Here is a 288,358-nt window from a genome sequence, read left to right on the forward strand (position 1 = left end):
TGCAGCTGTATCAAAAGGCGGTACAACTGAGTGATAAAGAAAATTGGGTTTGAATCCTGTTCCTACCACTTACCAGCTATGTGAGCCTGGACAAATGACTTACTCCCTCTGTGCTTTGGTTTGTTAAATGAGGATACTGATTGGATCTATCTCAATTGATTTATTTGGCCCTCAGAAAGCATGCCACAACTAGGAAGCATTACTTTTTTAAAAGCTACTTTCTCTCCCCTTCCTCCTTTTCTTGCTCTCTTCATCCCACAAATATCTATGAAGTACCTGCACGGAACCAGGTAGCTACTGAGGGAGACACTAGAAATATGAGACCTAGAATTTAAGTCAGGCTTTCAGCTACATGCTATGCTACTAGAAAAAAAAAAAGCCACAGACATCAAGGATCTCATGAGCAGGCAATGTACTGTCACCCACATGTCCGTGTTTTATTTTTCCCAGTGGAAGTAATCATGTATTCATTCAACAAATGTTTATCGAGCACATACTCTGTTCAGTGTGTAGTGCTAAGTGCTGAGGAGATAAAAAATAAAGGCGAATCGGGTATAAATTTCACCCCAAATAACTAAAACCTCATTCAGAAAACAAGAAATATAATTAATAAATGATGAAAGGCAGAGAATATGTGCCATAAGGCAGGGATAAAATTATTTTAGAGCTCATTCATATACTTAGTACAACAATCATTCAACATTTATTGGACACAAAGCAGTTTATATGATACAATTTTTTTTATATATAATCCTTACCCAAGGATATTTTCCTGCTGATTTTTAGAAAGAATGGAAGGGAGGGGGAGAGTCACAGAGAGAGAACCATCTATGTAAGAGAGAGACCCATCCAATGGTTGCCTCCCACACAAGCCCAGACCAGGGCCAAGGATCAAGCCTGCAACTGAGATACATGACTTTGACTGGAATTGAACCCGGGACCAGTCCACGGGCTAATGCTCAATCCACTGAGCCAAATTGGCTAGGGCTACAATTTCATTTTTAAAATTTTATATGAGCAAACATGATTATCTAGAAAGAGAAACTGGGTGAGTGGGATAAGGTGTATTTTTCTTTTCTTTGTAATGGCATTATAATAACATATTTTAATAACTAAAATTTTTACTGAAAAAATTTATCAAGTGTCTTTCTACTTTTTGCTAGGAACCTCAAAGGGTCCTTGTTCAGGTAGAAGAGTTTAGTGAAAAAAAAGAATAGCGCAGTAAGGAGACTTTGCTTGACCTCAAACAATTCACGTAACTTTTTAATAACTTCAGTATATTATCTATGAAGTGGGGAAAGTAATAACAGCATTGCTTTGATCACAATGATGCTAAAAAGATACAGTGAAAAAGAGTTCTATAAATTCTACTGAAAGTAGGAGGCTAAGTAAACCAAAGCTATTGATTGGATAATGCTGAAAAATAATAGAGACTTTTATTACCGGAAAAACAGAGATAATGACTCTATATAAACACATATTCCATGCTAGCACCTAGTAATGAGCACTGCTCAGAGTAAGGCCCTTGGCTTCTTATTTCTGGATCTTCTCAGTACCTGGAATCATGATTTGCATATGATCAAGACTCATTAATATCGTGGATAGAGTGGCTCTTAGAAGTTAAAGTAATTTCAGAAGCTTTGGCAAACAAATTTTTATTTTTTAATTTTTTTTTAATATATATAGTTAAACATATTTTTATTGATTTCAGAGAGGAAGGGAGAGGGAGAAAGAGTTAGAAATATCAATGATGAGAGAGAATCATTGAGCGGCTGCCTCCTGCACGCCCCCTACTGGGGATCAAGCCCGCAATCTGAGCATGTTCCCTTGACCTGAATCAAACCAGGGACACTTGGGTCAGCAGGCCAATGCTCTGTCCACTGAGCCAAACCAGCTAGTGCCAAATATATTTTTAAATTTCTATTACATCAAAGTAAATTTCAATCTTATTTCAGTTTGAAATAACTTAGTTACCAATTATTCACTCCATTCTCATATCTGAGTATTTATTGGACTTCACATTGCTCTCTACATGTTTCCTCCCAGCTATAGAACACAATACAAAGTATGTACTTCTGAGTAGTCACAATTTTAAATGCAAAATTGATGGCCTGGAAACTAACCTTGATTTAACTCTGATTCTCTTTCCCACCTATGCTGCAGTTTTTAAGTAGCCTGGTGCATGGCGCATAGTTAAAAATGCCATACCTATTTATTGAACTGACTTGAATTCAGATTCTTAGGGCAAGAACTTGAAGTTAGATTTTCAGTGACTATGTTTTGTGGTTCAGGTAATACACATTAACATCCCTATTTCTCTCTCTAACAAATGAGGCTAGTAATGCAAACCATCGATTTAATTTGAAAAGATGTTATGAGGATTCCATTTCAACTGCTGTTAAACACTTTGGTATTTTTAGACGGTGGAAGATGTAAGAGTACAAAGTGTCATAACCACTGATTAAAACTTTGCCTTGGGGTTTACCTATCAATCAGCTTTTGAGAAGAATAAAGAAATATGTGCACAGTCTCAACTTTCTAATCCTCGTTTACATAGAAACCTAGAATATTTTTCTGTAGATATGTTGCTTCTTTTACGTTGAAGTCAGGAGCCTAGACGAGGAAAGGAAGGAATGAGCCTCCCAGAGGAACAATCTATAGAAATAAGCATTTGTACTTATAAAATACAGGCATAATGTAAATATTGTTTGTATTTCTTTAAGGAGCTTGAAATGCTTTGTTTCTTGTGCTAAATGTCATTGCTGACCCTTGTGGTACTTCAAAAGGAAAGTAAAAAGAAGAGCAGCACGTTAGAATTTTACAGACTTTTAATAAAACAAAGCATTTAACGAAAGCAGAGGATGCTGATTTCTTTAATATTTTGCTTAGAAAATCCAAACTATCTTGAAGTGATCCCTGTAAGTGGTTATGAGGTACTAATGGGGAACTGGGTAAAGAGCTGGGACAACTAGGCCTGGCAGTGTGAACTTATGTTTCTACTCACAGGGCCAGTTTGGGGCTCTAAAGGGAAGGAGGAACTTGTTTCTTCTTATCTTATTAATATTCAACTCGCAGTACAAATTCCACTTAGAATCTTTCCAAGACCCTAAATATGCACCGAGAGAGAGAGTAATAAGGAGCTCTACGGTGAATTTCTTATACAAATAATAGAAGGGAATCATTTTCATATGGAGAGCGTATGTATGTCAAGGAAACAATATGTAAAGGCAACTGAATATATATCAGTCACAGCAAGTACGTCTAGAGGTGAGGATTTTCAGAATCAGAAGCCAGTACAACCTCCCTGGGCCTGTTATATCTTCCATTAAAGTTGAGGACATAGCAGGAGCACTTAAAGACTTGGAAACTATATGATTCAAGGAAAGCCTTTGATCACGCCCTTTGCCACCCACCCCTCACCCCTGTGCTCACCTTTTCCATCTCATTAATAGAAGCGTCTATTTCACCAGCTTCAGTGATCTCTGAAGAATTGCCCATGTTCTTTACTAGCTTCATTGAAAAACACCATACACATGGAAAGTGTTATATATTATATTGCAAGATTTATTTGACATAGTTGTATTCTTTTATAAGTTTTTCCTTATAAAAAAGTAGAGAAGATGGTCCAAAGTATATAATTGTATGACAGCTTCTAAAGGAAAGAGGGCTATGGAAAATAAGAGGAAAAGCCATCTTGAAAACCCAGCATTCTTCTGTTTTATCTAGTGATCCCCATTTAATTAAAATGTTGTGGATATAGAATGGGATGATACAAACTTAAAACACATAAAAATGCTATAAATTCTTAATTATCAATGGTAGTTAAGAATTGACACGTTGTTTTAGTTGTAGATGTTCTTATTCAATCAGGGTTATCATACATTTTACCTGTCATTGCCAATTTTCATCATAAATAAAAATAAACAACTTTGAAACCTTAATAGAAATAACTTAATCTTTGAAAATTAAATAATGCCCTAGCCATTTTGGCTCAGTAGATAGAGCTTAGACCTGAGGGCTCAATTCCAGTCAAGGGCATGTGCTGGGTTTGCAGGCTCAATCCCCAGTAGGGGGCGTGGAGGAAACAGCTGACCAATGATTCTCTCTCATTGATGTTTCTATCTCTCTCTCTCCCTCTCTTTCCTCTCCAAAATCAATAAAAGTATATTTTTTAAAAATTTTTAAAAAATTTAGTAAGCACTTTGAGATCTTCACTTCCTCAGTGTCCTTATGATAAATAATAGTCATCATTGTCTTAATTCACAGGTTGAAAAGATAACAAATAAATAGGTGAAATCTTAATTACTACTGACCTAATAACATGCCCTGGACAATTTTTTTTTTCGGGGGGTGAGGGGTTCATTTTAAAATTCTTAATATTATCTCGTGCTTTTTCTCATTTGTCTTTAGTAAAAGAGGATTTCAAAGAATAATGACAAAATTATATTGGTGGCTTGGGGTATTGGGATCCTGCTTTTAGTTCCAGATTCTGAAGGAGTGACAAGCTCACAGGGAATGGGGATTCTAGGCCTGTGTCTGTTAGTAACTTGCCATAAACCTTGAGCAATTCCCTTAAACTCCCTGAATGTCAGATGCCTCACTGATTTAAAAAAAAAGGAAGATCACAAAAGTGACCTCCTTACAAATTTCACATCCCATAATTTTATGGTAGTTAGGGTGTAGAAGGACACTCATGAAAATTTTTTAAAATGGAATTTAGTGGAAAGGTGGATCAATTAAGGTCAGGAGCCTAGATTCTAGTTATCGAAGCCACTAACTAGCTGAGTGACTGAGCCAAATTAAAGCCTGTCTGAAGCAGAAGGGAGTATAAAAAAAATTAAGGCTTTAAAAGCTGAATGATTCATGCAAGTTACTTATTAACCTTTCGGTATCTCAAGTTTCTCATTTGAAATATGAAAGTGCTTGACTAAATCATCTCTGGAATCTTCTGCCTCTAAATTGCAATGTTATTGCATCAATGTTACAAAAACATTTGGCCATTTCTATTTTCTAGATCTGCTTTATCATTCTGATGGTTAACTCACCAGTTTCTACAGTAATCATTGTAAACATTGATTGATTAGATAACTTATGATCAATTCACCACTCCTCCAAATAATTAATATGGTCCAGGTGTTCATTGCCAGGATACCCAGATCTTGTTGATGAGTTGTGTCATTCATTTATTTTCATTGAGTTTCATTCAATAAATATTCATTGAACTTCTCTGCCTTTTTAAATGATGACTAAATGTTTTCACTAAAATATATTCCACTTTAAAAAACAAAAACACTAACCTTCTCTGTGCTTCTTTAACTATAAAACTGCGGCCACGGATACTTACCTCCATTATACAAGTAGAAGGGCTTTGATGACTCATGACATTTGTAAGGTGCATCGAGGCCCTTGATGGAAGGCACTCCATCTGTTGTAGAGTGTAATTAACATTATGAGTTTACCAGAAGAAACATAAGAGTCATTGTTAAAGAGCATCATGGCGACTGTCTCGTCTTTTAGTCATAAGACACCTCTGATGTGGAAGAAGGTAATAATTTATAATAGCGATTAAAAGTAACTTGGACATGAAAAGAGTTCGTTGTTTTTAAATTCAACACAGTCTTTTTATTAATTAGAGGAGCAGCCATGGCAATGTAGTCAACATGTTTTATTTTTGAACTAATAATGAAAACAATTAAGCATCATGCTCTAGAGAACATGCTGGATTCTACAAATGCTAAAGAAAGTAATGTGATACTCACATGAACTGGGCAAGCTGTTCTTTAGGGAGTTCAGTGGCTGCAGATCTGGAAAATTCCTGTTCCTTTGGTCAAGAATGGAGAGATGCCACCTCCATGCCCTTTTATATGTGCTTTAATTCCTTAACACGCTGAAACAATGTCGGGAGAGAGTATCCATCCCAAGGCTCTAATCTTGATTGCTTGGCAATTCCGCGTGAAGGGTTTCCTTAATCCCAGCACCCCCTCTGCAAGGCAGGGGAAGCTCTGGGCAAGTCTTGAGATCCAGAGAAGGACTTTTAAGTAGTTCTTTCTGATAGGTCAAGCCAAACAACATCGTGTACATATAGGTATTTGATAGAGATTCCTGATAGTATTGACAATGATGCTAACGATGGTGTTACTGATGGGGGTATGTGATTATTTTGACCACTTGGGATGAGAGGTAATTGTACTCACAAATGAACCACAGTTGACACTTTAGTGCCCTTCACCTTCAGTAAAAGAGCGAGGGAAAGGAGGAAGAAATTTTCTATTCTTATTCCAGACATGTCCTTTGGGAGGGATGGTGGGGCGGGGGGGAATGGAATCCAACATTAGATCCAGAAATAGAGGATAAGAATAAATTTATAAGCTTTCTGAAAAATTTATTAAATTTGTATTCATCAATATATTGTTCAAAAGCAGAGCTTGAAGTAATAAGATTAAAAATAATAATAGAATGAGAATAAAATATTATACATGTCCCTTTGGTTTCATCATGTTTCTGGCATTATTCTATGTTGCTATTAGAAGAATATGATTCTACTTTTTATAAAATGAAATCATTGAGGGGTTTGGGGAGGGAGGAGGGCTCAATAGGTAAAGCACAGGAGATTTTTAAAGTAGTGAGATTATTCTGTATGTTACTGTAATGATGAATACATGGCATCATGCATTTGTCAAAACCCATAGAACTGGATGATGCAAAAAGTGAAACCTAATGTAAACTGTAGACTTTAATTAATAATGATATATCCATATCCATTCACTAATTTTGTAAAAATGTACCTAAATAATGCAAGATGTTAATAATAGGGGAAATGTAAAGGTGGAGGAGAGCGAAGATAATGGAAACTCTGAACTTTCTGCTCAATTTTTCTAGAAACCTAAACTGCTTTTAAAAGTAAAGTCTGTTTAAATTTTAAAAATAAATAAATCATTGTCCATTCTAAAAAGAGAGAGAGATTACACATTATATACACATTAAATTTATTCAAAAGGAGGCCAAGGAAGGTATAACTGCTCCTTTAACCTGTATGTGACCTATTCAAAAGAAGCAATATTAACATGGAGTTCTTATTTTATTCTGAACCAGAAAATAAATTGAAACACCAGGTTTTAAAGTGAGGATCAGTGATAATCACCATTAAATCTATATTTCTATTCTTCAACCCAGTACCAAAACTCAATATTTTACATCCAATTTCTATATTTTTGACTAATATAGATATCAAGTAAACAGGGGAGTAGTAGCTAGATCTCATAGATGACTTAATTTTATATGCTGGGTTTTTTTGTACTTCCTATTCTGGAAATCTCATGACCCAAGATTTAAATGTCATGGGAAAGTAAATGTGAACATATTGTTCTTTAAAGCAAGTCATCTGGAATCAAATGGTATAGTAATAATATTTCATATTTATGCAAGGTCTTTATTTCCTGAGTCATCTCACAAGTGAGTAGTTCAATTAAGTCATAAAAGACAATGCTAGTTATAAGGAACTATTGTGTTAAGACTTTAAGGATTACCAGGGCCAAAAGTTACAAACTCCATAATGACTAAATCTGTATTTAAAGAGACACTCTCAAGGCCCTCCTTTAGAATTCATTGTCTTTTAAGGTTGTGTGGTGAAATTGCAGCAATCATCTGAAGTGTTCTGATGTGGCCAACCCAGGAAAGATAAGAAATTGGTTAAATTTGACTTTGGAATACCTCCAGGGATAACTAAGTTTCTTTATTCTCAGAAACAGGTCCTTGTACCCCCACAACCCAGGTATTATTCCTTCCTGCCCTTAAAACATTTGCTGCTCCTGCCCCACCTCAAATTTGAAAGACAAGGCCCCACTATGGTGACCTATATGGGCCTACCCTCCTTTGCAGTGTTCCTGCTGCTGCAACAATACCATCCAGTGACTCACTCATTCTTCATTCACTTTTTTTTTCCTTATAATCATTCACTTATCTAATCATTTAACAAGTACGTGTTTGGTGCCTACTCTTTATTAGACACCAGGCTAGGGCTCCATGATAATGCATACAATAAGAGAGATGTGCTCCTTGTACTGCAGTTTATCTAGGAAGGTTAACATTAAACTCATATCACTCAAATGAGTATTTAATCCAATCATTAATAAGTGATACGAAGGAAAATGCAGAGTTCTGAGAACAGGTAAAATAGAAGAACCTATCCTAAAGATGTCTGAGAAGAGTTGGCCCAGAGAAATTTAAGGATGGCATGTTTTTTGCTATCATCAATATGCTGAAACCTGCCTGTAGAACAAAGCTCCCCATTCCTTTAAAAACTCAATTAGCTAGTCTGATTCAATATAGTATTGTTCATAGTATTGATACATTGTGGGAAAAGCTGGAGTTACCTTCAGAAGAATCTCTTCTATGAGTGGCCCCATATGTTCATGTCAAAGGAGATATCAAGCCCCTCTGGTGCTCTAGTCAGTATTTCTAAATGGGAGAATGTGAGGTCAATTATGATAGGATAGCCCATGGATGAGCTAATTTGGAAAGAGTGGTTCATGCTGCCTCCTTTACCTTTACCTGCAGTTAGACCCAACAGTGAGCCTCAGCAAGATTTCGCTGAGACAAAGATGGCGTTTTCCAGGTCTCATAACTGGTCCATACCAGAAGAAAGTCCCTGAGAAAAATCAAAGTGATCCATCTCAATGGAGGCGACCATTTAGGTCACCTTTTGTAGGTCTTCATGGAAAACCCTCACTGTTATCTCTTGACCTTGGGATACCTAATGAGATAGTCTTTATTGGAGCCATAAAAGCCCAGAGGGATCCAGCATGATATTGATCAGCCAGCAAGCAGGACCCATCTGGACACAACTGTGAGGTAATTTAACTCCAATGTCACTATGTATTCTGTCTCTCCATTCTGAATATCCCATATCACAGGCAGCTGCCCACTTGGTGCTACCAGTTTGACACTAAAAATTCTACACTGTTATGTCCTAATAGTTAAAACAATATCCATATCTCCTTGTTAAAATAGATCTATCCTCTGCGCCATTCTTTTAAAACCCTACTATCTCTAAAGAACAATTACATGTCACATCAGTAGAAGTCAGCCAATGTAAATATATTGAATGATTGTATTAATTGTGTCCCAATACCCTTATATAAAATGCCCTCCCTTTTTTTTCTACTTTAACTTTTTGAGGTCTCATTTTTCTGTGATCAAAATGACGGAGTTGAACTAGATGACCTTTGAGTTCCTTTTCAGCTCTTATAATCTACTCATATAAAATGAGTTTATAAAGATTCAATCAAACATTATTATTCTCACAGATATGTTTCTCCTTCCAGGAATTACAATACTCATAGGCCTACAACTCTTCCCAACTCTATGTTGGTCAGCAAGGTATTTCATGATCTGCCTTTCTCCCCCTCCCCACCCCAACTCGCCCCCATCCCCTTCACTAGCACCTTCTCTCAACACTAGAACTCTTCACTTCTTCTCTAAGTTCCTCAAATGCCTCTTGTTTTCCTAGGCTTCGAAGGTATGCATATTCTGTCACTTCTGCCTGAAAGAAGGTTTTGACATACCTTGTTGCCATACTTTTTCTTTACCTAGAAAATATTTAAAGCATGCACAAATAATACATACACTAATTACTCACAACTCAGAATTAGCACATTAGTTTTGCTATACTTTCCACCAATCTCTTTTTTTAAAAAAAAAAATAAGTGTTGTAGACCTAGTTGAACAGCCTACCTTTATCCAGCTTTTTTTTCCTAGAAGAAAACAGTATTCTGTGTTGTTTTTTGTTTTTTTACCTTATATGTATGTATTTATAAATATTATGTGGAATTGTTTTGTGCACTGTTAATCTTAATTATATGGAATATTCTGTGTATTGATTTATTTGCTTTTTTGGTTTAGCTTATTTTCTGACATCTATGTTAATAACTTATAGAGACAGTGCATTCACTTAAGCTTTTATTCACATTATGTGAATATAGCCTAATTTAATGATTCATTCAGTTACTGAGTGTACATTTAGGTTATTGCCAATTTTGTGTCTTTACAAATAGCACCACAAGAACAAGTTGCTTAAATATTTCTTTGGTCATGCATGAGAGAGTTTCTCTCAAGGGTATATGCTTAAGCACAGAATTACTGGGTCGCAGATTATATGTCTCTTCAAATTTACTGGATATTTAAAAGTCATATAAATGACTAGGAGTTAGTATGCAGAACATATAAGGATTCCTAAAAATGTGAGAGAGAAAAAAAATGATCCAATAAAATAAATGAACAAAGGATATAAATAGACAGCTGAGTAAAAAGAAATTCCAGTTGGCCAATAAATATTAGAAATATGTTCAACTTACTAGTAGTCAGGGAAATGCACTTTGAAACAAACCAGCAAACTCGAAAAGTTGGCTACTGTATTTTACATTTCAGAGTGGCAAAAATTGTAAAGCCTGAGGAAAAAAAAAGGATGCTGGAGCAAGCATTCTAGGAGTCATGGTTCAGGATGAAAATGAAGTGGCATACCCTTCCTGGGGTTTTGTCATTTCATCTGTAGAATGAGGATGATCTCTAAGAATCCTGAAAGCTCTACTTTTCTTTAACCTCCTCTCTCTGTTCAATGAAATATGATTCTACCAGCACTGGATTCAGGTATGAATGTCATGATGTGCAGGAGTGTAGAAGGGCAATAGGAGGCACTATAACTCAGAGTTGAAACTTTGGAGAAGGATTCCTAAACAAAGCTGCATCTAAAGGAGACTTGAAGGTTGAGTGACATCAACTGCATATCAAGAGGAGCAAAAATATAACCAAGCAAAACGCAACAAACAGCCTTAGGGAAGAATGAGAAGTAAAACAGACTACCTAAAGCAGTGGTTCTCAACCTTCCTAAAGCCGCGACCCTTGAATACAGTTCCTCATGTTGTGGTGACCCCCAACCATAAAATTATTTTCGTTGCTACTTAATTTTGCTAATGTTATGAATCGTAATGTAAACATCCGATATGCAGGATGTATTTCCATTGTTACAAATTGAACATAATTAAGGCATAGTGACTAATCACAAAAACAATATGTAATTATATATGTGTTTTCCAATGGTCTTAGGCAACCCCTGTGAAAGGATCGTTCGATCCCCAAAGGGTCGCGACCCACAGGTTGAGAACCACTGTATTAGAATTTTAATTGCCTACTATATAGTGAGGTTTCTCAAATCTAAATCTAGAGGCAACACCACTCTTTAGGGTTTCAGAGTCACATATCCAACTAATTTGCTAGCCAGCTGCTCTTGGTTGTCCTCAAGAATAGATACTTCCAACGCAACCTGCCCCAAACTATCATCAGTTACACCCCCTTTCTGCCCTGTGGTCTGTGACCTGCATCTTCAGTGAACAGCATCACCTTTGCCACATTTGTTCAAGCCATAAACCTAGGAGCCCTTCTGATTTCTTCCCTTCTCTTATTGACTACATCTCATCAAACAAGTCCTATTGGTTCTACCTCTCCCAAATCCCATACAGTGGTTCTCAACCTGTGGGTCGCGACCCCTTTGGGGGTCAAACGACCCTTTCACAGGGATCGCCTAAGACCATAGGAAAACACATATTTTCGATGGTCTTAGGAACCGAGACACTGCTCCTCTATCCGTCTGCAGGCGGGTCCGCCCACATGCAGATATGCCCATATACGAGTACCTGGCGTATTAAAGGTTCACGGCATTAGGAAGGTTGAGAACCACTGTACTAATAGATAATGTTATCTAGCTAGGATACCTAGAATGAGAAGAAAGACTGGATGAGACCAAGAACAAGTTATCAGGGAGGTAGGAGAATATAGTTTTACAACACACACAAATATATACGCACACACACGAGAGAGTAACCACAGTGTCAACGGCTGCTGAGATCCACAAGAATTTTCTTTCTCTAAATATAGTTATTTATTCTTCTTAAAGTTTGGACTTAGCAGCAATATCTTTTCAGGGAAGTTCCATGATGGTTTACGGACTTACCCTCTCCCAGAGTTGGCTTTCAAAGATCAATTCATGGCTACAATGGAACATGGGGGTGACCTGTGGAAAATTTGTCTTATGATTTCTACAGTTCCCCCAGGAGTGTATGCCCTGGTAGAAAGTGTCATTTATGGCTTCACCATACTTGTCACTCACACCTACATGGTACCCATGGAGACAACCTTCAATCGACTTGCCCTGCAATGCTGAACAAGAGTTAACAGAACTGCCAAAAAATGCTATAGAGAAAAGTAAGGAAAGTGTCCTGTTAACATCAATGGAAACTCCTGAGACACAGACTGTGAGGGCACGTTTAAAAAATTAGCCAGAATAATAGGGATATCTCTCCTATTTTAAAAGAAAAAAAAAAAAAAGTCAACTGAGAATGACCCTGGGACCTAGTTCAGGGTATTTCAAGAGCTATTGCCTCGAACAGTGCACTTTCCCCTAGGACTGTGCTAGCATTGCTAGCTCTGAAGTCCTCCAAACAAAAGCAGGGCCCTGCCTGGCCGGTGTGGCTCGGTGGTTGAGCATCAACCTATGAACCAAGAGATCATGGTTCAATTTCTGGTCAGGGCACATGCCAGGGTTGCAGGCCTGATCCCCTGTGTGGGGTGTGCAGGAGGCAGCCGATCAATGATTCTCTCTCATCACTGATGTTTCTATCTCTCTCTCCCTCTTCCTTTCTCTCTGAAATCAATAAAAATATATTCAAAAGCGGGGGCCTGAAATTGTTCTCTGCTGCTGTAACCTTGGCCAAACCGCCATGTGTCTCAAATACAAACCATCTATACTCTCTTGTCTAGTCGGCTGCTCACAAGCCAACCATACATGTCACTGTTCAAATAGAGACCCTGACACATCGCTGCTTCAATTACTTAAGAACAAAACAAGAAAACCTCTGACTTTTGTTTGTTGCCACCCTACTACAAATGACATGGATTATAAGGAGGACATGTATAGCCTCTTCAAATAGTTCTGCCTTAGTGAACTCAGTAGGATGGCGGCATCCACAAAACAGAAATAGATGACGTGGTGATGAACATGAGCTCCTGGGGAACAAGAAGTGGAGACCCCGATCTCCTGTAAACATTTCCAAAGCAATAAAAGAGAGTGGGTAGGGGGAGGAGATATACAATGACAATGTATGTCAAAATATTGTCATTCGAAGTGTATGTTTTAAAAAGTTAAGAGGAAGAAAAGGGCAGGTACTGTATCTAGAAATTTTTAGCCATGTTTTCAAATCACTCATGGGATTGAGGTGCTGAAAGGCCTTTAGGCCGGGGATTTATGCATAATCGGATCATTCAAAAACATATAAATGGCTGCCAGAGCAAAGTACAATGTTCACTTTTGAAATCACAAAAAAAGCTTTGTTTTAAGTAGGCTGAATTGACTAAAGTTTAGTTTCAGTGAAGCATGTTTTTGCTTTGGGTGTCATTATTTAGTTTGGCATCCTTGCCAAGGAAACCTTTTTCTTACTTCGACTGTTGTTTTTCTTCTGCTGCTACAACTGTGAAAGTGGAGGCAAGATTCTGATGCTTCGTATTTAAATGAGAACTGGTTCCCTGTGTACCTTTGATTCTGGTGAAGGGAGTGGGGGAGCATGGGGTCTTGATGGCTTGCCAGGACTTGTAAAGCTGATAGATGTGTACCTTGTCTCTTGAATAATCTGGAAAATCAAGTTTAGCCGGTTTGATCAAAGTGTTTGCAAGTCAGTTGAGAACACTTGCATGCAATAACTATAGATACTATATACATCAACCAGCCAAAGGCCAAAAAGTTAATAGCTTTGCCAGAGATAAAGGATTATGTATGTTATGCTTGTGAATACCAAAGGAAGGAATTCCCCATTTTAATATTGATGGCCACGGTTTGTACTGGTTAGCCATTCAGACAAACAAAATACTCTAAATCATAAGGACTTAAGGCATGACAAAAAACTTTTAGAATCCTGCTGCTATCTGCCCATTTAAATCTAGTGTGGAGTGAGGGAATAAACTATACTCTTCCTACTGACAGTTCATCAGGAGAGTAGAGAGTAGTTCAATATAGGAGTTGAAGGCTCCTATTTTTGGAATCCTTTTTCACTCAAAGCTTCTAGCTACAACACCTGCAGAGACAAGACAACTGTGATTGAGATTGATGTAGAAAGGGCCTGGCACACATTCTTTTTCGGACATCCTCCTTTTGGGCAAGTTGGTCATGTGGGAAAAACTTGTTTTCTCTGCCAAGAAATGATTCTCTGGATCAGAAAACGACATATCATGACGTGAGAAAGCAGAAAAACTAAAACCAAAACAGATTTGTCAGATCATCTGCATCTGGTCTTTCCCATGAATTAACAATCTGACTGGGTCTCATAGATTTATTTCAACTCCCTTGCTTTTATTTTGATTTCACACGCTTAAAAGATAGACCTCTCTTGGCAAAATTATGGACAACTAATTGACCATACTTGTAGGCAGTATTTCCTATTTTTTAAGATCATATTAAATAATCCCCTAAAAAGTGAGCTCCTAGTATGAGCAAAGAATAACTGTGGGTACCTGTAAGGGACAGTCACTTTGACTGGTTATGATTTCTGAATATAGACACTGCTTTAGTCATTACTGAGAAGCCCCATGAAACAACTGTTGGGGAAAACTTTAAACACACACACACTTGGCACACTGACCTGGCATTAAACTAAATTACAGGTACGGTGGTGACATATGTAAATGAATCTGCCGGTACAAGTTACCGAATGTTATGTGCCATGCACAATAATAGGCGATGCATTATTCAAGTTTTGTACTAATTAAAGAACTACTTTGTTGCTAAGAATCAGTGTATTAAAAACATACGTTCTTATTAACTGCGTTCCCAAGAGTTAGAAAGATGAGAGGTGGATCTCAGGTTTCAGGGACCTATTATTAGGTTCTCAAAGTATTTTCTTAATCGCATGCATTTTTTAAAGAGAAAACTCTGAGTCCACATCACATAAACAAGGTCTGATTGTGGGGTTTTAAGTGGCTATCTTGGGGTTTTCTTCTTTCCGTGTTGTTTTTTCTTCTCACTCCACCAAATTTCACTTCTTGGAATCAGGACCTGAACCAAAATTAAACATCACAAAGACATTTGCTCTGTAAAACAGGACTTTTATTGACTGAAAAGCATTTTTACCAGTGTAATCTGCAGTTTTGTAGGTCCTTGTGGAAAATCCCTTCTGATTGAGGGGCACTTAAAGACTTAAATAAGCACATTGCCCATGAAGCTTTCAAAAGTTGAAGAAAAGGGGACAGAGGTGGCAAAACTGGTACGTCTGACATCTCCCCACCCCACCCCGCCAGTCTGTAGTCACCAACAGAACAAAAAGACTGCTTTTATGGATCACCCTGCAACGTGACCCCATCCTGTCGCCTGGCCCGGAGATCTTAGGGCCTGTTCTGGGCCCAGCAGTGAAACACTGACAGGTCAGAACAGCTGAACCAGCTCTGCTCTGAGGACCCCTCCCCAGACTCTCTCTCCACCATGTTTCCTCCTAGTCTCTCCATCTTCTCAGTCCTCCCCAGCTTTCAACCTCTCCCTCAATTCTTCTCTTTCCCACATTTTTTATATCTCAAGACTCATTTATTTGAATAACTTCTTCATCAGAGGTTCCACAGGAGCCCACTGTTCCACAGGGCCTTTTCCTTTCTCTCAACCTGAATGGCTGAAGCTCAAAAGCCCCCTCGTCCATGTCCCTGACGCACATTATCCCCTTAATGCAGACCTCTGGACCTTCCCTTTCTCTTGGTTTCTGGCTTACGCATGCGAGTGATTTGTCTAAATGAGAGTGCACTCTACTTTACCCTTTCTCATTTGTACCTCGGTAGACTTTCTTGAGTGAGTGAGAATGAGGTGAAATTACAATTAATTCACCAGAAATTATAGAGTCCCATGATAGCATAGACCATATGAATATTCTTAACCATGAGTACACACACAGTGGAAAAATTTTGAGAGCCATTGGTGAGGCATGTTATGCTGGCCTAGTTTTACTAAATCCTCTCTATATTTTACATTCTGTGCTCTCACATAGGCAGTTTTCCTAGTCTTCTGTTTTAAGGCTCTTCTTGGTTCCTCTGAAGCTGCATATGGCCTTCAGTCAAATGACCTCTAATTTCCTTCTTGCTAAAACAAAAGAAAACCAAACACACCAACCAGTCAACCCCATCACTCTCTTTGCAATTAATCCATTTCTTCTCTTGCTCACCCCAATTTATTCTCTTCCTTTGAACCCCTCCAATCTTCATCCTGTCCTATCATTCTTTTAAAACTACCTAGAGATCTCCAACAGTCTCGAACCTGCAACCCTTCAGTTCACAGGCTGACACTCTAACCACTGTGAGCACAGCAGTAGGGCCAACAGTCTCAAACCAAATTCTCCATTTCCCTCTGCCTTTTTCTGCTCTCTTCATCATCATCCCGAGAGATTAGCGAGTTCCATAAATATGGATTGGCACTGTTTAGCAGTAGAAGCTACTTTGGACATTGTTGCCTGCTCTCTGCCTACTTTTATTTCCCTGGCATCAACTCATGCTCAGTTTTTCCCCCTAGAGCACCTTCTGCCTCTATGCTCATCCATTGCAGTGGGTGGATATCCAGTCCACAGGCCGTATAAGTCCTGTGAAATCATTTGGTCTGGCTCTGCCAAGGCATTAGGGGTGAGTTAATTAAATGTTTGACCAAATATAGCAGGCTAATTTTTACGTTGATAATTTTGTGTTTTCTTTGTTTTTTAATATGATTATTTTTTATTGTTTTCAGAGAGAAGAAGGGAGAGGGAGAAAGAGATAGAAATATCAATGATGAAAATCATTGACTGGCTGCCTCCTGTACTCCCCCTAGTAGGGATCAAGCCCATAACCCAGGCATGTGTCCTGACCCAGAATCGAACCATGGCCTCCTGGTTCATGTGTTGACGCTCAACCATTGGGCGATACCAGCCAGGCAAGTTGATAATTTTGTAAATAATGTTATAAATATCCAAATGGCCCTTGGCAGAAAAAATGTTTCCCACCCCTGGTTCCTCCCTGAGTGCTCCTCCTCACTCTGTTACTGATTCTATTCCCACTTTCCTGGACTTTGTCAAGAGTTGTTCATTCCCAGGTCACTTTTCTTTTTTTCACTCTCTTTTCTTCACTTGCAGGATCTGCTTCATGTATCCCCCTACCCCAAAACTTTTTCCTCTCTACTCTTAGGTAGAATCCAACGTGGAAAAAAACATGCTAACTCCAGACTTATCAACAACAAGAACAACAAATGATAAAACAAGACAACTTTTTTTCCTTCAGAAAAGTCCTTTCTGAACAGCTTCCTCAATATAGTTGGCAACAAAATTATTCTGCTTATTTTTTCTTTAAATTGTAACTTTAAGTAAGTTGTGAGGCAAAACAATTTTTCCTGTAGCCTCACCAACTATGTCCTCCAGAGCATCATTTTACAGATCTGTTCTTCTCCTGAGCTTACTGATTTGGCAATGGTTGGAGGACCAACGACTGCTTTCAACACACACTTGGGTTTATTCTTGTAACAGTATTTATTCAGTCATGAGTTAATGTACATTCCAAAGCTAGTTGTTGATTTTTCACATAAACAGCATCCTCCTGCTAATAATTATAACCTACAACTCCCCAAGTAGTATAAGCTCCAATTAGGGTATTTGATTACCTTATTAAAATAATGACACCTAGAATTTTTTAGAAAAGATTCTTTTTAATTTTATATTAATAATACTTTCTATGATCAGGTTTTAAATTCCCCCAGCAAACACCTTGAGCCTACACCAAACAACATGCTTTATTTTTTGTCAGACTTACTAGTATCTAGATAGTAAAACTTAAGTCCACAGCTAGCACTTAATTTTTTAAAAATGAATATCTTAAAGACTTCTGGAACTCAACATGTACTAAACTTATTTTTTCCTAAACTTTATCTAATTCTATAACCATTTCTATGAAAATTCCCCCCAAATCTTGACCCTCAACCTTATGTTCTTCCTGAGCCACAGATGGAAATGCCAGCTGCCTGCTGTCCATCTTCACCTAAAACTACACTTATCAACAATGGATCCAAAATGATGTTCTTTTCCCAATTAGCTGCCCATAAGAACTGAATCCTATGAGAACTCCAAGCATAGTTTGAGCAAATGCTATGGAGGCTCCAAGGATGGAGGCACATATGCCATCTGAGATGGTGAAGGAAGACTTCACCTGGAGGTGTTTATTGAAAGATGAACAGAAATTCTCCAGGAGATCATTTCAGGCATCAAAAAAGAATATGATCAAGGTAGAATCACAAGGCCCACACAGCCCCAGGCTCACTTCTATTCCCACTGTTAATACTCTAATTCTGGTCTCCATCGAAGCTTCTCTAGCCTTTCTACTGATGTTCTCAGCTCCAATATCTTTTATCTCCAACCCGCCCCCAAGAAGGCTCATCTTCAACCTTCTCTACCAAGGCTATGTGTTACAGACAAACTTAAATACTCTCCAACATATTGCCTCTCTACTTGGAAAGCTCTTTATTCCCTTTGCCTACCAAAGTTCTACTCACCATTCACCTCTTTTAAAGCCTTCCTGAATCCTCCAGATAAAATTAATGATACTTTCTTTTACACTATCATATCATATAGCACTTGTCATAGCCATACCTGTAATAGACTTACTTGTCCATCTTCCCCATCAGATTATAAACTCTTTCAGAACAGAGATTATACCATCTTACTTATCTGTGCCGCTCTGCTATTGCCTAACACAGTGCTTTGTGGCAGGTTCTTCATTATTACCTATTGAATTGAATTGAATTGAATTGAATAAATGGTTACTGAATGAAAAAAAGTACACATAATTTTATCTACATAATTATAGCTAAGCTGATACAGGTGGGTACTATGCAATTCTTTTGCTCTCCAAGTCTCAACTTGCTGTTGAATCTTTTTGTAGATTTCCTGGCATATTATTTTTTCTATTACTAGGATTTTGTGGTGTAAAAATCTGATCTAACAATTTGACTTACTGTAAAAGTAGTTCCTTATTTTTGTAATCTGTGCACAGTAAAGATTGTAGTTGTACATTAGTCTTCCATTTTAACAAGCAAAGCAATTTCAGTTTTAGGTTAGGTTTTTCCTTTCCCCCCTTGATGTCAGGCCTTTAAACTCAAAAGGAGCAATTTTATTCCTACACTAGAGGCCCGGTGCATGAAATTCGTGTGGGGGGTGTGGGGAGATCCCCTCAGCCCAGCCTGCACCCTCTCCACTCCAGGATCCCTCAAGGGATGTCCGACTGCCAGTTTAGGACCGATCCTGGGAATCTGGCCTAAACCAGCAGTCAGACATCCCGTTCACAATATGGAACTGCTGGCTCCTAACTGCTTACCTGCCTGCCTGCCTGCCTGATTGACCCTAACTTCTCCCCCCCCCCACCAGCCTGGTCTCCCCCAGCTGCCCCACCCTGCCGGCCTGGTCACTCCTTACTGCTCCCCCGCCAGCCTGGTCAACCCCAACTGCCCCCTTCTGCCATCCTGGTCACCCCTAACTGCCCCTCCCCTTGCCAGCCTGGTTGCCCCACGCAGCCTGCTGTTCGGTTGTCCGTCTGTTTGTTTCAGTCGTGAAGGCCCCTTGCTTTTTATATATTAGGATAAGGTGATAAAAATTACTCTACAGATGAATCTTGTGCTGCACTTATTTTATGTCCCACACTAAAATATATTTTCAATAATCTCTGCTTGTAAAGTGAATGATCTTGGACAGATGACTATATCTTACACTAAGTCTTCAACAGCTTAAAACACTTCTTCAATGAATAGAGAGAGCCAAAATAAAAATGTTTAGATGTGGCTATAGCCAATTGGAAATAAATAAAATATTGGGGAAGTTTGATTTACTGGGCCAATTTTCAGGGTAGAGATTGTGGCAACCTGAACTTCTCAGCTCTTCCAATTATGGAACATCTTAATGGGATGGGGCCACTTAAGCCAATAGAAAATTTTCAGTCTCTGACTCTCTGACTTTAGCCTTACAGGTAAATCCTATGATATCCCTGAGATACATACATCACAATTTTACTTAAATCAGCCCTATGACTACATGAAGACCTGAAGTTGACATTTATCTTCATGCTTTATTTTATAGTAAATGTGGTTTTTTTGTATTTTAAAATAAATCATATACAACTTCAAACAAAAATGTAAAAAAAATAATAAGCAAGTCTTCCTTAACTATATATTGATTGAAAATGGTCTTTAATTTGGAAATTCTTTCTCTGTTTCAAAGATTTAAGAGAGTCCTTTTGCTCATTGAATTGTCAAGAAGCAATGATCAAAATTCCTAGCAAATTTAACCTTAAAATTTAATAGGTTCAAGTGAAGAGTTATGCTATAGGCTTTTAAAATATCATTTATATGCTTCGATCACAAATCTTACTGATTTTTAAAAAAATGTATTTTATTGATTTTTTACAGAGAGGAAGGGAGAGAGATAGAGAGTTAGAAACATCGATGAGAGAGAAACATCGATCAGCTGCCCCCTGCACATCTCCTACTGGGGATGTGCCTGCAACCCAGGTACATGCCCTTGATTGGAATCTAACCTGGGACCTTTCAGTCCACAGGCCGACGCTCTATCCAATGAGCCAAACTGGTTCGGCCTTACTGATTTTAATAAAATATATAGGTCACTAATAACCCAACCCTATTTATCTGACATAATTCTCAACCCATTCTGCTTAAAATATAGAATTGTTTCATTTACAAATAAAAGTAAATTTGCCATTAAATACAAGTCTCTTCAATTGTAGGTAGAATGCAAGTTTCTGGTTTCTTAAACGATGTATTAAATTTGAAAAGCTTATTTTTTTGGTAAAAGTAAACATTACCAGTGTCTTATAGAGCACTAGAGGCCTGGTGCACAAATTCGTGCACTATTGGGGTCCAGCCGGCCCACCCCAATGGGGGCCTTTGGGGGCAGGCCAGCTGGAGCGAGGGTCCATGGGCAAGGCTGGCCAGGGCAAGGGGCTGCAGGCATTCCAGTCGTTCCACTGTTCAGTTGATTTGCATATTACCCTTTTATTATATAAGATTGCTTCTAAAGCACACAACTTCAGACCTACTTTTACCAGAAATTCTGAAATCATGTCCACTGTGATTGCTTCATTGGCCCTTGTTTAGAATACATAGGGGAGAAATTTTATAGTGCCAAATGAAAACAACTTTTGACCTTTGAAAGGCACTGTTTTATTTATATAAGTATATTCCATGTTTCATGTACAATACAATTAATTGAAAGTATAAAACAAGGCCCTTGCCTCAAAAAAGTCATTATAATCACATAAAATGAAGGGCAACAGACAACAATAACTATTAGAGTTCAGGATGAAGATGAATGGAGAAGTTGAAAGCAGAAAGATCATTTGACCTTTGTGGATGTAAAAGAGGCATGAAAAAGAAATATATAGCTAATCCTGATGTGCTTAAGAATCAAAGAAAGGAAAAATAGAACAGCAGTAGAGAGTTTCTATTGAGGACCAATATAATAGGGGCAGATTTGAGTGTGGGGAGTAAGGGGTGAGAACAGCAGACTGCAGAGTGGTGGGGGGAAACCACTGACTTTGCAAGTGGTACAAATGGAATGGAGTCCATACTCTGCACTTCCACTGAGCTCAGTGCCTTGGTCTGTGCTGAGACCTCCATCAAAGGATTTGAACTCTGTGAGCATCCATTTACCAGATTCAGCACTTACAAACCATAAAGCCCTTTAAAAATGCAAGAAAACTAAATCATTATCAATATTATTAATGAACATATTAAAACATTCTCCTGCTTAAAATCCTCCAGGGACTTGTCTTTGCATTTAGAATAATATCTAAATGTATCATGTTCAACAAACAATGACAAGATCTGGGACCTGCCCACTCTTCAGCATCAGTTATTTCTGTTGCTTACTTTCCTTCAGCCATATTAGTCTCTTTCCCTACACCCCAACTGTGCCAAGCTCAACTAGGTCAACTTCACTTTCTATTTACTCTGCTTCTCTCTCTCTCTCTCTCTCATCTATCTTTCTCTCTCTCTTGGTCTTCTCAGCCCACCCCTACACTAATTCAAAAATCTTCAGATCTCAACTCTAACATCTCAGCAAGGCCTTCTTTAACTGCTTTATCTAAACTAAGATTCCCAAGGCTTCTCTGGATCTGCATCCTAATTGGTTTCTTCACAGCACTTACTGCAATCTGAAATTACTTTCTTAGTTTCTTGGTTGCCGATTGGCTTCTGCATCTATGTTTTGAACTCTACTGCATCATTCTCATCCCCACTGAGTAACAAAACAAGAACTCCATTACTCATATCTCTCTTCAATTGTTTTACTGCAAAACTCATTGAAGGGGAGCAAGGAACCAAGATGGCGGCATAGGTAAAGGCCTGTACTTGCTGCATCCCACAACCACATCAAAATTACAACTAAAATACAGAACAACTATCATCCAGAACCACGGGAAAGCTGGCTGAGTGGAAGTACTACAACTAGAACGGTAAAGAAGAAAGTGCATTGAGACTGGCAGGAGGTGCAGAGGTGAGGAATGGGCTGGGCTGGCACCTGGGAATGCCGCTTTTTTAATTGGGAGGGAGAGCGCCTCTTTGGAGGCTGCCTGGAGGAGCATGGAGTCCCAGACCCACACCAGACCCCCTGCCCAGAGTTCCAGAGCTGGGGAAAGAAGTCCCTATGGGCTGTAAGAACTACAGACTGTAAGAAACAGTGAGGATTGGGGCTGTGACACAGGCTGCTAGAGACCCAGCTGCTTCTATGAATTTACAAGCTCCCGCTGGCTCTGAGCTGCAGTTCCAGGCGAGGCTCTGGGGAACTCAGACATATATGGGGAGAAACTGGACTGTCTGGCATCTGGGCAGGAACATGGGGGCAGCTCTTTTCCAGATGGAGGTGCTCGTAGCAGTCATTGTTCCCATGCTGGGACCTCCCTGATGCAGGGCTGACTGGCAGACATTTCTGTTCGCTCCACCCTGGAGATTCCCTGAGACTCCACCTCAACCAATTTACAACCCCACCCAAGCCCATGTGCAGCAGCTTTTGCATATGAATGGACTGTCCTTTCTCAGCCTAAAACCTGTCAAATAAGCTGCAGCTGGGTCAAGGAGCCCTAAAGCTATCAATAAAAGGCCCAAGGCCAGTATCAGCACCAGCCTGCCTTGCTTCACAGCTGGGCCTCATCTGGATAGATACAAAGAGGAGGAATCTACAGATCTCTCTGTAGCTTCTGCTGGGTGGCCCCAGGCAGTGGCTGACTTTGCACCTCCTTGGAGATCCAAGAGCCAGTGTACCCAGTGGTCAGTGTGAGACCATACTAGATTACTACTCTTCACATCCATATGTGACACACTCAAGGGGCAGATTCAGTGAGTACCAAAGCCCCACTGAAGTAAGTCCTATCCCAAAAGGGTGTCTCCTGCACAGCAGCTCTCCCACTGTAGTCACAGCAGGTCCCCACAGCCAATTGGCCTGGAGGTCAATTCCTCCCAGTGATACCAACAGCAATCAAGGCTTAACTACAACAAGACTGTGCACACAGCCCACAGAGGGGTGCACCAAGAGTGTCCACCTTGGGTGATTGGGGAGGCTGAGCCACTGGGCCATATAGGACACCTACTACACAAGACCACTCTACCAACTCAAGGAGACTTAGCAGCTACCCAATACATAGAAACAAACACAGGGAAGCAGCCAAAATGTGGAGACAAAGAAACATGTCACAAATGAAAGAAAGCAAACTACTAGATATAGAGTTCAAAACCATAGTTATAAGGTCACTCAAGAATCTTCTAGCCCTAACCAGTTTTGCTCAGGGGATAGAGCGTTGGCCTGCGGACTGAGGGGTCCCAGGTTCGATTCCGGTCAAGGGAATGTACCCTGGTTGTGGGCACATTCCCAGTGGGGGGTGTGCAGGAGGCAGCTGGTCGATGTTTCTCTCTCATCGATGTTTCTAACTCTCTATCCCTCTCCTTTCCTCCCTGTAAAAAATCAATAAAATATATTTTAAAAAAAAAGAAAGAATCTTCTAGAAACCTTTGAGGAACTTAGTGATACCTTCAAGGATCTTAGTGAGAATGTCAAAAAAAAAAAAAAATGGAAAAGGACCAGTCAGAAATTAAGCATACACTGACTGAAATAAATAATAATATACAGAGATTCAATGGTAGACTAGAGGATCCCAAGAGTCAAGTCAATGATTTGAAATATGAGGAAGCAAATAGCACCCAACCAGCCCTGACCAGTTTGGCTCAGTGGATAGAGCATCGGCCTGCGGACTGAAGGGTCCCAGGTTTGATTCCAGTCAAGGGCATGTACCTGGGTTGCAGGCACATCCCCAGTAGGGGATGTGCAGGAGACAGCTGATCGATGTTTCTCTCTCATCGGTGTTTCTAAACTCTCTATCCCTCTCCCTTTCTCTCTGTAAAAAATCAATAAAATATATTTGAAAAAAAAAAAAAACACCCAGCCAGAAGAGCAAAAAGAAAAAGTAATCCAAAAATATGAAGATAGTGTAAGGAGCCTCTGGGACAGCTTCAAGCGTACCAAGATCCGTATTATGGGGGTGCTAGAGGAAGAGAAAGAGTAAGATATTGAAAACCTATTTGAAGAAATAATGACAGAAAACTTCCCCTAACTGGTGAAAGAAATAGACTTACAAGTCCAGGAAGTGCAGAGAGCCCCAAACAAGAGGAATCCAAAGAGGACCACACCAAGACACATCATCATTAAAATGCCAAGAGCAAAAGACAAAGAGAGAATCTTAAAAGCAGCAAGAGAAAAACATTTATCTACAAGGGAGTGCCCATACAACTGTCAGCTGATTTCTCAACAGAAACTATGCAGGCCAGAAGGGAGTGGAAAGAAATATTCAAAGTGATGAATAGCAAGAACCTACAACCAAGACTACTCTACCCAGCAAAGCTATCATTTAGAATTGAAGGTCAGATAAAGAGCTTCCCAGACAAGAAAAGCTAAAGGAGTTCATCACCACCAAACCAGTATTATATGAAATGCTGAAGGGTATCCTTTAAGAAGAGGAAGAAGAAGAAAAAGGTCAAGATAAAAAATTATGAACAACAAAGTGACAAAAATACATATCTATCAACAAGTGAATCTAAAAATCAAATGAATAAAAAAATCTGATGAGCAGAATAAACTGGTGAATGGAATAGAATCAGGAGCATGGAAATGAAACAGACTGATGATTTTCAGAGGGAAAGGGGTATGGGGGGTGCAGGAAGAGATTAGACAAAGATCTTATATGCATGTATGTAATACCTATGGACACAGAAAGTAGGGTGGCAAGGGCCTAGGGTAGGATGGGAACTGGGTGGTGGGGAGCTATGGGGAGGAAAAGAGGGACATCTGTAATCATCTCAACAATAAAGATTAAAAAATAACTCATTGAATATTCTTTCCTTGGCCTCTGAGACTCCATTTTCTCTTAATTCTCCTACAACCGCACAGGCTTCTCTCAGTCCCCTCATCATTTTTTAGGCCAAGAGGTCAGGCTCAAGCTTTGCACCTCTCCTCTATCTACTCTCTCTCCCTAGGTCACCATATTCAGTCCTATGGATTTTATATTATCTATGTGCTTTGGTGCTAGTCATCAGGCCCCTCCCCATAGGAAGTATTTATTTTCTAAAGGACCCTGTCACTCAGAACATAGTTATTTCCGTACCTATTTGGCAAAATCACTTGATTACTTAAGCAGTCATCATGTGGTGCCGTACTCCTATAGAAACGTAGCTTTTGAAAAGCATAATAAAGACTTTAGTGAGCACGTAGACTCTCTGTTATTTTACATTAAAAAACAAAAACAAAAACTTAAGATACAGAGATGTCAAATGACTTGTCCTAAGCAACACAGTCACACAGCTAAGACAAGAATCCAAGGTTTATGGCTCTTTTTAAAAAACAACAACAACAACAACAAAAAAACATGTGTTTTTCTTGATTTCAGGGAGGAAGAGGGGAGAGAGAGAGAGAGAGAGAGAGAGAGAGAGAGAGAGAGAGAGAGAGAGAGAAACATCAATGATGAGAGAGAATCATTGATCAGCTGCCTCCTGTATACCCCACAATGGGCATCGAGCCCGCAACCTGAGCATGTGCCCTGATCAGAAATCTAACAGTGACCTTCTGGTTCAGATCAATGCTCAACTACTGAGCCATGCAGGCTGGGCAGTTTCTGACTCTTTAGATTCCTCAAGCAATGTTCTTTCTGATATCTGGTAGTGTCTGAATTCTTGCATGAAAATATGTGCTTAAACATCAAATATTACAGGACTTCTAAATTAGCAGTGACCTTAATCATCATCATATCAATTCTATCCCTTTGTCAATGGGGAAACTGTTGTGAAGGCCCCACTGCTGTGTAAGGCAGAGGAAACGCATCCTACTGCCAGTTACGGATTTGGACCTTCAAGCACAAAGACTGATTAGATGACCGGTTTCTTGAAATGTAGTCCATGCTCTTAAACCACTATTGATCTAAATTCTGCCTTCCCTTTTATTTTTCTTTCTTCATTTATCCCAGGGTACTTCTCTCTTCTCATTCATTATTACTAAGGGTTATGTCACCTGCTATGCTTTTGAAGCCTCGCCATTCTGAAATGTCACATGTAATAGTATTTATTTTGGCTTGAGAGCCAATTTCCCTTCACAATGGCCTGTCCTACTCTGTAACATTTTGTTCAGTTGGTTGGGTTGTCAACGTAGCATGTTTGATGATAAAATGCTGATATATTGCTTCTTTATATGTTGTCATGTCATTTTCTAATTGGGTGGCTTGAAAAGAACAATTTATTATTCGCTGGATCACTTCCACTGCCTTTTTCAATGTATTTTCTGGACAATCCTACTGGTTGTTGACTGATGTCAAAACACTCTACACTGTTATATCCTACTGTGTTTGTTGCTTTTTAATTTTTCATAGTTCCACTTGATCAGCAAATGCCAATTTTCCTCCCTTCATAGTTCATCACCAAAAGCAATCTCGTTCCCTAGTACCACTTTACCTTGAATTTGCCATTACTTGCATTAATTTATTTAAAAATTCTATGATAAGGCACCAATGTCTTTATGAATTATAATAGGTTATTATAATTCTTTAGTTGACCATGCCATGGCTCACCCCAAAATATTGGACATGGCATTTGTTGTTCTTTTACTATTCTTTCAGTTATTGTTGTTATTATTATCTTAACTTTTTATTGTTGACACTATTGCAGATGTCCCCATTCCCCATTTTTCCCCCCACCCCCAGTTTCCCTCTACCATCTGGTCAGCACTACACTGTTGTCTGTGTCTATGGCCTATGGGTATGTGTTCTTTGGCTAATTCCTTCACCTTCCTCCATCCAGTTCTGCCACTTCTCCTTCCCCTCTGACAGCTGTCAGCCTGTTCCATGTATCCATGCCTCTGTTCTTTTACTATTATAAAGATAGCCCAAACACCATGATTCTTTTCTAGAAGAATTTCCCTCCTTTTTCTTTTATTGGCTCCTGTTTTCTCAGTTCCCAATTTGGAGACAATTTTAAATTTCATTTTCAAATTTAATTTCTCCAAGATCAGTGCAAGTCCCAGTTCAAAATACCTGTTTTTATATCAATTGTATTTTCCTTCCTTCTTATCTAGTAGGTAAGTTCCTTACCTTCTTTCCATTCTATCAAATTCCTGTCTAAGAAATTACTTCTTTGTTAATCCCTGCCTCTCCAGCGCACTTAGGTTTCCCTATTGAATTGTTCTGTCTCTTCTGCCTTCCAAAGAGCATCTTAAAAACCCATCTGCCTTCCTGTTGCTTTTAATCCATTTCTTTTGATTGTCAAACTTCCCACCTGCTGCCTTCTTCCCCTCCTGCTGCCATCTCTTCTCAGCCTGGTCTCTCTTCAACCCACTGTGTTTCTGAAATAACCTATTCAAAGGTTAAGAATGCCCTCCTTCCCAGTTAGTCCAGGGGCCTTGGCATATTCCTTAGATGCCGTGTAGTCTGTCTACACATCAGATTCTGTACTTGCCACCAGAAGTTCCTTTCTCTGCATTTTGTTACATCCCCTTGGCTTCTCCTTCTACCCTGCCAGTCCTTTACTTGCCTTCTTCCCAAGCTCCTCTATCCATTTTCACTCCTCAAAGTATGAGGTTCTCCCAGGTGTAGCGTCTGCTCTTTGAGCCTCTCTAACTGCACCTGAGCAATTTCATTTTGCAGCCTACCTGCAAAATAGCATATCCAACACTAACCCCACTCTACCCTCTGAAAACTGGCTACCCCTCTGCACTTCTCTGTTAATACATCACCACTTCCTAAGTCAAAGGATCTCAAAATTTCAGAATTACCTGTAGATCTCCTCTCACCTTTACCCCCTTACCATTATTCAATTAGTCATAAAGTCCTATTTTTCTTCTACACAAAATCTCTTAAATCTAACTTCCTATTGTTGTTGTTGTTGTTCTTATTCCCATTATCACCATTATAATTTGGACATTTAAGTGCTTGTGCTAGATTTAATGCAATAGCTTCCTGAACACTGTCCTTGCCCATAACTCCATCCCCCTCCCTAGTCTACCTTTTACATTATTATCCTACCATGTTTTCTTATGGAAGTTTTTTTATTATGTCACTATCCACATCAAATACCACCTCTGGTTACCTATGGACACATATATTTCACTTTCCTTAGTTTGCCATTTACTAAACAGCACTTTACTAAGCACTTCGTTTATGCATTATGTCTGTTAATACACACACACACACACACACACACACACACACACACACACACATACACACCTCTAGGAAATAATTGTTATTAGCTACATTTTATATATGAAGAATCTGAGGATTAGAAAGATGCTTTCTTGCTCAAAGAAAATTAATAAGTAGGTAACTATTTTAGGATGCAAACCCAAGGCTCAAAAGTGCCTCTGAATACTTAGGACATATTGTATTTATCCTTAGACACCAACCTACTTTTCAGACTGCAATTTTCCATTTTTCCCTTTCTTCCAAAGCATAACTCATATGTCCTTATCTTTGCATTCTCTCCTTCTTCCTCTCCATTTATACAAATTCTACTGGGTGCCCTAGCCAGTGTGGCTCAGTTGGTTGGGTGTTGTCCTGTGCACCAAAAGGTTGCCAGTTCAATTCCCAGTTAGGGCACATGCCCCAGTTGCAGGCTCGATCCCCGGTGGGGAGAGTGCAGGAGGCAGTAGATCAATGTTCCTTCTCACATTGATGTTTCTCTCTCTCTCTCTCTCTCTCTCTCTCTCTCTCTCTCTCCCTCCCACTCTTTCTAAAAATCAATAAAAATATATTATTTAAAAATTCTACTGGGCCTTAGCTGGTTTTGCTCAGTGGATAGAGCATTGGCCTGTGGCCTGGAGGGTCCTGGATTCTATTCTGTCAAGGGCACATGCCTAGGTTCGATCCCTAGTGGAGGCAGGAGGCAGCCAATCAATGATTCTCTCTCATCGTTAATGTTTCTATCTCTCTCTCTCTCCCTTCCTCTATGAAATCAATAAAAATATATTTTTTAAAAATTCTACTGGGAGCCACTTGAGCCCAAATACTAGTAAATTTCTTTTTCCCTTGGACATTTACTGCCACCATCATTCATTTGGTTCCCAACCATATGGTGCTTGTTAGTGTGTCTTGTATATTGTCTTTATTGATATTCCACCCTAGTTAATCAAATACTGTATATTGGCTCATCAACTACATTGTAAGTAAAGGAGCTTGTCTTCTGTTTTTTGAACTCATCTCTCAATTTCTCACTCTAACTCAATAATTTTCTCTCAGCACATGATTATTGCATGGGTGAAGATATGATTTTGTCTAATGTATACTTTATGTATAGCAATGTATTTTTCCCCTTAAAATTTTATGGTTACTTTTGTGATTTATCCACAGGCATTTATGCATCTCAATAGGCATTTGTGGTAAATAATTTAGCTTTCGATGATGTTTGCATTTCTTTATTTTTTTCTAGCTTTATTGCAGTATAAATAAAAATTGTATATATGTAAGATGTACAATGTGATGTTTTGATATATGAATAATTATGAAATGATTACCACTATCAAGCTAATTACTATATTCATCACCTGACATAATTACATTCATATATGTTTGGTAAGAACACTTAGTATAAACTCTCTTGGAAATTTTCAAGTATATACTACAGTATTATTGACTATATCCACCATGCTGTACAGCAGATCCCCAGAACTTAGTCATTGCACATAATTGAATCTTTGTACTCTTTGACCAGCGACATCTCCCCATTAACTCCAGCAATGTATGTTCTTCATAGATGATTGACTCCTGCATTTGTGATCTAGTGATTCAAGAGGGTGTAAATTAGGAACTGTAAATACTTCATAAAGAGAATACAAAGTGGAAAATATCCAAATAATTTGTAATTTCACACCAAGCATAACAGATGTTTTAATATCCTATAAATTTTATAATTTTAAAAAGTACAACTAATACTGTATCTTTCCATTTAAATCTTCTCCTTATTTCCTAAAGTGAAAGTAACCAATGAGATGAACTCTATTACAAGCATTAGAAACTTACTGGGGCTAAAAGAAATCACGTAGACATATAGAGAATCAAACAGAAGTAAAATAAATATACAATATTTTATCTTGCAATTTGCCTTTCATTGGTCTCAATGACATTTGGTATTTTCATGGGAGAATATCCTAAAAAGCAATTCTGAGTGATGGTAAAGCAACATTTTGAAGGTTCCTGGAAAAGCACTCTATCCAGGGCCTACAGATTCTCCACAACCAAATTGAACACTCCTGATAAATCTACCTAAAAATGTTTTTTCACCCTAGCTGGTTTCGCTTAGTGGATAAAGCGTTGACCTGCAGACTGAAGGGTCCCGGGCTCCATTCCAGTCAAGGGCACGTGCCTGGGTTGTGGGCTCTATCCCCAGTGTGGGGCGTGCAGGAGGCAGCTGATCAATGATTTTCTTACATCATTGATGTTTCTATCTCTCATTCCCACTCTCTTTCTCTCTGAAATCAATAAAAATATATTTCTATTTTTTAAGTTTTTTTTCTTTCCAACTTTATTACAAGTATAATTGACAAATACAATTGCCTTTATTTAAGGTGTACATGATGATTGTATACATATACACTGTGAAATTATTACTACTATCAAGTTAACTAACACTTCTATCACCTCACATAGTTACATCCTTGTGTATGGTGAGAATGCTAAATATTTACTTTCACAGTGAATTTCAAATATACAGTATTATTAATTATAGTTACCAGGCTCTAGATTATAACCTCAGAACCTATTCATCTTATAACTGAAAAATTGTGCTGTTTACCAACATCTCCCCATTTTCCACCCCTCAGCCATTGGCATCCACCATTCTACTCTCTGATTCTATGACTTTGACTTTTTTTTTATTCCATATATAATTGTACTGCTCAGTATTTGTCTTTTTCTCACTGGCTTATTTCATTTAGCATAATGCCCTCCAGATTCATCCATGATGTCATGGATTTCTAAATAGCAGGTTTTACTTCTTTTTCTAATAATTAAAAAAAATATTCCATTGAATACCATCTATTTTTTTATTCATTCATCCACTAATGGACACTTAAGCTGTTTCCATGTCTTCACTCTTGTGAAAACTGCTGTAATGAACATGAGGGTGAAAATATCTCTTAGAGACACTTATTTCCTTTGGATATCTACCCAGAAGTGGATTATTAGATCACTAGAGGCCCGGTGCACAAAAATTTGTGCACTCGGGGGGGGGGGTCTCTCAGCCAGGCCTGTGCCCTCTCGCAGTCTGGGACCCCTCGGGAGATAACAACCTGCTGGCTTAGGCCCACTCCTGGGTGGCAGAGGGCAGGCCCAATCCCTACGTGCAGCCCCTGGTCGGGCTCAGAGCAGGGCTGACTGGGGAGTTGGGGAGCCACCCCCTGTCATTCACAGAGCAGGGCGGATCAGGAGGTTGTGATGCCACCCCTAGTCACGCTCAGGGTAGGGCCGATTGGGGGGTTGGGGCACCACCCCCCTGTCACACTCAAGGCAGGGTCGATAGGGAGGTTGCGGCGCCACCCCCATCATGTACAGAGCAGGGCCGATCAGGGGGTTGGGGCGCTGCCCCCTATCACGCACAGAGCAGGGCCCATCAGGGGGTTAGGGAGCTCCCCCCTGTCACGCACAGAGCAGGGCCCATCAGGGGGTTGGGGACCTCCCCCCTGTCATGCACAGAGCAGGGCGGATTAGGGGGTTGGGGCACCGCCACTGTCACACTCAGGGCAGGGCCGATGGGGGGGGGGGTGGGGGCGCTACACCCTGTCACACACAAAGCCGCTGGGTGATCGGGGGTTGGGGAGCTCCCCCCTGTCACACACAGAGCAGGGCCCATCAGGGGGTTGGGGCACCGCACCCTGTCACACACAGAGCCGCAGGGCAATCAAGGGGTTGGGGAACTCCCCCCTGTCACGAACAGAGCAGGGCGGATAGGGAGGTCGTGGCCCTGACCCCTGTCACACACAGAGCCACAGGGTGATCAGGGGGTTTGGGCGCTGCCCCCTGTCACCCTGATCCCGGTGCCAGGAGGCATATTACCCTTTTACTATATAGGATAGAAGCCTGGTGCACGGGTGGGAGCCGGCTGGTTTGCCCTGAAGGGTGTCCTGGATCAGGGTGGGGGTCCCGCTTGGGTGCCTGGCCAGCCTGGGTGAGGGGATGATGGCTGTTTGCATCTGGTCACACCCCCTTTAGGGTGGGGGTCCCCACTGGGGTGCCTGGCCAGCCTGGGTGAGGGGCTGAGGGCCATTTTCAGGCTGGCGGGTGACTGAAGCTCCCAACCTGTCCTTTTTTCCTTTTTTTTTATTCTGGGCCAGCTTTAGCTCTGAGGCTCCAGCTATGAGACCTGCACTGCTGAAAGCAGGTTTCTGGCCTTTGTTTACCTTCTGTATTTGAAACAATGTTGCGATCCTGCTGGCTGAAGCCCGGGGTTTTTTTTAGTTTCTATATTTGTTTCAATGTTGCTTAGAGTGCAGCTGAGAGGCCGGCAAGGCAGGCGGGGAAGCTTGGCTTCCTCCATCACTGAAGCAAGCAAGCCTCCCTGTTCACATCAGCTGCCTGGCTGCCGGCCGCCATCTTGGCTGGCAGTTAATTTGCATATCGCCCTGATTAGCCAATGGGAAGGGTAGCGGTCGTATGCTAATTACCATGTTTCTCTTTTATTAGATAGGATATGTAGTTCTATTTTCATTTTTTTGAGGAGTCTCTATATTGTTTTCCATAGTAGCTGCATCAGTTTACATTCCCACCAATACTGCACTAGACTTCACTTATCTCTGGTCTTTTTTATTATAGCCATTCTAACAGGTGTGAGTCCCTATCTCATTGTAGCTTTGATTTGTGTTTACCTGATGGTTATTGCTGTTGAGAACCTTTTCACGTCCCTGTTGGCTATTTTGTAAGTTTTCTTTGGGAAAGTGTCTATTCAGTTCTTCTGCCCATTTTTAAATCAGATTATTTAGTTTGTTGCTATGAGTTCCTTATATATTTTGGATATTAACCCCTTATCGGATATATGGTTTGCAAATACTTTCTCCCATCCCCTACATTCTGTGTTCATTCTATTGACTGTTTCTTTTATACAGAAGCCTTTTATTTTGATGTAGTCCCACTTGTTTATTTTTGCTTTTGTTGCCTTTGCTTTTGGTGTCAAATATCTGTGTTCTTTGGTAGCTCAGTGAGCTTCCTTTAAAGGATTATTTTAAATTCATTGTCTTTCAGTTATTTGCCTCCACCTCTTTAAAGTCAGTTACTGAAAACTTTTTGTGTTCCTTTGGTGATGTCTTGTTTCCTTGATTAGTGTGTGTGTGTGTGTGTGTGTGTGTGTGTAGCCCTGCAATAATATCTGCACATATTTTGGAGCAGTTGCCTCTTCTTGAGGTTATGGATTGGTTTTGGTGAGTAAACACTTCACCCGGAAGTGGGTGCGAGGATGCTGGCTGGCCTTCAGCAGCCATAACTTTGGTGCCTGAGACATGGGCAAATGCAGGGCAGCCATGGAGTCAGGGTCTAGAGAGCTTGCAGGTAAAGAGCAGTCACAGAGCTGGATCTGAAATAGGGGTGCACGTGGAGCAGGTGTGGCTCTGGGGTCTAGCATGTGCACCGTGTTTTGAGGGCCAGCCCTGGTCCAAGAACGGCAAAACAGCCTTAGGGAGGCTACACAGCAGCGTTTTCTCTCCAGGGGATCCGCAACTGCAGTGGTTGTTGGTGACTTCAGTGGAAAAGCTTCCAGTGTCCTTTGAGGAGCAGGTCACTGAGGTTTGTGCCAATGAACACCATTACGTTCTCCTCTGTGAAAGCTGTGAGGAGTGTAGCTGCAAGGACTGGGGAGGTCCTCAGTGGCAAAGGTTGCCAGGTCCTCTACAGAGCAGACTACTGGGGCCAGGATGGCATCTGCTATGTGGCTGATACTAATTGCACAACCCTCATCTTTGTTCCCAGCCATCTCCAGACATTTCAGCTAAGCTGATCTCCCAGTGATCCTTTTTGTTATTCCCCATTTCTTGCCCCACCGTGCTGCTATAGGTTCTTAGTTGGACTCTTAAGCCCCCCAGAACTATTTTGGTTTTTGGGTAGGTACTTAATTGTTATTGTTTGTTATGGGGAAAGAAAGGCTGATATCTCCTACTCTGTCATATTGCTGACACCAACTCTAAACTTCTTTGGTATTTTTTTTTTTTCAACACAGTCTAATCTATTGACTGGTTAAGAAATTGTCTAGCCAAAAAAAAGTGAATTAATCACATCTTCCAATTGCCGTTGTTTCATTATCACTGTTTCTTCATTCATTTTTTCAGCCAAACCTGTCCCAAGCTCTGCCCCACTACCATGACCTGGTTTCAAGACTTCCTCTTTCTTCACTTGGATTTCTCCACAACTCTCCACCTGGTGGTCTCTGCCTGCCTCCAGTCTTCCCCTTTCAAATCAAGCCTCCACAGAGCCCCAAGAGAGACCTGTCTAAAATATATGACTGAATATCCCACTTTATGGCTCCCATGCCTCCCATGGCTTTCCTTCTCCTCATGAAGTTTTCTTAGAAGAAAGTTTAAGCCCTTGAGGCTGGCACACAAAGCATTTTGCCATCTGACTCTTGCTTTCCTGTCCAGCCTCGTTTCTTCATCTTCCGCCTCATATTTAGGCTTTTATATTTAGGAGAGTTATCGGGTCTTTTGATGCCATTGCCCTTTATAATGTCATGATTGGAATCAACATGCAATATTATATGCAAACTCAGTCAAACGTTAGAGTGCATAAAAGTTTTCATATATAGGTGAGCGAACTTCCAATACGTGGTGCTGCTTGCTAAAGCTGCAGTTATCGGAGTCTGATGTTTCCCATGAACCTCACTCCTGTCTATAAATCTTTTCCATAAAAAGGAAAGGCGCCTGGCTCTCAGCAAAGAGGTTAGCGTGAAATCAACAAGCTCGTTAGGGATTTGCCCATCTCTCCAGAACAGAGAACAAATTCCTACTGTTTGTCAGGTTTCTGTGAATTTGTAAAAACAAGTTTCCCAGACATTAATGTACAAAACTCAGAGGTAGTAGTAGAAAAAAAACCCGAGTACAAAAAGGCATTCAATTCTCTTGGAAACACTGTGCTTATTAAAGGCATAAACACTAGGTACAGAGAGTTCAGTAATCTTTTTCCTAAGGGCAATAATAGTTTTTACATTACAAAATCAAATGGCTGTTCTTTATTTGAGGGCTGGAAAGAAAGTGCCAGTTTGGAGAGGAAACAAAGTGTAACCAAGTCAAACACTTGCATCTGAATGGAGGGTCAGTCCTTTTCCTTCTCAGTAGCCTTCATCCAAGTGTGCTTACAACATAACCAGCTTTTACTGTTCCTTCTCCCAGTCATATATCTTTACCATTGATTGAGATCCTGGCGTCATTATAGAAACCCATCAGCTCACTTAATCTTTGATTACTTTGGCTATTCCTGCGTGTCCTAAAGGGGAATCCAGGACTCTGCGCACAACTTAGGACCATGGTGAGCCTTTCCCACAGAGCCATCACCCTCCTATGTTCTCAAGACAATTGCAATATGACTAAGCAATAAAGTTAGACCTGACAATTACTTCCTCTGGAAAGAAAAGGGAAGGGAAGTAAAGAGACCAGGTTTTGAGTTACTTTATATCAGTGATCTCCCATAGAAATAATACTCAAAAGTAGTTATTTTTGAACACAGTGGATTACTGCCACCATATTGCAGCTCAGCACACCAAGCCCAGAGTGAAGTGTGTTGCCTAAGCCCTTGTAGTTAGTAAGTGGCCAAACCAGGCTATAAACTCATATTTAAAAGACATGTTCTTTCCCTTCCATGCCAACTGCTTCCCAGAAAAGGAGCATAGACCTATTGTGATGCAGTTAATTTCTAGCAAACCAGAAGTCTAAATATGGAAACTGACTCTCAGCAACTCCTGTGGCCTCTTCACATCTTGAATAGTGAGGTGAATCACGCAGAGAGTAGGTGCCACATCTCAAGGTTTCCATTTTTGTTCTGTAGAGAGCATTATTGCAATGATACTGGCCTTCTAAATTCTAGGTTTGGGCTTTTTAAAACTCAGCAAATATCACTAGGACAAGTGGAGGCAGTGACAGGAAGATATTAAGATATAGAAAAGAGATTACCTTAAAAGTAAAACCACCCCTGCTTTGCCATTGCACAATATCTTTAACCTCAAATGAAATCCTCCCTTTCAGCATTGCATTGTGATGAACGGTGAAATACAAAGGAATTACCCTGTATTATCTTTACTGTTGTTACAAGTTTGGACTGTAGTCCATAGTAGCATCTTTCGTGAACTCAGCAACTACTGGTAAATTCAAAAGCCAATCTTTTATGGCATCTAAAGTCAATATATCATTGGTCTTATGTTGTGGCTTAGCTATCTCTCCCAAAATGGCTCTGTCCAATTTTTTTTTTTTTTTACTAAAAGTGTCCATCATGTATGCCATACCATGCGAAGAAATATCAAAGACACATACACTGGGCTATTTCTCTCAAACCAACCACTTCTTACATCTCTACTACTCTCACCATAATATAAACAAACATCATCTCCCACCTACAACATGGCAACAGCCTTCTGACTGGTCTCTGAATCTTTTTAAAATGGAAGTCAAACAATAGCATGCTCCTTCTTTAAATCTTTCAATGAAGGCCCATTGTGATTACAACAAAAATCAAGGGTTTACCCTGCCCTACAAAAACTGCTTGAGGTGACCCCTGAGTTGCTCCACCCACACTAGAACTTTATCCTACATGTTCCCTTTGCCTGGAGTGCTCTCACCCCAAGTCTTCACATGTCTGGGTTTCTCCTCCTTCACTCAGGTTCACCTAAAAGGTTATCGTCTCAGAGAGAACCTTCCTGAAGATTCCATTATAAATAAAAATTAACTTTCTACAGTATTTTCCTTTTTAAATATTACTTTAAGCATTTATTACTATATGAAATAACTTTAAAATTATTTAGTATGTATTTCTATTACTGGAATGTCAATCCCTTGAGAATAACAAATTGTTTATTTACCTCTGATCCCAGGACCTAGGTAGAATCTGGTTCGCCAGGGTGCTCAAGAAATTTACATATTTTAAATATACAATTTAAAGATATATTTTTTATATTCAGAGTCATGTAGCCATCACCATAATTAATATTAGAACATTTTCAACACCCCAAAAAGAAATTTACATACTCATTTACAGTCACTCTCCATTCTTCCTCCATCCCCAACCATAAACTTTAAAAACAAAAACAATGGTATGTAAAACTATGAAAATCAATGTGGGAGAAAAAGATAGAAACTAAAGGAAGAAACAACTGTCAGGAAGGGGTAGGAAAACACAAGCAAAGCCATATATATGTGTGAAGATAATGAACGGTTCATTCCCAATCATTATTTTAGCAAGCATCCTAGTGATACTAGCACCAATGTGGGCTCACTTCCCTAATTAATAGTCCTATTCTTGTAAGGAGGGGGAACACAGAGATAGTAGTTAAAGAATTAAATATGATGACCGATTTAAACACAACTTGTCAGAATATAATAGAAATGAAGCTGGATTACCATACTGTTGACCACAACTCTGTTGATTAAAGCCACAGAATATTTCATAACTTAAGAAGTTGCTGAGACTAGAAAAATGTACAAGTTGAAAGGTTTTTTTCTATAGCTCAAAAGGAAACCCCATTCCTTATTTCCTGGGATGTTAAAGTGAATTATACAACATTTTTCATTATATTAGCAGGACTATATACAATTCAAACATCTGAGAAGCCTTCTTATTTTTACCCCATTTTCTCCCACATCTGATTCAATAATTTAAGAAAGGTCATTCTGGGACAAAGGGTCACAGAATATTGTTCTGGCATCTTGACCTTCTACTCTCACATGTTTAGGAAACACATTGAAATTAATGTTAGCCCTCCCAAGTTGAAAGTTATGACTCAAATTTCACCAGCTGCAATCAAACTCTTCATCTAAACTTTTGCACCTTTCAAGACCACAGGAGTCTAACTCTTTGGAGATAAGACAAAATAAAACACCCAAAAACAAAACTTCCATAAGTCAGACTTTTTCAAGTTTTGACATCATTGCCACTGGTTCAAAAGGAAGTGAAGTTTATGAGTAGCTGAAAAAATCTACACAATGCATGTAGAAATGCCTGTAAGATACCAATTGTTAAGGAGAACTCCCTTAAAGACTGTGTTGCTAAGTGGTTGATAAATAAAAACAAACAAGGTTAACTGAAGAGAACCCGAGTCTGAACATGACTTCTTGGACAGGGAAATCCATAAAATGCCGGTTCGTGAGGTAAGAAGAATGAGATTAAACATTCGAAGTGTACTTGCTTTTTTTTTTTAAGAAGTAATTACACAAAGACAGGTGCAGTGAGAAGTCACTGGTGTAGAAAATGGGATTCGAGGCAGATGAGAGGAAGTTTGTTTTAAAGGTGGGGATAAAAGGATTGAGTCAGTGACACAGTCCTCCATGTATTTGTTCCTCCGCAGTTTGCTCTGTGGAATGGCCTCAGGGCCTTGGTACACAAACCAGCTCTTTGTAGAAAAAATGTACTTTGGAGATCGTATCAGATTTTTCTCAGCTTCCTACCAGGTGCCAAGACAACAGCTCTGTGAACAAACAACAGGTTGCTTGGGTAACTCCATGCAAATAGGAAGATTCATACCGGTATGCAATGATGCAGCTTTAAACAGCTCCCCATTGGCTGCAGGGAGAAACCAATTCCCAAGGCAGTCTGGTATTCAAGACCTTCCCCAATCATACCCAAGGTAACTTCTATAGCTCCCTGGTGCAGACTAATTGCTCCATCTGTCCTAACTAGTGGGTTCACTATCACCTCCCCCAGTCTCAAGACACATGCTGCACTTGCCCATCCGGAATGCCTGCCTCTAACCTCTCCACCTTTCCAAATCTAATCTATCCTTTAAAAATTTCTCAAGTCCGACCTCCTTCATGAAAATTTCTAGCTCACTACAACCTAAAGGAATCTAATCTCTAGTGGATATTGTCTGTGGTCTGAGAGATATAGCATACCTGTACAGTTAGTGTTATTATGTGTCTTATCTGTCCAACCTAACTATAAACTCCCTAAAGACAGGAACTATGAATCATTCATTCATGCTTTTATACCTTCACATAGAGAGGGCCCAACACATAGTCAATGTTCAATAAATATTTGTTGAGAGTTTTATGTAGAATGAAAGAGACAGATAGTACTATAACAAATGCATCACAGTGGCTGAAGCAGCCTCAGTTACAGCAGGAGGCTGTCCTTCACACAGACATTCAGTGAGCCAGGCTGATGCAGCTCTGCTCTCTTCAGTAAATGGCTCCCAGGGCTAGTTTAATGGTGTCCACCCCAGCCAGTAGGAAGAGAGGGAAAAGTGGAGATCCAGTGCCAGAGATGTTCCCTCAGGATATGAGTGAGAAGTTGCACACATGCATTTTGAGCACATTTCTTTGCCTAAAACCTACCTGCAGAGGAAGCTGCAACCTGCAGTCCTGAGCTAGGCATCCCCATTCCAGAGGCAACTCTGTTATCAGGAAAGGAAGAGAGGAGAGGTTTCCGTGGGCCAGTAGTATCCTAGATACAGGCAGTCTGGGCACCTTTCCCATAAGCACCGCTAGTGAACATTTTTATCTAATGACAAAGAGTGTCCTCTATGCTGAAATCAGGCTTTCTATGAAATGTCAACCTCTCGCAATCCAAGGATGACTCTCAGCTCTCCCTGCCCAGATCTTGCCAAGGGTGGCCAGGAACCACATGTAGGAATGATACACCAAGCAGAAGGAGCGCTCCCTCTCTCCACCTTCTAAGTAGAGGAGGAAACATTTGTCCCCTAACCTCTCCATTGTGAGCCCAAGTGAAAATGACTCCTGCCCCCCAGCTCAGATCCCATCGGCTATCTCATCAAGGGTCTGAGACAACTGAGGACTCCCCTTGCTGCTGCCTGTCAAAGAGACGGAAAAGTCTTCGGCCTTTCACTTTACTTTTGTGTCCCCAAAGCCACGCTTGCCTACTAAGCTTGGTAATCAATGTGCCCAGGCCAGCGGCTCCTGCTCACTTACAGGTATTTTAGAGGCTATCCCTGTAAATATATAAATGCATAATTTAATTCAATTTGAGAGCATTGATTGATCACACATAATAAGCAAAGCACTATGTAGATACCGAGATTTTCAAAAGCCACAATTCCTGCCCTGAAGTTGTTTAGCATCCCCTAAAGGAGATAGATATGAGCAAATAACTCTATTACAAAACTCAATTGGCCAACTCTAACCAGAGATGCAAACAAATGCTGTGAGACTGTGGCCAAAAGAGTAATCAATTCTAACTAGCTGGCTAGGGAAGATGCCAAAACATGTTTAGATAAAAAGGCTTCCTCGGGCAGGTGGTACTTGAACAGGGCCTCCAGGGATGAGTAGAATTTTAACAAGTGACAGAGAAAGAAAGTGACATTCCAGGTGGAGGATGGGCAGGGCTGGGATGAAGGGTGCAGAGGAGATCTGGGTGTGAAGTAGGTATGGCAGGAATGGCTCTGAGGGCATGCAAACCTGGCCCGTCAGGACTAGCAATGTCCAGGTATTGTGGAGGAGTGCAGCAACTTGGTCTATTCCAGGTAGAAGGAAGACAGTTCTGCTGATGGTGGGTGGAATGGTGAGATAGAGAGGCAGGGAGAGCAGTCAACACTCATACTAACTAACATTTACTTGGCATGCTCCTGTTTGAAAGGAAAGTCTTATCATGACTTCCATATTACAGATGGGTAATGACAGAAGTCACACACTAAGTGCAAAGGCAGGATTTGACCCCAGATATGTTCTAACTGCAGAGCCTGAGTGCTCTGCCAGGGTAACTACTGCACTATAATCCTGTGGGCATGGTGGTGGTCCAGCCCTGAGACGGGGTGGGGGTGGGGAGCCTGCATGAGGGCGAGCGTTGTGGAGGGAGAGCACTGAATGGAGTTGCCATTGAGGGATCAAAAGAAACTCAGGACTGTGACGTGAAGGAACGTGAGACCGGAAGTGGGGGAAGGATAATAAACTCTGCTTAGACCTATGGAGTCCCGAGTGGCTCGAAAAGAAAGCTATAGGGACCACTAAGGAGCCCTGAGAGAGCTGGGAGCCTGGGATGAAGAGAAAACAGACACACAGTGGCAAGTCTTGGCATTCAGACTTGTTGACACTGTGCACAAGAAAATCAACAAACAAAGCAAGAAAGCAAGCAGCTGCTTGGGGAGTTCTGATCGACTGATTTGGAAGGAAAATTCAACTTGATGGACTGGGCTGTGTTATACTGATAACAGTAAGTTCTTTTGGCCAAACCGAACTTGGTTCAATTTTAAAGGTCTGCTATGTAATATCGCTTTGCATACCAAAATATCCGTATATCTTGGGAAAGTATAAAAATGATGTTTTTCCTTTCAAACAGTGGAATGTAAAATACCCACCAAATCCTCCTGCACGGCGCCTGGGTAAATGTATTCCTTGTTATTTCGTTTAAGCTGCTAAATATCTATTAGAGTAAAATTATGGGCTCTTTGCATGTGGAGTTTCCACTTGCAGCTTCCTGAGTAGCGAAGCAATGAATGTGATTCGGAGTCCTCGGTTCTGTAAGGCATATCTGCTTCAGGATGCTGATTGCCAAGCAAGTGGCCAGCGGTCCTTAGGGAAACTGCTTCCTCTTTGTACTCAACCAGGGAGACTCATAGAACCACAAAGGTAGCTCAGATCTTAGATCGACATGATGACACACCAAAGCCGTTCCCTGTTAGGCTTTCTTTGGAAAACCTGAAAACACCGGCAATTCGAACTATCCAAGCATATCACTCCGTGACCTTCACTCTGACCCAGAGACTGCTCTCTACAGAAGTGATCCACCCACTTCACAAAGTCAGGGTGACTCCTTTCTCTGTAGGCTCTTTCCACTCGCCTCCAGTGTGTATTTCAAGTTTTTCAGGTGAGCCACCTGTGGCCTTTGCTAAGCAATGAATGGAAGTGGAGGCTGGGGGCATAAGTCACATGCTTTAGAAAATAGGAAAACAACCATTCCCTTTATTCAGCTGCACTAACTTTCTCACCACGCACAATGAACAAATACAAGACGTTAAGATCAGCAGCTTTAGCAAAGCACAGAGCTGTCAGGTTATGGGGGAGGATATTTGCTAAAGCAGAACACATACCCTTTTCGTATAAAAACTAGAATATGAATTAAGCTATCACTCAAAAAGAGCTGAATGCATCTGAAACCAAAGTACACTGTCAGCCACCTCCACTTGCTCCGGGCGCTGATGCCTCGATTAGCTATGCAAGAAGCTACCTGCTATTTTAGAATTATATGAAGTCACCTCAGGGTATCTACAAGCTTCTCACGCACAAGATACTAACTTTTTTTCTCCTCCTTCTTGGCTTAGAGCACAGTTGTTGCTGCATCCAGGTAAGTACTATATCATGGCTTGTTATTGCAGAAGCTGTCATTAAGGAAGCTTGCCTTCTCACAGAAGAATCAGTCTGCAAACAATAATGGTTTGTTGCTAAACCCCCCTCAGACTAAAAGACATCTAGCATTTCTTTTTTTTTTTTTTTTCAGGTAGTAAGTATTCCCCTAAAAGATTAGGGAACGCAAAGCTTAATTTCTAAAGAGGACTTTTTTTTTTTTTAGTAATAGAGAGCATTCTGCCACCTCATTTCTTTTCTCTTTTTTCTTTTCTTTTCTCTTTTCCTCTTCTTCTTCTTCTTCTTCTTCTTCTTCTTCTTCTTCTTCTTCTTCTTCTTCTTCTCCTTAGTCTCCTTCTTTTTCTTCTTCTTTTAAATAAATTATCTTCTCTCCTGAAATAATAACTAAATTTTAGGACCAAAAGAATAGCTCACATGATAGGTATCTAACCGACGAAGCTGCCAGTGTACATAGTATTACAAGCACCGTGCAGTGTAACATGTTCCTACCTGAGGTACATAGATCCTGTTTTGATACTGGAGTACTTAGAAAACATTTTTAGATGAAAATGTGATCATGAAAGTGAGAGACTGACAGCTCAATCTTCAAAAGCCAAGGTTAATAAGGGCCTTTGTATACTTTCCCAAATAAATACATTAACACAGTTAACCTTTGACCTGCAATGCCCTTAATCTTTCAGCCCCAAGCTTCTCCTGGGAAGGGCGTAGCGATTCTGCCAAAGGAGCTGTGCCACAGAGAGTGCTGAGCACTCACTATAGTTTAGACCGAAACCACCTTAATCACTCACCTCTCATCTTGCCAGATTTTCAGAGTGTAACTATTCAAACTGTTCTTATATTTCTCAGGCTTAATCTTCCCCACATAAAGAAGGGCAGCACTACTTTTCTGCTGTTGCCGCTCACTTAGCTCAGAGGCATTTCCCAGCTCTAACGCCTGGTACCACCATAAAAAGATAGAGAGTCCTGCTCTGCCTCTGCGTGCCCACCTGCTCTAAACTCAGACTGTGATCCTTGCAACTGGCCTCTGTGCTTGCTCCCCACTGGTGTTAGCAGGTACGGCCTATAAGTCTAATCTTCCCTGAGGCCTTAATAAAATTTCTTTTACCGCACATGCAATCATTAAGCATGCATTTTATATTTCCAGGTGCAAAAATTTGTCATGCAAATCTCTTTGACCTGAAGTAACCGAATGCATCTTAGAAACATGAGTCTCCTGCTTACTCACGGTAAGTCCATCAACCTCATCTGATTCTCCCCCACTCCAAATTGACGTGGCTTAATTAGACATATCTGAAACCAAGGCTAACTTCTCCAGGCCTATTATGGAAGCACCATGTCTATGCAATAGGATTAGCTTTTGTCTTTGTGGTTTATACAAGTGTAAAGAAGATGACTAAAATCCACACCTGGGACATGAAGACTCTATGGTTACTTAATGATTCTGACCTAGATGGTTCTGATCACATCTGCTGTAAAAAAAAAAAAATAAGGATATGAAGTAGTTATCGCTATATTTACTTCACAACTAAGCCAAATGCTAAAGCACAGCTCTGCTATCAACACTTCCAGCTGGCTAGTGAAAGTTTGAAGGATGGAGAGGAGAAACTGGAGACTCTCCCACCGTGAAGTTGTTGCTCTAGGCATGGCCAATGGACCAGCATAGGACAGGAAGTTGAGTGTCCCAGAAAGATTACACAGTTACAACCCTTGACCTTCTATTCCCAGCCAGACAGTAATTAGTTCTCCACAGCATTCAGGAAAATGTGAGGGCACTTTTCCATTGCTAGTGCTAAGGCAAAGAAGCCATCAGTGGAAGGTTCATAAGTACTTCCTCTATTAATATTATCTCAATTCCAGGGAACAATAGGTGAATGTGTTTGAAAGGCCCCCCTTGTCCCTGGAATCAGAGAGAACACTTTGTCATTGGCTAATTGCTTATTTATTCATTCAACAAATATTTACTCACAGTATACTAAGTCCTTGGGTGCATGCATCGTTACACTGGAAACACACCATAGCAGGAAACCCTAGTTAAATAAATGCTAGTTTCCTTCTTTCTTCTTTCTGGGTAAATATATTCTCATTGAAAACAATGAACTGACAAGCAGTCCTTTCAAGACTGCCTTTAACTAAATTTAAGCTATAAAATATGAAGGTTATGGGGAGCTCCAAAGTGCTGATTCCTTTTTCAAATTACCTCATTTCTAAGTGGATACTGATAAACAGAATTAAGGTAGGACAGCCTTCCATATGTGAGAAGTAAAGCTCATTGTACTACCTGAAGTTTCCTTACACATAATTTCTTAACACATAATATCATTACATTTAAAAACAAACTATAACAAGTGTTTTTCTGTTTGGTCTTTCGAGCTAATCTGGCACATATAAATTGCTTCCCCCTCCCCAAACCCCGTCATAATGTAAAGAGTGACATAGATTTGATCAGCAGTATTCTATTACAAAATCAACAGGTAATAATTACCTAGGTGACTCATGATGAAGTGTTCTTAGCCTATCTAAAAAGGAAGAAAAGTTCATTATAGTTCAGGTGTACAAAGCACAAATCTAAGAGCCAAGATTTCAAAAATTGCCCAATTTCATGGAGTATACGTTCCCTTAAAAACTGATTCTCACCAAGACTTTTATTTGCACAACTTAAATTAGTCATGTGAAGGGGAGCAGATTAGTTACAGAACAGGAATCATGCCATTCTCTTCTGTTTACTACAGCCAACAGGGGTTGAGTTACAAGAGTTTATTATTTCTGAAGATGTACTTTAGAAACAGGACCATAAACAAAAACATAAACACAAATGTGAAATTCTCAGAGTGAACACAGCCTAAGAACAAGGACCCTCAGAAGGATCTCTGAGGAGTAAGCCTTATGTCAGTCTTCATGAGGTCTCCTCTCTCCCCACAGCAGCCTCTAACATACGATGTCACTTCCCTCGCTCAAACCAAGTGATCTAAAAGCCGATAGGCGAATAAAGGGTCATTAGGTAAAAACATGCTAGAAGGAGTCCTTTCTGAAGTGGATCGAGTATCTTTAATCCTGTATTCTGGCCTCCAGATGATTTATGGCTCTTCTTTTCTTTTCTCTCTTTCCTTGTAAGGCTTGCCAAAGTAGACTTTAACTCTGCCTTGAAGCGTGCAAACACAGAGTTCCATCTTCCTTGATGAGTCAGATTCTTGCCAAGTGAAAGCTTTAATGACAAAATTACGCTCCGAAGGAAGGACAAGGTGATCATCTAAAAGACTGAGGGGGAAAAAACACACAAAACAACACTGAGTGTTCTTTGACTGTTGCAGTTTAGAAAATTAAGAGTTAGGCCAGGATCTTTCCTCTACACCACATTACTGTCCCCCATCTTGCCCCAACTCTGGCTCAGCTATAACAGAAAAATTGCATATATTTTAAGACTGATTTGATTCATTTGGGGTAGGGCATTAGAAACCCTGCCTCATCATCCTTTGGTTCTGCTTTACTTTAAATGACAAGGAACTCTCTGTCTGCATTCTCTAATCTTCCCCCTCCCTCAATCATAAAAGGGTTATCCTTATGTCAAATTGTGGAGTGGCCAAATGCGTCTCCAGCACCCAGTCACATTCATTTGTGAGTTCTTCTCCATCCCTCCCTCCCCTAGCTTTGCAGAGTCGCTCAGGCACCCTCCAGTTCAGCTATGGATATAATAAACAAGTGTGTTCTAAACTGCAAGAGACCTTCCTTGTCCCATTCCTCTCATGCCTTCATTTACAAGAGGAAACTTCCAAATTCCTCTCCCTACCCCAGGTATTTACCCTGCAAAGCTACAGATTAAGCAGTTTACTGGACATTTCCATAGGCATATTCAACAATAGCTTTCCTTATAAACTTACCCTGTGTAATGGCTAGTGGATCAGTCTACCTTCCCACTACCCACATCAACAGCCAGAGAGTTGCACTACACCCTATTTTTTCCTTCACCACAACAGTAGTTTTCAATTTCTATCCTACCTTTACTTCAATTTCATCATCAAATGTTCATGGAGTGCCTATTGTGTGCCAGGAATTTTTCTTGGCTCTTGGGATTTATCAGTAAGCAAAATGGGGAAAATTTCTGTCTTCCTGGAGTTTATTTACATTTGAGTTTTTGGAGACCAGACTGTTAATAATAATGGTGATGATAATGATGACGATGACGATAAATAAATAAAAAACAACAGTATCTTGGCAGATGAGAAGTACAATGGAAAGAAAATTAAGTAGAATAGAGCTAATAGGATTGGGAATGCAAGTACGTACGGATGAACAGTGGGCAGTGGGGGGTGAAATTTTTAAGGAAGAGAGCAAGTAAGGCTTCTCGAGACATGACATTCAAGTATGAAGGCATCAGCCATAATGTTAGAGGGACGAGCCAGTGCACAGGTTCTATAATAGGAATATTTCTACTATGTTCAGGGGAGAGCAAGGAGGCCAGTGTGGCTATAGCCAGTGAAAGAGTGGAGAGGGGTGCCAGAGGACATCAGAGGAGAACCTGGCCAGATGGTAGGAGGTCTTCTTGCACCAATGTAAGAACTGTGGCCTTTACCTAAGTCTAATGGGGAAGATTTATAGGGTTTTATTTTTTACTTATAAAAGAATCACCCTGGCTACTGCATTGAAAACTGACTTTGGTAGAGCAAGAATAGAAGCAAAGACAAATTAGGAAGTTCTTACAATAATTTAAGTGATGGATAATATCCTAAATTAAAGTGGTTTCAATAAAGGTTATAAGAAGTGACCAAATTCTACATAAATTTGAAAGGGGGGGGCAACAATTTTTCTTTTCCTTTTTTGTCTTATTTTCCTTTTGCAATAATTTTAGACTTACAGAAACATTACAAAAAATATATAGCTTTCATATAACCTGCACCCAGTTTCCCCAAATTTTAACAAATTATATGAACTGTTGTGTAATGTTTAAACCCAAGAAATTAACAATGATACAATGCCATTAACTAAATTACCAATTTTATTAGACTTTCTCCATCTCCCCCTCCCCCCCACCCCCGAATGTTTATTTTTTTGTTCCAGGATTCCAATTGCATTTAGTTGTTTCTCCTTAGTTTCCAGGAACTGTGACACACAGTTCCTTTGTATTTCTGTTTCATGACAATGGCACTTTTGATGAGTAATGATTTTGTAGAATATCCCAAAATTTAAATCTGATATTTTCTTGTGATTTGGATTGCATTTTGTCAAGAACACCACAAAAATTATACGTGTTGGTCTCCATACATCATATCAGAATATATATGATACCAATAAGTCTTATTATCTGGTGGTGTTAAGCTCCAATGAGATTTCTAGACAGACTGAAATGTGGTGAATACGAGAATGAGAGATTTTTGTTCTAAACTACTGTAAGGATGGAGTTATCAACAGGAGATGAAGCAGGTTTAGGGGAAGATGAGCGCTCAGCTTTGAACATGTTAAATTTGACGAACCTATGATATATCCAAGGGGAGGTTTCACATAGGCAATTGGATATATAAGTTTAGCATTTGAGAAAGAGGTTAGGCTAGAGCAGTGATGGCGAACCTATGACACACATGTCAGAGGTGACACAAGAACTCATTTTTTTGGTTGATTTTTCTTTGTTAAATGGCATTTAAATATATAAAATAATAAAAGGCTAATATGCAAATTGACTGAACAGCAGAATGGCCGGTTGCTATGATGCGCACTGGCCACCAGGGGGCAGACGCTCAATGCAGGAGCTGCCCCCTGGTGGTCAGTGCACTTCCATATGGGGAGTGCCACTCAGCCAGAAGCTGGCTCATGGCTGGCCAGAGCAGAGATGGTGGCAGGAATCTCTCCCACCTCCGTGGCAACACTAAGAATGTCCAACTAATGGTTTAGACCTGATCCCTTGGGGGCCTAAGCCTTTAGTTGGACATCCCCCAAAGGCTCCCTGGCTGCCAGAAGGATGTTTGACTGCAAGCTTAGGCCTGATCCCCCAGGGAGTGGGCCTAAGTCGACAGGTGGACATCCCCCATGGGGTCCTGGACTGTGAATGGGCGCAGGCCAGGCTGAGGGACCCACCCGCCCCCCCCAGGTGCACAAATTTTTGTGCACCGGGCCTCTAGTAAAAAATATGTCTTTGTTTTACTATGGTTGCAAATATCAAAAAATGTTTGTATGTGACATGGCACCAGAGCTATGTTAGGGTTTTTCAAAATGCTGACACGCCGACCTCAAAAGGTTCGCCATCACTGGGCTAGAGAAATAAATTTAGAAATTGCCAGCCTATGGATGGTTTTCATAGCTGTAAAATTAAATTAGTTCGCCGAGGGAGAAAATAAAATAGAAAAGTGAAAAATAAGGACAGAGCCCGGGGACATTCCAACATTAGGAAGTTGGTGAGAAAAGGAGAAACTTACAAAAAATATTAAGAAATAGCACCAAGTAAAATACCAGGAAGCCTTCTGGATTCATTTTTTATCCTTCCCTCTCCATTTTTACTCTCTTGGCCTTAATTTAGGCCAGGTCTACCACTTTGGGATTCAGTTTTCATATGAAAAATAAGGTTTAAAATAGCTTTTAATTTATGTTTTATATGAGAATTAGGTGAGACAATACCTGCAAATTAATTTACACAGTTTCTCAGACATGGAAAATGCTAGCAATTATGGGCATTATTACTTTTCTCTGTCTCATTCAGCAGACTATGAACATCTTAATAACTGAGATGGTTTTGTTTGATCTTATTCTACTACATAGTACAGCATTAGCACATTAAGATCCATAAATGATTCTTGAATAAATAGAGAAAAGAAGAAGAAAATTTCCAGGGCACTGCTTAACTGAAAAGAGCAAATTCTTATGAAATTCCAAACACAATGACACTTAGGATAAAAGTAGATTTTGCCAGAGGGCTCTCCCTAATGCCTTTGAAAGCATCCTGCCTGGGTGACCAACTTGGTGTTGATATTTACACTTTGTATCTTGAGTGGAGAAGAGCTGTAACAGGCTCAGGCTGACCCTTGTCTGGAACTTCCCCTCGCTGCATTTATCTTCTCAGGGTTCATGGGCCAAATTAATCTCTCCCAGTGACAACTCTCTCAAGAGTGGCACTTAACGCCCACTCAGTTTGGCTCAGTGATTAAGCGCCAGCCTATGAACCAGGAGGTTACCAGCTCAATTCCCTGTCAGGGCACGAGCCCTGGTTGTGGGCTGGATCCCCAGTAGAGGGCATGCAGAAAGCAGCTAATTGATATGTTTCTCTCCTCATAGATGTTTTTATCTCTCTATCCCTCTCTCTTCCCCTCTTTCTAAAATCAATAAAAACATATTTTTAAAAAAAGAGTGGCACGATTTACCTTGGACAAGTTAGTTAATCCTTTTTTACCTCAGTGGTTATATTTGTAAAAATAAAGATGCTGCCTCTTTTATTAGAATGCAGTTACTGAACAAGACTATCACTTAAGACCCTTTCTTAATAGATGAAAAAGTGATGAGAACTATAACTCAGTATTATATTATTGTTCTATATTTGATGGTTAAATGGGCAGGCAGAGGGAGTGCATTGCATACTGAAAATTCCATATATGAGGTACCATCCAGTGTTATAGTATTAAATCTCATTGTAATTTTGTGGAGTGAGTATTCATATTAACAAAAACTTAATTGATAGAACAGATAGGGACTCAAGTTCTTCTGATCCAAATGAGTGTAGTTTTCCCACTGCACCATACTGAATAAATAAGGTGAAGAATCTACCATGAGTAGAAGAGAGGAAAGTGCTCAGGTGAACTTTGGGTGGAAAAAAACCATGAGGCTCCATGCATTTGCCATCTGGAGGGAATCTCAGTAGCTTGTTCTACTACTATATTGTTTTAAGTTTCCATTTTGGCACTCTAATTTAAAGGAAAACTTCAACTGGATCATTAAAACCAAGCATTTATGCAATATATACCTACAATTTTTTCCCTAAGGTTGATGTTAAAAATTTGCTTGTTTTCAATCTTTTCTCCTTTATCAACATTGCACTTTTAACTCCTTTGTGTGAGGGGATAAAAAGAAAGTCAGACAAAATCATTGACACCAATGTTCAGAGTTTCCTATATAGGAAGCAGTAGAATTAGAACCCAACTGGTAAGAACCATTCTTAGTGATTAGTTTGTTTTTGACATTTACAGAGAAAAGACCTTGCTATAAAACAAGTATATATCAGAGATTAGCCTCTACATCAAAAAGGCACTTTCTAGAGTCAATCCCACTCTCTATGCATTCAGAGTTCAATTAGCTATATCTTCTATGCCTACACGTACTTGGCGGCACAATGAGAATTCTTATCTTTAAACATGACCTGGGGGCACTGCAAGATAATCATTAAATGTATTCACTAAACTGTACTTACTAGGGCAGAAAATTGGAATAGCATACTTCAGAAAGATTATTTTAAACAAAGGTTGAAATTTAAAAATGGTTTCCTAGTTAATCCTCAGTTAATTAAAAAAAATTTTACTCTATCACACCATTGCAGCTTGTGGTAGAAGATAACATAAAATGAAAAACATTTGTCTCCATATGATTCGTTTTAGCAAACATTCATTCAGTGCCAGGTATTTTGTTGGTTTCCAGCAGTATATGAAAATAAGTATGAAAAAGCCTTTCCATTTAGAACAGGGTTAGCAATCTAAAGCCCACAGACCAAGCCTGTGTTTGTATGGTCCACTAGCTAAGAATAGTTCTTACCCTTTTTTTTAAGAGTTGGGGGGGAAATCAAAAGAAAAATATTTTGTGACATGAAACTTATATGAAATTCAAATTTATGTCCATAAATAAAGTTTTATAGGAACATAGCCACATGCATGCCTTTGCATTTTATCTATGGAAGCTTTCACACTAAGATAGCTAAGTTGAGTAGTTCACATAGAGACCATTTGGCCTGCAAATCTGTCTACAGGAAAAGTTTGCCAACTCCTGCTTGAAAAACTCAGTCTCTAGTGGGGCAGAGGTACACATCGGCACTTAGTTTTCGTTAGTGCTATGATAGAAGTATAATAACAGAGGAAAAGTTATTCCTTTTAGCTGTAGAAGTCTGAATTTCATGAGTCTATTTAATGAGAATGGAGGCAATGAAGGTGATTCTAAGTAAGTACATGGAGAAAGAAAGCATAACATAGCAACAGAAAATAACAAACTCCTATTATGTCTGGAAGAAGTTCTGTAAGGAGTACAGAAGGAAGTGGGAGATGAGCCTAAGAAAGTGCATGAAATCAGATTAGGATTCCTGATCCATTCAAAGATTAGGTGTCATCTGCAGAAGGTCATCAAAGATTTTACAGCAGAAGTACTTGATCAGATCTGAGTTTTAGACAGATAAGTCTAGTAGAAGGGTGGGGACCGAAGTAGAAAGAAGGAGAGAATAAAGGCAGAGAAACTAGACAAGGGGTATTGCAACAGCCCAGGTTAGAGATGATAATCTGATTTAAGATAATCTGTCACAGGAGGGTGGAGTGGAGTGAGTCCAGAAGGACAAAAGTATTTCAGACCAACTGAATTGGTGGAGTACTGGTTTTTTAAAAAATAGAGAAAAGGGTCAAGGTGACTTGATACTTGACTGAATTTCTGAACTAAGAACAAATATTATCCAAATATGAGTGCTTTGTCTCTTTCATTGCTCTACTCCAGGATGTAAAACAATGACTGACTCTTTGTATACAGTATTTGCTGAATGAATAAATCAATGAATGTCACAAAGTAAGATAGGAAACCAAGAAGAAAAGTAGCTTTGATATAAATGATTGGAGCTTTCCCATATCTCCTTCAAGTAAGAATAAGATAACAAGCTCTGTTGTGGATAAATCAGTCTTGAGGTGCCTGAGGACATCTGGGTAGAGTGGTCAGTAAGGCATTTTGGAATATAGGCTCAATGCTTAGCTGAGTGACCCTGATGACCTTGAAGGTCAGGATCTTAGAGGCACTTGATGAATCCATGGAGTAGATAAGAGTACTGTTCCGGTTAACTTGATTTTTTATTTATTTATTTTTAATTGTTTATTTTTAATTTTTATTGATTTCAGAGAGGAAGGGAGAGGGAGGCAGAGATAGAAACATCAATGATGAAAGAGAATCATTGATTTGCTGCCTCCTACATGCCCCCTACTGGGGATCGAACCTGCAACCCAGGCATGTGCCCTTCACCAGAATCGAACCCACAACCCTTTAGTCCATAGGCTGACCCTCTATCCACTGAGCAAACCAGCTAAGGCAGTTAGCTAACTTGATTTTAAAAAACCATACCTGGATACTTTTTCTCTTGTTAAACTATAAAATAACCCTGTTTAATTGAATAGGCACTGCATATCTTCACAGCCTGGGTTCATTTTACCATAGAAAAATTTAACAACCACCCTGCTGCTACAACATTTTCAAAGCCATAAATAAATTAGATAAGAAGGAAAGAAATAAGGATATTAATTATATTCTAAAACATCTTGAAAAGATTTTATGTCTTCCCCACTATAATACTACAATAAAGCAAAAGTGTAGTTATCTTAGTATTCAAAAATAACACCAATGTCAAATTTTAAACTAAATTAAGAAAATAAAGCGAATACAGGGCATGACAACTAGATTTGTTTAAATATTATGTTAAGCATTCAGCAAACAGAAACAAACAAAAATACTTAATCACATTGAAACTCTCTGTACAAAGACTTGTTACATTCTACTGTTACTGGAAAGTGAAGCAGAACTCCACTAGCCCAGGGCCAAGTTGGTTGGGTGTGGGTCATCAGTAAGATGAAACCACAAGGTAAAAAGGACATATAAGATTTGTTTTCTTCTCTCACTGTATGACAATTGGAGTGTTTGAGAAACACAGAATTATGAAAATTAAAACATATTTTGATACTGTTGGACTTCCTAGTTTTTAATCCAATAGTGTATCTTGTACATTTTCAAGATAATGGTACTATTTGATGCATTTTCTAAACTTACTTGACCACAAAATAATTTTATTCAAAGTATCTAATAGAACTAGTTCCACCATAGAACCCACTTTAGGAAACAATATACTAATATCTCCAAGAGTTACACATCTCCTTGTAGACAATTTCACCTACTGCCATCTTTTAATAACCACTTATTTGCTAATGATAAAGAACTCTATGTCTCTAGTCAAGTTCTTTTTCTCTTGAACTCCAGTCATGTTTCTTGTGGACATCACCATTTGAATGTCCTGCAAGCACAGAAAAAAATCTATATGTCGAAAACTGAAATCAGCATTTTCATCTATGCTTCTCCCCACCACACAAATACATCCACATATAGCATTCTCCTGAGTACTCACAATCTCAGGAAATAATACTCTTGTATGGCTAGTTGCTTAAAGGAGAAAGCTGGAAGAAATTTTTGAGTTCTTTTTCTTCCTCACCACTGATACCCTTTCACAAAAGCTGGGTGTGATGATCTATGCAATATCTCTTCATTCAAGTTCCTTCTCACAAGCCCTACCATCCTGACTCACATAATGGCCTCTATCATGTTTCTAGTCCTGCTGCCTTCCAGTTCACTCTTCATGACATAGAGGTTACACAGATTTATTCACGTATCAAAACTTATGGCTCTGAAACACTCAAGATGTGTGCATTTAAATATATTTTTATTTTTTTCAGAGAGGACGGGAGAGGGAGAGAAAGATAGAAACATCAATGAGGAGAATCATTGATCAGCTGTGTCCTGCATGCCTCCTACTGTGAATCAAGCCCGAATCCTGGGCATGTGCTCTGACCGGGAATTGAACCACAACTTCTTGGTTTATAGTTCGATGCATGACCACTGAGCTACACGAGCCAGGCTGAGATTCTGCATTTAATGTTGCAGCTTGGGGAGTTAGGAAGGATTCTAACAGTTTGGTTGGTTGGCTGAAACATAGACAAAAAGGTAGCCCACAGTGAATAAATTAGAAATGCCAAATTTGCTTTGATTTAATGTAGAGGAAGGGACTCAAAGACTTGGGGAGATTGGAATATTGGAGTGGATTTGTCATATAAGATCTACTCTCATAAACTGAAAGGGTCTAGAAGATATATCTTTTAACCCCAACTGTGAGAAATAAATTTGTGTGGTGAACCCTGGAATCCTTGAAGAACTCTGCAATCACCCCTCTCTAGGCCAGAAACTGAAATTTCTGCAGTCACTGAATTGGAAAGCCTACATGCAACAGGAATAATTGAATCCCAGGGTGGCAGAGGCCAAGTGGCAGCATCCACCTGCCGGAGGGAAGGTGGGCCTGGCTACCATAATGGACAGCAGAGTTGAAGTAACTACCAAAGAAGTCTGACTAGTGAATATCTATGGCATTGGCTACTTCATCATGGTCTTCCTAGAAGTGAAATAGCTAGAAAGCCTACTAAATTCTTACTTGCTCAGTATAAGCAGAAAAGTTCCAGGTCAGATGAACAAAAGTTTAATCTGAATCATAAAAACAGAGAGCTATGCCTCTCAGTCAATTTCCACATTTGAACCAGTTTACAGGACCCCTGAGGAAGGAACCTGATAAACCGCCAAAATTTTATGCTGCTAATTTTTCTTCCAGTCTTCCCCAAGGGACCTACAGGGTAACTGTGCCTTTCAGGAACCACTGGACACTGGCTCTGAACCAATACAAATTCCAAAAGATCTAAAACATCATTGTGGCCCATCATCACAGAAGGGGCTTATAGAGGTCAGAAAATCAATGAAGTTTTAGCACAGACCCATCACAATGAGCCCAGTGGGTCTCTGAATCCATCCTGCAGTTATTTCCCCAGTTCCAGAATACAGAATTGGAATAGGTATACTTAGCAGCTGGCAGAATCCCCACATTGGTTCCCGAACGTGTGAAGTGAAGGCCATTATGATGGAAAAGACCAAGTAGAAGCCACTAGAACTGCCTTTATCTAGGAAAATAGTGAATCAAAAACCATACCTCATTCCTGGAGAGATCATGGAGATCAGTGCCACCATCAAGGACTTGAACAATCCAGGGGTGGTGATATCCACCCCATTCCCACTCACCTCACCTACTTAGCCTTATGCACAAGACAGAAGAGTCTGGCTAGTGGAAACAGCCACCATTCTCAACCCCATACTGCTCCATGCACTGTCACCTAGAATCCTTTTAGCTGGCTTTTTCCCCAGCCCCCCAGCCCCAATAATTCCCTGACCAGTACTCAGTAGCACACCAATGGGAGATCCTTTGCAGGTCTCTGGAACTCTCCCACTGTGAAGTTCCTTCCTCTCTGATGACTCTTCTATGCTGAGAACTCTAGCCACCTTGGCATCCCTGGCTCTTAGCCATGTATTCCAACTTGGGTTCCCCCTCCTTATTCAGCAGCCAGCAAACGCTCTCCAAGCAATGAAGTGGGACAATCAGAGGGCTCATCTGTATCTCAGGAATCACTGAGACCAATTGTTGACCACTGTTCAGTGTCTTGAAAATTGTTTCTTACATGTTTTCCATCTTTTAGTTGTGTCATGCAAGAGAGTAAATCTGTTCCAGTCTAGATGGTATTCCAGCTATACTGAAGGCAGAAGTTCCTATTATATGAATTCGAATAAACTGTTAATAGGAACACAGAGAAGGGAAAGACTTGCAACATGGGAAATTTTGTAATAGTTGGTAAAGAAGTAAAATTGAGTTATTTATAGATTAGTAGGATTTTCCAAGGTATAGATGGTGGAACCCTGGAAACATGTGGTTGATTCTGGAAAAGTTAAATTGCTCAAGGCAGCTGAGTGGAGGTGTGAATTAGAGTGGTAGATGATTACTCTGAAAAAGACTGAGTCTAAAACATAAAATTTTTATTTTGAAATAAGACATTTGGAGTTTTAACATATATTGATAAATAAGATAATGCTGTATTTAAGTAATTAGCCTGATGACTGGCACCTAGTAAATGCTAAATAAATGACAGCTATTCCATGTCTTAAAATCATTGACAACAAATATTTTATTACTAGAGGCCCGGTGCACAAAAATTTGTGCACTCGGCGGGGAGGGGTGTCCCTCAGCCCAGCCTGTGCCCTCTCGCAGTCTGGGACCCCTCGGGAGATAACGACCTGCTGGCTTAGGCCTGCTCCCGGGTGGCAGAGGGCAGGCCCAATCCCTAGGTGCAGCCCCTGGTCGGGCTCAGAGCAGGGCTGATTGGGGAGTTGGGGCACGGCCCCCTGTCATACACAGAGCAAGGAGATTGGGAGGTTGTGATGCCACCCTCAGTCACGATCAGGGTAGGGCCGATTGGGGGGTTAGGGCACCATCCCCTGTCACACTCAAGGCAGGGTCGATGGGGAGGTTGCAGCGCCACCCTCGGTCACGCACAGAGCAGGGCCCATCAGGGGGTTGGGGCGCCGCCACTCTCACACTCAGGGCAGGGCCAATGGGGAGGTCATGGCTCTACCCCGTCACACACAGAGCAGGGCCCATGGGGGGGGGAGGTTGGGGAGCTCCCCCCTATCAGGCACAGAGCAGGGCTGCTCAGGGGGTTTGGGTGCTGCCCCCTGTCACGCTGATCCTGGTGCCAGGAGGCCTCGCAGCTCCGCTGATCCCGGTGCTGGGAGGCATATTACCCTTTTACTATATAGGGTAGAGGCCTGGTGCATGGGTGGGGGCTGGCTGGTTTGCCCTGAAGGGTGTCCTGGATCAGGGTGGGGGTCCCCACTGGGGTGCCTGGCCAGTCTGGGTGAGGGGCTGAGGGCTGTTTTCAGGCTGGGGGTGACTGAAGCTCCCAACTGCTCCTTTTTTTCTTTTTTTTTTTTTTTTATTCTGGGCCAGCTTTAGCTTTGAGGCTTGGCTCCAGCTCTTAGGCCTCAGCCTGAAAGTAGGTTTCTGGCCTTTGCTTACAATGTTGCGAATCTGCTGGCTGAAGTCCGGCGGTATTTGTTACAGAGTTTCTTAAACTGCCCGCTCAGAGGCCTGCAGCGGCAGGCGGGGAACGTTGGTTTCCTCCGTCACTGAGGCAACCAAGCCTCATGTTAGTTTCAAGCTGCCTGGCTGCCGGCCGCCATCTTGGCTGACAGTTAATTTGCATATCTCACTGATTAGCCAATGAAAAGGGTAGCGGTCTTACGCCAATTACCATGTTTCTCTTTTATTAGTGTAGATTTTAATGCTATTCCATTTTTAGTAACCAAACTTTAAATTTCATGAGACTAGGACTGTGCTTTCCTTGTTGGACAATGTATATTCAGCACATAGTGAGGTTCTAGCACATTTGCCTTCAATTGGGCATTCAGTAATAATATTGAATACAAGAATAAGCAACAATAAATCAACAAATATTTTGTTTTTCAGACATTATGAAGAAAATGCTTAAGTAGATTCAGTGTCTTGGAGAATAAAGAAAGACAGCTATATATAATGGAATATAATGTGGGTAAGGCACTATTTAAAGAGATAGTAGTGGAATTGTTTTCAGAATTGATAAAAGGAACAAACTCTCAACCTCAGGTAAAAGTCAGAAAGGGTAACTGCGGATCATTATTGTATAGGAGTTAAACATCCCTTTGGATAAATGGGTATGTAGTTCCTTATAGGATGTTAGTCTCTCAGATCTCTTCTCCCTTTACTATTATTCTCCAAGAGGCTCTGGGCTTGGGGGAGAGGGTAGTATAGCTCACACTACCTTGTAGTGGTGAGGGGGAGAATTCCTCCCTGTCTAGGTGACTTCATCCTGCCCCCACTTTTTGTATTGTTAATACCATTATAGATGTCCCCCATTTTTCCCCACTTTGTCTACCTCCACTCAGCCCCCAGCCCCCCTCTACCCCTAGACTTCATCACCCTGTTGTCTGTGTCCATGAGATATGCATATATGTTCTTTGGCTATTTTCTTCACCTTCTTTTATCCAGTTTCCACCATGCTCTGACATGTGCCAGTCTGTTCCATGTATTCATGCTTCTGGTGCTATTTTGTTCATCAGTTTATTTTGTTCATTAGATTATACATATTAGTGAGATTATATGGTATTTGTCTTTCTCTGACTGGCTTATTTTGTTTAGCATAATAATCTCCAGGTCCATCTATGCTGTCACAAAAGGTAAAAGTTCCTTCTTTTTTACTGCTGCATAGTATTCCATGGTATAAATGTACCACAGCTCTTTTATCCACTCATCTACTGATGGGCACTTGGGCCCACCAGATCTTTAATTTTTTTAATATGTTTTTATTAATTTTCAAAGAAGAGGAAGGGAGAGAGAAATAAAAACATCAATGATGAGAGCGAATCATTGATTGGCTGCTTCTTGCATGCACCCCACTACCCCCAACAGGGATGGACCCTGTAACCCGAGCCTGTGACCAGGAATCGAACCAGTTCATGGGCAGACACTCAACCACCCAGCCACACCAACCAGGCCAGTCTCCAGATCTTGGTTATTGTAAATAATGCTGCTATGAACATAGGGGTCCATATACTCTTTCTGATTGGTGTTTTGGGATTCTTAGGATATATTCCCAGAAGTGAGATTGCTGGGTCAAAAGGCAGTTCCATTTTTTATTTTTTCAGGAGACTCCACACTGCTATCCACAGTGGCTGCACCAGTCTGCATTCCCACCAGCAGTGCACAAGGATTCCCTTTTCTCCACATCCTCGCCAGCACTTGTCGTTTGTTGATTTGTTGATGATAGCCATTCTGACTGGTGTGAGGTGGTACCTCATTGCAGTGTTAATTTGTATCTCTCTGATGATTAGTGACATCACTTTCACCACGAAGCAGTGGTGACTGAGCAACAGTCATGGAGTGCTCTGGCGAAGAGACGTCACTACTCCCACAGGTTACCTATGCCCTACTAGGAACCTCATCTAGAGGACAGTTGTCTGTTGTCACAGAGAATATCCATATATGACAGAGAAGCAAAGAGGGGGAGCACATACATCAGATCAGAAGAATTTGGGTTAGTGGGGGTGGGTCAGAAAAACTTAGCTATCGACTCCCAATCCTGACTCTACAAATATTTTCTACTAACACCCTTTCTTCTACCCAGTCTTGGAGGAATCACTCCCCAATCCCAGACATTCCCCAAATATTGCCTTTTGCGTATCATTACAGTCTGGAAAATACTACAAGGGCTAAATTAAGAAGTTTCTCACTCCCATAAATACTTTTACCACACACCAGGCTCTGTGTTAACTGAAAGTATGACAAAATACTAGTAAGGACTTATTTGATGTACATATGCAATACCCAGAGAAATTGATACTTAAATTTTAATTATTGGATAAAGCAAAAAAATCTTACAATTTAAAGTTGTATTTCTTACAGATTTCTTGCTAAGGCGGGGAAAATAGTATTTCAGAAATTTCAAAACTATTATGAGTCATAAACAGATTAAAAGTTCTCTAATATAAAACAACCTTGGCCCAACTACTCTGTTAACATATGGCCATCCACTTAAGAATTTCATCAAATTTCAAGTCCTAGCTTTGATATCTTCTTGCAGGTAAGTGAAACAAAAATTTATTTCGTTCCAACTTTTGGGGCTTTTAAAGAAGTGCTTCATTGCAATTAAGATTAACAAGATTAAAGGCCATAAACATTTTAACTAAAAACTCCATTTTCTCAAAATATACAGTACAATGAAAACAATATCATTGTAGTTAGGTCCCAGACATTTTTCTTTTTAACATAATTTCCTAAAACCTAGGTGTAATGAGAAAGAAATCATTAATAGGTTTAGTTGCTTTGGACATTGTACCAAAACCTGTTTTCTCTTCCCCATTAGCAGTTTCACGGGAAGGAAGGCAGAGTGGCAATTCCTCCTGCATTGATCTAATTTCATACCTTCTCCTGGGTGAGAATGGATGGCATTCTTTGCATTACATTTGTATGTAATAATAAAAGCTGTTGCCAATTATTTTTATGATCTTCCATATCTGTTTTGTATTTTAAGCAGAACGTGAAGATTTGATTCACCTGAAAAAAATCAAGCTTGTGTGTCTTTGATTCTCCCTAGAATTTTAATATTTCAAAAGCTTACTGCTATTTCTGTTTCCCAGAAAGTGTTCTGACATTGTACATAATTTGTGCTTAATACCAAAACAAAGATCACATTGTCATAAACTATATAAATTAATTTCAGGGGACTCAGGGTTGTATAAATTTGACTACAAGGATAGGTTCAAAACATGTACTTCTCAGAAAATTCTTCCAACAATAATCCTTACCATTATATTCAGAAACAAAAGATGCAAATTAGGAGATTGCATTACTTAAAATAAATGGGTACAGAAATATATAGGTCTATTTTAATTATAATTTATAGAAAATGTTTTATTAGAAACTTAAATATACACCACTAGGCTGATATTATTATAAAACAAACAAACAAAAATCATAAAATACTAAGTGTTGGCAAGCATGTGGAGAAATTGGCATCCTTGTTTATTGTAGGGAATATACAATGGTGCAAATGAAGCTATAGAAAACAGTTTGGTGGTTCCTCAAAAAATTAAAGGTAGAATTATTATATGATCTAGCAATTCCACTTCTGGGTATATACCTAAAAGAATTGAAAGTTAATGAACAACATAAACTGATGAACAAAAATAGATCCAGAGACATAGAAGCATTGAGCAGACTGTCAAACCTCAGAGGGAAAGCAAGGGAGGATGGGGGAGGGGGGGAGATAAGAGATCAAGCAAAGGACTTATATGCATGCATATAAGCATAACCAATGGACACAGACAGTAGGGGGATGAGGGCATGTGCTGGGGGTGGGAGTGGCTGGGGAGAGGTCAATGGGAGGAAAAGGAGACATATGTAATCCTTTCAACAATAAAGAATTAAAAAAAAATTAAAGTAGGAACTTAAGCAGATACTTGTACACCAATGTTGATAATACTATTTTTACTATGGCCAAAAGGTGAACACAAACCAAATGTCCATCAGTAGATGAATGAACAAACAAAACATGGTACCTGCATACAATAAAATACTATTCAGCCTAAAAAGTAATGGAATTCTGATACATACTACAACATGGCTGAATCTTGAAAATACTATGCTAAGTGAAACAAGCTAGACACAAAGGGACAAATGTTGTATGATTGAATTTATATGATGTACCTAAAATACTAGTCACATTCATAGAGAGAGAAATAGAATAGAGGTTACCAGATGTGGGAATGAGGAGTTATTGTTTAATGGGTACAGAGTTTCTGTTCTAGATAATGAAAAAGTTCTAAAACTGGATAGTGTTGAAGGTTACAAAACATTGTGAATGCACTTAAAGCCACTGAATTGCATACTTTAAAATGGTGAAAATGGTAAATTTTATTTTATGTATGTTTTGCCACAATAAAAAAATTAAATGGCCTTTAAAAATGTAAAGAAATGCAATTCAGTTTACTCAAAATTAAGCAAAATGCCACCTACATAGCCAATGTTTTCTGCTGTTGCACGGAGAAAGGACATGAGAAGGAAGCTGGAGTCCACCAATGCTAGAGATAGGCTAGCCTAATGCCACAGACTCTGTAAGGCCAAAACATCCCCTAAGAAGATCAGCCAACTCTATAGCAATGCCACATAGAAAATAAATTTTTGATTAATTAACACATTGTTGGCGGGTAGTTTTTATCGCGCGCTAACAGGTGGCGCGGGCCATTTTTGCTAATTTTTTGCGCAAATGGCAACATTCAGTAACATTACGATAACTTTAGTTTTACATATTTTTTTCAATGAAACTTTTTGTGATTTACTATAAAATGTATACTGAATTATTTTTCTTAGAATTGCACTGAATGTGTGGCGAGGCAGAGTGTGAAGGGATGACTCTATGCAGTTGAATAGATTACCGTTATACCTGGAAGTACATACATAATTCACCATTGTATGTGTTAGAGACCCAAATTTTGTCCTTTGGAATTCGTATATCTGCATGTTAGCATCCCTTTAGAGCAATAAAAAAGTATAAAAATAAACGTATTTATACGTTACCCGAATTCTACTGCTAGTCTATAAAAAACGTATTAATACGTGTCCCGCGCTCTACTACCAGTCAACGTAAAACATATAAATACATTTCCCGCATACAATGTGTTAAGTATTTTACTTTCCAGGCAATTCTTGTGTTGTCTTGAATATACAGCCTAAGAATTAAGAAGGTTTACACATGATTTCTCTTTATTATTTTCCCTCACAATGATTCAGTTAGGGAACACTGTAATTCATTTCTTAAACTACTTTATTTTTATTACTAGAGGCCCGATGCACAAAATTCATGCATGGGGGTGGGGGGGCCTCAGCCCAGCCTGCACGCTCTCCAAACTGGGACCCGCAGCAGGGATTGGGCCTAAACTGGCAGTCAGACATCCTTCTCACAATCCAGGACCGCAGGCTCCTAACTGCTTGCCTGCCTGATTGCCCCTAACCGCTTCTGCCTGCCAGCCTGATTGCCCCCTAACCACTCCCCTGCTGGCCTGATTGACGCCTAAGTGCTCCCCTGATGGCCCGATTGCCTCCAATGCCCTCCCTTGCCGTCCTGATAGCCCCCAACTGCCCTCCCCTGCTGCGACCTGCCTCCTCCACCGGGACCCACTTCCTCCATGTGAGGTGGCGGAGACGCCGGGACCAGCCTCCTTCATGCTGTGCAGAGCTGTGGGACCCCAGGCCTCACCACGCGGAGTTGCCAATGGTCCCCACCTCCGCTGTGCGCATGACCATCTTGTGGTGGCCGTCTTGTGATGGCATCACGCGAGGGCATGGCACAAGGGCGTGACACCACCTAGGCTTTTATTATATAGGATATAAATGTACAAATACAGACACCTAAATTGGTAAACAAATACATGTTGCAGAAAATTATAATATCATAGAACCATACTTTCTATCTATGTAACCTTGTAAAAAATCTTATCCCCAGAGCCGTGGTTTCCTAATCTGTAAAATGGGAATAAATATAGGCTGACACTACAGAATTGGCCAAAGAATGAAATGAGATCATGTGGGAGCACCACCACTGGCACATTCTGAGGATCCAAATATTGTTTTATTATGTAAGTGAATATAAATGAAGCAACCTGGAGAATAAAAGGAGAGGAGGAATGTTAGAACTTTCTTTAAGCACCAGATTCATGCAAGTCGTCAACACATGATTTCATCTGATCTGTGGAAGCTTTTATGCAAAATGGGTGTGGAGATTTACAAGATTGGGCCTGAAATGAACTGATGCACTCAGACATACTATATGTTGTACTAATTCTAAAATAATCAAAGCAAAAATAAACAAAATGACACCCGTAAAATACACAGACAAGATGCTACAGGAGAAACCACATATAATTGGATAATAACCACCACAACTGTGAGAACAAGCAGTTGTGAATCACAAAACATTTGTTTGCTATGGTTTCTTTTTTTCTTTTTCTTTTTTTCTCCCCTTTCATGGGGAAAAAAAAAAAAAGTTTGTTTTTCTTCAAAATAAAAACACTGGTTTGTGGGTTTGAATTGATTTTTTTTCACTCTTTGTGTAAAAAGGTCAGAGTAACTACCAGCACAAGTATGAAAGGGTAATAGTTTCCGGCTCTGGAAATTTTATTGTTGAACAGAAGAAGAAAAGAGACCACCTTGTATCACTGAAGACAAAGTAAAGAAAACATTACATGTTTTCAACCTGCATGTCATAAGGAATTTTGATCACTTTGGCGTTAGTGTTAGAGAAAATGTTGTGTTAATATTTGTTCTCCTGATAGTTTAAGTTATTTCTTATCCCCAAATAAAAAAGGAACATATCTCCCTTGACAAGATGTTTTAATACAAAAAATGGTAAACATTCTATGGGATTGTTTTACAGTAACTTGACTAAACTCTGATGGTTCTCTAATTTAAACTAAATGGAAATGAAGGTTGCGTAATGGTAATGACAACAAGGGCAGTGCCAAAGAAACAATATTTTGCTCGGATCCATGGCAATGTCATAGTCGTCACACGTATGAAACAAAGCGCTCCAGAACATTAGGTCATATTTACCTCATCAGGTAAAAGTCAGAAAGGATAACTGCAGATCATTATTGTACAGGAGTTAATAAACTTATTTTTAACTCACTTCTCACTCTTCTAAATAATTAATTTAGTCCTGACCACTAACTTCTATTTTCTCAATAATCTCTGTGGGGTTTTATTTGAAGTAATAGATCATGTCAGTTCATTCGGAAGGGATGAAAGAGCTTTTTCTGCGTAAATGTCATCCACCTCAGATTAGACTCTATGAAAGATATAAATATGTCTTGCCTGATTTCTACAAGATTTTTTCACAAACCTAATTCATTCATATCTGTTCAAGGTAAATATTAAAAGATAATATCTACTTAGATCAGAAAGTACACATGCTACCAGGTTCAAGAATATTACTTAGAGGGCTAAAATTGTAATTTTGTTCACCTATCTAGAAATAAATACACAGATTTTTAACTTTAGATGTCAGTTTTTAAGAGAATATTCCTTAAAGAAAGTTAGTTTCTCTTTTAAGTTATTCTTTTGTTTATAAAAAGATGGAAGAAGTATATATAAATATATATATGGTTTTGTCATTAAATGGATGAAGAAATGAAAAGAAAAATACTTGTATAATTATATTATTAAAGCAATACTTAAGAGAAATAGAATCAACTAAGTAAAGAGTTTAGAAAGGAAAGCAAGTTCACATTCTCAGAGAATGATGCTCTGATTGGGATATTTGCTATAATATTTTCTCATTCATTGAATTTCTTAATGGATATGGTTCTACACACTGGCACCAAGCTATAAAAGATGAGAAACTCAGAAGTATTATCTGTGATATTTATACAATTGCTATTTTTTTCTATTATAAAAAATCAAAATTATTCCATTTATTTGGACTTGAAGTGACAGTAGCACTTAATAAATAATGAGGAAAGGGGTGATTTAACAAGTACCATGTTTTTAAATATATTTTTAGTCAAGAGGTGGAGATCAATAGTAACTTGCCTCTTAAAAACTGAAAAAGAGGAATATAACTGATATAACAGCAGAAAACATATAAAAGAAGGGATTGAGCCTGCAACCTAAGCATGTGCCTTGACTGGGAATTGAACCCTGACCTCCTGGTTCATAGGTCAATGCTCAACCACTGAACCATGCCGGCTGGGCAAGACAGCACTTCTTTAAAAGAAAGCATGCTGTAGTGGAAAGCATCTAATAGAAGAGTTCCTTAAGTCATGGAGGCCACCAATGGTGGTCTTTTAGGTATGGACTCCTCTCCCCTCTAGCCAAGATGGGACCTATCTAGTTAGAATACTGGTTTTCAACCAGGACATTTGGGAATATCTGGAGACCTTTTTGAGGTTACCATTTGTGGGGGAGAGTTCTCCTGGCACCCAGTGGGTGGAGGACAGGAATGCTGCTAAACATCCTACAATGCACAAGACACCATACCCCCCACCCCCGCAAACACACGCGCACACACACACACACACACACACACACACACACACGAGTATCCAATAGCACTAAGGTTGAGAAGTTTTTAATTAGAATGGTATAGGATAGGAGTAGTCTATTCTGCTCCTGTAGCTCAAGCTCAGCTGTAGGCCATAATGGATAGCACAGCTCTGCACCAAAAATATTTATTTGCAAACCAAGAGGCAGGATCCATTTGGCACTCCTGCCTTAGTTTGCTAACTTCTGATATAGGTCTTTTCTCCTTTAAAGATTCCTCTATTTTTTTTTATTTATTTTTTTTAATTGGAAAGAATTCTAATTATCATGATGACTCTGATAGTAGGAGTCTAACTTTCAATATGAGACAAAATTTCTACATTCTAGCAGGAAGATTTTATTTGTGAATGGTAGTCACAAATATTTTGAAATTTACTCTCTATTTTGAAAGGGAATAATTTTACCATTAAAATTTTATAAAACAATTTAAAGATTAGACAACTTGTGCCCTGGCCAGTTTTCTCAGTGGTTAGAGCATTGACCTGCAGACTGAAGGGTTCCGGGTTCGATCCCCAGCCCCAGTCAGGACTTGTGCAAGAGGCAACCAATCAATGTGTCTCTCTCACATAGATCTCTCTCTCTCTCTCTCTCTCTCTCTCTCTCTCTCTCTCTCTTTCTCCTCTCCCCTCCCCTCCCTTTCTTCCTCACTGCCACTTTGTCTGAAAATCAATGGGAAAAAAAATATCCTCGGGTAAGGATTAAAAACAAACAAAATAAAAAACACAGACTAGACAACTTAGTGCCCCCACCCACCAAAAAAAAGAGGCAGATGAACAAACAAGAGTAGATACACACTCTAGTTCTCTAAACCAGAGATTCTTATTTTATAGGTCATGGTACCATAGAGGGTACACAAAGAGATTCAGAGGGTTATAAACTTGCTGAAATTGTATGTAAAATACTCAGGGCATGTGGTATATATGTGCATTCTCATCCCAGGCCTCCTGAAAATTTCAGTCATTGCTAAACCACGCAAGGTAATTAATTCACAGAGTATGGTTTCAAGAAGGGACTACTTCTCAGAGGCAGCCAACATAATAAAAAGCACTGCACAATAGCAGGCCCGGTTCTGTGTCTCTACAGACCGAACTGGTTGTTGCAGATTACCACATAGTTTCTGATCAACTATCAACTACATGAAACTTGGCCTCCAATTTGTGTTGTACTCAATCTGGTCAGATGGCAAAGGCACATTTCAGAATCTAACATCCTAGTACTTATTCTTTTTTACTGCCTTGTTCCAAAAAAGAAGGCTTTCAAAGTGCATAGAGTGACATAATGTAAATTTTTTAAAGATGAGAAAGATAGAAGTGAAGAGAAATCATGCAGGGCCAGCAATAGGAAGATTTCTACTACAAGCTCCTTCATATATTGTAACAGACATGTCATTTGATTTCTTGGTGCTTCTATTTCCTAATCTTTAGAACTGAAATAGGTTGGTTCCTACAGGACATTTTCCTTATACTCAGGATTTACCAGCAGTAATCAGTCAACAAACATTTACTAAATCTCCATTGTGAATATAGCATTTTATTCGGTGGTACGGTGAGTCAGAAGAGTTTCGCCTACTGAATCATTAACCCCACTTCCTGTATTAAGTGTGATCTTTTGGGAGGTTCTTCTGTCATCTGGCCCTACAGTAATCAGCTTATGAAATCAGATTTAAATTATCCTGTAACTAAAGAAAGTTCAGATGAGGCTCCTTAGGATAAGAAAGCAAAAAATGAGGGAAAGAGAGATTAATGGGAGAAATAGCAGATACTTGGACAAGAAAAAACAATGATTTGCAAACACTGTTTCTTTTAGAGATTACAAAACATTTGATTTGGAAAATAATAAAGTAATAGATCTAAAATGGGAATGAAATTCTGCAAAGCTTCAACACAAGTTATTGGAATCATCAACGTAGGGAAAATAAACAACAACTTTTTCCTTGGAGAAAGAGTGGGCTATCAGGCAGGATGGAAGAATGAAGATGTTTCTCCTTTAAGACTTAAACTGCAAAATAAAACATTAGTGATCATGCTAAAACACATTCATCCAATATTGTATAGTTTTTATTAAGGTGCTCTATTGAGTTTAAAGCTTCAATTTGTTTGGTTGTGAAGTCCTTCCATCCACACCATACGAAGTCAGAATCTGAACATTCTGCTTTTCTCCTTTTTGCTTTTGTTGCTTATGGTTAAACTGCTGAATCATTGTGATGCTCATGGAGAATATAGGTGCCCTTTAAATTGTGGAACATAACTGCATCTTAGTGCTGTACAACAGGAAGGTAGGACCGCTCCAAGCAATGAGCATTTAGTCTCTATTTTTTGCTTGTTACCATGCAGTCCCAAACAAAAATCGATGATGAAAGAATTAAGTTAATATATCTCTTGCGATATCATTAGTCACTTCCTAGGTTCTGGAGCTCCCTAAAGCAAAGAGAGAATAAATTTAAAAATATAACATTGCTAGTCAGTTTTATAGATCTCAAGTTTGTACAGGCACCTAAATCAGAATCCATTCAAAGTAAGAAGCAGATGTTTGAATTATTCCAACAAAGTAAAATCATCTTCTCTCTCCCATGCTACAAATCCACAGCCTTTTCATAAATATGAAAGCTGTTAAAAGGATTGGGATTCATCATTTAGGTGATTTATATTCCCTTTGCGTTTTTCCGCACCAAACTGGTGGGACCTGAGGACATCATGTTATTTCCATAACTATGACAACGTGGCAAGCAGTCCCACTGTGTACTAACCCAGAAGTAGACAGAAACCAACAACACCCCTGCGTTGTTTAAATCATGAGAAATTTTCCTTTCAGCATTTTATTCTAAGTCATCCTTCCAACCAAAATTAAGAACATGGAAGAGAAAGAAGAAAAAAAAGTAATGTGAAAGAATTCATGGAGGCCACAGAAGAGGCCCTCATCTGAGATTATTTTTCAACTGACCTTTTATAAATTTTATTATTATTACTTTTGTAGTTTCAGTTTCATACTCTGTCTCCTTCCAAAATGTAGCTTACAGACTTTTACACAGTCTAGGGCCAATAAGGAAATGATTATAAGATTAGACTGAGTCTGGCTGAATGATATCAAATGAATAAAGGTGATGCGATTGCTAAAGAGTTGTTTCCCAATGCTGCTTACAGCTTACATGTTTACCTATTTTGTATACACCCTGCTTTGAGAGATCAGAGAAAACAGAGCTTGGGTTTGTTATTTTCACATGGACCAAAATTCCCAGTACACTTTGTATACAGTGTAATAATTAATAATGATAACTGGGGCTTTTCTACCAAGCAGTCTGCAGATACTAGTATATGTCACAGCAGCAGCACATTAGTGAGGCACTCTTATTTTGAGTTTACTTTCATATTTAAGTAAATTATGAATACTTCTTATACTGAATCACTGTTAAAAAATCTCCAACTTCAAAAAACAATAACAGAAACCATCTTAAGTTTTTTCTAATAAAATGTTAGAATGATGTCTCACTTAAATCTCAAAGGTGAATTAATATATAGTAGTGCAGAAATTAAAATTTAACAAGGATACTTTGGAAACTAACTTGCATAATTATCTTAGGATATTACCAAAACAATGTCAATAAATTTGAGCACTAGAACAGATTTTCTGCTATTTGATAAATAATTGTTTTAGTAAAACTGCTAAAAGTATGAGGGGGAAAATCACATTATCTATAACACCAGGAAAAGAATATGACTCTGGAAATACTTCATAGAAATACAAGGAAAGTGCAAAGTGTCAATGTACTTATCAGCTGGAATAACTTCATAGATAAACACTATCTCTCCCACTAACTGTATGCATCATGACAGTTGGAATTATCTTTTTAATTTTTTGTAACCCTAATGACAGCTCAATATAAGACACAGATGAGTTCTTCAGAAGTTACTTAAAGAATACAGTAATAAATGAATGATGATTTGGGGATCAACTAAAATAATATTCTTTGTTTATGAAAATGCTTCAGTAGTAATAGAATATATACTTTGATGTTCTCTTTCAACCTCAGGTATAATAACTAATTTAGTCAGTTCCAGCTATACTCATTTATCAAGGCTGTACTTGTCAAATTGACCAGATAGGACTGGATGCAATTTGTGGTCAAAGCTAACTAAACCAGTATTCTACAAAATTTGTCTCCCCTAGAGATTTGGGGTTGGCTTTGTTAGGTCAGGTCTAAAATTGGTGTTACTCTAGGTGCTGTCTTTTCTGGGTTTCCGGGCTAGTGTTATGATCTCTCCTCTCTGGCAAGGCTGGAACTCCAGTATTTTTCTGTACACCCTTCTCTCAGCATGCTTAACTCTAGTCCATTCTTTATATATATATATATATATATATATATATATATATATATACACTAGAGGCCTGTTGCACAAAAAGATTCATGCAATAGGCCTTCCCTTCCCCTGGCTGCTGGCACCGGTTTTCCTCCGGCACCCGGGACCCAGGCCTTCGTTCTGGCCGGAACTGCCTTCAGTCTTTGCTGCTCTTGCCGGAGCCACCTTCAAGCCTTCGCTGCTCCAGCTGGAGCCGCCTTCAGTCTTCGCTCCGCCGCTTTGCACCTATGTATGCAAATTAATCGCCATCTTTGTTGGCGGTTAATTTGCATATCTTGCTGATTAGCCAATGGGAGAGGTAGCGGAAGTATGGTCAATTACCATGTTTGTCTATTATTAGATAGGAAATTAATTAGAATAAATATTTTAATATCGCTATTCTTCCTTTCTCTATAATAGAAGTGTCAGAGATGAAAGAAAATTAGTAAAATGTATATAAAAATAATATATAAATTGATTAATAAACAATAATAACATAACAACAAAGACATGATATAAAAACAAAAACATGATACAAAAGCAACAAAGGCATGATATAAAAACAACAGTGATGCAAACAATGACTGATAAAGTGATTAAACTTATTCTAATATCTCACTGTATACCACATTAAGAGTAAAAGCACTTTCAGAATACTTGACTAACTTCCCTTATGATGAAGTATTTACACCTTTAACTTTAGCATCACACACTCTTCTATGCTTTCTTTCAGCTTCAGAATGTTAACAAAAACAACCAAATTCACCATCGACCATGACAGATCGAAACACACGTGTGCGATTGGCACCAGTGAGAGCTTTATATGTATCGGGCATGCTCAAGTCAATGTTTATTTTTAAATTGCCAGTGCGCGTCATATGTACCAGCCGGCCAGTTGGTTGGTTGATTGGTCGGACAGATGTACGGTCAGTCACTTAGCCTTCTATATATATAGATAATTGATTTTTAGAGAGAGAGGAAAAGGAAGGGAGAGAGCGAAAGATCAATGTGAGAGAAAGGCATCTATCAGTTGCCTCCTGCACACACTCCACAGGGGATTGAACCCGAAATCCAGGGATGTGTCCTGACCAGGAAATCCAACTGGCAAACTTTCAGTCCATGGAATGATGCCCAAACAACTGAACCACACCAGCCAGGGATCTAATCTCTTTTGCTCTCAATCCTGTAGCCGCTGCTCTCTAGTAAGTTTTAGGTGGTCTCACCCTGTCTATGATGAATAGCCTAACCCTCAACCATAGATTCATGGGTGAATCCAGCATAAACTCCTGGGTCCCCTCATTTTCTCATTTCTGTTGTCCTGACTCATAGATTCTAGCCATTTCAGTTATTCCAGGTTCTGATCTCTGTGTCCTCAGATCAATGGAATCACCATGCTCAGCTCAGACTCCAACTCTCTGAATCCCAGTAAGAAAATTATGCCCAAATAGAATTGGTGATTATGAGGTACATCTCAAACGTTTTCTTCCCTAAGAATTGACTGCCAAAAAACAGTAGTCTTATACATTTCACCAAATTGTATAGTTGTTTATAGTGGGAAGGCTAGTTCAGTACCAGGTAATCCATCAAAGCTAGAAACAGCATACAATAGGAAGGGAAGGGGAGGGGAGGAGAGAGGAGGGGAGGAGAGGGGAGGGGAGGGATATTATAAAATAGAATGGATTAAAATGAATGGAATAGAATATAAAATAGATAGCATATCTCTAGCAAAGATAAATACTGTTTTGTGAAGTTTTGATTTCAGTTAAATATTCATATGTGTACGCAATATCAAAGTAAAATGTATTTCTTAATGGGGTTAGGTCAATTGAATTCATCTCAGACACAGTGTCAATTCAGAAATAGTTTTACAAAATTAATATTTTAAAAATAAAATATTTATTTATCCTCTCAACAAAAATATTACAAAGTACTTAGATAATTCATCTAAATGTAAAAGAAAGGATTTTATGTAGAGCAATAAACCCATCACTCTCCTCCTTTAATATCTTTCAATGATTCCCTATCATCTACCCTTAGGCCTCTTACATTTTAACATGCATATGAATCACCTGGGAATCTTGTTGAAATGCAAATCCTGTAAGAGTAAATCTAAGGTAGAGCTTGAGGTTCTGCATTTCTAACAAGCTCCTGGGTGATGCCAATGCTCCTGTTCCATGGACAGAGGCCAGCAACTTTTTTTGGAATGAGCCATGTGTAAATATATGAGGCCTTTGAGCTACCTGCAGTTTTTGTCTCTCCTCCTCCTCCTTACCACCTCCACCACTTTCTTCTTCTAAAAAAATTTTTGAAAATGTAAAAATCTTTCTTAACGCATTGACCTTACAAAATAATGCACTGGCCTACAGGCTGTATTTTACTGATGCCAATCTAGAGCAGTCCTGGCCAATAGAAACACAATGCAAGTCACAAATATAACTTTAAATTGCCATGTAACCATGCTTTAAAAAAAAAAAAGAGCCCTGGCTGGTGTGGCTCAGTTGGTTGAATGCAATCCTGTGCACCAAAAGGTTGCTGGTTCATTTCCAGATCAGGGCACATACGCAGGATTTGGGTTCAGTTCCTGGTTGATTAGAAACAACCAATAGATATTTCTCTCTCTCCTCCCTTTCTCTCTCTCTAAAGTAAATTTAAAAAAAAAAAAAAAACATTTAAAAAAGGAAATAGGAAAAAATAAAATAGGAGAAACCAAGATGGCGGCATAGGTAAACACCTGAAATTGCTGCCAAACACAACCACTTCAAAACTACAACTAAAAGACAAAACGGACATCATCCAGAACCACAGGAAGGCTGGCTGAGTGGAAATTCTACAACTAGAAGGAAAGAGAAAAGCACACTGAGACTCAGAGGACCTGCAGAAGTAAAGTGCAGAGGTACAGAGGCGCACGCGGAAAGAGCTGGCAACTGAGGACACGGTTGTCTTTTTCAATCAGGAGGGAGACATAAGCTCCCGACTACTCTAAACTCCAGTTCCGGGCGAGTCTCTGGGGACCCAGACTCATACGGGGAGAAACTGGACTGTCTGGCACCGGGCAGAACTCCAGGGCGGCTTTCTCTAAGAGGTGCTTGCAACGATTACCACTGGACATTGAGACTCAGGGCATCTTAGGGCAAGACTGAGGATCAGCCATAGCTGTTTGCTCCGCCCTGTTGATTCCCTGAGACCCCACCCCACCCAAGCTGTGTGTAGAGGCTTTTGCGTATGAATGACCTGGTCCTTTGCAATTTAAAATTACCTAACAAACTGCAGCTGGGTCAGAGAGACCCAGAACATCCAAAAGAAGGCCCAAGGCCCCACAGCAGCTTGCATTGCTTCACAGCTGGGCCTCATTCTGGGCACCTCCAAACCCCAAACAAAGAAGAGGAATCTGCAAATCTCTCCATAGTTCCTACTGGGTAGCCTCAGGCAGAGGCTAAATTAGCACCTCCTTAGAGATCCAAGTGCCAGTGTACCCAGTGGTCAGAGTGGGACCATCCAGATTACAACTCCTGAGATCCATAAGGGACACACTCAGGGGGCAAACTCAGTGAGCACCAAAGCCCCACTGAAGCAAGTCTTGACCCATAAGGGTGTCTCCAGCACAGAAGTTCTCCCACTTCTGATTCTCACAGCCAATTGGCCTGAAGTCAATTCCTCCCAGTGATACCTACAACAATCAAGGCTTAACTACAACAAGACTGTGCACCCAGCCCACAAAGAAGTGCACCAAGAGTGTCCACCTCTGGTAATTGGGGAGGCTGAGCCACTGGACCCTATAGGACACCTAGCACACAAAGCCACTCTATTAACACAGGGAAGCAGCCAAAATGCAGAGACAAAAAAAACAGGACACAAATGACAGAAATGGAGGAAAGCAAACTACTGGATATAGAATTCAAAACCACGGTTATAAGGTTTTTCAAGAATTTTCCAGAAACTGCCAATAAATTTACTGAGACCCTTGATAAATCTAGTGAGACCCTCAAGGATATGGAAAAGAACCAACTAGAAATTAAGCATACACTGACTGAATAAAGAATATTATACAGAGTTCCAACAGCAGACTATAGGATCACAAGAATCAAGTCAAAGATTTGAAGTACAAAGAAGTAAAAAACATCCAACCTGAAAAGCAAAAAGAAAAAAGAATCCAAAAATATGAAGATAGTGTAAGGAGCCTCTGGGACAACTTCAAGCGTACCAACATCTGAATTATAGGGGTACAAGAAGAAGAGAGAGGGCAAGATATTGAAAACCTATTTGAAGAAATAATGACAGAAAACTTCCCCTACCTGGTCAAAAAATAGACTTTCAAGTCCAGGAAGCACAGAGAAATCCAAACAAAAAGAATGCAAAGAGGACCACACCAAGACACATCGTAATTAAAATGCCAAGAGCAAAAGACAAAGAGAGAATCTTAAAAGTAGCAAGAGAAAGACAGTCAGTTACCTACAAGGGAGTACCCATATGACTGTTAGCTGATTTCTCAACAGAAACTATGCAGGACAGAAGGGAGTGGCAAGAAATATTCAAAGTGATGAATACCAAGAACCTACAACCAAGATTACTTTACCCAGCAAAGCTATCATTCAGAATTGAAGGTCAGATAAAGAGCTTCACAGAAAAAGCTAAAGGAGTTTATCACCACCAAACCAGTATTATATGAAATGCTGAAAGGTATTCTTTAAGAAGAGGAAGAAGAAGAAAAAGGTAAAGATAAAAATTATGAACAACAAATACATATCTATCAACAAGTGAATCTAAAAATCAAGTGAATAAAAAATCTGATGAACAGAATAAACTGGTGAATATAATAGAATCACTGGCATGAAAAGGGAGTGGACTGACAATTCTTGCGGGGAAAGCGGTGTGGGGGTGCAGGAAGAGACTGGACAAAAATTGTACACCTTTGGATGAGGACATTAGGTGGGGTAAGGGCAGAGGTGGTTTGGGAATCAGGTGGAGGGGAGCTTTGGGGGAAAAAAGAGGAACAACTGTAATAATGTGAACAATAAAGATTTAATAAATAAATAAATAAACAAACAAACAAACAAATAAATAAATAAATAAAATAAAAGCCGGTACATTTACTAGGCCAAAAAAAGTGTTAAATGAAAAAAAGAAAAGAAAAGTAATATTAGATTGAAGGGTATTTGCATGTTTAAAAAGAAAGTAAAAAGAAACAGGTGAAATTAATTCTAATGACATGTTATATTTGATCCAAAATATTATTTTTCAACATATAATCAATATAAAATTTATTAATTAGATATTTGGCACTTTTTCAGACAAAAATCTTTAAAAAACAGTATGTATTTTACTTACGGCTTATTTTCATTTGGACTAACCGCATTCCAGTGCTCAATGACCGCATGTGGCTACTGTACTGAAAGTGCAGATCTAGAAGAAAAAGTTTAAAATTATTTCTTTGGCAATTCTTTATGATCTTACCCTGCTTACCTTCTAGCTTCATGTCACACCTCTCAACCATATGTACTTGTCATTCTAGTCATGCTGTAGTAGTTTTATTATTTCTTTAATATATTGTTTCCTCTTTTTGGAACACCCTCATCTCATTGTCCCCTACCTGAAAACTTCACTCATCCTTTTTGATGCAATTATAGTAGAGTTAAATGCATTAAGTGGACACTAGAAACTTATGGAAAAAATGTATAATGCTACATAAATAAATGCTGATATTACGGCATAGTCTTAATTTTAAAATAAAGTACAAAAAAATTGGTAACTTAATTATTTCTTATTTTAATAATATTAAGGTATTAATATAACATTGATATTACAAGGGAAAGACTTGTTTTTCTTCCTATTGTAAAACAAAATCTTTTTCAAAAAGCATTTAACGTGTATTTACACCCGGCCGGCATGGTTCTGTAGTTGAGTGTCAACTTATGAACCAGGAAGTCATAGTTTGATTTCCCATAAGGGCACATGCCCAGGTTGCGGCTTCAATCCTCAGTGTGGGGTGTGCAGGAGGCAGCCAATTGATGATTCTTTCCCATCATTGATGTTTGTATCTCTCTTTCCCTCTCCTTTTCTCTCTTTTTTTATTTTATTTTATTATTTTTATTTTCTTTTTAAAAAAATTTTGTTTTATTGCTTAAAGTATTACAAAGAGTATTACATATGTCTCCTTTTTCTCCCACCCTTGACAATCCCCTGGCCTCCCCTACCCCCCAGTGTCTTATGTCCATTGGTTATGCTTATATGCATGCATACAAGTCCTTTGGTTGATCTCTTACCCTCCCCTCCTGCCCCCCAACCCTCCCCGGCCTTCCAACTGTAGTTTGACAGTCTGTTCGAGGCTGCTCTGCCTCTGTATCTATTTTTGTTCATAAGTTTATAATGGTCTTTATTATCCATAAATAAGCGAGATCATGTGGTATTTTTCCTTCATTGACTAGAGGAAAAACATATTTAAAAATCATTTTTAAATATAATTTAATCTGATTTGATTTTTTAATTTAATAGAGTTAAATATAATTTAATTTTCCATCAATAAAAAATATATTTAAAAATTATTTTTTATGTATTTACTCATTACCATGGCATTTTTGAGTATGGTGGATATCACTGCTTCTGTTTAATAATCATGACTTTCAGGAGATTAAATGGTCTTGCAATGAGCTTGATAAATATAGTGAAAAAAAAAGTCTTTAAAAATCCACAATTCTAAACCACCTGGAATAGTAAAACTGTAGTTATTCAGAAGGTGAAAATCATTCAGGAAAACTTCTGAGGTAAGAGTGGTGTACTCCAGAATTTGGCATACTCGTGTCAACAAAGGTTTGCTGCTACCAATACAATGCCAACAGGAGACCCCAATCTGGAGTGCAGTAAAAGTAGAGACTTCATTCAGGTGAACAGTTTGCAAACTTGGGAAACAGCCTCTGGTGTAAACCAAAAGTGTGCTCCCCCAAAACAAAGGGGAGACCTGCTTATATAGAGAAAGTGCATGCCCTAGTCCCTGTTTGGTTCATTTTTATGCCACTGAGGAATCCAAATCTGCACAGTTTGATTGGTCCATATAACACTGTTCTGATTGGTAAGAATCAAGTGTCCTGATTGATCATTACCAAGATGCTTTGGTAGATAAATATGCAAATGAGAATATAGCTATATATCTCCTATTGGATGAACAGGTTTCAGCTCATTGGTCAAAATATGATTTCAGGAACTCCTTTATATGAGATGGATCAGATGGCAGGAACACAGTGCAGAAGGCTGGCAGCCCAGTCTGTTACTTTTCTCTGAAATGCAGCATGTGTGAGAGACGCTCCCTCTAAACAATAAATGCTAGACTCTGATTATAAATTTGGGCTCAGTTAACCACAGTTAACTAGGTTCTTTTTGACAGGTATATTCCTTCTTAGGGGTCAATACTTCAAAGACTCTAATATAAATTCCAATTTTTGTCCCTAAGAAAGTTATGAATAACCCAGACCCCAGTTTCTTCAACTATAAGGAAGACCATAACAATATTACTGACCTCTCAGGATCATAGTAATAATGAAATAACCTAAGTTTTATTATGCAAAATTCCCCTCTAAGATTTTGTTTCTATGGCCTGAGCACATTTTTAACAAAGTCAGATCTTCATGCAACCAACTTATTGTGGAGGTTCGGGCTAAAACAAAGAATTGTTCCCAAAACAGGGCTAAGGAGATGCATTGTGAGTGGTCATTTGGGAATCACTTTAATCCCATGAGCTTTGGTTAATAACAGTGATGCTGATCACTGGTTGTACGCTAGCATTTTCAGGGCATTTACAAAGATATCAAGACCTGACCAATGGTTTCGGAATCTCTGGGGGTATGGGCTCAGCATAAACAAGTTTCCTTGGCATAAACAATTTTTCAGTGTCCCTCTCCTCCTCTTACCCCAGGTGAGACTAATGTGCAGTCAGGTTGAGAATTACTGGATCTGTCAGCCTCGGGTTCTTTATTTACAAAATACTGTTGATCCTTGAACAAGATGGATTTCAACTGCATGAATACACTTATATCTGGACTTTTAAAAATTAATACTAAATTTATTTCCTCTTCCTTATAACTTTCTATTTTTAATTTATTTATTTAGTCACTAAAGTTTTACATATGTCTCCTTTTTCCCCGCTTGACCCCCACCCCCAAGCCATTCCCACCCCGGGCAAGCCCCCACCACCCCAGTGTCTGTGTCCATTGATTATGCTAATATGCATGCATACAAGTCCTTTGGTTGCTCTCTAACAGCTGCCCTCCCTCCCCTCCCCCCCGCCATTTGTCTCTGGATCTATTCTTGTTCATCATATATAATTGTTTAAATAATATTTTTCTAGTTTACTGTATTATAAGAATACAGTATATATAATACATTGAACATGTGAAATAGGTATTAATTGACTATTGATGGTATGAGTAAGGCTTCCAGTCAGCAATAAGCTATTAGTAATTTTCTGGGGAGTTAAAAGTTATATGTGGATTTTCAACTGTGTGTGGGTTTGTTCATACCCCTACCCCATGCATTGTTCAAGGGTCAACTGTAGAACTAATTCCTTGCTCATAAATTGTTGTAAGGATTAAAGTAGACAATGTATATAAAGCACCTGGCACATTTTAGAAATTTGATAAGAATTCTTTCCTTGCCTCATGTTCCCTCAGTTAATTCCCTTACTCTCCACTAACTGCTGGGATACTTAGAACTGTTTTCTTCTCAAGTAATGCTTTTTCAATAGGTTTGTTTATTTGTTGCTTTTAGATGAAACAGACCAGTAGTTTCTGGCAGTGATTCAACATCAACCCATATGAGTAGTACTGTGCATTCCCCTACCTGCAACCAAGCTTCCCTAGGCAGAAATAGGCTTTACCCCTACCCTTACCACTAGCTGGGTAACCCCGCATAGCTGCCAGAAAGATGTCCCTTCTCCCTTGAGAGCACAGTGACTTTTAGTGATTCCTGCATCAGAATCTCCTGCAACGTCTTCCAATGCAGGTTCCTGAGCCCTAGCCTCCCATACTGAACAGTCTCTGGAGTTGTGTGTGACCCTTGCAACTGCCTTTTTGACAGCTTCTCTGGTGATTCTTATGCATGGGAACATCTGAGAAATGTTGGCACAGAGGGCAGCAACAGCTATAGACACAGCCATCAGATAACGCAGGATAACCTCCTACCTACTGCAATTTACTCAGAGACCAGGAAGGGAAATAAGACTGCTGAAACTTTTGTTTTTAACATCTAAATAGCTCCCTGATTTCTAAAAGATTTTCTTGACCTTGAAAAAAAAATTTTTTTTTTTTTTTTTGCTTCCACATGTCTTGGGACAGAAAGAACTCTTAAGTATCATCTAATTCAATCTCTTGTTTTATAAGAAAGGCTGCAACTTTTTCAAAGTTACCAGTCTGAGGCACCATAAACCCTCAGGCAAGTGACTGCCAGCTTTTCTTTGAAAAGACAAAAATGTTCACGTTGGTGACCCCATGAGTTCTATACTGGCCAGAATCTGTGCAGAATCAGCTTTGCTTCCTCTCTCTCTCACCCACCCTTTTATAAAGGCAATGTCTTCTCTCCCCTAAAGTTTGGAAATACATCCCACTTTACAAATTAAGGGACTGGTCAGTAATCAAGGACAGTTTCACATAGCAGATTTTAAATATATAACTGAGGGGAAAAAATATATTTCTACACAGGCTGTAACAGATTTGGAAATGATTTACTTTGAAAGGCCTGAGACTGTTAGGGCAAAAGTTCCTTGCATACAGGTAAATGATTGTCAGAGCCAGGGGACTGCTAAATCACAGTCCCACACGAGTGACACATCCTCCCAGCTCACTGACTCCCGGATGGGTGAGGAAAGTCAGTACGGAGCATTATCTGTTCACAATTCAAAAGAACAAATCCAACAAGCAATGAAAACTGAGCACTGGTATCATTAGAATAATCCCCTCTGCAGTCATAGCTTTGGAATTTGCAAATGTACATCTACAGATACAAGGAGCATTATACTTGTTTACTTAACTTGGCTTCCTACTATTATTGCGTTCATTTTTATTATGAAGTGTTTTTACATTTCTAAAGCTTGATTCATTAAGTAATTGCCATCCTTCTATTTGGGTCATTGGTCATATTTATTGCAAAAGAAAAATACAAATCATTATTCAAGAGCAAATTCCACATATTTTCCACATTCTAAACTTTTCAACCTCTCTTATTTTGTGTAGGGCTAATTCATTCCAAGGAACAGCACATTCCCCAGAGGTAATCAGACTGAAGCAGGAGAGGAAGAGAGTTGGTCTTCAACAGAGAGGTCCACAGAGTTTTTGTGACTTGCTATTCATAGTTTTAGGCTTTTTTTCTGAACATTATTAAGAAGTTTTTAAAAGAAACTTGAGCCGAAACCGGTTTGGCTCAGTGGATGGAGCGTCGGCCTGCGGACTGAAGGGTCCCGGGTTCGATTCCGGTCAAGGGCATGTACCTGGGTTGCGGGCATATCCCCAGTGGGGGATGTGCAGGAGGCAGCTGATCGATGTTTCTCTCTCATCGATGTTTCTGACTCTCTGTCTCTCTCCCTTCCTCTCTGTAAAAAGTCAATGGAATATATTTAAAAAAAAAAAAAAAAGAAAGAAAGAAAGAAACTTGAATTCGGATTAATTAAAATCACCCTGACTCCCAAATTATGGGAGACCCCAACACATGTGTGTGTGCACACGCGCACACACACACACACTCCCCTTTCCTCTTCTTGTTCACAGAGTAAGCAGGGCATTGTTTTTGACTATTCATGTCATTGTTGAAGAAAACATAAATAAAACATGGCAGGTTAAATGGATCACATCATTAACTTTTAAGTCCCGGACTTGAGAAGACTATACAGTTTACAAAGCAATGAGGTGCCTAGAGCTTGTGCGTGGGAAATGTTCCTGTTGGTAAATAATGTACACATCATTCTCCTTGTCTTTCTCTTCTGCTTTTTCATTACCTTCTTTTTTTTCAATACAGTTTTGGAGAGTCTAGATTATCCTTTTGTAGTTGTGTTTCCTAAATTGTTAACAAAGCTATTTTTTAAAACCTATGCAAAATAAACAGTTCAAGATTCTTAAAAGCCAAGTACCTTTGACCTTGAAAAACAACCTTTCCCTAGGAAAAACTCATGAGGGAGGGAGAGAAGAAGCCAGCATTTCCCAAGGATTTACCGCCACACCCTTGTGTTAGGTACTTTCTGTACAGATCTCATTTTTCTTCAACAACAACCTTATAAGGTCAAAATTATTGTCCCCACATAACAGATAAAGAACAAAGTTTCAAAGAGGTTAAATGACTTCCCCAAGATTATAAAACAATAAATGGAAAGGACAAACTCAAATGTAGGTTGACCTAACCGACTCAAAAGGTTGTGTGTTCTTTCCATATTGTTCAAAGATAAATACCTTGTTCTTCGCAGATATCATGGATTTTCCATGGCCTATGGGGGTTTTGGTAGTTTGTTGATTGTTTTGAGTTTTTGTGTTTAAAACCTGCATTGTCTGATTTCCCATCCAGAGAGAGTGAGTTAGAACCTTGGAACTGTGGTTCCTTCAAGCCCAGTACCATCTCCAACTGAAAGTGCAGTTATGGTGATTGGTTACCTATTAAGCTCAATTGTTCCCTTTTGTGGGGCAGAAAACAAGGCAATGCCAACTAAGACACATGCAGGGCCAATGAGGCATTTGAACATATGTTGACAAAGAGGGCATGGGTTGAGCCCCTGAGAGAAGGTGTAGAATAGTGTTGCCTGGAATCCTCTCTGAATGTAAGATGTTCCCGTTGTACTCTTCAGAAACCCACTCACATGCAGACATTTCATTGTACGCTGGGTATTTCCTCACCCTCATTGCTTCTCAGAGAGCCAGTGACACTAGAAACTAGAATGTCACAGTTCTAACGTATTGGATACTCGCCAAATCACAGGCCATAAGAGAGCACATGTGAGCAGCCCCTGGATAAGAAGAGAGAAAGTCCTGAGACACAGGCCGTCCTTGCTTTTTGCTTTAACCATGTGATAAACCATGTCATAAAAGAGAATAACAAAATCATAGAACGCCGTGTCCTTCCACACCATTGTGGTGTCCCAGAATCCTTCCAGGGCCCAGTGCAAGTGCAATGAACAGAGTGTAAACTCTGGAATCAGACTGACCTACTTTTGCATTTCAGATAAACAATTCACTAGTTAAATGCCCCTCTCTGAATCTCGGTAATATCACTTGTAGAATAGGAATATTAATACCAACCTTACCACAATGTTTTGAGGATATGAGATAATAGAAGTAAAATGCCTGCAAGATAGTCAGGAAAGAGCCCTGCCATTGTTGCTTAGTTGTTTTAGCCCTAAAGAGGACCCATGCCTAAAATTACTTAGAGTTTGAAGGAGACATGGAGGTTTATTTCAACAGCCTTCCCATTGTAGAAATATTTTCTCTAACACCTTTGATAGATACAGTTTGAATATTTTCTGCTTTGATAGACAATATGAGTCCACTATTGGATCTGTAAAGCAAAAATGATTAATTAATATTCATCTATTTGAATAATTTGAAAATTATAAAGTGACATTATTTAAATTGATTCATAAGGCAAGAAGTATAGATGACTTTTGAGCAAATGAGAATAAATGAGTTAAAGAGGGGTGACCACCTGGATCATGAAGTGCATTAAATTCCTTGGAAGAAAATGCTTTTACATTCACAAAATAGTACATTAGTGCCACAATTAAATCTGTATGTGTTTAACTGTCCAGCACTTTTTTTGTTCACAGTTTGAGGTAATAAATTTGTAGATTTTTCTTTTTACACTTACAAAGTTCTAAATATGGATAGATTTGATTATTCAAAAATTGTCTTTGTTATTTAATTTTTAAGAAATTATTTTGTATCATTCCTGTCCTCCTGCTCTACCCAACATACCCATTAAAAAGTTTGAAAATTGACATTTTAGCAGGATGGGGTCCATAGTTAAAAAAAAAACAGCCTCGATAGACATTCTGTGCTGTTACAACTGTGTTCAAATAAAAACACCGTACCAATGGGCTGAGTCAAGGGGAGACAGTTACACACTTCCTGTGGCAAAAAAACACTTGTCCATTTCCAAGACCTGATAAATGTGAGCTTTGAAATTCTCTTGACCATGGGAAAAATGCTTCTGAGATGATTCTAATGCCACCAAATGATAACTGATCTCACATGCTAGAAATCAGTGAAAAACCCAGGCCATCTGTAAATAACCTGTAGATCTGTTACATCCTCATTACATCCTGTTAATGAGAAAATGGACTAGAGTTTAGATGCACCCACACTTGAGAAAGAGACTAAAGTATCCACCTCTGGAGAATAGAAATATTGCCTTGTTCAAATCACTTGAGCAGCCTTAATTTGAGATCTTTCTATGACTCAGAACTATGACTTAAGAAGATAGCTGGTATTAAGGGAATTATAGAAGTACTAGAGGCCCTGTGCATGAAATTCATGCATGGGAGGGGGGTGTCCCTCAGCCTGGCCTGCACCCTCTCCAATCTAGTACCACTTGGGATCGGGCCTAAACTGGCAGTCAGACATCCCCCTCACAATCTGGGACTGCTGGCTCCTAACCGCTCACCTGCCTGCCTACCTGATTGCCCCTAACTTCTTGTGCCTGCCAGCCTGTTCACTCCCTAACTGCTCCCCTGCCAGCCCGATCACCCCCAACTGCCCTCCCCTGCTGGCCTGTTTGCCCCCAACTGCCCTCCCCTGCCAACCATCTTGTGGCGGCCATCTTGTGATGATGATTCATGAGAGCATTTATGCCACCTAGGCTTTTATTATATAGGATAACTGAAACAAGGATCTACAAAATTTATTAGATGAATTTTCTATTTTCAACACATAGATTGATTGTTTCTGTGCAGGAAATAATTTATAAAGTTGAAAAAGAGAGCATGACTTTGTAGATTTACCCTTCTCTTATCATCAAAACCACCAATGGTAACAATTATGTACTATTTAGAGATAGAAAACCATACTAACAAATTTCACAGTAGTTACTGCATCTATCCCACATCAAAATTAATCAAATTTAAGTCACTTTGCTTAATAGGAGAAAAGAAACAAGAAGCAAAAGTTGATCAAACATGCCAAAGAATAAGCTTTTTTTCTTGGACACTCAGTTTTTCTTATTGGTTTAGTTTTGGTTTTGAGCTATAATTTGTTCACAGTAAGATGTACAAAACTTTAGTGTGCAGCTCAAGTGATTTTAAACGATGTATACCTCGGTAACGACCAGCCAGATTAAGATAAGGAATATTTTCACAACCACAGAAAGATCATTCATGCCCCTCCCAGTCAAAGAACTTCTTCTCAGTTCTGTAATGTAACTTGGCTTTTCTCCACACTTTTCATTTATTCCTTTGTTTGAGAAATAAATAAATATATATACTGAAGAGGCTTTTGTTTAATAATTAATTATAGCACAAATTTAGAGTGCTCATCACTAAGAATATAAACATAAAAATGGTAATTCCCTTGCCTTAAAGTTCTCTCAGTCTTTTTTATTTTAGAATTCTAATGAAGTATATATTCAATATTTAAAGGACACCTTTTCATGGCACTGAAAATCACTAGTCACCAGGAAAATGCAAATCAAAAGCCCAATGAGTTATCACCTCACCCCCGTTAGAATGGTTATTATAAAAAAGACAAGAAATAACATGTTGATGAGGATGCAGAGAAAAGGAACCCTTGTGCACTGTTGGTGGAAAAGTAAATTGGAACAGTTATTATGAAAAACATTATGGAAGGTCCTCAAAATTAAAAGTAGAATTGTTATATGATCCAGCAATCCCACTTCTGGGTATATAGCAGAAGGAAATGAAATCAGTATCTTGAAGAGCCATCTGCAACTGCACATTGATTGCAACATTATTTACGATAACCAAGATATGGGAACAAACTAAGTATTCATCAGTGATGAATGGGTAAAGAAATAGTGGTGCATATATATATATAATAGAATATTATTCAGCTATAAAAAAAAATGAAATACTGCCATATGTGACAAAATGGATGAAACTGGAGGGCATTGTGCTAAATGAAATAAGCCAAACAGAGAAAAATAAATGCTATATGGTATCGCTTACAGTTAGAATCTTAAAAAAAAAGTTTGAATGTTGAGTTTACAGAAACAGAATAGACTGGTAGTGTTTCCAGGAGCTGGGGGAAATGGTAAGATGTTGGTTAAAGAGTACTGCATTACGTATTTCCTAATTTGCCCACTTTCCAATAGTCATTCTTCTTTCAATTGCTCCAGAACCCATTTTCTGATGAGGTGAATATGCCCTCAGAGTTTACACAACTGATTCTTACAAACTAGTAGAAACAGAAAGAGAAACAATAAATAAAACTGCTTATCAATCCCATTGTCTCAGTTTTAGGCTTGTAATTATTTTTAATAGCTAGACATGTACTTTTCTCTAGAGTACTTTTATTTTATTTATTCTTTTAGTTTTTGGATCATAGTTATTATTCCCCCACCTTCAATTGAATACTTTATTTCCTTCCATTTTTTCCATATAATGTAGGTCTATGAATTTGCTTCTGAGTAGAAATTTGGCATCCTCCAGGATTTTTTTTCCAAATAGATGCTAACCAAATCTTTTCCAAATATTTAAAAATTAAGAAATATTTCTCAAATGACCACTCACTAAAATTATTATAGTCTATTTGAAAAAAGATTTCATTTTGTTTTAAATTTTACTATTCATTTTTGGCTTATTATCTGTAGTCAGAGAATGTGTTTCATTTTTTAGGGCTTTTCGTGTATGCATATGAACAAATTATATGATCAACTTTTGGAAATATTCCATGAACACCTGAAAAGAATCATAGCTTATTTTATGTACTATATAATTATCAATTCATGCCCATTAATTACATTGTTCAGATTTTATATACCCCCTTATTTGGGAGTAGGGGACAGGAGAAGGTTCTGGGGAGAGTGAGAGATTAAGTTATTGTTTCTGTCAATTTCTCCTCTTATTTGTGAAGCTTATTTCCATGTATCTTTCTCCAGTTATTCAGCAATATAAATTGAAATTGAATCTTATTAATGATTTTGTCATACAAATTATTGCTATTTCTGCTTTCTTTTGATTAATATTATTTCTGATAAACATTTGACCATTGTTATTTTGTACTTTGATTAACTAAGTGTCTAGGACACCTAACGTAGTCTTTAAATCCTTCATATTACTGATATAACAAATGTGTTTAATTATTTTAAAACTTGCTTGTAAATGCTCTTTATGTGTTCTTGTTGAATCGTGGATGTTTGTATTCTATAATATATGAAATATGCTTTGTTTATTTTTACCTTCTGCAGAACTTTTTAGAAGCTACATAAGTAATCTTGGTTGTAGGTTCTTGCTATTCATCACTTTGAATATTACTTGGCACTCCCTTCTGGCCTGCAAAGTTTCTGTTGAGAAATCAGCTGACAGTCGTATGGGTATTCCCTTGTAGGTAACTGACTGTCTTTCTCTTGCTGCTTTTAAGATTCTCTCTTTGTCTTTTGCTCTTGGCATTTTAATTATGATGTGTCTTGGTGTGGTCCTCTTTGGATTCCTTTTGTTTGGGGTTCTCCGCGTTTCCTGGACTTGGAAGTCTATTTCTTTCACCAGGTAGGGGAAGTTTTCTGTCATTATTTCTTCAAATAGGTTTTCAATATCTTGCTCTCTCTCTTCTTCTGGCACCCCTATAATTCTGATGTTGGTACGCTTGAAGCTGTCCCAGAGGCTCCTTACACTATCTTCGTATTTTTGGATCCTTTTTTCATTTTGCTTTTCTGCTTGGGTGTTTTTTGCTTCTTCGTATTTCAAATCGTTGACTTGATTCTTGCAATCCTCTAGTCTGCTGTTGGGAGTCTGTATAATATTTTTTATTTCAGTCAGTGCATGCTTAATTTCTAGTTGGTCCTTTATCACAACCTCGAGGGTCTCATTAGATTTCTTGTAGATCTCATTAAGTTTATTGGCAGTTTCTAGAAAATTCTTGAAAAACCTTAAAAGTGTGGTTTTGAACTCTATATCCAGCCATTTGCTTTCCTCCATTTCTGTCATTTGTGTCCTTTTTCTTTGTCTCCACATTTTTTATGCTTCCCTGTGTTGATAGAGTGGCTTTCTGTGTTAGGTGTCCTCTAGGGCCCAGTGGTTCAGCCTCTCCAATTACCTGAAGAGGACACTCTTGGTGCACCCCCTTGTGGTCTTTGTGCCCAGTCTTGTTGTAGTAAAGCCTTGATTGTTGTAGGTTTCACTGGGAGCAATTGACCTGCAGGCCAATTGGCTGTGAGAATCAGCTGTGTCTGCAGTGGGAGAACTTCTGTGCTGGAGACACCCCTCTAGGGCAAGACTTGCTTCGATGGGGCTTTGGTGCTCACTGAGTCTGCCCCCTGAATGTGTCCTTTATGGTTCCATGGAGCTGCAAACTGGATGGTCCCACTCTGACCTCTGGGTTTCCTGGCTCCTGGATCTCTAGGGAGGTGCTAATCTAGCCTCTGCCTGAGGCTATCCAGCAAAAGCCTCCCTGCAGGGCTTGGGCGGGGCAGGTCCCACGGGATCAACAGGGCGGGGCTAGCAGTTATGGCTGCTCTCAGTCCAGCCCTCAGAGGTTCTGCTTCTCAGTGTCCCGGTAATCGCTGCAAGCCCCTTGGAGAGAAAGCTGCCCTTGAGTTCCGACCGATGCAAGACAGTTCCGCTTCTCCCGTATGAGTCTGGGTCCCTAGAGACTCGCCCGGAACTGGAGCTCAGAACCTGAGACTCCCTCCAGATTGAAAACGACAACCGCGCCCTCAGCCGCCAGCCCGCTCCGCATGCACTTCTGCACCTTAGTATTTTATTTCTGTGCTGCACCTCCTCTGAGTCTCGGTATGCTTTTCTCTTTCCTTCTAGTTGTAGAATTTCCACTCAGCCAGCCTTCCTATGGTTCTGGATGATGTCCGTTCCGTCTTTTAGTTGTATTTTTGAAGTGGTTGTTCGAGGCAGCAAACTCCGGTGTTTACCTATGCCGCCATCTTGTTTTCTCTCATGATATTAAGTTTGAGTTTACCTATACAAGATGAGAAATTCATCCCTGACTTCCTAGATGTATAAAGATAATTTGGAGTTTCAGAGTAAAGATATTGTTATGATAAAAAAATTTTACATTTTATGGATTTTCTTTCCAAACTTGTCCTTGACCTTTGTGTTGAGGGAGGGTTCTTCCCCACTCCTGGTGCTTCCTTTCATGTGGACTCTCCTGGTTTTTCTCCACTCTACTCACATATCCCTGGAGATGGGTGGCATAACACTAGTCTAATGTGAAAGAATGGGCATGCTCAGCTCTGCCCCATGACTTTCCCTCTGGAGCAGCGGTTCTCAAACTGTGGGTCGCAACCCCTTTGGGGGTTGAACAACACTTTCACAGGGTTCACCTAAGACCATCGGAAAACACATATTTAATTACATATTGTTTTGTGATTAATCACTATGCTTTAATTATGTTCAATTTGTAACAATGAAAATATATCCTGATATCAGATATTTACATTATGATTCATAACAGTAGCAAAATTACAGTTAAGAAGTAGCAACGAAAATAATTTTATGGTTGGGGGTCACCACAACATGAGGAACTGTATTAAAGGGTCACGGCATTAGGAAGGTTGAGAACCACTGCTCTGGAGGGTTAACTACTCCCAGAAGTAAAGGCTCCTCTCTGCTCTTCATGCCATAAGTCTTACTTGACATGGAGAGTCCTGCCCTAAAATAGAGTACCCTAGCTGAACAAGGAAGTCTGCCCAGTTTTGAGGTTTAGTAGCTCATCCATTTGGCTCCAGTTCTAACTTACTGTTATGGATTGAATTATAACCCCCCAAAAGATATTTTAAAGTCCTAACCCATAGTACCTGTGAATATGATCTTATTTGGAAATAGGATCTTTGCAGATATAATCAAGCTGAGTTCATTAGAGTGGTTCAGAATCCCACGTAACTGGTGTCAATAGAAGAGATGTGCAGGGAGAAGACAGCCATGTGACAATGGAGATAGAGATTGGAGTGACGCCTATAAGCCAAAGAACTCCAAAGATTCCCAACAAGCACCAGGAGCTAGAAGAGGCAAGGAGGAGTCTCTCGTACAGGTTTCAGAGGGAGCATGGCCCTGCTGGCAGCTTGATTTCAGACTTTTAGAATCTTAGAACTGTGAGACCATACATTTCTGTTGTTGTAGGCCACTCTGTGATATTTTGTTGCAGCATCCGTAGGAAACTGATACTGTAATGTCCTCCAATTTATACTTTTTCATTACTCAAGGCAATTTTTGTGCTCCGCCTGCCCTATGTTGTCTTATTTCTGAGTTGATTTAGGGTCCCTAAAAATCTCAATATTTTGGTGCAATGGCTGGATATACTTAAAACAAAACAAAACCAGGAAAATGTTTAGCAGGCCAGTCCCTGAACTCAACTGAATCTTCCTGGATATATCCAACGAGAGTAGGGGAGAAGGAAGCACTAGAACAGGGGTGGGCAACCCCTGGCACGCATGCCAAACATGGCACACCAGTAACTTTTGCTGACACACTAAACCCTCTCTTATAATCTTCCATTTACAATTTTTTTCTTAATATCGACTTTTTTATTTTTTAGATAAATTCAGTGTAGGTGAATCTTAGATAAATAAATAATTTTACATAACAACTTATCTTAAAGACCATAGACATGGATTGAGGAGAGATGGGAAGAGCAATTTCTATGCCTCTGCCTTAACTCTCCCTGCCTTCCTAGATCCAACCAGTGTTTTGGTTTCATCCACATACGCTTGTGAATCTCTGTTCTCAGTGATGGTTTTTGTTAAGTCTCATAATAGGAGTAGCCTGATGGATGGAAGTAGTAGCTCGTGCATATCTCTGAAGGTCACGAAATATAAACCTGATGTAAAATCTCTGTCATCAGTGATGCAGCAGCAAAAGTCCCACTGATAATATCAAACAGAGTCATAAAGTTTCCTGTCGGACTATCAGTGTACATGTATACATTAAAAAATAAATGTATTTTTCATCATCATATACTGTGTTTTTGTTGCTCGAATGAATTTTATTATTTCTTCAAGGTTCTTCACATACGTACACCTTAAGAGGTATCAAGTAGGCATAATATGTTCTCAAAAAATTAGGATTGGCAAGCAAATGAATTTTGAGTCAGAGATTTTGCTGGTTTTGGCACGCACTTACAAAAAGGTTGCCCACCCCTGCACTAGAAGCTTATCCCGCCATTGTAGAAAATGATAGAGCAGAAAGTAATGCTACAGGTGGCCTGCAGTATTCAAAAGCAAAGAAAGGAACATCATATGGCATATGTACTTTTCCTCACCAGGCCCCAGAGACAGATGCTTCAGAAACATCAGCAGCAGCTGTAGTTCAGGAATCGGCTGAAGGGGACCATCAGACTGAAATAAACATGGGGGCTGAGGAGGCAAAGCCACATTTTACAAGAAGTGTGTCTCTAATGTCACTGACAGAGAAGCCAGTATGCAGAGCGGCCTTTCCCAAAGACCCAGTAAATACATGGGCCAGAGTTTACTTCTTTCTGGGAAATTTCTCTCACCTCATTTTAAGTTTCTGGTTATAATTCCAAAAATTAGTATAATTAATTGACCCCTCTAGAAAGATGAAGATAAAACCAAGAATATTTTCTTTTTCATTCTGATACCTTGAGCTTCTCCTTTGGTCTTTGGCTACTCTAAGGGAGGGGATATTAGGAACATTGTTTTGCCTGGAATAACTGATTTGGGGTCTGTGGACTGTTTATTTTTATACATCGTGTGAGGCCATGTGATGAGCTCATAGACTGTTAAGTATTTAGATTCCTAAAAGTGAGGCATGTGTCAGAGACGTGGCTTTGAATGAAATTAATTTCTGAGGCCCTGCAGAAATCCACAGAGCACCTGTGAAAAGAGCTTCCATTGTGGCTGCTACCCAGGCAAAGAGGAACCTCTCTGGCTAGGACTGAGCAGAATATGAAATTAATAAGAATTTTTATTTCTTTGGATATTAATTCACAGGGTAAGAAAGAGAAATTTAATTCCTTTGGAGTTTTTTATTTTGTTTATGAACTTTAACCAGCAAGGGGTACAATCTTTGAACTTTTAATTTCTCTCTGAGAATTTGATCATTAGGGAGAATAATTATTCAAATATATGCCATCTTCATATTGTTAGCTATGTATTCTCTCTAATGCCCTCTGCATCCCCAAATTAATGTAATTTGGGGGGCAAATCCATAGTATTTGTACTATAATATATTACATAATTAAAACCATGCAAAAATTATTCACAGCTGAGCATTTTAATATACTATTTCCCCACCAACTCCCTGGAGTTAGTCATCGATTTGGTTTTATTTTTTTTTTTATTTATTTATTTATTTATTTATTTATTTTTTAGTTTTCTTTTCAGTTTAGCTAAGTTCATTTAATATGTCAAGGACGTTGCAGTAGGCCACCAGTACAGTTTTCCAAAAAGTCAGTCACCTTGTCTAGAACCTCCTGGAGACCTCTGTTTCCCTTCTAGCTAGACTGTCGCTATTCAGGCCTGTCCACACGGCTGTCTTCCTGGAAATATCCCATTATTTTTCACTCTCCTGTGCTACATCTCCTGTTACCTGAGTCACACATCTTCATCATCTGCATTTACTCCTCATTTTGGCAGTTCATCCTCCAGTAGCTTACTAAGACACATGCAAACAATAGAATGTTTGAAATCGTTATTTAACCCTCAACCTTGATTGTTAGTGTGGCTGCAAAAATAATTCTAGTATAGAACTTACTTTCCTGTATAGTTTTAAAGGCAATCCTTTATTATCTTCAAGCTTCTAGTGTTATTATTAAGAAACCTGCGGCCACTTTCACTTCTAATCTTTTATATGATACTTTTTCTCCCTTGAGGCTTGTAGAACTTCCTCTTTTTTCCAAGGGTCTTAATGTGTAAAATATTGTATGTTGGTTTATTTTCATTCATTGATAGAAACTCTTGATTGGGAAATTCAGAGTTGTAGAAAATCTTCTTGAATCATATCATTAATGATTTTATCCTCTCTGATTGTTCTGTTTTCTATTTCTGTAACTTGTGCTATTCCAGTATTGGGTCTTATGGAATTGGTCTTATGATTTTTCTTACCTTTGCTTTACTATTTTTCAAGTCTTTATATTTTTGTTCTAATTTCTAGACTATTGACTCAAGTTTTTTTCCCAATACTTACATTGATATTTTCATTTCTACTAACATATTATTGATATCTAATAAGCCATTTTTTTCTCTGTATGTTCCATTTCTGTTTTCTGCAATTATTATTTTATGGACACATTTGCCTCCCTTATCTTTCTAAAGTTAAAAATACTATATATATTTTTAAGTTTCCTTTCTCATGAGTGATCTTCATTTCTTAAGTTGTGTTTTGCCCTAGCTGGTTTGGCTCAGTGGGTAGAGTGTCAGCCCATGAACTGAAGGGTCCTGGGTTTGATTCTGGTCAAGGGCACATATCTGGGTTGCAGGCTCAACCCCCACCAGGGCACATGTAGGAGGCAACCAATCAATGTATCTCTCTTACATCGATGTTTCTCTCTGTCTCTTCCCCTTCCTTCCACTATCTCTAAAAATCATTGGAAAAATAGCCTCGAGTGAAGATTAAAATAAACAAAAACAAAACAAAACAAAACAAACAAACAAAAAAAAAAAACCTCTAAGTTGTTTTTTTCTATATTTCTCTGTCAAGTTTCTTTCTTTCATTTCAGAAAGATTCCTTAAATATGTGGTAATCCTTGATTGTCTGTTCATGATTAAGAAGTTTTAGAAGCCTTTGTAAAGTTCTGTTCATTTGGGTAGGATTTACTGACTTTGAACTGGCTGTGTTGCTTTTCAAAAGAAGATAAAAGACCATTATACAGTGTTTGGAAAATTTTTTTTAAAGAAGCAGCTCATTGATTCAAAAATATAGGAAATACTTTAGCTACACTGTTAAGTGAAAAAAAGTAAAGGCACGTTAAGGTATGGGTAGAATGCCACCGTGTGTATAGTGAGGAGACAGAGATAGGATAGACTTTCCTCCTTAAACACTTTTGTACATTTTGAATTTTGATTATTTATCTTACTTTTTAAAGAAATAGATTATTATTTTAAATACTACAAGAGTTTTTAGGTATGAAGCTCTTTTCAATGATTTTGTGTAGAGTACTGTAAAAGTTTTCCATTTCTATACCCATATTTATTTCAGGTGAAAAGTTTCCTTCTTTATATCTTTGATTACTGGCGTCTTTTCTAATGTTTCTAATCCACTCTCAAAGTGACCTGTATGTAAGTTAAATATTGTCTTTGTTGTTAGCACTTTACCTTTATTCTTTCCCTCTCCAAGTATGTTCTACCTTTTCTTACACATGACCTTTTCATTCTTGTTTTTGTTGTTGTTTCAGCCAGTTCTTTGTTGGAAATTTTGCACTCAACACAAAATTACTTATGGGAAGAAAAATAGCTGAGTTTCTTGTTATAAAACAAGACAGCTATAACCTGCCCCCCAAGAATGGGGCATTGCTATCATCTTTAAAGGGCTTGGAGCCAGCCAATGTTTAGCTCATGGCAGGACAGTCAATGGGTAAAAGTTGCCCTGACTATGCAGGACTTACCTTCAACAATAACATGAGGCAGCAGCCAAAACATAGTGAAGAGCCAGAACAGCAGTTCCTGTTCACTCTCTCTTCTACCCACTGACACACCTGGGGTACCTCTCAGGAATCTTACACAGCTAAGGAGGGAGCAGGAGAGAACTCGAGAGGAAGAAATATGGTGTTCTGTCAAACATATGGGGACTTTATGACCATATTTTTATTTTAAACTGTTATGTGGATAATATACTTTTGAAGTATTTAGAAAGTTTTTCCTAATATTTAATCTAAATTCCTTCTGCTGCTAGACAAGCCTTTTCAATGGCTAATTTCTTTTCCTTTTATTTCAGAAAATGGACATCATATACCATACACATCCCTATAAATATGACCCTTACGTCTCTGTATGAGCATTTGAATTAGAGTCATAATCAGTGATACTCTGGTACATTTTACAAAACAAACAAGTGTATTTGGATGGATTTAGTCATTGGCTACACTCTTCAGCACACTACACACCCCACTGCCCTAATCATTACACTGAGCCTAATCCCTACATGGTGCTGCCTATGGCCCCTGTAGAATTTTGAGTCTGCCAGCTCTGCTTAAGTGTTCAAAGTCATTTTTTGTACATTGTTTCCTTTATTCTTCACTACTACCCCACAGGGGGGTTATATTAGCTGCTATCATTCTTCCTTTTTAGAGCAGGAAATGTGGGCTTGCTGAAAGTTACCCATACAATTAGTAAATGGTGGCTTTAAAAAATATATATATTTTTTACCATAAAACACTGCTTTCCTAAACAGATACAGAATAAATGTATTCTAATCACCTTGTTCTTGGTTGCTTTAAGTTTTCAGACACAGTTGTTAGAATATTAAAAAGCACAATAAATGATTGAGCAATTGTGAGAGAAAAAAAGCATTATTATGATTGTTCACATAATGTTTTCAATGAAGTGGATTCACATGCTGTGAATAATTTGTGGTGATGTCCTAGGCAAACACATTATGAGAACTATAAAAGTGATGTATTGATATCGTAATTACTCAGGCATGTGTTCTTTGTGGACACATTCCCAATTCTAGCCAGCTACCTTCGCTTATCTTTAATTGCCAAGTTCAGTTGCCTACATTTACAGTAAGGGAAATAAAGAAGAAACGATCAGGGCAGAGATCAAGGAAGACACTGAAAAGTCTTCTGAAATTTTGATGGCTGAGTTATCAATTGAAAGGCCACCTCAAAAAACAAACAACCCTCAGCTTTTTGAGCTCAGAATCATAGTAAATGACTATTCTTCATCATCCTCAGATAAAGACAAAACTGCTCCCTTCCTTGAGCTAACTTAATTCTTTGGAACTAAAGATTATTCAGGAGTGCGCTAAATTCTTCACATAGAATGTTAGTGCTTTGAAATACGTAGCCTCTGTGAAATAGTAAGCAATTTAGCTTGAAAAATTGGGGTCTTGCCCCAGCCGTGGGCAAACTACGGCCCGCGGGCAGGATCCGGCCCGTTTGAAATGAATAAAACTAAAAAAAAAAAAGACCGTACCCTTTTATGTAATGATGTTTACTTTGAATTTATATTAGTTCACACAAACACTCCATCCATGCTTTTGTTCCGGCCCTCCGGTCCAGTTTAAGAACCCATTGTGGCCCTCGAGTCAAAAAGTTTGCCCACCCCTGCTTTGACTCAGTGGCTAGAGCGTCGGCCTGCAGACCAAAGGGTCTGGGGTTCAATTTCGGTCAAGGAATCTTGGTTCCAGGCTCCTCCCTGGCCCAGGCCCTGGTGGGGGTTCTTGTAGGAGGCAACCAATCAATTTGTTTCTCTCACATCCATGTTTCTTTCTCTTTCCCTCTCTCCTCCACTCTCCCTAAAAATCAATGGAAAAATATCCTTGGCTGAGGATTAACAACAACAACAAAAATAGGGTCTAGAGCAGTGGTCGGCAAACTCATTAGTCAACAGAGCCAAATATCAACAGTACAATGATTGAAATTTCTTTTGAGAGCCAAATTTTTTAAACTTAAACTATATAGGTAGGTACATTGTTATTAACTTAATTAGGGTACTCCTAAGCTGGCCTTTGCTAAAAACGCCCTCAATCTGATTGAGGTACATTCGCTGAGGTCGACCCCTTCCAACTCTCCCATCCACACTCGTCTTGTATACTTGTTTTGTCTATCTCCTTTCGTTCATCCTCTCTATATGTCCAAACCATCTCAACATACCTTTCTCAATGCTCGACACTATATCTTCTTTCACTCCACAACGTTCCCTAAAATTAACTTAATAAACTTTACTTAAAGTTTTAAGTCAACTTCGCACTGTACGTGGACTCCCGCACGTGGTATTTTGTGGAAGACAAGCGGCCAAAGAGCCTCATGTGGCTTGCGAGCCGCAGTTTGCCGACCACTGGTCTAGAGTATTGGCCTACCAAGACCAGGTGAGAGGAAGGCTTTGAACAGTGCGCCTGGAGGGGAGGGGTCACTGGCCACAGCCATTGCTTAGAAACGCTAGCACGTGGTCATCATGAAAGCAGACTGACATTTAATTAGCTTTAAGTTGTGTGTTTTTAAGTTCTCCGCAGACATTACAGTCCCTTATTGCCTGCACCCAAGGTGAACCACTTCTACCACCTCCCCACACACACTCCACTGCAAGAGGGGATACACCTTGATTAAATTCTAGACACTATGAGCAGCACCTTGTGTTCTCAATAATAATGGTGACAAAAGTCAATGAAATACAGGTCTTATGGAACTTATGATAATAAAAGTTTCATTTTATTTTGTTTCCATCTTTATTGAGATATAATAGGCATAGTTTAAAGTTAGTGAACTGTGTCACCTAAATGAGCTCCTTGAGAAAAAGGTGAAATATTCTAAGCCTTTTAATAAAAATCTATAGTTATTAAAATGTTTGAAATTTCTATATTGGAGTCTATGAAATGGAAGAATAGAAAAACATGTAGTCCTGGCACTTAATCCTACCAGACCTGAGGCCCTGAACCTAACTGTCCCCTATACCTGGGCTTCTGAGCATTAAAGAGAAAAAACCAACATGATATAGAAACTATATAATGTTATATATTTTAAAATATATATAATGACTTTATAATGTTATTTTGATGAAGGAGATGACACATTATAAAAGAGGCTCACTATAATGCAAAAAATAGAAAATTCAAACATTTAAGAAAATCTAAAAGTTTCCTGAAAAGATACCACTATAAAAATCTCTTAATGGTACTAGTACATACATAATTTATTACCAATACAATTAGGCTTAAATCATTTCCATTTCTATTACTTGGACTAAGTGTGCATATATATGGAACAAAAAAAGAGAAAATAAAAAGATATGGAGCATGTACATAAAAATGTATCTGATTAATTAATGTGTGGATATAATGAAACAGAGAAAACTTCTTGGCGAAAGCAGGAATTAAATCTATTGAATTAATATTGCAAATAAATAAAAATGGACACTTTCTCCTGAATCCAAATTCTAGTCATAAAATGAAACAAATACTAATACTCAAAAATAAACAAACCTGTAATAAAATTTTATATAAAGTTTGAAGTTTAAGATATTTCTCTATATAAACTTATTTTCATAACTGTACTACTCTCAAAAAGCATTTCTAAAAATGTGACTATTTAAACTATATGAAAAGTAAATACATTAATATCTTAAAAGAGTTTACATTTTATTCCAGATTAGAAATTCTTTTCCTACTTAGACATGTGGAAAGGTTTGTATTTGTGCTCCATGAATGAATGAGGCAACAACTAACAAGCAAAATCAGTAGAGGTTATTAAACTTCCAGGGCCAAATATATGCAAACCTAAACAAGTGAAGATTCTTCACTAAGATAGAAAAAGAATGAGGCCACCCCTGGGAATCTCATGGCTTGTCTCAGCATTGTTAATTGCAGGGTTTGCATCGTTCAGTGTGAGTGTTTTTAGTCCTTTATGAGCCCCACAGTTGCCTATTGCAATGATTTTTAGGGTGGAGTGGGCATAGAGTAGTTTTATAGCAATAAAGAACTGCCTTGTTGAAATCTGCTCATTCCTTACTTGTTTTTACTGCTCTCCAACACTGACTCAAACTTACAAGCATTCACTTACACCTTTCTTAACCCTGTTCGGGAAAAGATTAACTTCAAATACAGACATTGCGGTGTATGTATAAAACACACCTCCACTGGTAGCCATTTCTGTGTTTCTCGCAAAGTTGGATGCATCACATTTCTATCATGGGAAAGGAAAATTTAAATATGCTAAAAATTCCTTAGGTATTTACAAAATAAATTTGGAAAAAGACTGTGGTTTATGACTGCTATGTGGTATTAGAATATGTGTTGGAATTGTAGTTATATGTGTCCCAAAAATAGTATTTGCCATTTGTGAAGGGAAAACTAGAAATAAAGTGCCACAGATCATTTTAATAATTAATGCTCTAGAATTATTATATAGAAAAGCCAAAAATATATACTCCTAACTTCAGAAGAGATCACATTAAAATCATTCAAGATATGATGTATTCTCTTCTAGAAACATTAATTAAGCATCTAATAGAAATATGGCACTAAGCTAGATGCCACAAAACAGTACTTCTCAAACCGCTCCTGAATTTATAATAATTGGTTGATTGATTGATTGACTGATTTTTAGAGAGAGGGGAAAGGAGAGGGAGAGAGAAACATTAATGTGAGAAACATTGGTTGCCTCCCTTTCATGCCCTGATCCCCTCCCAACCCCTAACCAAAGATTGAACCCGAAACCTGGGTATGTGCCCTGACTAGGACTTGAACTCGAGACCTTTTGGTTCATGGGAGGATGCTCTAACCAATTGAGCCACACCAGCCAGGGCTACATGTGAATTTTTAATAGCAGAATAGTGAGAAGAATTGCCTCCATAGAATTGGAGAGGATGATTATTGCCTCAAGTAGGATAGGGAGGTTGTGCTGCAGCAACAAACATCCCCAACATTTGCTTAAAATTAAAAGATTTTCTTCTACTCCCACCTCATGTTTATCACAAGTTGACTCAAAAATCTGCTTAGCATAATTCCCACTTCAAGATTCAAGCTGGCAGAGAGGCATTATCTGAAAATATTGCAAATCACTTTGTCAGAAGGAAATAGAGTTCTGGGAGGCCTCACACCAGCAATTGAAGGACCCGCTCATAAAGCATTAGACAGAACTACTAGTAAGCATTCAATCTTAGAGGCCAAGAAGGGTAGTCCACGTGCCTACGAGGAGAGGAGAGCCAGATCTCAGTGAGTGTTCCATGTCCACTCTTATTATTTTATCTTAAAATTACTCAAATTTTGCATCTTGCCTCATTCTAAATCCATTATTATAAAAATAAAGTTTTAAATTACCACCAAGCAAAACTGGCAATCAAAATAAATTTTTATTCTGTGGCACTGGTATATACAGTGATCAAATCAAGAAAGACCTTTCAACCATGCTGAGTTCACTCTTTGTTCTGAGGGAAATGAAAAGTTACTGAGGTAATTTAACCTGTGCTGTGAAATGAACAGAATTTTACTTTGAAAAGGTCACTCTGTTTCCCAGTCAGGAATATATTTGGACTACAGAGCACTAGTTAGGAGGCTTATAAAATCCAAAGATGGTGGTGAACCTAAATAAAGATTGTATGATCAGATTGGATGAAAGTGGACAGATCTGAGAAATAGTAAATTCAAACTGGAAAGACTTGGTGATTGGTCATGAAAGGTTAAAAACAAAGGGAAAGTCGCGGTTTGGCTCAGTGGATAGAGTGTCGGCATGTGAACCAAAGGGTACCAGGTTCAATTCCATGCAGGAGGCAACCAATCCATCGATGTTGTTCTCTGTCTTTCCCTCTCTCTTCCACTGTCCCTAAAAAATCAATGGAAAAACCTCAGATGAGGATTTAAAAAAAAAAAAAAAAAAAAAAAGGGAGAGTCTAGAATGTTTCCAAGTATTCTGGTTTGGCCAACTAAGTAAAAGATGGCACAGCCATTCTCTGAGAAGAGAATGAAGATAGGAGCTGAGTTAAGAAGAGATGAAGAGCCCTGACTGGTTTTGCTCAATGGATAGAGCGTCGGCCTGCGGACTGAAGGGTCCCAAGTTTGATTCTGGACAAGGGCATTTAAAAAAAAAAAAGAAGAGATGTAGAATTCTGTTTTGGACATGTTGAGTTAGAGTTTGTGTAGTAGAATATACATGTTTAGATACCTAACAATTCTTAGAAAACAACTCTGCCCATCGTAAGTCCACATAGTTCAAGTGGGACTGACCACAACTCACAGCTTTAGGGCCTGGCCAGAGTAATCCATCCTCCAAGTTCAGGAGTGGACATGTGACCCCAGCTGGCCCAATCAGAGCTTTCCCTGGAATTACCCCCCTTCTTGACCCCCCCCCCCCCACTCTTTTAAGAAAGAAGTTTGGGCTTTTCACTATAATCCCTAACTGAAAGGATTATATAAGCCTGTAACTGCTGGTAGTTGCCATTGCCACAACATGGAAAGAAGATACCTGATATTAAACCCACACAGAGAAAAAAGGAGATAATTAATGACAGTCTATGAATTCCAGGGTTCAGCTATGTCTACCCACTTATGGAAAGCCTCTGTTGTAGTCATCGTGATGTCTCTTTCCTCTTTTCTTCCCGTAACCTCCCTCCCTAGTGTCTAGTACAGAGCTTTGCACACAATAAGCACTAACTAAATATCTACCAAGAGTATCCTATCTAATAAAAGAGAAACATGGTAATTGGCATAAGACCGCTACCCTTCCCATTGGCTAATCAGGGCAATATGCAAATTAACTTCCAGCCAAGATGGCGGCCAGCAGCCAGGCAGCTTGAAACTAACATGAGGCTTGCTTGCTTCAGTGACGAAGGACTCCAACGTTCCCCACCTGCCGCTGCAGGCCTCTGAGCTGCAACTCTAAGCAACTATGTAACAAATATAGAAACTAAACAAAACCCCAGAAACCTGCTTTAGTCTGCCGGACTTCAGCCAGCAGGATCGCAACATTGTAAGCAAAGGCCAGAAACATACTTTCAGCAGTGGAGGCCTAAGAGCTGGAGCCAAGCCTCAAAGCTAAAGCTGGCCCAGAATAAAAAAAAAAAAAAAAAGGAGCGGTTGGGAGCTTCAGTCACCCACAGCCTGAAAACAGCCCTCAGCCCCTCACCCAGACTGGCCAGGGACCCCAGTGGGGACCCCCACCCTGAAGGATGTGTGACCAGCTGCAAACAGCCATCATCCCCTCACCCAGGCTGGCCAGGCACCCCAGTGGGGACCCCCACCCTGATCCAGGACATCCTTCAGGGCAAACCAGCCTGCACCCACCCGTGCACCAGGCCTCTACCCTATATAGTAAAAGGGTAATATGCCTCCCAGCACCGGGATCAGTGGAGCCGCGAGGCCTCCCAGCACTGGGATCAGCGTGACAGGGGGCAGCGCCCAAACCCCCTGATCGCCCTGCGCCTCTGTGTGTGACAGGGGGCGGGGCCACAACCTCCCTATCCACCCTGCTCTGTTCGTGACAGGGGAAGGTGCCCCAACCCCCTGATCAGCCCTGCTCTGTGTGTGACAGGGTAGAGTCATAACCTCCCCATCGGCCCTGCTCTGAGTGTGAGAGTGGTGGTGTCCCAAGCCCCTGATCGGCCCTGCTCTGTGGGTGATAGAGGGTGGCGTCCCAACCCCCTGATGGGCCCTGCTCTGTGAGTGACAGGGGGCAGTGCCCCAACCCCCTGATTGGCCCTGCTCTGACCAGGGGCTGCACCTAGGGATTAGGCCTGCCCTCTGCCACCCAGGAGCAGGCCTAAGCCAGCAGGTCATTATCTCCCGAGGGGTCCCAGACTGCGAGAGGGCACAGGCCGGGCTGAGGGACCCTCCTCCCCCCCCCCACCCCACCCCCACCGAGTGCACAAATTTTTGTGCACCGGGCCTCTAGTTAAAATATAAAAAACAGAATCCTCTGGAATACTCACAATCAAACGCCTTTATCAGAAAAAGAAATCACACAGATGTTTCATAACAAGCAGAACCCAAATGAGTCATTCATGATTTCTGCTGATCATATTAGAATCGCCCCGACTTACAGAACAACGCACACACACTCAAAATATCACTGGCTTTTTTCCACAGAAGCAATATTTAAACATGAAACACGCTTGGAAAGAGAATAAAAGCCTTTAGCTGCAGGTGATTTTTTTTTTTCTTATCACAACCCATTTCCTCTGAGTGAGTAGTCCTGCTGGCATTCCCTGGGAATTAACCTTTGCTGCTGCTTGTTACCTGATGCGTCGCGTGAATAATAAGTATGCGTGAGAGAGCTTCCTGTAGTCACAGAACCCAAAGGAAACGTGAGCACACAGCACCCTCTGATTCAGCAAAGAGAGGTGCTGGATCATCATTCCACTACCGAGGGACACACTAGCTGATTCAGAAAACTCATGCTCCCGACGGGAAAAAGAAGCAAGTCAGCACCAAGTAAGCAAGGCCTCCCCGAGATTAATCATCCTCCCTTTACATCTAAATTTGCATATATTTGAGTCACAACCCTATGATATGGTAATAGTATGGTTTCTTTAGATCTTTAGGAGAAAGACACATTGTAAATATGAATGCTAATAAAGCAAAGCATGGGAACATTAGAGCAGTTGAAAGGATCTCTGGTTCGCAAGTTATGCCTTTCATATCATCAGGGCAGCCTCCACAATGAGGGCAATAGTCTCTCTTCATGTTCCTCTAGTCTTTAGCAGAATGGTTACAGAAGAAGATAGAGATGAAGACAAACACAAAGAAGAAGAGGAATTGGAAGAGGAGGGAGACGGAGGAAGAAAAGAATGTTTGTTGACATTAACACAGCATGGTAATTGCAAAAATGTTGTTGACATTCATACCTACCTACCGTGGGGGCCAAAACCAGAAGATACACAGGTGTTGAAAGAACATCAACATCTATTGCAAAACTTAATAAGAGTTTATAAGAGCTATGCCCAAAGATGATAATTTCACATGCATAGCTTACAGAAGATGCCTATGCATATCGTTCTATTACGCATAATCATTTAGATCAAATAGTTGTTCTTGTAAATTAATTCTTCCTATTTGTATTCCAAGTTTTCTTTTACATGTGCATGATTAAAGTGATGACTATCAATGTGTGATTTCATTAGCAGAAGAACTTTGCTAACATTAAAATAATGCTTATTTTATATCAGTAATATTAATGCTCCAAGTAAAAAATGAATTAATTCCAATAAGGTTCAGTTATTTAACTTGTTTCATGAAATACAGGATTGTTTTTAGAGGTTAATTTTGTAAATGTTGAAAGACTTGACTTCATTGTTCATAGTATTGTAAAGCCACTTAAAATTCAACATGGAAGATAATTTTATTTATTTATTTATTTTTTTGCCTGTGGTGAATATACAGAGACAAATGTGGTAGAACATGGTGTCATTATTAAGCACAGCATTCCTACTAAATGAAACTTTGGTGCAGATATGTTCTAGGAACTAGTTCTTGTGCTCCTATAGTCCATAATTGCATCTAAAAGATTGTGATAAGCCCTCCGGTTTGGCTCAGTAGATAGAGTATCAGCCTGAGGAATGAAGGGTCTTGGGTTCAATTTTGGTCAAGGGCACATACCACGGTTGCAGGCTCCCGGCCCTGGGGGGGCGGGGGGAACATGTGGGAGGCAACCAATTGATGTGCCTCTCTCACATCGGTGTTTCTCTCTGTCTCTCCCTCTCCCTTCTACTCTCTCTAAAAATCAATGGAAAAATGTCCTCGGGTGAGGATTAAATAAATAAATAAGTAAATAAAGTTAATATACTGATCATAATAGAAATATTTTATATTTATACAAAAGTAACAGAACTACCAAATAATTGAATGTAAAAAATTATTTCAACATAGCAGTAAATTATTTCTCTCTTTGCTGCCTAACATTAATTGGAGTTTAAAAATATCTATTTTGTAAATACAACTAAAGTCCTACAATGGTAATGTGCTTTCTGTAAATAAGTCCTCCAAACTTTTGTTGTATTTTGTTTAGAATCAGCTGGACAATTTTAATCAGAGCAGTCAATACATTGAGCACCAAAAATATTTCCAATTTTGAGGCTTTCCATAAACTGAAATGATTGGAAATAAAGCTTACAAATATAAAGGCACTGAAATTAATCCCTACAATTTCAGTACCACGTTCAGTAACTTCAGATTAAGTGATATGAATTCACCCTTTATACAAGCCTTGATTGTGAAATTCTATAATTGTGTTTTAGAATATCTTAATTTGGGGGGAGCACATTTTGATAGAGTTCCTTTTGTTATTGGAAAAAATAATAGTTTATACAGAAGTGAAAAGAAATTGGGAAGGCCTATGATTTTATAGCATTAAAATTTGTACAATAATCAAAAGACTTATATGTGAAGATGAGTATATTAGAGAGTTTTGACTTACAAAAATATTTTTTAAAGGTGATTTAAATAAAAGGGGAAAGATAAACTAAAAAAAAATATTGAGCTCAAATAATTAAAGTATATTAAGCCTCGCCCTAGCCAGTTTGGCTCAGTGGATAGAGCATCAACGAGTGGACCAAAGAATCCTGGGTTTGATTCCAGTCAAGGGCAGGCACTTTGATTGCAGGCTTCTCCTCCTCCCGGGGCTCGCGCAGGAGGCAACCAATCGACGTGTTTCTCTCACATCAATGTTTCTCTCTGTCTTTCTCTCTCTCTTCCACTCTCCCTAAAATGGAAAAATATCCTCGGGTGAGGATTAACAAAAAATTTAAAAATAAAGTACATTATCCGTCTAAAGAAAGAGAAGAGAAATGAGGATGTCCTCAATTAACAAAACTTGCTCTAAACTTACCACATATCCCTGCTGGAGTTAGAGGCTGTCATTTAAAATATTGTGTTTTAAAAAGAAAAGTAAAGAAATTATCATAATTTCAATTTTTAATTCACAAAATACAACACTGAAGATTGCAGACAAGTTTATGAAAAATTTCAGATAATAAAGCCACATTGGAAAAAGTACATTCTTTAGAAAAATAATGGCGATACATAACAACAAAGGACACCTTTCAAATTTGTGAACATATGTCAAGAATAGTTATTTTGCTTATGTTGCTTTTATTGTTCAGCAAATCCATATAGTAAGGACTATTTTTTTTTACTACATATAAATTTTATTTTTAGAGAGAATTTTATTTTTGAAAATGGCTTTCAATTTGTTAAACCAATTTTTTAATATTTATTTCAAAATTATGTAGTTTTGCTCCTCAAATTATATATCTAAAAGAATGAATTTTACAGTATATAAATTATGCTTCAATAACCTAATTTTTTAATTACATAATTTTATTTATTCTTATCATGTCCCTCCCCTTTTCATTCTCAAAATTATTTTGGCTTGGATAATAAAATATATATTCACCTGTTCATAATAAAGTTCTTAAGAGTTACCTAAACTGTCTTCACCTACTCATGTTCCATTCACTCTTTTTTAAAAAATCTATTTTTATTTATTTCAGAGAGGAAGGGAGAAGGAGAGAGAGATAGAAACATCAATGATGAGAGAGAATCGATTGGCTGCCTCCTGTACGCCCGCTAATGGGGATCAAACCCACAACCCAGGCATGTTCCCTGACCAGGAATCAAACTGACTTCCCAGTTCATAGATAAATGCTCAACCACTGAGCCATACCAGTCGGGCTCTATTCACTCTCTAATTCACTTCAGTTGGATTTTAATCTCCATCACTCCACTGAAGCCATTTTTTTAAGACACCACTAACATGCATTTTGCCAAGTTAATGTTCTATTGTCATTTTGCCCACTCTTTCCCACTCTCTTTTGTTTAATCCTCTTCCTGGATTCTAAATATTAGATGACCCAAAACTTTGTCCTTTGCTATTGCTATTCTTTCCCTAGGTGACCACATCCTGTACCATAGCTTAAAACACCATTTATATTGACTAGAGGCCTGGTGCATGAAATTTGTGCACAGAGGGGGTTATCCCCTCAGCCCAGCCTGCACCCTCTCCAATCCAGGATCTCTTGGGGGATGTCCGACTGCCAGTTTAGGCCCTATCCAGTCGGACATCCTTCTCATAATCCTGGACCACTGGCTCCTAATCGCCCACCTGCGTACCTGCCTGGTCACCCCTAACTGCCTCCCCCTGCTAACCTGATCGCCCCTCACTGCCTCTGCGTGCTGGCCTGATTGCCCTTAACTGCCCGCCCTGCCAGCCTAACCACCCCAACTGCCCCCCCCAATGCCGGCCTGGTCACCCCAACTGCACTCCCACTGCTGGCCTGGTCACCCCTCACAGCCTGCTTGTTCAGTTATTTGGCTGCCCCTCACAGCCCCCCACCAGCCTGGTCACCCCACTCAGCCTGCTTGTTCAGTCATTTGGTTGTCCCTCACTAACCCCTCTGCTGGTCGCCCCACGCAGCCTGCTTGTTCAGTCATTTGGTCATCCTTCACTAACTCCCTTGCCAGCCTGGTCGTAGGCAGCCATCCTGTGAGGGCATGAGGGTTAATTTCCATATTACCTCTTTATTAAAGAGGATAACTAGCAAACATATATCTGGTCTAGAGTTTTCTCTGAGCTCCAGAATCACATATCTGATTGCTTACTGTACGTCTTTAATAAAACCTCTCCTGTACCTTCTTAGTGCAGTAATAATAAAACACATGCATAAAATTATTGACTATAAAACCCTGAATAATCTGAGCCCCCTCCTACCTTTCTGGCCTCATCCCATATCTTTACTTTTCTCCCTCTCACTCTGATTGTTCCATGCACTGGCCCTTTTTCTTTTCCTTTTCTATCATGGGGCCTTTCATCCTTCTTTTTGAATGACTGGTTCCTTCTCATGCCCCAAGTCTCAGGTCAGTGTCTCCTTCTCAGAAAAGCATTCTACAACCATCCTATCCAAAGTAGACTAGCCACTTCCCACCTGATCACAGTCTATCTTGTAGTGAGTTGAGTCTTGACCCCACCCCCCACCCCCAAGTGTTCAAGTCCTAACTTCTGCAACCTGTGAAGTTTACCTATTTGGGGAAAAAGTTCTTTGCAGATGTAATTAACTAAAGGATCTCAAGATGAGATCATCCCGGATTTATGGTGGGCCTTAAATTGAAGGGCAGGTGTACTTTTGTGAAGAGAAGATACAGAGACTCAGAGAGAAAAAGGTAAAGAGAAGATGGAGGCAGAAGTAAGAGTTATGTTCCTAGAAGGCAAGGAATGCCAAGGGTTTCCAGCGGCCATCAGAAGCTAGAACAGAAACATGAGATGAATTTTCCCTCAGAGCTTTCAGAAGGAACCAATCCTGTCAACACCTTGATTTTAGATTTCTGGCCTCTAAAACTTTGAGAGAATAAATGTTTGTTATTTTTAAGCCTCATAGTTGGTTGTAAGTTGTTAAAGCAGTGGTAGAAAACTAATACATCTCTCTAACATAACCCTGCCTTACTCCTTCCATAGCACTTCTCAGTATTGGGTGTTATCCATTTAATTATTAGTATACTAGTTTATTTTCTGTGTCCCTCTTCCCACTTGCAAACTCCATGAGGAAACTCATATGTCATATTTATCACTGGATATCTATGCCTAACACAGAACTGTATGTACATGTAATGGAAACTCAACAAATATTTGTCACATGATTGAATGTTGTTTCAACACTTACCTTCCCTTAAAACAACTTCAAGGTCTTTCTCTTTGATTTGACTTTAACTCTTTGTTAGATGGTCACTGTGTCTATCTTCAACACTTTACCCCCTACCACAACCAATTAATATAAGGTCCTCAGTTCATGTGCATTGAATATATTTGGGACATCTAATGTGTGCCTGACATTGTCATAGGCAACTCTCTAAAAGCAGTTATCTCATTTACCTCTCAAAATAATACTTCAATTTCTATTGTATTATCTCCATTTATTTTTTTCCATTTTATTTATTTTTTTTTATTGATTTTAGAGGGTTGATTCTTGTAAGTGCCCTGATCAAACCCACAACCTTGGCATATCAGAACTATGCTCTAACCATCTGAGCTAACTGACCAGGGCTTGTCTCCATTTCATAAATGAGGAAAGTGAAGCTAAGAACACGTAAGTAAATTGGTGAGATGACCAAGTTAACAAGAGAATGTGTCAGGATTTAAACCCAAGGCTCTGATTTCAAATACCAAGCCTGTTGAAGTGACCAAGTGACAAAAATCATTAGTAATAAAAATTTTTGCGCAAAATAAAAAACACCAACAATTAAGATTTAATATTTAATAGATTTCAAAATTACCCTTCTTAACTCCAAATGCCCAACATTCCGAAAGAGATAGAGGAAGAACCCTGTCTTGAAACAAAGAGCTTTTCCAATATCATTGGAGTACACTTGTAGGCAATCACCATTGCCATCTACACTTCAGAAGAGTGGGTTTGTCAGGCAGAAGAGGAACATAAATCTGTAGGAGGCTGGCATGATTATTAACTCAGTGATTTTTAAAGCTCAGTGTGAAGAAGATCATGAGGGTGAGAGTGAGACATGTAGTTAAAATTCAGATCCCTGGGCCCCACTCGCAGATATTATGATTCAGTAGCTCAGCTTGGTGCCTAGGAACCTGTTTCTTTAGCAATCAGTGGCAAGTGCACCCCCAGAAAGGAAATGCGCCACTGCAAGAGAAGGCCGGAGGCGCCAAAGTCAACCTCTGCCGACTTCCCGGCTGTGCTCAGGGCTGGCCCTGGTGGAGAGGCGTAATTACTGTGGGTAAAGGGATTTCGGATCTTTGGGTGGAAAAATCCTCTGAGCATGCCAAATATCAATATTGTGTTTCATCTGAGAGTCCCTGTTCACTTTCTCCTGCCACACCTTTCAAACGGTGATGGTAGAACAATAACACGCCTATGTTTTTTGGTTCCTCCAGAGCTATTTTTCATATATCTCCTAAAAATCAAAATCAAATTTAAATTTATTAGCATGATGTGACTGGAAAAAGCAAGGAGAGACATTTACTCTTTGGCTTTTCTCCGTGATTGTCCTTTTTTGTTTAATCTCAAAAACACACTATCTTATGACCCTCAAGGAAAAGAAAAACATACATGCCAGAAAACAGCAAGTGTGGAGAAAAACAGAAAATATCAAGGATGAAGAGAAATCAGAACCCTTATGAACTGTTGGTAAAAGTGCAAAATGATGCAGCCACTGTGGAGAACATATGGTTATTCCTCAAACATTTAAAAACAGAATTACCATATGAGCTAGCAACTTCACTTCTGGGTATGCACCCCAAAAAATGGAAAGTAGGAACTCAAACAGATTTTTGTACACCCATATTCAGGGCACCTTTATTCACAATGGCTGGAAGGTGAAAGCAACCTAAGTATTCACCTATGGATGAATGGATAGACAAAATGTGAGATAGATGATAGATGATGATAGATAGATGATAGATAGATAGATAGATAGATAGATAGATAGATAGATAGATGATAGATAGATAGATAGATAGATAAAGATATAGATAGATAGATAGATAGATAGATAAAGATATAGATAGATAGATGATAGATAGATAGATAGATAGATAGATAGATAGATAGATAGATGATAGATAGATAGATAGATAGATAGATAGATAGATAGATAGATAGATACACATAATTGGTGAATTATTGTTCAGCCTTAAAAAGAAAGGAAATTGTGATGTGTGATGTACATGGATGAACCTTGAGGACATTATGCTGGGTAAAATAAGCCAGCCACAAAATGACAAATATGATTTATAAGACATCCCAAGAAAAAGAATTTTCTGAGACTTGCATGGGAGAATGAGTGATTTTTATTTGCATGAAATGAAATCCTGAGTTTCCAAGGTCCCATTTTCCTTAGTCCAGCCATAGAAGAAGTGTAGCTGGGGCTTCAGCAGAGCTAAAATCAGAGCCAGTGTCTGAGCTTCCCTTCCCCGTGAAGGCATAGTCAGGCTAGTTTAGTTTGTGTTCCCAGTTGCGGTCCATCAGTCCATTGCATGTGGGGTCTGCATGGCTATGGACCATTATGAGCAAATGGAAGAGAGCCGGGAGCATCTAGGAGCCAAGAGCCCCAGGAGCCAAGGGCCAAAGTGTGAACTCCTTTATTCAGGGGATTAAGTATTCCCGTATTTTCACGGGCTTGCATCGACTCCACCCCTTCTGACTAGTGATTTCTGTTTCCATGTTTGACTGACAGCAAGCACCTTCCCTAGGTCAACCTAACTCACTGCTCAGGCATCCCTCTTTCCCTTAGTGCAGTCCCTTCCCCAGGGATCTGCAGGGAATGCGCTGGTGGTGCCCCGGGAAGTGTGAAATGACATGCTTATAATGTCTGGCCTCCCTTTTGTTCCTTTTCTATTAAAAATAACTAGCTAATTACAATGGTATGGCTAGGAGCTGGGAGGAGGGCAGAATGGGAGTTAGTGTTTAATGAGTACAGAGTTTCAGCTTTGCAAGATCAAGAGTTCTGATAATGAATGGCGGTTATGGTTGCATGACATTGTGAATGCACTTAATACTACTGAACAGTACATTTAAAAATGGTTGCAGTGGTAAATTTTATGTTTATTTTACCACAAACTTTAAAAAATTAAATTTAAAAAAGAATGATGACCGAATAACAATCCACATTGATCAAACCAGAAAAATAGCATTCTGTCTTATATGGCAAATTTCTACTAAATAGCTTAAAGGGCCTTACATTTTGATCTTACACTCAACATTAAATTCCATAAGAGCTATGGGTGGAATTTGGAAATATTTTCATTGCCCTGACATCTCCATTTTATACGTAAGCAAGGTCAAGCAAAAAAGTAGATTAAGCTTATCTCCGGAGCAATCCCTTTACTTACCAAAAAGAAGTGGTGAAGGAAGGCGGAGGGGAACAAAACAAAGTCGCCCTGATTGTGCCTCTGGCTGGCTGCTTGGCCTTATAGACCACTCGTTCCCTCTGAGCCTTCGTCTTGTGTAAAATGGCAGGGTTAGTTCAGAGACGCTTCCCTGCTGTCTCACAAACTAAGATAAGTCAGTGTGGTTGCCTCGTTGCTTAAAGAAGAGTTCAACAAAACACAGCAAAACAGAAATGCAGCCAATTCTTATCTCTTTAGAGAGAGGGAATTATTTCTGCAAATCATCCAAAAGCTATGTGTATTTGCCTTACAGTTTAATGAGGATGTGATAAACTATAGTCAGCAGATCCAACACAAAAAGATCTAAGAACTTGCTCCATCTTTCCATCCTTTAAAACATCAAGCTGAACTCAGCACTGCCATCTTGGTTTTGCTCATACCTAATCAGGAGGGAAGGGGTGTGTAGTGAAGTTGGGGCACAGAAATAAGTGAACATTTTTTTTTTTTTTCCAGAAATTCTCTCTGGTTAGCTGAATTGATCATAAAGAGCTTCGAGCCTTTTTCTAATTTTCTACTGGATTACAGATTGAGCTAACAGAAAATCAACCAATAAATGAACAAGTACAGTGTTTATGGAGCAGCTACAAAGGGACCAGCACTGAACTGAGCACCATAAGGAATTCCAAAGAGTATCAGACAGGGTCCCCCAGCTTCACGGAACCTCTAATCTATTTGCTGAGAGAAAACACTAACACACCTGACATACACAAAGAAAAAATGTTAGCAAATATGCCTCGATGCAAGTATTTCTGGTCAGAGAAAAGGAAATGTACTCCATAAAAAGAATCAGCCTTTGCAATCCAAGTGGTGAACTGAGATAAAAGATGTGAATAAAACCTCCAAATTGGGCACACTGTCCAACCGGCTCTCACCTCCATGATCCCACTGCTTGAAAGCTAGATCAAGCTACGCTTTGGTAGGAGGACAGTATAATGATAGTCAAGATTAAATTTCAGAGGCAGCTCAGAGAACATTTTAAAAATCTAATTTCCAAGTTCCTAAGGGGAGTCAACTTTTTTAAAAGTCCTTTAACATGTTTTTGAAATTTTTTGTAACCTCTAAACAAATATTTTTAAATCGGACTGGGGAAAGATCAGAGATCCTTAATGGCAGTTTTGCATCGTGCCTGAAAATTAGTTAGGAAAATGGACAAATCCTATGGGTTTTGTCTTCTTAGAGATTTTTTTCATAAACAAAGGGCAAGTTCCTTATAATGGAAAACTAGTTCCAAGATACACAGCTTAAGAGAAGTATGGGAAAGGAATTATTTTTCTCCAAAATACTTTCCTTTCTTCTCCTTGTTCTAAATGGTTATTGAAGTGGTTTTTTTTCCCTGATAGAACAATAGACTCTTATTTCCACAAAATAAATGGTATAAGCAATCAAAAAATACTTCCCTAATGGAAGACAGATAAAAGAGAGAGAGGAAAAAAAAAAAACCCACTCCCTACAAAAACAAAGATTATCTCCAGCACTGTAGTTCATATTCAAATGGAAGAAAATAAAATGAGCTTTTAACATAATGATTTCACTGTTTACAGAGTACCGTCCCCATTTTCACATTTCAAAGCATGTGCCAAACAACTCCAAGGCATGAGAGAATGGTGAGGAAGATCAGAGAAGTACGTCTTGGCATCCCAGCCTAACTGTGCCACAGGCACAGACGATTATGAAATTTAAAAGTTGTTCCTCAAGTGGGAAGGTGTGTCTGTTTGTCCCTTGAATACCAAGACTTCTATTTGAGTTTTGTTTTCAACTAGATGATTGGAACATCTAATTGCAAATCTAGCTGTGGGTAAAATTATGAAGTAATAGGTAATAGTCCTTTTAAGGAGTACCTGGTGTATACAGCAGGAGCTATACGGTTCAATCCTCACAAAAGTCCTCCTGGGGAAGACACTACACCTTACAGAGGCAGAAACTGAGGCCCAGATGCTGACATAATTCACCCATGGTCACACATCTTAATGGATCCATGATTTGATTTCAGTTATTTCTGGCTTGAAAGCCTTTATTCAATTTCCCTGTCCCGCCCACTCCCAACCTCTCCAGTGAAGAGGTTCAGAACAAGCCACCCCAGCATCTTCTGCTCTGGCCTCCTGATTATTTTGAGCTGAAGGCACTGGAGAAACAATAGAGGAGGACGGGCTCTCTGACCTACCCTTTTCTACCTAAACGTAGGTGATAAGATTTCCCGTGAGAAAGGTGCCCTTATTTTTCCAGGAAAAGAAGAATGTTCTTATCACTAGAGACTGGGAGGAGAAGCCAAAATGGCCTTGTACAAACAAACTTACTAAAATAAACTTGATCTTCCATTAATTTCCCCCTTATGTTTCTTAGTCACTGTCCCACAATTTACCCCCTTAGCCCAAGCCCCTTTGTCTTGTCACATCCCCACAGTTTATCATTCTTTGTTTAAAAAGTTACATAAGCTTTGGGGCCTCACGACTTCTTTGGGTCTTCGTTTTCCTTTTGAAGACTCCCGTGTGCATGTAAAAATATTAATTAAAGTGTGTATGTTTTTATCCTGTTAATCAGTCTTATATTAGCCTAATTCTCGGGCCCAGCCACAGAACCTCTAAGAGAATAAAAGAAAGTATTTCTTCTCCAGCACCATCTACCCTGAGTTCTCATACTTCTTTGGGTCTTCCTGTCATGGAGGAAATAAAAACAATTCACATAACCTGTTAATGATTTAATGTGTTATCTGTCCAAGAATCATACTGGAGAGAATAATATTTAAACTTGGGTCTCCAGTGGCAACATTTCAAAGCATCTGGAAAGGAAGACTTTTTAAGGCTGAGGAGAAATTTGGTCACACCTTTCAAACCACCCCACATGGGGCCACTGTGTTGCACAACTGCAGGGTCAGGTACGTGGGAACCTAAGAGAATGGTGGCCTGAGGAGTTGCATAGGGCACTGCCAATAGCTCTGTGGCTGTGGGAGACCAGACCCCATGTAATCATCAATTGTTAGCAACTAAAGAGGCCTTTATTGATCATTTCAGTGCAGTCTCTGCTTATTTTCTTAAGAGAAGATTGAACCCTAAGAGGTTAAGTAACTGCTCTATTGATATCAGAGCTGGAATTGTAATTAACAACTCAGGTGGGGGAGAGGGCAGAATTCAGAGAGGGAATGAGGAAGCCAAGCATAAGAGAGACAAGTTTGCTGGACTTCCAAATGGATCTCACAGTTGATGCTTGAAAAAATTAACACACCCACACGCTGCCCCCATTTGGCAACTAATTTGACAACTCAAAAGGTTAAGGACTGACCCCATAAATCAAATTAGGTTTATCTCAAAGACATGGAACAGAATCATGATCCAGGTACAAATGTTCCTTCTCAGGAAAAGGTCATGAATATTTCAATCCTAAACTTGCGAGCTCTGAAATCAATCCTCCAAGAATCATGGGTCCAATTAGTCCTCTAGATTAGGGAGTATTGCTCTTTTTAGGAGGAAAGTGAACAGTTTCAGAAATTCTGCTCAGTCTCCTAATTACAGTTTTAGTTAGCAAGCTAGAGCTTTGCTGTAGTGACTTTCAAATTGTAATTACTTTCCCCGGAAGTGCTTCAAAAATTCTAGAAAACATTTGATTTGCTAATTATCTGATTGCCCACCTCAAGACAAAGAAAAGATAAAAGGGGAGCGAACATGGTTGAAAAGGAGTTGTGGGATGGTTGCCCTACATGTTTATGGTCTACTACTTGGGCTTCTCCATCCGAAACATGACCTGGCTCCAAGGATTTCCTTGAAAACAGTGGTTCACATTTTTCTAATCAAGGCCATTAAATATCAAGCTACACAGAGAGATCTGTAGCTTTCAAAATCTATAGAAAGCTCCCTAAGAGAAGTTTCAACACTGGGGATGTTCCTGTTTTGCAGACTCTTCAGGATAGAAATCACAGCTATGATTGCTATGAATACCCAATCTAAAACTGCTGTGCAAAACATGGACAACTGAGACACAGACATTTCATCAAAACAATATTATTTCAAAAAGAATGAAGCAGGCCTAGCCAATTTGGCTCAGTGGATAGAGCGTCGGCCTGTGTGGACTGAAGGGTCCCAGGTTTGATCCCAGCCAAGGGCACATGCCTAGGTTGCGGGCTCCAGCCCCAGTAGGGGGTGTGCAGGAGGCAGCTGTTCAATGATTCTCTCCATCATTGATGTTTCTATCTCTCTCTCTGCTTCCTCTCTGAGATCAATAAAGAGATATATTTTTAAAAATTTTTTAAATATACTAATAAAATAATAATGATGAAGCATATGCTGGTATGTGCAAAGCTTAAGAGCTGAAGCTGAGGAAACTAGATTTACTAGAAATTCGGATTTTGTTTTAAAAGCATTATCATTTTCCTGAAAAGCCATTGGCTAAGACTCTTCCCTCTACAGCAGAGTGGTAGAGGTACACATTACTAATGGGAATCTAGACCTTTTAAATCCTCTTTGCTAGGCTTCTTCTATGGGATGTCATCACCCACTTTCTTATGGAAAAGACAAGGCAAGAATGAAAAAGATTTTAGAAAAGCATAAAGGTGTTTTATCTCTTAATTTTAAAAAATGGCAAACAGAAGCCTGCATGTTCTATTCATTGTTTTTTAATAATGGGTCACAATTCCTTGGGGCTCGGAGAAAGACTTCAAGAGTGTGCTTAAATTGAGGAAGTTTTTAGAAAGCTTCCATTTTTGTCCTGGGCACCAGGTCTCCCTGGAGTAACAGTAAGAAGAATGGGAAGAAGGGGTGCCAGTGAAAAGTGTGTGTGTGCTCAAGCAGGAGAGGAACTACAAGCCAAGAGAAATGTCCCAACCTCCACCCAGCTCCATACCCTGTTGCCACAAAACTATGTGTTAAAAAAGGCAGATGCTTGGTTACCAATACAGTCCGACTTTAGCCTAGTCATTAGGGCAGTGGTTCTCAACCTTCTTAATGCCGCGACCCTTTAATACAGTTCCTCATGTTGTGGTGACCCCCAATTTCATTGTTACAAATTGAACATAATTAAAGCATAATGATTAATCATAAAAACAATATGTAATTATAAGTATATATGTTTTCCGATGGTCTTAGGCGACCCCTGTGAAAGGGTCATTCGACCCCCAAAGGGGTCGCGGCCCACAGGTTGAGAACTGCTGCATTAGAGTCTATGCTTATAGTGTGGACATAGAATTGACAGTCTATGAGGCCAGAAATGTTTGCTTGGACTGGAAAAAAATGTGATGTAAATCTCATGAAGTTTCACCCCAACACACTTTCTCAGCACGAAAGATAACAGAGGTCTAGGGGCACTGATGCCCATTCCACCCTGAACAGTCCCACAAAATGAGACTCCATCTTAGAACATAGAAAATGCCAAACACTGTGACACTGCGCATCTCCAGAAAAAAGAAAATCCTCCAGGGCCTCTGCAGCTCATTGCTGAAATGGAACCTGTCCACCTTTCAATTTTTTATAGAAAAGATTTCTCTGGTTAATTTTTTTCCAATTCAACAGTCATTTACTGAGGCACCATTATTTGCAAAGCCCGGAAGGACATAGAGTCCCTGCTATAGAAGGGAAACTAAACTTGTAAATAAAGATACATGAAACATGTGAAAAGTAAAGCTAGAATCCTAGAGGTGAGGTGGGGACAGAAATAACTGAGTACATTTGTTTAAGCTGATTTTCTAGGTAAAGTTCCTTTCCTAAAAGAATTGTTGTTTAGCTATTTGATACCAGTTACTAATGGAATTCCTAACTAGGATACTAATTTCCTACAAATGCCCTTAGTTAAACTTCCAGGTTATAAATTAGTACATCACTCGGTCATTCAACAATTACTTGAGCACCTACTATGTGTATCTTTTGATTTCTAGATCATGCGTGTATGGTTTAATGAGCCTCAAGCTACTCAGAAAATTTCAATCCTTGAGCAGGAGTATCTGGATCTTTTGCTTGTTATTCTTTGCTCAGCCTCTAGAAAGAATTCAACAAGAGTCCGGGTGAGACATCTAAAATAAAAATAAAAACCACCTTACGGATCCAGGGGCATTTTTACATCAGCATATCAAATTATATCCAAATAACCAATATGAAAATTGCTATCCAGATTTTATAGCATAATCAAACAATAACAAGAAAAAAAAAGTTCTTTCAAAATATGATCTAGGTAAGATAACCAACAATGTTGATCTTCCCCTGAGCTATTGTGATGATTAATACGATAATGTTCACAAAGGACTTTGAAGGAGTAATGTAATGTACTTTGAAGCATTATTGTTTTTTTATTAATGAGTTTTGATTCTGACAGCTGCCAATTGTACTGCAGCCACAGTAAACCCTTGGTCATCCCCACAAAGAAAGAGAAATAGGATGCAAGAGAGTAGATAGTGCATGGTGGCAGATAATACTTGCTCCAGGAGAAAGCCAAATCCTGCTAGAGACAGAAGCTACAGGTAAAGCAACTATAAAACAATCAGGAGGTACAGGTAATGTTAGGATAGGATCAAAGCTGGTATAGAAAGAAACACACTCAAAATGCACATTAAAAAACATTTTAAAGAGATGACCCAGAATTGCCCACACCAACCCAAAGATAATTGTATTGCATTCATTCATTCACTCATACTCTTATTTAAAATATTAAGTATCAATATGTCCCATGCTAAGTGCTGAGGATATAAAAATAAATAAAACAGCCTCTGTTTTCAAGGGGCTTTCTATTAACTGGGGAGCAGAGAGCTGATCATGTAAAAATATTAGATATTGAAAAACTGTAAAGTAGTTATATGAAAGAAATAGGTACAGGGTACAAGAGAAAAAAGGGCTCTGTTTTCAGGGAAGGGAAATACTTGCAGCGGTTCTCAACCTGTGGGTCACGACCCCTGAAAACACATCCTGCATATCAGATATTTACATTACGATTCATAACAATAGCAAAATTACAGTTATGAAGTAGCAACGAAAATAATTTTATGGTTGGGGGTCACCACAGCATGAGGAACTGTATTAAAGGGTTGTGGCATTAGGAAGGCTGAGAACCACTGATAGAGGAACTCAAGAAACATGGTGTCTTGAAAGAAAGACAGGGCAGGGAAAAAGCATTTTTGGCAGAGGGAAGGTACCATTGGCCACTCCAGAAGCAGTGACCCTGGATGTGAGTGAAGGTTTGGGAAGCCCATAGTGAAAGATACACCTTGGTCAGAAGATAAGGAATTAAGATTTATCCTAAAGGCATTGAGAACTAAAGTTTGTAAGCAGGTAATATGATCATATTTGTGGTTTGGGGAGATTTCCCTAATATCAGCACCAAATTTGGATTGGCGATAAGGCTGAGCTGGAGGGCAAGTTAGGAGATTATTGGAATTGTCCTTGCGAACAAGTTCAAGGGGTAGAGAGAAAGGGACAAAGAGGTAACATCAGACTTGGGTATTAATAAGAGTAGAAACAGGGGGAAGAAAGTATAGTCATGCTCTGATTAACCACAGGGATACCTTCTGAGAAATGTGATGTTGGGAATTTTGTTGCTGTGCTAACCTCATAGAGTGCACGTACACAGACCTCCTACGCACCTAGGCTATACAGTATAGTCTATTGCTACTAGGCTACAAACCTGTACAGCAAGTCACTATAGAAAACAACACAAGATTAAATTAACAAAGAGAAGATGTAATCAAGAGATGAGGTAAGCGTTAGAAGTGTGAGCTGATGCAGGTGTCACACAGCATACTGTTATACAGCAAACATTTCTTTTCATAATTAGAAAGAGTACACTCTAAAATAACACTAAATGTGTAGTATAGTAAGTACATAAATAAGTAAAATAATCACTTATCATTGTCAAATATTATGTACTATACATAACTGAATGTGCTATATACTCTTATACAACTGGCGGTGCAGTAGGTTTGTTTACACCAGCATCACCACAAACACGTGAGTAATGCATTGTGCTACAATGTGATGGTGGCTGAGAGTCACTAGGAGATAGATATTATAGCTTCATTATAATCTTTTTTAAATATATTTTTATTGATTTCAGAGAGGAAGGGAAAGAGAAATAAAAACATCAATAATGAGAGAGAATCATTGATCGGCTGCCTCCTGCATGCCCCCCTCCCCCACTGGAGATTGAGCCTGAAACCAGGGCGTATGCCCTGACCAGAATCGAACCATGACCTCTTAGTTCATAAGCCAATGCTCAACCATCGAGCCACACCAGCCAGGCTTCATTATAATCTTAATGTAACCAGTATCATATACTCGGTCTGTCAGTGACTGAAACATTAGGCACTGCATCATGAAAGTCATTCCCATATTCATGGCTTGGGTGGCAGAGTCAGTAACCAAGAGAGGAAACAGGAGAAGGGAAAAGCCAGGGGGCAGAAAGTTTCCCTGTTTTCCCTGTAGTTCAGATCTTGGTGACTGGCCTCACCACGCATCCTGTTCCCAAGATACCTGTGCACCTCACATCACTCTTGTGCAGGAAGAGAAGAAACACCAGACAGAAACAGCGGCTCCAGAAGTAACTCTCTCCCCTAATTCTGTCTCAGGTTGACTGCTCTCTAATGCTGCCCTGGGATATGCATTCAAAGGGTTAAAGTTATTTTAAAGGCAAACTTCAACTGTGTTTCTGTCATCCCCTGTCAGATTCCTTAATGGCCCCTAAATGAAAATAAAGGTTCAAATTAAGTTCAGAAAACTTTCAAGCAGTTTTTAATGATGAAACTTCAGCATTAAGGGTTTCTTTCTTTATTATTTTGTTTCATGTGTTAAATATTAACTTGAATTTTATAAGAATTAGAAGATTTAACAAGTGATATTTATACTTGCCTATTAAAAACATGTTTACAGTAACAAATATGTCAAACATCCTCAAACTGACAAATATATATTTCAAAGCATAGACTTTGAAACATGGGGAAATATCCCAATATAATTAGTGTGCCATAATTATATGGGTATTCTAATTTTAAACAAATCAAATGTTTTTTAATCTTAACCAAAAATTTGGGATATCATTCTACAAGAATTCATCATATCATTTTTGTTTTTAAAATTAGCATTTAATGCAAAACTCAAAATGTGATTTGGTGAAATTTGATTTAGTATTCTCTAAAGTTAAAAAAGATGTGAGCAAACCATAGTAAACTTAACACTGCCAAGTTCTATTGTTTTTAAATTATTTTAAATGTTTAGGAAAAATTTTTAAGTTGTGTAAGAAGCAGAAGGCCAGTTGCAAAATGCTAAAAGAATTTAGCCAGGAAATTTCCATAAAATAAACCATGTAGCACAGATACTCTGTGAATACCCTAAATCCTCCAAAAAATGTTAGCTTCTCACCTACCACTCCCTACCCATCCAAGCACGCAAATACGTATGTACATTACTAGTTAGGTAAGACAAGAGAATGGCTAAAGTTCAAATCTTGTTGCCATGGTAACCAAGAGATAGGATAAGACCACCATGGACAGCTAGAATGGATAGAGCTTTACCTTAATTTTGCCTCATGTACAATGTTGCGATAGGAGTAAAAAGAAACAAGACTTTCAAGCCTGTGAAAATAAAATTTTCCCCCTTGCAAAAATAAATACAGGGGGGGAAAAAACACAGAAAGAGATCCAGAAGAGACAGTTAAAGATATCCTCTCTCAGATACTATTAAGAGAGTTGGGAATCAATTAATGCTTTCTCTCTAATAAGCTCTGTGCACCTAATTAAAAATGCTTAAAAACCAAAAACACACTGTGCATTCTCTATGCAAGACAAGCCTGACAAATTTCTGTTTTAGGGGGAAAAAAATCAAAGCAATTAAAGAATAGTTTCTATTTAAGCCCAGGTAAGGAAATGAAAATAGTGTAGTAAGGAAGGTCAGTCCATACCAAAGATGGTGTGTGTCGGTTTCGTGAACAGTCTCGCGTCATTAGGCCTATACATATAAAGCAATTTTCCTCCTACTGTGGTGGCTGCTGTATTAGTTTCCTAGGGCTGCTATCACAAAGTAGCACGAAGTGGGTGGTTAATAACAACAGAAATTTGTTCTCTCGCAGTTCTGGAGGCTAGAGGTACAAAATCAAGGTGTCAGCAGGGCTATGCTTCCTCTGGATGGAAACCTTCCTTGCTTCTGCCTGGCTCGTGATGGTAGTTATCAATCCTTGGCTTCCCTTTGCTTCCAGCTGAATCGTTCCAACCTCTTGCCTCTGTTCCACGTGGCATCCTCCCTAATGCATCTCTGGGTCAGTTTTCCTTTTTCTTATAAGGATCCCAATCACACTGGATCAGGGCTCACCTTAAGTCAGTAGGACTTTATTTTAACTTGATTACATCTGCAAAGACCCTATTTGCAGGTAAGGTCACATTCACAGGTGTTGGGAGTTAAGACTTCAACGTAGCTTTTGGGGGGAACACAATTCCACCCATAATAGCTTCTATGACTGTGATTCGTCGAGTCCTCCTCTCATGCTGAGTAGCAGTTTCCTTACAGTATCCCAGTCTGACTCCATAGTTTTTCAGGCACTCGGAGTATTCATTGCAGTTTCATTGATTGAGGTTTGTAAAATTCAGGCCACTTCATGTAATACAAAGCTCACTTGCCCGCCCTCAGAGTCTATTCTCTGACTCCCATAATCTAAAGGTGACCCAGCTTTCTGTCACACCCGCTCTTTTTCCCAGAGCTTAGCTCTCTGGTGTTGGGTTGAAATGTAAGGAGAGGAAAGTGTCCATTTCCCCCTCACATATGACTGCACATGATGAGACCACATGGTCAAGCCCCTCATAGGCTCAAGGTAGACATGAGGTGGCCATTCCCCTAGCCAGCCGTGGGCAAACTACGGCCCGCAGGGCGGATTCGGCCCGTTTGGCTGTTCTATCCGGCCCGCGGAGCCGAAAGAGCGGAGGGTTCTCTTGCTCGCCCCTCCGCTCCTTCACCAGCAGCAGTGTCAACATGGCAACGTCGGGAAACACGGCCGCAGCTCCTTCTTCTGAGGCCAGTTTAAGAACCCATTGTGGCCCTCCAGTCAAAAAGTTTGCCCACCCCTGCCTAGGCAGTGATTGAGATTCAGTTACATGGGTGACCCTGGGATGCCAGGAAAGCTTACATTCCACCCCTGGCCTATCTCCTTGCTCGCTGCTCTCATGGTCCCATTCTCATTAATCCTCCACCACACCCAGCTCTGGGGCAGCAAGCAAAGGAAACATTTCTTCCACTTGCATCTTGCAAATAAGAACCTTGAAGTGGATAACTTTTGTCCCCTGTGGCAAACAAAACAAGGTGTCTATGTCCATGATGCCCACTTCCCACTTCTTCCACAACAGAATCCAAATTTCACAGGACGCAGCAATGCGGTCAGCTATAAACCTTTCTTCCCAGCCTCTCCCGCAGCCTGGGCGGCCTTTTTACCCAGTTTTGGCCAGGGAGAAATGAGCAGACATGGGGATTCTGAGGTAGCTTTGGATTTCCTGATCAAAGGAAGCACTTTTGGCTGCGGTGCCCTTTCCCTCTTCCCCACCTCAGAGCAGTCACGGTGTCTACAGTGCAGTGGCCATGAGGCCGTAAAGTGCAGGCCTGAAGGGATCACAGAGGGCCAGCCCCATCACCATCCATCCATTGAATTGCAGCGGGTCGCAGCTTCCCTCCTGAAGCCTTATCAGAAGAGAAAACGAAAAGCCTATTTGTTTAATGCCCTGTTACCTGAAGTTAAACATGCCTGGTTTGATTCTACCGAGTCTGGGCTGGCAGATAGACGCCCTTTCCCCACTGGGGTGGCTCTGCCACATCAGGAGGAGCTGTGGCTGAGAACACACACAACAAGAAAACAAAGGATCCGTCTCCCTTCGTGCAAGTGGAGAAGTTGTCACACAATGCAAACAAATTAAGAACCCTCCTGGGTCCCCGAATTTAATGTTTATCATCCATCTCCCTTCTCAGCCTGACTCTCTAAATCTACCTTCAATGACCTGCTGCCACGTTTTCCTGAGGAGTTTTATGACTGTTTGGGTTGGTTGTAGCTGTTCCATGATAATAATAATGATCCAGGTCCCTTACATCCTTATTATAGTGCAGGGTCCTGAGGAGCGCTTCCCTGGCCTGTCTGAACAGGAAATGAAATTGTACAGACAGTATGATGGCTCATATAAAAGCTCAAATTGAATGAGTGAATAAACAAAAAGCCATCGAGGAGAAATCTACCAGAGTATGAAAGGACAGTTCTCTTTGAGCAGTGGAAATTTTTCTTTTTGATTTTTCTTGAGATGTCTCTGTTATTCATGTTTGTTCATGATGAACTGAACTAAAAGAAAGCTAAGAAAATAATAATAGTGAATCATTAAAATAGTGGGAATTTTCCTCCCATCTCCACCATAAAAGTATACAAAATGTGTACAGTGGTGCTACAAGTCTGGGAGAGACTATTACACCATAATAGTAAGAATTTACTGCCGAAAGAAATGGGGCTCCCGGTGATTATGCGAGTCCCAAAAGCTCCTAGAAAATTCCTTCCTCCGCCCAGCAAAGCCGAGGTTTGGCAACTGCTCGAATGACGTTTCACCCACCTAATTCCCAGCCACTTTAGGTTCTTCTGGAGTGAAACCTTCTTCCCATCATCATCTTAGAAGAAATCTTCGAAAGTTCATTTCAAAACATTCTGATTTGAAAATCAAGGAACCTGGAGTCCTCTGCTTCCCCGTAATTTAACAAGCTGGCAATGGTATTGCCATGCCCTGAATTTTCACCACTATCTTCTGTTTAAGAGTGGAGTCTTTGAAAAGTGGTTTTCTAATTTAATTTGTTAAAAACACTGTAGTGCTTCCATAAATAATTTATTTCAACTTATATTTTGAAATGTGTATTTGTGATTATGAAGAAAACACATGAAACAGGGCAAGAAAAATGTGAAAGGTCAGTCTATTTTCCACCTCAGAGCCCGCAACCCACCTCCCTGAAGTAAACTGTATCAATAGTTGGTTGTGAAATCTTTCACACAGGTGAGTGCATGTAGATATATATCCTTTTTATCTCTCACACACAAAAAGATGGCTTTATACACAGCTGTTCCCTACCTTGCTTGCTCTGTTTACTAAATGAAATACCTTGGAAACCTTTCCTTCCAATCAATTCATGCATATATGTTCATTCGTTTAATCAGCTACATATTAAAGTAATGCACACTGTGATTTATCTAAGTACTTTTACAGTCTTGGGCATTTAGAGAGTTTCTAATTTGTGTAAGTACATACAGTGCTGTAATTAAAACCATTTTACATAGATATATTTGGGGAAAGTCCCAAAACATGTAGCTGGGGGATCAAAGGATATGCATATTTTTTTATTAAAACTGCCAATTTTCTCTCCAAAATGTCTGCAAGCATATGTTCTAGTAAACAATGCATGTCAGTGCTGGTCTCCCACAGCCTTGCCAAACCTTGAGTTATCGACTTTTATCATATTTGCCAATCTGAGAAGTAAGAAATTAGATTTCAGTTTTTAAATTACATTCTTTAGTTTTAAACGACTATCAAAATCAATACACAGTGCAACATGCTAAGCGCCACATTTCAACACCTTAGATATTTCCAACATGTTGATTTATTCTGCATAAACTCAAAGGAGGTTTCCCTGACATTTTTGAGCATGCATTTGAACTTGCACATGTATCACCAATTTTACTGTTCATTATTACAACTCACACTTTCACAGGCCCATTTATGGGCAAGCATGGTTCCACAGCTGTCGTGTCCTGGATCAACCATACTTGACAAAAGTCATGGGGCATCACCCATCAGCCTCTGTGCTCATCTCAGCATCATATTTAGTGATGCATCATGTCACATAAACATCTTATTATAGAAAGTTTTAACTCCTATGCTAAGTTTGAATGGTTTTATTTTATCTGCCTTGGATTTATGATGGGCTTATACACTAGTCCTATCACCTGCTTTATGAATTGGAGTTGCACATGGGATTTCTTTTTTTAATAGCATTCTTAGAGTTTGTGATGATAAAAATATGAAAACAGCCCTATCCATCAATATAGACTAATTAAATTAATTTCATTTATCCACTAATTTATTATTATATGATACTAGAGGCCCGGTGCACAAAATTCGTGCACGGGGTGGGGTCCCTTCAGCCCATCCAGCACCCTCTCCAATCCGGGACCCCTCGGGGGATGTCCAACTGCCAGTGTAGGCCTGATCCCAGGGATCAGGCCTAAACCGGCAGTCGGGCATCCCTCTCACAATCCTGGACCACTGACTCTTGATCGCTCACCTGCCTGCCTGCCTGGTCACCCCTAACTGTCCCCCTCCGCCCGCCCCCCGCCCCCCCGCCAGCCGGATTGCTCCCAACTGTCCCTCCTGCCTGCCTGGTTGCCCCACGCAGCCTGCTTGTTCAGTTGTTTGGTCATCCTTCACTAACCCCCCTGCCGGCCTCCTTGTAGGCAGCCATCTTTTGAGGGTGTGAGGGTTAATTTGCATATTACTGCTTTATTATATAAGATTGATTCCAATAGGAGATAATAAATACATCTTTAATACCTATTATTGGAGAAACCAAGATGGTAGCATAGGTAAACACCGGAAATTGCTGCCTCCCACAACAAATTCAAAAATACAAGGAAAAGACAAAACGGACATCATCCAGAACTACAGGAAGTCTGGCTGAGTGGAAATTCTACAACTAGAAGGAAAGAGAAAAGCACACTGAGACTCAGAGGAGATGCGGAAGTGGAGTGCAGAGGTATGGAGGTGCACGTGGCAAGGGCAGGCAACTGAGGACGCGGTTGTCTTTTTCAATCGGGAGGGAGTCACAAGTCCCTGACTGCTCTGAGCTCCAGTTCTGGGAAGTCTCTGGGGACCCAGACTCATACGGGGAGAAAATGGACTGTCTGGCAGCGGGCAGAACTCGGAACTTGAGGGCAGCTTTCTCTCAGAGGTGCTTGCATCGATTACCGGGACACAGAGACGTGGGGCCCCTTAGGGCAGGGCTGAGAATCAGCCATAGCTGCTTGTTCCACCCTGTTGATTCCCTGAGACCCCGCCCCACCCAAGCTGCAGCCGAGGCTTTGGCATATGAATGCCCTGACCTTTTGCAATCTAAAATTACCTAACAAACTGCAGCTGGGCCAGACAGACCCATAACTTCCAAGAGAAGGCCCAAGGCCCCACAGAAGCTTGCATTGCTTCACAGCTGGGCCTCATTTGGGCACCTCCAACCCCAAACAAGGAAGGGGAATCTCCAGATCTCTTTGTAGCTCCTGTTGGGTAGCCTCAGGCAAAGGCTAAATTAGCACCTCCTTATATCCAAGAGCCAGTGTACCCAGTGGTCAGAATGGGAACATCCAGATTAGAACTCCTCAGATCCATAAGGGACACACTAGGGGGCAAACTCAGTGAGCACCAAAGCCCCACTGAAGCAAGTGTTGACTCATAAGGGTGTCTCCAGCACAGAAGTTCTCCCACCGTAGACACAGCTGATTCTCACAGCCAATTGGCCTGGAGGTCAATTCCTCCCAGTGATACCTACAACAATCAAGGCTTAACTACAACAAGACTGTGCACAAAGCTCACAAAGGGGTGCACCAAGAGTGTCCACCTCAGGTAATTGGGGAGGCTGAGCCACTGGGCCCTATAGGACAACTAGCACAGAAAGCCACTCTACCAACACAAGGAAACATAAAAAATTTGGAGACAAAGAAACAGGACACAAATGACAGAAATGGAGGGAAGCAAACTACTGGATATATAGTTCAAAACCACACTTTTAAGGTTTTTCAAGAACTTTCTAGAAACCGCCGATAAATTAGTAGGACCCTCAAAAAGTCTGGTGAGACCGCCAATAAATGTAGTGAGACCCTCAAGAAATCTAGTGAGACCCTCGATGTTATGATAAAGGATCAACTAGGAATTAAGCATACACTGACTAAAATAAAGGATATTATGCAGAGTTCCAACAGCAGACTAGAGGATCGCAAGAATCAAGTCAAAGATTTGAAATACAAAGAAACAAAAAACACCCAACCGGAAAAGCAAAATGAAAAAAGAATCCAAAAATACAAAGATAGTGTAAGGAGCCTCTGGGACAGTTTCAAGCATACCAACATCCAAATTATAGGGGTGCCAGAAGAAGAGAGAGAGAAAGATATTGAAAACCTATTTGAAGAAATAATGACAGGAAACTTCCCCCACCTGGTGAAAGAAATACACTTACAAGTCCAGGAAGCACAGAGAACCCCAAACAAAAGGAATCCAAAGAAGACCACACCAAGACACATCATAATTAAAATGCCAAGAGCAAAAGACAAAGAGAGAATCTTAAAAGCAGCAAGAGAAAAACAGTCAGTTACCTACAAGGGTAGGGTAGGACTGTCAGCTGATTTCTCAACAGAAACTATGCAGGCCAGAAGGGAGTGGAAAGAAATATTTAAAGTGATGAAGGCCAAGAATCTACAACCAAGATTACTTTATCCAGAAAAGCTATCATTCAGAATTGAAGGTCAGATAAAGAGCTTCACAGATAAAGAAAAGCTAAAGGAGTTCATCACCACCAAACCAGTATTATATGAAATGCTGAAAGGTATCCTTTAAGAAGAGGAAGAAGAAGAAAAAGGTAAAGATACAAATTATGAACAACAAATACACATCTATCAACAAGTGAATCTAAAAATCAAGTGGATAAATAATCTGATGAACAGAATAAACCGGTGAATATAATAGAATCAGGGGCATAGAAAGGGAGTGGACTGACTATTCTTGGGGGGGAAAGGGGTGTGGGGGATGTGGGAAGAGACTGGACAAAAATCGTGCACCTATGGATGAGGACATTGGGGGAGAGGGAGGGTGGAGGGTGGGGTGGGAACTGGGTGGAGGGGAGCTATGGGGGGAAAAAAGAGGAACAACTGTGATAATCTGAACAATAAAGATTTAATTTAAATATATATATATATATATATATATATATATATATATATATATATATATTATTTAGTGAAAGAAGAAAGTAGAGAACAGCTTTATTATATTCTCCCATTTGTGTGTGTGTGTTTTAAGTTATATATCTCTGGAAGCTTATGTAAGGTTGTCAAAATAATTGTTTGCTCAGATGAAGAAGATGGGGGCTGGGAAATAGAAATAGAAGGGAGACTTCTCACTATTTATACTTTTCTGTGGTTATTTTTCCTGTTGAGCTATAATTTTTAAAATCTGTATATTCATGAGGAATAACTAGGGAAATAGGCTTCGGAGAAGAAAGAAGCTGTACACAAAGCCCAAACATTTGTAAGGGACGGGGTCATATTCTGGTGTTCATCTCAACATTGTTTATTACCTTAGACAGAACTAGAAACTAGACACACCTATGACATCCAGAAGTAAAAAGAATTGGCAGTACAAGAAGAAACAGAAATTTATTTAAATTAATTTAAATTTAAAAGCTAGAACTCTAAAAATATAGCAGTTGAATTTTTTATTGTGGTATAAAAAGCATATAACATAAACTTACCCTCTGAACAGTTTTTAAGCGTACAATACGCAATTGTTACCTATATGCACATGGTTGCACAACAGATCTCTAGACCTTTCCATCTTGTGTGACTGAAATCTATACCCACTTAACAGCTCTCCACTTCCCTTTCCCTCTGACAACTAGCACTCTGTTTCTGTGAGTGTGATTATTTTAGGTAACTCATACAAGTGGACTCATGCAGTATTTCTTTTTAAGACGGCTTATTTCACTTAGCATGTCCTCAAGAACCATCCATGTTGTAGCATGTGCCAGGATTTCTGTTTTTATCAAGGCTCAATAAGATTTCGTTTCATATATATACTACATTTTTATTTATTTACTAGGGGCCCAGTGCATGAATTCATGCACCTTTAAAGGAACTGTGGGCCATGAGGCTGCAGTGGGCATAGGGGCAGGTCTCGGCCCATTCTCCAAGTGCCCACCTGGCCCCGCCGACCACGGCCCCTGGTCCCATCTCTGCTGGCAGCCCCGCTCCTGACACCGCCACTCCCATGCACTGATAGCACCATCCCTGTTCGCATCTGCTGAAGGTGCAGAGCAATTGGGGCTGGTGCCAGCAGCAGGTGCAAGTGGGGCCAGCACCGTCAGTGGCTGCGAGTGGCAGCTACTGCCCTGATCACCCCTCAGGAGCAGAGGGAGGTAGAGACACCATCAGGGGCAATCCGGGCCAGCAGCTGCCGCTTGTAGCCACCGCTTGCACCCACTGACAGCACCTAGCAATCATGACCAGCACCAGTTGCCAGCAGCAGGTGCGAGCGGCAGCTCTGGTGCCGGCTGTGGGTGCAAGAAGGGCCATCACTGGCAGCGGGTGGGAGATGCAATTGCCAGCCCCACTCGTCTCTCAGGAGCAGGGGGAGGTAGAGAAGCCCTGAGGTACAAGCAGGCCAGCGCCGGCAGCAGGTGCGAGTGCCAGGCGGGACTACAGCACACAGGAGCAAAGAATTTTCAATAACCACCAGAGGCTTGCCCTGATGACAGCGACTGGCACCCCACCTTGGTCTGGAGCCCCCCGCTCACCTGCTCCACCATCCCACCATGGCACTCTGCTGCCTACTATTGACATTTTAGTTGCTTCCATGTCTTAGCTATTGTGAATAAAGCTGCAATGAATATGAGTGTGCAAATATCTCTTCAAGATTCTGTTTTTAATTCTTTTAGATATATACCTGGAGTGAGAATGTTAGATCATATCGTAATTCTATTTTTAATTTTTTTAAATAACTTCCATACTTTTTTTCATAGAGACCTTAGCATTTTATAATCCTTCCAACAGTGTACAAGAGTTCCAATTTCTCCACATTCTCACCAACACTGCTATTTTCTGGGGGGGTTGTTGTTTTGTTTGTTTTACTTTATTTTGTTTTGTTTTGTTTTGTTTTGTTTGTTTTGTTTTGTGATAGTGACTATCCTAACCTGTGTGTGGTGCTATGTCATTGTGGTTCTGACTTGGATTTCCCTGATGATTAGTGATAGTGAATATCTTTTCTTTTGCTTAGTGGCCATTTGTATATTTTCTTTGAAGAAATGTCTATTTGAGTCCTTGGCCCATTTTTAAATTGGGCTATTTTTGTTATTATTGACTTACATTAATTCATTGTATATTCTGGATAGTCATCTCTTATCTGATCTATCATATGCAAATATTTCTCCCATTTTGTAGGTGCCTTTTCATTGTATTGGTGGTTTCCTTTGCTGAGCAGAAGTTCAATTTGAGGTAGTTCCATTTGTTAGTTTTTCTTTTCTGCCTGTGCATTTGGTGTCATGTTCAAAAAATCATTGCTCATTCCAATGTCATACCGCTTCCCCCCTATGTTTTCTTCTAGGAATTTTATAGTTTCAAGTGTTATGTCTTTAATTCATTTTGAGTTACTTTTTGTATATGACTAGAGGCCCAGTGCACAAAAATTTGTGCATTCAAGGGGTCCCTCAGCCTGGCCTACTCCCTCTTGCAGTGTGGGACCCCTCAGAGGATGTCCACCTGCTGGCTTAGGCCTGCTCCTAGGGGAATCAGGCCCAAGCTGGCAGCCAGACATCCCTCTGGCACCCCGGCAGCTCTCGGGGAATGTCCACTTGCCAGCGGGGAGCAGGCCTAAGCTGCAATCAGACATCCTTAACATTGCTGAGGAGGCAGGAGACAGCCAGAGTCAGCCTGCCTTGTGGCTGAGCAGAGCTCCCTGTGGGAGCTCACTGACCACCAGGGGGCAGCTCCTGCATTGAGCATCTGCCCCCTGGTGGTCAGTGTGCATCATCGTGATCAGTTATTCCCAGCTGTTCTACTGTTAAGGTCAGTTTGCATATTACCCTTTTATTATATAGGATAGAGGCCTGGTGCATGGGTGGGGGCCACCTGGTTTGCTCTGAAGGGTGTCCCGAATCAGGGTGGGGGTCCTGCTGTGGTGCCTGGCCAGCCTGGGTGAGGGGCTAATGGCTGTTTGCAGCTGGTCACACCCCCTTCAGGGTGGGGGTCCCCACTGGGGTGCCTGGCCAGCCTGAGTGAGGGGCTGATGGCTGTTTGCAGGCTGGTCAAGTCCCCCCAGTGGGGACCCTCACCCCATGGAGGCTTGACCAGCCTGGGTGAGGGGCTGATGTCTGTTTTCAGGCTGGCCACATCCCCTTTGGGGGGGGGGTCCCCACTGGGGTGCCTGGCCAGTCTGGGTGAGGGGCTGAGGGCCATTTTTAGGTTGGCCAAGCCCCCCAGTGACAGAAGCTCCCAGCCTCTCTTTTTTTTCTTTTTTTTAAATTCTGGGATTTATTTACCTTCTATAATTGAAACTTTGTAGCCTTGAGAGGAGCTCAGAACCTGCCAGGGCAGGCGGGAGGGAAGCCTCCTGCTCGCTCCAGTTCCATGGCCACAGCCAGCTGAAAGCAGGTATCTAGGCTTTATTTACCTTCTATAATTGAAACTTTGTTGCTTTGAGTGGAGCTCAGAGCCAGCCGCAGCAGCTGGGAAGCTTGGCTTCCTCCATCATTGGGGCAACCAAGTGCTGCGGCACGGCACGGCAAGCCACGGCAGCTCCGTGGCTGCCGGCCGCCATCTTGGTTGGGTTAATTTGCATATAGTCGCTCTGACTGGCTGGTGGGCGTGGCTTAAGGCATAGAAAAGGTATGGTCAATTTGCATGTTTGTCTTTTATTAGTGCAGATGTAAGGGTCCATCTTCATTCTTTTGCATGTGGATATCCAGTTTTCCCAATACCATTTGTTAAAGTGACTGTGTTTTCACCATTGTGTAGTCTTGGTGCACTTGTAGAAGTACAAATCATTTGACCATCCACATTCGGCCTTATTTCTGGATACTCTATTCTGTTCCATGGATCTGTATGTCTACCTTTATGTGAAAACTATATTAGTGGACTGTAGCTTTGTAACAGGTTTTGAAATCAGAAAGCGTGCAGCTTTTTTTTTCTTCTCTCTCAAGGTTATTTTGACTACTCAGTCCTTTGAGATTTTAAATTTTAGATATTTTTTCTATTTCAGCAAAAAATGCCATTGAGATTTTGACAGGGGTTGCATTGACTCTGTAGACTACTTTGAGTACTATGAACATTTCAACATTATTAATTCTTCTAATCCATAAAATATGAAGTTTTTCCATTTATTTGTGTCTTCTTTAATTTCTTTCAGTAATGTTTTCTAGTTGTCAGTCTAAAAGCCTTTGCTTCTTTGGTTTAGTTTATTCCTAAGTATTCTATTATTTTTGATGCTATCACAAATGAGATTGTCATCTTTATTTCTTCTTTGGATTGTTTATTGTGTAAAAACAAAAACAACAACTGATGTTTGAGTGTTAACTTTAGACCCTGAAATTTTGCTGAATTATTTTATTAGTTCTAACAGTTTCTTTGTGGAATCTTTTGGATTTTCCACATAAAATACAATGTCATCTGTGAACAGAGATAATTTTACTTCTTCTTTTTTAATCTGGATGTCTTTTATTCCTTGTTCTTGCCTAACTGGTCTGGCTAGTACTGCCAGTCCTATGTTGAATAGAAGTGGCAAGAACAGGTATCCATTAGCATCACGTGTGGCCTTTATTATGTTGAGGTAATTTTGTTAGGAACCTTGAAAAAAAACTTACCATTATAGTTAGAAACAATAATGTGTTTTCTTGCCTTCTTAAAGAGACAATTGAACATAGTTTATCCTCTTTTTGATAATTCACGGTCATCATTATAAACTTTATGTACTACTGATATATAATAGCATGATGCTATCATGGGCTGAAGTATATGTTCCCTTCCATTAAAAATCATTTGACTGCTCCAGACAGATAATAGAAGAAAAGAAACTACAAAGCAATATTGATGCAAAAGTAGTATTTGTCAGAGATCCAGAAAGGTCTTAATGTTAAATTAATAAGATATAACCATTTGTGCTTTGCAACACCATAGCAGGTTTCCCCTGCAACATTGCTATTCTAGAAACCAAAGAGTGTCACAAAACACAAGTTTATAGTGCATGGTTTTAGGCCTAATTCATGTAAGATTAAGAGAGCTGCAGACCACAATACATCATCTTTCTTTGTAGAAGCACTAACAGCTCCTAACATAGTGTGGAGCAGAGGCAAAGCTGTCCAAGAAAATCTACCGGTTTTGATCCTTGCCCCTTTGGAGTTGAGAGTGATTTTGTGCACTTGTTTAGAAAGCATTAAACAGAAATTACCCATTAGTACTTCCGTCTAAAACTGCAAAATCAATTTTGGTATACAAAGAAAAGGAACTTTTTTTGGCTTCTGAAATGAATTCTTTTTCCCCCTCTTCATTTAATATTTGTTTTGCTAATTCTTCTATGTCTCTGTTGATGGTATTTACTGTTCAGTTGCTAATGTAGTTTTTGGTCTTTAGAGCTTTTAACCTTTCATCTTTGGTAATTCAAGTGGGTTTAAGAAACCTCTTTCACTTTCCACATGTCAAAAATTGATCTTCAACTAAATTCTCTTTCAAATGGCCCCAACACTTTGTTACCTATGGTGGACTCAGAACAGAGAGTTCTGAGTCCACCATCTGTTTAGTGACCTTTTTATTTTTAATTTTTTTTTTTTTCCTTCTCTTGCCCCCCTCCTCCCATTCCATTTGGAGGAATTAAAATGTATGATTGCAGGGTACTCAGCTGGCTGCCTGGCTACCGTGACCTGTTTTCTCTCCCTCAGTTGCAGATCACAAGGCTACAGATGCCTCCTTAAAACGTTGGTGCTACCCTTTCCAATTCAGGAAAATTCTACTGGCTCCAGCTTCCACCTTTCACTTTAAATTTTTTTTTTAATTTATTGGGGTGACATTGGTTAATACAATTATACAGGTTTTAGGTATACAGTTCTACAATACATCATCTGTATATTGTATTGTGTGTTTACCATCTCAAGTCAAGTCTCCTTCTATCATCGTTATCCCCCCTTTGCCTTCTACCTCTCCCCACCCCACTTTCCCTCTGGCTATCACCATACTGTTATCTGTGTCCATGAGTCTTTCTTTGCTTAATTCCTTCATCCTTCTCACCTTTTAGTGACCTTTTTATAAGTGCTGGTTAATGTTATTTTTTCATTTTTCTTCTGGTTAATGTTGTCTCCTTTCTTTTGTTATCTTTCTTTTTTTTTCTTTTTTTTCTTCTTCCTTCTCTTTTTTGAGGAAGTATCAGGGGTCAGAGGGACAAGGGGTGTTGGACTTGGATGGATACTGAATCTGTTAAAGTCAGATGAAAAAAAGTATATTTCAAGAAGTCATATTCTTTGTTTGTTTGTTTGTTCCTTTGGTTGCAATTAAAGAATTCAATTGCTCACATCTAATTTTAAAAGCTTCAGTTGTCTGGGGATTTCAAATGGTTATTCACATTTGAATCACCAAGGTGATTTTTGCTACAATTTGTGGTAGAAATTTTAACTGTGAAGTTATTTCTCATCATGGCAAACGGCTTAACTGGGAGGCTCGATTATCCCCTCAGCCTTCAAAAAATCCCAGTGTACCAAGATTTAATCCAATTTAAATTCCTCTGTATGATAAATTCTTCAGTGACGTAATACCATCCTATTTCCAATGATATAGAAGGTGTGGAAACACTTGTTTTTACCATGTCTTTCCTTTTTTAAAAAATCTTTTTTCCAGAATTTTGCAGCACATTTGCTCAAATATAGTATCTTTGGGTGTTCTGGGTTTGGGGTTGTTGTTGTTGTTTTAATTATATCAATCTTTTTATAAAAGGATTTTGAGGTAGAGCCTAGCACATTCCATTCAAGCACTGCAGTGATTAATTCCTATTGCTGCTCAGTCACTTGTTACTTTATTTTTAGGGGCAAATTTATAGCAAGTCCTGGATCACATGTACAATGGTATTTGAAGTATCTGCAGCTGCTTACATAGCAGAAGTTCCAAGCTACATTCCTGTTGTGAATCATAGGTTTGTGAGGATCGTACCACAGTAGCAAGAAAAAGAATTGCCTTATGGAAGTGTGCGTACACTCTCACATATACACAAATCTCCGAAGGATTTCTATGTGCAAAATTGAGAGCATCCTTTAAGTGTCTTATCAGGAAGAGGTCACCTTCCAAGAATGTTATTTACATCTAGTCAAGTTGTTCTGCAATCAAAACTCTTTGATACTCCTTAATACATATATGTCTGCCTATATGTTATATAGAAATACATGTACCTATGTCTATTTGTCACATAGAAATACATGCATGTCATATAGATATCCAACTCAATTCCTCCCAATTTTGAAATTCCATGTATAGTATTCTCTATCATTGTTCATCATGGAACTGCCATTGATTGGGCAATTTGTATTAAAGAAATCCCAGTGAAGTGCTGCTGGCTGTCCTATGATGATAGAGAATTTATCAAGCTCTTTCTAGTCCAATCACCATAACATTCTTTGCATCCATATGGACATAAGTCACACAGAAATCTTTACAGTCACAGTGCTCATAATGAAAGTTAAGCATTCAAACTCTGGAGTTAGATTGCCGGGGTTTGAATCTCAGCTCTACTATTTCCTAACTGTGTAGTCTCAGGCAAGTGCCTTCATTTCTCTAAGACTCAATTTTGTCTTCTGCCTTCCTCGTAGGAGTGTTGTATGAATAAAATAAGATAATGCACATAAAAATGCATAAGACAGTTCAGGCTCTTGATAAGCCTTTAGTACACATAAGCTATTTTTGCTATCCTGAAGAAGCAAGAAAGAGGACTAGTGCTTAGGTAGCGTTCTTAACTGAGAGGAGTGGGGAGGAAAGCCATCATAGAAACAGGTGCATTGTGGAAATGAGCATATGTCTCTTCAAGTAGTATCTAGCAGAACACTTAAAATTCCTTAGTGATGGTATGATCTTTAGGGATAAAGGCCTCTTGAGCAAAGATGGTCTCCATCTCAAGGAGAAAAGGAAGATTGTCTCACATGAAGGCTGGCTAAACTTAGGGAAGAAAGTACTTACCTAGACTTACTTGGGACTGATTCACAAGTTATATAGCTGGTATATAAAATGCCTTATTCGTTTTTCTTTTTAAATATATTTTTATTTATTTCAGAGAGGAAAGGAGAGGGAGAGGGAGAGAGAGATAGAAACATCAGTGATGAGAGAGAATCATTGTCCAGCTGCCTCCTGCATGGGCCCTCTACTGGGGATCAAGCCCAAAACCTGGGCATGTGCCTTGACTGGGAATCGAACCATGACCTCCTGGTTCATAGGTCGACGCTCAACTACTGAGCCACACCAGCCAGGTGCCTTCTTTTAATCCTATGAAACAGTTTGCATTGCCAACCAATCTTAAGAAGTTTTGGGATTTTTATGCTTCCCTGGTGAGCCAAGAAGGTTATGGCAGTTTCTGGGCCATGTCAGTGTTTTTTGCAGTGGATTGATCCATGAGAGATTAGGTCGGATTTATGACCCATTCAACAAAATAATAGATTTGCGTGAAAATTTGTCTCTTTCAAGGCAACAATCACCCAGTTCTGGACCTTGGTACTAACTACAAATTCCTCACTATTGTCATTGTGTTGACACTTATTTTTTCCCCACAGGCGTACTTACCCTTCTTTATAGATCCCTCCCAAGGCCCTGGGGAGTAGCCAGCAATGTGTTTGCATGTTTCAGTAAAATCTGCAAGTAAAATATTTTAACTGCGATTGGGAAAGACTGTTGTCACATGCCCACCGAAACTTCTGCTTTGACAAGGTCCTCTCTTGCAGTGTCGGAATGGCCGTAGTGTATCCGGGGCATCTGTCCAAGGCAGTGTTTCTCCATGGCAAGACTGGTGGGAGTGATTTTGCTCTCCAGAGGACATTTGGAAATGTCTGGAGACCTTTTGGTTGTTATCACTGGCTGCATATTATTGGCATTGAGGGAAATAGGGGCACGCATGTTGCTGAACATCCTACAATGCACAGGACAGGCCCCGACCTCAAAGAATTACCTAGTCCAAAAAGTCAGCAGTGCCGTGGCAGAGAAACTCTGGGCTAAGGGGAGATTGAATAGAGGATATACTATTTAGTTTGATTTGGTGCTTATATTTATTTGGTTTGCAGTCACTTCCCTTCTTGTGTGAAAATAATGCTCCTAAAATTCACTGCACGTATTCACCCTGTGTTGTGACACAAAGGGGCAAAACAATGAGAAAGGCTGTTTTGCTCTACAAAAGTGGGAATGTGTCTGAAAATGTTCAAGTTTGTGGGTGGTAGAAAAGGAGCAAAGCTTAGAATAAACCAAAGCTAGCCTGTGAAATTCCTCTGGTCACCAGACACCTAAAATTATAAATGGAGGATTTGATTCTTATCCGCATTGAGTGCAAAAGAGACCGCTCTTTCCAGAGGATGCTCAAAAAAGAAGCAAGTGTAACTATGCACTTGCCATACATTTTTCTTTGTTCTTGGAAATTGAACAAAAAGACTTAGAATTCCTGTGTTTGTAGGGGATAGCTCTGTAGCAGTAATGTTGGGGATTTTATGCATCCCATCAATAAAACAACAAAAAACACATTTTGATTAACTGTGCTAGAGGAAAGACTGATTTATTTTTCCAGGCTCTCCACAGATAATAATATTACAAAAATATTGTTATATGTAGAGATAATAAAAATACAAAGCAAAAAATATAGAAACAAAAGTATTACAGAAGTGTGTCAGATAGTTGGTGAATAAAAATGATGTCATATTTCTAAATTTTGTGCTGTTTGTGATATTTGTCAAATTTAAAACATTTTTCTCATTCACAATACTCACCTTTATAACTGATTTTCCTTTTCCTAAAAAAGAAGCCAAAGTTGCATGAGCTTTTAGACCCCACAAAACCGCTTTGGGCTCTATAGTTTATATTTCAAAAACTTCATGTTTGTGAGCATATCGTGTGTGTGTGTGTGTGTGTGTGTGTGTGTGTGTGTGTGAAATGTATATCTAACCTTTTCTTTTCCACCAAGCTCACCGAGACCAAGTCGTCATCGACTCTCAGACTCTTATAAGTAGCCTCTGCTGGCCTTCCTGAGCCCAGACCCCACAACCTCATGTCTAGTCCATCTTGCAATCTCAGTCATTGACCTTTCAGAAAGTGCTACTGTGAACACACCACACACCCCTGAACATAGAGAAAGATCTGGAGACTGGGGATGCTTCCTTGGCAGCCTGCACAGCCCTCTATTTTGACTTCACTGCAGGGCCTTGCAATCGTCCTCCCTTCTAGTCTGAATCCTAGAATGACAGAAGATTGATTTTTATCTCAAGTGCCTAGTACAGTGCCTGTCCCAAAGCCCTGGCAACAATCAGGTGTATCTAATTCATGCATTCTGCAGACATGGAAAATCATCAATGCATACATTCTTTTAAACCAGAGGTGGGGAACGTCCTGCCCATGTGCCACATAAGGCCCACGAAATCATTTGGTCTGGCCCTGCCAAGGCATTAGGGGTGAGTTAATTAAATGTTTGACCAAATGTAGCAGGCTAATTTTTAAAAAAATATATTTTTATTGATTTCAGAGAGGAATGGAGAGAAAGGGAGAGATAGAAACATCAATGACGAGAGATAATCATTGTTCAGGTGCCTCCTGCATGCCTCACACTGGGGATCAAGCTCACAACCCAGGTATGTGCCATGACCAGGAATTGAAACGTGACTTCCTGGTTCATAGGTTGACACTCAACCACTGAGCTACAACAGACAGGCACAGGCTGATTTTTAAGTTGATAATTTAGTATGGCCCTCAAATCTATAATAATAAAAGCATAATATGCTAATTAGACTGGACAGCCAAACGACCTTCTGGACGTCATTCCAGACATCCTTCTGAATGAAGCCACAGCAGCAGGGACCGGGACAGAGGTAGTTAGGGGTAATCAAGCAGGCAGGTGAGCAGTTAGGGGTGATCAGGCAGGCAGGCAAGCAGTTAGGGGCAATTAGGCAGGCAGGCGAGTGGTTAGGGGTGATCAGGCAGGCAGGCAGAGTGGTTAGGGGCAATGAGGCAGGCAGGAAGAGTGGTTAGGGATGATCAGGCAGGCAGGCAGAGGGATTAGGGACAATCAGGCAGGCAGGTGAGCAATTAGGGGCAATCAGGCAGGCAGCAGGCGAGCGGTTAGAAGCCAGCAGTCCTGGATTGCGAGAGGGATGTCTGACTGCCAGTTTAGGGCCTAAACCAGCAGTTGGTAATCCCCCAAGGGGTCCTGGATTGCGAGAGGGTGCAGGCTGGGCTGAGGGACACCCCCCCTACCGTGCACAAATTTTGTGCACTGGGCCTCTAGTGATGTTATAAATATCCAAATGGCCCTTGGTAGAAAAAAGGTTCCCCGCCCCTGTAAAACAATCCATGTTGCTATCCACAGTGTCCTGCAACTTCATGGCTACTCTTTGAAGAGTCTGCTGCATTTTGCAATTTAGCCTTTTATAGGTACAGCTGGCTCAAGTATCTGATCAAAGAGAAAGGAAACACAGGGCCTCCTGCTAGCTGGCTGGCTGGCAGGGGCAATTGGTCACCAATAGGACATCCCTAAAGCAGTTCTGTCCTCCCTGCTAGTAATGACCCCTCACTGAGCAAACAACTGTCTGTCCCTTGGTTCTTACCCACACTCAACCCTTGTCAGGATGTGCAGGGACTTGCTTGGAAGAGACCAGCTCCCATGTGGGCAGATGGGCAATGTGGGCAAATGCCTGAACATTCAAGGTCGAGTCAGACAGAAGAGGAGGAAATGACTAAGAAGGAATAAGGAAAAGGGCTTTTCAAATAACAGTGGGAAAGGGACTGTGCCTATGCAAATATTACAGGTAAAGTAAAACTGTTAACACATCATTCTTTTCCAGAAGTGCTTAAAAGGCTGAATTCCCCATAGAGGTAATAACTTTGCATGTGTGTGTGCACTTGTGCACGCCACACGCACAGTTTCCCTTGCTGGAAAAGAAAAACTTTGCTGGGAGCCAAATTTGAGCTAACAACTGGAACATGAAGGAGCAATTAGTATATTCATGAATTCTTATATTTACCTTTTAATTCCAAGGGCTGCTTATTTGTTTTGCTAATAGATTCAGGCCTTGATTACAGCTCATTGATGGTCATTAATAGATGCCTGGAGTTTACAAGTATGTTTAAGTTTCACAAGTCTTGAGTTGAAGAAATTCAGGCGGCCAATGCTTTAAATACTAACCCTTTCAATAAAGGCCCAAGGCTTTACTTAGATTAACCAACAGCAATTAACAATTATAATCAAGGGTAAACGGAAAGTGAGTTCATTAATTTGTTAATTGTGCTGCTCAACTACGCATATTACCTTTTCAAACATACTTTTAACAGGTATATTATTTTAAATGTTTGGAAATCATCAAACTAAGATCTGTGAGAAAACCCCAGCCCAGCTTTTTTTTTCTTTTTTTTTTTTTTTCAGGAAAAGCCAGCTCTTGACCTTTCCAGCAAAATCCTCCTTTTAGTGATGCATTTATTCCTAAAATTGATTCTCTTAAAATCTTCTTGAGTTTCTGAAACTTACAGCCATGTGCATTTATTATCCTGAATCAATGAAACCAATAAAAAAATTGCAATAACTGGAGAGAGTATAGTTCACTCTCTTTGAACTTTATTGTTGCTTGACATGACCCTCTTTCAATTTGACATTTTAACAACTTGGAAAAATATAGATTATAGGGGCTTGGCCGAAACAGCAAATGTTTTCTCAACTAATCCCCTGAGAATTAAGCCATTTAATTTTAGTGTACAGAAAAAGTGATAAATTACTTGGGATTATACCTCAAAGGTGTAAACTCTATGCAGATGGGTTGCAAAATGATAGTGAGAGAGTAAATCTGAACTGCAAATATGAAAGACTATTTGGACATTGACCTTCCTTACACGTTAGGAAAGCCATGCATGCCTCAGTGCCCATTTCAAACCTTTAGTTGGAGGTCATGCATCAGTTCACGTCAAAGCAGGATGAAATCTGATTTTTAAAATCAAATTATTCCAGTGACTTGGTCAAAGGTTATTGGTTAGATACGTTGAATAGCTATGTTAAATATTATTCATCTCATGATAGGAACAACTTTAATCTCTGTTTATTATGTATGAACTATTGTAGCCAAGGACCAAAGGTATATAAAATCCCAAGGCCAAAAGCACCTCTAGGGAACAGGAATGGTAAGTTATTTCTTTGATAGACGTGGTAGCCAAATACAATAAAACTTGACTATACATTTGTATTCAACTTACTCCGTGCAGCTCTCAGGAGCCGCAGGGAAATTCTATGGATAGAACAAACACCCCAGTATTTTGTAATCCCTGACAAAGTGTACACCACACAGTATTGCCTTTAGTAAATCCACTTCAAAGCCCAAATTTATATCATCTCATTATTTCAATATATAGTGTGTTTTGTAAAAAGATACCCATGTAATTTCAACTGTGCTCAGTTTGAAGACAGGCTCCAAAATTTCACTCATGTGGACAGAGTAATGTCTCAAATGCACAAGCCTTCTCCTGTGTGTACTATTTCATCAGCTCTGCCATCTCTAGTGTCAAGCTGGCCCGTAAGATTTGTTGTTTCTTTAAAAGATTATTCTTACAGAATGTAAAATGCAATTCACTTTAAGTTAATTATCTGCATAATCAAAATCATTTCGTAACTCTAAGAACCCTCTCTCCTGTTTTAAAAATGCTGAGCAGTTTGATTGTAGGTTTAACATTCACAGAATGTGGCAGTAAGCTACAAACTTTCCTTTTTATCTCCTTTATAACACACCGTCTGATAAATTTTTGAATTCGTTGAGCCACTCTATTCCTTTCATTTTTCCTTTTCCCACAATTAAGTTGTAAAATAATTGCCATGATCATTAAGGATCCATATACTTTATACATTCAAAGTGTTTTGCAATTATTTATTTTACAAAGTACATTGTTCTGTAAGTCAAGTTTTATCATGGCTTATGTTATTCTAAGAACCATGTTCAACATGATCAGATTAGCAGGTGGGATATCAATTCTAGAGACAAAGGTTGCTCTTTATTCAATATGCACACCCGTTATTTATTTGTGTCCTTTTGACCTTTGTGCAGCCTAAACAAGTCTTTACTTTCTCAAGAGCCAGAAGAATCTTAGAGTAGACCAAGAGAAGTGTTTGGGTACCACAGAGACAGCTTGTGAAGCACCCTTAATGGGGTCTGAGAACTATTGCCACTCAGGGCACCCAACTTTCAGTATTTACCCCCCTAGTTCCTCTCTATTAGAAACTGGTCGATTGTTATAAAATCATGAAAGAAACCCAAGTGGCTCTAAATGTTCTCTATGCTGAACAAGCATCTACAGGGGAGATCTTGGCATTTCCAGGTGACATATATCTATATGTATAAAAAGCCAGGCACCGGAACACCAGAACGACCAGTCATTATGACGCCCACTTCGGCCAGTGAACCAGCCCTATCAGGGGGTGGGGCTGGCCAGCCAACCTCCCACGGCCCCTCCCCCGAGCCAGCCCCACTCCTGATCACACCCTCCACCCCAAAAAGAGGGCAGGGTCAGCCAACTTCCTGCATCCCCTCCCCACAGCCAGCTCTAACCCCAACCAGCCTCCCCACTCCCATCAGGGGAAGGGCCCACTGGCCAACCACCCATGGCTCCTCCCCCAGGCCACTAGCCCCCAATCAGCTCCCCCACCCCATTTGGGGGCAGGGCTGGCTGGCCCACCACCCACAGCCCCTCCCCACAGCCAGCCCCACCCCCAATCAGCCCACACCACCCCGATTGGCCTGAAGCCCCTCCCCCCAGCTAGCTCCACCCCTGATCAGCCCCACACACACCAATCCGGGGTGGGACTGGCTGGCCAACCTCCCATGGCCCTTCCCCAAGCTGCTGACCCCTTATCTGCCCCCCCACCCCATTTGGGGATGGAACTGGCTGGCCCACCACCCACAGCCCCACCCTATGGCCCACCCCCAATCAGCCCCCCTTCACTGGGCCTCTAGTTTATATATATAAATGTCAGACCTCTCTGTTTTGGTCCAAAGGTAGTATGTCTCACATTCTTTCTTTGCAGAAAACGGGTGCAGATCCATGAATTTATTCTTATCCTCATATTTAGAGAGCCTTTTTTTGCCATTGCTGCCACATTGGTCTCTAAACTCTCTTCCTTTAGGACTGACATCCATTCCCCATCAGATCCCTCCTACCAATAGAATGAAGACAGATATGCCCCTTCCCTTTTCCAGACCCTGCCTTGCCAAGTAAGATTGTAGCTATTGCGGGGTCAGGTCCATCTTGAAACGGTAGTGTGAGGAACAAAGCAAGAATGCTATGTAATGTCATTGCTCCCATATAACACAACAGAAAGTCCTGTCTGCCTTAGGTGTCTGCAACAAGAGTGTCCCCTGAAAAGGCTCTCTTTTTCATGGTTGGTCTCTTTAGATGCCACACACACACACAATTGTGGCTTTTTTCTTTAATCTATCAGTCCTGTTCCCTCACCCCAATTCCTCCCTTAAGAAATGCAACACTCCCTTTTTCCAACAAGAAGAGATTCTACTCCTAAGTCCTTCCTGCATTCAGCCAAGTCAAGCAACACCTCCAGCCCTGGCTAACACATCAGGTAGGTCTCTATTGTAGATGGGGGGTTGGGGTGGGAAAGAACCCTCCTATTCTGAGCAAAAGTGAACATATAGGCTCTAAGTCCAGTTCAGTCTTGCTACCAGAGACAGCTATAACTGATTCCTTTACTAGAAATGTCAACTAAGAAGAGGTAAGCACACCTCACCAAAGAGAACAACAATATTTTTCTTGGACAAAGCACAGTCTAATGTCACATTGAGTTAAAAATAGTTCTCCTGCTAACCCGGCTTTAGTCTTGCCCCTTTTAGTAAAATTAGCCTGCATTATTAAGTGAAGAAATATAACCTACTTCCCTACCTCCATCATCCCCCAAATACTTTATTATGCCAAATAAATAAGTAGGTTGGTAAGTAGGTGGACAGGAGAAGACAGACAAGCATCTTTTTTTTTCTGCTTCTTTGTCTGTGCGGTAACATTCTTTTTCCATTGTCAATTCAGGGTTTTGTTGGTTAGATCAATTATATTAATCTTTCTTGAACACAGAGATTGATCCAATGGTTTATTTTCTATGTATCTATGTATCTATGTCTACCTAGTATATATATATATATATATATATATATATATATATATATATATATATATATATATATCTCCATATCTACATCTCCTCTACTAAAATTTCAGGCACAAAGGATTATGTAAGCCTGAACTGCCAGGGTCCAACATTCCAAAATAAGCAAAAAGTTTGCCTGGGAGTAAAGCCAGCACAGATAAAAGCACAATGAAAGATGAAGAGAGAGGTATAAACATATATACACTTGATAATTGCTTATATCTCTGAGAAGCCACAAATTTCCTTTCTGCTATCCCTAATCTGAGTTTGAGTCTAACACTTGAGAAACTTTTGACTGGGAAAGATTATACCCAGATGCTAACAGTGGCACCCATGAAGTTTGTGTTTTCTGCTTTATCTGTATTTTCTTTTTTTCTTTCCTTTTTTATAATGACTTTCTCTTGCCTGTGTGATAAAAACAACTCATATACAAATAAAACATATTATATATAAAATTGAGTAGAGCTGGGGAGCTTATAGAAATAGGTGATCCAGAGGAACACCCCATCCTCTGAATCCCTATTCTTATGATGGAAATGCAGCAACCTCCTGTACAAGATTCCTCCACAGCACCTCTCCAGTTTGGTTCTAGCAGCTCTGTATTTACCTGCCTTATCTCTAGACAGCTGGTCCCTAGGGCAGCGGCCAGGTCTTGTTAATGTTGCAATCTTAAAACCCATACCTAACACAAGTCATCACTCGTTATGGTTTTGTTGACACTCTGACAAGAAGCCACTCAAAATATTTATAATCTGAGGACACCAAGATGGAGGCATAGGTAAACAACAGAAATTGCTGCCTCCCACAACAACTTCAAAAATACAACGAAAAGACAAAACGGACATCATCCAGAACTACAGAAAGGCTGGCTGAGTGGAAATTCTACAACTGGAAGGAAAGAGAAAAGCACACTGAGACCCAGAGGAGCTTCGGAAGTAAAGTGCAGAGGTACGGAGGCTGGAGCGCGTGCAGAAAGGGGCTGGCACCTGAGGACACGGCTGTTTTTTTTAATCGGGAGGGAGTCACAAGCTCCCGACTTCTCTGAACTCTGGTTCCAGGAAGTCTCTGGGGACCCAGGACTCATATGGGAGAAACTGGACTGTCTGGGAGTGGGCAGAATTCAGAACTTGAGGGAAGCTTTCCCTCAGAGGTGCTTGCAGCAATTACAGGGACACTGAGACGCGGGGCCCCTTAGGGCAGGGCTGAGGATCAGCCATAGCTGCTTGCTCTGCCCTTTGATTCCCTGAGACCCCGCCGCACCCAGGCTGCGGCAGAGGCTTTTGCATATGAATGCCCTGGCCCTTTGCAACCTGAAAATTACCTAACAAATTGCAGCTGGGCCAGACAGGCCCAGAACTTCCAAGAGAAGGCCAAGGCCCCATACCAGCTTGCATTGCTTCACGGCTGGGCCTCATCTGGGCACCTCCAAACTCCAAAAAATGAAGGGGAATCTGCAGTTCTTTTCGTAGCTCCTGCTGGGTAACCTCAGGCAGAGGCTGAATTAGCAGCTCCTTAGATCCAAGAGCCAGTGTACCCAGTGGCCATAGTGGGACCATCCAGATTACAACTCCTCAGATCCATAAGGGACACACTCAGGGGGCAGACTCGGTGAGCACCAAAGCCCCACTGAAGCAAGTCTTGCCCCAGAAGGGTGTCTCCAGCACAGAAGTTCTCCCACTGCAGACACAGCTGATTCTCACTGCCAATTGGCCTGGAGGTCAATCCTCCCAGTGATCCTACAACAATCAAGGCATAACTACAACAAGACTGTGCACAAAGCCCACAAGGAGGTGCACCAAGAGTGTCCACCTCAGGTAATTGGGGAGGCTGAGCCACTGGGCCCTACAGGACACCTAGCACACAAAACCACTCTACCAACACAGGGAAGCATAAAAAATGTGGAGACAAAGAAACAGGTCACAAATGACAGAAATGGAGGAAAGCAAACTACTGGATATAGAGTTCAAAACCACGTTTATAAGGTTTTTCAAGAATTTTATGGAAACCGCCGATAAATTTAGTGAGACCCTGGAGGATATGAAAAAAGACCAACTAGAAATTAAGCATACACTGACTGAAATAAAGAATAATATACAGAGATCCAACAGCAGAAAAGAGGATCCCAAGAATCAAGTCAAAGATTTGAAATACGAAGAAACAAAAAATACCCAACTGAAAAAGAAAAAAGAATCCAAAAAATATGAAGATAGTGTAAGGAGCCTCTGGGACAACTTCAAGCATACCAACATCAGAATTATTGGGGTACCAGAAGAAGAGAGAGGGCAAGATATTGAAAACCTATTTGAAGAAATAATGACAGAAAACTTCCCCTACCTGGTCAAAGAAATAGACTTACAAGTCGAGGAAGCACAGAGAACCCCAAACAAAAGGAATCCAAAGAGGACCACACCAAGACACATCATAATTAAAATGCCAAGAGCAAAAGATAAAGAGAGAATCTTAAAAGCAGCAAGAGAAAGACAGTCAGTTACCTACAAGGGAGTACCCATACGACTGTTAGCTGATTTCTCAACAGAAACCATGCAGGCCAGAAGAGAGTGGCAAGAAATATTCAAAGTGATGAATTCCAAGAACCTACAACCAAGATTACTTTATCCAGCAAAGCTATCATTCAGAATATAAGGTCAGATAAAGAGCTTCACAGATAAGGAAAAGCTAAAGGAGTTCATCACCACCAAACCAGCATTATATGAAATACTGAAAGGTATTCTTTAAGAAGGGGAAGAAGAAAAAGGAACTCTTACCATTTGCCACAGCATAGATGGAACTGGAGAGCATTATGCTAAGTGAAATAAGCCAGTCAGAGAAGGATAAATACCACATGATTTCACTCATTTGTGGAATATAATGAACAACATAAACTGATGAACAAGGACTGATCCAGAGACGGAGAGGCATTGATTGGACTGTAGGGCCTTGGAGGGAAGGTAGGGGAGGGTGGGGGTAAGGGGGAAAGATCAACCAAAGGACTTATACGTAAGCATATAGGCCTAACCAATGGACACGGACAACGGGGGGGTGATGGCATGAGCGGGGGCGGGGGGGGGGGGGTAGGGGGCAACCTGGGGATAAAGACACATATGTAATATTTTAATCAATAAAAAATATATTAAAAAAATAAATAAATAAAAGCTAAAAAAAATATTTATAATCTAACAAGAAGCACACAGAGAAGGGCATGTGCACCTTTCAAAGAATCTTTGACAAAGTTGACCATTTCAGTCCTTACAAGAAATAGATGAAGGAGAAAATCTAGTGAGGAGAATTACTCCCATTCTTTTCCAGTGCTATGTCTAAAGCAATGCCATCCAATTGAAATATAATTTAAGCTACATATGCATTTTTAAATGTTCCAGTAGCCATATTTTAAAAACAGTTAAAATTTAATAGTCTATTTCATATAACCCAATATATCCAAAGGTCTTATAATTCTGACATATATTGATGAAACATAGCTATTTTACATTATTTATTTGTACTCAGCCTTTGAAATTGTGATGTGTATTTTACACTGACAGAGCATCTGTCAGACTAGCCCCAATTTTTTAAAACATATTTTTATTGATTTCAGAGAAGAAAGGAGAGGGAGCGAGAGATAGAAACAACAATGAGATAATCATTGATCGGCTGCCTCCTGCACACCCCCCACTGGAGATTGAGCCCACAATCTGGGCATGTGCCATAGGAATCAAACCTGGGACCCTTCACTCCACAGGCCGCCGCCTTATCAATTGAGCCATACCAGCTCAGGCAGACTAGCCCCATTTAAGTGCTCAATAGTCACATAGGATTAGTGACTCCATACTGCAGAGCAGCATTTTATACAATTAAAATTCCCACAATATGTGTAGTTGAGTAATATGTCCTTCCATGACCCAATATGACAGTCTCTGGGCAGTTTATTGCACTCTGGAGGCCTACCTCCAAAGGCAGCTGTGCCTTTTTCCCACTGGAGACCTGGAGTGAAGAGGTAAGCAGTGATATGTAGATGCCATCTCCAGCTTCCAGCAACCCAGAGTGAAGGCTCAAGACAATTCAGTTCAATGTTGAACCACTATTCTCTTTTCTTTCCCAAAGAACCCAGTCTCATCAAACCACCAACACTTCTCCAGCCTTTACTATCATTTTTTCTAAAGGAAATTCTAGGAAATATAAGCAAATGTGGAATCTCTGAAGCCCAAGTGAAATGAGAAATCAAAAAGGGAAAGATGCACCTTCAATGGCCCTTGAACATCTCATTCCAGAGCGTTCTAAAAATTAGACTTCGGAGGCAACGTTTCTTTCAAATAGAGAAATGTCATTTCACTGTCAAATGGAAGAATGAAGATTTCTTGTCAGAAATCCCTTTATTTTCTCTAAGTGTGAAAGGTTCAGAGCAAGAAGTAGGAAAAGTTTTCCTGGCCTCCACGTATGATTGCTGACATGTGGTGCTACCTCCGAGGACAAGCAGAAAAATCTTAGATGCCTTAAGGAAATCTTCATGCCTAGGGTAGAGTTTCTATTTGGAAGATTTCCAGAAAACCATGTAGCTGAAGACATTCACGTCATTAACGGCCTCAATGTTTTCCAGGCAAGGTGAGGGGGCTGCCCCACCATCCAATTTCCTCCTAAGTGCACAGTCATCAGAGCAGCAGAAAGACAGGCCTGCCAGCCTCAGATAAGGACTGGACCTTGTTCGGGTGAATGATCCCAAATCCAGATATCTCTTTTAGGTAAGAGGAGGTTTTCATGAAAGCACCTGATGCATAACTCCTACCATTAATTTATGGCTCTCAGGTGGGTTTAAGTATTTTTTCACCAAGAGGTGGGAGAAGAGAGAGAATGAAAGAATGAGAAGTTGAAACTGGTGTTTTCCATCACAGAACTAGAGCTCCAAATTCTGGAAGGAATCTGGACAGCTCAGCCACTCTCTGCCTCTGGTACACTCAATACTATATTTAAATCATTTCAAATTGATGAGAACACCTTATTTTTTGTAAAGACCTCTAGAGGGGATAACATTCCCTCAGTAAATTATCCCCTGATCCTCACTCAGTGTGATTTAAATACCAACCAGAGCTATTAACAGCCTCTCTGTGCCTTTAACACACAGTCACTGGGTTCCTATTAAGTGCAAGGCCCATGCTGAGGGGATTTAAAGGGGAAGGAGGCAAGCGCTGGGCTCCACACACTAGCAGTTCAGTAAGGAAGATAAGCCTCCTACATAAATAATCACAATCCAAGGTAGAAAGTGCTAAGTGCAATAAGATAACATGCTGGGACAGATCAGAGGACAGAACTCTTTGTCCCCAGGGAAGAATGGAGAACAGCTGGCCTCCATTCTTCTTGTTTGTCCTGGGTAATCTCTCTTCCTCACTTTTTATTTGCTCTTTTACATCATCTCCTAAGGCAGTCAGTACTTTGAGATATATGGAAGACACTGTACAAGTTGGGAACATATCCTATCTGATAGTAGAATGTTCTCTCTGGGGATGAGTGTGGCTACTAGACACTGGCCAGCTGCCCACATGGTCACTCCACCTGTCCCAGAATTTTCCTTTCTCTCGCCAATTTTGTGACCCACCTGCTATATTAAAACTGAGATCATAGATCACAATTACTAAACAGTGTATTTTTTAGCTAATTTGATGTTACATAACATCTCTTTTCTCTCCCACTATCTTGTGTCTTTCTCTGATCCCATAGGAGCACCAAGGAGGGTATTTGTCACAGAGGACACTGATGTTCTCACATTACTTGGTGTGCTTGTCTTGCCTCCCTCGTGGGGTATAGTCTTAAAAATAGAGAGACTTCATTGTTAATCCTCTTCTGTTTTTCTTTCTGCCAAACTCTGTGGCTCTTAATGAAAATATCTGTTTTTGTCAGAAGAAATCAGAACTATGGCTCTGAGAATTTAAGAGACTTATTCAAATTCATACAACTACTAGTGATGGCATGGGGATTTGAACTCAGATTTTCCATATCTGTTCTTTCCACTATGTAATGCTTCCTCTGCACTATCAGGTCTCCCAACAACGCTGTGTGCTCCTGCAGGACAGACCATGACCAATTTAGCACAGGAAATAAGAAACGTTATACCTGCTTAGAGGTGTTTTGACTGCCCTGATACAGACTCCTGGAGACTAGTCTTTATATTATTTTATTTACCCCACAATGTGCTTTCCCCTCTGGTTGAGTGCGGGAATGTGTGTGCTTTAACCTACATGAAGAACAAAATCAAGCAGATATGGGAGGTGGTGAAGAAAAAAACAGAAAGGTGAGTAAAAATACCTGATCAAGGTACAAACCCAAAACTATTAGATGTTCTGAACACACGAATGTTACTTTTTATTTCTCCTGAAATAATACTATAGAACCGGAGTTTCATCAAGAAACAGCATAGGTGATGAGAGTGCTAGCACCCCAAACAGCTAGCGGAGGAGAAGCCCACCAGGTCTACAATCCACCCAGATCCTGACTTAGACCCTCCAGGTCAGAACAGGCTGCACACAAGGACAGGCCACAAAAGTTCATGGAACAAATTCAGGACCTGTTTAAGCTTCAGACCCAGGGTCAAAGTTCATGAGGAGTAGGGAAGATTTGGTCTCATTCATGGTTTTTCATTTTCGAGGGCAGAGCTGGCCAAAGCAAGAGAAGCTGCCTGCCCTGCTGTGCTTTAGGTGCCCAAGGCTCCATAAACTGGAGGCGTTTTTCTTTTAAAATAAAGAATTCAAGAAAAGGAAAAGATATCCCATAACAAGAGTAGTGACCAATAGAGTTGGTAAAATTTACAGTTAAGGCTAAACAACTGTTGTTAATGAAATGGTGAAACTTGACACATTTGTTTGAAAAGATGAGGAGAGTTCTTGAAATTGAAAGTATATAATATAAAATAATAATGCTCTGAAACAAAAAGTTCAGATTATTTCAACAATTTCTGGGTATTGGGAAGTTGTGTTAAATTTCTTCATTTAACCCAGGGAATATCCATACTTTTTCATTCTTTTTTTTTTTAAATATATTTTTATTGATTTCAGAGAGGAAGGAAGAGGGAGAGAGAAATAGAAACATCAACGATGAAAGAGAATCATTGATTAGCTGCCTCCTGCACACCCTACACTGGGGATCGAGCCCACAACCCAGGTATGTGCTCTGACCAGGAATTGAACCATTATCTCCTGGTTCATAGATCGACGCTCAACCACTGAGCCATGCTGCCCAGGCCATACTTTTTCATTCTTGATGTTGGTAGAGAACTATATATGTATATTAAGTTGAACTTAATCATAAAAAATAGAAATGGAATGTATAACTTTGAATCACTAGAGGGGAAAAAGAAACTAAGTTAAGTGCAATGGTAAGGTAAAATTGTTTAAAATAATGCATGCTAAACAATTTTTGTCAAAGCTGACCTGGTATTTTCACTTTCACTTGTATTCACTTGTATTAAGCTCTCAAAAATTTTATAGGATTTTTAAAATGTAAATAAAGTATAATGTTTAAAATATTTTTAATGAAATAAGACCAGACATTTAAAATAAGGAGAATCCTGAAAGGTTTAGTCCATAGAGGGTATGGCTTCCTCTGGGTTAAATTTATCTTTTTGAAAGAAGGGATGAGGGATGTGCTGCCGTGGAGTTTGACAACACATGCCTGGTTTCATCACAGGAAAAAATATATAGTCTTGTTTGGGAATGTTCCTAGATCAAAAGTTAGGTGTGAATTGAGATTCTGAAGACAGGCCCTGGTCCTTCACATGATAATTAAACTCTCAGTGTAAGAAATAACAAGACTTGAAAGTCTGGAGTTGAGACCAGAGGGAAGAAGGAGAATAAAGAGGAAGATTACAAACCAGGCAGCCTGCTTAAAACAAGTAGAGTATGAAGTTCTCAAGGACCTTTAATAATATATATTTAATTTTTATGATCTATAACTCAAACTTCTTTTAATGAAACAACTGTACTGCCCTAAACTTCAGCGGACATCTGCTATACAGCTTTGGAATGTGGAGAAGAAGGACCTGGGCAGCACCCTGTGTGGGGGACAGTGTGTGTAGAAGGAATTTGGGTGAACCATGAACTGAGCTCATCAGCAGAAGCAGGCACCCAGCCAGAAGAGGCCCGGAGAAAGGAGGTGCCCTATTCCCTTGATTCCCTAAGGCATTCAGAAGGACTGTCTTTCATTGACTATGGAACAAAAGATTTGAGCCAAATTTCAAAGGACGGTTTGAATATAGAATGTATATTCTCTCATCAGGAAAACTGAAGATCAAAATTTGGACACTAGAGATTTTCTATAATAATACCAAAATTAACATTACCAAATAAAATATAAAGCCCCAACACAATTTTTAACTAAAAAAGAGAAGAGATAAGAAATGTTTTATATTAGTTTAGGTAACAAAATAAGTTTATAAAGAAAGGTAAAGAATTCTAGATTTCTAGATAACTATAAAATACTGAGTCTTCATCCAGAAAAGTAAAAGGGTAATAATGCTTAAAAGGTTAAAGTTATGATATGAAATAAAAGGTCTTACTAATTAACAGATAAAATATCATCTTCTATTGGAAATAGATTTAAAACAAGCACTGTAAATCTAAAACATAGTTGATAGTAATTTAAGGATTGGATGATGAAAAGGAAACAGTAAATCATGTAAGGATTATCCCTGATAATATAGTGGTTCATTTTGATATTACCTGATGAAGGAAATGAATGAGTCAAAAGAATAGGAATTTCTGGTTGATGAGAGAGCAAGGCTGAATGTACTCCAACCAGTAAAAACAGAAAAGAAGCAAGAGAACAATAAGAAGAGGCCCTCTGATGATTCAAGTAACGATTAGCAAATACCTCAAGATTCCCAGTCCTGTGAGCAAGAAGCTGTCCAGAATAGCTGAAGGGCGGAAATCCTGCCACCTCCACAAACCGAAACAATTCTAAGGCCCTCCCTTTACAAGGGTGTGTGATAGGCCAAACTTGCCTCATGGAAAATGGCTTGACATGATGCCTGTATGAATTCCATCTAACCTGTTGGACCTAGAAGCCTCGAGAGGAAAGTTCCTTTCCTTCTTCTGAATCTTAAACTCTCACCTTCAGAGCGAGGTCACCTGTGTTTTCACTTGCTTATCACGCCACTGAATGCCTGCTTTATAGGCATCAAATGTACCTGTGCAGAGTCCATGCTTTTCTCTTCCCACTGCACCAGGTTCAGTATGGGACATACCCTACATGTTCAGTAAACACTCAGAGACAGCTTATTAAATGGTCTGAATATTTTCAAAAATTATTTCCTCCCACTTAGGATCAGAAAATCAATCAAAGGCATTTTTGTCAATTATATCTCAATTACAAAAACCAAATATTCTTCCCTCATTTAGCTTACATTCTAGTGAGGGGAGACCGACAATAAAGTAATAAGCATTAGTGAGCAGAAATAAAGACATTTGTTTGCCCTGGGTCGCGCTTGTAGTTTTCCTTCACTTAGGCCTTGATTCCTTATCTACATAAGGAAGTTTGACCAGAGACTTCTAACTCTGCCTTTCACCTCCAGCGTCTTGGAACTGCCTGGTTTCAAGAACGCAATGGCATTTACCCTAAGACATATTCCTTCAGGTCTCTAATTCCAGACAGAAGCGAGACAGGAGGGGGCGTGAGGTCTGGATGTGCAGCACGCCAGAGAAATTGAACATCGAAGAATGAGGATCGAGCGTAGTTCTGCATCTGCTTCCCTGCTTTCTCCTTTTGCTTTGCTCTTCTCTCTGAACTGGCATTTTCACGTTCGATTTTCTCCCAGCCCTGCTCCTTCCTATCCTTTGATTTGTAGCTCCAATAGAGGCCTGGACCAGGCCAAGGAAATGTTTATCAAAAGAGAAATGTACAATAAGCAATGTTTGTCTTCTGGGCCCGGCAAACGATCCATCCAGAAAAGGAACCCCCCCCCCACACTTGCCCAGACCTCCTGACAAAGTGTCTAAGGAAGTGGTCCTACCAGTACACTATTTAGCTGTCACTGTCCATGAGCATTACCAAAGGTTTGTCTTTAAAGGAACTTGAAACTCCTCAACAATCTTTCCCCTCGCCCCTACTTTGAGCGAATGTAGCCTGTGTCACTTGCTGTGAACAGGGGGAAGGGGGGATGGGTCAAAACGCACCCCAATCTACTGTTATCATTACTCTGGTTAGAAGAAATTGGTGACGTTTTGCTTAAATGAAATGCTTGTGTTATTTGTGGAATTCACCATCACTCCCATCTTCCATCGTCAAAACATCTATTAAAGGTCAATTAATCAAGAGTTAGACACTAAAGATTAACTAGAAATATTCCATATTAGCTTTGTGACTCACACGTTTATGAACTCTAAGGCTTGAAAATGACGCGACTATAGGTGATGCTAGAAGTGATAATATTTTTAAAATCATTGAGTCAATGTTGGACAATACTATGATGACACCCTAGTGAGTTCCAATGAAATCATTCCCAGAGGCCATTAATTGACCCCAATAGACACCTATCAGCCTCTTAAAATAGAAGACTGTACTGAAATGGAGATAAGACGTTGCTAATTACATAGCTATTTTATGCAAGGTGAGGTCTTTGGAATTTGACCTCCTAATTTGATTCCTTCTCTGCCATCTCTACCAAAAAGTTGTAGGAATTACACCTTTATTATACATTATAAATTGACTGTAGGTTCATACTTGAGACATTTTATCATTTATCTCTGGCATTGATATACATTTGGTGTTTTGCTTTGTGAATATTCAATAAAATGATATCTAAAGACAAGGGAATGTCAGCACAACAGATAAGTTTGTTTCTAAGATATATCAGATGTTCTATAATTATGATCATTTCCTTTCAAAATGGAATGCAAAATTGCCTGTAAAGACTGCTAAAGCCATATGTCATTTTTAAATGTCAATCTGCTGTGCAATCTCACTCCATCTAGTAAAACTTTATCTCCAATAAGAGAAAATTTTAAGGTTTGCTGTGACGGAAAAACAAAGGACCAACACTACTCTGAAAATTCCAGAGCCTTCTTCACAAAACTAATCAAATCATATTGTATGCTTAATACTTTATATTGTACCTTTAGACTAAAGAACTATCTATTAGAAGGTTCTGCCTTGTTTTTACCAATTTGTATTAGGATTTTGATGTATGGCCTTCTGTTTATTTTAGTAAAATCGTGCTACTCCATTTAAGAAGTATTTGCCATGAAATAAGTTTTTCATCATGCTTTTGTTTTTTAAAATCTTAAAGGTCTACTCCATGATTCCCATTATTCATATTCTTGGAATAAATTACTACAATTAGACCACATAGGGAGAAAAGTTAACTCCTAATTACAAAAGGAATCCATCCAAGAGGTCAAGTATTAATCAATGTTACTTCTTCACAATCCCACTTTCCTTGTTAGAATGTGTATTCCCATCAGGCCATGTTAAAACAGCATTTTCATCAGTCACTCCTTTATTATTTGTTTTCTACTAAAATTAGGATCCCCTGTGGTTACTGTGAATGGCTAACCTTACACCCATCTCCAGTGTCCCCTTGATGGCTTTATCTGGCTATTACAATTTGTCATTGTCAAGCCATCACGCCTTTGGCTTTGGTCTTATTTTTCCTGCAGGTGTCAAAAATGCAAAACCACAATTTACAAAACACAAGATGACAGGATCCATTTGCACTGGTTTTGAAATGCCAGAAGGTAACTTTATTTAAAATATTACAACCTTCTCTCCCAACTAGTTTGCATGAGTTCCAGGGTGGTCTGAAGAGTTGACTCAAAAAATAAATGCCACTACAGCAACTTACAATTCCTAAAGCCAAACAACCAGATGTGTCAATAATCTGTGTAAATTAGAAACAGATGTAAGCCCTTGTCGAAAAATAAATATAATAGAATTATTTCCTTTTGCCTCCTCATGCTTTCACACACTTGAATTTATTTCTTCCACATTTCTTAAGTTGCTTCATTTGTTCATATTTTAAAACAAAAGCATTTCTATTTTTTACACGGGGAGTGTAGCTATGTACAAAGTACTCTAGAAAAAGAAAAGAACGGTCAATTTTGTGCCTTGTTTCATGCCCAGTGGAGGGAATCCAAGCACAGAGGCTTTCTGGAGCCAGTGGGATCCACAATCCAGCCCAGTCTCCTGGGGTATGTTCTAGCTTACTATCGCCATGTAAAGCAATTGCCATCATGAAACCCACTCTTTATTCCCAGAAGGTTACTCCAGTTAGAAGACAAAATAAACGTTTCAAATGAGGTAGAACTACATGCAACTTCCACTTACCTTCATTTGATGTAATTGTGGAATTTTGTTAAAGTTAAGAAAAGTTTTTTGTTGTTTTAGAATTTTTTTTTTAGATGTGATCACCCTACTTAAATTCGGTTAGTGTATGCTGAGTGGGGGTGAAGGACACATGGAGTTTTGTGATGGTTATTGGGGACAGAGGGCTGCAAGATAGATATCAGAGTTTTGTATTTCTTTAGAGTATAAATACCACAACCAACTACACAAAGTTGTTTATTACACCATTGACATCAATTAGAAAAGTTCTAGTGATCAAAGAGTTCCCTTCTGAAACCCCTCGGGCCATATTGTTTCTATCATATGGCATCCAGGGAGACAAATTCAACTACTTATGAGTTCTCTGGAAAATAAGTTTAAACAAGATGAGCCAGTTCCACATTCACCTCCTCAGTCTCAAACACCATTCAAAATAATAATAATCATTATTATTATTATTATTATTAAAATTATAGCAACCTTCTTTTTTTATTGATTTCAGAGAGGAAAGGAAAGGGAGAGAGCATACATCAATGACAGAAACATCATCGATTGGCTGCCTCCTGCACAACTCCTATTGGGGATTGAGCCCCAAACCAGGCATGTGCCCTGACCAGAAATGGAATCATGACCTCCTGGTTCATAGGTCGACACTCAACCACTGAGACACACCGGCCTATAGTAACCTTCTTAAAGGAAGGACAGCCCTATAGAAGTATGTGATCAGTCAGTATCAATATTCAATTCTTCCATAATCTACGAATTTCCTGTAATTGTTTGCCCTAGTTGCTCAGCCATACCTGGGCATAGCGCAATGTTATAATATTGACTGTTTAGTGCCCAGGGCTAAACTGTAAAGGCAATGTTTGCATTCTGAAAAAAACTTGACCCTAGCTAAAATAATAAACCAGCATGGTTTGCCTTCCATGCTGTTAATCTATTGCTTTCCCTCCCACTTCAGTATGTCAAAGACAACTAGATTGCCTGGCCGGCACAGCTCAGTGGTTGAGTGTTGACCTATGAACCAGGAGGTCATGGCTCAATTCCCAGTCTAAGCACATGCCCGGGTTGCGGGCTCCATCCCCACTGTGGGGCATACAGGAGGCAGCCAATCAATGATTCTCTCTCATCATTGATGTTTCTACTCTCTCTCCCTCTTTCTTCCTATCTGAAATCAATAAAAATATAATTTTAAAAAAAGACAACTAGATCTTACCCAATGACCATTCTCTCCTATTTCCTTATTAGCAGAAATATTATGGGAGGGAGATGGGTGCCCAATTCAGAAAACTACCTTTCTCAGGCATTTTTCAGATAGGCATGTTATTAAGTAGAGCTTCAGGGAAAACTCTTTAAAGGAGACTGTCTTGAGTAGAAGATCCCTTCTGCTCATTCTCTTTCTCTCTCTCTCTTCCTTCTCTCTTTTTTCTTTTTTTTCTATTTTTTGTCTACCAATGTGATTGCTGGAGCTCCAACAACTATTTTGTAAGTTCGAGGATGAGAGTAGATAGCCTGGTCCCTGATGATGTCAGGGAGCTTCCATATACCAGACCAGCTTGCCTACCTCTGAATTTGTGATTAAAGGAGATAAATGTAAATGTCCTCATCTTATGGAGGACACCATTTCACAGTCCTCGTTAGCAGCTGTACAATGTAATTCTTTATATACTCTCTGAGAAGTTCCCACCCCAACTCCTGCCTGGGTTCCACCTTCCCAGACACTCACCAAAGAATCTATCACCCACTTCTACCTCTCATAAATTATTATATTTTCTCTCCGTGTCTCAGGTCTTATCTCTGCCAAATTCTTCTCTAGTGAAAAAAAAAAAAAAAAGGAATTGTTTCCATCCTCTCAAAAATGACTTTGGTGCTTGCACTATTTTGTATTTTTCTTGGAATGTATTTATAAGCCACCTCCTTTTCAAAAGACTTACATAAGGCAGTTTATCACCTAGCTAATCTGATTACTTAATATGGGTTGTTGGGCTGATAGAAGAGGTCATGCTAGAAAACAAATAAAAAGTAAAAATATAGAGACAGTTGTTTTATGCCAATGATAGCTAAAGAGATATAAATAGAATGTTTCCTACCCAAGCACCCTTCTAAAAACAAAGAAGCAATATTTTAGAATTAAAAAAACATCTGATGAAAGTGATTTAACTAGAGTGGGATTAAATAAGCATAGAAGATTAAAGAAATTATTGATTTCTTCAGGGGCCAAAATGCAGCAAATTAAAAGTTTAGACTTATTCTTCAAAACATGGCTTTCTTCTTTCGAAAACCCATTCCTTGCTGAAGTGGCTTCTTCATTGGCTCTGTTTATTGTCATTACACTCTCAACAAGTTAGATGAAAGGCACTTACAAACATGTGCAATTGTGTGGGCTAAGCCACAGCTGCTCATAAGCTGTTCATACTGACCCCATCTGGAAGGCTGGCTACTGGAGCAGCCCTCTTTCCCGAGCTCTTCTCCTGTTTTCTTTTCAGAGACAATTAATACCTACCTTCTGCACCTGATCCTGCTGAGAGGCCATGGAGATGCAGGTTTTATTCAACCCTCCTCCTCGGAGCTGTTCTCCATTTATCCCCTTGGCCTGATTAAAGCTTAAACCAAATTGAGGACTGGGCTCCAAATGTTTCTTTGGATTTCCCTTGCAACTCTGTAATTGGGTCTCTGCCTTTAACAGCCTGTATATTCACCCTCTGCTTCCCCCATTGGGAAATGGAAATCCAGGGAGAAACGGGAGGAAAGAAGGGTGGTGGGAGAAAGGAAGGAAAAATACTGTGCCTAAAATGACAAATTAGTTGCTATTGGGTTAGAAGGACTGCATCCAAAATATTGTGACTCACTGTGCTGAATGACATTGCCCTCTTACTAATAAATAAAGGCAATTGGCCAAATACACACTGCCCACAAGTAAGGAATTTATTCCCAGGAGTACAGATATCATGACCTTAACATGCAAATCCACGGACCTGATTTTGATTTTGCACACTTGTATGGGAATGTCCTCAAGGAGATTTCTTTTCCATCCTGTTCAACCTCTCAGCTGTTATTTCACAAGACGTATGAGGAAATGCAATACACTCAGGGAAGTCTGGGCAATTCTGATCTACCACTCTCTTATTGTGCATCTTTCATTTCTCTTGTAGAACATTTGCCTAAAATAGGTGGACTTTGATGTTTTGAGACATGTTAATGTATCAAAATAAGCATTAGAGGTAATCATCAATGTTTTATTTCCATTTTAACTTAAATGACTTTATCACAAATTTATGAATCATGTACCATACATACCATCTCCACATTTGCCATATAATAGATCTGATGACTCTCAGATCTCAATCTCCCTCCAGATCATTCTCTCCTGAGATTCATGTGTACCAAGAGGTAACATAGCACAATGATTAAGTGAACAATTTCTGGAGCCAAACTGCTTAGTTGAATCTCAGCTCCTCTATTAACTAATAATGTGACTTTCATAAGTTACCTAATTTCTCTGCCTTAGTTTCTTTATCTATAAAATGGGAATAATACCATATTTTATCAGTTCTAGGAAGGACAATTTTAACATCTTCAATATCAGGATGTGTTTTACAATTGATGAATTTATTAAATTTGATGAAGTTAACTAACCTAGCTATCATACTGGTTGTGAGGATTAAATCAGTTACAGCATACAATTTATAATATTTAACACATACTGAGCATTCAATAAATGCTGACCGATAGATTAACAGATTTATCCTTTTCAATTTTTTAGCATTTCAAACACGTTCCCTTCAAATGTGCTTTTCCCCTTATATTTCAGTAACACAAGCCAGAAATATGAAAATTATCACTGATTCTTCTTAACTCTCTGCATCCAATCACTTCAGTTCTCTTAATGTTACAGTGTAAATATCCCTTACCTTTCCTCTTCTTGCCATGCCCCTGCCACTCCAGTCATCTCTTGCACCTGGAAGAACACAGCCTCCAATCAAAACTCTGCTTTTCCTTGGAGTCATCTTTCTAACATGAAAATCAGATCATAGCCCTCCCTTGTTTTTAGTGGCTCCCCATCACCTATGGGATGAAGTACAAACTCCTTGATATGGCTCTGAAGTCCTCAGTTATGACTCTGGCTTCCAGATTTTGATCAGCCTCATCTGCCACAGTCCCTCTCTCACCTAAGCTCCATCATCACAGGTCACCTGCCACTCCCTGACCCTTCCACTAATTAATGTCTCTGGGCTCTTCCTTCTGCTGGAACAATCTCTCCCCTTTGATTTACTTACCCTTATCCTTGGAGACTCAGAAAGCTGTGATAATCTTTCTCCTGTCTCCCCTTCCTCTTAGATACTTATATATACCCTTCTTTGTGGTCCCATAACACCTTGTTTATTTTCTCTAATTATTCATCTATTTAGCTCCTTCTGTTGACAGAAAATGATTTAAGACATATTCCTTTATCCCTAATACTTAGCCTTTCCTTGTCACATAGTAGTTAATCAATAATGATTGTTAAATGAATGAAGGAATAAATGTAACAACATATATGGCATTGTATCTGACAATAAATTGGGGGGGGGGGGAATCAAGAGAGAGAATGATATAAGAAAAATCTAATTAAATCTTTCTCATTAGTTGCAAAGATCAGCTTCTTTCCCAAAACGTGCCTTCTTCTCGTTTTCTTTTCCTAGAAAGAGCCATCTCTGGTAAGCAATGTTCTCATGCCCTCAGGCCAGGTACTAATGCTCCTTTTTCAAATATTGACTCCAGTACTCTGTATGGTCACCTGATAAATGGAAATGTCTTTTATTTCTATTGCAAGACAGCATCCTTTAATGCACTGCCCTGTTTTTTAATTGAAAAGGTGACAGACTATCAAAGTGCTTTTAGGAATAAAAATTGTATGTGGTAATAATAAAAGAATGAAAAATGTGGACAAACACCAAAATCAAGTGCATTCCCTGACTGAGATTGCTTCTCAAATGCCTGGCACTTAATGGGAAAGGCCCATTGCATAACACTTCCACAGACGCTCAACACAATGTCAACCCCACCCAGACCCCCATGTATGCTCACCAGTAAAATCCTGGGTTAATATGACAAAAACAGTGTACCAGGGAAGTTCTTTTGTTAGTTACACTTAGGGATTGTTTTTGCGTTATGAAAATAACACAAAGCACAATAAATGTCACCTCTTAACCCAGATTTCGCCATGATTCATTTCAATTAAAAGGTTGGTCCAAGAATGTACCACCAACACACTAGACCAAAGTCTCCTCATCAAAGGCTAGCTTAGCACTTATTGGCCAAAGGCCACTAAAGAAAGTGCCAAGAGGTTCAAATTACTGGCACTTTCCTAGCATAGGCCAAGAACCCATATGCAGCAGCAGAAAATCATGACAGGAAAGCATATCCAGCCTTTAAAACGTGGCAAGTGTATAATATACCCTAGCTGGTTTAGAGGGGTGAAAAAAAAGATTACAGCTAACACATCTTGCCAACTGGATCTTATCAGACTTTCACTATGTATATATACAGGGTGAGGCAAAAGTAGGTTTACAGTTGTGAGAACGTGAAACACAGAGATTATTCTTGTATATTATATGTTAACTATTATATTATTTTCCATACAAACAACTGTAAACATATTTTTGCCTCACCCTGTATTCTTTTCATGAAAATAGGACAATGACTGGTAGAGAATAGAAGAAGTTGTACATTGATTCTTAGGAAAAGAAAAATAGATATTTAAATCCATATAGTAACCATCTGAAATGTAATAATATTCTACAGTAGCTGCCAATGATTGCTTTGCAAACTGTGTTTTAGTTCAGGGCCCACACCAGGGGGGAGGTAATTAAATGAGAGCCTCCCTATGGTATCGTCTTCTAGATTTAGGCCTCAGAACTACATTATCAGCAAAGCAATGCTGTAACCAGGTCCCTCTGGCAGCTTCAGCACTAAGTATCCCCACTCCTTGGAAAGGATCCAAGACAGAACCATGTCCTATCAAATCCATTCTGCAGCAAATTGTACCACATTGTATTATACTTCAGTTTTTACTGATTATATTAGAGAAGCAAGATTTATTTTTACTCAAGTCAATGTTCAACAAGTGAAGAAAAGATTTCCCCTAAAAAGATGTTGAACCAGATTCTTGCAACCACTATGTTACTCCATGGAACATTACCAAGGCTCACCAATGTTTCCCATTCTCTTCCCATCCCTAGACATATAGCAGAAAGACTGCTGGTGAAATTGAAGATGGAAATTGACTTATTTGGCCCAATGAGGTGTGAAGTGAAAGTGACATACATCACTTCTGAGCAGAAGGCTCCACTCCTCAGCCGCATTGATCACAGACACAAATAGTGAGACGCAGGCACCCCAAGATCAAACGTATGGCAAGTCACCTGAACCTTAAGTGAATTTGATATGACAAGGAAATTTTGTATTGTTTGTCACCATAGCATAACCTAAACTCTGTGGATAACATAACTCTGAATCTTAGAAAGCAAAATTTTCTTTTGTGGTCTGTCTGCTAGTCATCAATAAAATGCTAAAGCTTTCAAGATTATCCAACTCCCAGAGAGAAGCTTGTTTCTGTTTCATCTAATAAAAATCAGATTCTAGTTTTTCCATTAAAATTGGGTTGCTAGCATATATCAAAATCCCTTGCCATAGATCATAATCTGAACTCTAATTAAGGTTCTGTTGTAATGAAAAAATTGACCCCTTGCCTAGGGTGATTGCAATTATGAAGCAAGTTTAAGGTTATAATTAATTTAAATCAGAGCATTTCCTCAACATTATCAATTTGGCCTCTCAATCATAAAAACCCAAACTATAAGCATTTATGCAAAAATGTCTGGGGCTAATTACTTAACAAATTATTTCATATCCATCATAATATTCAAAGAATATGAAGAAAATATTTTGGGTTAATGTTTTATGTGCTTCTGTGGCCCTAAATAAAATTAAATAATCTGAAAATAGCTGTAATGGATAATTAAATTTTAGGCTTCTGGATAATTTTTCTTTTTCAGAAAATTCCTCTTTGTCTTTGACAGTTCTGAAAATAAGCAGATGATGAGGTGAATCCATCTTCAGTGTTGTACAAAAGCTACACAAACAGAATTTATGGTGATTCAGACAAACAGTATTTATTGAGCATTTTCTCTGCGTTCAGTTGTGCTTGCTCTGGAGATACAGTGATGATAGAGCTGTGATCCCTGGCCTCCTCACACTTATATCTAGCAACCTCTGCTTCTGAGTGTATACACTGCTATTTTCTCTCCATATTTCAAGTAGTGAAAATGGCATTGCCAAATCTTAATAGCAATATAGTAGAACATAATTTATCTGAAAATTTTAATTATCTTGAACACAGCTGAAAATCAGGAAGGCACTAATAAGATTCTTTGAAAATTCAAACTTATTTCACACACAAAAAAAAAATAGCTAAAAATTACAGAGTACTTACTCTGTGTTGAATGCTTTATATCAAATACTTTATCATAAAACCCCATGATGGGATACTAGCATGGTCCCCATTTTATAGGTTCGAAATGAAACTCAAAGAATTTATAGAACTTGCCTAGGGTGCAACTGACGGAACCAGGATTTGAATTCAGACCTCTCCATCCCCAGAGCTCAATATCTTTACCACTACCTCACACAATGTCTTCCAGTATGGGCACTAAAGCTCTTGGTCTCCACTTACAGAAGACTCCCTGGGGTTTTGTTACAGTCACCATTGCTACACAGCAAACCATGCCAAGATTCTGTGCTTCTCAAATTTGGAAAGGACACAGCAGGAACTCTTTGTCTCTGTTCCATGATATCTGAGCCCTCAGTTGGGAAGACTCAACAGCTGGAAGAAGCGGGATTCGGGGGAAAGATTCAGCAGATGAAGGCTGGGATCATCTGGAGGTATCTTCACCCATGTGTTTGGGGTTGATGCTTGTCGGCTAGGATCTCAGCTGGAGCTGATGGCTGTACCACCTCACTATGTGTCTTGGGCTCTCTTGTAGCATGGAAGTCAGATCTCTTACATGATGGCTCAGGACTCCAAAAATAAGTGACAACACAGAGCTTCATCACTTTGTCTGACTCAGCTTCAGAAGACACATAGTGTTCACTTCTGCCATACTGCTCTGATGTAGATCCCCATCTCTCAAAGGGGGTCAAGATCACAGTTTAGAAGGGGATGTGGTATGGAAGATTGTTGGGGAGGGCTATCTGCCACAAGCCCTCACCTGAAGTGTAATTGCTCCTGTGTCCCATCCAATCCACTTTGGGAATATCCAAGCATAGCCGCAGCAGAGAGAATGGAATAAGCATTGTATAAACATTGCCCAGCTCCAGTAATGATGAACAATTTGTCGATTCAAACAATAAATGTCAAGGATAGCTAATAGGGGAGAATTAAAAATAGGAATGTCAGTTTTACCATAAGACAGAAACAGAATAAGCATGGACAGCAAATAAGCAAATAAACTCAGTCACTACAGCCTGCAGGGCATTTAAATCAGGGCCTACATCTCCACATAGCTCAATAACCCACCAGCATCCTGTATTCTTGCATTGAAAAAAATCGCTTCCTACTAATGACTCCACTCATTTGGATGAGGTTAAACTCTATCTAGTATATTCCACAAAAGAAGGCTGCAAAGAGTATAACAGATTTTATAAAGAGGCATTTGAAAGAAGTACTTAAGAGGGCAATCACAATTATCTCACGTGGAACAACTCACTTCTCAGTGCTCATTTCTGGATTAGGAAATGGACACAGCAGGAACTCTTTATCTCTGCTCACATGGAAAAGATAAAATCTTGGATGTTTTTTTCTTTTCTTTTCCTTCCTTTTTTTTTTTTTTTTTTTTTTTTTTTTTTTTTTTTTTTTTTGATGAGGGGAAAAAAAAACCCAAAAACACAACACCACAGGCTGCATTCTCAAGCTAATGCCCAAATTCCACCCACAACTGCCAAGCTGGCACACACTGCACATTCAAGTAGCGAGGTGCCAATGCATGCGCACATTTGCAGACACGCACCTGTTCTGGATATTTAATTTTGATCCTTATCTCCTAAAACTATTTAAAAAAAAACAAAAACCCTATGACTTTGAGTTCCAAAACCAGCAAAAACCAATGGAGTAATTGGAGACAGTTTCAACATCCATATGCTATTCACCATAAGGAAGACCAGTAGTCATCCCTACTGGAATTTCCCCCAGAAAATTTGCCTTAAATAATCTGCTTAGATGCATATAAAATGTCACTTTCCATTGCTTGATCACATGCCAGCTGACAGCCGAAAAGAGCCAACTGCAGGTAAAGACCTGGATAGATCATGTGAAGCATCGACACCAAAGTTTACCAAGAAAGGACAATACCATATCATGTGATCATTAACTTACAAAGAGACATTTGGTGGTATTCTTAAGTTTGGTGCTGATCTTTTTTAACCTCTGAATACTGTAAAGAATACATAAAAAGAAGTCTCTTTTCCCATGGTTCCTGTTCACCCACAACTTTAAATTTTCCCCACAACTTTAATTGTTAATTCTCTCAGTGACTTTCAGAAAATGTTTCTCATTGAGCAATGCAAAATGTGATGTTATGTTATAACATCACTGAACAGAATAGGTTCTTGAATAAACTGTAACATAGAATTCTTTAGACCAGGGATAACTGATTGGAAGTGGAAAAGCTAGAGTGGAAGAGCACAGGGGCATGTGGCAAATCAAACAAAACAGATTGGTATCTTTGAATGTTTAAGAAAAGTTCCATGAACTTTAAAAAGCTCTGTTTCTCTTGCCCTCCACCTCCATCCAAATCTGTAAGCTTCATTGTTTGTTTGTTTGTTATGTATTACTCTAATACGAAAGTGTAATTGTTTCTTTTTTTCTCGTTATTTATTTATTTATTTGATTTTGTTTTATTTCTTAAAGTATTACAAAGAGTATTACACATGTCTCCTTTTCCTCCCCCCTTGATATTCCCCCGGCATCCCCTACCCCCAGTGTCTTATGTCCATTGGTTATTCTTATATGTATGCATACAAGTCCTTCGGTTGATCTCTTACCCCCCCTAGCCCTCCCTAGGCTTCCCACTGTAGTTTGACAGTCTGTTCAATGCTGCTCTGCCTCTGTATCTATTTTTGTTCATCAGTTTATAATGGGCTCTATTATCCATAAATGAGTGAGATCATGTGGTATTTTTCTCAGCTTCCCAGGGGCCGTCACAACCTCCCAGGGACCGTCGCAGCCTCGCAGGGGCCGTCACAGCCTCGCAGGGGCTGTCTCAGCCTCACAGGGGCTGTCCCAACCTCACAGGGGCCGTCTCAACCTCGCTGGGGCCGTCTCAGCCTCACTGGGGCCGTTTCAACCTCGCCAGGGCCATCGCAGCCTCACAGGGACTGTCCCAACATCACCGGGGCTGTCTCAGCCTGACAGGGGCCGTTTCAACCTCACCGGGGCCATCCCAGACTCACAGGGGCCGTCTCAACCTTGCTGGGGCTGTCTCAACCTTGCCGAGGCCATCTAGACCTCTCTGGAGCTGTCTCAGCCTCACCAGAGCTGTCTCAGCCTCACAGGGGCTATCCCAACCTCACAGGGGCTGTCCCAACCTCACCGGGACCGTCTCAACCTCACCAGGGCCGTTTCAAGCTCACTGAGGCCATTTCAACCTTACCGGGGCCGCCGCAGCCTCACCGGGGCTGTCCCAGCCTCACAGGGGCTGTTTCTGCCTCACAGGGGCCTTCCCAACCTAACAGGGGCCCGTCCCAACCTCGCCGGGGCCATCTCGACCTCGCTGGGGCAGTCTTAGCCTCACCGGGGCCGTCTCAGCCTCATAGGGGCTGTCTCAGCCTCACCAGGGCTGGCTCAGCCTCACAGGGGCCATCTCAGCAACACGAAGTTTTGCATTCTATCTTTTGTTGGGCAACTCCTTGCTGGACAAAATCTCCAGGCGTTCTTGCTGGCTGAATTTCTGGTATGCTTGCTTGGATTTTGTTTTCTACTAAGTGCACAGACTGCTTGTCTGCCATCTCCCAGCGTCCCATGTGAGATTGGATCTGGTGGATCTGTTTTTGCGTTTGCTGGTACAGCGGTTCCATGTTGCCGGCCCAGCCGGGTCCAGTTCTGGCTTCCTCCGAACCTGATTCTGCTTCTTGAGTATGTCCCTTATGGGTGCGAGGAGTTGAAATCTGCAGTTTGTTAGGTTAAGCTGCAAAAGCACATGTGGTTCCTTTTGTGCCACTGGCACAGCTTGGGCGGTGATGTAAATTGAGTAGGGCGGGGTCTCAGGGAATCACCAGGGCGGAGCAAGCAGCAATGGTGTCTCCGGGACTCCTCACCTCTCTGCAACTCCATGTCTCCGCGTCCCCGAGTGCCGCGTCCCCGAGTGCCGGCGAGCAGCTCCATGAGAAAGCCGCCCTCGCTTTCTGACCCACTGCAAGGCCGTCCCACCTCTCCCCATAGGGGTCTGGGACCTCATAATCCCATCCCATACAAGCTCAGTGGATTCGAGAGTTTGTAACCCCTTCCGATTGAAAAACAAAACCGCTTCTTGAGTGTGTCCCTTATGGATGAGAGGAGTTGAAATCTGCAGTTTGTTGGGTTATGCTGTAAAAGTGCCAGTGTTTCCTTTTGTGCCTCTGGCACAGCTTGGGCGGGGATGTAAATTGAGTAGGGCAGGGTCTCAGGGAGTCACCAGGGCAGAGCAAACAGCAATGGCATCTCTGTGGCTCCTCACCTCTCCGCAACTCGGTGTCTCCATGTCCCCGAGTGCCAGCGAGCAGTTCCACGAGAAAGCCACTCTCACTTTCCAACCTACTGCAAGGCCATCCCGCCTCTCCCCGTAGGGGTCTGGGACCTCAGAATCCCGCCCCAAACAAGCTCAGTGGATTCGAGAGTTTGTAGCCCCTTCTGATTGAAAAAAAACCATGCATCCAGTTGCAACCCGCCTGGTGTGTGACTCCGTACCTCTGTTCTTGGTGCCTCTGCATATCCTACTCAGTCTCAATGCTCTTCTTTCTTTCCTTCCAGTTGTAGAACTTCCACTGGGCCAGCTTTCCCATGGTTCTGAATGATAGCTGTTTTGTCTTATAGTTGGTATTTTCAATGTTGTTGTGGGAGGCAGCACACACAGGTCTGTACCTTACGCTGCCATCTTGGTTCTCCATCTAATTGTTTCTTTGTGTGAATTGCTAGAGTGTGCAGGTGTGAATGGCCGTGGGCTACTGTGTTGCTGCTGGTAAAAAAAATGAGTAATGGTTAATGGAAGGGGGGCAGCAAGCTTTATGCAAAAGACCCAGGATCTGCAGAAACTAGGCAGCCAGAAAAAATCCAGACATGGTGAAAAGGAAATGCAAACAGGAAAAAAGAGCAAAAAGCCATTATTAAATCAGTTTGTGAGAAGAAGTTGTAGTGTTTTCATGCATATCTCAAGACAAAAACTTGTGCTTTATGCAAAAGTTCAGAATTTTTCAACCATCAGACAATTATTGGCATCAAATGATTGATGTATTTTATTCATTTTGGGAATCAGAAACCTAGTTTCTACGTATGTTTTTGGTTGTTAAATCCACAGCCACACTTTGGCTTCATGAACAGAGTGGAACATTACATCTTATTAAAATATAAAGATCTTCTAAAAAGAGAAAAATTTCAAGTATTTTCACTAAAGAATAAAAAAGAGTATAAAAAAGAGACAAGTTGAAAGTTAAAGTAAGATGATAGAAGCAAGTCAAAATACATCCTTATTTCCTTATTTCTTTTAAATATATACTTCACAAGAGACACTCTATAAAATATGCACAAATGAAAAGGTCAAAGGTAGAAAGAAAAACTATGTTAACAACTACTAATCAAAATTATGACAACTAGGGCCATAAAATTAACATACTACAAAATGGACTTTAAAGCAGAAAGCATTATTAAAGATAGAGTAAATTTCTATTAGAGAATAAATTTTTCAAAACATAATTTAATCAGTATGGTATAATAATTCTATATTTGTATGTACCTAATAAAATAACTTGGAAATTTTTAAAACAAAAATTAATATACTGCAAACATAAACACATCTATCATCATAGTAATAGCTTTCAACATACCTGTCTCATTTATTGACAAATCAAGCAGATGAAAATTTTAAAAGAAATCAATTTCAACAACAAAATCAATGTGCTTGAACTAATAAACAAATATAGAACTCTGGACCACCCACCCCATTAGAAAATAAATACTTTTCTGAAACTCACATGAGAAATTTACAAACATTGACCAAAAATTGTTATAAAACCAGTTTCAACATATTTCAGAGAATGGATATATAAAGGCCATTTTCTCAGACCACGCTATAATCAAGTTAGACACTAAACACAAAAATAAATGTTAACCCATGCAATTAGAAAGTCAGAAACACACCCCCAAATAATTCATGGGATGCAAAAGAAATCATACTGGAAGTATTTTAAATACTTCGATGAAGAATGGAAGTATTGTTATCAAGGCCATATCTCAAGAAGAAATATATAACGTTAATATACTTTCAATATACAAGAAGAAAGGCAAAAAATAAATGAACTTTAAGAAGTGTACCACCCTAGCTGGTTTTGCTAAGTGGATAGAGCATTGGCCTGCAGACTAAAGGGCGCTGAGTTTGATTCTGGTCAAGGGCATGTACCTGGCTTGCAGGCTCACCTGGCTCAGTCCCTGGTCCCGGTTGGGATGCATGTGGGAGGCAACCATTCGATGTATCTCTCTCACATGGATGTTTCTCTCTCTGTGTCACTATTCCTCCCTTCCACTCTCTCTACAAACCAATGGAAAAATATCTTTGGGTGAGGATTAACAAAATAATAATAATAATAATAATAATAATAATAATAATAATAAAGAAGTGTTGTACCAACTTGATAGCTTTGTCCATGCTCTAACCTCCTCTCCCCCAACAACAGACTTCCAGTAAGAGCTCCATCATCCAAGGCGTCTTGGAAACAGCAATTAATGACATATAGTGTCACATGGCACTGAAGCACAGCCTGGACCTGAAGTCACACTCCAAAGGTTTCTTGGCTTGCACTTACTCTGGGAAGGAAGGAACAGTAGGAAGGATTTAAAAAAAAAAAAGAAAAAGAAAAAGAAAAAAACAATGTGAATGGGTAGAGAACTGGAAAAATGATTTTTCTTTGATCTCTAACTGAACTACCATCAATCTCTACCACAGTCAACCATGCACAACCATCCAGTTTATAATTTTGGATCTAGTAAAAAAGTAATAAATTATAGGTCACATCAGCCTTAACTAAACTCTTAACATTGCTTCTATTGCCTCGTCAATTTAAAGTCTGGATTTACTAAACGGTGTGTATTTGGGAAAATCAATTAAATTGTTCCGTTTTCCTTATTTAATTTCCTCAAAATTAAAATTGCAATGCATTTTTCAAATGTCTTCTGGTGAGATGAGGTGATAAAAATAGTATAGCACAGAGTCTTGTGGCTACTGCTAGTAGTCACTATTTCACAGTTAGTATCTGTCTCAGAGAGCCATCTTGTAAAGGGACTATCTGAAAAACACTTGTCGTCAACCTAGATTGAAGGTTTTACCATATCAGCCTTGAAATTAGAGGGGGGAAATGAGAATCCTCAAGGCATACAACAGGAACCGTAGGAGCACTGTGCAGGATTCCTCTTGTCTGGTAGGAAGAGCTACGGAACTCTCTCATGGACGAGAAATCAGGCTAACAAACCACAGGCCTCCCCATCTGGGTGATATTTTCGGTAGAGAGTTAAAAGGCTCCACCTTCCCCTCAACAATTGCCACAGTGTGGGAAAATCTAACAATAACAAAAGGACTCGCATTCAGGCATTTTGTCCAAGAAGACATAAGCTATAAATGCTATTGGTGAAACTGTGTTCGAGTTAAATAGTTGTGTTGCTGCTAATCTGAAAGAATGGGAAATATCACAGTTACGTTCTCTACTTCTAATTCTGGTTGTGTGACCTGGGGCAAGTTATTTATGCTGTTTGAGGCTGTTCCCTTATGTATGAAACAGGATAAAAAATATCTACCTCACAAGTTGAGGTGAAGTTTATTGAGCACTTGTGCAGCATGGAACATGCTCGGCATTAGATGAGTGATAGTAATTGCACCTGAAAGGAAAAAGTAGGCCTGGCGCCTAGGCCTGGCTGAGGAAGATAGGCCTGAATAGGAAGCCATTGCAGGAGAGATGGCGTCCACTAAAAACATTGTACGTGTTCGGGGTATTCCCTGAGAAGTAGTGAGAAAGTTGGGTTTACCGAGAAAGGAGTGGACACGGGACTGATTCTGCCTCCTTCCTGGTAGAGCTTCAGACCAGGCTCAGGAGAGAGAGAATGCTCTCAATTCAGAGTGAAGGCAGTTCAGACATGGAAGACCCAGCCAGGTAGGGCTGCTTGGTTAAGCCCCTGGTCAAAGAGCCCTGGCCTGTCTTGAGTCTTGGCTGCCAGTGAAAAGCAAATTGTTTCCCATTATACACCTCATATTTCCCAGGCAGGTCCTACCTACTGAACACTACACATAAATTCCAGATGAAAGCAAGGCATCTGTTTCCAGTAATGTAACTTTCCCAAACACTGCACACACCAATTTATAGTAACATTGGGCAGCCATGCAAAAGGTTGCATTGTGTTCAGTAGTATTGCTTCTAATTTCAGGAGGATTTCGGTTGAGCACCTTTGAAGTGGGAACTTGAATCATGCATCTGTAAATTCCTCATTTTCCACAGTTATTAAAACACCCGTCAGTGCCAGGGTACCCCATTGTTCATTCACTCCTTTGGCACGCCAGTATGGGGGTGGATGCCAACCACACAACAGCCACAGAGTTCACAGACAAATAGGTGAGGCGGCAGGCGTCTGGAGACGAGAGACTGCATGCCACAGGGACACATGCTTGGGACCAGCCATAGTGTCATCACTCAGAAGTCCCTTCACTCCTGTTTTGAAAAGCCTCCTGCACCATGTGAGAGAACATGGAAATGAGATGACTTCATCAAAGGATGACTTTATACATTTAGTAAGGTTTCAACTTTAAATAATAATAAAAGCACTCATGCATGCCACGATTGGCAAATATTTTCTTATTGTCCCTCATCCACTATTTTTTGGCCTGGCCACACTTCATGGGTTCGGGACAGAGTATCCAGTAGGGTCTCCCAAGGTCATCGCCAGAAGGCATGTTTATAGTTTAGGAGATCAACCCTGGTCACAGAAGTTAGATCCAGAACAACACGTTTGCCTTAATTAGTTCTTTTCTTTGGAGTATATAAAATTTGTTCCTCCATACCTGAGATTACCACTACTAATTATCATTATTAATGCTTTAATAGTAATTTTCCCAATCAAAGAGTTCAAAACTCTTCACATGCATTATCTCCTTTTTCTTCAAAATCATCTCTATGAAGTAGCTGGAGGAAAGCTATTATTATGTCACTTTAACTTAGAAATAAACTGAGGCAAAAACTTAACAGGGCATAGCCAGAAACTAATCTTTAGGTGTAGCTTATGGAATCAGTTTCATTCTGTCTGTAGAGATACTTATTGACTCGCCTATAATCATCTCTTTTCAATAATGTAACCAGGACTAATTACTCAGGCCTGAGCTCCAGAGGTGACTATGTGGAGACAGCCAGGAAGGTTCAGCAAATGTGCTAGCTGCCACCAAAGTGTACCTATTATCAGGTAGATGGAGCAGCCTTTAAAAATCAAAACACACCTGAATTGTCTATTACAGAGTTACTCAACATGAGCTCCATTGTCATTGTGGATAACTCTGGTGTGGAGGGGGCCGTCCAGTGCATTTTACTATGTTTGGAAGAATTCTTGGCCTCTACCCACTAGAAGCCAGTAGCACCGTTCCCAGTTGGAACAACCAAAAATGTCTCCAGACATTGCCAAATGTCCCCTAGGATGGTTAGGAGGAAGTGGACAAAGCCATCTGCCAATGAGAACTACTGGCCTAACCAATTATAAGCAAGTAACAATGAACACTGCTCCCTGCCTAGCACTGTCATAGCTTAATGCTAGAGGCTAATAAATAATGTGGTCCTTGCCTTCATGAGACAGGAGGTAAATATGCAGTTTACAATCACAGAAAATCATTGGGGGTTGGGAATTAAGAATTAAACTATGCAAAGGCAATTCTGAAATTGGAGATTCACAATGAATCAGGCAGACTTCAGGTAGTGGGTGGCTTTGAATGAAACCTTGAAAAATGTGTAGACCTTCAAACATGAAGTGATGAAAGACTTTAGGGCATCGCTGAAGGGAAAACATAAAGAAGGATCCAAATGCCAAAAGGAGCACAAGAAGAATAGATTGCCCAACTGGCAGGTGCTGGGGAGCGGTCTCCTTGGGATGGACCACTGTCAAGCAGAGAGGAGTGCCAACACTGGTCAAACCTCTGCTCTGTTTATTAGTTGTGTCTGCTTAGAAAATATGGAGGGCAGGCTTTCAAATGAGCTGGGGAAGTGAAGCCAGAAGGAATCACGAGTACAGTGGTTGGCAAAATCAATCTTCAAAAAGATCTTTAGCAACTGAAGCAATGGACTGAATTCAATAAAATGCTATTTAACTACAACAAATTAAAGATCTGTGTTTGCATCCAAAAATAAACAACAACTGCAGAAGCAGTGTATGAAGGTAACAAGCTGTAGCAAAAACAAAGGTGAAAAGATTTTGGATTTTTGTCACTAGTACATTTAATAGAAATCAACTATAAAATACTATTGCCCCCTCCCTGACACCCTAAAAAATGCAATGAAATCCTAAGTTCCATTAATAGAACTAAAATATCTAGAATGAGGGATATTCCCTTTTGAATATGCATTTAGAAACACACAGGCAGATTACTGTGTTCAGTTTTTTAAAGTTTATCAACAAAATGGAATATATTCAAAGAATAGCAAGTCCAATGAGGAAAAAGTTTGAAATCAGACCATGTGAGGAATTTGAATTTTTAATCAGGAGACAAGAATATAATCTGCAAACAAGAACGCTATTTTTGCATATTTTGAACCCTTTAGTGGCAGGGGTAGAATTAGGACCAGTAAGCAGAAGTTGCAAGAAATTAACTTTTGGATCAAACATAGAAAAAAAACTTTTCTATGTTCGGGTTACCCAAATATATTCTTCTCAAGAGGAAGTGGGTGACCATCTGAGAACATTCTCCAATATAAGCAAGATGACCACTGAGCAAGAAACTTAATATCTCTAAAAACCTCCATGTCTTCTATCTATAATTAGAGGTAAGAACAAAGAGGCTTATGAGGTAATGTATGACAAGAAGTTGGCATCTAGAGACTACAATAAACTGCATCCATTCCTTCTCATTTGTTGCCTATAACCAACTCCCAACCCGCTACCACAGAGCTGAAGGTAAGCCAACTAATGCATGGGGTTTTCAATATCTTCATCTACCAATATCTTCACTATCTTCAATTATTGGAAGGAAAATCAGGATCTAAATGTGGTTATGGGAATTATAATTCCAGAACTCCGATTTCTTAATTAAAGAAGTTATTAAAGAGGTGATGTGGCATTTACTGCTTTCATGATATTATAACCAAGCAGTACAACCAAAGTTTTACATATCCCAGCTTACTTTTTTTTATTAAAGGTTTTTGTAACCACTTATCTTTATACCCAATACATGTGAATCATGTTACTCTCAGACTAAAAACACGACACCCCTCTCCCCCTGCATCCTCCCTCCAGTGTTACAGGGGAAAAGCATGAAGCGCTCACTCCCGCTGACTGTGTGAGCATGCGCACTGCAGGCCCAAGCAGGGAGGATGCTGCCCGCGCGCGCACACACACACACACACACACACACCCTTCATTTTGTGTGCCTGTACAGCAGGTGTCAGCTACATTAACATCATAGCAAATGTCCTGAATGCTTCTTCATGTTGGGATCTGAGGTGATTAAAATACTACTCAGAATCTCAGAATATCTATGGCAAAATGAATGTAAGTTGTCTTTGGTGAGTGGTCTACAAGAAATTACTCTGCTAGTTAGCAGCAAAATTCTTCCTTTCTTTGAAGAATTGCCAGATTGTTATGTGGAACTAGCCTACCATGCTGGGCTTTCTTCTTGACATGTGTGGGAACAGCCTTCTGTTTCTTTGCTTGAAATTTGTAAGAGCCAACATCCCACTCTTGCCTGTCACCAGTCTCCTTAACGTATCTTTTATTCAAGTCTAGGGCTGCAACTAGGGTTAGATAACTGAGGCAACGAGGGCCCAAAATTGCTGCACTCATCTGACATTGGCAAGACCCTGAGACTGAGTGCCTCGGGCTCCCCAGCTTCAATGTACTACTTTTCTCCTACTTGAAGAATAATTTTGAGTGTTGCCTTCTTCTGAAATCCTTCCATAGCCTGTCCAGCTGGGCCTCCACTGAAATCAACCTGAAGCTCCTTTAAGGCATGTAAATCTCTTTACCTTATTCTATAATTGCTTACAGATTTACCTGTGCCAGAGGATCATTTCCTACCTCAATGCCTACCTTCCTCTTTGCTTTAGTAATAGAACCTTGATAAACAGCTGGATACATCGATCCAGCTAAAAATCTATATTTCCCAGCTTCACTTGAAGCTAGGTGACTAAACCTTGACCGTTCAGATATAATGTAGTATAGAAAGCTCAGGAAAAAAAAATCTCAATGAAAGAGAAAGGGTATACCCTTCTCTCCCTTCCTATATCTCTGTGTGTGGAGAATAGATGTGATGGCTGGAATTCCAACAACCATTTTGAAGCACAAGTCAATGCCCTCACTCTAGGCAGGTGGAGAGGAAAGCTAGAAGATCATGAACATTCATGACACTGCAGAGCCTTTATACTGGTTCTAGACTGCCTCCTTCAAAATTATTTTACAAGGGCCCTACCTGGTCTGGCTCAGCGGATAGAGTGTTGGCCTGTGGACTGAGGGGTCCCAAGTTAGATTCCAGTCAAGGGCACATGCCTGGGTTGTGGGCTCCATCCCCAGTAAGGGGGTGTGTGCAGGAGGCAGCCAGTCAATGATTCTCTCTCATCATTGATGTTTCTATCTCTCTCTCCCTCTCCCTTCCTCTCTGAAATCAATAAAAATAAATTTTAAAAAAATTATTTTACGAGAGAAATATATTTACATAGCATTAAGACACTGACATATGCACCCAAACTTAAATCTAAGTAACATAGGTTTTGAAGCCAAAAGAGAGCTACTGCATTCGCTAAAATGTAAGATTAGTTTCAAGATGGATAAGTGACATCAGCAAGGACAAAACTATTGCAGACTGGTGAATTGGCAATGCTGGTAAAACAGTGGCTAGCAGAACCTTGGAAGGTACAAAGGACTGTGGCATTAATGAAAATGGTAGGAAAGTTTTAGAATGTTTGTTTGTGTTGGCTGATTCTCGACACTGTCAACAACATACTACACAAAAGAGATGGGTCCAGGCTAGAGTTGTCAGCAGAGTGGAGGGGAATACAGCTTTGCTAAGCACCTATAGGCCACAAACTAAGTCAACAGAGAGTCTGATTTGGAGCTTTTTTAGATCAAGAAAAGCTGAATACTTTCTAAGTGAAACCATAGGCCATGGCCTGAGGCAGGAGCAATGCTCAGCTTTCCTAGGAGATAAGAACAATGGCCCCGTGCCTTTTCAAACTGTGTAGACAATTAGCAAAGGTCACCATGGCCATTTTTTAAACAGTCTCATGTTAATTTGGGGAAGAGGAAGCTGGCAAAGCACAGAGTCCTGTATGTAATTATATAATAAACCAGAGCCTTTAGTCTTAGAAACTATGTCAAGACAAGACCTCTGATTCTGGTTATTCACATATGACATGGAATAGCAGCAAGTAGATTGGAACCCCCCTCGGGTTTTTAGGGAATTGTACTACTAGTGAAATCCCAAGCATAGCCAGCAGCATCATGACAGTCCAATCCCTAAAACCAACTCTAAGTCCTCAAATTTACCCAAGAAAAGAGGTGGGGTGTGAATGCAGCCCCCATGAAGAGTCTACTCTCTCATATCCTGCTTGGAAAGAGCACAGAGGAGAGTGGACCATGGAGAGCACCCCAGAGGACAAAGCCATGGCACACTGAGGACAATAACTATGGAAAGCATTCCACTGCCAGTGCTGTTGTCTTCACTATTCCGACACAACAGGATTTAAAAATTGCCATGGGCTGCCCTAACTGGTTTGGCTCAGTGGATAGAGTGTCGGCCTGCTGACTGAGAGGTCCCAGGTTTGATTCCGGTCAAGGACATGTACCTTAGTTGCGGGTACATTCCCAGTAGGAGGTGTGCAGGAGGCGGCTGATCGATGTTTCTGACTCTCTATCCCTTTCTCTTCCTCTCTGTAAAAAATTTAAAAAAATGTGTGTGTTTTTTAAAAAGAAATAGTAGCTCTTTGAAAAATAAAATAAAATAAAATAAAAAATAAAAATTGCCATGGCCTAATGTCTATGGTTTTCCCCTTTTCCACAAGTAAGTTATATTGCAGTCATATGTTTCTACTCTACCGTCAAATACTGGGTATGATGAGCAGTAACATTTTGCTAGACCATGATGATCTGAAGAAGCCAACTGCACGTAGGCAGAGATTCTTAACCTTGAGCTGGAGACTATAACTGTGTTGTACTTTGTGGTGTCTTCACCTGGGAAAGAGCTTACATATGAAAGAAAAGGTGTGTGTGCATATTTGGGGAGTCAGTGGAACAGCCTAGCAGAGTCTGATAGGTTTTTACTCACCCCTGTCTTTTTGTAACAGAACCCTGAATTTTATTTAGCAGGCCATGAACATGTGGTAGGAAAGACACTTGATGTTTTTTATTAGAATTGTGCTTTAGGAAGATTACTCTAAAACAGTATATAGTATTCATTAAAGGCGGGAGACACTGAAAGAAATGATTCTGGCAAGAAGGCTATTGCAATATACAAAGGCGAATTAATGAGGCCTAAATAGAGCTGGATGCGAGGGAAATAAAAGAAGAGATGGGAATATTGAGATGCATAGGTACATGTTGTTCAATTTGGTTATGAGGCATGGGGAGCAAGGGAGAGAAAAATAGACTCCATAGGCCCATTAAAATGTATAGTGAGTAATAGTGCCAGGAACAGAAACAAGGAAAGCAGGAGGAAGAGCAGGACTGCAACAACCCAGGTAAGTGCTGGGCTGAATATATAAACACTCATATATAAGCATTGCTGGCAAGACACCGAGGTTGGTATCTGACACAGACTTGAAGCCATTGAAGACAGAAGGAGGTAAACTGAAGCCTGGAAAATCATCTGCCAAGGAAAATAATTAAAACAGAGAAGTAGGAAGGATATCAAGAGAAAGTTGGTAGAAAGAAGGAAAGCCAAGGATTGTCTCACACGATTGGGAAATGTCTTCTCAGAAGTCATTTCCCTATCTCACCAGTTAAGTCCAGACAGTGGTTCTCAAAGTGTGGTCCCTGGACCTACAGCCTCAGTATCATATAGTGTTATTAACTGAATTGTGTCTCCCCAAAATTCTTATGTTGGAGCCTGAACTCCCAGCTTTTCAGACTGTGACTATATTTGGATATAGAGATAATTAAGTTAAAATGAGGCTATTAGGATGGGTCCTGAACCAATCTGACTGGTATCCTTATAAGAGGAAACTTGAATACATAAAGAGTCACCAGGGCCCAGCTGGCATGGATCAATGGTTGAGCATCAACCTATGAACCAGGAGGCCACGGTTCCATTCCCTGTCAGGGCATGTGTCCAGATTGTGGGCTTGATCCCCAGTCTTTCTCCCCCCTGCCTCCTTCTCCCTTCCTCTCTGAAATCACAGAGAAAAAACCATGTGAAAGAAGAGGCAGTTAGAGAGTAGCCATCCGCAAGGAAGGAGACCAGCCCCAAAGAAACCAACTCTGCCAGCACCTTAATCTTGGGCTCCCACCCTCTAGAACTGTGAAAAATAAATTTCTGTTGCTTGCAATCGCAACCGTAGTGGACTAATACATGTGAGAACTTGTAAGAGATGTAAAGTCTCAGGGCCCATCCTAGACCTATGGAACCAGAAACTCTGGGGATAGGGCCCAGCAATCTGTTTTTAACAAAACCTCCCAGTGAGTCCGATGCACTGTTAGGTTTGAAAACCACTGGTCTGGAATATTCTAGCTCAAGATCAGAGGAGGCTAAAATAAATTATATTTTCTCTTTTACCCTGAGTTGCCATATTCTTTATAGAGAATTCTTTAAGGAGAAATAGGCAATAACAGTGTCTTAAATAATCAGCTTTAGTTTTCATGAAAATAAATTCAGGTGGTAGTATTACTATCAAACTAAAGCATTCGTTATCTGTGGCTATTTGTTCCTGTACCACAAACTAAGGATTCCAAAATTTTAGGATGCCAAAGAATCACTTAGGGAGCTTGTTAAAAACACAATTTCCAAAACTTGAATTCTATTGGTCAGTGAGGAGTCCAGCCTTATATCTTTAAGAAACATCAAACCATTTTTTAAATTTTATTTTTCAATTACAGTTTACATTCAATATTATTATGTATTAGTTTCAGGCTGTTCAGCACAAGGGTTAGACAATCATATACTTTACAAAGTGTCCCGTCTGCCCCACCCTACCCTCCCCGCCCTGATAGTTCCAACATTAGATAATCTTGATTCAAGTGTCAAGAAACCAAAAATTGTTTTTTCTCTTATTCAGTCAATGAATAGAAAGACAAAAATTGCTTTCTAGAGGAGCTGAGGTAGCTATGGCAATTAAATAAAGAAATTTGGCCGAGGCCGGTTTGGCTCAGTGGATAGAGCGTCAGCCTGCGGACTGAGAGGTCCCGGGTTCGATTCTGGTCAGGGGCATGTGCCTGGGTTGCGGGCACATCCCCAGTGGGAGATGTGCAGGAGGCAGCTGATCGATGATTCTCTCTCATCGATGTTTCTAGCTCTCTATCTCTCTCCCTTCCTCTCTGTAAAAAAAAAAAATCAATAAAATATATTTAAAAGAAAGAAAGAAAGAAAGAAAGAAAGAAAGAAAGAAAGAAAGAAAGAAAGAAAGAAAGAAAGAAAGAAGAAAGAAATTTGAATGGCTTAGAAAGAATACTCAAACTCTATTTCAATTCATCTTGGTCTTCTCAAACTGTTTTCTTCAGAAAATAATAACTGCAGAGATTCTGGCCATGCATACACCCTGGGAATTGTAACTTCCAAGGCTGAAATTCCAGGTAACAGGTTCTGACTAATGTTTCTCAAACTCTCCCACCACTTGTAGATGTCACAATATTTAGTTCTAGTTGCATCTGAAGAAGCCACATCAAGGCAGGTTACTACTGGCAACATCAAACAAATTTGATTTTTTTGGATCTTAATCCTAGACCATTTCCTGTTCTCCAAATAAGGAGAGTTAGTCATCTTTCTTAGTCCTCTGTTGTAATAAAATACAAAATTTCACTTTTTTGTGCAACTCTACCATGTGAAATAACACTGGGGGGAAATGCTACATTTTACCACAAACCAAGTTTTAAACATGTGCCAAATACGGAAATAAGGTATACAATACTTTTGGTTAAATTAAAGTCCCTTATATTAAAGATATTTTAAAATAATTATTCACTTCCCACATGGCTATAAGTAAGTAAATAAGTAAAAAAAAAAACAACTTAAGTAAGTAGTTAGATTAGAACCTTTTACCGGTAACAGTTCTATTCTATTTTTTTCTCCTAAACAGTAAACTTGTTAGCTCTCCTATCTTCAGTTTTTCCGATCTAGCAGTAAAAACATTTCAGTTAGAACATTTAATCGTTGTAATGCAGTGATTTTCAACTGGTGTGTGCTGCAGGAATTTTTAAAACATGCAATACCTGACTATTTAGTCAGGCACTGACTTCTTTTCACTTAGATTGTCAAAAAAAAAAAAGAAAGAAAAATGACAACAGCCAATGCAACAATAGCCATCTGGTGTGAATGCATCCAAATTATAACCTTTTTTTGTCAGATCAGCAAAAGAGATATGTTTTGATGTGTCACAGAATTTTAGTGATTAGGCCATATGTACCATGAGATGAAAAAGATTGAAAATCGCTATTTTAAAGGTTTCTTTCTAGAACCATGTCGCCAGTGACAACGTTTCTGTTCAAATGTTACAATGGAGAAGCCCCTAAGACTTAAGAATGACCCACTGATCTCCAGGGAAGCCCACCCACGTGCCTTCCTTCCTGAGAAGGAGAGACTCTGAGGACTCACACCGCCAGCCATGCTGAAGTTTGTGGCATCCCTGCATCCAATAGGGAAACCTGGCGTGAAATACTAAGTAGTAACAAAAACTACCTTGAAATTTTAAGGGGTTTGGGTTAATTTGGACAAATAGCTAAAATGATGAGGTTAGCTCAGAAACATACAAGAGGATTAAAATTACACAAGAGAAAAGAATAGCTGGGGCGAACCATGATTCACCTCGTTTATGGCTTTGTTGAAAAGCTCTGCACTGAAAACTGTGGCCGGCCCTTTCTGCCACACAGGTTTTATGTTTAATCGTGCTCTGTGGGTAAAGGCAGAATTACGTAAAACTGTATTATGAGCTCCATCCGGAGCTGGGTGGGAGTTGTGAAGCCAAGTCTTCCCCCAGCTGACGGCTGAGCCTCATGTAACTGACTTGACTAAGCCACTCAAGGCAAACTCCTTTTCTAGCTGCCTGTGTCCCCCTACAATCCTCTCTCTGTTGGCCCGCCCAGCCGCTGCTGAAGGATGTCACTTCTCTCCACAGCCCTGACCTGGTTTTGGTCAGCCAGTTCTTTCACCTCAGCTGGGTGCCAACGGGCTTCCTGGGAATTCCTTGTGAGGGGAAGTTGTAGGTCCAGGCCCTACTAGAGAGAAAAGAACCTAGCCAGTGCTTCAACCCTTGTTCACCTGGGTTGTTCCTCCTGTTAAAATGACCTTGACTTTTCTCCTTGAGAAAGAGTAACTCTGGCCTTAGCATGCTACCCTGCGCTTATCTCTTTTTTAGCTGTTGTTGTTTTTGGGTTTTTTTTCATTGAAGAGGGTCTCATACCTTCCCAGAGCCATCCCAGTGAGTGGCAGATGGTCACACAGTAGTTTCCTACTGTCAAGTTTTGCTCCTCTTGACTGGAGGGGTACTTATTTAAAACCAAGAATTCTAGAGGAGTCACTTTTCTTAGCATTGTAAAGCCATCAGTTGAGTCTGGAAGAGGAGCCATGCAGTCCTGTGTAGAGGAATTGGCCCAGACCAGGTGAATGACCCTGTGCCCAACGCAGGGAAGTAGGAGAGACAGTTGCACTGTTCCTGCTTGTGGACACAGGTGGCCCAAGAACTCCTAACATAGGACATGCTCTTGTCAAAGAAACTGGATGAAGAAAGGCTGCTAGACTAGGACGAAGAAGAAAAATACAGTCGACCCTTGAATAACCTGGGTTTGAACTTTGTGGGTCCACTTATACTGGGGTGTTTTGGTTTTTTTTCCCAATAAATACAGTCATCACTTCCTTCGGGGTTTCCGAATCAGAGGATCAGGCAACCACAAATTGAAAACAGTATTTTCGCATTCCCAATCACAGATTCCCAACCACGAGTGAAAATGATGTTTTCAGTCTGCAGTGGGTTGAATCTGCAGATGTGAAAGGCTGACTGTCGAGTCAAAACTTATTTTCAACTACATTGGGTTGTTACTCTTAACCCCCATGTTGCTCAAGGGTCAACTGTACCTTAAAAACTAAAGTAAAGACCTGGCTGGGCGGCTCATCCCAGCATCATCCAGTTGGAGCATCATCCCAGACACCAAAGAGTTGTGGTTGGGCTCCTGGTCAGGGCACTTACTCAGGTTGCAGGTTCAATCCTTGGTCAGGGTATGTACAGGAGGCAACTGATCAATGTTTCTTTCACATCAATGTCTCTCTCTCTCTCTCTCTCTCTCTCTCTCTCTCTCTCTCTCTTTCTCTCCCTCCCTCTCTCTCTAAAAATCAATGAAAACATATTCTTGGATGAGGATTAAAAAAAAAAACCCTGAAAGTAAAGATGTTAAAGGAAAAGGGCAGAAAGAAATTAAATGGGTGTGACTTTAAAAGGTCTATAAATGAATAATGAAATAACTAAAAGGGAAATCTGATTGTACTTTGTTTAAACCATTCTATTTAATTCATTATATCAATAAATATGTATTCAACTCCAACCATGAGGTTCTGTGCTAGACAGCAAATAAGATAAACACAGTCCCAGCCCACATGGGAATTATAGTCTTGAGAGGAAGAGACATTAAAAAATAATTATCCTACCCTGGCTGGTGTTGCTTAGTGGTTAGGCACTGGCCCACACACCAAAGAGTCTTGAGTTTGATTCCATGTCAAGGGCATGTACCTGGGTTACAAGTTTGATCCCCTGTCCCCAGTCAGGGCACATGTGGAAGGCAACCAATCAATGTGTCTCTCTCACATAATTCTCTCTCTCTCTCTCTCTCTCTCTCTCTCTCTCTCTCTCTCTCTCTCTCTCTTTCTCCCTCTCTCTATCCTTCCTCCCTTCCACTCTCTCTAAAAATCAATGGAGAAAATATCCTTGGGTGAGAATTAACAAATAAATAAATAAAATAATTATGCAAGTATTTATATAATGTTATTGAGGAAAAGTACAAGATGTAATGAGAGTGTATAACTAGAGTAATGGGTTGGAGAATGAGCAAGGTAGATCTCCCTGAGGAAGTGACATTTAGACAAATGTCTAAAGGGGGTGAAGAAAAAATAACCCGGTGTAGAGGGAATGGGAGAGAAGCCTGGGGGAAGCTCTAAGAAGGAAGCAACTTGGTATGTTTTAGAAATTACACCAAGGCCAATGTGGCTGTGGAGGAATGAACAAGAGACGGGGAGCTAGGGGCAAGAAGAAAGGGAGAGGCAGATAATCAGGGCCTTTAAGACTCAAGAAGACTTGAGGCCAAATCTCAACTCAAACTTTATATCCTCAAGGCCATTGCTTTCCTCTATCTTCTCTGCTATTCTTTATCTCAACTATTTACTATGCTTGAATGCTTGAAGCACTGGAAGATACACTGGTGGGGGAAAAAACAGAAAAAATACCTGTCTTTAGGGGGGATCCTAGTGGACATGTATCATAAATGGTAACAAAATATAAAAACTTAATATTTAAGTCACAACTGAATATAGAGTAAGTTAGAAATTCAGATCATGTTAGAATGTCAGAGGGGCTGAAAAAAAAAGGGGGAAAAAATTGGAAGTGAACAAGGAAGGATGGAGGGAGTATTATTTTATTTTTTTCAATTACAGTTTACATGCAATATTATTTTGAATTAGTTTCAGGTATGTAGCATAATGGTTAGAGAATCATACACTTTACAAATGTTCCCCCTGATATTTCCAGTACTCACCTGGGACTGTACATAGTTATTGCAATATTATTAACTGTAATCCCTGTGCTGTACTTTACATCCCCATGACTATTTTGTAGCTACTAATTTGTGCATTATTAATCCCTTTACGTTTTTCACCCAGTCCCCAACCTTTACCCCTCTGGCAACCATCAGTCTGTTCTCTGTATCTATGAGTCTGTTTTAATTTTGTTTGTTTATTTTGTTCTTTAGATTCCACATGTAAGAGAAATCACATGGTATTTGTCTTTCTCTGACTGACTTACTTCACTTAGCATAATACCCTCTAGTTTCATCCATGCTGTTGAAAATGGTAAGATTTCATTCTTTATTGTGGCTGAGTAATATTCCATTGAATATATGTTCCACGACTTTTTTTATTTACTTGTTTATTGATGGGTAATTGGGCTGCTTCTGTATCTTGGCTATTGTAAATAATGCTGCAATGAACATACAAATGAACACCAAAGAAACAAACAACCCAATTTAAAAATGACACTTCTCCAAAGAAGACATACAAATAGCCAATAGATACAAGAAAACCTGTTCAACATCACTAGTCATCAGAGAAATGCAAATTAAAACTAATGAAATATCAACTCACCCTTGTCAGAATGGCTATCATTAATGAATCAACAGACAAGTGTTGGCAAGGATGTGAAGAAAACGGAAATCCTTGTGCAATGTTGGTGGGAATGCAGACTGGTGCAGCCACTGTGGAAAATAGCATGGAGGTTCCTCAAAAAATTAAAAATGGAACTGACCCACGGATTCCATTTCTGGTTATATCCAAAGAAATCTGAAACACTAATTCAGAGCGATTATAATTTTAAATAGGAAGATCAGGGTGGGCCTCATTAATACTGATGACACACTAAGAAAAGACCAAGAAAATGAGTTACTCCATGGAAACTTCCAAGTTTGTTTCCCTTATAGCCTTTATTATAATTTTTAATGATCATATTTGTTTCTTTTCTGGGAATGTAAGTTCCATCAGGGCAAGGACTGTTGTCAGCCCTCTTCATTCTTGTATCCCTAGACATATATTGCGTGTAATGACTCAATACATGAAAGGAAGCAAATGATCAAAGTGCTCTCCCATCAGCTTCCATATCAGTCAAGTAAAAGCAAGATGCCTGATCTGAGCCAATGTAAATGACTTTCCAGAATACTCAGTATTTACTTGGCAGAAAGCCATGGTAGCTAAGGTGTTTGCTCACCACACACTCTCTTTCCCCATTTTTCTGGTAACAAACTCTTCTTTATTGTGAGAATCTCCCCCCTACAGACACTGGATAAGCACTTTCTTAGATGGCCGAAGTTCCAACTATTGTGGTTACATCATGAACCCTGAGATGGATGTGTAACCCTTAACAGTGCTAGTCAGGACATTTAGGAGTTGTTGATCTTGTTGCCATATATAAGCAATGTCAGCTGCCTGTGGCCTACTTGTCCTCTATGTAGGGAGATCCTGCCTAAGAATGAAGTCAATTCAAAGACACCAGTGATAAAAGAGAAGAAAGAAACATGGTTTTATAACTGCATACCATTCATTCCCAAAGTCAAGTTTACTCTTTAAACTTTGCAGTTAAATAGGGTAAAAAATAATTTTAATTTTAAGATATGTTTTGTTATTGCTTTCAACTTATTTAGAGCCTTTATTAAATATATCCACCATACAAAATTTAAGGAGATATAATAATTAAACTGAAAATGGTGTTTTTTTCTTCTTTGAACTACCCATCTTCTGATTTAACAAGTAAGTATTGAGATAATAACAATTAATAGCCTACTGACAGAAGGACCATAATTAATTCTGTACAAATGAAGATTTGTTCATTCAATTCATGAAACATACAGTGAGCATCACTATACCCAAAGTTCTGTGCCAGGAGAGATGGGTATGTAGTATGTTGGCATGACAGCCTAATCTTTGACCTTGCTTAGAGAATATAAGCAGCAATAAATTTCATAGAAGGTCATACAAATGGAGAGGCTTAGGGCGTGACAGAAGTTCAAAGTAGAGAGACCAACTTAGTCACCAGAATGGGGTCCTCAGGGCAGCCCTCAGAGGAAGGGATGCCTAAGGTGAGACCCAAACTATTCCTAAGATTTTGTCCGAGGAAGGTAGAGGAAAGGGAGGGAAAAGAACTGTAGTCAGAGGGAAGGGCATGTCAAAGACTTAGAGGCAGGAAGATGTGGGGTCAGGAATGTTCATGTGTGATAACATCAGCAGTGTGTGAAGAATGTCTCCATGAAATGACCTGTCACACCTATTCAGCATTCACACTTTAGCATTTGCACCTCACTGACACTTTCCCTTTTCAAAGCTCACACCCATCATTTTATCCCACATTTTATATTTTTCCATTTTTTAAATTTCTTTATTAAACAGAAGCAATTAAGATGGATTGCTTATTAATAATATTATTTAGTGCTCTCATTATGGAGTAATACTAATGATTGCATTTCTATTAAATGCTGTCAATGTCTTAACTGTGCTTATAACTTTACTGAAGTAATTTCTATATAATGCTCCTAAAGATGAGGTTTCAGCTGCACTGCGTATAGTCTAAACTTGATGAGGGCTATGCCTTATACCCTCTGTAAAACATTATAATCATATATTCCAATAATAAGTTTCTGTAGAGATGAAGTGGTTGTTTTGTGTAATAAGATCATATGTCTTCCAGCTAGAATAAAATGAGATTTTGAAAACAAAGTTATTGTGTTGTTAAATGGGACATAGGAAAAACATTTCTCCTCCTCAGAACGTTTGTTATAAATTTAAACAGAAAATATTTTTATGGGAACAGCAATCATAACTTATGAACAATTCTATTTCACTGAGGTTTTTTTCAGTGAATCAATATTTTTGGTTGGAAAGAACATTCTTCTAACTTGATATGTTAATGTTCCATAAAATATCTTTGATTTGAAATACTGCATCACTCATGACTTTCATTTTGCCTAGTGAAAGCCAAATCATGTTAATTTTGTGCAAACCACCATCTGTTTTATTATGAAAGGGCACTATTTCTCACTTGCTAAAAATATATACAAGATGGGGGGAAGGCCTCCAAAGGCTACACTAGTACACATTTAGCTCTGCTACAAACATTCTCTGGTCCCTGAATTGAGCAGATCACCAACCAAATTGGCAAACATTAATACTGCTGCCTGCTTTTCATAGAGAGAAGTGTTTTGTTTCTGTTGGACACATTTTCAGGAAGTGAGGTAATTCTCAGTTTTCCCCTAGGAAAGTAATCCTGGGGCCTGCTCAGAACTGGCTTGATGGGGCCATTGTTTGAAGGTGGAGGGAGGTGGTGGGTGGTATGATGAAACCAAGATAAGACTTAAATCAAAGGCAATGAGTGTGAATGTTCAGTCATTGACGTCAATTAGACTTTTATAGAAGAAGTGGCTATAGTGCGCAGCTTCATGGCTAATAAATCCTATTGAACACAGAGGTCTTCCTTCCCATTCTCTACATCTGGCCCTTCACATAAAATATACCCTTTCCTGAGTAATTTGGAGTTGCCTTCCAGTCCATAATAGGGGGGTGAGGAGACCACAGAGTTTTCAAGTATTTCTCTGTATTGGTTGTAAAAAGGAACTGAATATTTTCAATATTTACTGCTTATAGCCCTAGCTGGTTTGGCTCAGTGAATAGAATGTTGGCCTGTGGGTTAAAGGGTCCTGGGTTCGATTTCAGTCAAGGGCACATGTTGGGGTTGTGGGCTTGATCCCCAGTAGGAGGCATGCAGGAGGCAGCCAATCAATGATTCTCTCTCATCGTTGATGTTTCTATCTATCTCTCTTTCTCTCTCCCTTCCTAAAATCAATAAAAATATTTTTTAAAAGAAATAGGGTTCTTTATCTATAAAAATGGAAGATGTAACAACTTTGTATTTATCATGTGATCAAAATTCCACAGTGACTTTTCAACATGTCATGATCAGGGATAGATCATATTATTAAATACTGTGTGAAATTTAACTTGTGAATTTTTTTTTAAATAAGTAATCTGTAGGAGAATTTGGATTTTCTAAATTCAGTAGTCACCCTAGCTGGTTTGGTTCAGTGGATAGAGTGTTGGCCTGTGAACTGAAGGGTCTCAGGTTTGATTCTGGTCAAGGGCACATACATCAATTGCAGGTTTGAGGCCAAACCTCAGCCCTGGTTGAGGCTCCTTGTGGGAGGCAACCAATCAATGTGTCTATCGCACATCGATGTCTCTCTCTCTCTCTCTCTATCTCCCCCCCCCCCCCACTTCCACTCTCTCTAAAAATCAATGGAAAATTATCCTCGGGTGAGAATTAACAAAAAATATATTTTTAAAAAATAAATAAATTCAATAGTCTACTGTGCCTCTCAATCCTGAGCTTCATTATGCTGCTCAGTCATCCCTTAGTATTTAAATCACTTGGAAAGACCTTTAGTTTGTAAATCTGATTTTTCCTGCTATTATATTTAGCTCTCAAACTGACTAAAACAGAAAAGATTACTTGAAGAATTAACGAAATTGACTCCATTATTTAGCCCAATTAATTCTTCTTGTCTTGCAGCTGAGAAGAAGGCCTCAAGGGTTTTGTCAATCAGGTTTAAAGCTCTCAGGTAAATCCAAATTCTCATTTAAAGTATTCAAAAGAAAATTAAGTCTCAATATGGCCTCATGCTTGTCCTGCTGGGAGAGCTGGCACTCTCAGATTTCACTTTCTTAGTCTTCTTTCATGAAAAGTGTTTTTAAATCTCAGAGAAATATAATCCTTTGTGATTAGATTGATCTCACTTGAAGAAAATTCTCTATAACTTTGCTGAGGTTACCCGCTGGTATAAAAATGACAATTGCAACACCTTAACTCTTTCTCCCCATAATGCAGCCCACTTCTGGTCATGTGTTTGGCACACAAATGGATGAACAACACCATGTTGAGTTGGCATTTGTGATATAAATGTGTTGTTCACAATGCAAATTTGTAGTTAACCAACGTTCCAATCATCTGACTGCTCCGCCACAAAGAGGATAGAAAAGAAAAGAAAAACCAAGGTTTCAATGCTGAATATTTGGTTCCTATCTGAGATAGATTTTTTATATTAATTTTTTTAATTTTCTTAAAAAATACTTTTACTCATCAATGACTTAGTTATAAAACACAAGTTCCCATTACTAATAAGTAATCTATTCTTTTCATCTTTCTGTGGCATACAAGAGCCAAAAATGTGTTTGGTTTGTTTATTTGTTATTGTTTTTCTCAATTTTTACTTCTGCGATAGAAGTAGCCACCAGCCTGGCCGGCATGGCTCAGTGGTTGAGTATCAACCTATGAACCAGGAGGTCACAGTTTGATTCCTGGTCAGGGCACATGCCCAGGTTGCTGGCTTGATCCCCAGTGGGGGCCCTACAGGAGGCAGCCGATCAATGAATCTCTCTCATCATTAATGTTTCTATCTCTCTCTCCCTCTCCCTTCCTCTCTGAAATCAATAAAAATATTTTTTAAAAGAATAAAAGAGAGAAGTAGCCACCAAATTAAAATGGTTCTAAATTGTTTTGGTCATATGCCTTGAATCTCTGCTGTTGAGTGAAAATGAAAATGGAAGTAAATTACAAGTCACTCCAAAACTGCCCCATAGACAGGAAGGTTCACACTGGGACAATTCCAATAGTCCAGAACTACCCCATATTTAAAGACTTCCTAAAAGGATGCTGGCAATTTGCCATCTGGGAAAGATGTGAGCTGAATTTCCTGTTGTGTTTAAGACTAGTTGGTCATTTCAGAACAAAATAAAAATTAAAAGAATGAGGACCTTAGAATATAAAAATACCATCCTCTATTTTTGAAGAAAACCCAGAATTTGACTTTTTCTCTGTCATTATAATTCTGACTGAGCTTAGAAAATGATCCCTACTCAGGGTCTAGAAATGTTCTACTTAATTTTTTAATTGTATACCTAATGCATGAAAAATTTTTATCTTTCATTTTGAAACCTTCTGAGAATTGTTGGTGCATTCATCATGAAGGTGGACCAGATGCCTCTAAGATTCTTTCATGCTTTAATCTTATTGATGTGTGCTCATGTCCTTCCACTATGCATTTGCAAACATTTACCATGGACAAACAACATACAAGATATCTGGATGTATTTAAAAAGAGAAGGTTTTTGAGAAGCTTATCCTACCTTTTTTCAAGAGAACTTTACTCATATAGATATAACGTGAGTACGTGACCCTTAAATTTCCTCAACTTTATCAGCTTTCCACTTTTCACCTAAAAGTTATCACTTTTTCATTTTCCTGTACCCAAAAGCCCTGATATCACTGAGTTCTAAGTCTTTACTAATTGCCAGTATTATATCAGAAAGCATTGACTCTTTCACTATTCTTCTTTGTTGTTGTTGTTGTTGTTAATCCTCACCCAGGGATATTTTTCCCTTGATTTTTAGAGAGAGTGGAAGGGAGGGAGAGAGACAGAAAGAGAGAAACATCAATGTGAGAAAGACACAGCAATTGGCTGCACCTCAACCAGGGCCAGGGATCGAGCCTGCAACCAAGGTACATGCCCTCAGGACCAGAACCCTTTAGTCCTCAGGCCGATACTCTATCCCCTGAGCCAAACCAACTAGGGCTATTTCACTATTCTTTAGACACTTCAGGTAGGAAAATTACTGAGACCTCACCATTTGATCTTCAAAACAACACTGTGATCCTGGAGACACTAACCCAGGGGTGGGCAAACTTTTTGACTCGAGGGCCACAATGGGTTCTTAAACTGGACCGGAGGGCCGGAACAAAAGCATGGATGGAGTGTTTGTGTGAACTAATATAAATTCAAAGTAAACATCATTACATGAAAGGGTACGGTCTTTTTTTTCAATAGTTTTATTCATTTCAAACGGGCCGCCGGATCCGGCCCGCGGGCCGTAGTTTGCCCACGGCCCTAGTGACTAACCCAATAATATATTTATTTATTTACTTACTTATGTGACACCTTCAGGAGCTTCTTTTTGAGCCTATGGTCATTGACTGACAGTGAGCCTATGGTGATAGTCTCACAGGACTATCTAATGAGAGAGACAGGCTGCTCTAACCAAGAGGGAACCATAGGAGCCATGGCAGAATCTCTAAGTCAAAGGAAAATGTCATGAGCAGAAGAAGCTTTCAGTGGAACTGGACCGGAGCTGAGGTGGGAACAGGAGTGCACATTGATTAGCTAACCACATGGAGAAAGGTGAGGAAAGAGTGAAGGTGAATTCCAGACAAAGGAAACAATAATTATTCAACAAGTATTTCTGTTGGATGCTAGAAACCCAGCAATGCCAATATAATGCATTAGTTGTATTTGTGTCTGGGGTCACAAAGGCGAAGGACACAGTACAGCATAATGACAGCTATTTCTGAACCTGTCTGTTACCAGGTGATGTTTAGGCACTTATAACTATTGAATTCTCAGAACAACTTTTAAGAAAACAGACTCAAGACCTAACTGGTTTGGCTCAGTGGATAGAGCATCAGCCTGCGGACTCAAGGGTCCCAGGTTTGATTCCGGTCAAGGGCATGTATCTTGGTTGCGGGCACATCCCCAGTGGGGAGTGTGCAGGAGGCAGCTGATCGATGTTTCTCTTTCATCGATGTTTTTAACTCTCTATCCCTCTTCCTTCCTCTCTGTAAAAAATCAATAAAATATATTTTTTAAAAAAAGAAAACAGACTCAAAGAGACCAAGTTTCTTGCCTGTGATCACATAGATGTTAAAAAGTAGACCCAGCCCAGCAGGTATGGCTCAGTAGTTGAATATCGACCTTTGAACCAGGAGGTCATGGTTCAGCTCAGGGTCAGAGCACATGCCTGGGTTGTAGGTTTGATCCCCAGTGTCCCAGAGTGGGGCATGCAGGAGGCAGCCAATCAATGATTCTCTCTCATCATTGATGTTTCTATTTCTCTCTCCATCTCCCTTTCTCTCTCTCTCTCTCTCTCTCTCTCTCTCTCTCTCTCTCTCTCTCTCTCTTTAATGTGTGTGTGTGTTTAAAGGTAGAGCCAAATTCAAACTCAGGCCAAATATCTCTTAACCATGAAAAGATAATAGCCTCTCCTCTCCTCAGACAGAAACCAATGGTATGTGTGAGAGTTGACAAGGAGAGGGAGATACATCAGGGAAAGTTTTTATAAAATGGTTACTGAGTAATTAGTAGAATTTAACCAGATGAGGAGACAGAACAAGTGCAACCAACAAAAGTATAACTTTGAAGGTAAAACCCCTTCTCTGACTACTGTACTTCATCATTAAACCTGATATAGAAATGCTGCCCCTGCCCTGGCCGGCTTGGCCCAGTGGATAGGGTGTCAGCCTGCGGACTGAAGGGTCCCAGGTTCGGCTCAGGCCAAGGGCACATGCCTGGGTTGCGGGCTCGATCCCTGTGGGGTGTGCAGGAGGCAGCCAATCAATGATTCTCTCTCATCAATGATGTTTCTATCTCTCTCTCCTCCCTTCCTTTCTGAAATCAATAAAGAAATATAATTTTTAAAAAAAGAAAGAAAGAAAGAAATGCTGCCCCTGAACTCTTACAGCAATAAGGCTGCAGAGATTTTTGGATTTTTATTCTAAGAACAAAGGGAACCCAGTGAAAAGTTTAAGAAGAACACAATTCAATTTGTACTTAAGAAATCACAGTAATTGATGAATAGAGAATATGTTGGATGGGAACAAAAGTGGGTGCAAGGAAACTACTTGGAAAACTATTTTAGTAATCCCAGTAAGATGTGACGGTGGCTTCCATCAGGGTGGTGATATGGAAAGGGAGTAGACATATTTGAGAAAAAAATATAGAAGGGGGGGAAAATTAGAAGGTGACACTAAAAAAGAAGTAAACACAGAAGGTAAAGCAGATTTGCAAAGGAAAACCTGCCATGATTATGTAGTTCCAACATGTAGTTCCAGTGACGGGTGGATAATAATGTGGGTAGGTTTATAGGAAATGGGACTAGAGAGAAGAAGGCAAGCCCTAAACCATAAAAAGCTTGTCTGTTTAGCTAAGGTGTATAAAGCTAAGAGATACTATTAAAGATTTTCTTTTTCTGTGTAACGTTTTTTCACATAATTTTTTAAAATTTTGGGATAGCCCTGGCTGGATGGCTAAGTTGGTTAGAGCATTATCCCACATACCAAAAAATTTTCAGATTCAAATCCGGGTCAGGGCACATACTTAGCTTTTGGGTTCAACTCTCGATTAGGATGCATAAGGGATGCAACAGATAGATGTTTCTCTCTCACCCGATGTTTTTTTTTTTTCTCTCTCCCTTTCTTTCTACTCTTCCTGTCTCTAAAATCAATAATAAAAAGCTATCCTTAGGTGAGGAGAGAGAAAAAGAAAGAAAGAAAGAAAGAAAGAAAGAAAGAAAGAAAGAAAGAAAGAAAGAAAGAAAGAAAGGAAGGAAGGAAGGAAGGAAGGAAGGAAGGAAGGAAGGAAGGAAGGAACTTAGTGATAAATTTAGATTTCAACAAAGTAGCAAAGATAATACAGAGAGTTCCTGTCTATCCCTCACCTAATTTCCCCTAATGTCAACATCTTACACAATCATGATGCATTTGTCAAAACTCAGAGCTCCATAATAGCACATTACTACCCATTAAACTCCAGATTTTATAAGGTTTCACCTGGTTTTCCACTAATGTCCCTGTTCTGTTGCAGGATCCCATGCAGGATAGCACACTATATTTGAGGAATCCTGTCTCCTTATGTACCTTTTGGCTGGGACAATTTTTCAGTGTTTCTTATTTTATGACCTTGACAGTTTTGAGGAGTACTGGTCAGATGTTTTGCAAACTATCTTTCAATTCAGTTTCACCTGCTGTTTTTCTCCTAATTAGATTGGAAGGTTAAAAGATTTTAAGAATGGGAATGATAGATCAACCGAAGGACTTGTATGCATGCATATAAGCACAACCAATGGACACAAGACACTGCGGGGGTGGGATAAGGGCATGCGACAGGGGGTAGGGGAGGCTGAGGGAAGGTCAATGGGGGGAAAAAGGAGATATATGTACTACTATGTGTAATACTTTAAACAATAAAATAAAAATTAAAGAAAAGAATGGGAATGATGCTGATTGAGTTTTAACTTAGAAAGATGACTGTGTATTGAGAGAGGACTAGAATGTTGTCGACTAATTTAGCGATGATAATTCCTGCAATATGAGACTAGAGGTGATTTCTAAACTTTCATCTTTGTAATTCTTTTATCTTGTTTCAGTACTTTATATGGAATGCAGGCCCTTTTATTTTTTAAAAACAAAAGAGTGATTTTTCTGTCAGAAGTAAAACTGGCACTAAGTAAATAATATGTCAACAGTGATTAATTCTGAGTGATTAGAATATGAATTATTCTCTTCTCTAGGATTTTTCTCAATCTTAAAAAATTCCAAAAGAAAAAGAAGAAAAGAAGGGGAAAATGAGAAGAGGGGAAACAGGGGCAACAGACAGGAAACTATTGCAGTAAATATTTGAAGTAAGAAAGATGCTGGAGGCCTGAACTCAGTGATGAAGGAATGAGAGAGATACTCAATAAATGGAGGCCACAGGCCATGGTGACTAATTGGATGGAGGGCTCAGGAAGAAGGAAGAGTCTCTGGTTTCTAGCTTAGCAACTTCTGGTAATGTCATTCACACAACCGGTTTGAATGGTATAGCAGGTTTGAAGAGGAAGGAATTAAGTTAGTTGTAGATGTATAGGCAGTGGGATATTGCACCTGACACTATTTCCATTTATTTCTTTCTAGCTTATGTTTTTAGATGCTATTCTTCTTTTTTAAAAAAAAAAAAATATAATTCTCTGGCATGTTATTCAGCATCTTTTTATAAAATTCTTATTTATGAATAAGAATACAGGTATTCTAGCCGAAACCGGTTTGGCTCAGTGGATAGAACGTCGGCCTGCGGACTGAAAGGTCCCAGGTTCGATTCCAGTCAAGGACATGTACCTGGGTTGCGGGCACATCCCCAGTGGGGGATGTGCAGGAGGCGGCTGATCGATGTTTCTCTCTCATCGATGTTTCTGACTCTCTATCTCTCTCCCTTCCTCTCTGTAAAAAATCAATAAAAATATTAAAAAAAAAAAGAATACAGGTATTCTAAAATAATAATTGTTCAGCTTTCTCACAACGGGTTTGCTGCCAGAACACAGGTGTTGTGATAACTACCAAACCCAAAATGAGAAAGGAAGACCCATATCAACATCGTCATCATTGGACACATAGATTCTAGCAAATCTACCACTATTGGCCAACTGGTCTACAAATATGGTGGGATCAACAAAAGAACTATGGAGAAATTTGAGAAGGAGGCTGCTGAGATGGGGAAGGCTCCTTCCAATATGCCTGGATCTTGGATAAACTGAAAGCTGAACGTGAGTGTGGTATCACCATTGATATCTCCCTGTGGAAATTCGAGACCAGCAGTATTATATGACCATCACTGATGCCCCAGGACACAGAGACTCCATCAAAAAACACGATTCCAGGCACATCTCAGGCTGACTGTGCTGTCCTGATTGTTGCTGCTGGTGTTGGTGAATTTGAAGCAGGTATCTCCAAGAATGGACAGACCGTGAGCATGCCCTTCTGGCCTACACATTGAGTGTGAAACAGCTGATTGTTGGTGTTAACAAAATGGATTCCACTGAGCCACCCTATGGCCAAAAGATATAAGAAAATTGTTAAAGAAGTCAGCACCTACATTAAGAAAATTGGCTGCAACCCTGACACAGCAGCATTTATGCCAATTTCTGGTTGGCATGGTGTCAACATGCTGGAGCCAAGTGCTAATATGCCTTGGTTCAAGGGATGGAAGGTTACCCGTAAAGATGGCAATGCCAGTGGAACCACGCTGCTTGAAGCTCTGGATTTTAGCCTGCCACCAACTAGTCCAACTGACAAGCCCCTGTGTCTGTCCCTCGAGGATGTCTACAAAATTGGTGATATTAGTTCTGTCCCTGTGGGCCGAGTGGAGACTGATGCTTTCAAACCCGGCACTGGGGTCACCTTTGCTCCAGTCAACATTACAACTGAAATAAAGTCTGTTGAAATGCACCATGAAGCTTTGAGTGAAGCTCTTCCTGAGGACAATGTGAGCTTCAATATCAAGAACGTGTCTGTCAAAGATGTTGGCCATGGCCATGTGGCTGGTGACAGCAAAAATGACCCACCAATGGAAGCAAGCTGGCTTCCAGCTCAGGTGAGTTTTCTGACTCATCCGGACCAAATCAGTGCTAGCTAAGCACCTGTGCTGGTTGTCACTCAGCTCACATCGCTTACAAATTTGCTGAGCTGAAAGAGAAGATTGATCGTCATTCTGGGAAAAAGCTAGAAGATGGCCCCAAGTTTTTGGAATCTGGTGATGCCGCCATCGTTGACATGATTCCTGGCAAGCCCACGTGTGTTGAGAGCTTCTCTGACTACCTTCCTTTGGGCCATGTTGTTGTTCATGACAGGAGACAGACAGCTGCTGTGGGTGTCATCCAAGCAGTGGACAAGAAGGCAGCTGGAGCTGGCAAAGTCACCAGGTCTGTCCAGAAAGCTCAGAAGGCTAAACGGATATCTTCCTCAATACCTGCCACCCCAGTCTTAATCAGTGGTGGAGGAACAGTCTCAGAACTGTTTGTCTCAATTGGCCACCGAAGTTTAATAGTAAAAGACTGATTAATGGTTATAAAATGTAAAACCTTCAGAAGGAAAGAATATTTTGTGAACCATTTGGTTTTTTCTCTGTGTGTGAGGCAGTTTTTAAATTATTCATCTTTAAAATCAGTACTTTTCAATGGAGACAACTTGACCAAAAATCTGTCACAGAATTTTGAGACTCATTAAAACAAAGTTTAATGGGGGGAAGGGGGGAGTAATTGTTCAGATTGTCCCCCTCTCTTTCTAGATTCATGACCATGACACATTAGTTAAAACTCAGAACCAACATCAGTACATTACTACTTACTAAACTTCAAAGTTTATTTAGATTTTACTATTTCTTTTTACTAATATCATTTTCCTGCATTTTTTTCTGTTCTAGGATCCTGTAGGTTTCTCTATTTCTCATGGGAAAAGCAGAATGCAAGATCTCACTCTACCTTTGCACTTCCCAGAAATATGAACTTAGGTCTAAATTAAACACTCTGAAGATGTTTCTTCATTCATAAAATCAGAATGATAATATCAGCCCTGCCTTATTCAGAATGTGTTTGTGTGAATCATAAATGTAGATATGGGTACCGCCTTAGTCCATTCAGGCTGCTATCACAAAATGCCACAGACTGGGTGGCTTATAAACAACAGAAATTTATTTCTCAGAGTTTGGGAGGCTGGAAGTCCAAGATCAGGGTGTCAGCATGATCGGAGGAGGCCCCTCTTCTAGGTCACAGACTTCTTGTTGTATCCTCACATAGAGGAAAGGGGCAAAGGTGCTCTGTGTGGCTTCTTTTATAAGGGCACTAATACCATTCATGAGGGTTCCATCCTCACGACCTCCAAAGGCCCCACCTCCTCATACCATCATTTTAGGGGTTAAGTTTCAATATGGTCATGTGCCAAATAATGACTTTTTAGTCAAAAAAGACTGTATATTATGGCGCTCACATAAAATTATAATGGAGCTGAATTTCCTGTAAGAAATAGAGAGTATGTTGTTCAGGAAGAATTTTTTTTCTCTGATGGAAGCAGTATCTATGAGGCTTGGCCATAGATTCCCTCTCACTCAATTTTGTGCACCTCAATTTTGAGTGCACATATTACTTCCCAGTCAGCCTCTGACCTGTTTCAGCACAGAGGAGCCTGTCCCCAGCATTACATATTCAGAGGGCACTACTGCCATCCCAGATCTAGCTTGATGGTCTTCAGAGTGCATCGTTGTAAATTCTTGTTGAGGACCTAAGATCCTGTCCAAGAATACAGGTCCAAAGAAGCAGTGTTAACAAGCCTTAAATGACACTGCCACCTTAGTAAAAGCTTTCTGGGGTAGCATGGAGCCAGCCTGTCCCTGTACTTTGGAAATATTTTCAGGTTGTAAAGATATAAAGCACAGATAAGCTTTATTTCTTCCACCAGCTCAATGCCAGAGAGAGCCTTTTGTGTCAGATAGGGACAGTGGAACCAAACACAGACTTCCAAATCAAAAACTGAGAATCTTCAGTTCCACGCCCTCTCCATGTTAAACATCCTCTTTTCTTAATGAATTGCCACAAAGTTTATTAATCTGATCACTGCTCCAACATGCAATAGGCAAAAACCACACTGCCATGAAAATCCCCTATGTTGTCATAGCTGGGTGGCTCAGTTAGTTGGGGCATCATCCAGTGCATGAAAAGGTTGCAGTTTCAATTCCTGGGCAGGGCACCTACCTAGGTTGCAGATTCCATCCCCAGTCAGGATATGTAAAGGAGGCAACCCGTCAATTTTTCTCTCACATCGATGTTTCTCTCTCTCTCTCTCTCTCTCTCTCTCTCTCTCTCTCTCTCTCTCTCTCTCTCCCTCCCTCCCTCCCCCCCCCCATAAAAACATATCCTCAGGTGTGGATTATTTAAAATTCCTTCATCTCTCCATCTTGATTTCTTATTCCTCCTGATTCTCAGGCCACTTTTTACTCCCTCCTGACAGTCTCTATTATGGTGATCTACCTGGGTAAGCCAGTTTCTTCTAGATATTTCCAGTCAATCCAGTCCATAGCCCTGTCCATGAAGCAGCATCGAAAGCTCAGTGTTCTATTTCTGACCCTGTCAGAAGGTAGCAGGAGGGAGCAGGTGGGACAGTATTTATAAAGTCTACAGTACTGTACAGGCCTTCACATTCACTCACTGCTCACTCACTGACTCACTTCCAGTCCTGCAAATTTCACTCATGGTAAGTGCCCTGTATAGGTGTAGCATTTTTTATCTTTTATACCATATTTTTACAGTATCTTTTCTATTTTGGATATGTTCAGATAACAAATATTTACCATTGTGTTACAATTGCCTACAGTGTTCAGTACAGTCATATGCTGTACACGTTTGTAGTTAAGAAGCAATAGGCTATACCATCTACGTTTGGGTAAGCACTACCTGTGATGTTCACACAATGACAAAATGGAATTTCTGAGAACGTATCCCCACTGTTAAGTGATGCATGATTGTATATGAATTTGGGCGGACACCTTCAGAGCATAGCAGATTCCCTGATGCACATTAAATGTCTAAAGCGGCACAGACATAGGCATACTATTTTGTGAGTTAATGCTGACTATAATTTACCGCTAATAGGAATAGAGCTAAAATGTGGGTGACTGACAAGATCAGATCAACAAAACATGTATGTACTGTTGGCTTAGAAATGGATTTTTGAAGCGTGTTGATATTTAAATATGGGTGTTTCTAATATTCTGGCAATTTTGTTCAAACAAAATACTGATGCCAAACTGAAGATCCAATCCAAAAGGTGCTAAAATGTCTACTCTCCTCTTTGAGCCCGGTCAGTTCCTCTCTGCAAACCAGTTCATCCGGAATGAAGAGCCCGATCTTTACTGTCACTCACCACCAAGCAAACCACCTTTTCTCCAGTGCTCCCTCAGATGGCTTCAATATGTGGGCTCCGTAAAAACCACTTAGTGAGACGCAACGTCATAAAGGGACAGCGTGAAAGGTTTACAAAACCTTTATCTACTTAAACACACCCCTGAAAAACAAACCAAGCAAAGTTTTACACCAGCTGTTAACAGATGTGACAGCAAGATGTGCTTACAGCAGTGGCGTGGGATATCCATCAGAAGAAAACCATTTAATATCTGCAGTTAACTACTCTATCAGCCTCCTTGCCAGCTGCCCTCTCTCAGCCTTGGACAGTTGCTCTTAGATGCCTCTATGGCAAATGAAACAACAATATCTAATATTTCAAGCTGAACTTATAGCCTGTCTCTAGCAAGGGTATAAAATTCATGCCGCTCGGTTTATGTTCTGAGTCCATTTGAGGATTCTTTTGTTCTATTTCCTTACTTTGCCTTTGCTTCATTTTTCTTCTTTTTTAGATTTTTATCTTTTTCTTTTGAGAGAGAGAGAGAGAGATTTGTTTTTCCACTTACTAATGCATTCATTGGTTGATTCTTCTCTGTGAGCTGATAGGGGATCAAAACTGCAACCTTGGTTAACCAACTAAGGACCCAGCCAAGGCTGTCTCATTTTTCTTATATCTAATTTTTACTTATTTTGATCTTGTAATATATGTGCCTTCATAAAGTACCTTTGTAAACTACTTTTTTATGATATGCATCTTTGCAAACTATCTTCATAATTCCTTTTAGGAACAAGATATAGAAAGAAAGAAAGAAAGAAAGAAAGAAAGAAAGAAAGAAAGAAAGAAAGAAAGAAAGAAAGAAAGAAAGAAATTGCTTCTCTGTTCACTTTTCAAGATTCAGCATTCATCTTCCCCAACACATGAGTGTCACATAGATTTTTCAGCTTCCTCTCTGCCTACCCTACCTCTCCAAATATTGTATATGCAATTCCCTATCTTAGTACTACCTACCTTTCACTGCCGCAAATGTTACCTTGTTTAATCATCCTCCTCCCAACCCCTGCTCAGAAAAGTTAAATTATTTGTCTACATACATTCAGAGTCTGTATTTGAACCCTAGTCTAATTGATTCAAAATCTTATGGTCTTGACACCATTCCACCCAACTCTCTGATGTCTGTAGGTTTGGCATTTAACAGGATTGAAACACCATTGAGTCTTCACCACCATATTTCCATTGCCACATTAGCTGGCATAAGCTTGGGCAACACCTCTTCAGCATGGCTCCTTGTCTCCATAAATCTTCTGACTCCAATTTTAAACTTTGTCCCATTATAGGCAGAACAAACACTGCCAAAATAAAAAGTATCCTTGACATTCTTTGGAATATTCCATTCCCATTATCAGGATATTTTCTAACTTACCACTATCAGTTTAAACATAAAGAATGATTATCAAATTTTTTTACTCTAAACCTCAACTCTCAATTCTTTCCTGAGTTTTCAGATCTCTGTCACATATCCTCTAATTACTAATTTCATTCTTATTCTAAACTCCAGATCCTACTCCCTAAAATGGATCTCCCTTCAACTATTCTATGTCTATCAGTGGAGTAATATCTCCCTCAACTCACCAGGTATAAACATCTTAGAGTCTTAGTTTATGTAGAGAAAATGGAATTATAAAGTTTAACGGTGACTCCTGCTTCAGAACATGTTTTCTCCGGGCTGGAACGGCTTAATTGGTTGAAGCATGGTCCATGCACCAAAGGGATGCCGTTTACATTCCCTGTCAGGGCAGGTACCTGGGTTGTGGGTTCAATCCCTGGTCAGGGCATATGAAGAAGGCAACTGGTTAACGTCTCTCTCTAAGCACGTCCTCAGGTAAAGATTTTAAAAACTTTTTTTAAACAAACATGTTTTAGACTAGTCACTTCAGCCACCTTCCTCCACATTAGTAAAAAGTTGACAATATTCATAACTTTATGAATATTATCATAAAAAGAATGGAGTACTGATACATAAAACAAGGTGGGATGCACCTTGAAGACATTATGCTAAATGAAAGAAGCCAGACACAAAATGTCACAAATTATATGATCTCATTTTATAACATTTTTAGAATCAATAAATCCACAGACTGGTGGTTGTCAGAGGCAGGAAAAAAGGGGGAGGAACTGCTTTTAACAGGTAAGGAGTTTTATTTTGGAATGATGGGAATGTTTTAGAACCAACCAGATAGAGGTGATAGTTGTACAACATTGTGCATGTACTAAATGCCACTGAATTGTTCACTTTAAAATGGTTAATTTTATGCTATGTGAATTTCACCTCAATAAATTACTTTTTTATAAAACAGACTTCTAACAAATCTATCTGCTTTCAATATCTCCCTATTGCATTCCAATCTATCCCTTGCTGGCAGATTTATCTTCCTGGTATAACACTTTCATTAGGAATCCACTATGGTTTCCTTTTTTTTATCAAGGTTAAACTCATCTGCCTTCAATGATCAGGGTCCTCAAACTTATTTTCCATAAATACTACTACACATTAATGCTTGTCTCCTCAACAAATTTCAAATATGGCCCCTCAGGCTCATTTCTCAGGCCAGGAGTCTCAATGTCCACCTAAAATTATCTAATGACCATCTTTAAGCTTCCTTCATGTTGTTCTAGCTTCTCTATGCATCACTAATATCTCTCTTCTTTGAACTCTTTACCCATTTCAGACAGTTCTAAAGAATGTAGTACTTTCATTTGATATGTAAAGTTCAAATTACCTAACCAGATCATAAGTTCCTTTCAGGCAAAATATCATGTCAGAGACATCATTGATTCTCACACTGTCTACTTCACTTTTGGGAATACAAGAATAACTTAATAAATGCTTCATTGATTACTCATTAACTACTGCTCAGGAAATTCAATCATCTGTTTCTCCTACTCCTGCTAAGCTATAGTATACCCTTTGTTTGGGAAAATCCCCAACCTACTCTGTGAAGACTCTTTCACTTCCTTCATTTAGCAAGTAATAGTTTCTCTAGTTTAGGGGAAATTGACTATATGCCATCGAACAAAGAATCACCATTAATACACACAGTCCCAGGAGTTATGGGGTACAAGAACCATGGCAATTTACATTAGTCATCTTTTCTTCATAGGGAATTCCTAAAGCCACTTTTTTAATATTTTTCTGTAGAAAGAACAGCTAGTCATAAGTGGAAAGACAGATATCTACGGAACCAATGCTTAGGAAACACACTTCAATATATGCCCCTCAATTTGTTAAAAAAAATAAAAATAAAAATAAAAATAAATCATTTTTGAAAACACTAAATCGCTTGTCCAACCGACTAGTCTTTTACAGCCCTGTTCACTCTCCTTTGTCCCATATATTTATCATGTGGCACAATGGGAAAAGCATTACTATGCTAAAGCATTTTTAAGAGGTTATGGTTGGGTAAAAAGGGGGACATATGGAAATCAGTTAAAACTCAAGTTCAAATCATGAAGCTGGAGTAAGGAAAGTAATTTTGCCTCTAAACTAGGGACATCTCAATGATTAATTTTTAATAAGCCCAATGAGAATAAAGACAAGGATAAAAGGTCTTCCAGTTTTAAGTAGCTTTCTTTTCTGAGAAGCAAGAGTGCTATGCTATATAACAAAGCTGTAGAGGTGAAATGGGAGCAAATTATAAACATATCAGCACCCAATAGACATAGCTCCAAACAGAGGAAATCTGATAAGACAAATCAGCATAATAAAGAGATCCCAATTATTTCTAATAACAGAGATTTGCAATTTTTATGATATCACAATGACATCATTGTGCTTATGTAGTACATGCTGGTAAAGTCCATAAACTATGTTGTTTTATGCATTTATATGTGTCTTTTTCCGTGATTAAAGCTCTTTTTTACTGTATTTTTTATGTCATATTTTCATGAGCAATTCCAGCTTGGCTTCAGAACAAGATTTTTTCACCCACATGGGAAACCTTGCCAAACCTCCAAGGTTTTGCAATATTCTTTTGTAGTATTCATTCTATCAGAGAATCAAGAAAATATTAATTTTTTTCTAAAGAGAGAAGCATGCTTCCCTGCCAAACACCCAAGTTACAGTATGATATAATATTAACACATTCAGTATGTTCTCCAAAGACTTCAATGGAGATACCATGGTAGCTGTTAGCTTCAATGAGAGGTGTATGTGTGGAATTAAGGAGCTGAATGTGGCTCAGAGCCCTTAAGCCTTTTCATGAACAAATACATAATTTAAGATTCTTGCTATCTTTTTTCCTAGCCAGTTCATATGATCAATCACTTCATTTTTCACAACCCCAGGACTCCTAAGATGCAATGCTTCTTAGATATCCTGCAGTGGGACCTTTTATTCAACACAGAATATCTTTACCATGAAAAACCATACAGGTTTGAAAGCAGAGATGACCTGTTCTCAATTCAGGACATTAGCCCCAGGAACTACAAAGTGTCTTTATTTCTTGAGGTTTAAATACATTTAAAAGCCGCCATGGCAGCAGTTTGAAGGAGAAGAAAGAGAAGAAAATAAAGAGGACTGTGGGAGAAAGAGAAGAAAAAAAATCAGAGAAGAAAGAATTTAGTCTCTAGGACACACGGAGGCTTGAGATAGCACACCCACGTTATGTTTCTCTCTAAAACCCCTGGGTCGAATGGCATTTATGGAAATCCTGACTCTGATGCGCCCTCTTGGAAAGCCAAAGTAACTTACAATTTAGAATTGTTTAAGTTTTAAATACCAGCAACATCAAACCAACTAGAAACTAGAAAAAAAATAAAGAAAAAAAATGAGATTCATTGGAGAAAACCACAACCAACACCATGTGCAACGCAACTTAAACTCACCAAGGAAAGGATTATTCTCCCACAGTTTAGACTAACAAAGCCACATTCTAAAAGTTTCCCAGTCCTTTAATTAAAAGAAGCCCACTTGGATGATGGAAGTATGCCTATACATGATGAGTCATTGCATGGCATATAATTTAAGCCTGTAACTCATTATCAAGTTAAATCATATAGAATCTGGAATGCAATGATAGATGCTAAGGCTGGCAAAGGAATGAGGCCTCACACTAGTAACTAGTAGCTGTGGGGAGGGGGGTAGTGGGGAGGGGTGTCCTCACCCCAACCATGAAATGAATATGCAGTATTGACAAATGAGGCCATATGGAGCATTCATTTTCTGAGGTTCCTTGTTCAGTCAAGACACAGTGGTTATTTGATCAAGCCATTATAGGTATTCCTGTTTTCCAATAAGGAAATCAAGATGAATAATGAAATTTTTCTCAAGGCCGCACATAGAAACATGCAGTTTCCCTATAAAAACTGAGCTCAGTCTTCGATAGGAAAAAAATCACCCATTCATTGCAATACTCCTAGTGAACACATCCCACCAATTAGAGAATTAAGCAAGGATTGTCCATCCAGCCACTAAGTAACTTAGCCCTACATGTTCAGAGGGAAACCTTTCTCAAAAATGGAAGAGTGGGGAAGTTACTGAGTAAAGCATCAATGCTCCAGACTGGTAGTGCTAGACATGAAACTCCTTGTATAAGAATCAGTGAGAGAAATGGTGATAGAAGGAGACTTGACTTGGGGTGGTGAATACACAATACAATATACAGATGGTTATTATAGAATTGTACACCTGAAACCTATATAATTTTATTAACCAATGTCACCCCAATAAATTCAATGTAAAAATACTTTTCAAAAAAAGGAATCAGTGGGGAAACCTAAAAGAAATACAATTACCTCTCTTCATGACAACTAGTATACTTTGAATTACCGCTTGACTGTCAATCACTTCTTAAGAGTTACACATTGTCCCAGGAAGGGATAGGATAGTGAGCATGACCAAGGGTAGACTAGCATCCTTCTTCATATAAAAATGGAGTCCAACCTGATACTATTTTATTTTTTTTTATTTGTTTGAACATAGGAAATGTGTTTTATTTAATACTTCTCAGTAGTCGATAAATTTATAAAATGACAAGTAGATTATAAATTCTACTTGGTAGATGAGGGGAAAAATATAAATTACTTTTCTTTGCTTATAATGTGAATCAATAGCAAACTCCGTGCCAATAAAATAGTATAAGTAGTTTTCATTCCACTCTTTTCAATGTTAAAATCATGGTCATAATCTCTTAGCTATTAGGGTCAAACATATTGCTATAATAGTAGTTGCCTATAAAGTCAGTTTCCACAGTTCAGATTTTTATAAAGTACTCCATGGTTATAACATGAAGGTAAATAGAAAGACAATATGTAAAGAATCTACTAACCTCCATTTTAGGGGGCAGTTGGATAACCATTAACAAATATCTGTTGATTTGAATTCAAGATGATGGATTTACACCAGTAAAAGTAGCTAAACAGATGTTCAGATGTAAGCTCAAAACAATAAAAAGAATTAGGGGGAAGATAAAGAGCATTAATGAATACAAGATTTTAACAGATTTCTAAGAGACAGCAGATGTGGCAATGGTAACCAATAAAACTAATTGGTTTCTTAAAGATGTTTAAGAATATGTTAAAATCATAAAATAAGAACAGGGTACTATGGAAAGTGAAAACTAAAAAATATGACAAAGATCTAAGAAGTTAAAATATAATCATTACCCTTATGATTCAGCAATTCCACTCACAGAATATATCTAAAAGAGGTGAAAATATATGTTTGCACTAAAATTTGTACTTGAAAATTCATAGCAGTAATACTTTTTAAAAAATAATGTAAACAAGTCAAATGTCCATCATCTGATGAATGGATAAACAAAATGTGATATGTCCATACAGTAGAATATTATTCAGCCAGAAATAGAAAGGAAGGACTGATATATGCTACTATGTGAATCAACCTTGAAAACATTATGCTACGTGAAAGAAGCCAGATACAAAAAGTCATATAATGTATGATTCCATTTATATGAAATATGTAGAAAGAGACATCCATAGAGACAGAAAGCAGATAAGTGTGTGCCAGGAGCTGAGGAGAGGGGAAAATATGAAGTGACCGCTAATGGGTACAGAGTTTCTTTTGAGGATGGTGTAAATATTATAAAATTCCATAATTGTAATAGTTGCAAAACTCTGTGAAGATACTAAAAGCCATTGAATGGAACACTTTAAATGGGTGAACTTATAGTATGTGAATTATATATCCCAATAAAGATTTAGACAGATCTAAAATCTTCAAGCAAATAATCAAAAGACTATTCCAGAGCTGAAGAATCAAAAACTGCCCTCACCTAAATATGTCATTGGGAAATTTCCAAACCCCAGGGAGAACTGGAAGTTTCTAAAATCTTATAAATTCTCACCTACAAAGGAATGAGTCAGCAGCAGCACTGGACACCAGAAGACAGTTGACCATTGCTTTCACTGCTCAGAGGGAAAATGATTTTTAACACAGAATTCTCTACCCAACCACACTACAAATCAAATATAAATTAGTGAGTACTAAGAAAATTTCCCTTTCATGCATCCTTGATTAGGAAGTTTCCTAAGGACACACTCCCCCCAAAAATGTGGATGAAAACCAAGAAGTAAGAAGTTACGAGATTTAGAAAGAAGCAAATGCAACTAAGTAGAACAGAAGAGAGCAGTCCCAAAATGCCAGCTCTGTAACAACCTGTGAGGGAGCCATCCAGATCGCAAGCAAGAGGACCGAAGGCTCCTAGAAGGTATTTGAGAATACTCCCTTTATTCCAGGGACTACATACAATCTTTGAGAAAGAAAAATAACATTGGCATAGGATAAAGGTAGTTAAGGATGGAAGTTTAAAAAATTATTATCTCTCATAATGGGCATTTTCTATAAGAGAAAATCAATAGAAAATGTTAAAAATTAAAAAGAAATAAAGAATTACATTGTGTTTTTTACTGAAATGTAGGTAACCATCAGAAGAACTTAATTTTTTAAAACTCAAAAACAGTTAAAAATTAAATGTGGCCAACCAGTGTGGTTCAGTGGTTGAGCATCAAACTGTGAACCAGGAGGTCACAGTTCAATTCGAGATTACGCACATGCCGGGTTGTGAGCTCAGTCCCCAGCAGGGGGCATGCAGGAGGCAGCCAATCAATGATTCTCTCTCATCATTGATTTTTTTTATCTCTCCCTCTCCCTTATTCTCTGAAATCAATAAAAATATTTTTTAAAAGAAATTAAATGTGGTTTCCTCTAATAAGCAAGATTAGTGGTAGAAAAAAGTGGAAAATGGGCTATTATCTTATTATTACTAACCTTTCAATAGAATTTTATTAACTATCATTAGGTATTATTTTGTTATAATTTTTTAAACATTTAAAAATAAAATATATTCACTTACTGACCACTTACCACACGTGAAGTACTATGTTAAGGTACAAAGGGAAATATAAAGATGAATAATTTAGTTTCCATGGAATAAAACCAAATATGCACACCAACTATGGGATTTGATAAATTGAAATAAATATTATGAGATATCACTTCTCTTCCAAAAAAAGGTGCAGTGAGTGATTAATTCTGCCTAAAAATAAAGCAAAGTTGTATAAAAGTGGCAGCATTTGAACTAAACCCTAAGTATTGGTAGGATTTTGATGGATGGAGAAAGGAAAAAGTGTATTCCAGTTTGTCCTAAAATACATTCCACAAAAGGACAATCATTTTTAGATATTCCTAACCAAAAGCCAATTACACCTTCCAGGAAAGAGCTGTTATTTTTGAAATACTCATCTGAAGAGGAGAAGAAATATTCAGAGTATTTCATGCTAAGCTCAGACTTACCTGCACCAGAAAATATTTTCTGAGCTTATGAGTCACTTAGTTGCTTAAAGAATAAAATCCAGAGAGAAACAAGATTGTTGTGTGTCAGTGACCATGAAGATTAAATTCATTTACCTAGAACAGTTTCTGTTGACTTAAATACGCTTTAAGTTGACTTCTCTAATTCTGTAGGAAAAATAACAGGGCTTGTTTCATGGAAAATGTTCACACTGAATCACAGTCTAAGTGTTTTTTTTCTTTTTATTTATTTTTTACTAGAGGCCCGGTGCACAAAAATGTGTGCACTCGGGGGGGGGGGGGTTCCCTCAGTCTGTCCTGTGCCCTCTCGCAGTCTGGGACCCCTTGGGAGATAACGCCCTGCTGGCTTAGGCCTGCTCCTGGGTGGCAGAGGGCAGGCCCAATCCCTAGGTGCAGCCCCTGGTCAGGCTCAGAGCAGGGCCGATTGGGGAGTTGAGGCGCTGCCCCCTGTCATGCACAGAGCAGGGCAGATTGGGAGGTTGCAATGCCACCCTCAGTCACGCTCAGGGTAGGGCCGATTGGGGGGTTGGGGCACCGCCCCCTGTCACACTCAAGGCAGGGTTGATGGGGAGGTTGCGGCGCCACCCCCTGTCACGCACAGAGCAGGGCCCATCAGGGGGTTGGGGAGCTCCCCCCAGTCACACACAGAGCAGGGCCCATCAGGGGGTTGAGGAGCTCCCCCCTGTCACGCACAGAGTAGGGCCGATCAGGGGGTTGGGGCGCTGCCACTCTCACACTCAGGGCAGGGCCGATGGGGAGGTTATGGCTCTACCCCGTCACACACAGAGCAGGGTCCGTGGGGAGGTGGGGGGGTTGGGGTGCCACACCCTGTCACACACAGAGCAGGGCCAATCAGGGAGTTGGGTGCCGCACCCTGTCACACACAGAGCCGCAGGGCAATCAGGGGGTTGGAGAGCTCCCCCCTATCAGGCACAGAGCAGGGCTGATAAGGGGGTTGGGGCGCCTTCCCCTGTCACGAACAGAGCAGGGTGGATAGGGAGGTTGTGGCCCCACCCCCTGTCACACACAGAGCCGCAGGGAGATCAGGGGGTTTGGGCGCTGCCACCTGTCACGCTGATCCCGGTGCCGGGAGGCCTCGCGGCTCCGCTGATCCCGGTGCTGGGAGGCATATTACCCTTTTACTATATAGGGTAGAGGCCTGGTGCACGAGTGGGTGCCGGCTGGTTTGCCCTGAAGGATGTCCTGGATCAGGGTGGGGGTCCCCACTGGGGTGCCTGGCCAGCCTGGGTGAGGGGATGATGGCTGTTTGCAGCTGGTCACACACCCTTCAGGGTGGGGGTCCCCACTGGGGTGCCTGGCCATTCTGGGTGAGGGGCTGAGGGCTGTTTTCAGGCTGGGGGTGACTGAAGCTCCCAACTGCTCCTTTTTTTCTTTTTCTTTTTTTTTTATTCTGGGCCAGCTTTAGCTTTGAGGCTTGGCTCCAGCTCTTAGGCCTCCACTGCTGAAAGTAGGTTTCTGGCCTTTGCTTACAATGTTGTGATCCTGCTGGCTGAAGCCCGGTGGACTAAAGCAGGTTTCTGGGGTTTTGTTTAGCTTCTATATTTGTTACATAGTTGCTTAGAGTTGCAGCTCAGAGGCCTGCAGCAGCAGGCGGGGAACGTTGGAGTCCTCCGTCACTGAAGCAAGCAAGCCTCATGTTAGTTTCAAGCTGCCTGGCTGCCGGCCGCCATCTTGGCTGACAGTTAATTTGCATATCTCGCTGATTAGCCAATGGGAAGGGTAGCAGTCGTACGCCAATTACCATGTTTCTCTTTTATTAGATAGGATTAGTGCATATTTTGGTCATTTTTAACTCCAAATACACATTTATTGAAGACTTAGATTTATGATCAAATATATTGCTATCTGTGCCAACAAAATGATTTAAGTATTTTATTTATCATTGATTTTTTAAAAGAAATTAGGTTTTTTTTTTTCCAAACCAAGTCAATTTGGAGTCAAAATATGTGATCTTTACTAAAACTTAATGAAATTTGCTATGAAGTCATATGAAACAAAAAAGATCACAAGAGAACTTTTTTATTAAAACAGTTTGTTTTTGTTGTCAAATATTTTTAAAGTAATTATTCTTCTTTTTAACACCAGTGAGCTTTTTTATTACTTAAATAAACAAAAAAAATTGCCATGAGGATGAGAGGGGAACTTTGAATATTTTAAAAGCTTAAAGAACAGATTTAAAGTTGATGATTTTTTAAAATAACTATAAAGTTTTTATTAAAATCTCCTGTCTCCTGTTTATTCTTCCACTTTACCTGCTTAATCTCAACTGCTTTCACATATCAACCTCATTTACTCAGGCAGAGATAAGGCTAGTGGGACAGGAAAAATGTACCTTAATGTTTCAAGTTGACAAATACTTACTGAGTGCCTATTTCGTACAAAGAACTATGCTAGGTACTCTGGAGAATACAAAAGTAGTGTGATACCTGATCTCTGTCCTCAGTCTTCTATAGAGAGATTAAATGAACATGAAATTGCAAAACAATGCACTGTAAGAATAAGTGCCCATGGGAGGGGCACAGACAGCAACTCAGAGTTTCAGAGAAGGAAGCACTTAGAATGAGCTGAAGTGGAGTGAACTGACGGTCTCCAAGTATGATGTGGGCTGAGTTTAAAGAGTTGGGTGGCCGGTCAGTGTGGTTCAGTGATTGAGTGTAGACCTATGAACCAGGAGTTTATGGTTGGATTCCCGGTCAGGGCACATGCCCATGTTTCGGGATCAATCCCCAGTGGAGGGCATACAAGAGGCAACTGATCAATGATTCTCTCTCATCATTAATGATTCTCTCTCATCATTAATGTTTCTGTCTCTCTCCCTCTCTCTTTCTCTCCTTCTCTCTCTGAAATCAATAAAAATATTTTAAGCAGCGCCCAAGGACCTCTACATGCTGCCCATGGACCTAAAGCCAAGCAGAGCCACCCTAGGGTTGTGCCTGAACTGAAAAGGGAGATTGCAGTCACAGTATTTTTTTCCCCTGTATGTTTGGCCTGCTTTTTTGTGAGGGACTTCCCTCATAGCTCTGGTGGATCCTTGGCTGTCTATTCATGAGCATTGCATATACATATTCAAGGCTAGTCTTCTGGTGGGCCTCTTGGCCTTTTATCAGGATTTTTGGAGAGAGCAAGGAACAACTCTTGCATATATTTCATCAGGTTTAATGGAATAAAAAAAAGGCAGAGGGAGATTTGAAACAGACACACAGGAAAGGAGGCCATGGGATGAAGGAGGCAGAGATTGGAACGATGCAACCACAAGCCAAGGAATGCCAGGAGTCCCAGAAACTGGCAGAGGCAAGAAAGGATTTCCCCCGAAGTCTTCAGAGGCATCTTGGCTCTGCAACAACTGAATTTCAGACTTCTGGCCTCCAGGACTGCAAGAGAATAAATTCCTGTCTTTTAAGCCCCCACCCCCACCCCCAAAATATACCTATACTAATAAAAGGGTAATATGCTAATTAGACCACATAGATCGGATAGACCAGATGTCTTCCAGACATCATTCTGGACATTCTTCCTGACAAAGCCGGGGTGTGGCCAGCCTGCAAACTGCCCACGGCCCCTCACCCAGAACAGCCCCTACCCCCAGTGGGGACCCCCAACCTGATCAGGGGCGTGGCTGGCCTTCAAACCCCAAGGCCCCTTGCCTGGTTGGCCCCGTCCCCCAGTGGGGACCCCCCACCCCAATCTGGGGCCCCCTTCAGGGCATGTCACCCAGCCCCCACCCATACACCAGGCCTCTATCCTATAAATAAAAGGTTAATATGCAAATTGACCCTCAAGGCAGAACAACCAGAACGACCACTGGACCAATCACTATGAGGTGCACTGACCACCTCTTGGTCCCTTTCCCCGGCCGACAGGCTCCAATCACCCGATGGCCACCTGCGGCGGGGGTGGAGCTGGCGAGTGGGCAGGAACAGCCTACCTCTCGGTCCCTTCCCCCAGCCATCAGGCACCGATCACCCAATGGCAAACAAGGAACCAGGGTTGGGTGGGGCCAGCTGTGGGCAGCTGGGGACGATGACCCTGACCACAAGCCAGGCCTAGGGACCATACTTGCACACAAATTTCATGCGCTGGGCCTCTAGTATGTGTATATGTGTGTTTTTGTAATCTTTGCCCTAACCAGTTTGGCGCAGGGTATAGAGCATCAGAATATTGGCCCACGGACTGAAAAGTCCCAGGTTCCACCTCGGCTGCAGGCTGATCCCAGGTCCTGGTCGAGATGCCTGTGGGAAGCAACCAATCAATATTTTTCTCTCTCTGTCTCTCCCCCTCCCTGCCACTCTCTCTAAAAAGTCAATGGAAAAATATCCTCGGGTGAGGATTAACAAAAAATAAATAGAAACTTAAAAAATAATAAAGGGTTGGATGGGTAGAGAAGAGAAGCAAACTCAGGCCACACAAAGACGACGTGAGCACAGTTGCAGACAGGGAGGAATATATTGTATTTGAAGTTCTAACTTGACCAAACTGAGGCAAACTCTCAGGAAAGAGAGAGATACATTTGGAGTGTTAGAAGCCAATTTGTAAGCAATCTTCAAAGTATTATGTTGGCAATAGGAAAGCACTGAAATGTGAGATGGAGAATGACATAGCAAAATCAGCTTTTGAGTAGAGTAATACTGCAACCTAGTACAGAGTAAACATTAGGAGAAGTAAAAGACAGAATCGTATTCATCTTTCTGAAGGTGAGGTGATGAGAATCTAAATTATGGTGGTAGAAAAAAAAATAGAAAAGAAAGAACAAATATGAACAAAAAAAATCAAAGAATGAATTAACAGGATTTGTTTGTTGACTAATATAAGACAGACTTGGGTATATGTCCTATATAATAAAGAGGTAATATGCAAATTAATGCTCACGCTCTCATAAGATGGCTGCCTATGACCAGGCCAGCAGGGGGGTTAGTGAGGGACGACCAAACAACTGAACAAGCAGGCTGTGTGGGGCGACCAGGCTGGCAGCGGGGGGCAGTAAGAGGCAACCAGGCTGGCGGGGGGGGGGGGTGCAGTTGGGGGCAACCAAGCCAGCAGGGGGGGCAGTTAGGGATGATCAGGCTGGCACGCAGAGGCAGTGAGGAGCGATCAGGCTGGGGGGCGGGGGGGGGGGGGGACAGTTAGGGGCGACCAGGCAGGCAGGCAGGTGAGTGATTAGGAGCCAGCGGTCCAGGATTGTGAGAGGGATCCCGGATTGGAGAGGGTACAGGCTGGGCTGAAGGGACACCCCCCCCCCCCCGCCCCCGTGCACGAATTTCGTGCATCAGGCCTCTAGTGTAAATATAACTGTAAACTTCCAATCTCAACATGTCTAAAACTGAGTTCAGAATCTCCCCCCACCCAAACCTGTTCTTCCTTCAGGTTCTTTATCTCAGTAAATGGTATCTTCATCCCGTTGCCCAAACCAGAAAACTAGATAAAAGATGGTGCCAATCCTTCACTCTTTCCTATTCCCATTCCCATCTCCAAACAAGCACCAAGTCCTAATATTCCTCTGTTATTTCTCAAATCTACCCTACTTCCTGCTATTCTTTCCCTGGTCCAGGCCACCATCAGCTCTTTATCACAAGACTCCCAGTCTCGCTGTCATTCATCCCCATGTTCCCCATTACATTCTTAAAACAGAAGCCTGAATTAACTTTCTAAAATGTAAATCTGACCTAATAATAGCAATATTTTAATTTAACCTATTCACATAAGTGTATTAAATATAGCTTCTTTATTTTCTTTAATTTTCTTCCTATAAAGTAATAGAAGAGTAGGAGATACGTAAACTTGCCAATTGACAGCATTTTTATTTCTTCTGTTTTAAATCTCTTTCATGTAGTTCAAACTTCCCTGGAATTTTGTTCTAATTGGCAGGCGTCTTCTCTTTTGTCTCTTCAAAAGCACTATCTTATAGCCTCTAGGAATCTTCTCTTCAGATGAGATTCCCCCTGGTAATAGTTCTTCAATAGGAGTTCCCTCTCCACTCCTCAATCCACTAAATCCATTTATTCTTTTTGTTGTGGTGGCTGTGGTGGTTGTTGAGAGCATTACAGATGTCCGCCCCTGTTTTCCCTCATTGCCCCCCTCCACCCAGCTCCTGCCTTACCCCAGGCCTTCACTGCATTATTGTCTATGTCCATGGGCAATGCATATACCCAGTTTTTTCTTTGTGTAAAACTGGGCCTATTTGGAAATAGCAAAATCTAGTCTGTACCTGTCCATGTTCAAGTTATGTAACTGGGAGTGTATTTGTAACCAGTGAACACAGTCCATCAGCCCCTGTAAAGGCTCTGAAATGGCACCTGGGGGCAACAGTAAGGTGCCTTGGAGAATTTTTTTAAAAGAACATTAAGATTATCCTGTGAATACTAAAAAATTTTTGCCTCCCAGATTTTTCCTTTTTTTTCTGATAAAACTATTCCATTTATGGCAAAATTAAATCCTATATTTAAAAATCACACATATGGAGGCACAGTTGTTATTAATTTTTTCTCTCCATCACTCTTTTCCCCTCCTCCTTACATTAACAGACACTACTAACTTTATAAAAGGGTTTTATGGAACCCAGATTGGAGTCTTTTCTTTTCCTGGACACAGCAATTGGTCCAGGGAGATCACATGAACCAAACAGCACCACTGAGAATCTTCCTAGTATTTCTTTGCTGAGGATGCCAAAAAAAGAATTTCTTGTTTCTCAAGTCACTAAATCAAAGGTTGCCTGTAGACAGGTCAACTTCTTCCCCATTTGCTTCACCATGAAGAGAGCAAATATGGGGCAGACTTCAGAGGGAAGCAAAGACAAGGTAGACAAATCAGGAGCCCTGACATCATTCAGGTCTCTAGTCCTAATCATTGCTAAAGTCGGTGAGACCCTTGCCCTTTCAATTACATTTCCTTTTGTCATGTAAGCTGATGTGGGCTTATATCAGTACAACCAAGAGTCCTGACAATTCAGGAGGAAAGTGAGGACATACAAATTCAGAATTCTGATAATAACCATGGACTTTGGAATCAGACAGACCAGGGTTCAAATTTTAACTCTTTCACTCATTATCATGTAACCTTGGATAAATTACTTAATTTTCACATTTCTCAAGTCTCAAATGGGAAGAAATAACACTTACTTTAGTTTGTGGGGATTCCTTGATAGAATATATATGTCAGTCGATGACACCAACAAACGTCCAATAAAGATTTGTTTTTAATGTTGTCATTATTATTATCATTAGTGTCATGATCTAAGATAGTAAAGTTGCTTTCAAGCCATAACAAGGCCTGACCATAAGCTTAGATATTAATATATTATTATATTTACTAGAAGGTGGTTTAATCAGAGAGCTATACAATTGTGAATATACAAAACAGTTTATTCTTGTATTATTATTTCTTAATGATTGTATTATTTTCCATATGAACAACTATAAGCCTACTTCCGCCCCACCCTGTACTTTGGCTGGTCCCTGGGAGGACAATGTAAACACGAAGTCCTCTTGGAAGATAAACGCATCTGAATTGGTCTCAGGGAGTGCCACTAATCCTTTGGTTCACAGAAACTACTCCCTTACTTTGATTCCATATTAACCAAAGTGTCTTTTGATATGGTCCACTGGACAATATCTCTAAGAGAGATCAGTGAGGGCTAATAAAACTGGAACCCCTTCTGCAGCTGCTTTTGCAGCTGGTTTTCAAGGATGTCCTTTCTCGTTGGCTGCTTGCCCCCAAGGAAGATGATGTCCAGTGTGTCTAGCTAGCCTCTGAGGCTGGATTGCTTACAAGGGCCAGGCCAGTAATGTAAATGAGAAGCAGGCTGGGTGGGAGACAGGTGAGGGGGACTTATGGATACACAAAAAGCATGCCTTATCTTCTCATTTCCAGCCAATCATTGCATATGAAAATGCAGAGCCATTATTGACAGATTGCCTAGTTTTGAAAAGAACTTGGAAATGTGGATTAATAAAATAAATAATGATAAAAATCTACTTATAGAAGAAGGCTACTTTTATAAAATTTTAATGATATATAGGCCAGACAATAACCACTAGATTTAGCCGGCAGGTACTGGTTTGAATATAATACTCTGAATACGGATAACCTTAGTCAATAATTTCACTGCCACATCTCCTTCACTCTCTATTTCTCTACTACTAGGTAAGCATATGTCCCTTTGAGACTCCCTAGGTAAAATTTTATTATAGAATGCCTAGGGAAGGACCACGTGATGCAGATGGGTATTTAATAAGACCTCTTAATAATTTTAAATATCAATCTGAAATAGAGGAAAGCCTTCACTATCTTGCAAACTCCACCAAAATTACACCAAAGGACAAAGAATATGGGAGATATGATGACAGCTACTAAATTTTAGAAACAAAAAACAAAAAGATTAGTGGTAGATGACCTAGCAGATCTCAGAAAGCAAGCGGTAGGGAAAGCCAATAATTAGATTATACCAACCCTTGGAAACTAACAACAGTGAGTAATCTAAAACTGGGGGGTGAAAGTAGGGCTAAAAACCAAGAGGACTGGTTGGAAGTGTGATTGAACAGCAATTAAAATTCTCCTACTCCTACCCTCCTGCAGAAGAAAACTAAAGGCTCTCTGGAGATAGTAGGGAGAAGATCTATGAATCAGAGGACACCAAGTAAGTCAAGGGCACTGGGACCGTTCTGGAAATGAAAGGATTAAGTGGAAGTGTGCAAACTAAGTGTTGGGAAATTGAGTATTCTTCAGGCTTAGATAAAAGAATTGAAGGTGCTAACACTACGGGTTCTCCGATAAAATGTCCAGTGAATCAGACAGCTGGCAAGGCCCACTGCCAGGCTAAGAAACTCCAAACAACTTTTAGGGCCCCACTCTTAAATATGAGAAGACAACCATGGATCACCAGACATTTGATAAGATATCTAATATAAAAGACAGCACAAGGGAAAGAAACAATGCAAAGGAAACAGAGACAACAAAATGAGAAAAACTTTACCAAAATGTACCATTAGCATCTTCACAGAGGTAGATTACAAAAATTCAATAAAGGTTTTTGAAATTTAAAAAAAAAATAGCAGAAATGAAAAACTCAATAGAAGAGTGAAAGATCACATTGAGAAAATATCCTTGAAAGACAAGCAAAATGATGGTGATGGAAAATTGGAAGACTGTGTCCAAATTAGAGGATTCATTCAGTAACTTCGTTGTCCAAATAATGAAAGTTCCAGAGCAAAAGAACAGAGAAAATGGATGAAAATAAAATCAGCAATAAAATAATTTAAGAAAATTATCTAGAACTAAAAGGCATGAGTTTCCTGATTAGACAGTTCTCTGAGTATCCAGCCCAATGGACGGAAATGTATCATGGTAAAATTACAGAACACATGGCCTCAGAAAAGTTCATCCTACAATTTTCCAGAGAGAAAAAGACAGGTTGCATATAAAAGACTAAAGATCAGAATGACATGCCTAGCTAAAACACTGGAGAAAGCAGAACACATACATTCAAAATTCTTCAGAAAAATGATTCCCAGTCTCAAAATCCATTCACAAGAAAACCACTAACTGCATGAGGAGTTTAAGATAAAGACATATTCAGACACGTGAAGTGTCAGACTACTTGTCTGCCTTGCACTGATGTACAGAAAGCAAGTAGAGGAAATGCTCTGAATAAATGAGGAAACAAAATGAGTCAATGTAAAGCCTGGTATCCACAGAAAAAGAAAACAAAGGAATCCCAAAAATATTTGGATTGGAATGCCATAAATTTCCAGAACATCAGAGGAAAATAAAACTTTCGTAAGGGAAAGTACCAATAATATACTATATGGCTTACTCTGTTTAATTTGTATGCAATGTATCATATTATTTGCAATATATTATGTATTATGTAATTGCATTACGTGAAGACTGAATTTTAATCTAACCAAAATAACAACATAACTCTATTTAAAAGAGAGAGGGCAGGGAAACATGGGTGAATATAGCAGGGGGTGGAAAGTATGTGTGAAGAGCTAAATCCTCATCTTTCACTAGGTGATTCCTAAAATTTTAACAAAAGAGAGGGACAGATAAGAATATAAATGTGTATGAGGTACCACCTCACACCTGTCAGAATGGCCTATCATCAACAAATCAACAAATGACAAGTGCTGGAGAGGATGCGGAGAAAAAGGAACCCTCGTGCACTCCTGGTGGGAATGCAGACTGGTGCAGCCATTGTGGAGAACAGTATGGCGTTTCCTCAAAAATTTAAAAATGGAACTCCCATTTGACCCAGTAATACCACTTCTAGGAATATATCCCAAGAAACCAGAAGCACCAATCAGAAAGAATATATGCACCCGTATGTTCCAATTTATAATAGCTAAGATTTGGAAACAGCCTAAATGTCCATCAGCAGATGAGTAGAATAGAAAAACTGTGGTACATCTACACGATGGAATACTATGCTGCTATAAAAAAGAAGGAATTCTTACCATTTGCAGCAGCATGGATGGAACTGGAGAGCATTATGCTAAGTGAAATAAGCCAGTCAGAGAAAGAAAAATACCACATGATCTCACTCATTTATGGATAATAAAGACCATCATAAACTTATGAACAAAAATAGATACAGAGGCAGAGTAGCATCAAACAGACTGTCAAACTACAGCGGGAAGGCTGGGGGGGGGTGTGGGGGAGAAGGTAAGAGATTAACCGAAGGACTTGTATGCATGCATATAAGCATAATCAATGGATGCAGGAAACTGGGGCGGGGGTGTGGGGGTGAGGAGATGTGCCGGGGGTAGGGGAGGCCGGGGGAAGGTCAATGGGGGAAAAAAGGAGACATATGTACTACTATTTGTAATACTTTAAACAATAAAATAAAAAAACATTAAAAAGAATATAAACGTGTTATTTAGAAACAAGGAGATAAATGCCAAACCCTACAAATCAGCTAATAAAATTGAGTAATTGAAAAAAAAAATTGAGTAATTGCCCGAAAAGAAAGAGAAAGAAAAAGGAGGAGAGGAGGAGGAAGATGTTGGGGGTGGGCAGGGGTGGAGGGGTGGAGGGTAAGGAGTGGATAGTGAGGGAATGAAAGAAGAATAATTCTCAAACATATCTTGAAACACTTTTTGAATCTCTCAGTTAGTGCATCTATAACTTTGTTAAACATAAAAACCAATTAAAAATAATTTTAGCCCTTGGTGCATGACCTGATGGTTGAGTATCAGACATTGCACCAAGAAGTCGCTGGTTCCATTCCCAGTCAGGCATATGCCCGGACTGTGGGGGTGGGGAGAGTTAGGAGGGGGAGTGTGCAGGAGGCAGCTGATCGATGTTGATGTTTCTCTCTCATCGATATTCCCTCTCCCTTCCTCTCTCTCTATAAAAAAACAACAAAAGCATATTAACAACAATAATAATTTTAAACAATGTTGTTTTAGACTACTCCTAGTTAGTGAGAAAATAAATTGAGAGAAAAATTAACACCCAGCACCATGTGTGACATATAGTAAGAACTTAAATTGATTTTGATACTTAAATATATTCATGGATAAATCAATCAATCAATTAAAGATAAATGTTATTTATTTTAATTAATTGTAAAAATAAATGAATCCACTAAAGATCCAATCAATAAAAGAACCAAGTAAATTTATGAATAGATAAATAATGAATGAAATGACAATGAGGTACCATCTCACACCTGTCAGAATGGCTATCATCAACAAATCAACAAACAACAAGTGCTGGAGAGGATGTGGAGAAAAAGGAACCCTGGTGCACTGCTGGTGGGAATGCAGACTGGTGCAGTCACTGTGGAGAACAGTATGGAATTTCCTCAAAAAATTGAAAATGTAACTCCTATTTGAACCAGTGATACCACTCCTAGGACTATATCCCAAGAAACCAGAAACACTAATAGAAAGGATATATGCACCCCTATGTTCATAGCAGCGCAATTCACAATAGCTAAGATTTGGAAACAGCTTAAGTGCCCATCAGCAGATGAGTGGGTTAAAAAATGGTGGTACATCTACATATTGGAATACTACGCTGCTGTAAAAAAAAGAAGGAACTCTTACTATTTGCAATAGCATGGATGGACCTTGAGAGCATTATGCTAAGCGAAATAAGCCAGTCAGAGAAAGATAAATATCACATGATCTCACTCATGTGTGGAATATAATGAACAACATAAACTCATGAACAAAAATAGATCCAGAGTCATAGAAGCATCAAATAGACCATACAACCTAAGAGGGAAGGTGGGAGGGGGAGAGATGGTAAGAGATCAACCAAAGGACTTGTATGCATGCCTATGAGCATAACCAATGGACACAGACAGTAGGGGGGTGAGGGCATGTGCTGGGTGGTGGGAGCGGCAGGGGAGAGGTCAATGGGGGGAAAAGGAGATTTACATAATACTTTAAACAATAAAGAATTTAAATAATAAAAATGAATCAAAAAAACAATGTTGCAAAAATACCATCAACCTGTTTTAACTTTCAACATTTAGTATTTGTTTATGTGCAAATTCCTATCATCAGTTCAGTTACTAATCATCCCTGGCATAGAGTAGATATTAAGCAGTGTTTATTTAAATGAACACACAAATAAATGTTGTAAAAGAATTTCTCATCAGTCACAAAATTTATAGTAAAAAGATACTTTCACTTTCCTATAAGGTCTCTCATTCTCTTGCCATTATCTGGCACTGTACTGCTTTCAATTTCTTTCCTGCACTCTTCTTACTGTTACATGCTCACAAAACGCTTACTTTAAATTTCCTTAGCACATCATTAGTGCCTTTGCATTAGAAAAGGAAACCTCTAAGAAATGATTAACATTTGCTATTCCAAGTCACCAGTTTCTCCCATACCGAGGAAAAGGATGAAATGACAGCCTCATAATAGAATCTAGAGAGAAAGAAAAGGCAGATTCACTTGGATTGATCCATGAATCAATCTGAGAAATGAGGCCGTCTGACCTCAGCAGAGCAAAGTGGGTAGAGCAGGTGGGCTGGGAGTCACGAGAGACAAATCAGGTGCACTGGGCCTGTCCTCAGCCTGGGTCTCCTTGCCTAGTTTCTTCACTTGGACTGGAATGCTATAAATTTCCGGAACACCGGACACGCCCAGGTTCCAATGCAAGTACAAAAACATTTTCTATCGCCAAATCCAAATTATTTTTGTATCATCTACCATTTAAGATTATGTCCTGTTCTTTCCTTTCCCCTCAGAGCAGATAAGCAAGAATCAACTGTGTAGTCATTAACTGAGAAAAAGAAAATGGATTAATGGATTGACCAAAAATGCTGCAGGGTCACAATGGACTAGGGAATAGAATGCTGTTTAATATCACATCCCCAACTCAATCAGTGACTTATGCAAGAGAGCAACTGCTTACCTCAAGTTCAGCTGTTAGGTGAGAACAACATGTCCTTAGCATGCTGTGAAAACGAAAAAGATAACATCTTAAAATACTGAAATACTTGGGGAAAAAATGATACCATAGAAACATGATCGTATCACCACACTCCAATGTATCATATATTTATTTTTTTCATACACAGTACAAACAAAACTCTTCCATTAGCAGACACAAGCATTTGAAAAGCAAGACACTGCAACCGGCTTTGTGAGTAGATTTTTTTACTGAGACTTTAGAGAATATACATTTCTACCCTCAGTCCTATGCATTTATTTGATTTTAATAAATGTTACACATATTCAAGTGAGAGAAAACCTTGCTCAATAACTTTAACCAAAGTTTAGAATTAAGTCTTTACAAATGATGGATATATGTTCCCTGAGGTTTAGAAGAAATAGAAAAGTACAATTTTAGGCTACATTTTATTTCAATTTCATTGTGAGCTTTCAAAGTTACTGATACCTTTTAAACATAACATTTTAAAAAACATAGTAAAGGGCAAATATGATAACCTGGTCTTTATTTTGCATAATAAAGGATTGGCTAGTAGTATATATAGGAGATTGACATTTTCACTTTCAAACTATAGTCCATATCTAATGATCTGAATGGCAAAATGCCAGGAAGAATTCTATGCCTATGTTGTAGAGAGCTAAATCCACGGTAGGTCAGAATATAAAATGTGTTTCAATGTATGTGTTGCACATACATTGTTAGTAGTTTCCAGAGCACTGTAATGAAAAATTCTGAGGCCGCTTCTGGTTTCTGTGATAGAGTGCTATGATCAGCTAACGCCGTCTAATAACATGCATTCTTTGTTCCATCTCTGGGATAGAACGCAAAGGTCCCTTCACATAGGGACACTTTCGTTATTAGTTATTACTGTTTCACTTAGATGGTATTAGTATTTATTTGTTATTGGGAACCTGCTAATTACCACACCCCAGGTTTTTGACATTTTCCAAACAGAATCATCTCATTATTTCTCACAACAGTCCTCTTTTGGATGTATTATCCACTGTTCCCATGTAAGCAAATGAGCAAAGATGCTAAGCCGTTTTCCCAAGGCCAACAGCTAATAAGTTGGGGGAAGTTGGGACAGATGCAAACTCTAGTCTATTGACTCCCAAGTTATTGTGCTTTGCTTCACTCAAAGGTCAGGAACTGTGAAAGGACTCTGAAGGACCTCATTCAATGGTATTTTCTGTAGTGAGACGACTTAAAAGTTTGTCTAAAAACTGTTGGCTCAAAGTTTCCCCAATCTCGCTGCTTCAAATAGCTTTTCTCCACAGAGCCTCTTCAAAACTTCCCCCTCTAACTGCTTTCTTCCCCTCCAGATACAAATATGCACTGGTCTCCTCTTCTCTATGCTAAACTTGATCTACACAAGTCTCTCCTCACTAAACCTCCCTGATTCCACCCACTTTCTTCAGCTCTGCCTCTGCTGAGGGGCTGCCAAGCAGGGCGTTTAACAGGCCCACACTGTCTCTGCAGCTGAGTGCTTGAAACATGAACATTACCTGACGTTTCAGGATTCAGCCAGAGAGCTTCTCATCTTCCTAGGTTGACCCACAACACCTCACTGGGGCATGATGCTTGTTGCATTCGTTTGCTAGGGCTGCCATAACAAAGTACCACAAACTGGGTAGCTTAACACAACAGAAATTCATTCTCTCATAACTCTGGAGGCTAAAAGTCCAAAGTTAAGGTGTCTATGGAGCCGTGCTCTCTCTAAAGGCTCTATGGGAGGGTTCTTCCTTGTTTCTTCTGAGCTTCTGGTGGTTGCTGGCCATTCTTGGTGTTCCTTGGTTTGCAGCTGCATCACTCCAGTGTGTGTGTATGTGTGTGTGTGTGTATTTATGTTCACATGGCATTCTCCTCTATGTGTGTATGTCTCTTTCACTGTTTTCATAAGGACATCAGTCCTATTGGATTGAGGGCCACCCTACTCCAATATGACCTCATCTTAACTTGATTGGGGTTAGGACTTGGACATATGTTTTTTGGGAGACACAATTCAACCTATACCAACATTACATCAGCACAACCTGAAATTCTTTATTGGATCCAATTCATATATTCTCTATTTACTAAGACCATTGATAAGAGACTCTGGAACCACACAAACATAAACACACACATACATATTGGCCTCCACCTCAAAAACTGACCAATTAGACCCAAAATTGGACAGGGGTTGATTTTTTAAAAAAATTCTGACCATAGTTTTTTAAATATTAATAATAATATAGCTGAAATGGCATAGTTATCTGAAGTTTAATAATCATCCCCATAACATTGTGTTGAAATTCAATATGTCCTTAGTTATAATCCATTAAACCTACCTGCCTTACCTTGGTATAACTAAGCCAAGGAGCCTACTTGAAAATATATCAAAAAGGCTCTTTTTCTTTTTTAAAAAAAAAACCCACATAAATGTTAGACATTTAAGCTTTCTGGTACAATTTTCCACACGTAAAGATGAAGCTTGATTCATCCCTAAGGCTTGCATTTGAGTTGTATTTCCAGAAGTGTGATGGATTTTTGCTAATCCACTACATGGACTTTCCTGGTTGGCCTGGCTCAGGGGTGTGGTCTCAGGCCATACAAAGGAGTAGAGCTGACTGGCCTGTGTGTGATCTCATCTGTTCTATGCTCTCAGTAATTGAGCTATTGAGGCTTGAATTAGGTTTCATATGAAACTGATTCTCATTTGAAAGCACTTTCAGTGCTTAACACAAGTGACATATTTCCTTCAAAGTACATCAGTATGAACATTACTATCAAGAGTTGTTTTTTGAAGCATTCCCAAGCAGTAAGTCAGGTCCCTGTGTTGAATGCTGGTCTCAAGTTCAATCAAGCCATTACATGTTCTGCTTTACTTTAATACAAGATCCTATCCAGAGAGCATGAGCATTCTATAGGATGTGGTCACACAAAAAACCATGTTGTAGCCTGGATGCAAAACCTTATCATTCCCTTTGAATGTTTTCTAGAGGCTTTATCTTCCTAATCTAAAATAACAAATGTTTCGAAGATCACGGGTATCTAATAAAATATTTTTTATATTTATAGCAAAGCAGATCAACAAGTGCCATAGAATAATAACAGTGCTTAATACCTGGATTAAGTGTTCCTCAAAAATCAGTGACAACTTGGAATATAGGTTACAGCAGGGAACCACCCATGACCTCATATTCTGGGGGGAAATTCTTATTGCTATGAATTATGCTTCCATTATTTTATCTTTATAGCAGGCTGCTTTGGTATTAAACGTGGTTCTACCACTAACAACCAATATGGACCTTGGACAATATTTTTAACAACTCTGTGCCTCATCTACCTCACCTGTAAAATGGGATAAAAATAGTATGTTAAAGGGCTAATTGAAGATTTTAAAAGTTAATATATGTAAAATGCTCAAATCAGTGCCAGGCAAATAGCTCCCTGTGTTAGCCATCTCCAGTGAAGGCAGAGGGGTTTTGTTTGTTCACAGCTGAATAGATAGCACAGAGAACATTACCCTAGGCACTCAATTAAATTGCTTTTTTTAAAATATATTTTTATTGATTTCAGAGAGGGAGAGAGAGATGGAAACATCAATGATGAGAGAGAATCATCAATCAGCTGCCTCTTGCATGCCCCCTACAGGGGACTGAGCTGGCAATCCAGGAATGTGCCCTGAGAATCGAACCCTGAACTCCTGGTTCATGGGTAGATGATGATCAACCACTGAGCCACACCAGCTGGGCCTAATTTGCTTTTTTGAAAAACTTAGTGGAGACCTGGTCAGGCAGCTCAGTTGGTTAGAGTGTGTTCCCAATACACCAAGGTTGTGTGTTCAATCTCTGGTCAGGGCACATACAAGACTCAACTAATGAATACATAAATAAGTGGAACAAATCAATCTCTCTCTTTTCTTCTCTCCAGACTCTACCTTCCTAATGCTGTGAGCCTTGAATACAGTTCCTCATGTTGTGTGACCCCCAGCCATAAAATTATTTTTGTTGCTGCTTCATAACTGTAATTTTGCTACTGTTATGAATCATAATGTAAATATCTGATATGCTATATATGTTTTCTGATGGTCGCGACCCACAGGTTGAGAACCGCTGCTCTAGAGGGAAGGGTCGGGATTGGGGGAGGGAGGGGGGAATAACCAAAGAACTTAAACGCATATATTTATAACCCATGAACACAGACAATAGTGCGGTAAAAGGCCTGAGGGTGGGGTGGGGACAGGTGGAGGGGGTCAATGGAGGGGGTAGGAGGAACATCTTAATACTTCAACAAAGTATAAATTTAAAAAACACTTAATGGATATTTGACCTTTATTAAAGTCACTAGTACTTAACATTGGATGCTAATGTCCTAACAGCCTAAGTACATAAAACATTCAACTTTCCACATCACAGGAGGTACCTGGTGTTACTATAAATGTTTATTTTACCAACTCTTGAATATAAGATCATAACCAAACAAACTGTTGTTATCCATCACAGTAGATATATGAGCAAGACTCTATGTCAGGAATTTTCAAATTTTCTTGTCTTAGGCCTATTTATGCATGCATAACTACCTTGCTCCAAGAAAGATTTCAGACAATTTTATAAACATTTTACTTTAAGTTCTGTATTTTACTTTCAACCTGTGTCTTTCTTTCAATTCCACTTAAATGATGTGAATGTGTTCTCCTACTTCACGGGGAGATCTACTATATGTGTCTTTTGTTTTTGCTTTTTTAAGAGCCAACATTTGTGGATTCTAAAGAGTGGAGACATTTAATATTTAAAAACAGAATGAGTGGCATACCTGATGTTATTTGATTGGAAAACATGAATCAGGAATGACATTAACAAGCCATATACTCCTGAATGATAGAATAGTCTTTATATAGAGTGAGATGGGTGATAAAAGCTAACTCCGTAGGTGAAAAAGGACAGATGCAAACTTTATTTTTTCTTTTTTAGTTCTGTACTTGTCAAGATGTGAATCAGAAAATCCACAGCACACTGAATAACTGGTTGGTGTGGAAGGTTCTTTCTTCAATAGTGCATGAATTTTGGAAGTGATTACATTCTACCTATGCTAAATCACTCAGTGTTAAGTGCTCTAGAACAATATTACACAGGATGAGGTCTTTCTTACACAACACGTCTAACATAGGAAAATTCTGTGGTCTATGTCTGCTTCACACAAAGTCAGAAGTTATCAAATAAGTGGATGAATCCAGTGATGAACTGATTTCTCACCTTTTCTTCTGGTGTCATGAAAAATGGTCTAGACCAGTGGTTGGCAAACTATGGTTCGGCAAACTGTGGCTCGGGAGCCACATGTGGCTCTTTGGCCCCTTGAGTGTGGCTCTTCCACAAAATACCAACTTCTGCGCATGGGCCATGAAGTTTCAATCGCACTGTACGTGCGCGCCTGCACATGGTATTTTGTGGAAGAGCCACACTCAAGGGGTCAAAGAGCCGCATGTGGCTCACGAGCCACAGTTTGCCAACCACTGGTCTAGACCAGCCTAGCTACAATGTACCCCTTTCTCTCTTTTCTCCTCAGCCCCTTCCTCAGTGGAATGATGCTTGTCCAGCTCCTCTGTTTCTGATCCCTCTCTCCTCTTTCTTCCTTCTGAGCAATAATGTGAAGAACTGAAATGTTTTACTCAACTGCAGAAAAATTTGGTATATACTGATCTAGATATAGTCAATAGAGAACCAACAGGTATTCACTCATATTTTGGTATAAGGTAAAAATAACAATTTAAAAAAACGTGAATTTTGTAGACGTGTTCTTTGTTTAAGTCTTCTTGCACTGCACTGAAATATGAGGAAGAAACTAAAACTCTAGTCTATCAGGTCAAAATATAAAGAGAGCTTATGTTCAATCTAAGTCTCAGAGAATAAATACAAAATTCTAGAGACATTTTTCTATATTTCATTGTTCAATAGTTTAAAACTTTTGTTTTTCTACCTTTGGAAAGTTTTCTGTAGTGTCATGTTATCTTCCCTCCAGTTATTTTTCTGCCAGGATTTTTTTTCACTAACAAACCCTTCTAAAGTGTTTAAAATATCATTTTCAATAGAAAGATAATGACGGTCTTTTAAAACAGGAGACTATTTTGGTGTTTTAGAGTTATGTCTTAGAAAGGCTAATAGCAACTGTGTAGAGAGGATGTATTATTGGAAGAGGAGAGGTCAGGAGAGACATGACTCAAAGATGACTCCAGTGTTTCTAAACCTGGTCCGTGGTGTTACCATTACCTGAGATGGAGAGCCCAGAGGGAGGGAAAGTAGGGCTAAATGTAGAGGACAGGGTGTTATACTTGAGCACATGTTGAGTTTGAGGCACCTGAAAGGTATTCTTATGGACATTTCCAGGAGGCTGCTGGAAATTTGAGTCTGAAGTTCAGGGTAAGTCTGAATATATAGTCTTTGGAACCATTCAAACATAGGTTAAGTATAAAGTTAACCTCTGGCAAAGTGTACTAAGCAAGAAGGTAGCCAAAGATGAATCTTTGGAGAAGATTGAGGAGTCCAGGCAGGATACTAAGAACAGCCAAAGAAGAGAACAAAACTTGCCACAAAATCCAAGGTCAGGGGTTGTTTCAAGAAGATAGTCAGCAGTGTAAACACCAAGTAGAATGAGAGTTCATCAGAAGGCAGTTTGGTGGCTAGGAGCTAACAGTAACCCACTGAAGAAGCTATTTAAGCAGATGGTGACGTCAGAAGCCAGATTGTACTGCACTGAGAGGGAAAGGGAAAGTAAAAATGTGAAAACAATTCAGTAGTCATTTCTAAACCTTTGTCTCAATTACTTTTTTTCTGAGATCTATTTCAGAGAGCTTGTCTTACCATATAGAAACAGCTATCTCAGGCAGACATTTAAAATGTATTAATCTTACTAATATGTTTAATATAAACAAAGTAGGTACAAGAAATCAATAGGATGGAAAAGATAAGACTGAAGTTAGGAACCTTAGAAAAACTCAGTGTTAGCATAGGCCCATTAAAGAAGAAAGAGGCCATTTTTAAGTCTCATTTCAACTTCATTGTGATTTATTATGTGTTTATGCTCACTATAAAGTCTAGCACCACATTAAGTTAAGAACTGCTGAGAAAAATAAATAATTCTGACCTTCAGTCTTATTCACAGATTAAAATGTCCTAGAGTACCATATCCTTTGATACTGTATTGATAGGTACATAATAAAATAAGAGCAAATCAAATGACTCTTTAGACAAATCCCTTAGAGTAGAAATCTAACTTTAAAAAGGAAGGAGGGAGTGAATGGATAAATAAATTGTGGTACATTCAGACAAGGGACTACTATTCAGCTCTAAAAAGAAATGATGTGGAGGGGGAAAAAAAGATGAGAAGGAAACTTAGATGCACATTACTAAGGGAAGGATGCCTCTCTGAAAAGACATATTCTCTGATTCCAACTAGTTGACACTACAGAAAAAGCAAAACTATGAAAACAGTAAAGAGATCAATGGTTGCCAAGTGTTATCAATGGGGAAGGAAGAATAAGGGAGCACTGAAAATACTTTGTGTGAAACTATCATGGTCGCTACTTATTATTATATATTTTTTCAAACCCATAGGATGTGCAACACCAAGAGTAAACCCTAATGTATGCTATGGACTCTGGGTGATTATGATATGTCAGTGTAGGTTCATTAATTGTAACAAATGTACCACTCTGGTGAGGGATGTTGATGATGTGGGAGGCTATGTATATGTGGGGCAGAGAGCATATGGAAATCTCTGTCCTTTCTTCTTAATGTTGCTATGAATCTAAAACTACTAAAAAAAAATAGTCTTTGGAGAAACTAAGATGGCAGCATAGGTAAACACCAAAATTGCTGCCTCCCACAACAACTTCAAAAATACAACAAAAAGACAAAATGGACATCATCCAGAACTACAGGAAGGCTGGCTGAGTGGAAATTCTACAACTAGAAGGAAAGAGAAAAACACACTGAGAGCCAGAGGAGCTGTGGAAGTAAAGTGCAGAGGTACGGAGGCTCGAGCGCAAGCCTTTTTAAATCGGGAGGGAGTCACAAGCTCCCGACTGCTCTGAACTCGGGTTCCAGGAAGTCTCTGGGGACCCAGGACTCATACAGGGAGAAACTGGACTGTCTGGCAGCAGGCAGAACTCGGAACTTGAGGGCGGCTTTCCCTCAGAGGTGCTTGCAGCAATTAAATTACCGGGACACTGAGACGCGTTGGCCCCTTAGGGAAGGGCTGAGGACCAGCCATAGCTGCTTGCTCCACCCTTTGATTCCCTGAGATCCCGCCCCACCCAGACTGTGGCAGAGGCTTTTGCATATGAATGCCCTGGCCCTTTGCAACCTGAAAATTACCTAACAAAACTGCAGCTGGGCCAAACAGACCCATAACTTCCAAGAGAAGGCCCAAGGCCCCACAGTGGCTTGCATTGCTTCACAGCTGGGCCTCATCAGGACACCTCCAAACTCCAAAAAAGGAAGGGGAATCTACAGTTCTCTTCGTAGCTCCTGCTGTGTAACCTCAGGCAGAGGCTAAATTAGCACCTCCTTAGATCCAAGAGCCAGTGTACCCGGTGGCCAGAGGGGGACCATCCAGATTACAACTCCTCAGATCCATAAGGGACACACTCAGGGAGCAGACTCAGTGAGCACCAAAGCCCCACTGAAGCAAGTCTTGCCCCAGAAGGTTATCTTCAGCACAGAAGTTCTCCCACTGCAGACACAGCTGATTCTCACTGCCAATTGGCCTGGAGGTCAATTCCTCCCAGTGATCCTACAACAATCAAGGCATAACTACAACAAGACTGTGCACAAAGCCCACAAGGGGGTACACCAAGAGTGTCCACCTCAGGTAACTAGGGAGGCTGAGCCACTGGGCCCTACAGGACACCTAGCACACAAAACCACTCTACCAACACAGGGAAGCATAAAAAATGCGGAGAAAAAGACACAGGGAACAAATGACAGAAATGGAGGAAAGAAAACGACTGGATATAGAGTTCAAGGCCAAGTTTATAAGGTTTTTCAAGAATTTTATGGAAACCGCCGATAAATTTAGTAAGACCCTGGAGGATATGAAAAAAGACCAACTAGAAATTAAGCATACACTGACTGAAATAAAGAATAATATACAGAAATCCAACAGCAGACAAGAGGATCCCAAGAATCAAGTCAAAGATTTGAAATACGAAGAAACAAAAAATACCCAACCAAAAAAGAAAAAAGAAAAAAGATTCCAAAAATATGAAGATAGTGTAAGGAGCCTCTGGGACAACTTTCAAGTGCACCAACATCAGAATTATAGGGGTACCAGAAGAAGAGAGAGGGCAAGATATTGAAAACCTATTTGAAGAAAGAATGACAGAAAACTTCCCCTACCTGGTCAAAGAAATAGACTTACAAGTCCAGGAAGCGCAGAGAACCCCAAACAAAAGGAACCCAAAGAGGACCACACCAAGACACATCATAATTAAAATGCCAAGAGCAAAAGACAAAGAGAGAATCTTAAAAGCAGCAAGAGAAAGACAGCCAGTTACCTACAAGGGAGTACCCATACGACTGTCAGCTGATTTCTCAACAGAAACCATGCAAGCCAGAAGAGAGTGGCAAGAAATATTCAAAGTGATGAATGCCAAGAACCTACAACCAAGATTACTTTATCCAGCAAAGCTATCATTCAGAATAGAAGGTCAGATAAAGAGCTTCACAGATAAGGAAAAGCTAAAGGAGTTTGTCACCACCAAACCAGCATTATATGAAATGCTGAAAGGTATTCTTTAAGAAGAGGAAGAAGAAAAAGGAACTCTTACCATTTGCCACAGCATGGATGGAACTGGAGAGCGAATAAATACCACATGATCTCACTCATTTGTGGAATATAATGAACAACATAAACTGATGAACAAGGACTGATCCAGAGACGGAGAGGCATTGATTGGACTGTCGGGCCTTGGAGGGAAGGTAGGGGAGGGTGGGGGTAAGGGGGAAAGATCAACCAAAGGACTTATATGCAAGCATATAGGCTTAACCAATGGACACGGACAACGGGGGGGGGGGGGGTGAGGGCATGAGCGGGGGGGCCGGGGGGGTAGAGGGTAATGTGGGGATAAGGACACATATGTAATATCTTAATCAATTAAAAATATATTTTAAAAAATAGTCTTCGGAAAAAAAAAAACAGGAAGGAAGGTGGCACTTAGAAATAAGAAACCTAAAAAGATGGTTGAACTATCATATCAAAATATAATTATTCAGGAACAGAATAGAGAACCCAGAAATGAACCCACGCCTCTATGGTCAACTAATATTTGACAAAGGAGGTAAAAACATACAATGGGGTAAAAATAGTCTATTCAATAGATGTGTTGGGAAAATTGTACAGATATGTGCAAAATAATGAAACTAGACAACCTTCTTTCACTATACACAAGCATAAACTCAAAATGGATTAAAGACCTAAGTGTTAAACTCAAAACCATAAAAATCCTAGAAAAAAACAGGCAGTAAAATCTCAGACATTTCTCAAAGCAATATTTTTTCTAATATATCTCCTAGAGCAGCGGTTCTCAACCTGTGGGTCGTGACCCCTTTGGGGGTCGCTGGAATTGACAGAGGGAGCTATGTCCCCCCAAGCCACCGGCTCTCCCACTCTGCTCTCCACCCCGCACCTGTGTATGCAAATTAACCTGCCATCTTTGTCGGGTTAATTTGCATTAGGAACCTTAGAAAAACTGTGGGTCGCGACCCCTTTCGTAGAACAACCCTTTCACAGGGGTCGCCTAAGACCATTGGAAAACACATATATAATTACATATTGTTTACAGTAGCAAAATTACAGTTATGAAGTAGCAATGAAAATAATTTTGTGGTTGGGGGTCACCACAACATGAGGAACTGTATTAAAGGGTCTCAGCATTAGGAAGGTTGAGAACCGCTGTCCTAGAGCAAGGGAAACAAAAGAAAAAATAAACAAATGGGACTACATCAAACTAAAAGAAACCATCAACAAAATGAAAAGACAACCCACTGAATAAGAGAACATATTCACCAATACAGCAGATCAGATAAGGGGTTAATATCCAAAATTTATAAAGAACTTATACCTGGCTGGTTTAGCTCAGTGAATAGAGTGTCAGCCTGCAGACTGAAGGGTCCCAGGTTTGATTCCAGTCAAGGGCACATGCCTGAGTTGCAGGCTCAACCCCCAGTGTGGGACATGCAAGCGGCATCCAGTCAATGATTCCATAAAAACATATACAACTCAACAGAAAAAAAAAATCTAGTTAAAAATGGTCAAAGGACAGGATGCCTGTCATCAATAAGTCAACAAACAACAGTATTGTCGAGGTTGTGGATAAAAGGGACCCCTCTTGCACTATTGGTGGGAATGCAGATTAGTGCAGTCACTGTGGAAAGCAGTATGGAGTTACCTGAAAAAATTAAAATTGGAACTGCCATATGAGCCAAGGATTCCATTTCTGGGAATTTATCCTAAGAAATCCAAAACACTAATTCAAAAGAATATATGCACCCATATGTTCACTGCAGCATCCTATATAATAAAAGAGAAACATGTGAATTGACTGTCCTCTGCTACGATCACCAGCCAATCAAGAGTGAGTATGCAAATTAACTCAACAAAGATGGCAGGTTAATTTGCATACACAGGTGCAGGGTGGAGAGCAGAGTGGGAGAGCTGGCGGCTTGGGGGGGATGTGGCTCCCTCGGTCAATTCCAGCGACCGAGGGAGACATGCCCCCCAAGCCGCAGGGTGGAGAGCAGAGAGGGAGAGCTGGCGGCTTGGAGGACTTGGCAGAGTGGGAGGTCATGGGACGGAGACAGAGCAGGAAGGGAAAACCAAGAGCACAGGGAGCACCTGGAATGCTGAGAATCATAGTTCTAGTGGCAGATGGATTTCCTAGACACCAGAGCAAAGTGAGCCTGGAGCAAGTTACTGTTGTGGTGGGGGATGGAGGGAAAGCAAAGGTGAGAGACATAAGTAAAATCAGAGTGTTTAGGAAAAATTAAAGGGAAGATATCCTAAAACTTCCAGGAAATCTCCACCAATGAAGCAAAGAAAAAAAATGCCTCTATTATTCTGTTAGCAACAAAACAAACTGAGTTGGGGTCTCAGACAATACACTCATATGATTGCAAAGACAGACAGAAACTCCCAGATTGGAGAGGGCTCCCCTGAGGGCTCCCAGATTGGAGAGGGTGCAGGTCGGGCTGAGGGACCCCCCACCTCCCAGTGCATGAATGTCATTCACCAGGCCTCTAGTTATTTATAATAGCCAAGATATGGAAGTAGCCCAAGTGTAGATGAGTGGATAAAAAAACTGGTACATTTACACAATGGAAAAAAGAAAGCAATCCTACCTTTTGTGACAGCAAAAATGGACCTGGAGATTATTATGCTAAGTGAAATAAGCCAGTCAGAGTAAGACATATTCCAAATGATTTCACTTATATGTAGGATCTAATGAACAAAATAAACTGGCAAAATAGAATCAGACACATAGATACAGAGAACAGACTACTGTCAGAGCAGAGTTGTGTTAGGAGACTGGGTGAAAAAGGTGAAGGGATTAAGAAAAAATACCAGACAGACAACAGTATGGTGATTACTAGAGGGAAAGAGGGGTTGGGAGAGATAAAAGAGGTAAAGGAGGGTAAATGGTGATGGTAAGAGATTTGACTTTGGGCAGGGAATACTCAATACAATATACAGGTGATATATTATAGAACTGTACACCTTAAACCTATAAAAGTTTATTAAGCAATGTAACCTCAATAGATTCAATAAATATACATATAATCTTTCAATTGATTTGTTAGCAAAGATGTTTCTTTTGCCCACAGAGCTCATCACAAGGGGATAGTGGAACATACAAATCTAGCCCACCCCCACCCCCTCCCCAGGCCTTCACCACCCTATTGTCTGTGACCATGGGTTATGCACATATGCATACAAGTTCTCGGTTGATCTCTTCCCATTCCCCCCACCACCACCTTCCCTCTGAGGTTCGACAGTCTGTTCCATGCTTCTATGTCCCTGGATCTATTTTGTTCATCAGTTTATTTTGTTCATTAGATGCCACATATGAGTGAGATCATGTGATACTTATCTTTCTCTGACTGGCCTATTTTGCTTAGCATAATGCTCTCCAGGTCCATCCATGCTGTTGCAAATGGTAAGAGTTCTTTCATTTTCACAGCTGTGTAGTATTCCATTGTGTAAATGTACCACAGTTTTTTTATCCACTCATCTGTTTATGGGAACTTGGGCTGTTTCCAAATCTTAGCTATTGTCAATTGTGCTTCTATGAACATAGGGGTGCATATATTCTTTCTGATTAGTGTTTCTGATTTCTTAGGACATATCCCTAGAAGTGGGATCACTGCGTCAAATGGAAGTTCCATTTCTTAATTTCTTGAGGAAACTCAATACTGTTTTCCACAGTGGCTACACCAGTCTGCATTCCCACCAGCAGTGCATGAGGGTTCCCTTTTCTCCACATCCTTGCTAACACCTGTCATTTGTTGATTTGTTGATGATAGTTATTCTGTACCTGTATTAACTTTTTAATTTTCATACTAACCCTATGAGATTGGTACAGGAGCAGACCAGGTTCTATGGGGCCTGAAGCATATGCAATTTGAGGAACACAGTTTAAAGAAAAGAATACTATTAACTACTGCAATATAGTGCATTATGTTGATTATTTCTTTCAAAGAGTTCACAGTATGAGCAGGAAGAGAGACTGAGTAGGAAGAAAGACTGAGTAAACAGTCAACATGTGCTTTGAAAAAGATTTATTCAACCACAAATATTTATGAGTATCTAGGTACTTGGGCTAAACAAAGACTCTTGACCTTTTTTTTTTTTTTAATATATTTTTTATTGATTAAGATATTACATATGTGTCCTTGTCCCCACGTTACCCTCTACCCCCCACCCCCCCCCACCTCCGCTCATGCCCTCACCCCCCCGTTGTCCATGTCCATTGATTAGGCCTATATGCTTGCATATAAGTCCTTTGGTTGATCTTTCCCCCTTACCCCCACCCTCCCCACCCTCCCCTCCAAGTCCCGACAGTCCAATCAATGCCTCTCCGTCTCTGGATCAGTCCTTGTTCATCAGCTTATGTTGTTCATTATATTCCACAAATGAGTGAGATCCTGTGGTATTTATCCGCTCTCAAGTTCCATCCATGCTGTGGCAAATGGTAAGAGTTCCTTTTTCTTCTTCCTCTTCTTAAAGAATACCTTTCAGCATTTCATATAATGCTGGTTTGGTGGTGATGAACTCCTTTAGTTTTTTCTTATCCGTGAAGCTCTTTATCTGACCTTCTATTCTGAATGATAGCTTTGCTGGATAAAGTAATCTTGGTTGCAGGTTCTTGCTATTCATCACTTTGAATATTTCTTGCCACTCTCTTCTGGCCTGCATGGTTTCTGTTGAGAAATCAGCTGACAGTCGTATGAGTACTCCCTTGTAGGTAACTGACTGTCTTTCTCTTGCTGCTTTTAAGATTCTCTCTTTATCTTTTGCTCTTGGCATTTTAATTATGATGTGTCTTGGTGTGGTCCTCCTTGGATTCCTTTTGTTTGGGGTTCTCTGCGCTTCCTGGACTTGTAAGTCCATTTCTTTCACCAGGTAGGGGAAGTTTTCTGTCATTATTTCTTCAAAAAGGTTTTCAATATCTTGCCCTCTCTCTCCTTCTGGTAGCCCTATAATTCTGATGTGGTACGCTTGAAGTTGTCCCAGAGGTTCCTTACACTATCTTCATATTTTTGGAATCTCTTTTCTTTTTTCTTTTTCGGTTGGGTATTTTTTGTTTCTTTGTATTTCAAATCTTTGACTTGATTCTTGGGATCCTCTTTTCTGCTGCTGGATCTCTGTAAATTATTCTTTATTTCAGTCAGTGTATGCTTAATTTCTAGTTGGTCCTTTTTCATGTCCTCCATGGTCTCCCTATACTTATTGAGGGATTCATTAAATTTATCGGCAGTTTCCATAAAATTCTTGAAAAACCTTATAACCGTGGCCTTAAACTCTATATCCAATCGTTTGATTTCCTCCATTTCTGCCATTTGTGACCTGTTTCTTTGTCTCCGCATTTTGGCAGCTTCCCTGTGTTGATAGAGTGGCCCTGTGCGCCAGGTGTCCTGTAGGGCCCAGTAGCTCAGCCTCCCCAGTTACCTGGGGTGGACACTCTTGGTGCACTCTTGGTGCCTTGGTTGTTGTAGAATCACTGGGAGGAATTGACCTCCAGGCCAATTGGCTGTGAGAATCAGCTGTGTCTAAAGTGGGAGAACTTCTGTGCTGAAGACACCCTTCTGGGGCAAGACTTGCTTCAGTGGGGCTTTGGTGCTCACTGAGTCTGCTCCCTGAGTGCGTCCCTTATGGATCTGAGGAGTTGCAGTCTGGATGGACCCCCTCTGACCACTGGGTACAGTGGCTCCTGGATCTAAGGAGGTGCTAATTCAGCCTCTGCCTGAGGCCACACAGCAGGAGCCACGAAGAGGCTCAGCTGTGAAGCAATGCAAGCCGCTGCGGGGCCTTGGGCCTTCTCTTGGAAGTTCCAGGTCTGCCTGGTTCGGCTGCAGTTAGGTACATTCACATGCAAAAGCCTCTGCCGCAGCCTGGGTGGGGCGGGGTCTCAGGGAGTCAGAGGGCGGAGAAAGCGGCCATGGCCGATTCTCCGCCCGGAGTCGCGGGTCTCAGTGTTCCGGTAACGGCTGCAAGCACCTCTGAGGGAAAGCCGCCCTCAAGTTCGCTCGCTGCCGGACCGACCAGCTTCTCCCCGTATGAGTCCTGGGTCCCCAGAGACTTCCCAGAACCGGAGTTCAGAGCCGTCGGGAGTTTGTGATTCAAAAAGACAGCCGCGTCCTCAGGCGCCACCCCCTTTCCTCTCGCGCGCGTGCGCCGCCGTACCTCTGCACTTCACCTCCGCAGCGCCTCTGGCTCTCAGCGTGCTTTTCTTTCCTTCTAGTTGTGGACTTTACACTCAGCCAGCCTTCCTGTTGTTCTGGATGATGTTTGCTCAGTCCTTTGGGGTAATTTTCAATTGTTGTGTGAGGCAATAATTTCCCGGTGTTTACCTATGCCGCCATCTTAGTTGCTCCTCTCGTGACTCCGACTCTTGACCTTTTGAGGCTTCCATTCTAACATGGAGATGAAAAATAAATGTACTGAATAAATAATTGTATATTCTATTAGAAGTTGATAGGTGCTTTTTTTTAAAAAAAGGGGGGGTGCTGAAGGATAAGAAGTTCAGGTGTTGAAGGGAGAGTGAAAAGCAGATCGTAGCTTTAAATAGCATAATCACAGTAGGTTTCATTATAAGGTGATATTGAAGCAAAGATTGAAGGGCCAAATGTAAGCTCATGGATACCTGGGAGCTCCAGGCTGAGGGAACTGGTGGGACATGTCCCATATGTTTAAGAAACTGCAAATAGGAGGTGAGCTAGTGAGTAAGTGACAAGAGACTAGCAGGACATACCAGTAGGTGTGAGAGATAAAAGGGTGGGGAGAGTTGTAAAACCATGTAAAGAAGTCGTTTCACTCTAAGATAGGAAAACATTGATTGAAATGTTTTGAGCAAAGGAGTGGCAAGATCTAACTTGTAATGTTAAAATGTTATCTTGGCCACTGTGTTGCGTTTTTGATAGTTCAGGCCAGAATGGTAACAATGCAGCTGGTGAGAAATGTTCAGATCTTAGATTTACTTTGAATGTAAAGCCAATAAAATTTAGATTGTGATGATCGGGTGTGAGATAAAGAGGGGAGTTGAGGATGACCTCACAGATTTTGACCTAAGCCACTGGAAGGATGAAATCACCTTCCAATGAGCTGGATAAGGGCACAGAAGCACATTGCAAGGGGGGGGGGGGGGGGGGGGGGGGGGGGGTAGGAGGGAAATCATTCATTTGGGGACATGTTATGTTTGATAGTCTGCAAGATATCTAAGTAGTAATATCAGCTAGACACTTGAATAAATGAGTCTGAAATTCAGAAGAGGAGAGGTCAGTGAAAGCTGCCTCACCGGAGAATTCCCAACCTGAAATTTTCACATAAAGATCTTCCAAAGAGAAGTCCCCTCAAATCCTAACCCTGGAATTTTGAGACTAGTTGTTCATAATAGGAGTATGTTAAATACAAAATCACATGTTGCTCAAAAATGACAGATGGGAGTAAAGGCAGGAAATAAGAGTCTCAAGAGAAAAAAAAGAGAGGTGGCTGTTCTCATTCTTCACTTTGTTGAACAAAGGATGGACGCATACATCTCTGACACACTGAGTTCATCTCCCTTCACTCCTCACTAGCCAAGTCTTTCACTTGAGTAAATGAAGCAGAGGATCCACAGCTCAGGACTCAGGAATCTCGACCTGCTCCCTTGAGAGGAAGATACATAAACCTCTGATTAGGACAAGATTCCAAGTTCAAAGGCAAGAGATGTTAAACTAATAATGTGAAGCCATGAGAACTGTAAGTAATCTCCAACACAGGGGAGGCTGGAGGATTTCAGTATTCTCACCCTACTCCTTTATACACCTTCTCTTGCAAACCCTACACTTATAAGAAACCTGACAAACAGGCTTTGTGACATTTGTCCTTCTATTCTTTTCCCCTATGTTTGCTGCATGTAATCACACTGGTATCCTTGGTTACTTTTGCAATTTTCAAGAGACCCTCAAATAGAGCACAATAAGCTGATAAGTGGATACAGCTTCAAGTAAATAGCTGTTTGTCCCTATGATTTCTTCTCCAAAATTTTAAGCACACATCCCATTTATTCAACAAACATTTATCATTCATTTGCTAGGTTGTGGGAACTGTGCTAGGCCCTAGGAAGGGGATTCAAAGATGAACCATTCATATTCTTAATTCTCGGGTCCTTTCAGGGCAGAGACACTACCCTTTCTCGAGCTCCACACCTGCTGTGGTTGCCTTTTCTTAGGTCATAAATCTTCACCCTGGCTCAGCAAGTTTCCAGGCGTAAAGAAACTATGCATGTTACTAGGTCATTCTATCTACTGTAAAGCAGGAGAGTTCAGCTGCTGATTTTGTCCCCCATGAGGCACTGGGCAATGTCTGGAGGCATTTTGGGGTTTCCCAAATGGGCCAGTGGGTTGGGGGTGCTACTGGCATCTAGTGGGGAGAGTCAGAGATACTGCTAAACATTCTACAATAGACAGGATGGTCTCCATCCCCCTCAAACAAAAAATTATCCATACCAAAATGCCAACAGTGCTGAGATTAAGAACCCTATTATAGATGGTCTTCATTTTAGTTTGTTGTCCTTATAATATATGCCAGTTAGTCATCCGTTTTGTTGTCTTAGCAACAAGAGCACTAACAAAGCTTTGTGCCTGTCTTTTACTAAGATATGTGAAGTAGGAGAAAAATGAAGGAAGTTTATCTTCCTCCCATATCTTGCTATAGTCAGCTGCAAGTCTTGCTGGGACTCATTCTACAAAACTCCTGCAGAAGGAAGCAAAGAATCTGGTCTAGTAGTTACATGACAAACATATATATTTTGTTTTTCCTAATATTTTTCACCATTTTCTTCATATTCAATATTCACTCTGATCTTTGAATTTTTTCCTCTTGTTTACTTGCTGCATGGCAATTTCTTCTTCCTGGTAGTTTTCACCTAACCAGATACTCCTGCTTCCTCAAGATTTATTCAAATACTGACTTATTCATTAATTTCAGCTACTCCAGGCAGCAGTGATAAACTGCCCCTCCAGTCTAACCCCCACCGTAACACACTCCTGCATCTACTCTAGCCCTCCCTTAATAAGCATCCCCATCTCTTAGAACTAAGTGTTACAGTTTTTTGTGACTCTCCAGCTAAATTATAAGGTCCTTGAGGTCCAATTCCTAATTAGAAGAATATGAGTATTTTTTCTTAATCTTATTTGACTGAAAGTTCAATCACATAGCACAAATGAATGGGGGAAAGTGATACTACATTTCAGAATAATTACTGCTATAAATGTGTTATCTTTGGAGGGGAAAAAAAAAAAAGCATTGGTCTAGAAATCTCCAAAGTCAGCTAAGGTAGCTTCACCTTTCAAGTTCTGAAAGTATCCTTTTTCCTGAGGCAAGACTGGAGGAGAAAGGAAACATCCCTGCTTCTAGGCTGGAAGGAAAAGGAGTTTTTAAAGTTTAATTTAAAATACAATTTTCACAAAGGCGATTTAACAGATTCATTTAAGGTAGGAGGAGTGGGTTGTTGGGGGGAAAAAAACACAATATGTTTTTCTTTTGTTTGCACAGAAAAAATTCTGCTCTGACTTTATCAAAAGTAATGACTCACCATTGCTCACACTGAAAGAAAAGCAAGATAAGACTGTATGTCACACATTATTTCCTTTCTATCCAGATGAGCAAAGAAGCTCTTCAGTTTGACTAAGCCAACCAAGAACACCCAAATTTTCAGCATTATTAACAGCCATTCATTATCTTATCATTGAAAAAACAGGCCAAATCCCAAAAGACACTTCTACTCTTTTGCCCTTGAAACATTAAAGCTCAGGGGAGCAGGGATCTGGGAGACCACCACAGAGAGGGCTCCATCACAGAGGTAGCCTTGGGACACAGGCTGTGTTGGAGGTAAACCACACTAGGCTGGAATTGTGTATCAACTACTTCCTTGCTATGAGAACTTGAGCAAGTCGTTCACCTTTAACCCATGTTCTTGATATTCCACAGAAGCTTATCAAGGATTGAATGAGATAATGTATGTCAAGTGCTCAACAAAATGCCTGGTATCTAACAGGTGCTCAGCAAATAGTCTCTTCACTTTAAATGCACTTGCTTTTGCCCTCAAACTTATATGCCCTTACCATCATTTGATCCATTTTCCCTCTGGCTCTCCAGAAATAGAACCCTTTCAGTTTGTTAACAATATCCTCTGTCTCTCATCCTAAGGACACATTTGGCTTCCTTTTCATTGCCCATATATTTCTTAAAATACACCTTGGGAGAGATGACATGTTTAAAATGCAGTGGAGCAACCTGTTCAGAAACTCTGAGGGCAGAACAAAGTGAGAACATGATGAGTGAACATGAATTATGCACTGAATCGCACAAGAATTCTGAAACAGGGAAATTGACTCTCTTGGGTGCGGTTCCACAATCACATAATGTGGTTTACAGTTTAAAATATTGACTATAAAACACATCTCGAAGTGAGTTTTGGTTTGGCTATAACCACAGCAAAAAGAAAGCCCACTCACAGTAAGAATGACCTTTACACCTGTTTGGGTTTCTTAGTAACTTATTTAAACAGATTGTCTATACAAGATGGAGTTTTATGACTGGTATCAGTCCAAAGGTGGAGAAAATGTGAACAAAGAGTGTTTAGCCATATTTTTTAGTGAATTTCATTCCCGTGAAATGTAACCACAGATGGATTCCTGGAATTTTCTTTCTTCCTTTTTTAATAAATTAAGTACCTAACAAGAAACTATAAAATGAATGGAAAGGAAACATTCTTCTGATTGTCCCAATGGGGAAAATAGTCTTTAAAAAGTATTCACTCCAGCCCTAGCTGGTTTGGCTCAGTGGATAGAGCATGTGCCCAAGGACTGAAGGGTCCCAGGTTCTATTCTAGTCAAGGGCACGTACGTGGGTTTCAGGCTTGGTCCCCAGTGGGGGGCTGCAGGAGGCAGCCATTCAATGATTCTCTCTCATCAATGATGTTTCTATCTCTCTCTCTCCCTCTCCCTTCCTCTCTGAAATCAATAAAAACATATTTTTTTAAAAAAAAAGTATTCAGTCCAGTTATCAAACAAAGAATAAAAGCTCCTACCAAACAATTTCCTTTTTTTCCAGAAGTCCCATTTGCTCTGCCTGCTTATGGTTCGGCCTGATGAGTCTTTTCACACAAGCAGTAGCACACAACACCCAGCAGAGTATAGGACAGCAGACTGCCAACCAATAAACATGAACAGACACGAGAAAGTAGGTTCTGTCGCAGAAAAGGAAAGTCACATTGGAAGATTGGAAGATTGGAACAATGACCATTTCATCCTCCTTGAGAAAGGTGCATATTAGCTATGTATTCGATGTGAATCATTTTTGTCCCGAGCAATTTCAGGAAATCGGAAAGGGATTCAGAAAGACCTGAGGATTGGAAAGAGGGGACAGATGGTAGATAAGGCTGTCTGTCCTCTGGGTAGGAGCCGTCAAAAGCAAAACCCTCTCACAGATCCACTGCTACCTGCTAGGAAAGAGTAAAGCAAGATCCAGAAAAGACCTGAACTCCTCTAAAGTGCTGCTGCTTCTCACCAGAATCTTTGGGTGTCTCGTTTGGTTTTGCCTTTGTATGCATCTGTTTCCCCTGAAGTAGAAGTTATCAAAGTACCACAGAAAATGTCAGGTCTCACAAAGTTCCTGCCTGTCCCAGACAAGGAAGTAGGAAGACTTTCACACTGGTACCTGGTTTTGAAAAATGTGCAGAACAAAGGAAAGAAAGCAAAAACGAAAAGGATCAGATAAATTCTGATGAGGCAGACAAGCTTTGTAATGTTTATCCAAATTAAATCTCTTAACACTGATGTTTACCATCATTAATTCTTATGCAGTCACACTCAGGCGGACATCATCCATCAATGGCTGCTGATGCTAGCTTTATAACAGTGAGTTACCTCTTCCTACAGCAGCTCTGCAGCACACTATGTGAGGCTTAAATTGCTTCTTCGAAATCCACTGGCCAAATGGAAGCCAGAGGACAGTCCTGACAGAGAATCAAGGACCAAAGAAGGAAATCTGAAAAGAATCTGTTTAAAACACTTGAGAGCCATCGGGATTGTAGTCCAGAGGGAGGAGAAGTAACAAGAGCTGGAAAGACCTGAGGTTTCTTGTCCTTTGTTTTTTTGGATTCCTTTTTAATGCCTGTTGTCTATGAAGATGGCTCTCTTGGCTAACATCTCCAGAACAGCCGGGTGAGGATTACATGCAAATGGCTTCCTCTTGGTCCCACTCACTCCATCCATGCCTGGTCTGGCTGAACAAGAGGAAAGTAACCCCAGTATCGGCATGAAAATAAGACAGCCTGGCCTCCCACTTTGCTTTAACGATTTCCATATCCAGTATGGCAAGTTTTCCTGAGACAGGCCTGCAACCACAGGCACATGTCTCACCCTGTTGGGACTCCATAGAAGCTAAAGCAACCTGAACTCCCCATGGTAGAGTTGGGCACAAAAACCTACACCCACGCACAAAAGCAAAGGGAGCCAAAGTGGGCAAAGCTTTCCACCCATTTGCTTCCAACGCACATATTATTCGGGGGGGGGGGGTCTCAGGGTGCAGAGACATGCTCAGACCTTTCCTTTTGCTTTTTGTTTGCCTGCTCCATGCATACCAGTGGGAATCTAAATAAGATGAGGGTTAAAAGCATCAGTTTAGAAACTCCCAGGAATGAAAAGCTACCTTCTCTTTAAAAATTCCCACTATTCTTTTTGCTAAGGTTTCTCTTTTATGGCATTTCTTTTCTCTCCCTATTTTCCAAGTCCGCTGTCTTTTCCGTATTTGGAGCTAATCGATGACACAGGTAACCCCCTCCATCTCTTCTTATTCATACTGAAGGTCTCTCTTCTCACACTGGTTGGTGAAACCATGGTTAGGTCTAAAACATTACCATTGTCCAATGCTGCTTATCACATTTTAACTCTTGACTGAGTCATGGGGGCCAGGTTGAAGAGACGGGGTCCTTGGTTAGCTACTCTCTCACTCATTCAAGCAACAAACACATAGCGTTGTAATTAACAACATGGGGTTCAGAGCAACAACAGAAATGGTTTCAAATCCCAGGTCCGACATTTCACTAGCCGTGTGACTGGGAGCAAATTATGAACATCTCTAAACCTCAGTTCCTTCACAAAATATGGACAGAATATATTGTTGTGGGAATTCAAGGCAATGTACACAAAGCGGTTAATATACTGTCTCAATGTGGTGAGCTCAGTAATGTTAGCCAATCATCGCTGTCAAGCTATACAACTTGCCATGCCAGACAATAGGAAATAAAGCTGAATATGGTTCTAACTCCAAGGAGCTCACAGTCCTCCCTAGACACAGACATGAAAACCAATAACCAGGTGGCAATAATTTCAATCTAACCATCTGCCCCAACTTTTCTGAATTTCTTATATTCAAAAAGTATGGACCCATGACTTTGAATCAAACAATGAATTGAAGCTAAGTATTTTTTTACTCAATATACTCATCAAACCTCCATGAACTTAATCTACAAGGTTTCCTTTATAAAACGTTTTGTCACTCTTTTGTGTTCTTAAGTCCCCTGAACTATTATAGTTTTGTTTTTCTCATGCATAGGTATTGCCATGGGAAAATGAAAAGCTGTGGAAAGAAGCTCATTCTCCTGTTCGAATAAAAACATTAAAAATCAGAACAGCAGATTCAAGATCCTTTCTCCCCCCAGTACAAATGAACACATTCCCAATCCCATTAAACCTAGGCAGCTTCTAAATATCTAATATTAGTGGCCAGCATCGCTGCCTCTCAGAATTGCTAAGCATGTTACCAAATGAATCATTCACGAAAGAGATCAGGGCTGGTATTCTGACACTAATTCCCAAGATGCAGAATACAAAGCTGAATCATATCTGTCATTTTTAGGTGACTCTGACAGTTGAGTTTGAAGTACCAAGTTTTGACAAAATACTGAATTTCTCTATTCTGTGCCTTAAGCTTTATAGTACAAAAATAACAGGGTTAGGCTTTTGTTGCAATTTAGCTGGGAACAAACAAACAAAAATCTTTAAATTTTTTTTCATATCTACATGCTCCAAATTTTTGTAGACGTCTTTATGACTGTTACTTTGATGTATATGCCAAACAGGATAAACCCATGAAAAGCAACACTGCTAATGAACACAAGGAACTTTATGTAATTGTAATAGCCAGTTTGGCTAGTTTTATGGGTGTGTGCACATTTAATTTTGAATTGAGCAATATCCAATTTGGCATTGAGATAGAATAATATGAGTCTTTCTGCTTGTTTGTTTTAATTACTAACAACCAGAGACAAACTATTCACAGAAGCCAAAGAATTAAAATCAGAAATACGCTCTACTATTTGCAGACTGCCATTCAGATGGTTAAATGATGTTGCTTATTCAGAAGTTGCAAATGTCAAGAGGGGCAAATTTAAAGCTGTATTAAGTAAGGAAAACATATATAGATGTTCCCTTTTTTGAAGGATAAAGGCTGTGACAGATGTCCCAATAATAATCATTCATTCAATAATACTTAATGTGTGCTCATGGGCCAGACCTGTTCTAGGTCTAAGGATACCACAGTGAACAAGTAAACAAAGTCCTCTCTTCTCAGAGCTTACATTCTAATGAGTAATACACACAATAAACAAATAGACAAACAATTCAAAGTATAATTTCAGGTAGTGCTGAGTGCCATGAGGATAGCTAGATAACTAGTCAAAGAATGGCTCTCTGGGGAGTTGACATTTGAATAGAGATTTGAATGCCACTGGGGAAGTGGCATTGTGCAGCCACGATAGAACCTGAAAGAAGAACATTCCAAGTAGAGGGAACAGTAAGAGCAAAGGTACTGAGGCAGGAATACACTACAACTGTTCAAGAAACAGCAAGAGGCCAGTGAGGATGGAGCATATAGTGAGCAAGACCAAGGGAGGTGGGAGATAGATCAAAGGTCTTGGCAGGAACAAGATCATATGGGGTTTTGTGGGGTGTGAACAGGTGTTTTGATTTTAATTTAATTATCATGGGAACCACTGAAGGGTTTAATGAAGGTGAGTGGTGAGACCTAACTTTGGTTTTCATGACATCACTCTGGCTGCCATGTGTGTATAGAGTATCAAGAATAAAAGCCATGAACCCAGTGAAGAGGCTATGAAAGGCATTGGGCAAGAAATAATGGTAGCTCAGACCTGGGTGCTCCAGAGGAGCACAAAAAGAGGTCAGATGCAAGAATATAAAGATTGAGCCACTAAGATAAGGAATAGATTAAGTTTGGAGATGATCATTTTCCCTTAACCATGTTCATTAATGGTTATACCTACCATACCTAAAAAATATTCAGAAATACTCAAAACATTTGCTAAATGAACTAACTGCTCTGAGAGAAAATATAAATTCAAGCCCTACTCATTTACCTTCTGTCTAATAGTACTGTGCTTCAGTCCTACTTTGAGATGCCTGGTAGTGGTCAGGAAGACAATAATGAGGGTTGAAATTACTCTGCCACAGTCTTCAATCTGGAGTAATAGCCCAGGTTGAGTTTATGGAGGCGTAAGTGAAATAAAAGATGTTCTTCCTCCAGTGCCCCAATTTTTACTTAGATTTTATGTAATAGGCTCCCCATTGCCTACTGAGTAGAATTTATATTCCTTGGTTTGGTGTTTTAAATTATCCATGATTTATCTTCCATCTTACTTCCAAATATTCCCCGTCAAATGCCTTATATTCCAGTCAAACTGAATTATTCATAATTAAGCCCTGTATTTCTTTTCTGCTTCCATATCTTTCCCTTGCCCAATCATCTTCTATTCATCCTTCACAAAATCCCACTCAATCTTCCTAAACATTTCCTCAACAACCTCCCCTCATTTCAAACTTCTCCATTAAAGCTGAACTCCTACAATCTGCCACCTTAAAAACTATAGGGAAAAATCTACCCACTTGCCAGTCATCTTGTTGTGTGTGTACTTTGAGGGCAAAGAAGAGCGTGGCACTGGTCATCTGCTAACATATGTCAAGAAAAGCCTAGACACAGGCTCTTTTTTATTATCTCTATCACAGTACAAAGGGTTTGGAGCAATGCTTCATTAAATCCCACTTTTTCATGCAAAAGTTAGAATAAAACAATCTATAGGAACAACCACAGACTAATGTTATAGCCTTTCTAAAGGAATGGGTCATAGCATAAGTCTAGGCATGCAGGTTTACACCCGGCCACATCTTTCCAAACAACAGACACCTTTGCGATCTCTGTAAGTTACTTGATCTCGGTTTTCTCATCTGTGAAAAGCAGGGTAATCGTTATACCTACTTCATAGGGTTGTTTTGTGCATTACGTTAGTTAACATGGATAACAGTGTCTGGTACATGTGTTTAATGCTATCATCTACATCAGCTTTTTTCTGGAAGGTGAGGAAGCCATGTAACTGACTAGTCATAGCTGTTGATACAGAGAAACAGTCATCTATTTGGTAATCAGATATTGTTCAGCCTGAAAGGTGGCTGGAAACCACCTAAACTTTGTCTTGTATTTGCACCCCCACCTTACACCTTAGCCAGTGATAGATTTAGACACATCACACAAGTCTGTGAACCAAGCTGCATTTCAAAAGCCCAAAAGTCCTCCCTACCTAGGGTTACTGCTATGTAAGTGAGCACTGCTCATGGGCATCTCCAATAACTAATAACACACACACACACACACACACACACACACACACACACACACACTCAAAGCAGGGCAAGGAAAATCAAAGGGAAAAGTTAATGCTCTATGTCTTCTATGGTGAATGGATCCAATCAGCCTAAGGCACTCTTGGCAGAAGGTCAATGACCAGAAGACTCTCACCCCCCTCTCTTTCCTTGGTATGTTATTGCCATCATTTCCCCCCTCCACCATCCCATTTCTATACTCTTGAATCCTGTAGAGTACACCACCTTCCAAAAGATATGTTTAAGCTACAAGATAAGAGGTGCACCCCATGTATGAATCATTCAAGCTATCTTGCAATAGGGAATCCTATTAATGGAGACAGCCCATTCTCAAAAAGGAACATATAATATATTGCCTGATTTCATTCTCTTGCTTTTCCACTTAACCTCCTCTCATAACTCAGGCTCTGAGAGTTCTTCATTCTATAGAACAATTTGTAATGCCTATACTTCAAACCCTTCCTGTTTTGATGATGCTGATGATGATGACAATGATGATGATATTGAACACCCACCATGAGCCTGATACTGTGCTCAGGGACTGAAAAATGTAACTCCTGACAACAAACCAATTAATATTATTATTATCCTCATTAAGCTCATGAGGAAACTGAGGCTTAGAGAGGTAAAGTAACTTGAAGAAGTAGTTAGGAAGCAACAGAGCCATAACTTAAACCCAAAACAATTAGGCTCCAGAGTTCATAACATTAACCACTTTGATCTACTTTCTCTCCTTTGGATGACCCATTTTTATTCACGTCTTGATCCCAGCCTGCATACTGACACTTTAATGTTGCATTTCCTCAGGAGGCACATTTGGCATACCCAGTAAATTCTCTTGAATCTAACCAGACAAAGAAGCCCACCTCCTGACTTCTTCATCAGGGAAGATGAACCAGACAATGAAGCAGAGTTAGAAGTTGCTATAGAATATTACTTATAGTTATCACATGTATTTACTCCTGGCCTACATTATACTGAAGCTTGGCTAATTCAACACCTCTTTGCCTGCATCTACTATAGAGGGAAAGAAAGAAAGAAAGAAAGAAAGAAAGAAAGAAAGAAAGAAAGAAAGAAAGAAAGAAAGAAAGAGAGAGAGAGAGAGAGAGAGAGAGAGAGAGAGAGAGAGAGAGAGAGAGAGAAAGAAAGAAAGAAAGAAAGAAAGAAAGAAAGAAAGAAAGAAAGAAAGAAAGAAGAGAGAAAGAAAGGGAGAGAGAGAGGGAGGGAGGGAGAGAGGGAGGGAGGGAGGAAGGAAGGAAGGAAGGAAGGAAGGAAGGAAGGAAGGAAGGAAGGATGGAAGGAAGAAAGAAAGAAAACAAACTATATAACTCTTTCCAAGTTCCTTTCCAGACAAGAGTGAATGTATGACAGAGTTCTGACCAATAAGAAGTAGAAAGTCTATAGGTCAGGAGTGAACAAGCTTCTAAAAAGCACTTATTCAGCTCCCCCCAAAAGGAAATAAAGTTACCATACTGACCCATGTTCCTGTCTAGAATACAAATGTGATGCCAGGAAACAATGCAGCAATCTTGAGACAATGAGTCTGCATCCCAATACACTAATGGTGGTAAAGCAAAAAGTCCAAGTCTTGGACTTTGAAGATATTGTTGAACCTCTCTTCACCCACTTATATGTGAGATAATTAAACATCTTTATTGCTTACGCCAGTTAGTCAGCATACTTGCAGCATAAAGCATTCCTTTCTGGCACAAGAGTAACAATAAATGGTTTGCATTACACATTATGGACTCAATTATTCTAAGAAATCCTTTGTTAGCTTCTAAATATACCAAGTTAAGCCCTCTAGAAATGGTCATATGGCTTCTGAGGTAGGAGGAACCTAACATCCTTACTGTAAAGACTCCAGTGCCAGGGGCTGGCAAATCCTGGTAATGAGCCCACACAGAAGGCAATCTACTGAATTGTATGTGATACACTGAGTGAAGCAAAATATAAGTCCAAACAAAATTGATCACTTCTATGAATTCAAGCCTGACAATATCATCACAGGAAAGGAAAACTATAATAGTATCCAGGATTCAGCCGGAATCCTGGATTCTGATCCCCATCTAGTTGCCATAAGTATTATCATTAAAGCTCTCTAGGCTTCAGCATCCCCATTTGTGAAATGAGAAAAGGAATCAGATAACTTCTTGAAGGAAAGGCAGATCCAAAACACTTTAATTCTTTGAATCCATATATTTTCCCATGTAAGGTGAGAACATATGACTTAGCAGTCAGTAAACTTTCCTTTTGCTCACAGAGAACATGGAAATATAACCTTATAGCTCTGCTTTGTAGATACATGGAGTGCAAAGGTAAATATTTCTTAGCAAATTGTGTGGTCAGAATTATAGCAGAAGGATCTGCTGACAATATATATCACTATACAAAGTTCAATCAAATCATAAGGCAGGATCAGTGTTTACCTCATTTAATGTTCTTGGTGACATAGGGCAACCAAGGACTTAAGTCACTCCATATCTAGGGACTCACAGAGAGGAACTGTCTGCCTGAGACATTATATAACTAAAATCAAATCTGCCCAAAGACCAACTCATAAAGTGAGTGAAATTTTCCTTTGCTACTTCTGCCAGGTTACCCATCCACTCCTATCCTAGATCTACCCACCTACCCCTTCTACTCCCAAAATTCATTTCATTTCATTTTTTCTCTTGTATCACTGCCCTGCGATTTCCCAGGTGATATGATTAGATTACCAAATAAGCTAGTGCCTGTGTTATTACATCAAAAGGGAATTCTAGCCTTGCAGAATATTATATCAAGAAAAAAACTCTTTATCTGGGTGAAAAATCCAAAAAGATAAAAAAAAATTCTGAAATATAGTTATTCAATTTTTCCATATTCTTTCTTCATATAGCATAACACAATTCAGCTTAATAAGTAGTTGTTGAAAACTTTCTATGTTGAAAGAGGTATGCTAGACACTATGAGGAGCTTGTAGGTAAATAAAATGTTGTCTGCTCTCAAGAAACTCACAATTTATCATGGTAGGTACATAAAAACCTCTAATACACGGCAGTCTATGAAGCCATATGAAAATGAAAGAAGAAATTAATTTCAACTGAAAAGCCATGAAAAGGCTTCAATGACAAATTTAAATCTAGATGTAGACAATAGCTCATGTTTATGTTCTATTCTGAAATATAGTTCCTAGTTTTATTTATTTTTGTTTTGTTTTCTAGTTTCTGAAATGCCAAACTGTCCAAAACGTAACTTAGATAAAAAAGCACAATACTTGCCTGGCCAGCATGGCTCAGTGGTTGAGCATCAACCTATGAATCAAGAGGTCACAGTTCCATTCCCAGTCAGGGCACATGCCTGGGTTGCAGGCTCAATCCCCAGTGGGGTGCGTACAGGAGGCAGCCAATCAATGATTCTCCCTCATCATTGATGTTTCTATCTCTCTCCCTCTCCCTTCCTCTCTGAAATTAATAAAAATATATTTTTTAAAAAAGACTAACTCCTAAGGAAATGGATTTTGCCCTGCCCTCCTTACGGCTGTTTTCTTGCCTTCCTAAGGAAATAAGGAGAATGTGAAACCCAAAGTCAGGAATACCAATAGCACATACAGAGCCAGAATGTGCAGCTACCAATCTTGATAACATCCTTTCTGCCACTACCTAACCCTACCAGTGAAAGAAACTTCCTGGGAACTAGGGTTCCAAAAATTTCGACTGCAAGAGCAATTCCTTCCATTCACTGATTCCTTTCTCCCTCAACTCCCACCTCTGACCCTCCTCCAAGCCCCTTCTAGCCAGTATGCTATCCTTTGCTCCTGACATGCTTCCTCCCAATGCCTCAGAGTCTATTTTGATCAAAAAGAACATCATGTTATAAATGATGCTGATGCTCAGGCAGTGAACAGCCAAGGAACTATAAAGATCTGTTTAGAATCATAACCACTTAGCAGGCTCACGGCCACTAGGACTTTATGACCATTAATTAGTTTATCCTCTCCGAATCCCTCTGAGGCATCCCTTATTATCTTCATTTGACAAATAGAGCAAGACTAAAACACAGAGAAATTGACTAATTGACTGGGTTGTGATAAGGGAAGACTGCAACAGACTATTAAAAGTAAGTACTGTGATGAAACTTGAAGATTCTGAATGCATGCCTGACTTTCTGCAGCATATTAGTGCCCAAACTTTTTTAAATCAGGAGATTCTCTAATTTACCCACCTCCATTTACCAAACCAAAATATTAGGGCCTATTGAGATCAAGGACTTGCTCAAGGTCATGTTGGAGGAGGTAATGCTCTAACCCAAGTGTCCTGGCCCCAGATGCAGTGTTCTATCTTCATGGTGGCAACCCAAATGCAGAGGCATGAAGTCACACACCTTGCTGATGACAGCCTGTTCCGGAGTCCCAGGAGATGCTGGAAGCCGGTCCATCCTTGCTGCTTGACACAGTCGCTGCAGGGAAGAAACATCTGCACAGCATATGTTTCAAGGGACCTGGCGTATATGGCATACTGTTCTTAATATGTTTGCTCCCCTTCTTGGCACTATGTGTTTTAACTAAGATCACCTCTCCGAGAAAGGTTGTTCCCCCAAGTAGGGATTTTTCCCTGAAGTTAGGGAGGGGATAAAACCCCTTAACTAAGTGCCAGGTGGGTAGTTAATCACTTTAACTACTAATAACCACGCTTAAGCTACATAATCTTTACTCCCTGGAATGGAGATAAGAAACACCCTAACCTTTGGAATAGAAATTGATAGGATTAAAATCAACTGGTATAAATACAGATGTAACAAGACAATAAAACACAGAACTTGGAGGCGGGCCTAAGCAAGTCTTTTGGGCAGAGCCGCCGCGCTCCGGTCTAATGTCGGAAACCGGTGAGGAGCAGCTCATGGAAACGACGGGCGCCACCGAGAACGGGCATGAGGCCCCCCCAAAGGCAAGTCGCCGGCTGGGCCTGGCAGCGGGGCCGGAGCGAGCACTGGAGGTGGGAGCACGGCACCTCTGGCCGGCAACCAGAATGGCACTGAGGGCGACAAGATCAACGCCAGCAAGGAAGAGAAAGATGCAAGAAAAATGTTTGTTGGTCACCTGAGCTGGGATACCAGCAAAAAGGACCTAAAGGATTATTTTACCAAGTTTGGAGAGATCATTGACTGTACAATAAAAATGGATCCCAACACTGGCCGGTCAAGAGGATTTGGGTTTATTCTCTTCAAAGATGCGGCTAGTGTGGAGAAGGTCCTCGACCAGAAGGAGCATAGGCTGGATGGCCGTGTCATTGACCCGAAAAAGGCTATGGCCATGAAGAAGGAGCCTGTAAAGAAAATTTCTGTGGGGGGTCTGAATCCCGAAGCCACTGAGGAGAAAATCAAAGAGTACTTTGGCGAGTTTGGGGAGATCGAGGCCATTGATCTTCCAATGGATCCAAAGTCAAACAAACGACGAGGTTTTGTTTTCATCAACTTTAAAGAAGAGGAAGAACCTGTGAAGAAGGTCCTAGAGAAAAAGTTCCACACCATCGGTGGAAGTAAGTGTGAAATCAAGGTGGCTCTGCCCAGAAAAGTCTATCAAAGGCAGCAGAATGGCTCTGGGGGCCATGGAAACCGCAACAGAGGGAACCGAGGCAGGGGTGGTGGCGGTGGAAGTGGAGGAGGTCAGAGTCAGAGTTGGAATCAGGGCTATGGCAACTACTGGAACCAGGGCTACGACTACTCGCCCTATGGCTATTATGGCTACGGCCCCGGATACGACTACAGTCAGGGTAGTACAAACTACAGGAAGAGCCAGCGACGTGGTGGCCATCAGAATAACTACAAGCCATACTGAGGCTTCGGCAAGAGTGCCCGTCTGACCGCACACACTTTGTTTGGATATTGAGTGAACACAAACAATTATGTACCCAATTTAACTTGGCATACTTTCTATGGCCTGTCCCATGTGCATCTTATTTAAAATTTCCCCCCTGGAAATCACTCTCTTGTTTACTATTTCCAGAGCTCTAGTTGTTTTAGGCAGTGTGTGGTGTCTCAGAGGCCAGAGTGGCTTTGTGGGCTGATTTTATTACCAGGTTACCCAGAACCAGGTGGGAGGGTCAGTTTCCTGCTGCCGCTCTGCATCCTGCACCTGTGGACCCTGGTTGTAAAAAAGTCTATCTTAGGAAACCAGTGTCACCTTTTTTCACCTTTTAATTTTATATTATTTGTGTCATACATTTCCTGTAATGGAAGTATTAATTTTACTGTACTTTTTGGTACCTTTTGGGAATCTAATGTATTGTAAGGTATTTTACACGTGTCCTGATTTTGCCATGACCTGGATATTGAAGCTATCCAAGCTTTTGAAATAAAAGTGTAAAAACCCCTAAAAAAATAAATAAAAAAATAAAACACAGAACTTGGCTAGAGAACCTGGCTAGGCTGCTGATCAACTGAACGCTGTCTCCGTGTCATTCCTTCTTCACCGACTCCGTCCACACCTTTGGGAACCCCTGGACCTGCTGGGGTTGGACCCCAACAAGGAGAGATACAGCAACAGGTATACTCTTTCTCCATAATACAAAGGCCCCTGGCTAAGGAGGCAAGCAGTGACTAAAATCCAATCTGCACTCTCTTAACCAGTCTGTATGTTTTGAGATGAGAGTGCACCCACCCCCAAAGAAGGATGTCATCTGCCCCCAGGGCGGCTGCTGCCCAAAGAGGTCACCTTATAAAATGCACTGAGACACCACATAGACCAACAGCAGCTCTGAATCCAAGTCTCTTGACTCCTTTTCTCATGCTAAATAGGAAAGCAAGGTTGTCTTTGGAAAAATGGAAAAAGAAAAACCAAAAATGATAAGTGGTTTCTAACGTCTATGGCATTATTGTACACCAAGCATGTCAAACTTGCGGCCCATGGGCAGCATGCAATCCACAACGAATATTTTTGTGGCCCAGCCAATATAACGGTATGTAAGAAACATTTTAATAAAAATTTCATAACTTAAATCTCACAATATCCTGTTATCCATAATTATTAATAACAAACTACAATGTTCGCTAATGACTGATTACTATAATCGTGTTGCATTCATTTCCCTTACACACCTTATGCGCAGGCGCACCATTTCTCTCCACTAATACTAGCAGCAAATATTTTAGCAGCCAATTGCCACGTCATTAGTGTTGTACTGACTTGTTTAGTGTGCACAACAGGAAATATTTCACTTTCGGAGAACAAGAAAAATAGGCTTATTTGTGTTATGCTTATTAATTTGTGCAGTTATTCAGTGTCTGAGAAGTTAATGTTCAAGAAAAAAATATTAATTTTTATTAAAATGTTCTATTATTTTATGTTAACGATTACTCATTTATTTCAATCCTTTGTAGTCAGCATGTCTCTATCGAAATAAACCTACGTTTCTATGAAATTTGAAGCTTTGGGTTTTTTTGCAGCCCACATAAACTTAAACCTTGTTTATTTGGCCCTGTAAGCCTTTGAGTTTGACATGCTTGTTGTACACCAAGAAGAAGGTAATGCAACCAGATTGCCTATCTTAAAAAGTGCCAGGATACTTCATTGTGATTATAATATAACATATTCTAAATGTAGCACACTTGATTCAACTCCATGTTTATTAAATATATTTTGAACTTTTTAAAACAGTTTTTGGAAAATGTGTGCAATTGTTTCAGGTTTTGCACAAAGAAGGATGCCTGAATAAGTCTTCTCCTATGTAAAGGGATGCAGCCTCCTTCCTTACCCTGGCCTGACTGTAATGGATCTTCATCCAGCTAAGACTGGAGGTGGGAACAGGGGACAGAAACCTATACCCATTCGCTATAGAGGTAAAACTACCAGAAGAGAGATTTTTTTCCAACTTGGCTAGAGGCCTAGCTACTTACTGTCTCTTTTCTAAAACAGGTCCATGTTGCAGCTGCCTAGCAGTCTCTAATAGAGTTGTTGGAGTAGACCTCCTGACCTTTAGACCATCCCCTTTCCAATGCAGCCATTGCCAGGCTGGTAGCAACATTATGGTAAATGCACATGGGGAATGAGAATGAAGGGAGAGTCTAAATCAGGGGTGGGCAAACTTTTTGACTCGAGGGCCACATGGGTTTTTAAACTGGACCGGAGGGCCGGAACAAAAGCATGGATGGAGTGTTCGTGTGAACTAATATAAATTCAAAGTAAACATCATTACATAAAAGGGTACGGTCTTTTTTTTTTTTTTTTTTTAGTTTTATTCATTTCAAACGGGCCGGATCCGGCCCGCTGGCCGTAGTTTGCCCACAGCTGGAATGAATCTGATATTTCTAACTTGGCCAACTGGGTGCATGGCAATATCAATAACCAAAATGGGGGAAGGGGGAAGAAGGAGGTTTTGAAGTAAAAGTAAAGGCATTCTGCTTTGGAAATATTGATAACCAGCTAGAAACAAAAGTCTGAAGCTTTTGCAGGGTCGTGCCACAGGTGCAAAAATCATCATGGTCCTTCAGGATAGAGGACATGAGGCTTCCTTCTGTCTTTGCATCATCCATGGACCACAGAGCCAGAAGGAGGGAAGGGAGGGGGAGGAGCAGGAAGACCACTTTCCACCCTTTCAGCGATCTATTATTGCATCACAAACCACCCCAAATTTAGTGGCTTAAAATAACCATTTATTCTTTCTCATGATCTAAGAGTGGACTAGGTGACTTTTCTGCTTCAGATGTGATGACCAGGACACTAGAATGGCTGGAGCATCCCATATGGCCTCGTTGCACGTGTCTGTCAAGGGATAGTGGATGCCATCAGGGAGCACAGCTGGGGCTGTCAGCCAGGTGACCTCATTTCTCCTCCATGGGCCTTTCTCTGTGGCTGCTTAGGCTTCACTGTTGGCAGCTGGGTTCCAAGAAAGAGGCTTCCATGGGGAATCTCGGAGGAAAGATGCAGGAAGGGTGGGTGGGAGGGATGTAATCAACCAAAGACCATATATATATATATATATATATATATATATATATATATATATATATATAATAACCCATGGACAATTAGATGGTGAAAGCCTGGGACTGAGGGTGGGGCGGGGGCGGGGGGGCTGTGCGAGTGGGGAGTGGGCTGGAGGGAGTTAATGGGGGATAAAAGGGGATGTATGTAATTACTTTCAACAATAAAGATAATTTTTTTAAATATATTTTATTGATTTTTTACAGAGAGGAAGGGAGAGAGATAGAGAGTCAGAAATATCGATGAGAGAGAAACATCGATTAGCTGCCTCCTGCACATCTCCTACTGGGGATGTGCCCGCAACCCAGGCACATGCCCTTGACCGGAATCGAACCCGGGACCTTTTAGTCCGCAGGCCGACGCTCTATCCACTGAGCCAAACCGGTTTCGGCAATAAAGATATTTTTTTAAGAAAGAAAAAAAGAGGCTTCCAAGAGAATAAGCCCAAATGCCCAAATGCTTATCGAGCTTCCACTTGCATTATATGTGCTAATGTTAAATTGGCCAAAGCTGGTTAAATAGCAAAGTTTAGATCAGAGTGGAGGTATAGTTCACTGGGGCCAAGCAGCAGTCTACCACACCTTCTGAAGGAATTAAGAGCTCTCCACTTCCAATTAAAATCACAAGGAGACTTTTTAAAGTAGAACTCAAAATCTGATCCAATCTCATCACTCACGTTTTCACTTGAGCTTTCGACTCTGGGTAGACTTGACCTTTTTAGGATCCTAGATTCTGCGGTTGGAAGGAATCCTAAAGTTCACCCATTGCGCAAGCACGCACGCACATGCCTCAGTCCAATCCCTGGGACTTTTCTCAGCATGTTTTTCTTTTTTCGCTCCATCTAAACTCCAGCCTTTTATTTTCTCGCATCCTGATCCAAGACCAAAACTTTTAACTATACTGTTCTTTAAAGAAACCTTATGTGCTTGGGTCATCTGATTTCACAAAGTCATTTTGTCCTTCAGGAATAAATAAAGGAAATTAGGAGTAACAAAAAGGCAGGTTGCGACGCAGCTCTGGCTCTGCCACTTGCTGGCCCATGACGCTGTACTTGTCATTTCTCTGGGCCTCAATTTCCTTTTGTGTAAAATGAGGATTATAATGATAGCTATGGACAATGGTTATTGGAAGGACCAAATGCTATAATGAATGTAAAATCTTTGACATGAAACCTTGGAGAAACCAAGATGGCGGCATAGGTTAACGCCGGAGATTGCTGCCTCGAACAACCACTTCAGAGATATAACTAAAGGACAGAACGGACATCATCCAGAACCACAGGAAGGCTGGCTGAGTGGAAATTCTACAACTAGGAGGAAAGAGAATATCATACACAGACTCAGAGGAGGCGCAGTGCTGAAGTGAAATACTCAGGTGCGGAGTGCACGCGCGGAGCAGGCTGGCGGCGGAGGGCGCGGTTGTTGTTTTCAATCGGGAGGGAGTTTCAGACTCTGAGCTCCAGATCCCGGCGAGTCTCTGGGGACCCAGACTCAAACGGGAGAAGCGGGACTGTCTGGCTTCGGTTGGAACTCAAAGGCAGCTTTCTCTCCGAGGTTTGCAGCGGTTGCTGGGACTCTTAGAGGCAGAGCCCCTAGGGACGGAACTGAGAGCAGCCATAACTGCTCACTCCGGCCCGCCCTGTAGATCCCCAGGGACCCGCCCCGCCCAAGCCCTGCACAGAGCCATTTGCCAGATAGCCTCAGGCAAACACTAGATTAGCACCGCCCTAGAGATCCAGCACAGAAGCTTTCCCACTGCAGACACAGCTGACTCTCATAGCCAGTTAGCCTAGAGGTCAAATCACCCCCAGTATTGCCGACAATCAAGGCTTAACTACAACAAGACTGCACACAAAGACCACTAGGGGGTGCACCAAGAAAAGATACAAAAATGTGGAGACAAAGAAACAGGACGCAAATGTCAGAAATGGAAGATATAGAGCTCAAAACCACACTTTTAAGATCTCTCAAGAACTGTCTAGAAGCTGCCAATAAACTTAGTAAGGCCCTCGAAAAGACTGGTGAGACCGCCGATAAATGTAGTGAGATCCTCAAGAAATCTAATGAGACCCTCGATGTTGTGATAAAGAACCAACTAGAAATTAAGCATACACTGACTGAAATAAAGAATATTATACAGACTCCCAACAGCAGACCAGAGGAGCGCAAGAATCAAGTCAAAGATTCGAAACGCGAAGAAGCAAAAAACACCCAACTGGAAAAGCAAAATGAAAAAAGAATCCGAAAATACGAAGATAGTGTAAGGAGCCTCTGGGACAGCTTCAAACGTACCAACATCCGAATTATAGGCGTGCCAGAAGATGAGAGAGAGCAAGATATTGAAAACCTTTTTGAAGAAATAATGACAGAAAACTTCCCCCATCTGGTGAAAGAAATAGACTTACAAGTCCAGGAAGCGCAGAGAACCCCAAACAAAAGGAATCCAAAGAGGACCACACCAAGACACATCATAATTAAAATGCCAAGAGCAAAAGACAAAGAGAGAATCCTAAAAGCAGCAAGAGAAAGAAACCCAGTTACCTACAAGGGAATACCCATACAACTGTCAGCTGATTTCTCAACAGAAACTTTGCAGGCCAGGAGGGAGTGGCAAGAAATATTCAAAGTGATGAATACCAAGAACCTACAACCAAGATTACTTTATCCAGCAAAGCTATCATTCAGAACTGAAGGTCAGATAAAGAGCTTCACAGATAAGGAAAAGCTAAAGGAGTTCGTCACCACCAAACCAGTATTATAAGAAATGCTGAAAGGTATCATTTAAGAAGAGGAAGAAGAAGAAAAAGGTAAAGATACAAATTATGAACAACAAATATGCATCTATCAACAAGTGAATCTAAGAATCAAGTGAATAAATAATCTGGTGATCATAATAGAATCAGGGACATAGAAAGGGAACGGACTGACTATTCTTGGGGGGGAAAGGGGTGTGGGAGATGCGGGAAGAGACTGGACAAAAATCGTGCACCTATGGATGAGGACAGTGGGTGGGGCGGGAACTGGGAGGAGGGGAGTTATGGGGGGGAAAAAAGAGGAACAAATGTAATAATCTGAACAATAAAGATTTAATTAAAAAAATAAAATAAATAAAAAAAATAAAATCTTTGACATGAAACCTAACACTAGGTGAGCACTCCATACATCTTAGTTCTTATTACCCAAAGGACATAATTTGCGGGAAATCAATAATATGTGAACAAAGAGGTTACAACAGGGCTTTCTCATTGAGAGACCAAGCCCTCAATGCAAACAGACTTAAAAATAAGGATTTATTGGTTCAATAAATGAAGCATCAAGATGCATAACAGGATAATGTCAGAGTTCAAAGAACTTTGTTAAAAGTCAAGTTTTGTTTGCTTTTGTTGTTTTCTGTTGTTTCTATTTTTTTGCTCCACTTTGCTTTCCTCTTGAGTGCAATTCTGAGACGCCCTATGGTGGCAAGATGGTCTAAGCAGTATCACTTTCCTGACGTCTCATTTGTAACTCCTCTGAGGGAAGGGTGTGAGTCTCTCAGAAGTCTCAGCCAGGGAATCACTGCACCTAGTTGGCTCTTTTGAATCACAAGCCTGTCGCTGAGCCAATCACTGCAGGCAGCGGAATCCTGTGGTTAGACCTAGGCCATGTGCCCAGCTCCTGCGCCTTCTTCTGAGTGCCTGGGCTAAGAGTGCAAGAATGTGGCGCCCGAGAGCATCAGACGGCTACTAGATTCTAGTAACTAGAAGAAGAATGCTGGACAGGCAGGGGGAGTAACATGCTCCTGCAACACTGTAGATCACAACATTATTTCTAATGATAAAAAGGTAGAAATTACCCACAAAAGAGTCAGATGAATTATAGAAGAATACTGAAAAGTGAAGAGGATTAGGTAAAAAGCCTGCAGAGAGGATTGTCATGGGAACCAAAGGAAGAGTTTCCAGGAAAAACTCTTTTACCCATTCCTTATCAATAGATGAGTGGATAAAAAGGCTGTGGTACATTTACACAATGCAATACAATGCAACTCTAAGAAAGAAGGATCTCTTATCCTTTGTGACAGCATGGATGGACCGAGAGGTTATTATGCTAAGTGAAATACGCTAGTCAGAGAAACAAATACCATATGATCTCAATTATATTTGGGATCTAAATAAGCTGATGAACAAAATAGAACCAGAGGCATGGATACATGGAACAAACTGACAAATGTCAGAAGGAAGTGGGGTGGGGAGTACTAGATGAAAGAAGGTGAAGAGATTAGCCAAAGGACATATATGCACAGCCCATGGACAGATAACAGCGTGGTGAAAGCCAGGTGAGGGAGGGGGAGCAGGGGCTGTGTGGAAGTGAGCAAGCGAGGGGGGGGGGGGGGGAGGGAAATAAGGGACATCTGTAATAGTGTCAACAATAAAAATCAATTTTTTTTAAAAAAAAAGACTTTCCAGTGGAAGTTTATCAACAGTGGCAATGCTGCCAAGAGATCAAATAATACAAGATGTGAAACTGGATTTAGCAATGTTCATCACCTGGAGTTAGTTTTCCAAAATCAAGTTATTGGATGCCTACTACTTGCAGGGCCTTTTTTGAAGGATGTAGACATTTCCAGGGCCAAGCTGCTGCTCTCCAGGGCTGATCATCTAGTTTACAAGCAAAAATGCAAAGGCACAGGAAATAGCCTCTTCCTCCGCCGTGGCCAAAGTGAAATAAAATAACCTGTAAATACTACAGCGCATAATGAGCCAAATGAATGATACAGATAGATCAAGTTCTCTAGAATGAATACTATGGATCGAGAAAGTTGTGTTTTTCCTGGAATGTACATTTTAAAATTATTAACACCTGGAGATAAAACAATCAAGATGGAGAATTATTTAGAAACCATCCTATATAATAAAAGAGAAACATATAAATTGACTGTCCCTTTGTTACGCTAACTAGCCAATCAGGAGTGAATATGCAAATTAACCCAACAAAGATGGCAGGTTAATTTGCATACACAGGTGCCAGGTGGAGAGCAGAAGCGGGAGAGCTGGCGGCTTGGGGGGATGTGGCTCCCTTGGTTGCTCCCTCAGTCGCTCCCTTGGGGGGACGTGGCTCCCTTGGTCACAAGGCAGAGAGCAGAGCAGGAGAGCTGGAGGCTTGGGGGGCCGTGGCTCCCTCGGTCGCTCCCAGCACAGGGAGCACCAGGAATTCTGGGAATAGTAGTTCTGATGGCAGCCCCAGGACCGGAAGCGGAAGCCCAGAGCACGGGGAGCACCAGGAATGCTTGGAATCATAGTTCTGGTGGCAGATGTATCTCCTAAACACTAGAGCAAAGTGAGCCTGGAGCAAGTTACTGTTGTGGTGGGGGATGGAGGGAAAGCAAAGGTGAGAGACATAAGTAAAATCAGAGTGTCTAGGAAAATTAAAGGGAAGATAGCCTAAAACTTCCAGGAAATCTCCACCAATGAAGCAAAGAAAAAAAAAAATGCCTCTATTATTCTGTGAGCAACAAACCAAACTGGGTTGGGGGTCTCAGACAATTCGCTTATATGATTGGAAAGACAGACAGAAACTCCCGGATTGGAGAGGGATCCCCTGAGGGCTCTCAGATTGGAGAGGGTGCAGGTCGGGCTAAGGGGCCCCCCCATCCCCCCACCCCCACCCCTGTGCACGAATCTTCATGCACCAGGCCCCTAGTTTTAATATAAGAAATAACTACAGAAATGGGGTTGTGTTTGGATTAGTCAAGATAGCTATGATAGCATTCATCAAATATTTAAGTGTCTTTGATATAGAAGGAAGATCTTTCTTCTGTATCGCTTCTGAGGACAGATCAAAGACAAGTAAGGTACAGGGAGGAAGAAAGCTAGAGAGGAGAGAGAGAGAGAGAGAGAGTTTTTTCAAAAGAAAGGAATACATTCTTATCAATAATAGCTGTCCAAAAATGCAGTGAGCTGCCATGTGTGCTCCCAAGCTTGGATATGTTCAAACAAATATCAAAGGGTTTTGAGGATAGAAAATTTGATTCAAAATCCTACAAAATGTTTTCAAACTCTAAGGTTCCGTGACTCCATTTCAAAGACAGTTACTTCTTTCCAAGGTGGTCAGAAAAGTCTTCCTGGAAGAATTGGGATGCCCAATATAGCCTTGGGAGATGGTTGGGATTTTAATGGGTAAGCAAGAGCAAGGAAGGGCATTTCATGTAGAAGGACTGGCTGGAGATGAGTTCACACAAGGCTGGGAAGTCATTAGAACCAAAATGACAATCTTTCAATGCCTTGGTGAGATATTTAAACAAAGTCTGTTTTTGCAGTCCTTTGCAGACACCATGGCCCAGAGCTGCCCGTGACCAGCTGTGGTGAACCCCACCGTGTTCTTCGACAGCGCCTTCTACAGCTTTGAGCTGTTTGCAGACAAAGTTTCAAAAACAGCAGAAAACTTCCGTGCTCTGAGCATTGGGAAGAGAGGATTTGGTTATAAAGGTTTCTGCTTTCACAGAATTATTCTGGGATTTATGTGCCTTCACACGCCATTATGTGCCTTGCACAGGCAGCAAGGCCATCTATGAGGAGAAATTTGAGGATGAGAACTTCGTCCTGAAACATATAGGTCCTGGCATCTTGTCCATGGCAACTGCTGGACCGAACACAAACGGCTCCCAGTTTTTCATCTGCACTGCCAAGCCTGAGTGGTTGGATGGCAAGCATGTGGTCTTCGCTAGGTGAAGGAAGGCATGGATATTGTGACAGCCATGGAGCGCTTTGGGTCCAGGGATGGCAAGACCAGCAAGAAGATCACCATTGCCGACTGTGGACAACTCTAACAAATTTGGCTTGTGTTTTATTATAACCACCAGACCATTCCTTCTGTAGCTCAGGAGAGCACCCCTTCACCCCCATCTGCTTGGAATGTTCTATAATCTTTGTGCTCTCACACTGTTCATTGGGTTCCATAATTTCCTTACCCTTCCCAGTCCAGCTGGATTGCAGAGTTAAGTTTAAGATTATTAAATAAAAACTAAACAGTTGTCTGTCAAAAAAAAAAAATCTTTTTTCAGGCAAGGAGCTATGGAAGACGTTTGTACAAGGAAATACAATTCAATTCAGCAGAGCTTCAAGGAAGGTTGCTCAGGCACTTACTTAGGACAAATTAGAAATGGATGAAACTGAAAAAAAAAGCAGGGGATTTTGGGGGAGTAAGAAAATAAGAACCCAAATTCAGGCACTGGTAATAAATAAAAGCTTAGAATCAGAGAAGCTTTGGGGGAAGACGTATCCACAGGACTTGGTGATTGGTTACACTGGGAAAGAGGCAAAAGGAAAAAAAATCAAATGAAAGAATGGAAAGGTTTGAGTCTGTCTGAGAAGAATGGTGTGAGAAGCAGTGCCTTTAAAACAACAGGGTCAGGGAGTGTAATGTGAGAGGCAAGTCACGGTCCCAACATGGGAAGCCAGTTTAAGGAGAACTCTGGCCAAGACGACATCAGCAAGCCGGGTAGTGTCTCACTCTCATCCAGTGGAATATTACCAGCTACTATCTCAGAGGAAATTGGGTTCCTTGATTTTCCAAATGAGCCAAGCTGTTGTGCTAGCAGCCAACACACATGACAGGCACTTAGCCAAGCATAAAGCAACAGGTTTAAAACATGTTCGTGTGTAGATAAACCATCTCCTGCCTTAGCAACCAGCTAAGGGGAATTCACAAAAACAAATGAAAAAGAAACCTGCCAAACTCCAGAGCCATCTACTCTTTATACTGTTGTCTTATATAACAACATGTGTAAATCTATTGTTACCCTCCCCCTCACCGGGAAATAGCACTGAGAAGGATACTTTAAAGCAAAGGCATTTTTTGAGGTAGTTAGTACTTGAGATAATATCGGGGTAAAAACTCTTCAACATAACTTAGGCTCAGTCTACGTAGAAAAAAGTAAATACAGATGCAGAGCTGGTGAATTTGAACAATGTAGAGAACCAAACTGGATGGTTCAGGCTCCCAGCGCTGCCTTTTTCCCCAACAATGGTTGGTTTTATTTTGTTCCGTTTTGTTTTGCTTGGATTATCTGGACAATTACCTCAACTCTCCATTTCACTCTGGTTCTATAGACATAGTCCTCTAAGTGTTCTATTTTTATCATGTTCCAATAAGAACTGAACACAATAGAGCTCATTGAAATGAGTCTCGCTGAAAGGATTAAGCCAGTTAAAAGGATGTTGCCTGCACATCCTATATTTTCCGTGATGCAGACAAATGAGCAGTTCTCTGCCCTTGGTCTGCCCTCTCCATTACCAACACTTTCCTCCTTGGAATAAAGAGTAAAGCAGAATGAAACATTTAGGCAAATAGTCCTGTGAATAAGGGCAAAAGGGAGCACAACCATCTGGGAAGTACACCTAATTGACCAAAGCATGCAACCCCCAGTTCGCAGCTCTGGAAGTTCCCTGGAAGGCTGGACAGTGTTTCCCCTGCACCATGGCCCTCCCTGAGCAAAGTTGAAATTCAGTGGCCCCCTTCAGGTCTGGGGCAGCTCAAAGACTGCAGCGGGGCTGAGAGGGACTCACTGCACCATAAGCTCTGCATACCCATGGGCCCAGTGGCTGGGAACGGCTAGAAGCTCTGAAGGTAGCTCTCTTTCTTAGCCCTCCTTTGGTCTGGTGACTTTGGGCTTTAGTTTTCCTCTTCATATAAAAACCACTCTTCCTTTTAAGTGAGCTCGAGACAAACAGCATAGGTGCTGTATGAAATATGACTTTGCAGAAGGGCAGCATTTATTTTATTTGCAGGAAGAGAAATGGTGGTGAAAAGGGACTGAACAGCTTCTAGTCCCAAGGCCTGGACTCCTCCATAGCCAGGTGCATGGAGCTGAAAAACAACTCAAAGCGCATGCTCTGTACCTGCCTTACTACCAGCACAGTCTGTGCTGTGGGAACCAGCGCAGACTAAACATTCACACAAATTACTTTAAGATCTTGAAATCCCTGTTCTCCCGGGGGTGGGGACACTGGGGCACTCTAGGCTTACTGGTCTCTCAGCAAAAGGACTTTGCATCATGGGTCATATGTCCAGTGGCCACTTCAGAATGACTTCCGGCTGGCAATGTGATTGGGAAGGCAAGCACAGGGTTTGTATTTACACTGAGTTTTCATAGCCGTCACCCTGTTTTTATTCAGAATGAATTTTTAAATAAATAAAACTATCCTACTGGCCAGGTGGCTCAGTTGCTTGGAGGGTTGTGGGTTCGATTCCTGTCAGGTCACCCATGTAGGTTGCTAGTTCGATCACTGGTCAGGGTGCATAGGGGAAGCAACCAATTGATGTTTCTCTCTCTGCCTTCCTCTCTCTCTAAAATCAACAAAAAACATATCCTTGCGTGAGGATTGAAAAAAATAAAATAAAATTATCAATGGTTTCTAAAAATGCTTTTATGGAAAATCTGTGTAAGATCAAGGAGTCATCAATAGCTCATATTAATAACCACTATGATTGTGTTATTGTTATGATTACTATGTTGTGTTTGTAGAGCTGATGGAGGTCTAGGTTAAAACCTTTCAGAGCCACAGATCCTATCCTGAAAGAGAACTTCAAAAAAATTCCTTATGAGATGGTGCCCAGATTCCATTTAAAGATATATAAACTTCACAGAAACGGCTGGTCCGGGAAGGAATCAGTCCATTTATGACGGCAACATACTTTACAAAAGCTCTCAGAGGGAGCTGAGGGGGCAAGCAAAGAAAGAACTTTCTTAAGTAAATATCAAATCAATTAAAGGAACAGATCCATGGAAATAAATCATTTACAGAAACAGGTCCTACCTGTGGTTTCTAATACAACATACACTAAATGCTGCACCTCAAGTAACTAAATAAAAAATGGATTCCAAAGTGATTCAGTCTCCACACACTGTAAGAGGCAACCTGCTAAAGCAAACCCTGCAAAACAAAGGCGTTCAAGATATAAAAATTCATAAACCTTTCTTATCAGAAAAGAGGCTGAATGAATATTATGGTGTTCTTATAGCATGTTTGCTTTAGCATTTGTCATGTAGCTACTCTGCACAAAGGTAAGGTCTGGTATGCAGTGTAATTATTTTCCCACCTACTTCTGTCACAAGGTCTACTTAAAGGGCAATTTCTTTCTTTAGTTCTTTAAATGCTTTCAAAAGATATCTTAAGGTCAAGAAACTCCAACAATGTGCAAATATCTTTCAGGGGTAGTTGATTTCCCCCTCGTACCATTAGGGGAAATTTTATTGTAGTGAGTCTAAAACAAGTTAATGGAGGGTCATGTTTCTATTTACTCTGGGACAGTATTAGTAATCAGAACCAGGAGGAAGCAGGGCCCCACAGCACAGCCACTCGCTCTCCCGGCCAGGCTGCCTGCACCCTCAAGTCTCAATTCCAGAGCATGTTACTAGTAAATGACATTGTACCTAATTTATCTGCAATATATATTTACATATCTCTATAGGCATGTCTATAGACTTATAGGTATATGGTTAGTGTCTATTGAGGCGAATAACCTCTTCAGGTTGGCAAAGGCTTGATTATAAGATTTGGATTAATTAGTGATGCAACATTTTCATGAGCTTTGGTAGCCGAGGTGTTCTTGTATTCTCTGCAAATCAGTCATTATAAGATGGAGTTTGATGACATTTTTCTCCTCAGATATCCTCTTAGTAACTAAAGTCCAGTAAACAGATTAATACTTCTTTATCCAAACAAATTAGACAAATTCCTGCGGTGACATTTAGCTTCGTACTGGTATAGTCAACAAATATTTATTGGGTGCCGGTCATGTACCTGACACTACGCAGGGCACTGTGGAGACAAAGGGAACAATCCTTCATAAAGGGATAGCAAAAAGGAGTGTCTTCATGGTAATGACATAGTTCTGCGTCCTTACAGTGGTGGTCACAATAATCTATGTTTGGGATAAAACTTCATAGAACTACACACATGTGCACATACACATACATGTACACACAAGTGACACCCCCATAAGGTCAGTTAGTCTAGACAATAGTACTGGAGTAATGTCAGTTTCCTGCTTTTAATAATTTATTACAGTTATGTATGGATGTTCTTCTTTAGAGAAGCTGGATGAAGAGTACACAGAACTTTTTTACTACCTTTTCAACTTCTGGTAATCATAAAATTATTTCAAAATAAAATGTCTAATTTTAAAAAAAGAAAAGCTTTTGTTTTGGAGGTTGCACTGTGGTGGGAGAGACAGACACCTAACAAGGAGACTAATAACTCATCACAGACCCTTGTACGTAGCATGAAGAACACTATTTAATAAGTGCTGTGATATGAAGTAATAATGGAACCCTCTCTTAGAAAGGGCATTCAGGGAGGAACTCTGAGGGTGGGACATTCAAGCGGAAGAGTGAGCCAGCCAGGTTTAAAGAGATGACTAGCAAACACATGAAAAGAACTTGGCTGGTGTAAGTCATCAGAATGACCTTCAAAATTGTGAGTCTATTAAGGCAAAGCATAGAGGAGTAGCCAGCTTTTATTAGGATGACCTTATACTATGGGCACGTTGTTTACATTTTTAAGTAGAATAAGATTTATAAGCTAAACTTAAAAAGCTTGTGGAAAAATCAAGCATTTGTGATTCATAATTTAAATGTGTAGTTGATAAATTTAATTTCAATATATTGACTATTAATTTTATATATTTAAAGTAAATTCAAAAAAAATCTTTTTTTCTGCATAAAAACTACCCTAGGAAAAACCTCTCATATTTATAACTTGAGTACCAAGCTCCCTAAAAGATTTCTGTCGGGTAGCAGTCCCTACAACCCCTGGAAAAAAGTTGTGACAGATGGATGCAGTGGAACAAACCAACATTTGCCTGTATATTAAAGGAAGTGGTTTGTCCTGAGGCTATCTATGGAGCTAAAATGCCCAATTTTTATCTTACAAAACAACAACAACAAACTCCCTTAACAAGGATCACCTCAATATCATCACAATTTCTCCTCTAAGCACATGCAGTAGTTCCTTCCTCTGGATCCCTTAATACTGTATACATATGTTTTAATACATCACTTCTTAGACTGAAGTGTAAGTTTCTATTATATATCTATTTTCCATGGGTTCCTACTAGGTTAGGCATCGTTTCTTATTCATCTTTGTATCCCAATAATTAGGACACTCTGAGCACCTTACACTGGATGAAAAGTTGCCATAGATGTCCTTCGTGGACCTGGGATTAATTCAAACGTTTTCTTCCCACCAGCCTATTCAAAAATTCAAACACTACCCAGTTGGCTTCATGACTTAGCTTCCTAGATTCATCCAGTCCTATTGGATTTCTGACCTGGTTTCAAATTGTTTACACTGGCCCTGACCTGGCACTAAACTGCCTTAGGACACAGCTTCTGACATTTTCCCACTGACTCCACCCACCCCACCTACAGGACTAAGTCTGTCAGGGAAGAGCATGAGACACTCAGAGCTTGGGAGAGTGTCTGGAAATAATAATGACCCAATTAGTCTTTAAAGATTAAAGTCGTTTAATAATCATCTAACATTTCTTGAATACCTACACTGCTCCAGGTACTCTCCTGAGAACAGGGGCATTAAAAACTAGTAAAATGTGGTCCCTCTAATCAAGAAGATAGTGAAGAACGGAAGTGTTCTTACAGAGGGTTATACAAAGTTCCAGAGGATTACATAAGACAAGACCACATTCCAAACTAGACAGAATTGAGGAAACCTCTATTTTGGTTTGGTTTGATTAATCCTCACCTGAGGATATAGTCTTTCCATTGATATTTAGAGAGAGTGGAATGGATGGAAGGAAGGGGGCAGGGGGGAGAGAGAGAAACATCGATATGACAAGCACAACGATTGGTTGCCTCCTGCACCTGCCCTTTCCTAATAGAGGAAAGATTTCTTATAGCCTCTGTTAAATTAGGGTGGTTAAATCAAATTGACTTTGTGACTGCTTCAATGTCAGGAAGTAAAAGAGGCCTACAATGACTTGGGGATTAGTGTTTGATACTGAAAATGCAGAAGGAAGTGCTGGTCTCTGAGTTATGTTGATTAATTCTGTTTGGGACACATTGAGTTTAAAATGCATATGAAATAAATTCGGATATACCAGTATGCAACTGGATAAAATAGTTTACAGTTTAGAAAAACTCCATGGCAGAAGTTGTAGATTTGGTAATCATCACCATATACAGCCTCAAGGGTAAATGAATTGTCCCAGAGATAAGTGAGAAGAGAAGAAAGCAAAATTGGTACTCTAGGGTTCATCCACATTGAAGAATTAAGCAAAGGAAGAGGAAACTATTAGGGAACCAAGAAGAGCAACATGCAATTAAAAAATGTTTTATAAAAAGCCAGCAGCCCTGGCAGCTGTGGCTTATTTGGTTGGATGTCATCTGGGTTGTGGGCTGCCAGCCGAATGATGTTTTGCTCTCACATTGATGTTTTTTTCTCTCTCTCTCTCTCCCTCTCCTTTCCTCTCTCTCTAAAAAGTCAATTTAGCCCTGGCCAGTATATCTAAGTGGTTAGAGCATTGACCTGCCCCTGAAAGATCTCGGGTTCCATTCCCAGTCAAGGGCACGTACCTGGGTAGCAGGTTTGATACCCAACCCCAGTCAAGGCAGGTGCAGGAGGCAACCAATCGTTGTGCCTGTCATATCAATGTTTCTCTCTCTCTCTCTCCCCCGCCCCCTTCCTTCCATCCATTCCACTCTCTCTAAATATCAATGGAAAGAATATATCCTCAGGTGAGGCTTAATCAAACCAAACCAAAAAAATTCAATTTAAAAAAAGCCATGAGATAGTAGTTGTGGTGGACATTGTTGGTTTCCTAACAAGTGTCAATTTCCTGCTCGCCTTCATACACTCTCTCCCTTCATGATGTCCAGGAGCCTCTAGAAAAGCTAAATGTCTATAGCTCCAAGGGTTGACCTAACTAATCTAAAGATAATCCCACCCCCTTGAGTGGGAGTTGTAAAGGGCAAATAACCCAATGATATTCAAGAAAAGTTTGATGAAATGGATGAAGGGGTCAAAAGTTACATACTTCTAATTATAAGTGCTGGGATGTAATATACAAAATGGTAACCATAGTTAACAAAATTGTTTTGTATATTTGAAAGTTTCTAAGAATCTCTCTTAAAAGTTCTCATCATGCCCAGCAAATTAGCCTTTTATTATATAGGATAAAACCAGAAAAAAAATACATAAAAAAGAAAGAAGAGTTTGATGGGACTGCAGATAAATTCTTCATTATTCTCTTAGAGGAACTTCTAGAAGCAATGATTTCCCTTCCTCCAGATGTCATCCTAAGTAACTTTGAGGCTCAGACCTGCTGCAGACTTCTTTCCCTGCCAGTCTGAGAAAGAAGCCCACTAAAGGAAGAAAACCAAGTCAGGAGAACACCAAAGATACAGAGCTGGAGCCAACCCTGATACCTGCTCTACCTCTAGACTTATTATGTAACCTATGAAGTTTCTTATTGCTTAAACCAATTTGGAAAATAATAATAGTAATAATAATTATTATTATTATTATTATTAAACCAATTTGGGTTGAGTTTTCTGTTACTCTCTTCTGAAGCAGAACTATTAACGTTGTGTCACAGAAACTGTAAGAAGTGAGAACTTCTGCAGGAAGTGATCAAGAGTGATACCTAGAGACCAGGTGATGGACCTGAAATGCATCCAAAGAATTTGATAAGCAGGTCTTGAAGAGACCAGTTTCAGTGGTGGTAGCTGTGATAGGGAGATCCCAGTGAGTGGAGAAATGAATGGTAACTGAGCTAGCAGAGATCCCTCTTCAGTGAAGTTTGACCACAATTTGAAGAGAACACTGCAATGAGAAACCATTACTATAAAGGAATGTAGTGTTGAGGAAGATTTTTGTTTGTTTATTTTGAAGATGAGAGCTAATTAGTGGATGAGTCTACAGGTGGGTCTTACCATTACTGTGTTCTCACCGCCCCTAAATTCATGGAGAATTTCAATGAAGAGAGTTAAGGGTTCAATTAACTATAATAGCTTCTTATCCTGGATTTAGCTATAAAAACTTCAGAGAAGTCAAAAGCAATACCTCAGTATTACAGTCTAACCTTTTTTTTTTACATTCTAATCCTTATATTAGATATACAAGGCCAAAAACATGCAGAATGAGCCTACTAAAGCAATTAATCAGAAAAAATGGAAGCTCTTGAGAAAACATGTACAAAAAAGTTCATGCTACATTTTTAATAACTGAAATATTGGGGGAAATATAAATGACATTAATAGAGAATGGTAAAACTAAAAAAAAATGCATTAAGTAATATTCTACTGACTACTTACTTTGCAGCATTTAAAAAGAATGAGTTGGAACTCTATGCACTGACAATAAAAAAATCCAATTGAAAACATTAACTTATAGAACAATATGTGTGATATGATCCCACACATGCAATTCAAAACAGAATTGTTTATACTTATGCAGAGAAGAAAGGTCAAGAATATATGAAAAAGTGGTTACTTCTTAGATGGAAATGGGATATGGGGTTCAGGGCAAGGGGAAGCTTCTTAGGAAAGGGCAATTTCATATGTATCTTATACTTCTATGTAAATTGAATTTTACAAGAATAATTTTTTTTTATTTTGTTGCATTATAAATTTAGAAAATAATAAGTGCTTGGGAAAAAGTGAGATAGTTTCTTGTGATACTTATCTTTCTCTGAGTGGCTTATTTCACTTGGCATAATACCCTCCAGATTCTTCCACACTGTCTCAAAGGGTAAGTGATCCTTCATTTTTACAGCTGCATAGTATTCCATCGTGTAAATGTATCACAGCTTTTTTATCCACACAAATACTGATGGGGTACTTGGGCTGTTTCCAGATCCTAGCTATTATAAATTGTGCTGCTATGTACATAGGGGGTGGGGAGACGAGGAGGAGAGATTAACCAGGGAACTTATATGCATATATACATAGCCCATGGACACAGACAATAGTGTGGTGAAGGCCTGGGAGGGGTGGGGACATCTATAATACTTTCAACAATAAAGATTAAAAAAAAATTTAAGTGAGGCAGTTGAAAAGCAGGAACTAAATTTATACCAATCAGCATATCACATTTTCCCTTAAATAGGGAAAAGAAAAGACCACAAGACTGATCTTTTTTTTAAATATATTTTTATGGATTTCAGAGAGGAACGGAGAGGGAGAGAGAGAGATGGAAACATCAATGATGAGAAAGAATCATTGATCAGCTATCTCCTGCATGCCCTACACTGGGGATCGAGCCTGCAAACCAGGCCTGTGTCCTGACTGGGAATCTAACCATGACCTCGTGGTTCATGGGTCAACACTCAACCACTGAGCCATCCCAGCAGGGTAAGGCTGATTATTTTTATTGCCCTTCTCTCACATTATAGAAGCCAAATGGATATGAGTTTGTGTGCTATTCTTTGGGAGCATTTTAACTAATTAGTTGTTGAACATATGTAAAACCATTGGCGTCAAGTTTATCTCTAACTCCTCATTCACCAGCTGGTTAAATCTGGCATTATTTATTTTCAAATTGTAAGGCTGCTCAAATGAAATTGGCTGCTGCTTCATGAAGATTCCCATATGAGCACATTTGCATGTGTGAAATATACACTGTGAGGCTGACAAGGGAGCCCAAAAGGCTCAACTTGATCCTAAAACAAATCTCATCAGTGAGCCAAGCAATTCCGCTGAATTCTCCGATAACTTGGTCACTCACCTAGAAAGTAAGAGAAGAGTAAGCCACACAAATGGGAGTACTACCCACTGTGATTTCTTAATCAAAGTCGTCTGAATAGAGGGTTTCAATAAACAGAACACCATCGAACACCTAGAGAAATGAGACAGGGAATCCAATGATCAGAGACAGAATTCAAATTCTACACAAACATGCAACCATTTTATAAATATACTAGAGGCCTGACACATGAAATTGGTTCAAGGGGCTTGGCCCCGGCAGCCCCAGCTTCGTCCAGAAGGTCATCCAGAAGGATGCCCAAAAGGTCGTTCAGCTGTCCAGTCAAATTAGCATATTATGCTTTTATTATTATAGATTGTCAGCAGTCGATTTCTATATAACTATAGTTATTATTGAAAATCTAACATAATTTTTAAAACCTTTTAATTAAATTAGGCCAATAATGACCTTTAGTCATAGGCTATCAATGGTTTACCAAATAATTAACCCATGCACAGTGATTAGTTATCAGTTCCTAATTACAAAGGTCAAATGTTATATTCTCGCCGAAACCGGTTTGGCTCTGTGGATAGAGCGTCGGCCTGTGGACTGAAAGGTCCCTGGTTCGATTCCGGTCAATGGCGTGTGCCTGGGTTGCGGACATATCCCCAGTGGGGGATGTGCAGGAGGCAGCTGATCGATGTTTCTCTCTCATCGATGTTTCTAACTCTCTATCTCTCTCCCTTCCTCTCTGTAAAAAATCAATAAAATATATTTTTTAAAAAAATGTTATATTCTCTCCACATAGTTAATTCAACAAGGTGTCAGACATCACCCACTCAGTCTCACAGAGAGAAAACTTCTCTAATACCTAAGGCAGACAATTCAAGAAGTGCCCACATGTGAATATCTGTCTAAATCATTCTGAGTCTGGAACAGAGTAGCAAATAAATTTGGAGGGGAAAATTGTCTTTTTTATTGAGTTATAATAGTACATTAGTTTCAGGTGTACAACATAATAATTTAATATTGTAAAACAATCACCACAATGCAAATGTTTTTTAATCACTAAAACCAGAGGGGAAAAAATGGCCAAGAGAGTGAAAAACTAGATAAAATTAGTTTATCTATGGCCAAATCAGACCCATGAATACTTAGTCAAAATAAGACATAAAAATTAAGAAAATGTGAATTAAATAATTTGGATATATAATAATTTGGGTATAATCATTGTACAAAAGTATATAAGAAAGACATTTAGTAGAAAAATATATACCCAGTCAACAATCAAACATGTAATGAGCAAACACCACATATATGACTGGTCATACAACTATAAACAAAACAGGTGAGACCTCTGTCCTTCAGGAGCTTCCAAATTTTGAAAATTGACAAATATTATCAAAGAAAATCAAGTCTCGCCCTGGCTGGTGTGGCTCAGTTGGTTGGGTGTTGTCCCATGTACCAGAAGTTCCCTGATTCAATTCCCAATCAGAGCACATGCCCAGGTTTCAGGTTCCATCCCCAGTAGGGGGCATGCAGAAGATAGCCAATCAATGCTTCTCTCTTACATCAATGTTTCTCTCTCTCCCTCTCTCTCTAAAAAAAAAAACAAAACAATAAAACCATATTTTAAAAAAGAAAATCAAGTCTCCTGCCTTAATACCAGATGGCTTTTATTTTCCATTTTTAGGGTTACATCTACAAAGAAATAAACAAATCAAAATTTTATTTTATTTTTATTAAACACCAGAAGAGTATATTTTAACTTTAAACATTTACCCAAATAAATTTTTTATACACACAGAGTTTAATAAATTACAAGCATACAGCTCTCTGATAGTTCTATAGTATACTTAATGAAAAATATAGAATACACTTAGCTTCACAAGATCAGACAGAACCGAATCAATTTTTTAAATACAAAATTTACACAATAATCTCAATCTGTCTATAAAAGTTCTTTATAAAGTGGTTCTGTGATTTTTGCAGTGCTGCTGTTACCAAGTGGATGACATTTATATTAATGTCTTTATTTTACTTTGGAAGTATATTTCTTATACTTTTTCACATATCATCATTCAAATTTAAAATCTCAAGTTTTAATACTAGAGAATTTACTTTCTTCTCACAGCAGTTACTACTGTCATTGATTATAAACACTTTAAATTTTAGCTCCATAAAAACCAGATTTTTATTGAAGGACTGCAGGGAGAAAGTTAATGTCATATATTCTCTCCACACAAGATCTGCACTTGGTGAATGTCTCTTTAAAATATTCTATTAGTGCTGAATTTTAACTATAGGTTGTAATTTGATATGCACAACTCTGTAACAATTGGCATAACAGTCAGAAACTGTCTCCAAAGAAACCAACCAATGATCCAAGAACAGGAACAAAAAAACATGGGCTGAAATTAATGCTAAGATACTTTCTTTGTAATACTTCCAAACATTAGCATGAAGAGGTGACCCAAGGAGAGACAGATGGACAAGAATTCACCCCTTATCTAAGAGATGGAAAATCTGAGGGGCCAAGTAGTCTCCTAACCAGAGATGCATAACTTTAACTTGATGGGCACATGAATGGAACAAGAGTTCAATTCTCCATAGTCCAGCACCCGCCACACCAAAATGTAGGGAAAGTGTAAAAAATAGAGAAGAGCTAAATCAACACACACACACACCATCCAATCTTCTGTGATTCTTCTCCTATATTGTCCACACTGTATGCCTTTCCCACTACTTCAATCTGAAGGGACTATTTTTCATTTATTCTCCTTTTAATATCTGTCTGTGATGTTAGCCAGAGTGTATTTAGCTCAATCTCTGTTTGACTTTCTTTTTATTATGAATCTAAAGAACCGCTTTTTAATGTAGAAGTAAAAAAGTAACATTAATTACTAAATGTAGCTCAGTGACTTAGGGTTGAATGATTGTATCTCATTATGTTCTATGTTTTTTTTAAAAAAGTAAAATTAAATAATACTATTGAAACATTAAAATTATTTAGATAAAGCAGAAACTCAATAATGTTTCAACCTTTTCTGAGCAATTTTCAGTACAATATTTCACTAATTTCTTCTCAGCATTTTTTCCATTTGTTATAATTCAGTAATGGGTTGGGTTCTAAGAAAAACAGAAAAAGAAACATGGTCTGTATAAAATAGAATCACAATTTAAATTTTAAACACTGAAACAGAATGTCCTGTGCGTGTGATTTTTGCCCCCTGAACGCAGGGCTCCTTTTGATGTCCTGGGAGAGTTCAGTGAGCGGGGATGTAGGAGTTAGGAAAAAAAAGGAGAAAAGATGGATAGTGACTAGAAATTGGTATCAAATTCCAAAACTGGGATGCTGAATTGTTCTTACAGCCCTAAAATTATATTTTGAAATGTAATCGCCTGCTGATTCCGAGCACACTTGAAAGAGAAAAGGCCAGGTCCCCAGGCCCCTAAGGACTTTCATTGATAATCAGAAAGAAGGTTTAAAGGCGATCAAACCAAAAAATCTTAAAATGTTGAATCGTGTGATTTTTTTTTTTTTAAATGTCAGAAACTACTTTCTGCATAAACAACACTCCAGGAGAACAATAAAATTAGGAAGAAAGAACACTGTGATGATCCAATTTGTGAAAAAGTGCATGGTGGTTTTGTCAAAATAAAAATTTGTGTGCTTCAAAAGCAGTTTGACTTTTAGCCATGAATAGTACATAATACTAAATGCAAAAAAAAAAAAAAAAAAAACCCTAAATGTTAATGTTTTCTCCTCTATCGATCAACGGTAAAAAGTAGAAACATATTCTTGGCCTTTTTCTTTTAATTTTTAAGCTTTTAGGAAGGCATACAATTTGTTCCAGGTTGATCCAAAAATTAATGTCATGGGGCAAATTTGACAGAGCAGGCATGAGGTCAAAGACAGGCCCTAACTCATCCATCTTTCCTTCCTATAATCCCTCTTGGTGCCAGAAGAGAGCCTGGTAGGCCAGAGGGGAAGTTGACCCTCAAGTCAGACTCTCCAAGAGCCCTGGGCTGTTCTAAGGATTGCCTCGTCTTCATCTTTTTCTTTGCAAATGACTGGATCTGCTGAAGCTCAAGAGTCTGTACAACCAAACACGTATGGTGGGCACATCACTTGCAGTTGGAGTCAGAGTGTAGCCTGAAGGAAATGTGTAAAAAGAATGCAGGCTGTAGGTTTAACCCACAGGTAGCTGGACGCAAGGCCAATAGTTTCCAAAAACACTGAGTTCAAAAGCATCCGTTGGTGCGCCAAATTGATAAGACGCCATGCTAGTGGCTGCATAGTAAGCTATTGAGAGAGCAAGAGAGAATGAGTGGCTAAATCACACTAAAGCACTGGAGGCTGTCTTAAATGACGGGTTAGTAACAAGACAGGCATGTCTAGGTCCTAACTGCACAGTGTAGAGGGAAGTCTAGGTCCTAACTGCACAGTGTAGAGGGAAGTCTAGGTCCTAACTGCACAGTGTAGAGGGAAGTCATAGAGGGAAGTCACAGCAGACGAGGCCAGCAGAGTATTTCTGTCTTGCCTACTTAAGCAATTTCAGCCTTCCGTCTTGTCCCTTGGAGAAAAAGAGAAAGAAATGAGAAGAAAAGGAGAGATTGGAAGGAGAAATAAAATAATGGAATTATACCGACCACTTTTCTGTCTTGAAGAAGGGAAAAGGCCAGCTTGTTTTATACCCATTCCAGAACCTGTTCAATGTTTCATAATGAAATATTCCATAAAAATAAATACATCAGACAATAATTTAAATGTTAAAGATGGCCTGGGAGCTACAACATAACCCTATACCCTTGAGAATTTGTCTGGCACTCTGCACTAAGATTTTTTTATTCAAAAAACCCCTAACTGTACGTCTTTATCTTAATGGCTTTCATAGAGCCAAAGTAGCTAGAAAAAATGTTTAACTATATGACATTTTTGTACAGGATCAGGGGATTCTGGGGAAAAATGAAATTTTGGGGCAGATTTTCTTAAGTTTGTATCATAAATTTACTTCTCTAGGGCTGTTAAATATATCACTACAGGTGTGCCTCACTGGTCTTCTGTTATCTAATACAAATAAATGGAAAATATTTGAACCCTTAGAATTACAGACGATGCTGGATTTTTCAAAATAGAGATTTTGAAAGAGGGGAAGAAAGTCATCAGTAATAACCCAAAACAACCACAGACAGTAAGTACATCCTAAAGGCCAGTCACTGCCCTGCATTATCATACTTAATCTTTACAGTAACCTGTAGGACAGGCATTAATTTTCATACATTATCACATTTAATCTTTACCGTAACATGTAGGGCAGGCATTAATTTTCCTGCTCTACAGGTAAGGAAACAGGAGCTTATAAAGATTAACTATTTTGCGCAAGTCAATTTCATTAGTAAGTCAACTGAACTCAGGTCTCTGTGACTCCAAAGGCTACGGGTATGGTCTTAACCACTATTCTCTACTTCCTCATACCACCAGGTTCGGGGAAAGAAAACCACACCTGCTCAGGGATGTTCCTTCAGGTATGCAGGTTCTCATAGAATCATGGGGTCTCAGAGTGTGCATGCCTACCCTCTATTTGAATTCCTTCAACATCCCAAATACTACTTCCATTAAATATCTAGGTTCCACTCCCTGTATGGGAGTTTAATAGGGAAGAAAAAGAAAAAAGAAGTTGAGATGATCTCAGAGCATCTCTGAGTGACATTCCCTTTATGTGTATATTTATGGGGGAGGGAGAGGGGAACAAGTATAACTAAGTCAGAGTCCCATGTAGTGATATAAAACCAGCTCACCAGCTATAAATAAATCTGTTCTAAAGCAAGTAGGAGCCTCATATTAATTGAATTATGCTCTTAATAGTTGTTCCCAGGCATAGAGAGAAAAAAAATATGATCGAAGACCAGGGGAAATATTGAAAAATGTTCAATAAAACAGTGATGTTTATCTCATTTGCATACAGAGACTTTAAGACTACACTTCAAATTTATGAGCCAGATTACTCAATTATAGAAAGGCAAGCAAGTCAACCTCAATTGGGGAAAAAAGAGTCTTATAAATTGTGCATTGTGAACTGTATTTTCAAGGACCCTGAGGACCACAGTCAGAAGCATAAAGTAAAATATGAATTGGGAGGGGGGTTGTAATTAAAGATGGTAAACTGAACACATACATTTATCTCATCTCTCTCTCCTGAAACTCCCTAAAACTACAGGAAAGAGATTTTTGCTAAGAACAACACTCCAAGGGTAACAAGAATGGGAGAAAAGCCCAGCCAGTGTTGCTCAGTGGTTGAGTGTTAACCTATAAAACAGGAGGTCATGGTTCAATTCCCACTGGGGGCATATGCCCAGGTTTCAGGCTTGATCCCCAGTGGGGGCATGCAGGAGGAAGCCAATCAATTATTATCTCTCATCATTGATGTTTCTCTCTCTCCCTCTTCCTTTCCTCTAAAATCAATAAAAAGTAAAAAATAATAAAAAAAATAAAAGAATGGGAGGAGACAAAATACAAAAAAAAAATTTTTTTAACTTTAAAAGTAAAGATTGAGAAGTAGAAGGACAGGAGTCTAAGAAAGTTAAATCCTAAAATCAGTAGCTGCTGGAGTCTAGTAGCAACTCAGTTGGCTTTCTTTAGAGTGTTTCTTTAATTCTTAGACGTTGGCAGAACCAGGTAAGATTTCAATTCTATGAAATCTTCGTAGGAAGTTAGAGAGGTAGATATTATGACACATGAAAAAGAAAGTCTAATAGCTGTGCTTAGGAAATCTTGAAGTATTAAAAAGTAGACTTGATGATTTGAGAAATCTAGGAAAACTGGAATTTGAAGAGAAATGCTTAAAATTATTTTTATTAAAATATTTATTGTAGAAAATTTGGAAAATATTAGAAAGCATAAAGAAGAGAAACTATCTGTAATCACAAAATTTTTTTTAAATGACTCTAGAAATATATCCATTTTTGCACTTCTCCTCTGTGCTCAAGGGAAAGAAATCACCACCCAATCAATTCAGTGAACACTTTAAGAAAACTCAGTACTAAATAATAACCAGAATGGTTCCTAATGTCTAATTCTGTCTGGATCATCTAGTTTCCACATCAGAGTCACAGTACTGGAAGAAGGAGAAGAAGAAGGAAAAGGAGGAGGAGGGGGAGGAGAAGAAGAAGAAGAAGAAGAAGAAGAAGAAGAAGAAGAAGAAGAAGAAGAAGAAGAAGAAGAAGAAGAAGGAGGAGGAGGAGGAGGAGGAGGAGGAGGAGGAGGAGGAGGAGGAGGAGGAGGAGGAGGAGGAGGAGGAGGAGAAGGGAAGGGGAAGGGGAAGGGGAAGGGGAAGGGGAAGGGGAAGGGGAAGAGGAAGAGGAGGAGGAGGAGGACTTTTACAAGGCCCTATCAATATCTTAGAAAGTATGGGTACATAATTATAACCACATGCTAAGTGTCAAGGTAGACTAGGAAGGCACAGAAGAAGTCATCTATAGGCATCTCCCTTGGGCCAGCATTCTAGGCCTTATTTTTAGTAATAGAAACCATGCTGTGTTTGTTTACCCCTTTAGGATCATAACAGAGACAAATGGAAACCCACTGGATACTGTCACAGTCCAGGGCATGGTTGGACCCTTTCAGACAACAACTCTCAATGAAGATGAGTTCTGTCTCAAATATTTCAAAACAAGGGGAAACCAACCACCATGAAAGGGATATACCAAATCCAAATAAAGACAGAATTTACAGTACAGGACCTAAGAATAATAGAACAATTTGAAAGAGACTTTAAAACAAGTTTGTTTAAAATGTGTAGAACTAAAAAAAAAAAAAATGCCAAGGACAAGAAATTATTTTTTAAAGACATATCTATATTTGAAAATTAAATACTAGACAAGGAAATATAATCACTGAGAAGTTCAAGTAATTGAAGAATACTTACTTGAGCACCGTTTTTGTGAGTAGAGCCCCACCCTAGGGTCTTGTACAAAGTATGGTTTATAGAACTTGTCTGTGTTGACCTTTAAAGAATCTTTTACGGATTCTGCCAACTTGAACCTTTCAGTAGAGTTCCTTTTCATATAGTCATTTAAAAAATTGTTGAGCCCAGCTGGTGTAGCTCAGTGGTTGAGCATCAACCTATGAACCAGAAGGTCACAGTTCAATTTCTGATCAGGGCACATGCCCCAGTTTCGGGCTCAATCCCTAGTTGGGGGGTGTGCACACAGAGACAGCTGATCAATGATTCTCTCTCATCATTGATGTTTCTCTCTCTCTCTCTCCCCTTCCCTTCCTCTCTGAAATCAATAAAAATATTATTTTTTTATTTTTTAATTGTTGAATGCTACCATTTGGCAGGCACTGAGCTAGAGGGGAGGGTGGGAAGGGGGTAGTAAAGGTGAAGGATGGTCTTTGCCCTTGAGGAAATTACTGTCTAGTAAGAGAGGGATTTCTGTGAGAGGCATACAATCATAGAATATAGGCTAATTATAAAGACTGTAGTTGTAACAGCTAACCTGTGCCCAGCTCTATACAAAATGCCTACCTAGTTGCATTCTCTAATCCTCACAAGAACCTTATAAGATTAGTGTTATCATCCCCATTGTACCAAGGAGAAAATGGATGGGTCCTTAGAACATTATAATAACTTTCCCAAGATCAAAGATATAGTAGATTTTAGGGTTAGTATTCCAATTCAGCACCCTCCTTTTTTTTTTTTTTTTTTTTTTTTTTGCTACATTTGTTTGATTTTGTGTAAAATGCTTTTGGAACACAGAGGAAGGAGGAAAGATCTGGCCTCATAAAAGTCTTTATCTTCCTCTAAATTTAATCTCTTTTTTCTTCCCTATTCCATAATAAGACAATTACCACTCAAAGTACAATGTTTGTGCTAAAATGTCAATGAGTTACAAGGCATGGTTCCAACTTGGAAGGAGCTTCTATTTTATTTTTTTAATATATATTTTTCTTTATTTCAGAGAGTAAGAGAAAGGGGGAGAGAGATAGAAACATCAATGATGAGAGAGAATCATTGATTGGCTGCCTCCTGCACACACCCCAGTGGGGATCGAGCCCACAACCCCAGCATGTGTCATCACCCCCAGGTTCATAGGTCAACACTCAAACTTGCCGGCTGGTCAAGGAGTTTCTATTTAGATAGACAGAATGGTAGGGAAAAAAATAATATATAAATATTATAAAATATGTAAATAATGTATAATATAATATATTTAAAATGATAGCTATAGCCCTAACCGGTTTGGCTCAGAGGATAGAGCGTCGGCCTGCGGACTCAAGGGTCCCAGGTTCGATTCCGGTAAAGGGCATGAACCTTGGCTGCGGGCACATCCCCAGTAGGGGGCGTGCAGGAGGCAGCTGATCAATGTTTCTCGCTCATGATGTTTCTAACCCTCCTTCTCCCTTCCTCTGTGTAAAAAAATCAATAAAATATATTTTTTAAAAAAACCTGAGCCCTAACCGGTTTGGCTCAGTGGATAGAGCGTTGGCCTGTGGACTGAAGGGTCCCAGGTTTGATTCCAGTCAAGGGCATGTATCTTGGTTGCGGGCACATCCCCATTAGGGGATGTGCAGGAGGCGACTCATTGATGTTTCTCTCTCGTCCATGTTTCTGACTCTCTATGCCTCTCCCTTCCTCTCTGTAAAAAATCAATAAAGTATATTTAAAAAAAAAAAAAAAAAAAAAAAAAAACCTGAAGGAAAGGAAAGAGGGTTGAAGACAGCTAGGCTTTAAGCAGGTGTTCTCAACCTGTGGGTCGCGAACAATGAAAATACATCCTGCATATCAGCTATTTACATTACAATTCATAACAGTAGCAAAATTACAGTTATTAAGTAGCAACGAAAATAATTTTATGGTTGGGGGTCACCACAACATGAGGAACTGTATTAAAGGGTCGCAGCATTAGGAAGGTTGAGAACCACTGCAAGGTGAAGGAATCAAAGAAAGAAAGGAAAGTTGTTGTAAGAGAGTTGACTCAAAAGTTTGAAAAAGTCAATCCATGAGTTCCCATTCAGAATGGCAGTTTTTCATTTTTAATATATATTAAATGTTTTCATTTAACAAATGAAGAATTTTAATATACACACAAAATATATATAATTGCACTATTCATCATATAATTATGAATTTTAAAGAATTATTTCAGCCCTGGCCGATTTGGCTTAGTGGATAGAGCATTGGCTTGTGGACTGAGGGTCCCGGGTTTGATTTCGGTCAAGGGCACATGTCCAGGTTGCACGCTCGATCCCCAGTAGGGGGTGTGCAGGAGGCAGCCGATCAATGATTCTCTCTCATCATTGATGTTTCTATCTCTCTCCCTCCCCCTTCCTCTCTGACATCAATAAAAATAAAAAGTAAAAAAAATCATTTCACTGCTTGCCCTGGCTGGTGTGGCACAGTTGGTTGAGCATCATTCCATGCACTGAGAGGTCACCAGTTCGATTCCTAGTCAAGGCACATGCCTAGGGTTTCAGGCTTGATCGCCAGTGGGGGGCATGCAGGAGGCAATCGATCGATGTTTCTCTCATTGCTGTTTCTATCTCTCTCTCCCTCACCCTTCCTCTCTCTCTCTCAAATCAATAAAAACACATTTAAAAAAAAAAAAAAGAATCATTTCATTGCTTATTAGGCACTGTGATCCTAAATGGTGTACAAGCCTAAAATTGTAGGGAAGATGCCCTTTTTAAAATTTTTATTAAATTTATTGGAGTGACATCGGTTAATAAAATTATATGGGTTTCAGGTGTACAACTATAATACAAAATCTGTATATCATATTGCGTGTTCACCACCCCAAGTCAACTCTTTTCACCACAACTTATTCCCCCTATACCCTCTTCTACCTCTCCACACCCTTCTTCCCCTCTGGGAATGACCATAGTATTGTCTGTGTCTATGAGTTTTAGGGGGATTTTTGCTTAATCCCTTCACCTATTTCACCCAGCCTCTCAACGCCCCCCTCCCCTCTGACAGCTGACAGTCTGTTCTCTGTGTCTATGAGTGTGTTTCTATTTTGTTTGTTAGTTAATTTGTCCATTAGATTGCACATGTATGTGAAGTCATATGACTCTTGTCTTTCTCTGACTAGCTCATTTCACTTAGCATGGCAGTTTTTCAATCCTGGGTCTTCTATTTACCAACTATTTGAAAGGTCTGATTAACCTCTGAACTTTGTGTCGATGTCTTTATCTTTCCACTGGGGATAAAAATGCCTGATTCACAGGATTTTGTCCCAAGTAAGTGAGGTAATTTATGTGGCATGCTCAGTGCCCTGCACATATCAAGGAGCAAACAAATGTCAGACTTACACGTGTATATTATTCCATGTAAAGCTGAGAAACTTGAGGGAAACATAATTATAGCTTTCTAGTAATATGAAGGATTTTACAAGAAAAGATGATAATTGTTTCCCATGTTCCCAGAGGAGATAACCAAAAAAAAAAGTGGGGGAGGGATTTAAACTGTTACATGATTGTGGTCAATGATAGCAGTTAGGAGGTGGGAATACATTACATCTCAGATAGTTGGACACCAGTGTGTGTGCTGGGGGGGGGCTGGGAGGCATAAAAAGAGAAGAGATCTTTTTATCTCTTTGGACACATTTTAGCAAAACCCTCATGAGGCAGGTGAATAGACTCCTTCTGGTACTAAGATGATAGGATTCTGTGACTATATAAGCTAGTATTTGCCAATAAAACTTCCTCCTGTGTGGCCCTTTTTATCCAATAATGATTTCCTGCTCTACTTTGTCTGCCAAATGTATCCAAAATGTAATCAGTGAGTACATTCATAAGTCCAATTGCAAGCTTTAGAAATAAATGGCTCTGATCCTTTATAGTAGAATTTTAAAACCAGCCAATGTTCAAGGTTTCTTGGAGGTTTAGACTCAGCTGTAGTTTTGTTTTGAACTTTTTCCCCTTCAACACCTCAGAAAGGAACAACAAGAACCTTCTCTTCTCATTAGAATCGTATTCCCAGTTTATCTGGAGTCAAAGTCAAATTTTATAATCCTGGGCTTTTTTTAAAAATATTTTTATTGACTTCAGAGCAGAAGGGAGAGGGAGAGAGAGATAGAAACACTAATGATGAGAGAGAACCATTGATCGGCTGCCTCCTGCACGCCCCCTACTGGGGATCAAGCCCACAACCCGGGCATGTGCTCCTGACCGGAATCGAACCTGGGACCCTTCAGGCCACAGGCCGAACCGGCGAGAGCCTGGGCTTTTTTTTATTTTTTTTATCTCTTTGATGCAGGATATCAACCAAATCCTGCAACCTAACTCTCTAACATCCTTTCCCACCAGAAAAACCAACTTGCCTCTCTTCATCCCTGCATCAAGGGCATCAGCTGGCACAGGCACTGACAAACAGTGTGGTGATTGCCAGAGAGAAAACGGGGTGGGGGTGGTACAAAAGGGAATAAGGGATAAATGGTGATGGAAGCAGACTTGACTTGGCATGGCGAACACACAATATACAGATGATGTATTATAGTTGTACACCTGAAACCTATAGAATTTTATTAACCAATGTCCCCCAAATGAATTCAGTTAAAAAGTGGGGAAAAAAATTAAAAAGAGCATCATTTTCAGAAACTGCCAAATGGAGACAAGTTAAACTGGCAGAATCCGTCTAACCAGGTGAGGCAAGGGAAGATGCAGCACGGGGCTGAGTTAATTAAATGTTTGACCAAATATAGCCGGCTAGTTATTTTTAAGTTGATATTGTGTGGCCTGTAAATGATGTTATAAATATCCAAATGGCCCTTGGGAGGTGACATTGGCAGAAAAAAGGTTTCCCACCCTGCACCCAAGTCACCCTACAAGAATAAGAGGTAAATGTCCTGTTTGAACTTTGTTTAACCCATTTCCCTATCTAGACTGAACGGCTATCCAGTCATCAAAATGTCTACCTCTCCTGTGTTAATCTCTTAAAACGAAATAGTTTAGGATTCACACTGGGCTCAAACCTTAGTTCTAACACATTCCATCTCTGTGACTTTGGGCAAGCTACTTAACCCCTCTCAGCCACTGTTTCCATGTCAGGAAATCGGTGCTAACATGAGTTAATATTAGTGTCACTTTGGGGTTGTTGTGAGAATAAG

At 39.9% G+C, this 288,358-nt stretch overlaps 1 protein-coding gene, 1 long non-coding RNA gene and 2 pseudogenes across 4 annotated transcripts; all 4 read left to right on the forward strand.

Annotated features, from left to right (window-relative positions):
• The first annotated feature begins 41,670 nt into the window (after positions 1–41,670).
• LOC118652157 lies at positions 41,671–112,992 on the forward strand. 3 transcript variants are annotated; one of them, XR_004966445.1, is made up of 3 exons: positions 41,671–41,961; positions 44,257–44,338; positions 112,007–112,992. It is a non-coding gene; the product is annotated as an uncharacterized LOC118652157 (long non-coding RNA). The 3 variants fall into 3 exon arrangements; XR_004966446.1 differs by lacking the exon at positions 41,671–41,961 and adding an exon at positions 43,702–44,165; XR_004966447.1 differs by lacking the exons at positions 41,671–41,961; positions 44,257–44,338 and adding an exon at positions 102,843–103,089.
• A 37,894-nt stretch (positions 112,993–150,886) lies between these two features.
• Positions 150,887–198,050, forward strand: LOC118650419 (annotated as a pseudogene).
• Positions 198,051–254,464: 56,414 nt separating this feature from the next.
• On the forward strand, positions 254,465–255,966 carry LOC118651066 (heterogeneous nuclear ribonucleoprotein A/B-like). The gene is given in 2 exon segments (XM_036299820.1): positions 254,465–254,528; positions 254,531–255,966. Coding segments are annotated over 2 exon segments (963 nt in total). The 3' UTR covers positions 255,430–255,966.
• Positions 255,967–257,359: 1,393 nt separating this feature from the next.
• LOC118650420 lies at positions 257,360–265,521 on the forward strand (annotated as a pseudogene).
• Positions 265,522–288,358: the final 22,837 nt, after the last annotated feature.

This window comes from Myotis myotis, unplaced genomic scaffold, assembly GCF_014108235.1.
Source record: "Myotis myotis isolate mMyoMyo1 unplaced genomic scaffold, mMyoMyo1.p scaffold_m19_p_3, whole genome shotgun sequence".
Classification (NCBI taxonomy): Eukaryota; Metazoa; Chordata; class Mammalia; order Chiroptera; family Vespertilionidae; genus Myotis; species Myotis myotis.